The sequence below is a fragment of the Agelaius phoeniceus genome, chromosome W, assembly GCF_051311805.1.
Source record: "Agelaius phoeniceus isolate bAgePho1 chromosome W, bAgePho1.hap1, whole genome shotgun sequence".
NCBI classification, from domain to species: domain Eukaryota; kingdom Metazoa; phylum Chordata; class Aves; order Passeriformes; family Icteridae; genus Agelaius; species Agelaius phoeniceus.
In genome coordinates, this window is record NC_135301.1 from 18662945 (window position 1) to 18951302 (window position 288358).

General features: G+C 44.2%; 1 protein-coding gene across 1 annotated transcript; it reads right to left on the reverse strand.

Annotated features, from left to right (window-relative positions):
- Window positions 1-9851: 9851 nt before the first annotated feature.
- Window positions 9852-242339, reverse strand: LOC129132406 (SET-binding protein-like). Its single transcript, XM_077193200.1, has 4 exons — window positions 241848-242339; window positions 224742-224837; window positions 10029-13485; window positions 9852-9901 (listed from the first exon to the last, which is right to left on the reverse strand). The coding sequence occupies exons 1-4, from the start codon at window positions 242337-242339 to the stop codon at window positions 9852-9854; spliced, it is 4095 nt and encodes a 1364-aa protein (XP_077049315.1).
- Between the last annotated feature and the right edge of the window lie 46019 nt (window positions 242340-288358).

Below are 288358 nucleotides of genomic sequence, written 5' to 3' on the forward strand. Positions count from 1 at the left end.
GCTAGTTCCTAATGCCAATAGAGATGACTGTAAGGGCTGTTTCAATTTTGCTAGACCACCTGCTGCAGTGGCCAGCTTGTTCATCAGTATTTCTGAATCATTTCCATTTAAAACTCCAAATCTTGTCCCTAATATCCCAGTTAGATCTTTTCTCATTCTGCTCCTGAGGTGTACTTGTCTTTGTAACCATGTTGTCGGGCCCTCAAAGGATGTCCTTAGGAAAAAGGAGCAGACTGGTTGGATTTTTGAGATATTAATTTGCATTAGCAATTCAACATGTTTGAGAGACCACTCTGGACTGAACAACAGTTGTTGTTGACCCATATTCCTCACTGCATATGGGCCTATTTCATTTACTTCACGTTCAAGTTTGGGTTGGGTCGGAACTGCTTGAGTACTGATGTGAGTTGTATAAGGTCTTGCCATTGTAAAAGGTATAGCACCTATTTTAAATTTAAATGAGAGCCCAATTGCATCACGAGCCCAAAGACAAGTCACTTCTACAGGCTGTATTAATGTGAAATTACACCAACAGTCTGATTTACTTGGGCTATCACTAACTTCCTGATGCCTGTATACAGGAGAGGCTGAGACACTAATTTCATCTGCTCTCTCATGAGTGGTCCCATTGACCACCTAGCATCCTACCTTGATTTTGTCTCTTCTGATCCCTTGAAGTGTCCACAGTTCCCGTTCCTGCCACTCCTGCTCCTCATATACCTGATTCCTGTGGATTACTACAGTGGATAGGTTTATATCTTTTATCTCAGAAGGTTCTCCCATGGATCCAGTATACTGATTAAAAGCCTGGGACCAAGGCCATTCAGCATCGCTTTGGATAGAGGTACTCTCTAATTCTAAGACTCCAGTTATAATTATACACAAAACAATTCTTTAAATGAAATTACAAACTACCCCCAGCTGCAATATACTCATTTTGCCTGAGTAAGTTTTAGTCTCAGTTCATTGTCTCCTGATGTCACTCTCCAAGGGGCTTCTGGGGCCTTCTTCACTCGAGAGTGCTGGATCCAGGCATTCTGCTCCTTGATCTTGATTGCGGTGAAGGTGGTGAGAAGCACCTGGAATGGTCCTTCCCACTGTGGTTCCAAAGTCTTTTCTGTAAGAGACTTAACATATACATAATCTCCAGGCTGTGTGTTATGTACTGGTCCATCTAGCTCCCTACTCCGAGTTCCAGCCACATGTTTCTCAATTTCTCTGAGCTGTTTGCTTAAAGCCACCATGTAGGTGGCCAATGTTACCTTCCATTGTGGGTGGACATTCCCTTTTGTATTCTATATGGTCTTCCATAAAGCATTTCAAAGGGACTCAGCCTTTCTTTAGTTCTAGGTTTAGTTCAAATTCACAATAGTGCCAGTGGAAGAGCTTGGGGCCAGGGTAGATTAACTTCCTGCCCCCAGTCTTACAATCTGCTGCTTAATCAAATGATTCATTTTCTCTACTAGGCTGCTTGATTGGGGGTGGTATGGAGTATGAAGTTCCCAATCTATGCCCTGGTGGCTACTAATCTGTTGCACTATTCTGGAAATGAAATGTGATCCTCTATCCTAGGATATTGTGGCTGGAACTTGGAAGCATGGTATTATTTCTTGTAATAATACCCTGGTCACCTCTAGAGCCTTAACAGTTCTGGTGGGGAACGCTTCTGGCCACCCTGAAAATGTATCTGTCAATACTAATAAATACCAATACCCCCCTTTCCTTGGAAGTTCTGAAAAGTCAATTTGCCACTGCTGTCCAGGCCCATGGCTCCTCCCAATCTGACTAAGGTTTTGGCCTGGGGGTATTTTTGGGGTTAGTCTGAAGGCAAAGATCACACTGTTAGGTCACTTCAGTAATAGTGGCATATAGATTCCTGGTAATGATTCTTTCAATCAAATATGTGTTCAGGGTATCTATTCCCCAGTGTGTTTTTTTGGTGCTCCTCCCTTACTAGTGACCGTAACAAATGGGAAGCGATTATCAGCTTGCCTTCAATGGTAGCCTACCCTTCTTGGTTGTATGTCCCTTTTTGACCTTTGATTAGTCTTCTTTCTTATTATATTCTGGCTTACTTTCAAGGGAAATTCGTCCATCTGGAATTAGAGCTCCTTCAATAGTTACCTCACCTTTTGCTGCTTCCTTTGCCTCTCTATCCACCAGCTCATTTCCCTCTTCCAATTCTGAGCTCAATCTCTGGTGTGCCTTAATATGCATAATTGCCACCTTTTCAGGCAGCTGAACTGCTTCCAGCAGCTGGATTATCTCTTGTGCATGTTTGATGTTCTTTCTTTGTGAGGTCAGCAGTCCCCTCTCTTTCCACATGGCTCCATGTGCATGCAAAAGTCCGAATGCATACCTTGAGTCTGTGTAGATGTTTATTCTCTTTCCTTTTGCCATTTCCAAGGCACGGGTCAGGGCAATTATCTTGGCCTTCTGCGCAGAGGTGCCTGCTGGTAAGGGTCCGGATTCTATTACCTCTCTGCAGGTGGTCACTGCGTATCCAGTATGTCGCTTTCCATTGGCAACGTAGCTACTCCCGTCAGTGAACCAGGTGTCTGCATCGTCCAAAGGTGTGTCCTTTAAGTCTGGGTGGCTGGAGTAAGTAGCTTCAATGGTCTGCAGGAAATCATGGTGTACTGCTTCTCCTTGATTTCCACTGAGAAAAGAAGCTGGGTTGACAATATTAGTTCTTGTTCCATCATGATGGCCTGGTACTCCAGGAACCTCTGTGGTGAAAGCCAGTGGCCGCCCTTTACTTCCAGTACTATGGATACTGTGTGAGACACTAGTACAGTCAGTTTTTGTCCCAGGGTAAATTTGTGTGCTTATTGAATATTCAGCATGACTACTGCTACAGCTCTGAGGCAACCTGGCCATCCTTTGGCCATTGCATCTAGTTGCTTGGAAAAGTAAGCAACTGCCCTCCGATATGGACCCAAATAGAAAGAATAGTTTACTTACATCTGGAAGTCCCAAAGCTGCAGCTGACACAAGGACACTCTTTAGCTGGTGCAAGGCCCATGTGGCTTCCTTTGTCCACTGGAGATCTCTATCTGACGAACAGTCCGTAATTATAAACCCACAGCTGGCACCACCCTGCCATGCCTAAGAAGGTTCGGAGTTCCTTTGTTGTCTGGGGTTTCGGGGTTTGGCATATGGCTTCCTTGTGAGCCTGCCCTAAAGTCCGTTGCCCAGCAGTAACCTTGTACCCCAGGTAGATTACCTTCTGTTTCACTAGCTGTGCCTTTTTCTTTAATATTCTGTATCTTTGGAGTCCTAGGAAATTTAAAAGGCTTTTTCCTTCTTCCTGTGGAGCTTCCCAGGACTCTGGATCTTTTGCAAGTTGTTCCCCAAACAGAGTGGGGGAATTTTGAAGCCTTGAAGCACACAATCCACGTGAGCTGGGTTTTGTGCCTGCTTTTAGGGCTTTCCCATTCAAATGCAAAAATTTTCTGGCTGGCTTCATGGGTAGGGAGGCAAATGAAGGCATCTTTCAGATGTAAAACAGTAAACTAGGTTAGCTCAGGTGCTAAACATGTTAGTAAGGTGTATGGGTTTGCCAGTACCAGGTGCAGATCAGGCTTTTACTGCCTGACCCTAGCTTCTTGTTTTCCTTAACTTGCACAGAAGGTGCATTCTCTGCCCTCCCTGGTATGTTAGAGGCCCATACCCCAGGAAACACTGGATCCATTATTTTCTTGTTAATTTCATCCTTATTTTCAATTTCAGTTGCACTAATTGTTACAATTAAGCCTAGTATGTCTACATATTGTTGATCCTTTACCTCCAAAATAATCTCCCCATCTTTAAATGTGATCTTGGCTTCCAGCTGCTCCAAGAAGTCCCTACCCAACAGGACCTTTGGAGAGTTGGGCATATAGAAAAACCTATGAATATTTTGATGGTTTGCAAAGTATGCTTTTCCATATTGGCCAGTTGCCCCCTTACCATAACATAATAATCTGTTATAGGCATCAAAGCTTTATTTAACACTGAGTATGTTGCTCCCGTGTCTACTAAAAACTCTATTTTCTTAGTTCCCATCTTTCTACCCCATCCCAACTCTTTGCCTTAATTCAAAGTCTTGGGGTATAAAATAGGCTGAGCACACTCAGCTTTAATTATTTCTGTTGGGTTTCTTAAATTACTTGAAACTTTATTTTCTAATAATTCAAATACCCTATTACTTTGCTTCTTGCGACTGGTTGCTACTAAAATCCTTATAGCTCTCTGAATAGCCTTTGTTTCCTTAGAATAACACAAATGACAAAATGCCTGTCTTGGTCTCCTCCACCTAAACTCTGTTTTACAAAATCTCAGTCTTTTCCAGTTCTCTTCTTGCACAATCTAATTAAAGCATTGTTTCCACTGACACTCACTTTGCTGCCTTGCAAAAGGCTGTGCCTGTTACAGCAAAAACTCTAATATGCCCATGGAGCAGTGGCCGGTGAAAAGTGAAACGCCCAGGCTAGATAAGTGTCCAGCCAACCTCCAGCCAGTAAGGCACTTCCCCAACCCGGAGTCAGGGCCTTGTGCCTAAGGCGATGTCAAGCCTTGCGGACGTGTGGCCGCAGTAAAGAGCTCCGAAGTCGCAGGATGAAATGAAGAGGCGACCCTCAGTTTCTTCGGGGGGGTGGTTTTATTGGTAGGGAAACGTGGAGTTTTTTGGTGGAAGAAGCTGAGAGCCCCGAGGTAGGGAAAAGCCTCGGTTTTACAGAGGGTGGGAGGGGTGAAAGATAGCAAATCAGAGAGGGATACATTAAGGATTGGCATGATCGGAGAACCCATCAAACACAGTTGCGGGAGGGACCCTGGCCCCTAACCCAATCACTCGACACCCTGGCCCGAACTCTCTAGAAAAAGAGGCAGGGGTGTCGAGTGACAGGCAGGCTGCCAGGGGTGGGGAACAAGAAAGATACATTTGGTAACCAAGACAACTGGGGAGGGGTTTGGGGATTGACACAAACTGGTAACAGGGCAGGACTTTCTGAGAGAACAATGGAGGGAAAACTGAACAAGCATAAAACACACTACAACATGCCCACAAACACAGACCTCCCCCACCCCTCCCCATATCTCAAATCCTTGAGAGTCAGGGCTTAAGTTGCTGTGGGAGGGGAATTCCTGGAATTCCTTTAATTTGTTTTACCATAGTTAGACATAAATCACCATACTGCAGTTTTTCTGCGTAAAATGCTACACTTGTTGCAAACAAAATCCTAAAATCTCCACAAACACAACCCTACAATCCCAAGAATCAAATTACCACAATGCAGGGGAAGAACCACACAAACTCACCGGGAGAGGGGTATCTCTCAAAGTGCCCACTTTTCTCAACACAACACAGCATAAAGCACTTCAGCATCTACCCACATCAGTTTCCTCTGGTCCTCACACACTCTGCACACAATCAAAATAACAGCACACAGTAAAATTCCAGGGATCAAGTCCAAACTACTGGGGCAGAGGAACCCCCTGAGTTCGTCTAGCCACGGTTAAAATGTGCATAATCTACACAAATCACCACCTTTAAACACAATAAATGTCCTCACCCATGTTTCTCCACTTGTTCAACTTCTCTGCGGGGCACTCCCTGCCCCCATAGCCTGCCCCAGCCGGTGCCCCAGGCCTCACGTGGCTGCTTCAGACACGGGTAGAACTTCCCCCCCGCGCCGTGGGTACACTCGCTCGCTCGTTCACTCTCTTTTATACACCACGCACTCACACGATTACAAACACATTAACATTAACCACACAATGCATTAACCATACAATGTCCGGACACCACAAGCATACAAACTTCGGGTTCAGTTGACTCACCCCCAGAATCGCTAGCGGTTGCCCTATCGAACAATGAACTCGTCTCCAGCCACTCTATCGGCCAATAGCTGCCTACAGGCACAGGAACGAGGCTGCGCACTCAGACATCTCTGAGTGACTTACCCAGCAGTCCTATCTCTCTCTCTCTCTCCCCCAGGGCCCCTCGATACCGTTTATCCGCACACCAGCAGGTCATTGTGAGACAGAGTGGTGCCCCCTCCAGGGAACATCCCCAGGGCGCACCAAGAAGGTCCATTCTCCCCTCTGCCCCTGCGAGGACGGAAAATCTCCTGGCTGGCTCGCCATAATGAATTGCGAAAAAAGAAAACCAACTCCACAACTTTGTGAAAGTTGTAAAGCCGGTATGTTTATTACAGCGCTGGACACACGTGGGGATCGCTCCCCTTCAAAGACATACATACCTCTGGGAACTCCAAATCCTTTTTTATTTCCCTTACTAATCCATATACATGGAATTTCACAATAGCTTCATACATATTCATTTTACTGATTTTGCCTTATACTTGCGTCTAGTTACCCTTGCAGCTAGTTTTTTATCAGAAAGTACAGAAAGAACTCCTGGGTCACCCTGCCCTGTCTCCCACAGTCTCTTCGTCTGTTTCAAAGTTCAAGGCCCCCCCGATCTCTGTCCTTCGGCTGAAGCAGTTTCTTCGAGCATAGTTTTTTTTTTGCGAGAATAGGCAGTCAGACCAAACAGCTGTGTTTGCAAGCTACAGACTTAATTCAAAGATGTACATTCTACCTAAATCAAAATGGATTTCTACTCTGGATAATTTCCACTCTGTCTTATCTGTTCAGTCTATCAGCTGGTGTGATAGCTCTGGGCATTCTCCCCTTCACATGCATTGTTCAGGTAACCCAGGCTGGACATCTGTCATAGTGAGTTATCTATGGCGCCAGTGGGGTGCAATCCCCAGCTGACAATAAACATCTTGCCTTGAGAACAAGATGTACGGAGATAAGATGAAATTTCTGACTGACAGACACTTCACTTTACAAACTATAAAAGCTACACAAAACTTTCACAAAGCAGAAGTCTTTTGCACACACCATGAAAACGTGTAGGGCTTCTCATCAAGGTTTGGATGCATCTTTGTGGTTACTTTCCTGGGAATTGAGTGAAGAACCTCCATCATCAATTTGGTGGTAAGCTACATTGACTCCTAACCTATACTATTTATTCACTAGCTGTAATATAGGTACCTTTTATTGTGCACTGTATTTTTATCTACTAATAGTTCTTTTTGTTTATTCTGTGTAGTAAGTAAATAAGTCTGTTTAAAATCTTCTGTCTGGTAATCTTGTGTCTATTCAATAAATAATTCATTTTATAATAGACCAAATCAGCCATTCTTAAGAACTTGTGAGTGAGAACCATCTGGGGTGTAGGCCACCTCAAACAGAGCTACTGCCAGAAATCTGAGTCAAGGGCAGGACTTGTCTAAGCTGTCAGTCCATTTGTATCAGACTGCAACCAGCTCCTCCAGAAAGTAAGAGGAAAAACTCTTCCCTTGACATCTTGATATTTCTAGATTGTAAAATCATATATAGGCTTTAAGGCTATATGACAGGACTGTTTTCTACCATATGCATGACCACTATATAGCAGCAGAGAACACTGAACTTTTCAAAAATAGCTAAATGCTGTTACAACACAAATAAAAATTTTAAAATAGCAACAATTCAATGGCACCTGCACCAGAACACTACATTGAAACAAACTGCAATTCCTGAATGCCTAAGAGCACCTAATGGTTCTCTCAACCCTTGTATCACAGATATCTCCACTGAATGCAGGTGGGTTTGCTCCATATTTCATCTCCAGCAACATACAATGAAGTTACAAATGGTATTACTGAGCATACCAAAATGTCCACTCAGTAAAAATAATACTGAAATTGTGATATAAATCTATTTTCATCTTTCATCTAAATATTTAGGGTGTCTCCTCTTATCTCTGTTATATATAATTTTTATATTGTGAAAAATGACAAATACCAAATGAAAAGAGCAATTAAGCTATGGAAGTGGTTTCCTGGGACAGAGCTATATGATCTTATAGGACTTTTTTTCTTTTACCTTTTATTTTCTGATTAGTCAATCACTGTTTAGCCATCACAGGGAAATGTAAGGTGAATTAGCAGAAAGAAGGTGAAGATTATAATGGAAAAGTTTCATTCCCCCCTCAGTGAGAACTGGTCAGCAGTTATGGCTAGACTCAAGTGAGGACCTATGTTGGGAATTCCAGTGAAGGTCAAAGGCAGAGAGGATAAAAAGCTGCACTGAGATCTTAAACAGTGTCATGGTTTAAAAGATATTAAAAAAAGTTTTAAAAGTTTAAACAGCAAATCTGGCAGAGCTCCTATTGCAAGTTCTACCACACCATCTTATGTTTTTATCGGCGTGGACAATAAACTGAAGGAAAATAACATTAAATGGCCTTTTTTAACTAATTATATTTCCAAGCAAGCCTGGTGGGGATCATGCCTCTACTTTGGAAACTCTTTTGAGTTCAGCAGTATTGAGAATTTTGACAATTTGTTGCATCTAAGTGAAATATATTAAATTGGAAGTAAAGGTTTAGCAAACATCTGTTCAAAAAGCAAAAAGGCTACAAATCCAACTGTTATCAAACTGTGAAATCATAAACTTCCACTAAAAGACCAATAAATAGCCTTGTTAAAATTTTTCAAGACTTTTAACCCTTGTCTTCTAGGACACAACTTCCTTAATGCAATAGACACTGGAGCATTTGCTGGAGAATATTTTTGTTATTTGTCAGGTATGTAGTAACCCTGATACAACCAGTGACTGAATTCAGTCTCTTTTCCAATATGTTTCTGTGTCTCATTTCTGGGTGTCACAATTGGTCTGATATAATACAGTATCATGAATGGGAATGTTTTCATTGGGTAAGCTCTCATTTTAGACTGTTTTTCATTGCTATAGTCCAGATACTGGTCTCGGTGAAGGAAATGGAAATGTCTAGGTGGCTTAAGCCTGAGCAGTCTTTGGAACTCAGTTACAAGTCAAAAAAAACTTTGGAGCCTTTTTGGCAGGTTATACAAATTCTAGGCTGATTCTCTTTTAATTTTGAAGGCTATGAATTACGGGTTTTTTTGAAGCTCTTTTTTTAGCACATCACAATGTCATCCACCACTGGTTGGTTCAGTAAAGCTCACCCTTTTCTAGAACCTTGTGTGAAATCTGCTTTGTGATAAATACCTGACAGTGCAGGAGCTCTGGGCTTGCTTCCAAGCTAAATTCATTTATATTGCAGCAAAACACCTGCATCTGTGTCATCAAAAAAGCATCTCCCTTTAGTAAAGTACAATTCAGTCTCTCAGACAAGATTCAGATTCCTTTCTTTGCCCCTCTGCAGGAGATGAACAGATGTCCTTAGCATCTGAAAGGAGTTTCTTCCTTCTTCATCTACGCAGCTTATACATCCAAGTCATGAGACCTAAAACTCTTCAGAATCAGTTGGTGAGGGTTTATTGCTTCCATTAAACTAGTCCCTTCCCATAGCCACTCAGTGCTCAGGATAATTACTTTACATGACATCTGCCAACTGGAAGTGACAGATTTACACTGGTATTGTACCCAGGATCTCTATATATTCAGCACAACCATCACCATGATGAGTCCCTCTGGATCAGCAGTACACAACAGCAGTCATGGGACACAGACCCAGCTCGACAACTTCCCATGCATCTGGTCCTTCTCATCAACACATGGCTTTTGTATGCTTTGTGAGTCAGAGCAGAGATTCTTCCCTCTGTGCTGTGGCTGTTCTCCCAAAGGCTGGGCAACGACTACCACCCCGTGAGAGCTGACACCGATGAGGGATACCTACCTTGCCAACAGGTATTATAATTGATGCTGTTGCAGAATGTAATGGTGAGATTTTTTGAGGAAGCTCAGCAAACTATGAGAGATAGGTGAAGGCAGGACAAATATTCAAAAAAATGTTGTGCAACAACTCAAAGACTTTTAAAGGTTTTGGCTTAAGGCATGCACAACTTTCTTGTTGATCTCCCCAGAGTCTGGATGCAGACTGGCAGTCAATTACAAAAAGCCAGAGAAGTTATTGACCCATAAATATATTTGGTGTAGATGGCAAGTCCCTCTTTGGCATTAAAATTTAAATGCAGTAAGGTAAAATAGAATAAAGCAGAGTTTACCTGAAGAAGCTGAAGAATCATGAGTACTTCTGTTCTTCCTATTTATCCTGGAGGGCTGAATGTCCTTTCCCCTGAAAGTTCCAAACCCTTCAAAGCTTCTTTTATTCCCACTTGCATCCTTGTCCTGCTTTTCACTTGAGGAATTAATTTCATCAAACATGTCCAGGGACTCTGACCTTCCATTACTCTCAGTATTGCCAGAGTATCTCTTTGTGCAAGAGTCAATGGGATCATTGCTTGAGTTGCTATTATCTTTACTCTGTGTCCACTGCTGGGCATCAGAAAATGATAACACAGACAGTGTATCTGCTTCAAAGTTACTCTTTGAGGCTTTGTGTCTGGTTTCACAATGCTGGTGTTTCTGCTTCTCCTTGTGTTTTCTTTTCTCATTGAGCAAGGAGAAGTCTTTATCTGAGCTGCTTAGCCTTTCATTGATTGCATGGCTGAAGAAGCCAGTGGACTTGCTAGCAAAGAGACCACTCAGATCTTCAGGTGTCCCCAATATCTGCTCATCCTTATGCTTATGTTTGGGTTTCCTTTTGTGAAGTTGGCCACTTGAAAGGCTTGTTCCTCCAACTTTTGGAGGAGCCAAAGAGGACTGCATGTCTCCAAGACCCATTCCCATAGGGGCCTGTAGGTGCACTTCATGTTTTGCTTTATGTTTGGCAGTGGTGGACATCTTCATATGAGAGCTTGCATGGAATTGGGGTGGGGGCACAGTAGGTTTCATAAATGGGGAAGCCGCTCCAAGTGTGTGAGACAGGTACAGAGGAGCTGGATACTGACCATAGTAACCAAGATTCATCATAGGCATTGATGTGTAAGGCATTCCATAGGGTGCATAGTAACTCCCACTGGGAATAGGGTAACCAAACCCTTGTAAAAAAGGCACCTTTGTCATGGCATCATTGGTTTTGGCAGGTCTACCATGCTTCTTCTTAGACTTTATATCAGAGGTCTTGCGAAGATAGAGCAATGGGTCATACTGGATATATGGCACAGGGTAGTAGTGACCAAAATTAATCCTGAAGATGCTGGGATATGGATTTTCATGATAAAATGTATAACTTTTATGAGAAATCCTGAACATTTGAAACTTATTGATGAGTTCATCAAGGTCTGCCAGAAACTGGAGGTCATCTCTGTTCTGCTGGCTTTTCCTTTTCCTCTTATGCTTTGGCTTTTTAATACCCTCATGAAAGAGAAAGCTATCCACAATGAGATGTTTCTGCTGATGACCATGCCTGTTCTTTATGCTGGTGTCAGATGAGATAGCCTCAGGATTGTCCAGGGTGCAGAAATCAAAGGAGTATCTCCGGCGGGATTCTGAGCTTTTCTCGCCTTGGTCAGAGGTACTGTTGTTGTCTGTACCTACCCCACTGTCGCTCGGGATGGTTTCCTCACTGTGAGACTCGCTTGCTGGCGACAGCGTGACTTCTTTCAGAGAACCTATTTCACAGAGGTGAGAAGGTGAATTAGCCATTAACCAGGGTGGAGACAGCTTCCAAGTTTTACAGTGCATTCCTTTCTGGGTTTTTGGAGGAAGAGCACTGATAGGTTGAAGTTTTGGCATAGTTTTTAACTCTGAAAAATTAGTTTCAGTGCTTGCAGGGCTGAGGTTGTCATTAATCCTCACTAACTGTGTTGAAAGTGGATGAATAGCTGCTGGTGATGATGCCACAAGTGATTGCAGGTTGGAAGGCACTGCTGGGTTTTCTGGCTGGCTGAAAACAGGCCTTGAGTGCTTGATGGCTGTCTTAGGTTCTTCTGTCTGAGGGTGCAGCTCTGCCCTTGGCTTTCTGCCCCGTTTTTTACCAATGTAGATAGTCCCCCTCTTGCTGACATTGATCTGCTTCCCTAGTCTAGCATCAGTGATGGTTGGCCCAACACTAAACAGGGTCTGGACTTTTGCTTTCAGAGCTATGCAGCTGGAGCAGGAGGACAAGATCTGATTGAGAATGTTTTTCCTCTTGAGGGTTTTCATTTTATTAATGGTCTTGATGGTCTTCTTATCTAAAACCCCAAGCTTCACGATCCTTTTGTGAAACTTGAGTTCACTGATGGACTTGTCCTCTCCTGGAACTATCTGGGCCAACTTGGGCAGATTCCTTCTCCTCTTCCTTTTCTTTGTTCCTGGAAATTCATGACTGATTGGACTCACTGGGCTGGTGGAGGTTCCCTCATGAATGGTTTCAACAGTGAGCAAAGGCTGTTTCTTTGGTCGTCCTCTTTTTTTCTTGACAGGTGTGATCGCAGTAAGACTGTCTGTATTGGTATAAAGAGGGCTAGATGGTGTGATTGGATAGGCTAAAGGAGGCTCTACCATCAGCTTCTCAGATGTTGTCATGGAGGTCTCCTGAAGGATAGATTTAGGTTGGCTACAGGTCCATCGCCACTTAGCTGCACGTTTGGGGTGCTGGACTTCAGATAATTTGCTGGCTGTGGGAAGACCAGTGGGTATGAGAGTGGATGTCACAGATACAGATTTTCTGAGTCTGGTGGCACAGTTGGGGGAGGCTTTGTCAGTGAACACACCACTGTCAGTAGCTACTAAGGGGGACTCATTTTCAATCACTTTTCCTGTCTTTGTGGCTTGACGTTCTTTTTTACTCCCCTCTAGCTGAGAGCTAGTCCTGTTTGCTACTTCACTGGTCATAGCAAGTTCAGAAGGCAGGCTTTTCTCCTGGATAGTTTTCTCTATGAAAGATTTTGTGGACTGCCTTTTTTTCCTTTTGTGGCCAGAAGTATCTGTTGTCAGAGACTTTATTGGGATAGTAATTTGCATGCGACTGGTGTCACTTTCACAACTGCTAGCAGAAATGGGATTCTGATTTGAGGGTGATGTATCCAACACACCGTCCATTGAATAAGACTCCTTTTTTCCTTCCACGCTGTCATGGGATTTGCTGTCAAATGCTTTCTGAGCACTCTTTACCCATTCGATGTCTGTGGTTTGGATGGCTTGACTTAGAAAATTGTTTTTGCAGGACTTCTTCTTTGTACTCCTGGTGGGCTGATTGGGGGCTTCCAGCTGCACACCTCCCTCTTGATCTCCAAGAGGCAAAAGCCCATTGCACTCGGAGGCACTGCTCAGCTGGACAGCCCTGCTGATGCTGTTGGGTGATGGGACTGCACTGCAAATGGCAAGCTCTTTACTACTGGCTGACAGCTGCCCCCATGTGCTGCTGGCGCAGGACTTTTTTGCCTGGGATTTGCTGAAGGAAACTCCTGGCTCCATAATGGAGACCTTGGTGGCACTAACTGCTTCTCTACTGGGTTCTGTGTTAACAAAGCAACTTTGAGAAGTGAATCCAGTATCAGAGCTTGCTGACCAGTCAAGATGGTGCTGGTTGTTACTTTTCTGCTGGTGCTTTGATTTTAAGGTGTCACTGGTGAAATCTTGTTGGACACCTGGATCATAGTACAGAGCAGAATGTTTTTGTGGTCTGTCATAAACCTGAAAGGTAGCAGAAAATAAAAAGAAAAAAAAATTAGTTTATCAGTCCATTTATAACCCCTGGTTGCAGCTCTTTATTTTGTACAGTGAATGACAACTCTTCTTAACCAATGTTCTTGTAAGGGTTAGAAACCTTTATAGAGTCTTATATTTGAGCCAAATTTGCATTTAGATTCATGCATTGTAAAAAAGTTTTGTTTGGTTTTCCCACTCTAAAAAAAGGGAAATATTTCTATAAATGCAAAATTGCTAAGGAAACACATTCTACTGATTTTTAATTTAAAGAACAAGTAAAATCACAGAATCAATTAGGTTGGAAAAGGCCTCTGAGATCATTGAGTCCAACCTAAGACCAAACACCACCATCACAACTAGACCATGGCACTAAGTGCCACATCCAGTCAGTCCTTAAATACCTCCAGGGCTGGTGACTCTACCACCTCCCTGCACAGCCCATTCCAATATCTAATCACCCTTTCAGTAACAAAATTCTTCCTAATGTCCAACCTAAACCTCCCCTCATGCAGCTTGAGGCTATGTCCTTGTCTTAGGTTGGAAATGGGGGTATGTATTCTATTCCTATCTGTCAGAGGTGGGGCAGTTATCTTCTGTTAATTGGGCAGTTTTTCTTTATCTCTTCCATGACCAATCCTTCCTCTGCAGAGATAGTTTCTGTTAATGGGCCATTGAGTCTCACTGCATGACTGATAAAATTACATCATCCCATTGTGAGAAGCTCTGCCCAGAGGGAGGAGCCAAGTATTCCTACCTGGATATAATCAGAGATTTGGAAGACCACAGGCAGCCTTTTGCACTGGATTCCCAGAGGAAGACCAGGCCCATCTACACCACTACTGGATCTTCAGAGGAAGACTATACCCTTCTACAGGATCACTGCTTCAACAGAACCACATCTGTCACTCCAGGAGGACTGCAACCACCATTTCAATTGGACTGCTACCGAATTTAAGCTGCTGCCAAAAATCTGAAACTAGGGCAGGGCTTGTCAAACGCTTTCACTCAATTCATAACACTGTTGCAGAGCAAAAGAAAGTTTTGTGGTTTTTTTCTTGCTGGGCCTCCTTCAGCTGAAGAAATTGTTTTGCTACAGCTGTAACTTTTTGAGAAGTCTCTTAAAGCAGAAACAATTTTTTTCTTTTGCTTTCATTAACTGACTTTTTCTAGTAATTTGTTTTCTTCTGTTACATTTAGGAGCTTTTTTTGGTAAAGCTCTGGATCAAGTTGTACAGGTGATTTTGTACAGCTAGTACTGCAGACAACTGTCACAGACATATTTTATGAAAAATTCTTTTACTAGGATTTTTCTCCTGAGAATCTGAGAGGCCTCAGAAACAAAATGTAAACAACAATTGTCTGCTGCTGTGGAATGCAACAGGTGGATCTTTGATTGGTCTCATGTGGATGTTTCTAGTTAATGGCCAATCACAGTCCAACTGTCTCAGACTCTCTGGTCAGTCACAAGATTTTATTATAATTCCATTCCTTTCTATTGCTTGCTAGCCTTCTGATGAAATCTTTTCTTCTATTCTTTTAGTATAGTTTTAATATATAATTTTCTTTAAATATAATATATATAATAAAATAATAAATAGCCTTCTGAAACATGGAGTCAATATTCTCATCTCTTCTCTCATCCTGGGATCCCTGTGAACACCACCACAGACAACTGTTCTAAGCAAACTGTAATGACACAGTTCTGAATGCCAAATAAATGATGGGAGACTTAAATGTGTAACCAAGAAAAGAGTAGAAAACAACTGCTAAGTGTCTTGTATTTATGCATGTTATAGATACATATTATAATATTGGCTTTTCACAAATATTAAAATGGATTTTATATGTTATAAAGATATAGTTTTTATTTCTGTTGTTAATTAAGCTTAGACATAGTTCTGAAATAGCTATGCTTGTGTAAAATGCCTGCTTGGATGGGATAACATCCAATGAACATAGGATGAGGACACCTGCTACAGATATGCCAACTATCAGCACTCATTGTCTGAAGACAGTGTGGACCAAGGCCCAAACTGGAAGTGATAAAGAGAAGGAGCCAAAACCACAGCCAAGAAACACGCATGCTCTAAAAAGGCAGATCCCAAGGAGGGGCCATGTAAAATTGTTCCTGGAATATGTAAACTAGTTTATGGATATGCATAAGGGTTTATGAATATGCAATGGGCTGATGTAAGGGAAAAAGTATTTAAGGGGTATCCCTGAAGGTAACAGTGTGCTCTTGGCTGAGTGCCAAGATGCACCCGGCCGTAATAATCTTTGCTCTATGGTCCTTGTCTCCTATTGTCCTTTATTAAACTTTTCAAATTTTCACAGGAGAGTGGACATGTTTTTCACATGCAAACACTCTCTTACAATTAAGTTTCTACCAGTAGTGTTACATTATGTGAAAAGCGCCAATCACTTGTTTTTTAAAATTTTAAAAGTTTAATAGTAATAAAATGGTTATAAAAATAGTAATATAATTAGAGTAATAAAAATTTGGACAATTAGGATTAAGACAATACGGGACAATAAAAACAAAGAGTTACGGACGGTCCGGGTACCTTTTTCTGGGCAAAATAAGCCCGAAAAAGGACACCCGTTAACAGAGGATTAACCATTAAAAGCAATAGCCTGTTGCATATTCATACATCTCAGACATGATGCATAAATGCCATCCAAACAATGGATTCTGTCTGGCCAGTGTCAACTTCTTCCTCTTAATCCTGACAGCACCTTCAGGGATGAGCGAGGCAGGAAGGAGTTAGTTTCTTCTGATAAGGGAGCAATAAATTCTTTTTCTCTGAAAGATTTAGGTGTCCTGTGACTGCTATCTCAGTGTGAGTACCTCATTCCTCTTTAAAAAAATATCCCACATACATAGTTTCTATTTTAACTACAAAAGCTACATTTTAACTACAAAAGTACATTTACCATACTATTAAAATGTTAATACAGCACTACTAATCAATGCAACATAATACATATAGTAAATATCTGCGTAGAGCCATATAATATGTACTTTTCACAATTAGATCCCTTTTCAGGGTGTTTGCAACAGTTTTGGGGCAAGGAGGCTGTCAACATAAAATGATTTTGACCTGGGAAATTAGATGTCCCCAGTTCTGAGCAACTTCAGCAGGATTTGAAAAGGGCTAAACACTCTCAAGCCCATGGTGCATTATCTAGTGACCACTAAGCATACATGTTATTGGCAAATTGATGTTGAGATATCTTTCATGAGCATATAAAAATGGGCATATGACTTTTCTGGTTATTTGCAATAACAATGAAGGTGTTCTGGTCCATCATCTGTGGAGTAATCAGGGATTCTAAAGTCCTGTGGATAGTTCAGCTGCTATGCACATGGACCTGCCATGTTCAGGGAAAACAGATTTCTAGGAATTGTGGAATGAGAAAACGAAAACATGCAGCTGCAGTGAAGCTGCAGATGCTGCAGGCAAGTGACACGTGGTTTCTCCAGCCTGAGAAAAAAGCCAAATGCATAAACAGCCCTCAGGCAATGAATGACTTGTTCCTCCTCCTCCCAGCGATCCTGCGCAGCGACCTCCTGCCTGTGAGCCCCACAGCACATAGTGGCCATGATGCATGCCCTCTTTCAGAAAATGGAGCCCATCTGTGCCCATGTCCTTAGGATGAAGCATGGGAGGGTTCAAAAGGAAACCAGCAGCACTGGCACTGAAGTTTGATAGTGTGAAAAACACATTCACTCTCCTGTGAAAATTTAAAAAGTTTAATAAAGGACAATAGGAGACAAAGACAGTGAAGCAAAGATTACGGCACCAGATGTTTCTTGGCACTCAGCCAAGAGCACACCATGACCTTTGGGGATACCCCTTACATACCTTTTCCATTACATCAGCCCATTGCATATACATAGACCCTTGTGCATATCCATATTTTTCCACAAACTAGTTTACATACTCCAGGAACTATTTTACGTGGCCCCTCCTTGCATCATGTCAATGGGTCAAATGAGGTTTCGGCCTCATTATGCTGGGGGAGCTATTTTCTGGGTATGATGAGGGAATACACCTCCCTCTCCCTGCCCAAGATTGATGTGAATGCTTATTGTCAGAGACTGAAATGGTTCATGTCTTAAACATTGTTATGAAGGAGTTTTGCCCATTATAGCAAAATCCGTATAAAGAAGCTACAACCGCAGAAGCCCACCCCTCCTTGAAGATTCCTCGCTGTAATTTGGACTGTGAGTTAAGCCACCTAGATAAGATAAAGGGGACACTATTGTTCAATCATCTCAGGTCTAGGGAGAAGTAAATAAGGCTGAGGGAAAAGAATGCATCCACAAGAAAGCCAAAGGCATCAGAAAATCATCCCTGGCTGGGCTTGGGTTGGGAGAAACCACAGCCCACAAAGGCCAGGTTTGCACACACTCCCCCCCAAACTGAGGTGGGAGAAGGAGGTTTTGGGTGTGTGGTGCAACCTCTGGTCAGAGGCACTAAACACCCCTCCTCCCTTATACAAACCAGCACAGCTGTGAAACTCCCAACCCCATAGGCCACATCCACAGGACATTCACGTGGGAGGCAGCTGAGGGGGTGTTCTAATCCAGAAAAGACCCCCCAAAGTGCTCCCCAGATTCATTCCTGAGGCCTTGTACCACAGGACTGCATGTGATGCAAAGTGATGCAACAGACCCAGTCTGCTGTAAGTGACTGTCAAACTGCCCACCTCCCCTCGGAGGGAGGTACATGGGCATTCCCACCTGGCCTGAGTGTATATTAATCCATTGAATAATGCAGTCTCTCATGGTCTTAGCTCATCCTTATGTAAGCTGTTTAATTCTGTGTCTTGGGGTGACTGTATTATACTGTACCCCCTATTGTCTGCTTTATTCCCAGACATGGGTCCTGTAACTTTAAGCTGGGTCCAAGAGAAGGAGGGAGCTTGTGGAATTCTTTCTGAGGTCTGTGTTCAAGCATAGGTATTCCCCCGGCTCTTTATCAGGAGACACATGGAGAGTTGCATTCTTTGCTTTTAGCTAGCTTATTTTCTGTTAGCTGAGGCAAGAAGTTTTTTTCTGGGACTGTGGCTTCCTCTTCTGGAACTGTTCAGCTTTGCTCTGGTCCAAAACACCTGAACATCGCTGGGAGCCCCACGCTGCGGCCCGGCGGGGGAGGCTGCAGGGACACCGCATCCCGGCTCCAGACCTTGGGAGAAGCTGAGCAGGACTCTAAAATCCACCAGCTTTCTCTACAACAAGAAGGTTTTATTATCTAACATTATTCATTCTTTTTCCCGTGCCTGCGTGCAGTCTGTTTGTTAAATAAACAGGTTTTTTTCACTTTCCTCCAAGAAATTAATTTTGAATCAGTGGGGGGAGTGCCAAAACCTGCCTTTGCAGCAGAGAGGACGCCCTTTCCAGATGCTTCCTCCTAATTTGTCTCAAACTGAGACATACTGTTAATAATAATAGTTAATACTCTTGGCACACTATGGGGCTCATGGAATCTGGTGTCATCCTGGTATAAGAGAAAACAAACTTTCGGTGAGGAGATATTGAAATATGCCCTGAGGTGTCCAGTTCCTGGGTGGCAGGGACTTGGGCAAGTTCCTAGGGTGGTTATCACCTCCCATTACCTGGGACTTCATACCTGAACAGGCAAGCTGTCATTGTAAGGGGCCCCCGGCCGGGTAATAATTAGTATAAACTTCATGATTTACAGAAGGTTGATTAATAATAACCTTTATTAAGAAACCCATTGTTCTTTTATAGACAGTTGTAATACAGATGTACTTGAGTGGTCCTTTAATTAAAACACCATCACCATTGGCTAATTAGGAAACCACCCTTTGGTAAACAAATCTCCATAACACATTCCACATGTTCACAATACTAGGTGCAGCAAGTTAAGATAAGAATCGTTTCTCATTCTTTTCTCTGATCTTCTCACAGCCTTTCCCAGGACGATGCCTAGGAAAGTCATCTGTTGTTCTCTGTGACCAGAGAGCTGCTGCCACAGCAATCAACTCTGCCAAATTGATGTGTCATCTGATAGAAGGGTGCCTTGCCTACCCCAATGAAAACCAGCAGCTTCCCACCCTCTACTGAGGCCACTCTCTGTGAAAGGATGGGGGGATAGTTGTTAATGAAAATGTATATTTGGTATAGAGATGGTTTGAGGATGTAGTTTAAGTTGTATGTGTGGGTAAGAAGGGATTCCAGTAATGAGAAATAAATAAAATTTAACAATTAGAAAACACATAAAGCATGTGGTATCTGAGTATGACACAAATGGTATGGAATAAGGGGTGGAGATTGTATTGGGTCTGACTGAAATAGAGTTCATTTTTCCTTAGCAATCCTCATAGTGCTGTGCTTTGCATTGGTAGCAGGAAAGGTGTTGAAAACACACCAGTGTTTTGGCTACTGCTGAGCAGCGCTAGAACAGCATCAGTGCTCTCTCTCAACATTTTTTCCCCTCCATCAAAGGGCTGGGAGTGGGTCCCCTGGGAGGGGACACAACCAGGCCAGCTGACCCCAATTAAACAAAGGGATATTCCATTCCATATGACACCAGCTCATATATAAAAGCTAAGGGAAGGAGGAGGAAGGGGGGGAGCATTTGTTATTTACAGTGTTTGCCTTCTGGACCAACCACTCCATGTGCTGAAGCCCTGCTTCCTGGGAGGTGGTGAACATTGCTTGCTGATGTGGAGATTTTTTTTTCCCCCTTTGCCTATGTGCACGCAAACTTTTGATTTTGCTTACTTTAGTAAACAGACTTATCTCAACCTACCAGTTGTTTTCTATCTTATTTTTCTCTCCCCTTTCCCACTGGGAAAGGGAATGACAAAGTGGTTTGGTGGGCACCTGGCATCCAGCCAAGGTCAACCCACTACATAGTAGGATACAATTTGAATGCCAAACTCATGAGTTTCAGTCCTCAGCTTTGGCAACGGTTGGTAGACCCATGAGCAGGATACATCTCATACACTGGCAACTGAAGAGTAATGGCCAAAGAACAGATAAGTTGTTTACACTATCTAATTACACCTGCCTAGCCAGACCTCTGCAACCCCACACCTGCAGAGTTGCTTACTCCTCTTAACAGTTTTATTCTGGCATGCAGCCCTTGCAGCTGAGGAGATGGGACTGTATCAGTTCCATGATGAGCAGTACTCTACTCTGCAAATAGTACTCATCAGCAGAATCCATCCCTCAGGCACTCTTTTAATTTAACTACTGGATGTCTCATTCTGCCTCCCCTTTTGTTGGGAAGGATGAAAGTTAGACAAGAAAGTCTCACAGATATGTATGCTTGGCAGAAAGATTTTTGAATGTAGAATCTGAAGAAGGAATAGAAATGAAAGCAAGTTTTGATATAGAAGAAAAGAATTGCTGAGCCAGTCTTACTGGATAACTAAGAAGGCTAAAGGGTATGTTAGTTAGAAGGGGTTTTTATGGCTTAGAGCAAAGGATAAACCCACCTCAAACAGAAGATGTTTTTACCAAGCAAAAAGATTCCACAGGCAAACAAGTCTGCCCATGTTGCAAATAGAAAAAAGGTCTCAGAATTTTCCACTGCAAGAAAACTGAAAAACAACTTCTAGCTTAAACTGTAACATACTAACTTTTTGTGATTGGAGAATAGTAACACAAATATGGTAATGATAGTAGTTATGATAGGCTATAGGTAAAAGTAAAGGTATAGATTGGTTCCTCTGTATTAAGATGCTCAGCAAAGAAAAGTATATAATGCATTGTAACCAAAAGTAAAGGGTCTTCAGGTTTGTCTGCAGCTGGAGCTGACAGCTGTAGGCACAGGCTCTGTCACCCATGACCCTGGACTGCGGTAACATCTTGGATACAATAAAATGCATTTTGAAGAGCCGCCTGAAGTCCTGCATCTCCCGTTCAGGCTCTTACACCCTTTCCCTTGTCTGAGCTTCTGTCTATATCAACATGCTGTTTCCAATCCCAACCCAAAAAATGGAAGGACATGCCAGCAGCCAAATTAGGAGCTTAGGAAAATAATATAATAGTAATAGTAATACAATTAGAGAAACCTAACATCTGAAAAAAATCTGATTGCTTACAAGGGATGGCCCCCTTCTGCTCCAAATGCACCTTTTTGAAGAGATAACACACATACAGCTTTTCCAGAATCTGGATGGCAAATCAAAGTTAATACTACAATGCCCCCTCTAAATCATTTGCAGAACCATCTGTGTAATGGCTCCTCAAGTGCAATTCCTTATTAAGAGGCTTTATCTGGAGAGATAAGCAGCTGTTCCCACATCACTTATTGTTGCCTGCTGTGATTTTAAAACATCTGCACTATTTTGCTCTTCATTTTCATATTCTAATCACCCTGAAAGTTGAAAAAAAGTACATAATTGTTTCTGTGGATTAATTAGTACACAGTCTCCTTGTAGAGACAATTTAAAGGCAGACAGAACCTCAATCAGCAAGTTTGTTTTTAAAATTAATAGCATTGGGAGCATTTATGGGGTTGGTATCCACAGTAACACATCAGAGTGTGCTCTGGGGACATACCATCCTTTGTTATCTTTTTCATAGGAAAAAGAAAAGAAAAGAAAAGAAAAGAAAAGAAAAGAAAAGAAAAGAAAAGAAGCTTTCCTTAACTAATTATGTCACTTAGAGTCTTGGGAAGTGCTTGCTTTAACCTGAGGGCCACCCTGTGGTAGGCCAGGGACAGGCGTTCGGAAGATTTCGGGCTGTAACGGAAAATTACAGGAATCCTTCTACCCCCCTCCCCATAGATAAGGATCACCCTTGGAATGTAGCCAGACGTGTAGCCCCCCTAACCTATGCATGCCAGTAACTTTCCACTCCACACTAACCCTAGAAAGTATAGCCAAACCCCTGTCTGACGTAGAGAGACCCCTTAGTCCATAAATACCCTTGAGACCCCCCAATAAACGCCTTTAACCGTCCACCACATTGGTGTTAGCGTCCGTTATTGGCCACAAGGGATCCCACGGAGGAGATCGCAGTGCTGGACCCCGATACCAGGTCGCCGTGGCCTTCACAAGAAGGCAACACCACCCCTAACTCTCAAGCGAGATTAAATCTCATCAAAATACCAAGTAATACCTCTGTGTGGTCTAGGAACTTGTAAGCCATCTTTGGTAGCAATTTTGGCAACGAGGAACTATCATCTCATTGGAAATCCATGGGATGAATCTGTGACTGCTTGAACATATATGGGCATTTACTCTGCTTGCCACCTGTGTTGGCAAGATGCTGGGTCACCAGGTGTTGTGTCCAAGGCATGCAGAGGTTAGCTCAGGCACAGCACTCTGCTATAGTGTCCTAGGGTGAGGCTTGTATCCTCAATTGTGTGTTCTGTTTATGCTGGATATTATGTTCTGTGCCTTCAAGACTGGCTCTGAAGAGCGAAGTTTTGTTTCGTTTTGTTTTGTTATCAGCCTGTTCACTCCCCGAACAGTTGTCGGGACACAGAGACAGGGGCAGTACATAGGGCAGCTTTTGCTTTTTGCTCTTGCTTTCGCTTAGCTCTTGCTCCTGCTTTGCTCCTGCTTTGCTCTTGCTTTTGCTTCTGCTTGTTAGTTAGTTTAGCTAGGCAGTCTGAATTTTCCCTGGACTGTTTTTCTTTCTCTCTCTTGGAACCACTCGAGCCTGCTCTGGACTGGGACCTGGGAAACCAAGAGTTTGCACCTTGTGCCCTGCAGCAGCTATTCCCAGCGCCAGAGGGACTGATAACAGAGCGACCACTCCCAGGAGAGACTTTCTGAATTTGTCATCTTTTTCAGAGTGGTGAAAGAGTTTTGTCATCCAGTATTGTTCATTTTTTGTGCTGGGGGGGCGCTTTGCCTGTTAAATAAACAGGTTCTTTCCACTTGTCTCTGAGGAATCCTTCCAAAACTGGTTGGGGGGAGGGGCCGTGTGGGTTTGCTTTCTGGAGGGGCCCCCTTTGGAGGTTTTCTCCCAAATTTGCCCTAAACCAGGACATATAGCAATGATATTGCATGTTAAGTGGACCTTCCTTGTAACCACACAGGTCAGAGGAAGGGCAGGCCTGAATTCATATCTCCTTTAACTTAGGTTTATACTTGAAAGTACATCAGACAATGCTGATAACAGAACTTTGGTGCCTAGGAAAAGGTCAACCTGAGATTTTCAAAACTGAATTAATAAATCTGGCAGCACTGAGTGGAAAATGGAACAGGTACCTGCCTTCTGAAAAATCAGACTTTGTTTTGGTCCTTCACAAGGAGCTCCTAAAAACTCGCAAAGCTCCAGGTGATTTGTTTCTCTTGAAAAAGCTTTCTCTTCAGTTTCTGCTGCCTAGACATGCATGAACACATGTTACTGGGGAAGAAAACCCTTCAAAAGGAAGAAAAAAACTGAGATTCTGTCTTCAACACATGAATAAATAATCCTGGCCCAGCTCATATTCATTCTCAATGTCACAGTACAATAGGTTGGATTCATACCTATACAGGAGACCCTCAGCCAACCCTGTTCAAGCTTAGATGCAGGCACACCACTGGCTAGAGATCTAGGTGGAGAGAGATCCCATTCAATGAGCTGTCCAAGCCCAGGAAATCCAAACCCCCTATATAAAGAAGGTCTAAACAATAAAACAGGCTGTTTGTCTCATGATCTTCGGTGTATTGTGTTGTGTGTCTGTCTCCAACCCACGACCTCACATAACAGCTCAAAATTGAGCATTTCCTCTTGTGTTCCAGTGGGCAGCTGCAAACCTGTCATGGTTTGACACTGGTCAAACGCCAGGCACCCATGAAAGCCATTCGCTCACCCCTCTCTTGCTCTCAGTTGGGCAGAGGAGAGGGGAAAAAAAAATTAACAAAGGGCTCATGAGTTGAGATGAGGACCATAAGAAAACACTCCAAGGGCAAAACAGGTTCAAATTTAAAGGTTTAAAGTCAGAGGAGGATAATGAGAAGCAAAATAATCCCTTAAAACACCTTTTTTTTCCCCCAACCCCTCCCTCCTTCCCACCGACAGTACAGTGAGACAGGGTGTGGGGATTTTGGTCAGTTCATCAGTCAAGATCTTCTGTTTGCTCAGGGAGAGGAGTCCTTCCTTTGCTGTGGGGTCCTTCCTGTGAGAAATGACTGCTCACTTCTAAAAATTTTAAAAGGTTTATTAAAATCTTAAAAAAAATTACAGCAAAAGGACTAAATAAGGAAAAAATTACAGCACCAGGAGCCCTCCCCTCGTGGCTGGTAGCCACATGGCTGGCTCATCCACAAAATGGCTGTTCTACCTTTTACACCCTTCGTGTTGCAACAGGTAACCCTAGTTCTTCCCAAAGTCTGTCTGTTAACTCTTCATCACTGTCCATTGGTGTAGACTGCTTTCTTGTAACTTGATTGGAGGTCAGGTGTTTCTGTGCCATGACTCTTAATAATAAGCCTGCCCCTCCCCCAAATGCTCAGACTACCAAGACCATCCTGGGATAAAAATGCTGGGGGGGACACATTGCAGTAACATAACTATACATCTATAAAACTTCTCTTAACATACTTATAATGTTCACCCCTTAATTGTGAGAACCAACCATCTCATTATTCATCTATAACACTCCCATGGGAGACAGTTCTCTGTGAACTTCTCCAGTGTGCCTCTAATCTTGTGAGCAGCAGTCCTGCCAAAATTGCTGCAATGTGAGTCCCATCCATGGGCAAACAAGTCCTTCCAAAACTGCTGTGGCGTGGGTCACTCATCCACTGAGTGCAGTCTTCTAAGGATAGGCTGCTCTAGTTTGGAATCAAGGACCCTCTTTATCTCTGGAAGCAGGGGCCCTCTCTCTATTCAGGTCTCCCAGTGGATCATAGCTTCCTCTGGCATCCACCTGCTCTGTCATGTGTGATGGTGTTCACAGGGGTTTTCACGTGAGGGAAGAGATGAGAATGTTGACTCCATGTTCAGAAGGCTTGATTTATTATTTTATGATATATATTACATTAAAACTATACTAAAAAGAATAGAAGGAAAAGTTTCATCTCAGAAGGCTAGCTAAGCTAAGAATAGAAAGGAAAGAATGAAAACAAAGGTCTGTGGCTCAGACAGAGAGAGAGAGCCAGCTTTGCCGTGACTGGTCATTAATTCCAAACATCCACACGAGACCAATCACGGATCCACCTGTTGCATTCCACAGCAGCAGATAACCATTATTTACATTTTGTTTCTGAGGCCTCTCAGCTTCTCAGAAGGAAAAATCTTAAAGAAGGATTTTAATGAAAAGATGTCTGCGACAGGCGTGAGCACTTCTCCCACAGGCTGAGAGTGGATCTCTGCATCCCTGATGGACTTCATGGGCTGCAGGGGGACAGTGTGCTTTACCATGGTTCTCACCATGGCCTGCAGAGGAATCTCGGCTCTGACGCTTGGAGCACCTCTTCCCCCTCTTTTTCCACTGACCTTAGTGACACCGTGTTGTTCTACTTCACATGTCCTCACTTCCTCCTCTTCTCTGACTAGAAGAAAAACTGCTGCCCATAGGTACCATTGCCAACAAGTTCCACCAATTCAAAGATTATTGCAGGATCTCGCACTGCCAAGAGTTTGATCTCATCTAGGTGCTGCATTGGGGAGTCGCTTGCCATGTTTCTGCTGCTGGCCAGGCAGCCCCACTGCCAGTGCAGGCACCGGCACTGTTTAATGCCTCTCTTCATGCGGGGTGCCAGGAAGGAGAAGCCACTGCTGCTGCCCCTGCCCTTCTGCCCATGACATGGCTGGATAGGGGGGACCAAGCAGGCAAGGCTCTCTGCGGGCTGAACTGAAATGGTGCCTCGCCACCTCTGGAAAAACTGTGCATGCGCTGTTTTGATTTTCTTCTTAAATATGTCATCACAGAGGTGTTACCAGCCTCTCTAATTGGGCCAGCAGCATGTCTCTTTTCAGAGCCATCAGAGATTGGCTCTGTCGGACATGGTGGAAGCTTCTAGCAGTTTCTCATAGAAGCCACTTCTGTGGTCTTGCCCTGGTTCCAAAAAACATGCCATGCCAAATCAATACAAAACCACTCACTTGAAGACTCTAATCAGAAATCGAGGTTGGATGTAAGAGCTGTAAGGAGAGATGCGGGACTCCAGGTGGCTCTTCAAAATGCAGTTTATTGTATCGAAGATGTTACAGCAGTCCAGGGTCATGGGTGACTGTTTCTCTCTTTACCAACAACTAGAAAGTCTTGTCTTTTTTGTGAGGTTTTAGTAACTCCTGTTGAAATATAATCATAGCCATTATCTTTTAAAAAGGTTGTTGGTTTGGAGGTTGCCAAAGTGCACCAGGACCTGGGGGGTAATAGGTCTCGGTCGCTCCTTGGGATTCGGCTGGCAATGAAGCGCAGTGCTGCAGAGTCGGGGTATTCAAAAATCTTAGCCCGGGTGTGTTCTCGGGTATCTGTGGTGCCACTACGTAAGTCATCACACAGTGGCGCTGCGTGCTCATTTTTAAGTTTTTTTGAATCGGGTTTCGATCAACATCATATTTAAAGCGGCACTGTTTAACAAAATACCTCCCTTTTCTACATTGTGGACAAAGGTCTGATGTCTGTGCATCTCTTTTTGCCTCTGGACAATTTCTCATTATGTGGCCAGGTTTTTTACAGAAATAGCACAGCTCTGGGACCACAGAAGCTTGCATAACGGCCCCAGTATTGTTCTGTTGTTGAGAATTTAAATGAAGAGCAGCCAAAATTTCCCTAAGTATTTGGTCTCATGCTTCTATTTGTGCTGCCTGAGCTGTAAGAGCTCTTTCAATGTTTTCTCCTAGAGTCTTTTCAAGCTCATTTGCCTGGATAGCTGCCACCTGCTGAGGGCTCCCAATCTTATTACAGGCATCTATCATTTCAGGCACCGTGAATCTTTTCCGAGGGCTTTGATAGCTCATTTGCATTCTTCAGTGGCATTATTTTCAATAATATCATGTACCATAACTGGATGAGCAATATCATCACTGCATTGCCTCTCAGATGCCTGAAGCACTCGATCTACAAATGTGGTAAAAGGCTCAGATGGGACTTGGCTAATTAGATTATAAGCTTTTTCAAAATTCCCTGCAGGCTGTATTTGTAATAAGGCTCTGTGAGGCATTTTCTTACTGTCATCAAATACTACTCTGAGTAGAGTCAATTGATCTCCATTGCTTTCATCAGGGTGTTCCCTGGTGAGCTTGGATATAGTAAGGGTACGAAGATCTGCATCAGTGCTTTGCCCATAAGTTGACAATATTTCTGCAAGCATTCTTTTCCATTTGAGTTCCCAGAGCATATACTGTGAGTCTGTGAGAATCATGCTAGCAAAATTTTTACAGTCATTTGGTATAAGGGTATGCCCTTCCAGGGTGCTTTTCAGCAATTGTTTAAAGTATGGTGAGCATATCCCACTATCTCTCATGGCTCTTCTGATTTCTTTTATTTTGTGAGGGGGGATGGGAGCCTATGTTCTAGGACTGCCAGGCTGTTGTCCAAAAATCACAATCATAGCTAAAAGACCAAGATTCACATCTTTGCAGATCTGGCATTCTATCTCTTGCCAGTCTGTTAATTGAAAATGATCCACCCGCCTTGGGGAATTTTCCAAGCTAGGAAGCAGTGCTGGAGGATATCCGGGGCTTGGCTTTTCTTTCAGGGTTGAAAGATCTCCATTCCTAGGGCAGTCCCTGGGGTTATTTGGAAACATTTCTCATTGGTTTTTGGGGTTTCCTGGTTTTGGATTAAAGGAATTCTCCTCTCTCTCTGATGTATCGTTAGTTTCATCTGCCTCTTACTGCATTGGCAGTTGCTGTAATCTTCTCCCCCTCCCTCCCTTTCCTCACGGTGTGAGAGGCTGGCCGGGACTGCTCGGAGGGACGCGGCTGCGAGGGTTCAGGTGGAATGGGGGCAGGTGAGGGGCGCGGCGGCAGGGGATTCGCGGCAAAGATTTCCATAAGGAGTCAGCAAGTGGGGAGAAGTTCCACTGCTGTTTTGTCATGCCAAGAAATAACATTATACAATTTAATCCCTACAGAGTCCCAAAAGTCTCTGGTATAGACAGCTTTAGAGTCAGTATTTGGGACATGAGTTATAGTCCATTTTAAAAGCTCTTTGAGCTCTTGCTTAGGCAAGGTTTTTGGACTTGATTCATATAAAGATTTTAAATGCTGATACACATCCCTCTGATTTGCAGATATAATTCTGCCCCATGATTACCTGGTGCGCACTTGCTGTCCTCCTCCTCCGCAGCAGATGCTGAAGTTGAGCTTCAGTCCACGTACTGTCCAGCAGCAATGATGTCCTGGCCCCGGACACCTTTCTTTCAAAGTGCTGAATCTGCTTCCCTTTTAAGTTCACCGGGAGGTCTCTTACTGCCAAAAGTCTGAGTTTGCCAACTAAAATGTTGGGTGCCAATTGTCAGAGCCCTAATGAGGGACATGAGTGTGAAAAATGCATATTTTATGATCGGCTTTTCGCAAATGTTAAAATGAATATTATATGGGTTATGTTAGAAAGTTATGCTGTATTAATTTTTTTAAGTAGTGTGTTAAATATAGTTTTAGGTTATAACATAATGTTAAAATAGAAACTATGTATGTAGGATGTTTTTCTAAAGAAAGGAATAAGGTACTCACACCAGATAGCAGTCACAGGACACCTAAATCTTTCAGAGAAAAAGAATTTATTGCTCCCTTATCAGAAGAAACTGACTTCTTCCTGCCTTGCTCATCCCTGAAGACGACGTCAGGATTAAGAGGAAGAAGTTGACACTGACCAGACAGAATCCATTGTTTGGATGGAATTTATGCATCATGTCTGAGATGTATGAATATGCAACAGGCTATTGCTTTTAAGGGTTAATCCTCTGTTAACGGGTGTCCTTTTTCGGGCTTATTTTGCCCAGAAAAAGGTACCCGGACCGTCCGTAACTCTTTGTTTTTATTGTCTCGTATTGTCCTAATCCAAATTGTCCAAATTTTTATTACTCTAATTATATTACTATTTTTATAACCATTTTATTACTATTAAACTTTTAAAATTTTAAAAAACAAGTGATTGACGCTTTTCACATGAGACTCCAGGCGGCTCTTCAAAATGCATTTTATTGTATCCAAGATGTTACCGCAGTCCAGGGTCGTGGGTGACAGAGCCTGTGCCTACAGCTGTCAGCTCCAGCTGCAGACAAACCTGAAGACCCTTTACTTTTGGTTACAATGCATTATATACTTTTCTTTGCTGAGCATCTTAATACAGAGGAACCAATCTATACCTTTACTTTTACCTATAGCCTATCATAACTACTATCATTACCATATTTGTGTTACTATTCTCCAATCACAAAAAGTTAGTATGTTACAGTTTAAGCTAGAAGTTGTTTTTCAGTTTTCTTGCAGTGGAAAATTCTGAGACCTTTTTTCTATTTGCAACATGGGCAGACTTGTTTGCCTGTGGAATCTTTTTGCTTGGTAAAAACATCTTCTGTTTGAGGTGGGTTTATCCTTTGCTCTAAGCCATAAAAACCCCTTCTAACTAACATACCCTTTAGCCTTCTTAGTTATCCAGTAAGACTGGCTCAGCAATTCTTTTCTTCTATATCAAAACTTGCTTTCATTTCTATTCCTTCTTCAGATTCTACATTCAAAAATCTTTCTGCCAAGCATACATATCTGTGAGACTTTCTTGCCAAACTTTCATCCTTCCCAACAGTTGGAGACATTTCACATTTTTTGGTGAGTGCACTGAGCCTTCCTGGGCTAGAATTACACTGCAAATAAAAGATGGCAAGTGGAGGAAACACCAGGTTCAAGAGAACGTTACTCTGGCTTGATGACTTAAAGGCTGAACAGTCATTGACATGAGATGTGATCAGTTTATAGGAGGTGCCTGTGATGAAGTAAGGTTGGTTCATAATTGCAAGTGTCTGAAATGGTTTAGGAATTTTTTTTTTTTTTTTTCTTTTTTTGATGCAGCTTGAGACTGTCCTCTGGTTCTGGATGCAGCACCGTTCACCACCACTTTCTGGGCCCGGCCATCCAGCCAGTTCTTAGCCCAGCAAAGAGTGCTCCTGTCCAAGCCATGGGCTATCAGCTTTTCTCGGGGTATACTGTGGGAGACAGTGTCAAAGGCCTTGCTGAAGTCCAGGTACACAACATCAAGAGCCTTTCCTGCATCTACCAGGCGAGTCACTTGATCATAAAAGGAGATCAGGTTGATCAAACGTGACCTACCCCTCCTAAACCCATGCTGGCTGGGTCTAATACCTTGGCCATCCTGTAAGTTCTGTGTGATGGCACTCAATATAAACTGTTCCATGACCTTACCTGGTACAGAGGTCAGGCTACCCCCCCTATAATTGCCAGGATCCTCCTTCCCACCCTTTTTATGAATGGGCATCACATTGGCCAGCTTCCAGTTATCTGGAACCTCACCAGTGAGCCAGGACTGCTGGTAAATGATGGAGAGCGGCTTCACAAGCTCATCTGCCAGCTCCCTCATCACCCTGGGATGGATCTCATCTGGTCCCATGGATTTATGAATATCCAAGTGGCTCAGCAGTTCTCTGACTGCCTCCTCCTGGATAACAAGGGGACCATTCTGCTCCCTGATATCACCGAGCAACCCAAGAGGACAGTTATCCTGAGGGCAAGTCTTCTCACTAAAAACTGAGACAAGGAAGGCGTTAAGCACCTCTGCCTTCTCATCTGCAGTAACAAAGTTCCCTTCTGCATCTAATAAAGAACAAAGGTTAGTCTTGCCCTTCCTTTTTACCATAATTATATTTATAAAATCATTTTTTTTTATCCTTTACAGAAGTCGCTATTTTAAGTTCAAACTGAGCTTTAGCCTCCCTCATTTTTTTTCCTACATACCCTAGCAGCCCTCTTAAATACTACCTGAAAAACCTGACCCTCCTTCCAAAGATGATACATCCTTTTTTTATTCCTGAGTTCCTCCAAAACCTCCTTGCCCATCCAGACTGGACATTTGCCTCTTCAACTTGTCTTTCAGCATGCAGGGACAGTCTGTTCCTTTGCCCTCAAGATCTCCATTTTGAGGCACGCCCACCCTCCCTGAACTCCTTTATTTTTAAGGATTACTTCCCAAGGAACTTTCTGAATAAGTCTCCAGAATAAGCCAAAGTCTGCCCTCCAAAAGACCAATGTAAAAGTCTTCTTAATGTTCCTCTTGACTTCACCAAATATTGAGAATTTTATAATTTCATGATCACTATGCCCCAAGCGGCCTCCAACCACCACATCTCCCACCAACCCATTTCTATTTGCAAATAACAGATCTAACATAGCTGCTCCCCTGGTGGGCTCACCCACCAGCTGTGACAAAAAGTTGTCCTCAACAAACTCTAAAAATTTCCACTTTTCAGCTATATTGAGTTCCCAACAAATGTCTGGCAGGTTGAGATGACCAACAAGAACAAGGGCTGATGATCCAGAAATATTCTCTAGCTGTTTATAGAATGAATTGTCCACCACTTCATCCTGGTTGGGTGGACAATAACAGACTCCCAGTAGGATGTCAGCCTTATTGGCCTTCCCCCTAATCCTTACCCAGAGGCATTCAACTTCGTCGTCATTAGTTTCAATACCTATGGTGTCCAAAGCCTCCCTAATATAAAGGGCCACCCCCCCACCTCTTCTCCCTTTCCTATCTCTCCTGAAGAGCTTGTAGCCATCCAGTGCAGCGCTCCAGCCATGTGAGTCATCCCACCACATTTCTGTGATAGCAATTACATCATAGCTCTGCTGCTGCACCATGGCCTCCAGCTCTTCTTGTTTGTTACCCATGCTGCATGCATTGGTATACATGCACCTCAGCTGGGCTGCTGATATCACTCCTAACACAGGCTTACCACATTTGGGCCTGCTTCCAGAGAGCCCAGCTACATCCCCTTCCCCCTTCAAACCTAGTTTAAAGCCCTTTCACCAAGTTCTGCCAGTTCACAAGCTAAAATCCTTCTGCCCTTAACAGAGAGATGGAGCCCATCTAGTTCCAATAGGCCAGGTGCTGTAAAATTTGCCCCGTGATCAAAGAATCCAAAATTCTGCTGATGGCACCAACCCTTGAGCCACTTATTGATAATGTGAGCTCTCCTATTCCTTTCACCATTTTTCTCAGACACCAAAGGGACTGAGGAAAAGACTACCTGTGCCCCTGTCCTATCAACGACTTGTCCCAGTGCTCTAAAGTCCCTTTTAATTGCCCTCGTGCTCTTCTTTTCAGTCTCATCACTGCCAGCCTGGAGTATCAGCAGTGGGTAATAATCAGAGGGCTGAATCAGCCCAGAAAGTCTCTCAATGATATCCCGTACCCGGGCCCCAGGGAGGCAGCAGACCTCTCTGTGGGGTGGATCTGGTCGACATATGGGGCCCTCTGTTCCCCTCAGAAGGGAGTCACCCACCTCAGACGACTCTAACCAGGAAGGAGGGATCATAAAACAGCACATGACACTTGCTGGATGTACAAACAACGGTAGTGTCTTCTGACAAGCCCCACTGAACCTAGTTAAAAACTGATGCAGGGGCTTTAATACCAAATAAAATACTAATGGAAAACAGGTCAGCAGGCACTAACATGAAATTCATCACTATCATCCCAAAATAGGGGATTTTCCAGAGCAGTTTGTCAAATTTATCACTCCTAGAGTTCACACCTTCTCCATCTCCCAGAATCTTCAGTAGTACAACTCCAACACTACCACACTCACAGGAGTGTGGATCATTCATTAGTCATTGAAAGAGAGGCAGGAATCAACACAAAACTGCAGGGAGACTACTTGAAAGCAAGACACAGCATGGGGTAGGAGTGGGTTAATTAAAAGCAAAGCATCACCTCTGTTCCCCTTCACCAAACACAAACATCGAAGACAGTGGTGCAAGTCTCATACAAATCAGGAGGATACTCACTCAAGCTGTTGGAGATCCTTCTAGATTTGCATTTTCACTGCTGGGTAACTCTGACTCCCCTAAGATGTTTGTGAGAGGTAATGCAGAGAAACTGAAGTTCAGGCTTTTGCCTTATAACTGTTTTGAGAACACCTATCTAAAGCACTTATCCTAAAGGAAAAGACAAAGCAATGAACAGAGATTACTGAAGCATCAATGATGCTCATATAGTTGAAAATAGTTATTTTTCATGCACTCCTGGTAAAGTGTTGTGATTTGTGAAATAATTCAGAAATTCTGAAAGCTATTCCAAATTAATTTTGCTACCAGCTTTAAACTGGATGATATTCACACTGTATCAATCTTCTGCTGGATTTCAGACACTTCTCTTTTCTACATACAGGGACTGAGTATTTTATTTAGGCAAATTGCAACAACATGTTGACTTTATAAAGGTAGGATTTGGCATTGCAGGCTGATCTGCTCCTTACTAGTGGGATAGACCCATTTCTGCACATATTTTCTTTATCCAATGTTTAAACAACCCTGCTCTTCTCAGGGTTTGTATTAAGCAGAGTCTGGGAAAACTCAAAGCAATGGGATTTTTCTGTTATCTCCAACAAAGAGCCCATCACCACTGACATAACAGTGCAGTTTAAATATTGTGTTTATCATAACACTTTTTGCCACCTGTTTAGGCAGCTGGAAGAGAACAATTGGGCACCAGCTAAGGTGGACTACAATGGCACTCAATTTTGCCTATTCATCTGCTAAGAAAACCCTGGTTTGGTCCTTGTTTGGCCTCAAGCCAGTGCAAAGGTTTTTATAGAATCATTTCAGAAATTATGTCTGGAGAAGCCAGGGCTCACAGAGCAAGAAGCCTTGGGTAAGCTGCATGCTTTTGCTTATTCAAAGGCCTTGCTAATGAACTTAACAGCAACAGTGATACTAAGACTTTATTATTCATATGGAAATCATACTTCCATCCCTTAAGAAGTGGTTTAGTTCCATGGAGTTTGACCTACTCTTCCCAGTGTGTAACCATCATATTGCATGTAGGAGAAGGGATTACAGGCAACCTCATCCCTGATGAGTCACAGCTGTGTTAATTACCCAAAAACAACCTCACCCCTGATGAGTCACAGCTCTATCCAGTAAGGATGAGTATGATAAAAGGGTGGGTTGGCTAGTCAGAGGAGGATTCTGAGGATGGAGGAATTGAAGGAGCGATTCAGAAGGACTGAAAGCTGGGCCAAACGGGAGGGAGAATTGCTGCTGTAAAGGATCTGCTGTGAGGTCAGTCTGGGTCTGCTGTTGGAGCCTGCAGTCAGAGTCTGCAAGGGAAGCCTACAGTGGGAGTTTGCTGTAGTCAGTTAGGATGGCTGAGTTGTGAAGAATAAACCAGGACCCTTTTTATGCTGATAAACAGGAGTGTGTGTCTCAGCTTATTTTTATCTCAAATGTGAGGTCTGCTGCAACAATTGCACATCTAGGCTTCTATCTCATCCTGCTCTTCCACTTTACTCTGTAATTTCAAGTTGTGGAGGGCAATGCATATCTGCACAGTGACTTGGCCCAAATCAAACAGCGGAAGAATCCAGAGATGTACTGGGACCTGCAGAAATACAAGCAGTAAGGAGTATTCATCTTTGAAAGGTATGTGGTGTTGTCCAGGATGTTAATGCTTCAGCATCTCTCAGACTACTAAATTGGAAATAAGGATATGAGCAGCTGTGCACCTTTAAGTTTCTCCTATATTTTTTAAAAGCCTGCAATACTTAATTTTCATAGAAAGATTGCTTTTATACTTCATCTATTATAGGAATTGGGGTGTTACCCTAAATACAGGGGCAGGCAAAATATAAATGGCTTTCCTATGGAGGCCAGTGATTGTTTCCACTACAGTTAAATAATTTCATTATAAATTGAGTTCTTAAATGTCAAGGAGATGCTGGATTCACCTGAAAACAGGCATTTAGAGAAGCAATAAAAGCTGTGAGCTGTGGTCAGTTAGCTCATCATTCTTTTAGCATGCACTTCATTCAGCAGTTAGTGACTGCCAGATTAATTATATCAAAGTATCCTGATTGCAGCTAAGGTCTAGCATGGAGTATTGCATGTGTAACAGCATTAGCAAAAAAGTCCAAATATTTGTCAGAACAGCTGGGTTAAAGCTCATGAAAATTTTCAGGACAAGTTAAATATAAAATATTAAGATCTGAGTCCTGTACCATGAATTCAGAGAGAGTGCTGCTTGTGCCTTCAGCAAATTCACCCTGAAAAAAATGAACTTCCGTGATCTTCAGTAAAATATGGGAGGTCTCTTCCCTTTGGAAAATCAGCCTAAAGAGGTCATACATGGTACGCTTCTGGCTCCAGTGGGTACATACTGAAAAGTCACTGTGCTCTATGCAAAAGCCAGCAAATGCTGTGGGGTGTACCATCCAAGGATGGGATGTGTTCTGGACTCTGTCAAAAAGCTGGTCTCAGATCAGACTACCAAGTGAGATTTCTCCTTTGTTTTCACCAGTAAAATAATTATCTTCTGATAGAAGGGAACAGGAGTACACTCATCTTCCCTTGCACTGCATACAGTCCTTTTAACTGTCCAAGCAGGCATGCAGTGAAACATGCCCCATCTGCAAAAGGATGCAGTGGAGTTTCAGAAGCTTTACCTTCACAGTTTGTCTATAACCTGTGCATTTTTTTTTTTGCCCCTGTTAGCAGATGAAAAGTGATCCCCCTCCCCTTTTCCCCAGAACTGGCAGCAACCCCAGGAGGTGATAACTGGGGAAATTTGCTGCACATTTTGAAGACATGGAAGATGTCTCTGTTTCTGGACAGAAGTTCATGCCCCTGTGACATGGTTGTTGATCATTTTAGCCTTCAAAAGGGTGATTTTAGTTTAACACTCTGACAGAGACTGAAATGTTGTAGTTCGTGGCTGAAACGCTGATGTGAAGAGCTGCACCACCGAAGTCCGCCTTGCATGGGCCCCCTGATTCAAACCTTGGACTGTGAGTTAAGCTGCCTAGGAGAACTTGAGATAAGATAAAGTGAGATACTTCTGTTCAGTCATCTCAGGTCTGGGAAGAAACGAATAAGGCTGGGAGAGCATCCATGGGAGGGCCAAGACCAGCAGCTGTCCTGAAAATCATCCCTCTCTGGCTTTGGGCTGGGGGAGGCCATATCCCTCAAGCTTATCTCCTGCTGCCGGATTTGCATAGACTCCACACCCACCCCAAGGGGGGAGGAGGAGGAGGGTCTTGGGTGTGTGGCACAACTTCTGGTCAGAGGCTGTCAACACCCATCCTTTGTTACACAAACTGGCTCAGCTATGAAACCCCACCCTGAGAAAGCTACATTTACAGGACATTCATGTGAAGGGCAGGTGAGGGGGTGTCACAATCCATCAAAGACCCTGAAGTGTTGCCGAGACTTATTTCTGAGGCCTTGCACCAGAGCACTGCATGTGATGCAAAATAATGTAACTGATCCAGAGTCTTGCAAGAGACAGTGGAAAACTTACCCCCCACCAGGGGAGGCACCTGGGCATTTCTACCTGGCCCAAACATTTATTAACCTATTGAATTCTATGCCTTTTGGTGAGGGCCCCTCACCAACAAGAAGACCAGATTGAGAGGATCAATGAGACATTGTTGGGACCCATGGAGGGGTGATATATTTATTTTTAATCTGTCTCTGTCACTCTTCCTGTCCCCCCCACCTCCTTTTTTATTTCTTTCTTTTTCTTCTTCTGTCTGTTACTGTTAAATAAAATATATCAATTTCTTGGTATCAACATTTAACCTCATTTGGTTTTAATCCTGTTTTGGGGAATATTTGAACCTGAAGTTTCTATCCATGATCCACAGATAGCTCACTTTCCTCCTCTATAATTAGTGGATGATTCCATTTAATTTACGTCACTGGACACGATTCCCTTAAAGCAAGTGTTGGTTCCAAAAATCTATGAATTGCTAATTTTTATGATCGTTTTGTGTTAACGAAACAAAGTAAGGTACCTTTCTGGCTTCTTGTTTAAGTAAAGTGCACGTTGTAACTTTGCTTTTTGATTAAATTAATGCAATGTAGCAGCCACAGGGCCTGCAAGGCCTCCCTGGTGGTCTGTTGCCTAAGATAAGAAATACCCAGTCATGATGACTGGACCAAAAGATCCCTCTTCTGCTTCGGACCCTTGTTATCTCTCTGTGTAAGACCATTGGTCATATACACCTTGACCCTTACTATTGGACTGTTTCCCAAAACCCACATACCCTATATAAACCCCTGCCTCTGCCCAGTTCGGCAGAAGAACTGTCCCTGACACCCTTTGCAGAGGTTGCCAATAAAGACACATCTGTGGAACCTCACACAGCTCGTCTCCTCTCTCATCCCTGCATCTGCCGAGGTACTTAGCAAGCAAAGAGCTGAATTCACCAAAGAGCTGATCTCACTAAAAGAACTAAGCTGCTGGCTAAGGTTGCCTGCCTGGGCCACCTGGACAGATTTGCTTAGCGGGACTTTGCTATCTGGGACACCTACAGCAGCTGGGATCAGACAGACCCGGAGAACCCAGACCGTAATAATGCAGGGTACCCCTCAAAAGTGAGGCATTTTACTATGGTTAGGTGTTTAAAATAAGGTGCTCCTGAGGCGTAAGGAGTGTGACATTGGAAAATAATTTAAACCAGATACCCCTTGGGAGAAGACCACTCTTACATGTGTGTTTCTGCAGTAACTTTATATAAAATTTAAGCAAGGTACCTTTCCAGGGTGAGGGAGTGAAATTTTGAAATTAGCTGTAACTTTCACAAGGAACCCTCTGGAAAAGAATCACACCAATTTTGTGATGTAACTTTGTGAAATAGTTTTCTGGGGAGGAAGGGGTGAAATTTAGAAATTAACTTACACAAGGTACCCTCTGGAAAAATCTGCCCCATTTTTGTGGTAACGTGAAACATAATGCACAAGCCTTGGTCAATTTCCTGGATGAATTTGGCACCAAGCCATCTTTTTAAGGAATGGTGAAAGAGAAATATATAGTATTTGGCTAAGAAACTTAATGATCTTGAGTTTTATAAGGAGCTGTATTGAAATTAATTAAGAAATTTGTTTCTGTGACTTTGCTATCTTAGTTTTTATAATCTTGTTGCTTTAGCTGCTCTTAGTTCTAGTTAATGGATAACTTTATTCTAATAAAATAAAATAGATGTTATGGGAAAGAACAGGGAATAACTCAGATTTAGACTCTGATGAATGTGTTACACCTGTGGTAAAGAAAGCAGCTATATCCCAGAAGTTTCAGTTAAAAGAGTATTGGTTTTGATGCCTTTGGATTTTAATTTTTCTATTTTTTAAATCCTGTACTACTTTAGTGTATAACTCTAAAACTCTATGTAGAATGTTAACTAATGTCTTCACATTTGGGTCAGACAAAACAATTCCTCTTGGCCTGAAGCTCAAGGACACCTTACTGTCTCAGGCCCCAAAAGTATAAGCAAAAGTGAGTTGGGGGAAGCAAATTGGGGGTATATGACTCCATTACCTGAAGCTGTAATTGGAGGATTAACCCCTGATATGTAAATGGATCAAACTTATATCTGTCTGAAAAACTTGGGACGATTGTCCATCTTGGGTGTAGCCTCTGGGAGGTTTCTGACTTCCCAAGGTGTACCTATTGAAGGCCTATAATAAATACCCACTTTTATTCTCTTAATCTTGTCTGGGCTCTTTTCTAGGTAGCCACTCCAAGGCATCATTTTAACTAGAGCAGCCTTGGAGTTATTTTATAACTAGAGAGTAATGAGATGTCTAAATAAGAAATTAGAACAATAAAATAATAGATGGGACATTACAAGAAGAAAAAGAGCAAGCATGAGGCTTGAAAGGTCATCTGGAGGATGGCATGATGAAGATGATGATGAAGTAAGATGAGATATCCCCCCAACCCCTCCTCAAAATTACCAGAAAAGAACGTTAGATAGCAATATTGCTTCACAGAAAAACAGCAAGAAGGAATATAATACACCTGTATGTGGATATGACAGTCTGGTCAGAGAAAGAGAAAGCTAGATAAGCTTTCCCATGAATTGGTCTGGGAAGCTTTAAGGAGCTGGAGAGAAAGAATGATAATCAAATGGTAACAATCTGCAGGTGGTGTTTATAACAAGTTGTTTTTCCTCATAAGTTGTTTACTGAAGGGTGTCTTCTTAATTAGCTAATCATGTGAAATGTGTTGATTAAATGACCAATCAGGTCCACCTGTAGTGAACCAAGATATCACCTAAGCCCTGTCACCCTTGTGATAGATTGTGGTAGTTTTTTCTTCCTTTTCATAATTGGTCTGTAGTTGGCCAAATTTTCACTTTTCTTTTATAGGAACCTGCCAACAGATGAGATGGAGCTGTGTGGAAACTAATGAAACTTTAAATTGCCACCATAATTGCTTGTATTGTCAGTTTGTTAATGTTTGTAATTTGTTTTTCTGTGACTTGTTGGGAGACCAAATATTAGTCAAAGCATTTTATGTATTGTTAAGCTTAATTTTTTTTTCCATCTTGTTTTATCTTTTTACAGAAAAAAAATGTTGTGGCAAAAGGTCTCATGGGTGTATAATTTGTCTCAACCAATTTTATCCTGGGAGTGAAATGAAGGTTTTGGGGGGTTTGCTTAAGTTAGCAATATGAATTAAGTGTTTAAATTTTAGCTTGTAGAATAATGTGTTGAATTTTAACCTTTTACTTAAGAAACCTCTGCCATGGTACAAAGGGCATAGGAAAATGCAAATTTCTGAAGCTTCTTGTGATAAAGGACAATACCAGGAGAAGACCAGGGAATGCAAGAAACCTAGATAAAGAAACTCCTGTCTCCAAGCTGATCAAAACCGACAGATGTACTCAGATAAGCACCAAGGGACCACAGCGCACGCGCAAAGGAGAAAAGTTCAAAAGTTCAGTCATGAGGAAGACCACAACCTTCGGCCTCAGAGACCACCAAAGACACCCCCCCCCCCCCCATGCGACCATCACAGAAGGGCGTGGATCTAATTACCATGCGAGGCGAGAACAGGCGGGGCCAGGGGTTGAATATGCATGAAAGGATTGTGTAATGTAATGCATATGGAACATCTTCATGAATAAAGATGTGGCCCAGACCGGAGCTCGGTGCACAAGCTTTCACAAGAACTATCTTGCTATTGCTGGACGCTGACAATACATACCCACTTCATAACTACATTAGGTTGTGGAGTCTATTTATTCCACATATCGCTTCAGGAGTTGGTACAAGAATTTATACGTATATGAAATAATACAAATATGTATTAACCTTCCCAGTTCTGCCTTGGAAGGCTCTAAAATTATTATAATTTGGCCAAATTTTTCACAGTTAATAATTAGTGAACTAAAGAATCCTAACAGAACACAAGAAAATATGACATGAAAAATGGTTGAGTCCCCCTTCCTAAACCAGGTGGGACAGCCATGAATTGCAAATAAAAGATGGATAAAACACAAAACAGCCTTCTATCAATTCTCAAACCAAATACATATTCCCGCCTGAACATCTCTGATGTGCTGTTGAATTTCCTGCCATATGACCTGGGAAAATATTTTAACTTTATGTCACTTCTTTTAATTATGTTAATTAGTGTGGTGACCCTAGCACATTCTGTACCAAACATGCTCCTTAGTCATGGGCGCAAAATGTTATGAAGACAATTTGCCTACTAAATTTTAAAAGAAACAAGTTTCTTGGGATAATACAACTAAATTTGAAAGGGAATTATTTTAATTTTAATCCCACCAATAATAAAGCCACAGTTTCTGTTTTGTGTCAATATCGAATGCAGGGCGCCCCTGATGCAGGGAATGATTAGCATCTGACTCCATTGATTCAGAAGGCTGAACAATTGCTTTATTAAAACTATATTATATTACATTATACTATATTATAACTATACTAAAGAGATACTATACTAAAGAATACTAAAAAGATACTAAAGAAAAACTCATGACAGTCTGAGACAGCCAGGACACAGCTTTTGCCCAATTGGCTAAGGAAACAAAACAATCCTCAGCAGAATCCAATTGACAAATCACTTCAGGTAAACAATCTTCTTAACACATTCCACATGTGCAAAAATAACAGGAGCAGCAAGTAGAGATAAGATCTGTTTTCTCTTCTTCTCTCTGTGCTTCTCCAGGAAAAATCTTGAGAGAGAAAATTATGTCTCTCACTGTTCAGAGAATGTGAATAGCACGTGTCAAGACTAAATTACAACAGTGCTATAATCTACTCCCTGGAAAATAGAACATAGCCCTAATATAAAGATGTGTTTGCATGAGAACCTTTTGTATTAAAATGTTTTTTTATGTACATTTTGTATGATAAAAATTAATCTTTCAGGATGTGTAGAATTATCCAGTGGAACAAGAATATTACCTATAAAATTCTTCCAACTAAATGTGGATGTGGTCAAGAGAAAAACCTATTTTAAAGGCTTTGAAGTATGTAAACACATATCCTCAACAAACTCATTCACATTTGTTCCAGTGTGCAAAGTTAATAAATTATACTATGGGAGCTGAGAATTCTCTTGAAATGCAATTGATTGATTGATTGATGTAGGAAAGACATTTTTGTGCTGGTCTTGTGAGCCAGCGAAGGCTTCCTGAAGATAAGGAAAGCCCCATATCTCTCTCAAGGAAGGTACCAAGGCTATCACCATGACAATGTGAAGAAAGAGAGAAAGTCAAAAGATATGGACTTTGGTTGACTCACAGAGTGATGTGGCTCCTTTTCACCTACTGAGAGTTTTGTTTCTTTTTCATGACCAATGGGCAGTGTATGTGTTTCTTAAGCAAATGTAAATATCCTGTAAAACTATAAAGGCAACATGTTGTTTTAATAAATAGCGTATACAGCCTTCTGAGCTGAGTCTTGGTGCTTGCACCATGTCGCGCTCTACAGCGACATCTGGTGGCCGCCCATGTGATTGTAACTGGACTGTAAAAAAGGAAAGAAAAAAAAAGAGAAAAAAGTTGGAGGGTACCCTAAAAATGAGTGAAGGCAGCAAGGACGCTGTGGACGTCCAGACCTAATTCAGACGTCTGATTCGAGGTGAGCGACAGGGAAAAATAATGGGAAATAATTTATCAAACAAGGAAAAGACTGTTTTGTCCACATGGAAAGCATTATTGAAAAGGAAAAATGTTCAAACTTCTGATTATGCTCTTCGTAGTTTACCGATATGGTGTAAATCACAAGACTTTGAAGCTGATGCCGACACTGCCTTCAGTGTCAGGGCATGGGAAAAGGTTGGGAAGAGACTATGGGAAGTGATATCTAAGGATATCTAAGGGGGATAAGACAGTTGTCGATTTGGCTACTACCTGGAGGCTGTTGTATGAGGCGTTGAAGGAATGGAAAGCAGAACAAGATAGAGAGGAGGAACTGGAGGAAGAGGAATTAGAGCAAGAAACTGAAGTAGAGGAACAGGAGGAAGATGAGGCTGAGCCTGTGGATGTATCTCCCCCTGAGGAGTCTGCTGCAGCTGCTGTGGAGGTTCCCCCAGGGTTTGCTATCATGAGAATCAAACAACAAGCTAAGACTGCTCCTCGGTGTTCATCTCCAAAAGACTATGTTAAACCTGTGTATACTTCGCCTGCTCAGCAGTTCGTTGAACTGAGTGCTAAACCAAAGTATCTTACGCCTGCACAGCAATTAGCAAAAATGAAGTTACAGAAGAAACAAAGTGAAAAACAAGCTGGGTCATTGGCCCTTCTGTCTCTCCCTGGGCCATTTGCTCCCCCCTCACCCTCCTCTGGGTCGGCTGCTCCTCCCCCACCCTCCCGTGCTTCGGTTGTTCCCCCCCCCCCCCCCCCCGCTTTCCCTTGAGCTGACCACCCCTTCCCTGCCCTCCTTTGAGTTGTCTGCCTCCTCTCCATGTTTCCTTGAGCCATCTGTCCATCCTCTGCCCCCCATTGAGCCGTCTGCCACCCCCCGAACTGGTTGAACAAATGCAGTCTTTAACATTGTGTCCTTCTTTGTCTTACATCTAAAAAGACCCAGGAATCTGTTTTTGTTAGACCTTGTAGCAGATCCAGGCCTGCTGTTTCTTGGACTCTGCCTCCCTGCCAGTTGGCTGTGACTCTTTGACACCCTTTGCAATTTTGGAAGCATGTGAGAATGTAAGCAGCTGAAGTAGGAGATTGGAATTTGTTAGAGAAAATAGGTCCATGTAAAAGGATGGAGATTGCTGCTGCTGCTGCTTCTGGTGGGCCTGTGGCTTTTCCTGTTTTCAAAGCTGCTCCTAATTTGGGACAACAAAATAGCCATCAGGTTTTTTCATGGAGGGTTGTGTAGGATCTCAGTCAAAAGTAGATCAGTATGGTGTTAACTCTTTGCAGGTGATGCAAGTGATTCGTGTTCTAAATGCTGATGTACTTGCACCTTACGATATTGTTCAGCTTGCTACGATTCTGTTTCAGCCAGTGCAGTATGGTGTGTTTCAAGCTACCTGGAAACAAATGGTTGAAAGAGTAGCATTGGACAATATGCAGTTACCTCAGCATGATCCACATCATGCTGTGGGAGTTGATGCCTTGCTGGGCAATGGACCATTCTCTAACCTGGATTTGCAGGCAAGATGGGACCCTCTGGTTCTGGCACAGGCCCAGCAGCTGGGTATGAGTGCCTTACTTAAAACAATGGAGATGGCAGCTCCTAAACCAAGGTATATTACCATCCAGCAAGGGGTGAAGGAACCTTTTCTGCAGTTTGTGGAGAGGGTTGCTGCAGCCCTTGAGAAGCAAGTAGAAGATGATAAGTTGAGGCAAATTTTATGCAGACAGCTAGCCTGGGAAAACACGAACGATGATTGCAGGAGAATTATTGATTCTTTACAGGAAGATCCCTCGCTGTCTGATCTTGTAGTTGCTTGTTCAAAGGTTGGTTCGGTTGAGCATAAAATGGCTGCTTTGGCAACAGTCATGAAGTCTTCAGCCAGATGTTCTGCTTGTGAAGAATCAGAGCATGTGAAGGCACAATGCCCTCAAACTGCTGGACAATGTGTACATTCTAGGGTAATTTGGACCAGTAAAGTGCCTTGTTATTGTTGTGGTAACTTTGGCCATATTGCTAAATTTTGTAAGTTAAGATCTTTTTCAGGTGGTCGACAAGTGCAGGGAAATTGGAAGAAGAATGCGAAGGGGCACGTGGAGACACAAATACCCCGACAACAATCACGAGCCCTGCCAGCACTGCAAAGCTCTCCATTTGTGACCGATACACAGGGGCCACAAGAGGCTCGGCAGGGATTGATATACCGATAGCTGACACTGACTATTTTGACAAGATGTATATGTAAAGTGCCTCTTGATGCCTATGGTCCGATAGGCCGAGGTTTGAGTAATTTTCTGATGGGAAGATCTAGTAGCACTATTCAAGGTATTAATGTCCATTTGGGTCTTATTGATTCTCATTACGTGGGACAAATTCAGGCTATGGTGTCTGTTAGGGAACCTCCTGTTGTTATTCAAAAAGGTACTTGTATTGCTCAACTTGTTCCTTTTATGAGTTGTGTTCCAACTCTGGTGGACCGGAGTCGTGGCACTGAAGGTTTTGGATCTACAGGACCACCTCAGGTTCTTTGGACTCAAAAGGTGACAGATGAGCGTCCGGAAATACAATGTTTGGTCATTGCTAAGAGATGTCACCCAGAAACTACAACAATATCAGGTTTACTTGACACAGGAGCAGATGTAACTATAATTTCAGTTTGTTTGGCCTCCAACATGGCCCCTCACTCCATCAACCTTTGGAGTTGTTGGGTTAGGTAGGTCAACTGCTGGTGCTTTATCTGCTGTTGCCATTACTGTAACATATCCGGAAGGCAAACAAGCTAACATCAGACCTTATGTTACTAATGCTCAACCTAACTTATGGGGATGTGATTGCTTAACCCAAAGGGGTGTTAAAATTACAATGAATTTTTAGTAGGGGTCACTGGGATGCAGGGCCTTAAACGTCCAGTTGCACCCTTGACATGGCTGACAGATAAGCCTGTCTGGATTGATCAGTGGCCCCTGCCTACTGAAAAGCTTCTTGCCCTGATTGTCATATGTCTCATGTTTTGCAATATTATGGTACTAATCCTCGAGGCTTACTCCCTTTGCAAGAATGGCAAACAGATGTTACAAAAATGCCTGAATTTGACCGTCTAAAGTGTGTTCACATTACAATTGACACCTTTTCTCATGCCATGGTTGCCCCAGCATTGCCAGGTGAAACAGCTTGGGATGTTATTCGTCACTTTTGCCACACCTTTTCCATCTTAGGCGTTCCATCACATGTAAAGATGGATAATGGCCCAGCGTATGTTTTAAAGAAATTGCAAGTGTTTTTTCGTGCTTGGGGTGTTGGTCATTCTACTGGTATCCCTCATGCTTTGACAGGCCAAGCAATTATTGAACGTGCTCATGTTGTGTTGAAGCACCAGGTACAAAATCAAAAAGGGGGAATGCAGAGTGAGTCGCCTCAAGTGAGATTAGACAAAGCTGTTTATGTGTTAAACTTTCTGTGTCCTTTACCTGACTTACAATTGTCTCCTATATTCTATCATTTTTCATCTTTGAATTCAAAACAGCCAAACTTTCAGAAAGGTATTATGGTATGGGTAAAAGATTTAATCATGGGAAAGTGGACTGGCCCAGTGGAATTAGGAACATGGGGAAGAGGATATGCATGTGTTTTAACAGAAAATGGCCCTCCTTGGGTCTCTGCCCATTGTGTTAAACCGTATTTGGAGCACACAGGAAAGGAAAGGAAAGGAAAGGAAAGGAAAGGAAAGGAAAGGAAAGGAAAGGAAAGGAAAGGAAAGGAAAGGAAAGGAAAGGAAAGGAAAGGAAAGGAAAGGAAAGGAAAGGAAAGGAAAGGAAAGGAAAGGAAAGGAAAGGAAAGGAAAGGAAAGGATGGGTGGTTCTACAATGGAAGCAAAATGAGTAGGTAATTGCATTGGTTATTAGGTAGATGGAAGCATGGACCCTCAAGGAATGTGTGGTAAAGATGGTAATTCAAGACAGAGTAAAGGTAGTTATAGGCTTACACTGAAATTCCAAAAGTTAAGTTAGTGGATGTTACTTTTGCTTCTTTTCCTTGAATTCTCTTATAGAGAGGTTGGTAGTACTGAGAAATGTGTCTTGTACCATTTCCTTTTGTAGGGCACAGACAGTCCCAAAATAGGGGAATTTGATGTACCTAAGGGAGAAGTTTGCCTTTGCATAGGGGTTGAATTAGTGGCTGAAGTCCACACTGAGCAACTACGTTGGTTGCCCATTATGATAGCAGCAACCAGTTGTAAAGTTAAGTGGATGCTACTTGGTTCTAAGTGGTGACTAGGCAGATGACTTGGTCTCTGACTCTGTGTGGGAGAAAGTTATTTGATTAGAGGTGAAGGTGTCATTCTGCTACAAATGTGTCATCTGGAAATTGTGAGGTCTGTAACGGTATTTGAAGATCTGGTTTTATGTGCCTTGTTTGTATATGAACGTTAAGATTGTGAGGGTGTGTGTTGTGGAGTTGGTAGAAGTTGGTTATCTGTAAGTGAATGAAGAAGGGATCCTCTGTCTGCTTGGATTTTTGCAAGGGCCCTGCAGAAGTCCTTAGCAGTTGTATTTGCGGGTCAAATACAAAAAGGGAGAATTTTAGGAAAGACATTTTGTGCTGTTCTTGTGAGCCAGCGAAGGCTTCCTGAAGATAAGGAAAGCCCCATATCTCTCTCAAGGAAGACACCAAGGCTATCACCATGACAACGTGATGAAAGAAAGTTAAAAGATATGGACTTAAGTTGGCTCACAGAATGACGTGGCTCCTTGTTCACCTATTGAGAACTTTCTTTCTTATGACCAATGGGCAGTGTATGTATCTGTTAAGTAAATGTAAATATCTTGAAAAACTATAAAGGCAACATGTTGCTATAATAAATCTCTCTTATACAGCCTTCTGATGGAGTCCTGGTGCTTTGCGCTGTGTCGCACTCTATAGCGACAGAAACTGGCACCTCTGATACTGAAAAGCAGCCACAGCCATCAACCTCCACTCTGCCCAAAGGAGGGAAAGGTATCCTCTCTTGCAGTTGTTAACAGCCTATATTGCTAACTGTGGCTCTAGCAGTGAGGAGGAGGGGGACCCCTTCAATCTGGGACCAGTAGATCCAGATGCTGAGCCTGACCCATTCCCTCCTGACCCTCATGATAACTACATGCAATTAAAGAAAAAGGCTCTTAAGGAGAAGAATTTTAATATCACAGTGAACACAGTCACTTCAGTCAGGCTTCGTGGCACCAGGGGAAACAACCTGCAGTGGGAACCCCTCCCTTATTTAGAAATTAGGGAACTATGCCACATGGCTACAGAACATGGGCTGGAATCTCCCTTTGTTGCTAATCTTTTATGGTCTGTGTTGTCAACTCATCCTATAACCCCTCATGATTTAAAGGAACTGGCAAACTTATTATTAACCCCAACTCAGTATTCCATTTTTGATGCTCAGTGGAAAAAGGGGTTAGAAACTTTGCTTGTAAGATTTGTAGGGCATGCAAACCAGAATATCTCAGCCCTCACGACTGACCACCTAACAGAAGAAGGGGCTCACTCAGACCCTATTGGGCAAGCCCACATTCATAGAGAAGCCCTTAAAGGTATTACTGAAGCTGCACATATCGCATTTTTAAAAGTTCCTGATGCTGCAACCCCCCAAAAAGTATTTACTAATATAAAGCAAGGACCAGCTGAGCCTTATGTGCAATTTATTGACCACTTAAAACAAGCTCTTGAAAGACAAATTGAGAATAACATTGCCAGAGAGGTGTTGCTTTTAAAATTAGCTGTTGAAAATGCTAATGAGGACTGTAAAAAAAACTACTTAAGTCCTTGCTTAAGGAGGAACCCACCCTGCTAAAAATGACTGAGGCATGTAATCACCTCGGCACACTTCAGCATAAGGCAACAGTTACTTATAAAGCTGTGGGGGCTGGTATAGTTAATGCTTTTGCAGCTTTGGAGATTACGCCCAGGGAACCCCCAAACGTGCTTTGGGTGCAGGAAATCTGGGCATTTGAAAAATGACTGTTTTGGAAAGGGGGAGTGTAGAAGAAGTTTTACAGCAACTTCTGTGAGCCAGAGAGAAGTTTAATAAGAGGATCCATGTTTACCCCTGAAAGAATTTTTTACCAAGGTCATTGACATAGAAACCAAGAAAGAAGGATAAATAAGAGAAACCTGCAACTGTCTATTCCAATAAGCACTTTGTCTTTCCTGACCAATGAGTAAAGTGTAAACTTATGAGTTTTGTAAGAATGTATAAAATCATGCATGCTATATTAAAACTGGGTTTGAAGCCTTCTGAAAATGGAGTGTTGCTTTGTATTGTAACCATCTCAACTACGACAGGGGAGGCCAGATCCAAAGCTCCCAGTATTTGCCCTCAGTGTTGTAAGGGAAGGCATTATGCAAATCAATGTCATTCCAAGTATGATTTTGAAGGACATCCGCTATTGGGAAACCGGAGTTGAAGTATGGGGCGGCACCGCGCACAGACACAAATGCCCCAGCTGATGCCTCAGAGTGGACAATTTCAAACCTCAGCCCAGCTGCCACAAGCAGCCTTTGCCAGACTATCAGCAATTTACAACCCTCCACACCAGGGAGGGCCAGACTAGACCTAGCAACCTCCATCACAGTAATGTTACATGATTCATCTGTTCATTTGCTTCCCACAGGAGCTTTTGGACCACCAGGGCAGCATATGCATGCATTGATTTTAGGTCGATCATCCACCTCTTTGATGGGGCTGTTTGTTCTCCCTGGGGTTATAGACTCTGACAATAAAATTATGATCATAGCATGGACACCTCAACCACCTTGCACTGTTCCCCAAGGAACTCGAATAGCTCAATTAATTTTACTTTTCTAAACTATGAGCATACCTTTCATAGATGTAATGTGAAAAGGGGGATTTGGCTCTACTGGAACACCCCAAATATGCTGGGTACAACCTATATTACCCTATGTACCCTGACATTAATAGGACAAAAGATAACACTTGCCGGTCTCATAGACACAAGGGCTGACATTACAGTTATCTCTCAAGCCAAATGGCCCTCACATTGGTCCCTTGCTGAAGTGCCTCAGGCACTTGAGGGAGCAGCCGAAGCTATCAAAGCTGACGCTTGATACAGATCAAAGGCCCTGAGGGGCTCCTTGCCTCAGTCAAACCCCTCCTATTACCAGTGCTGATGGCACTATGGGGGAGGGATGTTCTCTTCCAATGGGGTTTTAGAATTCAATCAGATTTTTGATGGGGGCCATTGAAGCATGCAACACTTTAAAACTAACCTGGAAAACAGAAAATCCAGTTTGGGTGGGTCAGTGGCCCCTACCATTGCAAAAACTGTGCGCATTAACAGAGTTAGTGCAACAGCAACTCCAGAAAGGGCATATTGTCCCTTCTACCAGTCCTTGGAATTTTTCTGTGTTTGTTATCAAAAAACAAACTGGCAAGTGGGGCTTACTCCATGATCTTTGAAAAATTAATGCAGCAATGGAGGACATGGGGGCATTACAGCTTGGTCTCCCATCTCCTACCATGATTCCCCGAAATTGGCACTTGACTATTATTGATTTAAAAGATTGGGTTTTTTTATATTCATTTACATCCTGATGATGCTCCTTGTCATGGGGGACTTCTCTCCCTAAGTGAACTGAAGAAAGACTATTTTAGAAATAGTAAACTGACTAAAATTTTAAGTTTTGTTTCTTTACATTGTCAATAGGAATAAAAGGTTATGGAGAGAAGAAAAGCATTCTAAAGGTTTCACCCTAATTTTCATTACTTTTTATTTTAGTTACTATTAATAAATTTTTCTTTATACCCTTTTAAAGTTTTAAGCCTACTTTACCTTTCTCCTAATTCTACCTCACAGCAAAAAGTAAGTACACTAATAATTAACCAACACTAAACCCACCACATTCATTAGTGTGTTAACCAAAAAATCTCAAAATTAACAAAATTTCAAATTAGCAAACCAAAACCACTACACTCCTAAATTTGCCTTTTCAGTTCTAAGCACAAACATGCAGGCACCCTTACAGCGATTTCACTGGGTTGTTTTAACTCAAGGTATGAAAAACTCCCCTACTATTTGCCAGTGCTATGTTGCTAAGGTCCTCAATACTGTTCGTCAACAAATGCCTGATGTTCTTTTGTACCTTTATATGGATGATACTTTTGTAGCAGCTGAACAACAGGAAGTCATGGAGAAAGCCTTAACCCTTGTAACCAAAGCTGTAAATCAGGCTGGGCTTTGCATAGCTCTTGAAAAGGTACAAAAACACCCCCTGTAGAGGTATTTGGGGTAGCACATTGGAGTCCATTCAATTTCTCCCCAAGCTCTGCAAATTAAGACAAATATTTACACCTTACATGATGTGCAAAAACTTTTGGGAACAATCAACTGGGTGCGCTCCTTGTTAGGGATTTCAAATGCAGAGCTAAGTCCTTTGTTTGAACTGCTAAAAGGTGTCTCAGACCTTTTATCACCTAGACAGCTTACTTTACAAGCTCAGCAAGTGCTGCAATGTGTAACTGATGCCTTAGTAAACCAACAAGCTGCCCGCTGGGCACCTGAGCTGCCTTTCTTTTTAATAATTTTGCATCCAGCAAAACAGCCCCACGCTTTGATTTATCAATGAGACTCCAAGGCACCAGACCCTTTGCTTATCATTAAATTGATTTTTTTACCACACCAAATGACCAAAACCATCAGTACCCAATATGAAATGATGGCCCAACTGGTTGTTAAAGCCCAACAGAGACTCACTTCTCTTGTGGGAGTAGAATTTCCCACTATTTTCCTACCTCTTACCTCCTTTTATTTGAATTAGATATTTCAGGAATCAGAGGCTGTTCAGATGGCCTTTGCCAAATTAAGCAGACAAATCTCAATACATTCTCCAAAACATAAGCTTTTAACACCTTTATTTCAATTGATTGAAAAACCAAAGATGAGTGAGGTTCCACTTCAAACCTTAACAATATTCACAGGTGGTTCTAGTTGCTCTCATAAATCAATGGTAGTATCGAAAGACCCCTCTTCTAGTGCCTAGAGAGCAGATGTATCCACAGTTGAGGGATCTTCCCAAATTGTTGAACTTGCTGCTGTTGTCAGAGCTTTTCAAAATTTTTCTGTTCCTTTTAATCTGGTTACAGATTCAGCTTATGTTGCAAGAATCGTGATGAGAGCCGAAACATCAGTTTTGAAAGAGATTGAAAATTCATAACTTTTTTATTGGTTGCAGGTCCTTGGTTTTTCCTTAGAAAATAAAACATCTCTTTACTTTGTTATGCATATTTTTAGCTGAAGAGGACAGGCAAGCTGACCTTTTAACAATGCCTGTACCGCAATCTGTTCTACCTAATAAGATAGAACAAGCTAAATTGAGCCATTCTTTTTTTCACCAAATGTCCTGGTTTAGGGCAAATTTGGGAGAAAACCTCCAAAAGGGGCCGCTCCAGAAAGCAAACCCACACGGCCCCTTCCCGCAACCAGTTCGGGAAGGATTTCGTCGGAGAGAAGTGGAAAAAAACTGCTTATTTAACAGGCAAAGCACTCCCTAGCACAAAAAATGAACAATACAAGATGACAAAACTCATTCACCGCTCTGAAGAGATGACAAATTCAGAAAGTCTCTCCAGTGGGTGGTTGCTCTGTTATCAGTCCCTCTGGTGCTGGGAAAGGCTGCAGAGTAGGCCCCGGCAGGCTACAAAGTGCGAGCTCTTGGTGTTTCCCCAGGTCCCAGACCAGAGCAGGTTTGAATGGTTCCAAGAAAAGGGAAAGCAAAAACAGTCCAGGGCAAACTCGGACTGCCTCAGCTAGCTAAACTAACTAAAAAGCAATAGGAGCACTGTGTTCTGCCCTGTCCATGCCCAGACAACAGCAGTGGAGTTCTGTGTTCTAGCAGACTGTGGAGGAGAGTTCAGCTGATAACGAAACTCTGTGCTCCTTCTTCTCCCTGCCTTCACTCTCAGACAGTCTTGAAGGCACAGAATATACCATCCAGCATAAACAGAACACCCAATTGGGGATACAAGCATCCTAACGTCACCCTAGGACACCAAAATATTGCCTCTTTGATTTGACTCTTTGGCATTACTAAAGCCCAGGCTTCAAGAATTATTGCTATTTTTCCTGATTGCCAAAAGTGTTCTTTTCCCTTTGTTGCAGGAGGTGTTAATCCCAGACGTCTTCAAAGCCTTCAAGTCTAGCAGTCAGACATTACCCATTTTTCTAAATTTAGCGGTTTAAAATGCATTCAGTCTTCTATTGATACCTTTTCTGGTGCTCTTTTTGCATCAACCCATTCAGAGGAGGCAGCTAAAGATGTCATAGACACTTCACTGCTGCTTTTGCAACTCTTAGTATACCATCTGAAGTAAAGACAGACAATAGCTCAGCTTATACTTCCCGTCGAGTTGCTACCTTTTTTTCCTTATGGGGAATTACGCACAAAACAGGTATTCCTCATTCCTCAACAGACCAATATATCATTGAATGGGCTCATGGCTCCCTCAAGAGTCTCTTAGTTCAACAGAAAGGGGGAGCCAGAGATGGCACCCCTGCTGAGAGACTGCAGAAAGCCCTTTATGTTTTCAACTTTTTGAATTGTTCTTTGATGGACCCCAACCCATCATTGTTCGATATTTTAATTGCAATTCACAATTACAACAAGAGGGAAAACCCCCTGTTTTAGTGAAAGATCCACAATCCGGTAAGATATTTGGGCCTCATCCTTTGGTCACCTGGGGTTTTGCTGGTGTCTCCTGAGAGAATGGTCCCAAGCGGATTCCAGCAAAGAATGTGAAGCCATTTCGAGAACCTTTGACTGCATCACCTGAATATTCACCTTTAACACCAACATCGGAGGAGAACCCTTGCAAACAGGACCTCGACACCACATCAGCACGCATTTGAATGCAAATGTGTTGAATGTAGGATACTGTGGTACTGTACATCTCATAAAAGGCGAGGTGCTTACTGTCAATGTGATTCAACGAGACGCAGCAGAAATAACGCACAAATTCAACAATTAGTGTGTGGGTATAAGTTTGATTTACCTGAACAATTGGAAATTACTCCGGAGCAGTGGCTTACTGCTACCAAGAATAAGGATAAACGATGACTTCCCGAGTACTTATGGTATTTACTGGGAATTGTTTCTAGTGCTCAGACATTGTTGGAACCCTGGATGCTGAGAATTATTAACTTTCTGTGCTGAAAGGCACAGACCCACAAGAGAACACTGCATTTGACCTGAGGCTGTGGAGAAGGCTTCCAAAATTGATTGATAGCACTGGGATTACAGGTATGTAGTTGGTTAGAAGTGTGTAATATCACAGGGTGGAAAACTTAGAGTTTGGGGTTGTAGAATATAGAAATAAATATGAAGCAAGATGGAGGGTTTAGGGCAGAGACAGGTTGTTCTTCTTTACCTTCTTCTTCTTCATGGGTTTGGGTGGTATTTTGCAATTGGACAGAAAAGTCAGCATTGTGGACTTTGAGTGATCAGTTATTGGGTTAAAGGGAAAATAATTTAGGTGTAATTTCTTAATTGGATAGTTTAGCCTTAAAAGACCTTGTAACAAGAGTTAGCCATTTTGTGCCTTGCTAATGAAAGACTGCAGAACTCGCTGCTGTGAGGCTGTAACATTGATAAGAAACAATAAACACCTGAGTCTGAACGTGAACTATCATCTCAAGTGCCTTCAATCCCGATCCTGATAGAGGTAGAAAAAGGAAGCAGAAAACCCACAAGACATGGCCTGTTAACCAACCTAAAACAAATGTTTGGGTAACCTTAGCAAATGTTACAGGACAGGATATGTTGTGTTTGGCCACTGCATCCCCTGATAATCCTTTTTCAATGTGCCTTGTTGCTCTGCCCTTAGACAATTAGCTTTGCCTTACTCAGGCGAATACAATGTTACAAAACAGCAATCATGTTGATGTCTGGGATCAATGGACCCCTTATCTCTCCCTAGCACCTCTTGAGCCTCAAGAGTTAGAAGTCCTGGGCTCGGTGAAAATGGATCTTTGTATAAGGTTTAATTATTCTGGGAAAAAATCAGTCGAAGGCTTGGGATGTTTCCCCTCATCACCCTGTATATAAAAATGCAAGTGCTTGGTGTAATTATACATTCTGGATTATTTCTCGCTCAACCAATGCTCCATTACTTTTACCTCCTGGGGTATTTTTAATTTGTGGGGATAGGGCTTGGCCTGCCATCCCATCGCATATTAAAGGGGGACCATGTAGCCTTGGGCAATTATCCCTTTTAACCCCAAACACATCCATGAGTTTTCAACATAAATATCCCTCTAGGATTAAGTGAACCTTACATGCTTTTGACAAAGATTGTGATGACCAGTTTGATTTTTGGTTTAAAAGACAGTGATAGGCAGCATTGTTTTTTACTCCTGGTGTAGCAGCAAGAAAAGCTTTAGGATTACTTAACAAATTAAGTTGTTGGCTGCAGGATATGGGGTTGTGTTTGTTAAAGGTGATAATGGTTCTGTTTACCAGAAAGCCCTGTGGGAGGGCACAGCAGTAGGCTGGGTGATTAGAAGTCAGTTGGGGGGGTGAGAGGCAGTGGGGGGAGAGATGCGTGGACAGCAGGTGAGCGGGAAGCTGATTGGGTGGTGAGACGCGTGGACAGCAGCACTGAAGCTGAGCAACCAATGGGTGCCCTTTTTCTGTTAAGTTTTGGTTATGTCCGGTGGAAACTAAAGGTATATAAAGGAGGTGTTTTCTACAATAAAGCGATTTCCTTCATATGCACAAGGGGGTCCGTGTGTCTTTGTTCCCCATTGCTACAGTTAGCTAGCTAAACAAACTAATGCTATGTCCTTAGCATTAACAAGACTTTTAACTGATGTTGATTCTATTGGAGATACTATTTGAAAAATAGGACAGCGATAGATTATTTGCTTTGAGCACTAGGACATTGATGTTGAGAATTCGATGGAATGTGTTGTATGAACCTGTCCAACCATTCCCAATCAATCCATGCAAGCATTCAAGCCCTGAAAGAGGGTGTAAACCAACTGCAAGTAGATGATGGATTTGATTAGTTAGGTCAACTTCTGGGGTGTGAAAAACACCAAACACTTGTTTTAAAATTTTAAAAGTTTAATAGTAATAAAATAGTTATTAAAATAGTAATAAAAATTAGAGCAATAAGAATTTGGACAATAAGATTTAGGACAATAAAGGACAATAAAAAGCAAAGAACTACAGATGTCTGGGTGTTCTGCTCTGTCTCAGAACATGTTTTGCTAACAAAGGATTAACCCTTAAAAGCAGTAGCCTGTTGCATATTCATATATCTCATACATGATGCAAATATTCTTTTCAAACTAGGGATTTTTCTGTTTATTGTCAACTTCCCCCCCTTCATCTTGTAAATCAATGTTTGGCTCCTTGGAGTCTGGAAGGAGGTAGAAGGAGTCTGGTTCTTCCCGATAAGGAGGCAATAATTCATCTCTTTGGGATTTTGGTGTCTTGTTGCTGTTATCTCTGTGCGAAGAATTTCTTGATTATCTTATCTATTCCTTGAGCTAGTTAGAAAAGTATCTTACATAGCATAATTTCTATTTTAATATTATGTTTAGACTAAAACTATATTTACCACACTACTTAAAAGGGATTAATACCGCATAACTTTCCAACATAACACATATAGTATTCATTTTAATATTTGCAAAGAACCAATCATATAATACACATTTTTCACATGGGGGATTGGGGACTTGTTGGATGGATAAGAAATTCAGTTAAAATAGGCTTGTATGTATTAGGCATTATATTATGTATTGTTATGGTTATCCCTTGTATTTTACGGTGTGTGCAAAAATTAATAGACAGGTCACTTAAGAGTGTATTTTTGAACAGAAAGGGGGAGGTATGGGGAATAAAACAGAGAGTACAATGGAAGTGATACAGGAGCTTGATATCTTAGGCCTGATTGAGCAGAAACTGTGGGAAAGACAAACACAGATAACTGCTCCCTGGGGAAGAAGTGACTAAGAAATATTTGGTGAAACTTTGTGATAAGATAATGTTACCAGGTGACAAGATGTCATGAAGAATGTGTAACCAATGGGAAATTGTTACCAAAAATAGAACCCTATATAAGTGCCATACAAGTAAAACCCTGTATAAACTATTTGTATTCTCAATAAAATCGGCTTCTGATCCAAGCTCAGATGTCCCTGTCTCTCCATTGCTGATAATGTCCTCTTTTGGAGAAAAGTCTCATTAGACCATTGTATGAGTCAACACAGGTAGGCAATTAGAACAACCACAAACCCACAGCTGAAATGCAAAGTGTAAATGAATTTACCGACCTCGCTAACCAGAAGATTCCAAAGCAACACCCAGGTGGAGGCACGCAAGCAGGAACACAGGCACCATTAGGCTCAGCCTGTGCTAGTGGGTGGCAGGGCTGCTTTTTGCACCCATCTATCAAGGGCCCCTGCATGCATAGTTCAGCACCCTGCTGTGATGTTCTCTGTGCTTTTTATGATCTCTGAGCTTTGATCTTCTCTCTCCCAAAACAGGGAGCTCAAGCATGTCTGGGAGAGTGACTCCAAGTCTCTCCAAACACCTACATTATCTCTACACAGAAATTCTACTTCTCAGACAGAGGATAAACAGCAGTAGGCATAATATATAGGGTTTCCCACACTGATATTCTCCAGGCCTTGGCATTCCCAATTAAAAGGTCTTTTGAGTGAATCTACCATCCTCCTTGCCATTCTGTTTTAAACCCTTTCCTCCCAACAAGCAGACAGGACCAACAGTTTCTATCCAGAATTGGTATGTACATAGTGCTGCCCTCACCTCAAGCTTGGAAAGTAGCTGGGCAAGTTTATTGAACAAAGCCCATTAAAATCCCCAGGTTTCCTAAGTTTGCAGAAAGGTGAGCAAAGTCACATGGAAGTTGTCACTTGCTACAGGTCATATGTCAATTCAGGGTTGGATCTAGTGACAGAATCTAGGAAAAGAGATGAAGGAACAGTTGTTTTGGTTTTTTTTACAATCTATATAAAATAGCCCAGGAAGTATATTTTCTCATATTCTGGGTGAAAAAAAAAGTCCAATTCTTTTTATCATCTCATTTATGTTTCCTCTCTTTCATCCTTCCTCCCCTCTCCATATGTCTCAATATAAAGTATGCCTTTCAAGAGAATAATTTAAAACATTTCCTTGGAAAACAGCACTTCTTGTTCTTTTCAGAGATCCTATCTCTATTTTTAGAGACAAAATTATTGGGTGAATTTAGTCCCAATGTATGAACCATTTATTTGATCAATGCCATACTTTTTGTCCACAACTTTTCTGATAAAAATAATTTTTAAAAAAGTAATCATCAGTCCTCACCAGGAAACCACATACTCATGCCTTTCTTGCACTCTTGCTGCCTTTGTCCTGAGACAGAGTAGAAATCCATTTTAATTTAAGTGAAATGTACATCTTTGAATTATGTCTGTAGCTTGCAAACATAACTGTTTGGTCTGACTGCCTGTTCTCGCAAAAAAAAACCCCAAACAAAACAAACAAAAAAACCTCCCTATGCTCTAAGAAACTGCTTCAGCTGAAAGACAGAGATAAGAGAGGGCCCCTTGAACTCTAAAAGAGACAAAGAGACTGCAAGAGACAAGGCAGAGTAACCCAAGAGTTCTTTCTGTACTTTCTGATAAAAAAAACTAGATGCAAAGTGTAACTCAAAATCAGTAAAATGAATATGTATGAACGTATTTCAAAATTCCATGCATATGGATTAGTAAGGGAGATAAAAAAAGATCTAAAGTTCCCAGAGGCATGCATGTCTTTTTAAGGAGAGCGATCCCCACATGGATCCCCACATGCCATGCGTCCAGCGCTGTAATAAACATACCAGCTTTACAACTTTTACAAAAGTTGTGAAGTTTGTTTTCTTTTTCTGCAATTCAGTCCTTGTAATAGTTGTATTATCACCTGTGACTCCAATGTTTACATGGCACTTCAAAGCCCTGTAAGCACTATTATCCCCTCTCAAAAAAAGTAGAAGAAAGTGAAATTCACTGCTACAAGGAACTGGTGAGCTTGTGATGGGACAAAATAAACACTCTAGAGACGGAGCCCTAGGAAGATGGCTCACCTCCAGCAGCACAGACCAAGGGCTTTTCTGTGGCAAGGGGAGTTTTTTTTTGCAAAGACCCATACCCAACAAAGATAACTTGGGAAGGTAATGTCACAGCAGCTGTAATCCTGACAGGATGAACTGGAGCCTTCAGTTTGTGTGTTTGTTGCCTCTGGAGGGTATTGGAAGAGGAGACATGAGAAGGGGCACAAATGTGTCCCCCTGGCATGGGTGTATTCAGAGCCAGTACTGTGCATGGGAGTGCAGGGGTAAAGAGGAAGGGGATGGCCCCTGCCACATCTCTGCTTTCTGCAGTGCACATAAAGGTGAATTAATAAGAAGAAAGGAGTCCAGCTACTGGAAATGCCTTTCTCTGTGCTTGCCATGGTTTTCATTATTGAAGGACTCCCTATTTATAAAATCACAGATATGCTAAACAATAATTATAAAACCTAACCATTCTTATAAACACATATTTCAAGGTTGTTTTTAATCTACAACAAAACCTGGAGACCTGTTCACCTTCAGCAATCCCTCCTCTCATTCCCAGCCTCCCCTCTCCATGAACAGCAGGACCACCATAAGCAAAGGAGCAGGACCAAAGCCCAAGGGTGTTGTCAGGGCACAGCACTCAGTGTGTCACTGAGATAATATGCTTAAGGGAGGAGGTCAGGACATATTTAAATATCCTGGCCTGTAGTCCTAGTAGAGCATCTGAAAGATCTGATGCTCCCCCCATAATAAACTGTGGTTCATTTATTATTACTTTGCATATGTATCTAGAAATTAATTAAGCCCCCAGCTGTGACTCACCCCATTCTCTATCACCAGAGATACCCAACCTCCTACACTCAGGTAATTGTTGCAATGATGACACCTACTTTTCACAGAATCAGAGAATATTTTCAGTTGGAAGGAACCTATCAGGATCATCAAATCCAATTCCTGGCCCTGCAGAGAAAACTGCAAGTAGCACACCATGTGCCTGAGAGCATTGTCCAAAGGCTTCCTGAACTCAGACAGGCTTGGTGCTGTAACAACTTCCCTGGGGAACCTGTTCCAGTGCTCAACCACCCACTGGGTGAAGAACCTTTTCCTGATATCTGACCTAAACCTCCCCTGACTCAGCTTCATGCTGTTCCCTCCAGTCTAATCATTGGTCACCTGAGAGAAGAAATCAGTGTCTTCCCCTCATGAGGAAGTTTTAGACTGCAGTGAGGTCTCCCCTCAGTGTCCTCCAGTCTGAATAGACCAAGTGACCTCAGCCGCTGCTTATACAGCTTCCCCTCAAGGCCCTTCACCATCTTTGTTGCCCTCCTTTGGACTCTCTCTAATATCTTTCCTATATTATGGTTGTCCTGGTTTAGGGCAAATTTTGGAGAAAACCTCCAAAAGGGGCCCCTCCAGAAAGCAAACCCACATGGCCCCTCCCCCCAACCGGTTCAGGAAGAATTTCCTCCGAGAGAAGTGGAAAAAACCTGTTTATTTAACAGGCACAGCACTCCCCAGCACAAGAAATGAACAATACCAGATGACAAAACTCATTCACCGCTCTGAAGAGATGACAAATTCAGAAAGTCTCCCCTGGGAGTGGTTGCTCTGTTATCAGTCACTCCAGTGCTGGAAAAGGCTGCTGCCCAGAGTAGGCTCCATCAGGTCACAAAGTGCGAACTCTCGGTGTTTCCCCAGGTCCCAGACCAGAGCAGGTTCACACGGTTCCAAGAAAAGGGAAAAACAGTCCAGGGCAAACTCGGACTGCCTCAGCTAGCTAAACTAACTAACTAGCAAAAAGAGCACTGTGTTCTGCCCCACCCGTGCCCAGACACCACAGTGTTCCAGCAGACTGTGGAAGAGTGAGTGAGGCTGATAACAAAACTCTGTGCTTCTTCTTCTCCCCGCCTTGCTCTCAGAGCCAGTCTTGAAGGCACAGAATATAATATCCAGCATAAACAGAACAGACGATTGGGGATTCAAGCATTATAATGTCACCCTAGGACAATGGTGCACAGAGCTACACACAATATTCAGGGTGAGGCCGCAGCAGTGCAGAGCAGAACAGGACAATCACCTCTCTCGCCCAGCTGGCAATGCTGTGCCTGATGCACCCCAGGATGCTGTTGGCACTCCTGGCTGCCAGGGCACACTGCTGATTCATATTCAACTAGCCATCCACCAGGACCCCCAAGTCCCTTTCCACAGCACTGCTTTCCAGTGTCTCCTTTACCAGTCTGTACATACATCCAGAGTTGCCTCATCCCAGGTGCAGGATCCAGCACTTGCTTTTGTTAAACTTCATATAGTTGGTGATTGCCCAGCACTCTCATTCGTCAAGGTCTCTCTGCAGGGCCTCCGTGTCTTCGAGGGGGCCTACAGCTCCTCCTAGTTTTGTACCATCTGTGAAATTGCTCAGGATCCCTTCCAGTCCTACATCCAAGCCATTTATGAAGATGTTGAAGAGCACAGGGCAGGAGATGGAGCCCTGCAGAACCCCACTAGGGACAGGTTGCTAGCCTAATGTCACCCTGGTCACTATAAGTCTTTCTGTGACGGTGTTCACAGGGGTTTTCAGGTGAGGGAAGAGATGAGAATGTTGACTCCATGTTCAGAAGGCTTGATTTATTATTTTATGATATATATTACATTAAAACTATACTAAAAAGAATAGAAGGAAAAGTTTCATCTCAGAAGGCTAGCTAAGCTAAGAATAGAAAAAGAAAGAATGAAAACAAAGGTCTGTGGCTCAGACAGACAGAGAGAGCCAGCTTTGCCGTGACTGGTCATTAATTCCAAACATCCACACGAGACCGATCACGGATCCACCTGTTGCATTCCACAGCAGCAGATAACCATTGTTTACATTTTGTTTCTGAGGCCTCTCAGCTTCTCAGAAGGGAAAATCCTAAAGAAGGATTTCAATGAAAAGATGTCTGCGACATCTTTCCACCCAACCTGTGAGCCAGTTGCTCACCTACCCCATAATGTGTTTATACAGCTGTGTGCTGGACATTTTCTCCAGAAGGATACTGTGAGAGATGGTATCAAAAGCTTTACTGAAATACAGAAAGATTACATCAACTGGCTTCCCTCAATCAGCTAGGTGGGTTACCTTGTCATAAGAGGAAATCAGGTTTGATAAGTTGGACTTTCCCCTCATAAAGCCATGCTGGCTATGACTGATGACTGTGTTGTCTTTTAAGGGTTTTTCAATACCTCCCAGAATAATCTTCTCCATAACTTTACCAGGCACTGAAGTGAGATTGACAGGCCTGTATTTTCTGGAGTCATCCTTCTTGCCCTTGTTGAAAATCAGGAAAATATTTGACAGCTTTCGGTCAGCTGGGACCTCTCTGGATTACCAAGATCACTCAAAAATCATTGAGAGAGGCTTCATGATGATGTCAGCCAGCTCTTTGAGGATTCTTGGATAAATCCCATCAGGCCCCATGGATTTGTAGGGATCCAGCTGGAGCAGCAGATCCCGCATAACTACAGGCTCAACTGGGAGTTGATCAGTCTTGCAGCCCATGGTCCTTCTGCTCAGGGCACTGAGACCCCCTTAGCCCATCAGCAGTGTTGAAGAGAGGCAAAGAATGCATTAAACACCTCTGCCTTGTCCATGTCCCTGTTTGTGTGGTGACCATCCTCATCCTGTAATGGGCTGATGTTATTTCTGTAATGCCTTTTGCTATTAACATATTGAAAGAAACTCTTTATTGTCTCCCCACAGCTCTGTCCAGACTCATCTCCAACTGAGCTCTGGCTACACAAATTTTCTCCCTACAGTGGCAAGCAGTATCTCTGTGTTCCTTTCACACCACCTCACCTTGCTTCCACTGGGCATACATCTTCCCTTTTTGTCTCATGTCCAAAAGATTCCTGGTCAGCTGAGCCAGTTTTGTGCATTGTCTGCTAGACTTCCAACATTTGGGAATTGTCTGTTCCTGTGGGTGGGAAAATGACTGGAGACCCTGTGGACAGGTAACTGGGGATCCAATTAGAGAAAACTGAAGAGTTATATTAACATCTTAACAGGAGTTATAACAGTAAGGAAATTATAGGGTAAATCACAGTTGCTGCTCCCTTGGATGGAATGTGGTTGGCATGACTTGAAACCTATTCCATGATGATTGCCCCCCCACACACAGCTGCTAAGGGGGATGGAATGAAGAGTGGAGCAGAGTGGAGAAACTGCAGCCAGGCTGTGTAGAAATCCCTTCAGGGAAGGGGAGACAATGGTACTTTGCAGCCAATAAACTGCATAGCACCTGTCAACTAGGTGAGAGAGGAGATGTCCTGCTGCTGAGCCAGCAACTGTGGCAAAATCCCTCTTCTTAGATGAACTTGCTTCATTAAAGCCTAATAATAATATTAACACACACCTCCATTCCAGAGTTACCTGTCTCCAAGGTATGACTGTGGCCACAGCTCTCTTCACAGAGAGCAGCAGGCACAACTTTCCCAAGGATTTTTCCTGGGGAAGGCAGAGAAAGCTCAGAGAAGAAGAGAAAACAATTCTTATCTCTATTCACTGCTCCTGTTGTTTGGCACATGTAGAATGTGTTATGGAGATTGTTTACCCAAAGTGATTTGTCAATTGGACACAGGTGAAGGTTCTTTTGATTCCTTGACCAATTGGATCCATGTGTGTTGTGACTGTCTCCAGACAGTCACGGGTTTTTCTTTAGTATTCTTTAGTATAGTATCTCTTTAGTATGTAATTTAGTATAGTAATAGTGTAATATAGTATAGCTTAAGAAAGCAATTGTTCAGCTTTCTGAAATCATTAGAGTCAATGCACATTATTCCCCGGCTGGGGGATCGCCTGTTTCTACTATATATGACCACTCCCCAATTGGGCATTTAGTCTATATTCTTTTGACTGTATCTTCAAAAGCAAAGTGAGAGAATTTTGAACCAATCAGTAATAAAGGTATGTATGACTAGAGTCACTCAAGCTCTACTTAAACACAAAGAAGTGGTATAAAAATAACTCGAGAATGGGGGAAAAGTTAAGGAAGACTCCATCGTAACTGCTAGGATCAGTTGATGGGCTGAACCTGTCTTCTCCTCCGTAGGGACACCTATTGGGTAAGAAGCATACTCTATGCATGCTGAACATTTTATTAGGGGTTAGAGCTTGTCTGTAGATTCCTTCAAATATATTTTTGCAGTCAGACCTTATCACCAACAACCTTCGAGCCTTAACCTGTCACAATTTTATATTAATAAAGAGTGTTATTCCATAAACTCTTAGTGTGTATCCTTTGCAGACACTGGTAGTCACTGGCAGCAGGTAATGCACTCTAATAAAGAGGAAGACCTGCTGAGGGGTCTCCCTTATGCTGTTGGTGTGTTTCCCTAAGTCAGTCAAACCACCCTCCAATCCAACAGGACTGCTCAGTGAAGGATCCCCCTAACAGGATGCTGACAGACTGGTCAGGCACAGGGGCCTCGACTTTCCTGTGACACTTACAGAAAAATTAAAGGGTCCAGCAAATTTCCCCACACTAAGGATCGAGGAAGCCTTCCCTTTTCACATGATACTGTGCCCTTAGGAGGTGGTACTTAAAAAGTAACCAGCACTGATGGACCCCAGCATCTTCAAAAGTATTTTCCCAGGGGACCTTATTTACTAATTCCTTGAGCATCCTGAAGTCTGCTCTCCTCATGTCCAGGGTTGAATTTTTGCTGGTACTTTTCCTGCTGTCAGCAGAGATTCTAAACTCAATTGCTTTGTGATGTCTGTGGCCAAGATGACCACGAATTACTGCTTCACTCTCTCTGTTAACAGGCAATAAATTAAGGAGGGAATCTTCCCAAGTCAGCTCCCTTAGTACCTGTATCATGAAGTTCACATCCAGGTGTTTTACGAATCTTCTGGACCTCTTTCTGCCATCTCTATGGTGTTCCCAGTTAATATCCAGCAAGTTGAAGTCTCCCATAAGGACAAGGTCAGTTGACTTGGAAGCTTCCCTTAGTTCGTAAAAGAATAATTTGCCAGTGTCATGGTCCTGGCTAGGAGGTCTATAGTAGACCTATTGGCATCCACATTATTTGTTTGTCCCTTGATTCTTACCCAGAGACTTTCAACTATGCCATTGCCAACTGTGAGCTCCATACATACCCTTCTATTACATACAGTGCCACCCATCCACCTCTTCTGCCCTCTCTATCCCTTCTGAATAGTCTGCAACTGTCCAACAGGGCACTCCAGTGACAGGACTCATCCCACCAGCTTTCACTTATGCCAATGATGTCAAATCTCTGGGACTGGACCAAAGCCTTGCACTCCGTTTGTTTGTTCTTTGTGCTGCATGCATTATTGTAGAAACATTTCAGGTGTGGTATATTGTATCCAACACCTCATGAAACAGATTGAGGGATCCCATTAGTGCTCATTTCCTCAGGTTTTAGCACACCATCCTATCGATCATTACTGGCAAGCCTGGTTTTGTCCCTTTTCCCCTTACAAACTATTTTAAAGCTCTACCAACAAGCTTTCAATGAGTTTTATCAACATCTAAGAAGGCACAAAACTAAACTAGCAGATTTTGTCACACTTTTTTTCCCTGTGGCAGCCACAAAGCCATGCATGGCAAAATCTTACAAAATTATTGCAAATTCATAAAAAAGGACAGCTGGCCTTTCAGAACACACTCTTCTATAATTTTTTTTTTCATATTATGAGGGAGTGTGGATTCTTTGATTCCTTTTTGCCAAGGTTGGCATTAAATGTGCGAGACAGTATTTCTTGTTCAGACTCAGATGTTTATTAGTTCTCATCCATATTACAGTCTCACAAATTGTGAGTTCTACAGCACTTCACACTAACAAACTAAAAATGGAGCCCTATCTCTCTCTCTACGAGGCCTTTTAATGATAAACTGTCCAATTAAGAAATGACACCTAAATTATTTTTACTGTTGACCCAATAACCAACCACCTGTGGCCCACAATGCGGACTTTTTTATCCAATTACACAGTACCACCCAAACCCATGAGGAAGAAGGTGAAGAAGAAGGACTAGCCTCCACCCTAAAACCTCCATCTTGCTTTATATATATTACTATATTCTAAAACCTTAAACTCTAAGTTTTCCACCATATGATATTATACACTTATATTCAAGCTACACACCTATAATCCCAGGTTTATCATTCAATTTTGAAGCCTTCTCCACAGCCTCAGGTCAAATGCAGTGTTCTCTTGGGGATCAGTGCCAGTCAGCACAGAAAGTCTAAAATTCTCAGTAACCAGGGTTCCAACATGGGAGGATGATTTGAGTTTCCAAACATCTTTTAGCAATTCAGCAGGATGAGGACCAGCCAGCTGGAAGTCATGCAGCCTGCTACTGGGCTCCTCTAAAGAGAGGAAAATCTTTCTTGGCTTGTGTGAGTCCAAACAGACAGAGACATTTTCTGTCTACTGATATATCAGAGATTTCATAACAGGGAGGTTAGAAAGCTCTTTAGGCTCATTTTCACTCTGAGAACCTGAGAGAAGAGGGTATGAATAAATTTAGGGTATAGACTGGAAGAAGTAGTGGGAACAACCAACCAAATGAAGGTTAAGACAGAACTTAATAGATTTGTGTTGAGAGGATTACAGGACACAGGGGATGCACTCACTGTGAGCTGGATATGACAACCTAAGAGGCCCCACCCAGCTTTACAATGACCTGATTCAACCTTTGTGCAAACATCATTCAGATAGTAGAGATGATAGCCATAGTGGTGGTTAGGATATCTAGTGGACATGGCTCTCTCCTGTGCCCAGAGCTCTGTTTCAGCTGTACAGGGAGCTTGGAAGTCCAGCTGGGACTAGATGTTCACATTCTTAAGACAGGTCATGGTAGGGTGATAACTGCACCCTTTGTCATCCCTGTTTTCTCCACTATATTTTCCCCTGTAGTTCTGAATTTGAATAGCTTTCCTCATCCATCAACATCAACTCTTTTTGCTTCTTTCAGAAGATGAAATTGCATTTGCTACTGATGTAAAGCATGATAGCTCCACTCCGTCTATGGAGTTACGTGAATGTAAAACTGTCAGGAGATCAGTCAGGCCTTCAGATATGGCAGACAGTAATGGCAGAAGTTCATTCAAATACTGTAGCTTCCATTTGTCTGGTAAATCAAAATGTGCATGGCTGCCTTATCCTTGATGCTCAAAGACCATGAGATAAAGAGAAAAACAATATAATGAAAGCATTGTCTTAGAGAGAAACCATCATTTTCTTCTAATAAAAAAATTCATTTTTTCTAGGAAGACGAATCAAGTCAGCCTCTTAGACTTTTTGTTGGTTTGGATTTTTTTGTTTGTTTGGGTTTTTTTTTGTTTTCCAACTAAAAAAAAGTAGTTACAAGGTAAATAAAATGGTAATTTTTAAGGGGCTGGAATTTGGGAAGGAGCAGACATTTTTCTCAACTCATTCTTTCACAGAGGTAGTGGCATGCACCTTTAATATTTGGATGCCAAACTGGCAGCAAGAAATTTCAACAGCACCTTTACGTCTCCTCTTTTCTATTTATACATTACACAAAACTATTTTTCCTGGGTTTAATTGCACATCAAAGGACCACCCCTCTAACCACACATTTCCTACTGAAGGAGACACCAGTAATAAGGCTCATTTCAGTCCTTCAGAGATGCAGTGACAGATCTTTGATAACATTCAGGTGTCTCAGAGTCCATGAACACATCCTTAAAAATGGAATGTAGCCTCCTATTCATTCAGGGATGTAAAAAAGGAATGCCTCAGTTAACTTAAAGGAAAAGATATTTACCTTGGCAAAAATGGATTTTGAAGGACTGTTCCAGGATTACAGGAACATAAAAATCACAACATTAAAATTAATTACATTGAACCCAGACTGAGTGCTCACTGACTTGGTAAGTAAATAGAAATGCCTACACCTCTATATTCCCATAGTAACAGAGGTGAGCACCGCAAATTACCTCAGCTGGCTTAAAACCATTTCCCCAGCACTGAGTCCATCTCCTCTAATCTTTATGCACAAGAAAGGTAAACAAGCACAGCTCCAGTCTAAGTTGCACAGCCTTTTTGGAAACACTGACTTGATTATTTTTATCTACTTGTCTGAGCTTTCAAACTCATACTGACATAGCTTCTCTCAGATGAAACTTCCAGCAAAATTTATGGTGTTTCACAATCCTTAAAACTCACTCCTTTGAAGACCCCAATGTTGGTTGTTGCTTATTTATGAAAGGAAAAAAAAGGCAAAACACACCAGCCCAGACTGAGGAAATCATGAATAGATAGAGTTCCACATTAATAAATAAAACAATATACTTCCTATAGCTCTTACATAATCTTAAACGGTTGTTTTGGTTTAAATCTAGCACCATTTTAGTAGGTCTTTAGAGGTGTTTGACAAGTGAATCTTCAGTAATCACAACTGCAGCTTTTATTGACTCTTTTGAAAATATTGAGCTAACTCAAAATTACTGAGCTCAACAGCACTTGTAAACATAAACTAAAACAAGATGTGACTGGTACACATTGCATGAAAATCTATTTAATGTTTAACACAAGAGGATAATGGCCAAACCTAGAGACACTTAAATGCTGTGGGTTGTCACAGCACAGCTACTCTGTGGCTGGGCAATTGTTATAGTTTAACATGGGAAGAATTTAGGGAAGTGATACAAAAGATTTTTGTGTAACTGATAGTTTGTTGAACCACTGAGAAGCTGGACACGCCTCTGTGAAACACACATGTTAAAGACTAAAGAAACCCAGGAACTTCCTCTTTCTTTCCCGGCCGGTAAGAAGGTAACATGCCCCGGGCCCGCCGAGTCCTATCCCGGCTGGGCCCGGGAAGCCCGCCGGGCCGGGTAGGCTCTGCCGCGACGGGCCGGGCCCCTCTCCGGGGGGGTCGGGGGACACCGAGCCCCGTTCAGACCGGGCTGGGCCCCAGAAGTTGCCAGGCAGGAAAGTAGAGGAGGGCTGCGGAGCCCTGACCGGAGCAGGGCTGGCCATGGCTGTTAAGATCTTACCATCAGGTCCCCTCCCCCCAGCGCGGCTGAAAACAGAGACAGCCCTGCAGCCGCGCAGAGTTGCCCTGCGGCTGGAATTGAACGCAGAGAAAACCAAAGACCAACCACGAAGACGATCCTGACACAACTCCCACTGCAGCTCCAGCCGCAAGTTACCGGCGGGTCAGGTGACTATTGGCAGGGCCCAGGCAACATGTTAACTCTTTCAGTGCTTCAATCCTCCCTAGAGTGAGAGAAAGGAACAAGATGCAAGCATGTAAAAGAAGACATTAAGACATCATGATCAGTGAGAAAGAAGTTAAGTCCCAGATAAAAGGGATGAGAAAATGCCTTGATTTTGGAGCTGAAATCCTCTTGTAAGCTATGGAGAATACTCTTTTTCCCCATAACGCATAAAACTATGAGGAGATGAAGGGTGCAAATTGATACCGAGCAACAGCCTCCATGTTAAGCAGATGTTAAAGTAGCTGTGATCCCATGAGAAGTTTGAACTGAGAAAGAAAGAAAGAAAGAAAGAAGGAAAGAAAGAAAGAAAGAAGGAAAGAAGGAAAGAAGGAAGGAAAGAAAGAAAGAAAGAAAGAAAGAAAGAAAGAAAGAAAGAAAGAAAGAAAGAAAGAAAGTTAGTTGTCCAGTGTCCCCAGGAGAAGAAGATCTCTGTTCCCAGGAATGAAGATGATTTTAGAGATAGGTAATGAAAACTTTTGCCTTTGAACAGCTCATCTTTTAAACAGTACCCCATAAGTCGACATAACCCATCAACAAGCTGTGGGAAGGCTTCTGAAAAATGGGAGAGACTTCACGATGGCAGAGTTCCCTGGGCAGCTGTTGTTGGTGAAGAAATTGAGAACCATAAGAGAACTGTTTTTTTCCTCTTGTGAAGTCTCCATAAGATTAACAAGAGAAACTTCTCTCCCTAACTGAAGAAAAACTATTTTAAAGGTGGTAAACTGACTGGAAATTTTAGTTTTTGTTTCTTTACATTATCAGTAGAAAAGAAAAGGTTGTGGGGGGAGGAGAAGTATTCTGAAGGGTTTATTTTGATTCCTACTAATTTTTTTTTCTTTTAGTTACTCTTAATAAAATTTTATTTATACCCTTTTAAAGTTTTGAGCCTACTTTGCCTTTCTCCTAATCCTATCTCACAGCTTGAAGTGAGTTCACTAGTGATTGACCAGCACCAAACCTACCACACTCATTGGTACATTAACCAGGAAATCTCAAAATTAATAAAAACTCAAATTGATGAACCAAAACCACTACAGCAATTACTCTGCCTATGGTCTCTGGGTGAACAATGATAGGATACATTCAAACTCAAACAGGGACTTGACCCAATCATGTTCCATCCAAAGCTGCAGACATCTCACTGGTCAAAGAGATGGGCAGTGTTAAGACCGGACCCATCAACTGTTTAAACCCAGGAGTTTCAAACCCCCTATATAAGGAAGCTTCCATAATAAACTCTTGCTGTTTGTCTCATGATCAAGATGACTTGAGTTGTGATTTCTGTCTCCAACCTATGACCACACATAACTGTTGGAAAATCTTTTCCCTCCCTGGAATGAACATAATACACCTCTGGCCTTGATTCCACTGCACGCACACAAGTATTATTTACCATAGTGATATATAATGGTGCATAAATTTGTAATAGAGCTGGTTTCCTTAAGTTGTTTCTGTTCATTTGAAGAAAAGTGATTTTTTGAAGAGTACAGCCATACAAGGACATGGGCATGGGTTTGGGGTGAGGTAGAAGAGTTGGAAGAGAGTTCAGCCTTGATTGGCAGTGCTTCCTTATGCCACACAGCTCTGCATGGACCAGTCCCATGAGGAATGCCTCCAAAGAGCTTGAGAAAACATACCTGTTTGCAGATACAGCAAACTAATTAAATGGAGCCAAACCTCAAGGGAAATAATAAGAATGAAAATGTTCCAAACAGTACTCATCTGGGAATCTCAATTAGCTTCACAAAGAGTAATTAATTTAGCTTCTTCGGTTTCTGCAAGATAAAGAATTACTAATCTTCCCATTTGATGAATGGGGATATACACATGCAGAAATGTCAATGAGACACTAGCTGGATTCAGACTGTCTTTTCATGGCCTGTTCTCTACCTTGTGCTGTCTCCCATCACATCAGCTGGTGTTGTCCCTTTCTTTTTATACAAAACTATATTCTGCTGGGTTTGGGCCAAAGAAGAAATGTCTCCTAAGTCTCCTAGGTTTTAACATAATCAAAGTCTTCAGTACTTGATGCAAGGGTTACATTAAATACCTTTGCTTGGTCTCTCCATGCTGTCATAGAAAATGTGTCCAGACAGGAACCCACTAGATTTGACTTAGCAAGCCAACAGTGAAGTTTCTCTAATGAGGCTGATGACTGTCTTTCTTTAAATGTGAGGCTGTCTTGCAGGTAAGACTGGAGATAGGACGTGTTCTCATCTATTTTTAACTTGGTCACAAAGTAGGTTTGTGACTTGGAAAAATTGTTTTTCATTTTGTCTCAGTTTCCAACAAAGGAAACAAGACTTGCAGCTGGTGTCCAGGGCAGCTGCGCTGCAGTGAATATGAAGTGGATGAAAAATATTGTTACTGGAGTGTGTAAGGGGAGATTTGAGATCCACCCACATTTTTTAGCAATTTGGAGAACTGCATGAACTGCCAGGTAATGGAGAATGAGATTCATCACAGTGACACTGCTAGAAAAAGAAACTGCATCCCATTTGTCAGAGACTGGAAAGACTGATGTTGTGAGACATTTTGGAATGTCTGTGTGTGTGTGGTAGGAGGCGGGTCAGGACTTGCTTTTTGGAAAGACAGTGCTCTGCTCCCCTTACCCTCCAGCCCCACAGTGTCTGTCAATCATAGCTTACTAGAGGCAGCACCCCCCAGTCTTGCTTAACCCAGCCCCTGAGTCACTGAGCAACCAGAAGTCCCACCTGGGAGGAACGCTCACAAAGGGCCAAGGGTTTAAGAGGGCTGACCACAAGGCAAGCATGTCATTATTTAACCCTACCTTCATCTTGGAGTTTTCTGTCTGTTACATGGGTGGAACCTAGGAGTTGGTAGCTAAATGTCTGTTTTTCTATATCTTCTCTGTCTTTCTGTATTTCTCCCTTCTGCTAACTCTTTGCATGGAATGAAACATTGAATGGGTTTAAAGGTTGCTAAGTTAAATGGGCTAAGTCAATGCTGTGAAAAGTGTTTTATGTTGTACCAAGTCTTTTACCAAAGTTCCTTGATTTTTTTGTATTTTGCCAGTAAACTTTTGTTTAATTTCTACTTCTTGATAATATTTGTTTATTATCTTTCCCTTGCGCCTACCCAGAGTAAAGGAGCCTCAATTTACTCCCTTACACTAAAGTGTCCGGGGTGTTACACCATTGTGTTCATGTCCTAAAGCCAAAGTCTGTTTTAATTTTCCAAATTTATTATTACTAAACAGATGGCCTGCAAATTCCCTTTGCCACATTTCTCTGACATGAACCAGCAGATTGTCTACTTTATGCCTTTTTACAATAGACCACAATATAAAAAAGATATTAAGCTATTGGAGCATGTCCAAAGGAGGGTCACAAGGATGGTGAAGGGTCTGGAGGGGAAGTCTTGTGAGGAGTGGCTGAAGTCACTTGGTCTGTTCAACCTGGAGAAAGGGAGACTGAGAGAAGACTTCATTACTGTCTTCAACATCCTCACGAGGGGAAGTGGAGGGGCAGGTACCGATCTCTTCACTCTCATGACCAATGAACGGACACAAGGAAACAGCATGAAGCTCAGTCAGGAGAGGTTTAGGTTAGATATTCGGAAAAAGTTCTTCACCCAGAGGGTAGTTGAGCACTGGAACAGGCTCCCCAGGGAAGTGGTCACAGCACCAAGCCTGACAGAGTTCAAGAAGTATTTGGACAATACTCTCTGGCACATAGTGGGATTCTTGGGGATGGTTCTGTGCAGGGCCAGGAGTTGGACTCAATGATCCTTGTGGGTCCCTTCCAGCTCAGCATATTTTGTGATTCTCTGATTCTATTTGTGGCTGATATGAATTGTGAAGGCTGAAAACACATCCAGAGGATCTTTTACAGTTCCTAGTGATGAGGAGGGGTGTGAGCAGCAGTGTGTCACATATATTTGTCAGCCACAAAGTTGAAACTGATAGGGTATGAATAGAGCTGATAGGCTTATCTCTAGCTGATGCTTCATGTGGCAAATCTTGTTCCTGAGGACTCCTTTGCCTGCTCCAGGGATGTCTAGAAATAAGTCCTGCTGCACTCTGGTGAGGATGTGCTCAGGTTGCTCAGGACAGGTTTAAATTGGCTATTAGGAAAAACTTCTTCACTGAAAGGGTGGTCAAATGTTGGAAAAGGCTGCTCAGGGAAGTGGTGGGATCACCATCACTGGAAGTGTTATAAAAATGTGTAGATGTGGTGCTTAGGGACATGGTTTAGTGGCAGACTTGGCAGTGCTGGGTTAATGGTTGGATTTGACAATCTTAGAGGTCTTTTCCAACCTTTATGATTCTATGTTATCTCACCAGCTGCTTGGGACCAAAAGGCCAAGGTAAATCAGGTACACAAGAAAGCCTTGCATGAACTATCTACCTGCTGTTCATCAGTTCTTAAATACTCACAGTCCTTTGTTGGTTAGGATGGTGCTATTATGGCTTTGCTATTGCGCCTTGCTTGCAGTGCCCTCCAGGCACCTGTGCTCAGGAGCTGACCATGAAGATAAGCTGGGAGGCAAAGCTGAGCGCAGGCCACAAAACCCATGAAGCTGATGGGAAAAAGGCTGGCATATGCATAATGCATCATCACTGGAGCTCTAGAGATGGTAATCACTGCTACTGGAGGGTGAAATGGAAGACATTGCACACCTTGGAGATGAAGCCACCTGTCGTGGTTTAGGGCAAATTTGGAGGAGAATTTCCAAATTAGAGCCCCTCCAGTAAGCAAACCCACACAGCCCCTCCCCCCAACCGGTTTGGGAAGGATTCCTCGGAGAGGAGTGGAAAGAACCTGTTTATTTAACAAGCACAGCACCCCCCAGCACACAGAATGAACAATACCGGATGACACCGCTCTGAAAAAAGATGACAAATTCAGAAAGTCTCTCTTGGGGGGTGGTCGCTCTGTTCTCAGTCCCTCCGGCACTGGGGCAGCTGCTGCAGGCCACAAGGTGCAGAATCTTGGTGTTTCCCAGGTCCCAGTCCGGAGCAGGTTCGAAATGGTCAGAAAAAGGAAAGGAGAAACAGTCCAGGAAGAAATTGGACAGTTTAGCTAAACTAGCTAATGAGCAAAAGCAAGCAGAAGTGAAGCAAGCAAGAGCGAGAGAGCAAAGCAAAGCAAAAGCAGAAAAAGCAAAAGCTGCAGTCTCTGTGTCCCACCAGGCTGATAAGAAAACCAAAACAAAACTTTCCCTCTTCAGAGCCGGTCTTAAAGGTACAGAACATAATATCCAACATTAACAGAACACATGAATGGGGATACAAGCATCATAACGTCACCCTAGGACATTCCACCCCTTATCCCCATATCATCAACATACTACCACACATCATGCATTTATTCACACAAAATTTCCATCTGCTCCCCCAAAATTTACAAGCAATACCCATCATGCCCTCATCACATCCCCACACTGGACCACTGAATCCATGCCCTATACTACAGAGCAGCAGGATTTCACCCCTTTCACCTTACTCACTCAAAGCTACATCTATCACTTGCTCAGACCTTCAACACTTGCACATCTCCTTCTCCATCTCCCACTTGCCCAGACCTTCAACACTTACACATTTCCTTCTATCTCATGTCTGTATGGTTTAATGTACAGACAATGGCAGTTACATCCAACGAACAGTGATATGGCATATCATTCTCACCCCACAATCAGATCTCCCTGTGGTACACATCGTGTTGTTCCATCTCTTTGCATTATCCACCATGTGCAACCTGGTCCCTGAGCAAAGACAACCCCACTAATGGGTTTTTCTGTACTCGAGGCAGAATTGATCCACACAGTCTTCCCTAACAAACCTCTGACACGTAACACTGGGACTTTATCTCCATCTATTACATTCAGGGACTCAGACTGGGGAGGACCTGCTCGGTTGGTGGAACCTCGGGTGTTAACTAACCAGGTGGCCTTTGCTAAATGCTGCTCCCAATTTTTGAAAGATCCCCCACCCAAAGCTTTCAACTGGGTTTTTAGTAGTCCATTGTACCTCTCCACTTTGCCTGCAGCTGGTGCATGGTAGGGGATATGGTACACCCACTCAATGCCATGTTCCCTAGCCCAGGTGTTGATAAGGCTGTTCTTGAAATGAGTCCCATTGTCTGACTCAATCCTCTCAGGGGTACCATGTCTCCACAGGATTTGCTTTTCCAGGCCCAGGATGGTGTTCTGGGCAGTAGCATGAGACACAGGGTAGGTTTCCAACCATCCAGTGGTGGCTTCCACCATGGTCAGCACGTAGCGCTTGCCTTGGCCTGTCTGGGGCAGTGTGATGTAGTCAATCTGCCAGGCATCCCCATACTTGTACTTGGACCATCGCCCACCATACCATAGGGGCTTCACTCGCTTGGCCTGCTTGATGGCAGCACACGTCTCAAAGTCATGGATAACCTGTGAAATACTGTCCATGGTTAAATCCACCCCTCGGTCTCTTGCCCACTTATAGGTGGCATCTCTGCCCTGATGGCCTGAGGCATCATGGGCCCATCGAGCTAGGAATAACTCTCCCTTGTGTTCCCAATCTAGGTCTATCTTGGACACCCCTATCTTTGCTGCCTGGTCTACCTGCTCATTGTTTTGGTGCTCCTCATTGGCTCTACTCTTGGGGACATGGGCATCTACATGGCGGACTTTCAGAGGTAGCCTCCCTACCCTGGTAGCAATATCTTTCCACTCATCAGCAGCCCAAATTGGTTTTCCTCTACGCTGCCAGTTAGCCTTTTTCCACCTCTCCAGCCATCCCCACAGAGCATTGGCTACCATCCACGAATCAGTGTAGAGGTAGAGCTTTGGCCATTTCTCTCTTTCTGCAATGTCCAGGGCCAGTTGAACGGCTTTGAGTTCTGCAAGTTGACTTGATCCACCTTCTCCTTCGGTAGCTTGTGCAACCTGTCATGTGGGGCTCCATACGGCTGCTTTCCACTTCCGGTTCATCCCTAAGATGCGACAGGAACCGTCAGTGAAAAGAGCATAGCGTGTTTCCTCTGGGGGCAGTTGGTTATATGGAGGAGCCTCTTCAGCCCGTGTCACTGGTTCTTGTTCTTCATCTGTGACACCAAAATTCTCACCTTCAGGCCAATTTGTAATTACCTCCAAAATCCCAGGGCGATTCAGTTTACCTATACGGGCATGCTGAGTCATAAGAGCAATCCATTTGCTCCATGTGGCACTGGTGGCATGGTGAGTGGAAGGAACCTTGCCTTTGAACATCGAACCCAGCATTGGTAGTTGGGGTGCCAGGACGAGTTGCGCTTCTGTACCAATCACCTCTGAGGCGGCTTGGACTCCTTCATAGGCAGCCAAGATTTCCTTCTCTGTGGGAGTGTAGTTGGCCTCAGAGCCTCTGTAGCTTCGACTCCAAAATCCCAGTGGTCGACCCCGAGTCTCCCCAGGCACCTTCTGCCAAAGGCTCCAGGACAAGCCATGGTTCCCGGCAGCAGAATAGAGCATGTTCTTCACATCTGGTCCCGTCCTGACCAGGCCAAGAGCGACTGCATGAGCGATCTCCTGCTTGATCTGGACAAAGGCCTGTTGCTGCTCAGGGCCCCAGTGGAAAGTGTTCTTCTTGCGGGTGACCAGGTAAAGAGGGCTCACGATCTGACTATACTCAGGAATGTGCATCCTCCAAAAGCCTATGGCACCTAGGAAAGCCTGTGTCTCTTTCTTATTGGTGGGTGGAGACATTGCTGTGATCTTGTTGATGACGTCTGTAGGAATCTAACGCTGTCCATCTTGCCACTTCACTCCCAGGAACTGAATCTCACGAGCTGGTCCCTTTACTTTGCTCTTTTTAATGGTGAAACCAGCTCCCAGGAGGATTTAGATGATTTCCTTTCCTTTCTCAAACACTTCCGCAGCTGTGTTCCCCCACACAATGATGTCATCAATATATTGCAGATGTTCTGGAGCCTCACCCCTTTCTAGTGCAGTCTGGATCAGTCCATGGCAGATGGTAGGACTGTGCTTCCATCCCTGGGGCAGTCGGTTCCAGGTATACTGCACTCCCCTCCACGTGAAAGCAAACTGAGGCCTGCATTCTGCTGCCAGAGGAATGGAGAAAAATGCATTGGCAATGTCTATAGTGGCATACCACTTCGCTGCCTTGGACTCAAGCTCGTACTGGAGCTCTAATATGTCTGGCATGGCAGCACTCAGTGGTGGAGTCACCTCATTCAATGCACGGTAGTCCACAGTCAATCTCCATTCTCCTTCAGATTTTCGCACAGGCCACATGGGGCTGTTGAAGGGTGAGTGGCCCTTGCTGACCAGCCCTTGGCTCTCCTGCTCTCGGATCATCTTATGGATGGGGATCACAGCATCTCGAGTGGTTCTATACTGTCGTCGATGCACTATGGAAGTGGCAATTGGCACTCGTTGCTCTTCTCCCGTCAGACATCCTACTGCAGATGGATTCTCAGACAGCCCAGGCAAGGTGTTCAATTGCTGGATGCCCTCTGTCTCTACAGCTGCTATCCCAAATGCCCACTTGAGTCCTTTTGGGTCTTTGAAATACCCACTTTGAAGGTAGTCTATGCCCAAAATACATGGGGCCTCTGGGCCAGTCACAATAGGATGTTTCTTCCACTCATTCCCCGTCAGGCTCACATCAGCTTCCACCAAAGTGAAATCCTGTGATCCTCCTGTCAAACCAGCAATAGAAACAGACTCTGTCCCCACATGTCTCAACGGAATTAATGTACATTGAGCACCAGTATCAACCAAAGCTTTATACTCTTGTGGTTCTGATGTGCCAGGCCAACGAATCCACACAGACCAGAAAACACGATTTTCCCTAGCCTCTACCTGGCTAGAGGCAGGGCCCCTCTAAGCCTGGTTATCCTTCTTTCCCTGGGCATATGTCTTGGATGTTCCTTCAAAGGGATCAGACATGGCATCATCAGCATCATACCTGGTGGTTTGGCTACGGGCAACTGGAGCTGCTTTCTTTCTGGTGGCTTCCTTCAATTCACGCACCCGTCGTGCCAGAACAGCAGTAGGTTTTCCATCCCACCTCCTCATGTTTTCTCCACAGTCACGCAGGTAGAACCACAGCTCAGTTTGTGGGGTGTACCTTCTCTCGCCATCTGGGAAACGTCTGCCTTGGATACCAGAACCTCTGATCTGTACTGCCAAGATTTGGAGAAGGTCTTCTTTAATCTCCTCTCTGAGCTTCTTATGATTCTCCTCTATCTTATCCTCTAAGTTCTGCAGATGTGTTTCTACCGCTGCAATTCTGGCATGTGTTGGGCCATGCACAGCATCTGCATATGCTCGGAGCTTCCTTGCAATATCCAGCACAGTCTCATCCCTCTCATCCCTCTTCATTATGGCTAAAGCAGAAGCATATTCACGTGGCCCAAGTCGCACAAGTTTCCGCCACATCACAGACGTGCATGGCACCAAGTCTGGGTTCCTAGTTGTTACATCATCTGAGAAGATAATCTCTGCCACTGCCATCTCTCTCAGGCGTTGGATCCCTTGCTCTATGGTCTTCCACTGTGTTTGTTGCATATAAAGATCTTCTGCACACAGGTATCTTTGTGCAACACTTTCCAAGACCCGTGCCCAGAGGCTCTGAGGGTTTGCCCCCCTCATCATTCCTTGGTCAATGACAGGATCATGTGACAGGGATCCCAAATGCCTCCCTTCTGTGCCATCCAGAATTGTAGCCTCGCCTGCAGCATCCCAGAGACGGACTAACCAACTAATTATGGATTCATCGTGTCGTCGGGTGTAATCCTTCCGTAAGCCACGAAGGTCCTTCAGGGAAAAGGACTCAATATTTGCATCTGGTCTTGCACCTGCTGCTTTGACTCCTGATTTTATGTCAGGAGGCATTGAGGTTCCTTCTGCTGCATCATCATCATCATCATCATCCACTGGTCGATTGGTCTTGTCCGTGCATTTCCCACTTCTAGTACTGGTAGCAACAGCCATTGGTTTAGCTGCTGGCTTAGGCTCACTATCTGGTTTGGCTGCTGGCTTTGAGCCTGTGGTGTTGGCTGCAGCCGGAGTGACTGGGATAGCTGATTTATCTCCCTGCCCCCCTGCCTCTGTCTGCTGTCCTACAGTCTCCAACAGAGTGCGATAAGCATATGCCAGGGCCCAACTCACTGCAATGACCTTTCTCTCCTTAGGCTCATCCTGGTATTTCTCTTTCAGATATTTCCCCACCTCAGCTGGGTTCTGAATTTGTTTATGGGGAAAATCCCAGACTATAGGGTCAGAGAATTCCTTCAGGATTTGGCCCATTTCCTCCCATTTCCCACACCACTCAGGATGTTTCACGCCTGGGTCTACTCCTGAATCAGGGGTCTCATCAGCCCGTCTAGAAATCTCAGCCTTCATTCTGGAGAAGCAGCAGACTGTATAGAAGAAGGTTACCAGATTGAATACCAGAAAGATGGTTTCTTTAACATTCAGGGGAAACAGAACATCCTTCACTACTGATGCAACCGATTCATAGGAGAAGAAGGAAAGCAAAGGCTGAAAAGCCTCATTCCCTGCTGCTCCTCCTCTAACAAACTGGACGAATAACCATAGCCAAGAACCATTCATACCTGGAGCAGACCCCAACATGTTTATAAACTTCTTGCAAATCATTGCCATCAAGCTCAGCAGGATAGCTATTCTGGTCATTGCCCCTCTACTGTAAAAACTACGTATGAGGGACAATACTAGAACTATTTCAGGATAGGAAAATAAACCTAGGGACCACAGAGGTATTAAAATCTCGAAAAACCCTAGGGACCAGAAGCACATGCAAGCCTTCACCCCAACACTCATCATGAATTCAAAAAGCATGACTATTAACTGCTTCAAACAAACAGAGAGTAATGGCAACCAAAATACACTCAAAACAGGGTTTTTCCACTCTCTCTCTCTTGAGCCCAGCGTTGGGCGCCAGGATTTTGTCGTGGTTTAGGGCAAATTTGGAGGAGAATTTCCAAATTAGAGCCCCTCCAGTAAGCAAACCCACACAGCCCCTCCCCCCAACCGGTTTGGGAAGGATTCCTCGGAGAGGAGTGGAAAGAACCTGTTTATTTAACAAGCACAGCACCCCCCAGCACACAGAATGAACAATACCGGATGACACCGCTCTGAAAAAAGATGACAAATTCAGAAAGTCTCTCTTGGGGGGTGGTCACTCTGTTCTCAGTCCCTCTGGCGCTGGGGCAGCTGCTGCAGGCCACAAGGTGCAGAATCTTGGTGTTTCCCAGGTCCCAGTCCGGAGCAGGTTCGAAATGGTCAGAAAAAGGAAAGGAGAAACAGTCCAGGAAGAAATTGGACAGTTTAGCTAAACTAGCTAATGAGCAAAAGCAAGCAGAAGTGAAGCAAGCAAGAGCGAGAGAGCAAAGCAAAGCAAAAGCAGAAAAAGCAAAAGCTGCAGTCTCTGTGTCCCACCAGGCTGATAAGAAAACCAAAACAAAACTTTCCCTCTTCAGAGCCGGTCTTTTAAAGGTACAGAACATAATATCCAACATTAACAGAACACATGAATGGGGATACAAGCATCATAACGTCACCCTAGGACACTACCCTTTGGCACCTCATGTAGGAGGACAGAGGAAAGGTCATCCCATCCTCCCCAGCCTGGATTTGTACAGTAAGGGAATTCAACCAACTTTTAAAATCCCCAGAAGATATCATGGTTTGCATTCAAGTTGTCAGTCAGGCAGATGCTCTCCTTAAACACCCATGATTAGCCCTCTTCCCCAATTAGCAGGAGAAGAATCAAGGTTCTTGTGCAAAATTGTAGGAATGTGCCCCCTGTTGACGTAGTGACCAAATTATCCTTTGTCTCCTAAAAAAGGAAAGAAGCCCAGAAGTTTCTCTCCTCAATTAGGTAAAAGGACACCTCATAGGACCTTGGGGACTTCACCTCAAACTTAAGGATAGCCAATTGGACAGAAGCCAAAAAGTCCCACCTAAGGAATTTACTAGAAAAAGAAGAGAACAAAGAAACTAATCATTTTTGTGAGGTGTTTTACCAGGAGCAAGAACCTCTTGTTCTGGTTTGGTTTTTCTCTGTAAAGACCTTTGTTCTTTTGCTTTTTATTTTATTAAAACTTTTGTGTTTCCAACACTGCCACAGAAGCCATCCTGCTGATTTTATGCCATCTGAGGTGGCTGAGCTATCTCAGGTGTGATATAGATCTCCAAGAGCTTATAAGACCTGGCTCGAGGAGACCCCTATATCACAAAAGGAGGAACCTATTCAATTTCCATGGACTTGAATGTAAACAGTAATAAAATCTCCCACTAACTTTCCAGGAAGACTCGCTTCGAGTGCACATCCTTATGTGCCTTTGCCATCTAGAGACATACAAGGTCCCTCTTTCTCTCCCTGAGACAAAAGTGATCAGATTCAGAGCCACTATCCCCAGCAGATCCCAACTGCCTGCTCCTTGAGAAGCTGCTTGTCTTATTGGAAGGATTCTTTTTCTTAAACTCAGTGGCAGAAAGGGAAGGGGAGGATCAATTTTGCATCCAGAGTAGTTGGGAACAAGAGCAGCATCTCTTGCTCCCAAGAAACTCATCATCCTTTGGTGATACCCTGCCCTGGATGGAAGCATTTAAAGAGAGAGGAGGACTATTCTGGGCTCTGAGCCGGGCCCAGGGAAAAGAGAAAGCATGAGGAAAAATAGAGAGAGAAGCTCTGCAAATGAACAGTCAGCATAAACAAAGCCTATAAGCCCAGGCAAGAGGTCAAAGCACGACTGCACTAAACAAATCATGGTGGAATCCGCAACTGGCAAAGTAATTAGCATTATTAAAGCTTATGGAAAGTTACTGATGATGCCCATGTTTTCTATTGAAACACTACTCAGACATTTAATTGGCTTGGTTCTCATAGAGCTGATTGCTCTTCTTTTCCTTCTGGAGTTTATCAGGCCTCTATGTACAAACTGAAGCTTTCAGATGTGCTTCCCTGGCTCTGCCCATCAGACATGAGATAGGAGATGAAGCTTTGCACAAACTAAGCAATGCAGGAGAAACAAGAGAAACAGGGCTGACTTGGGAAGTTGAATAATTTCCATCTCTGTGTTCCTTCAGTTCTTTGTGAGTTCAGCTCTAGCACTACCAAACAGCCATATGCTTGCAGCACCTAAAATACCACAAATTATTCAGAGGGATGAAAATTGCATCTGATGATGTCAGCAAAGGGTGGTTTTGGTTCTTTAGTCACCATACAGGTGCCTTCACTCACACACAAATGCTCACGTGAACATCCTCTGGCATATTTCTAGCATTATTTGATAAAAAGTTAATGATGACTGAGTGTTTGTGCTCATGAAACTCTTTTCTTTCAACTTACTAGACTCTTTGGCCAAAGCATTCTCATCCTCTGATTTGAGCCCTCTTCTAGAAAGCCAACTGTCCCTCATAGGTCAGGCCTGCATGGACAGAGAAATTTCAACCAGAGGCTTCTAAGTCTTTCCACAATGTTTTATAAAAGCCTCACAAAAAACAATCTCTAGGGTTCTTGAGATATATGAGATTGGGGAATGGTGCTTTTTTAAGCTTTCACTAGAAAAAACAACTTGATGCTGAGACACAGGTTCAGCTCTGGTTTTACCTCCACTCTACTCCCTAGGTCTAGTCTTGTTTGGTTGATGTGCCCTTTAGAGGACAACCAGGTCTAGGAGCAAAGAGCTCTTTTCTTGACCAGAGGATATGTCTGTAGGGCAGACAAGGCTGTGGAAGAAGAATGTTCTAGTCCACCGAGAGCTGTATGACCACAGGCTGCCTTAATGGGAAATGCCATGGTCACAGTAGCTCTTCAGCTGTGTGGAGGGATGTCTCCTCAATTATCAGGGAGATGTTTTTGAGTATGCCTTCTCCCTAAAAGCAGTGGGAAGATTTCTGAACCTGCCTGATTGATTCATCCATCATCTGATTTTACTGGGATACAATCCATTTAGATTTACAGCTCATTTCCAAGGCGGCGGGAGACCAGAGACGCTCATCCATCATATTCTCCATCATTGCAAATCAAAGGCAGCTCCATATTGGGAGACTCAAAATATCAAAGGGAAAAGACGTTTTGCACCATGGCTCCCAGAGATTTCTGGAGTTGCCTGACATCAATCCCCTTGCTTTTCTTGAAAAGCAACACCCCTCACTGCAAAATGATGGCAAAGGAAAAGCTGGAGGATTTGAAGGGATGTGCTGGCCTTTCAAGAGTCAGCTTTGCGTGGCTGGACCAAAGGATGGCCTCTCAAATTCTGCAGTAAGGCTGTTCAGTATGGCCACCTGTAACACACCAAAGCAATTTGGGAACACCACAGGTTTCCAACTCAAAGCCCAGAAGGATGGCTTCAGGATTAAACCCTTGCTCCAGGGCTTTCAGGACTATCCCCAAGAAGCACAGGGTTGGGGAACTGGATAATTTTTAAAAAGCAGGCACCTTTCCACCCAAAACAACTAACTAATTATGGATTCCCCAGGGCCACGGTTAGCTGTTGCAGGGAAGTACAATATTGCTCTCATGCCTCTTTGCCTCCTGAGTTGCTGCTGCTGCTGTTAGGCACCAGCACAGGACCTGGTGAGTCCTACAGAGCTTCAGAAGAAGACTGAACCCAAATTGCCTTCAAAACAAATTTGAGACCAGAAGACAACAAGCAGGCAAGTTCAAAATGGGGGAGGTTAGCTCTTTCTCTGTGTCAAACAGGACTCAGAGAAAATCCCACTAGAAAGAACAAACAGGTGATGGCCAGTGATAACAAGGGAAGGAAAACACAGGCAGCCTCATACTATTTATCTACCAAGCTGAATAGTTTCCCTTACTGCTACCACTTCTGAGTTCTTGACTGTCGGAGAAGAGCAATCCAGTACCCCAAGAAGCCAACAGGGAGAAATCCACTCTCTTCATCCCAGTTTGGTGCAAGCCTTTTATTCACACTCCATAAAAGCATGTCTACAAAGCTTCCTCTTGAAGATGCAGTGGACTCCTGGGATAAAATTTAAGGAGACCGAGGTTTGCTCCCAACAGTGCTGCTCTGTGGCCACAACCAAATCACCTCCCTTAGAGTTTTTTTCTGTTGTCTGAAATGGGCATAGCATCTTGCCCTGCTTTGTGAGACGCTTAAGTTAGGTGTGAAAAGCATGGCATAAAAACAAAGTATTGTCACATAAAGCCAGATGAAGCTTTAAAAAGAAGCCAGGGTAATGTGGGTGCCATTAAAATCCTGGAAATGAGTGTTAGAAGTGGCTTGAATTTGCTCCGGTACTCCTGCTGTTCACTTTTATTAACCATGGGGAAATATTGCCTTGCAGATAAACATTGTGATGTGGTAATTGTCCAAAATTTAATTAAGTCCATTACAATCAATAAAAATGTAGCTTTCATTAGTTTGTGAATGTCTTATTAATTTTTTTTTTGTAAATCTAGAAAGAATGTTTTTCTTAAACAAGTGCCAAGTAAGAGAGTAAATCACTTCTGTTCATACACTTTCATCTCTTCTCCAAGGCTCTCCCTGCAAGGGAAAGGCTCTTGTTACACACTTATCATTCTTGTCCACAGTACTCTCGCAAACCTCTCCAAGTACAATGGATCCACCCCCAGTAACTGCTGACTGACCACACCTGCGTGTGCAGACAGACACTGTGAAGTCTTCCCATTCCTGTCTGCCTGCTTCTGCCAACCCTTAAACTCCCATCTTCATCTTTTAATGTCATTTAGTCTTTGGGCCAAGAACATTAATATATTTGCTTTATAATGCTCTGACCACAACAGAGGTTTTTTTTATGGACAATATCATCTTCTTAACTGTGACCATGCTTCTGATTAAAGGGGCCACATTGGCAGCAAGGGAATCTGTAATGTCTTTATTTGTTCACAGGAAGAATACACCAAGAGTTCAAGTTTCTCTCTCCAGCTTTGGTCTCTTGGTATTTTGATCCTGACCACCTCTGAGAATAAAAGGGGAATTTAGCTCTTAAATGTGATCAGTCACTGGTGTCTCAGTTAACACCATCCATAAAAGGATAGGTTTCTTTGTTACACAGGACAAAGGCTGACACCCCAGAGTTGAAATAGGAGTAGCACAAAAAAAAGTATCTTTTTTAGATAAAGAGGGCCAATAATTGGCCATGCTAATAAAGGAGTGATTATTAAGTTTTAGTAACACACTCTATTATATTGCTCATTCATGAAGAGAGATGAGAAGAAAATTTTTTGAGGCTTCAAAAAGATTTTTTTTTTAATTGCTGAATTGCACATCATGGTATTTCAGCATTATAACCACCTGATGATAGTATGATTGCAAAACAGGACATTCTTGAGTCTGTAAGAAAATGGGCACAAAAAAAGAGGCTGCTGTTATCAAGTAAAATATCTGAAGACTGTGGTCGACTGTGTTTTTTTCTCTGACTTCTAAAAGCATCATATCCTCAAATTCAAACAAGCAGATGGCTACCAGAAACACTCTGAAACCAACAAGCTGTTTGCCTTGGACATATAATTTTGGTATCTTTACCTCTTTACTCTCACACTGATTTTTATTTCATTTGGGTTTTATCCAAGGCAATTGGAGAGGATTTTAAAGTCGCTAATGACCTCTGAACTTCAATGATGGCATTTTGGGGCATTTTATCTAACAGGAGATAAGGGCAGAAATGGCCATTCACTCACCATCCAATGGAAGAAAAAAATATGACATCATTAGTGGTTTCAGTTGAAGCAGCTGAAGTAAGCTGCTGAGGCTGCGCAAAGAAGAGGTGACACTGCTGGAGGGAGAAATGTCTTGAAGAACATGCAACCATGGCATCACCTCCTTTTGTTGATAGTATACATCCACAACCGATGACAACTTCAGCTCTACCTCCATGTTCTTGCAAAGCAGCAACTCTGATCAACCCTAAATCATACCTGCTCCTTCTATGAGTGTCTGAATTTTTGTTTCTTCCCTCTGAAAGAGTGTAGAAATTTAATTTTTTATATGAAGTTGGGTCTTAGGAAATGTCAGTAGATAAAGGGCCTTGCACTGCATTTTCCCTGCAACTCTGACTGCTCTGAGCACTTTAAACATGACCTTGATTCCTCCCAGAAAGAGAAAATACCATCTTGTTCCTCACATAGACTTCCTATGACATTGTTTTGAGCTTTATCTCTCTGGTGCAAAATGGTTTGCCATGCAGAAGATAAGCTAAAGCTCTTAGATGAAGGATAAGGCTGATAAATTTGCTCCTTGGGAGCAAGGGGACCTCTGACAATGTGGGTAAAGGTCACCTAGAAGATAGAACTAAGTTGGTAGCACAGAGGGTCATGACAACACTGAGTTAGAGATGAGACCACCTTCCCGAGGAGGGGAGTGAGGCACTATAGAGGGTACCATTTCTCCTGATTCACTCTTCCTAAGACATGTAAGGAAAAATTTTTCCCTCTCTCACCTTGTCAGGAGCTCTCATGAACTCCTCCCAGCCATCTGAAGCTCCTGCTTTTAAGCTTCCATCACTGTCCTGCACCTTTTTCCAGCCATGGTGGCATGGTGCAGCCATTCCTCTTCCCCCCGCCCTCCTTCCCAAATGCCTACATCTCCCACTTATCCTCACCAAAGTTATGCTCTGCACAGGTCAAGGTTACTTTCTCCCCAGCACTCATTATTGAAGCAGAGCCACTGTACTGGTTTTGCATGGGAGACATTTATGAAAGTGATGCAAAGCTTTTAGCTACTAGAAAGTTGTATACACCTCTGTGAAAAAACACATGTTAAAGACGAAAGACACCCATGTTATAAATTATCAATCGAAAGTTAAATTATCAAAAATGCGAAAAGATTTATTTATCTTTTTCCGCAACCAAAATACGGTCCTCAGAACCACCACAGCCAAAGAGACAGCGTCGAGCCTTGGATCGGCGCTGTGTGAACCTAGATCTGACCTCTATTGCATCGGACCCTTCCCCGTTCACAAGAGCCGCTTCTTGCAAGGTTGTTTTATACAGTTTATTATGCCCGAGGCGAAGGAGTCCCAGTTTCTTTTGTAAGCCTGCATATTCATAGTTGGTTCTTTCACTGTGCAGAGCTGGACAATCGCCATTTCCTGGTTGATAGCTGTGGTGGTTTGACAGGAAATGTGTTTTTGGGATGCTGTGTTTTGAGCCAATGGATATTCAGGCTTTAATATTGGCATTTAACCTGGCCATTAGGACATGGACACACCTCTGAGAACACGGGGTTAAAAGCAGAGCTCTCCCCTGGGAGGGTCCTCTTGGGTTTCTGGCAGGAAAGAGTTCGGGTCTCTCCCCCAGCCCAGCTGCTGGCTGGGCAGGGGGAGGGGAAAAGCCATGAGGCCGGGAGAGGTAGGCCTGAGCCCGGGGGTGGAAGGGTGGAAGAGAGAGAGAGAGAGACACCGGGAGCCATCGGGCAGCCCCTCCCCCCCCCCCCCCCCCCCCCGAGAGACACAGAGAGAGAGAGAAAGAGAGCCGCTGCCTGGGACTGTAACCTTGAAACTGGATAAACATGGGCCTGTGCCGGCAGCACGGCTGGGATGGAGAAGAAGGGGGGGGTTCAGCCGGCCGCTTGTAGGAGCTTTTAACCCCTTTTTGGAGAATGAGAACTTTACAGATCATTGACCTTTCCTAGAAGATAGAGTGGAAGATGAGGAAGGAAATGTGCAAGTGTGAGAGAGGTCTGGGTGAGTGAGAGATAGTAGAAGAGTAGAGAAGAATCCTAGTGGGAAGAGATGGTGGAGTGGCTTTTGCTGGACTCTTTTTGTATAGCCATGGACAGAACCATGTTCCTTGTGATACAGAGACTGCATTCTAGGGGGAGGCAATGGCCACAGAACCAAGAGGGTTCAGTGTTGGTGCCCCTCGGCCCCAAGGGGTGAAAAAATATGGGGGGGACAGGTGTCCCAAAGGAGAGACTGTGCCTTTTTTGGATCGGGACAGTGCATCCTTAAAAAGACAACCCTAGAAGCAGCTCTGGTCCGTGTTCAGTGGTGAGAGCACTGGACATGAAAGGAAGAGGTCACGATGGCAGATGTACTCCGGGCGGTGCCACGAGTGACACGGAAACACACGAGGCTTCAGCCGTGTTTCCAGGGGAAACCATGGTACAAGAAGGACTCCTCTCCTCTTGATGAACTGAGGATTGATTGTTTGAAGGGTGGGTCTGGACTAAGAGTTGGTGATTTGAGGAATAGATGTATTGTGTTGGAAATTTGGTGGGGGGAGGAGGAAATGTATTTGTAAGGTTTTCATTTTCCCTGTGTGTGTGTTCCTTTTTATCTGTAGTTGTAGTGTAGTTAATAAAGTTTTGTTTTCTTTCTTCCCTAAGTAGGAGCCTGCTTTGCTTATTCCTGGTCACATCTCACAGCAGAAATCAGGGAGAAGGTATCTTCATGGGGGCCCTGGCATTGTGCCAGCGTCAAACCATGACAATAGCCAGCGTTGATCAAATGAGGGAAGTCACGTATTCACATGTATCTTTCTGGCGACTTCGGCTATCTTGATCGATATTATCAACAGGGCAATGATTGCTCTTAGGCATCTTCCGATGACTCGGGATAACGGTGATCATCGTGCTGGGTTCGTCTATTCATAAGCTAAAGGAATTTCAGAATTCAAATAGACGTCTGCTTCTTGGGCTGCTTGTGGTCAGAGACTTGTTTGGATTTTATAATCTTTATAAAATACATTCTTTTATAGCATGAATTATTTCTTAACATATATTACACTTGGGAACTTCCTCTTTCTCTTCCGGCCAGCAAAGAGGTAACATGCCCCGGCCCCCTGTCTCAGCCAGGCTGGGACAGGAAGCCCCTGCCATGGGGCTGGGCCCCTTCCCCCAGGGCGCCCACCGTCCCCCCATCGGCTGCCAGGCATTGGAGGGAGTGCTGCAGGCGAGGCTGGGCCATGGCTGAGATTTCTAACATCTTGCAGCTAGCCCGGGGCCGAGCCGAGTCTGGAGCAGGAGCAGCCCCGGGCTGAGCTGGCTTGTCCGAGATTCTACCACCGCAACCACCAGGAAGGGGGAAGGAGAAGCCACACACCCCACACCCCCCCTCCCTGGCATGCTGCTGCTGAGTTCTGGCCTAGCTGATTAAATCCTAGCTGGCCCCCTGTCACCATCATATTTTCTGAAAAATCTCTTTGCCCAGAATTTCTCTCCTGGGAAGCTGAGAAGCCTCAGAGAAAAAGGAAAACAAAATTATCTCATTTGCTTCTCCTGTGTTTTCCTGCTTTGGAATGTGGTTGGAGATTGTTTATCCAACATGTGAATTGTTTTTACTTATTGGCCGATCAGGGGCCAAGTTGTGTCGAGGCTCTGGAAAGAGTCACAAGTTTTTCATTAGTATCTTCTAGGCTTCTGTCTGTATCCTTTATCTATTCTTTAGTATAGTTTAGTATATCATTCTTTAATATAATAACATAAAATAATAAATTAGCCTTCTAAGAACATGGATTCAGATTCATAATTTCCTCCCTATGACAGGGGTCTCAGAAAATACCACACCCCTCAGCCACAGTTCCACCCAGCAGTCTGTAGCACCCAGCACAACCGGGATCAGATTGACCATATGCAGGCCCCAGGTGAGATATTAACTCTTTCAGTGCTTCAATTCTTCCTCCAGTGAGAGAAAGGAACAAGATACAAGCATGTAAAGGAACAACATGAAGACATCAAGGTCACTGAAGAAGAAGTCAAGTCCCAGATGGGAGGGATGAGGAGACATCCTAATCTTGGGGCTGAAATCCTCTTGTAAAGCTATGGAGAAAGACTCTTTTCCCCTATAATGCATGAAGGTATGGGGAGATGAAAGTGTTCAAATTGTAGATATAGAGTAAAGGCCTCCATGCTAAAGCAGATGTTAAAGTAGCTGTGATCCTATGAGAAGTTTGAACAGAGAAGGAGAGAAGGGTGATGAAAATCCTGTGCCCCAAGGAAGAGAAGATCTCTGTTCCCAGGGATGAAGATGATTTTAGAGATAGATAATGAGAACTTTTGCCTTTGAACAGCTCATCTTTAAAACAGTACCCCATAAGTTGTCATGGCCCATAAACAAGCTGTGGGAAAAGCTTGTGAAAAATGGGAGGAACTTCACTATTGCAGATTTCCCCTGGCAGCTGCTATTTGTGAGAGAGCCACAAGAGAACTTGTTTTTTCCTTGTGGAGAAGTCTCCATAACATTAACAAGAGGGACTTCTCTCCCTAAGTGAACTGAAGAAAGACTATTCTAGAGGCAGTAAACTGACTGAAATTTTAGGTTTTGTTTCTTTACATTATCAGTGGGAAGAAAAGGTTGTAGGGGGGAGGAGAAGTGTTCTGAAGGTTTTGTTCTGATTTTTATTACTCTTTCTTTTAGTTACTGTTAATAAAATTTTCTTTATACCCTTTTAAAGTTTTGAGCCTACTTTGCCTTTCTCCTAATCCTACCTCACAGCAGGAATTGAGTGCACTGGTGATTGGCCAGCACTGAGACCCACCATATTCATTGCTGCACCACCCAGAAAATCTCAAAATAGGCGAAATCTGAAATTGGAGAACCAAAACCACTACAGCCACTTATTAAAGAAACAGTAGCATCATATAGTGCAGCTGCTGCTCAAACACAAGACACCAGAACTATAGTATTCCTATACGAAGATATCTGTGCCAACTAATTTTTGTGGCACATAGATAAAATGATGATTAAATTTATCTGGATCTAGTAAAATCTGAAAAGACATTATAGGAATCATCACCTTAATGAAATTCTGGGCTGTTTCTGGGAAGACTGAGAATTGTAAAACCAATCTGCCAAACTTTCATTCACAGCTTCATTGCAAAGCCATTACAGATACAGTAAAGACCATCAAACTCACAGAGGTGTATGTGAATGCACATGTAGGAATGGGGAACACCACATTTTCTTACTCACAAGGCAACCTGGCAGCCTGGATGGGACAGAAGAGCAAAGAACAGATACTTCTGATGCTACCAGCACACTTCAGTGTTTCAGAACTTATTTTTCCCAACCTATAACTTGAGTCTGAAATCACCTCTGAAAGCAAACTACATGAGCCTTCACTAACCATGTTGGTCACGATGCTTGCAGAACACTGCCAGAGGTCTCAAGCTATCCATCCACAGCCCATCTCACTCTTCCCATAGCATCATAGAATAGTTTGGATTGGAAAAGACCTTTACAGATCATGTAAGTCAAATCTCCCTGCCATGGACAGGGACATCTTTCTTTAGACCAGGTTGTTCAAACCCCCATCCAACCTGACCCTGATCACTTCCAGGGATGGTGGCCTCCCACCTTCACAGTAAAGAATTTCTTCCTAATATCTAATCTAAACCTGCCCTCTGTCAGTTTGAAACCATTCCTCCTTGTCCTATCACTACACATCCTTGTCAAAAGTCCCTCTCCAACTCTCTTATAGCTCCTTTAGGTACTGAAAGGCTGCAATAAAATCTTCCCAGAGCCTTGTCTTCTCCAGACTGAAGAATCCTATCTCAGCCTTTATTCATAGGAGAGGTGCTCTAGCCCTCTGAGTATCTTCATGGTATGCTGGGACACTGATTACTTTGTCCAGCCAGTCTACTGTGCTGTGCCCTTAGAGGCAGATACTGAAACTGATGCATATTGATTTTACCAGTGCTCTTTGCAGCTGGTTTGCTGCATCCAGAAACCACAGAAAGCTGAAATGAAACTATATGCACCATATCTCCAAGTCATCTGGGCCCTGACATCCTTGTGTTTATGTTCACACTCATTATGATACATGGAAAGACAGTGTGCAAAAAAATTGGTCCCTGGGGAATAGTGATTTTCAAGCCAGTTAGTCTGTAAGTAAAAGGCAGAGTGCTAGCAAGTAGTGTCCGCAAAGTTGGATGCCTTGATTTCTGCTGTGTGGGTCAATATTAACAGTAATATTGTATTTCCAGGGCACACTCTACAGCAGAATTATTGATTATTTGGTATGTAGCAGTGTGTTGACACTTGATAGAAAACTGAGACATCAAAATAATAAATGTGCAGTTGTTAACAAGCAACAGAGGGCATTGAATTTCAGTGACACAACTGGAATATTGCTTCTTTTGTCTAAAATGGAATATCTTTAACATGTCAAAAATATAATTTACTTATCTGACTTAATGAAATACCTGGAGAAAATACCTTCTTCCCTGAAACCTGCAGATTAAGGTCATGTTTCCAAATATGTGCCAAATTCAACTAGTAATTTCATCCCCACTGTGACCAAACACTTGAGGTATTCTTGAAGGGAAAATGTTTTTTTTTTAATATATGATTAAACAAGTCTTAGATCAAATTGTGCATTAACAGATTTCAATGAAAGGAAAGATAGTGAAACATTACATTTTGGTTGCAGCAGTTGAGACAAAGTTATTTTTTTTTCACCGAGGTTTTTGATTTAGTGGGGAAAAATAAACTATATTTGCATAGGAGGGACTCAAAACTTTCTTTATCAAACAGAGGGTTTACTTATATTTGAAAGACATAATGCTGAATCCTTCCATGAGCTGTTTTATTATGTATAAGACTACAGTTGTCTCCGAAGGACACATTTAACTATCAACCGTCAAATCGTTAAAAGAAAATTATATAGAACACCATGGCTGGAACCTATTGAAAAAGGAACCTCCCTATGGTGAGAGAGAAAGAAATACTTTCTGTGAAGAAAAATAACGGATGGCACTCACTGTTGCAGCAAAGAACACCTCAATGACTTCATAGTTTTTTTATCTGAGCTTGGAGAGGCAGGGGAGGTGGCTAGTAAATATGCAGGAAATGGGCCTGTACTATACATCCCATTTTTCAGGGATAATGCAGCTTTTTCTCTGCTATCAACCTGTTGAACCCTGTTGGCTTAGCTTCCTTAGCAACCATCTACATATGGAGAAGTCAGGACCAAGGGAGGTTGAATCAGCTTCTGATAATGTCTCCCCTTTCACACTGCTGACAAATGGAGTTTAGAATTATGAAGTCCAGTTTCTCAGTTGGACCTAAGCCTATTCATCCACTAGTAAATTAAATGTGCCCAGAAATATTCCCAGGCATTAAGGCCAGCTAGCACAGAACAGTTTGTATATCTTAACTTCCATAATGCAGCAGTTAAATGCAAACAGCTCACTAGGATGAACCCTGATCCATACTTAGGAATTACTTAGGATCTTGCTAGCTGTCGTCTGTCATGGATCAAAAATGTGTCAAGGACTGGTCTAGTAGGTTGAGTATACCCATTCACGCTCCCATAAACATTCCCAGACACTGCTTAACTTGCTCAAGACAGATGCAACCTAAGACATTGGTATGACATATGTCACTCTTCCTCTTATCCTGACTAAGATTCACTCTTTCCATCCAGGAGAAGGGAAGTGCATTGCTTTAAATTTGGTTATAATGATAATCTTTTGCTGGTTTGTGAGATCACTCTTACTGGAGATTACTGCCATCTGCATCTCAGAATAATTGTAAAGAACCAGATGTCATGTGTTTAAAATGACAGAGATGTTGCATTTGAACAGCTTAACTTCAAAAACAAACCACTGTTCTCCTTTTCCCATACCACACCACTGTCATCTGACTGATACTACATCTTCAATGTTTGCAACTTTAAATTACACACCCCCAAAAAAGCATCCCACCCCAAGTACTTGCCATTTGGTCTAACCATGCTACATTGGAGGATCATAAGAAGTGCCATAGGAACTTCTGTGCTGAGCTACCCAAGGCAAAGCAAGTTTGTTTTCATGGGCCCCTCTGAGCTACAAGAAGCTGAACACAAGCTCTTTACTTTGGGAAGAATTTACTATATCAGGACAGAGACTATCTGGCAAAAGGCAAGCAGGATTAATGCAATCCCACCCTGTGGGGTGTAGGAAAAAAGCACTATACAAGGGAGGGAGGCAGAGGAAACATTTTGTACCTGAACACTCTTTACCACACACATCAAAAAGTCTTCTCAGTGGAAAGGTTTCAAAGCTGCCATCAGAAACTCTTACTCTCAGATGGGAACTGTTCAGAGGAACCCATAGTTTTGAATTGTTTCACTTGTGATACTTCTAATACTTAGCCATGGGCATCACCCATGCAGCAACTGACTTGTGGTTAGCAGATTGAGGGAGCTCCTTATCATGGTGAGCTGTCTGTATTTCAGCAATGTCACTTTCTTCATGAACAGACAGCACCAAAGCTGCTATCCACACTTTGCAGTGCCTGCTTTTCACAAAGAAAAGATGGTGGAGACTTGTGTCAGGTGCTTCCTCCCAGTTCCTATTTGGACACCTCTGTGGTCCTGGAAGCTGCAGCTAAAAACACCATGTGGGCTCACAGCCTCAACATTTCACAGGAGCTCCCTGACTCAGGAAGCTATAATGTCAGGAGGATGGTGGATGACTTGATGTCAGCAAAATCTAATACCTTATGATCCTATGATTGAGTGCAAAAGGCAGGAGGAATGGAAAGTCCAGCAGGCACCTGATTGAAGAGGCTGGGGAGATAAGAGGAGACAGTGTCCTGCTGTCCATTTCTTCCACCTATGTATCCTACTTATTTTCAAAGAGTCTCCATAGGACTGTAGTAACTTGTTCTCCAGACCTGGTGCATCAGCATTCCCACTACACTGGCAGCAGTTTGGGATTCATACACTGCCAGCCCTTGTCCTTCTTCCTGTCAGGAAAATGAGCAGCTTGTTTGTCTTCAAGAAGAAACAAAACATGTACAATTTGGGTACCTCCATGTTAACTGTGTACAGAGCTATGCTACATACTCCATAACCATCATGAGTTGCCTGGGCATGTGCTCACGCTTGTATAGACCCAAATACATTTACACCAGACTTCATTGAGACTGAGTCTGCTTTACATCAGACTGCACTCTGAGTGCACCTTCAGTAAGTTCGCAGATGATACTAAACTGTGTGTGAGTGTTGATCTGCTGGAGGGTAGGAAGGCTCTGCAGAGGAATCAGGACAAGTTGGATAGTAGTGCTGGGGCCAATTGCATGAGGTTCAACAAGGCCAAGTGCCAGGTCCTCTGCTTAGGTCACAACAACCCCATGCAGTGCTACAGGCTGGGGGCAGAGTGGCTGGAAAGCTGCCAGCAGAGAAGAACCTGGGGGTGCTGGTTGACAGCCTGCTGAACATGAACCAGCAGTGTGCCCTGGTGGCCAAGAAGGCCAGTGGCAACCTGACCTGTATCAAAAATAGTGTGGCCAGCAGGACCTGGGAAGTGATTCTTCCCTTGTACTTGGTACTGGTGACGCTGCACCTCAAATTCTATGTTCAGTTCTGGGCCACTCATTAAAAGAAAGACATTGAGGTGAAGGGAGACACTGCTCTCTACAACTCCCTGAAATGAGCTTGTAGCAAGGTGGGAATCAACCTCTTCTCCCAGGCAACTAGTGACAAGACAAGATGAAATGGCCTCAAGCTATGGCAAGGGAGGTTCAGGCTGGACATCAGGAAAAATTTTGTTACTGAAAGGGTTGCCAAGCATTTGAACAGGCTGCCCAGGCAGCCCTGGAAGTGTTCAAGTGTTCATGTCCTGCTAGTCATTCAGATGAGCAAGAGATGGTCACAGGGCCATTTGAGAGTAATTTAAACAGCTCTGGGAAGTGAGGAAACAGGGGCATGGAACAGCAGTAAGGACATGGCACATCAGTTTGCGCAGGCAGGTTGAGCAGGAAGGGCACAGTCACCTTCCCAGCTCCTGGTGGTGGGTTGGGTGTTAGATGGGTGTGTTTTGGTTGGTTTGGTTGGAGGTTTTTTTTGAGAGGGGTGTTGTTCTTTCCTCCTGTGGATGTGACAGCCTGGTCAGAGAGTGAGAAAACTAGATAAGTTTTCTCAGGGTCAGCTTTTGAGACTTTAGGAAGTTGCAGAGAAAACAATGATAGCTTGTTATTATAAACAACCTGCAGGTGGTGTTTTCCTACTCTCTATTTTCCTGTTTTTCTCAAAGATTGTTTATAAGAAAGGTGTCTTTGTTAATTAGCCAATCAGGTGAAATATATTGATTAATTGACCAATCTGGTCTGTCTGTATCGGAACAGTCTATAAAGAGAGAGATTTTCGAAGAGAGATGCTATGCAAACCAACCTTCTGGGGAGTCTGTGTCGTTTCTTACTCAACAGCGACATCTGGTGACCATGCCGTTTTTCACATCGATTGGCCCCTCTTGGATTGCGGGACGGACAGAGACGCTTCGGACCCCACCGGAGCTCCACCGGGACACTGCAGCACCTGCGTGGTCCACCTGCGTCCAGACACCTTCTGCTCCCCCAGAGAAGTAACGGCCTTTCCCAGCATCCTACTGGAAGGGACTGGGATCGCGGTTTTGCCCTGATAGCTTAGAAGAGAGGGCAGGGACAAATTCCCTAGCGCAGCGGACAGTCCGTGCTTTTGCTGGGGGTTGGGTGCCGGTGTTTCCATGATGAGAAGTCACACTTCTAAAGAAGAAGACACGATTGTTACTGTGTGGAGGAACATGATTTCCTTCATGGGAGTCCCTGTGTCGGATGATTCGCTCTGCGCTCTGTTAACATGGGCCAAGTCTCATGACTTTCTGGTGGATGCGGATGCTGCTTTTAGTCCGCACTGGTGGGAGGCATTGGGCCATCGGCTCATGGGAGAGTTTTCTAAAGGGGATTCTGCCATTCCTTGACTTATGCTTGTATGGGGATGCCTGTTCTGTGCCTTCCAAGCCCACACCCAGGGGGACAGCAAGTTGAAAATGGGGATCTCGGAGGTCAAAGATGTTGCCTCTGGGGGTGCCGACACCCTGGGGGGAAGATTGCTGGACCAGGCGGCTGCTGGCTTTTCTTTGGCCACAGGGAGCAACAGGCACAACTTTCCCAGGCATTGTCCTGGGGAAGGCTGTGAGAAGATCAGAGAAAAGAATGATAAACAATTCTTATCTTGGCCTGCGGCACCTGTTGTTGTGAACACGTGGAATGTGTTATGGAGATTTGTTTACCAAAGGGTGGTTTCTTGATTGGCCAATGGTGATGGTGTTTGGGTTGAAGGACCAATTGGGTTCACCTGTATTGTGACTGTCTGTAAGGGCAATGGGTTTCTTAATAAGTATATTATAATAAAATGATTGATCAGCCTTCTGTGAATCATGGAGTCAATGCTAATTATTACCTGGCTGGGGGCCTGCAACAACAGATCTCAAAGGTCTTTTCCAACCTAATGATTCTGTGAAGCAATTGGATATGGCACTTAGTGCTATGGTTTAGTTCACAAGGTGGGGATCAGTCAAATGTTGGACTCAGTGATCTTGGAGGCCTTTTCCAACCACAGTGATTTTGTGATTCAGAAATATGTGTCTGTCCTGTCTTTCCTTCCTTCCTTCCTACAACCAGATCAGACTTTGGCACAACCATTACCAATGTGCAGAGTCAGAAATGAATGAGTGTTCCTTTATGCTCACTTAGCAAGGAGGCTAAAGAATCATACTGGCCATTAAGATCACAAGAAAGCTCATTCAAACATACAGCTAAGTTTAAGGAGCAATCCTGCTCAGGCAGGTAGATAAGATCAATGTAAAAGTTGCTCTTGTTTCTGTTTGGTTCTGTAAAAAGAGTAAAAAAAAATCAGTGCATTTTTATAAAACGTGCAAATTTTTTTCCTAAAAAAGGTTGAAATGGGTTTAAGAATTACTGTTATTATCTGTAAAATGACAGAGACATTTCCATGTGAATGTTTCCCTTTGCAGTCAGATATCCATATTCACCATTTGTGTACCTTCAATTCAGGAACTGCAGCTCCTCTGTGAGCCAAGGACTCAGGGTCCATTTTGTGTTGATCTTTATTAGTGAAAGGAAATATTGCAAGGTCACCCACAGCCTTTATAGAAACAAGAGGGTAGGAGAAAAGTAGGGAGAAACTGTAAGCTGTAATAGCCAGCTGCAGTTGGCAAACCTGAGCATATTTAGATTTCCTGTACCAGCATTTCACTCCCCTGTTTTCAAATTATGTCTTGGCCCTAGTGGTTACCACCTGAATATACCCAAGAAGGATATACACGGGAAGGATCTCATGATAAAAAGTCTATTTCTAGTCTTCTTTCCATCACATCATAATCTGTCCATTAATATGGTTTGAGATGTCAGTTGATCAAAAGGTCAGAAGATGCTACCACTCTGTCTCAGTTCAGCTGAAGGCATTTCTATGCAATTCAGCAGGCAGAGGAATTCAATAGCAAAGCCTTCAAATCTGTTTATATAATAGATGAAGTCTTTGCTATATGGCATTTATCTTCCTTCCGGGAGTGACACCCGAAAAATAAATCTCTAGTGGCCTGCAAATTTAAATAAAACAAAGGCAAATCATATCTTTGCACACTATAAATATATAACTGCAGAGAACATAAGAGTTACCATTCTCCCACTATTTCCTTTGGTACAAAAGCTGTAAAGTGCTGACCACCCTCAAATTCTATCAAAATCAAGGGAGCCTAAACCTCTGAGTACATTACAAAGACTATGGTGATAACACAGGAGGAACTAAAAGGTACATCACTCATTTAAGCTAATGAAATGGTAAAAATTACTTCTTTTTTTTAAGTTAGCGAACCCCAAAAACCTAACAAAGGGGTGTTATTAGCATATCACTAGGAATAATGAAGTGAAAACGGGGGAAATCTCATAAATGGGGCAATGTGTTTCCTAGGGAATAATACTGGGGGGACAATTTTCTAACATCCTGGGATGAATAAAATACTGAAGCACATCCTACCCAACACCACCACATTGGACAGTTGATCACCACTGTACTGCAGTCGCAGTGGGTCCATCAGTCCTACACTATGCCCATCCCTGGATGCTGGCCATTGCCTGAAGCACCAACCACAGAACTCTGTCCTGTTCTGCTTCAAAGCCATTCAACATGGACAGAGATTGCTGCCCAAAACAGAAGGGAGAGAGGGTACCACTGCCAACAGCCACCTGCCACCTGAGGTCCTCATCTAGTGGGTCTGCAGAAGTAGTTTCTGTGAGCATTGCCATTGGAAAAAGCACTGTTTTGTGTCTCCTGCACACCTGAAGAATTGTCATAACCAAATAAAACCTCTCAGCATTTTCCAGACTATCTGCCCACTCCCTGACTCTGCAGAGCTCTACACCAGGACCAACAGACAGTTTCTATAACTACAACTGGCAGTCATTTTACTCCTTTCCATGCTTTCAAAGCTGAGATCCATCAAAGATTAGCAGAAAAAAATCACGACTCTTTTTCCCTAAGAAGCAGCACTGGTTATAGGCTTCAGAAAAAATCTTCCTAAATGCAAATTATAAGCATAGACTCTGGGAAGGCTCAGGTCTGATTACAATTATCACAGCAAGGGAACCAGCACTAACCTCCCTTCTGGAAGACATGCATAAGTCTATGGGACCTGATGAGATGCATCCCAGATTCCTGAGGGAATTGGCTGATGTAATTGCCAAGTCACTCTCCATCATATTTGAAAAGTCATGGCAGTCAGGTGAAGTCCCAGGTGACTGGAAAAAGGGAAATATTGTACTCATCTTTAAAAAGGGTAGAAAGGAAAACCCTGGGAACTACCAACCTGTCAGCCTGATCTCTGTGCCTGGCAAGATCATGGAATAGATGTCCTAGAACCTATGCTAAGGCCCATGGAGGACAGGGAAATGATTCAGGACAGCCAGCATGGCTTCACCAAAGGTAAATCCTGCCTGACCAATCTAGTGGCCTTCTATGATGGAGTGACTACATCAGTGGACAAGGGAAGGGCTACAGATGTCATTTATCTGGACTTCAGTAAAGCCTTTGACATGATCCCTCACAACATTCAGAGATGGATTAAATGAGTGGACTGTTAGGTGGATAAAAAATTGGTTGGACAGTCACATCCAGAGGGTGGTGGTCAATGGCTCAAAGTCCCAATGGACATTGGTGACAAGTGGTGCCCCTCAGGGGTCCGTACTGGGACCAGTGTTATTTAGTATCTTCATTAATGACATAAAAAAAGGGAGTGAGGGCACCCCCAGTAAATTTGAGATGACACCAAGCTGAGTGGTGCTGTTGACATACCCGAAAGACAGGATTCCATCCAGAGGGACCTAGACAAGCTCAATAAGTGGCCCATGGGAATCTCATGAGGTTTGACAAGACCAAGTACAAGGTGCTGCACCTGGGTTGGGGCAACCCCCAGTATCAGTCCAGGCTGGGGGATGAACAGATCCAGAGCAGCCCTGCCAAGAAGGACTTGGGGGGTTGGTAGATGAGAGGCTGGACATGAGTCAGCAATATACACTTGCAGCCCAGAAAGTAATTTGTATCCTGGGCTGCATCAAAAGCAGTGTGGGTGTGTCCCCTCTATTCCACTCTGGTGAGGCCCCACCTGGAATGCTGCATTCAGCTCTGGGGTCTCCAACACAGGAATGACATCAACCTATTGGAGCGAGTCCAAAGAAAGGCCACCGAGATGATTAGAGGGATGGAGTACCTCTCCTATGAGAAAAGGCTGAGACAGTTAGGATTGTTCAGCCTGGAAAAGAGAAGGCTTTAGGGTGACCTAATTGCAGCCATCCAGTGCTTGAAGGGAGCCTACAAGAAAGATGGAGATGGACTTTTTACAAGAGCATGTAGTGACAGGACAAGGGGGAATGGCTTCAAACTGAGAGTAAGTTTAGATTAGATGTTAGGAAAAAATTCTTTCCTGTGAGGGTGGTGAGGCACTGGAACAGGTTGCCCAGAGAAGCTGTGGATGCCCCATCCCTGGGAGTGTTCAAGGCCAGGTTGGATGGGGGTCCAAGCAACCTGGTCTAGTGAAAGGTGTCCCTGCCCACAGCAGGGGGGTTGGAACCAGATGATCTTTGACATCCCTTTCAAACCAGGCCATTCTATGATTCTATTATTCTATGAATTGTCATCTACTAGAAAACTAAATAAGACCCTGTAGTGGTTTTAGTTCGCCAATTTGTGATTTCACCAATTTTGAGATTTCCTGACCAATGCACCAATGAGTGTGGTGGGTTCGGTGCTGGCCAATCACCAGTGCACTCACTTCCTGCTGTGATATAGGATTAGGAGAAAGGCAAAGCAGGCTCAAAATTTTTAAAGGGTATTGTCCTGGTTTGAAAAGGAAGTGAGTTTTTTGGGAGTTTGGTGATCAAACCAATTGGTGCTCAGATTTAAATACTGGCACCTGGTATGGCCACTGAGGACATGGATATGCCTCTGAGAACACAAGGGGTTAAAAGCAGAGAACTCCCAGGAGGAAGCTCTCTTGGTTCCAGTAGGTGAAAGACCTCCCCTGCCCAGCTGCGGGCTTGGCAGGGAAGGGGAAGCCATGCGGTTGGGTGAAGTAGGCCAGGGCCTTGGACAGAGAAAAGAGGTGAAGGCCCCTGCAGGATAGAAGGGTGGAGGAACACTGAGAGGCGTTGGGCAGCCCCCCTGGGAGAGAGAGAGAGAGAGCGCGAGAGCCTGTGCCTGTGCTTGTGCCACCTTGAAATTCGATGTCATGTGCTGGCAGCATGGCCGAAGGAGAGGAGGGGATGCGGCGAGGGTGCAGTGAGAAGGTGCCTGGCAAGGCAGCGTGAGAGTTCTGGACAGGCAGAGCCTGAGATTTTTAACCCTTTCCTTGGATGATGGAAACCTTACAAATGCTGATCCTCCTGGAGCTGAATGAGAAGAGAGATAGAGATGAAATAAGAGGAAATGGGCCAGTGTGATGCAAGTTTGTGCAAGTGAAAGATGTCAAAGAAGTTGAGAAGAATCCTAAGTGAGAGGAGATGATGGAGTGGCCTTTGGCAAGACTTTTCTTGTATAGCCATAGACAGAACCATTTTTTTTTCCTGTGACACAGAGACTGCATTTAAAGAAGCAATGGCTTGGAGCCAAGAGAGTGCAGTGATGTTATGTAAAGGAGTGAGTGAACAGAGACTATGGGTGAGGAGGGTGGTGGTGCCCTCAATCTTCAGAGAAGATCTCTGTTCTTGAGACCCCTCGGCCCCAGGGGGTGAATTGGGGGGGACTGGTGTCCCAAAAGTGAGAGACTGTGCTTTTTTTTGGAACTGGGCAAAGCATCCTTAAAAGGGGAACCCTAGAAGCAGCTCTGGTCCATGTGGAGTGGTGAGAGCACTGGACATGGAAGGAAGAGGTCACGGTAGCAAATGTTCTCCAGGCGGTGCCACATGTAACATAGAAAAATAAGACGTTTCAACTGTGTTTCCAGGGGAAGCATATGGCACAAGAGAGACTCCTTTCTTCTTGATGAACTGAGAATTGATTATTTGAAGGGTAGTGATGGACGGAGAGTTGGTGATCTGAGGAGTAGTAACTGAATTGAGAATCCAAAGTTTTGTCCTACTGTGATGTATTAGAAATTTGGTGGGAAGAAGAGGAATGTTTTTGGAAGGTTTTCATTCTGAGTTCTGTGTGTGTTTCTTTTTACATATAGTTGTAGGTTAATAAAGTTTGGTTTTTTTTTTTTTTTATTCCTAAATTGGAGCCTGCTTTGCTCTATCCTGGTCACATCTCACAGCAGACACTAAAGAAAATATATTTTCATAGAAGCACTGGCATTGTGCCAGTGTCAAACCATGACAGGTATAAAGAAAATTTTATTAACAGTAACTAAAAGGGAAAAAAAAAGTAATAAGAATCAAAGCAAACCCTTCAGAATACTTCTCCACAACCTTTTCTTTTTCACTGACATTGTAGAGACAAAACCTAAAATTTTCAGTCAGTTTACCACCTCTAAAATAGTCTTTCTTCAGTTTACTTAGGGAGAGAAGTCCCTCTTGTTAATGTTATGGAGACTTCTCCACAAGAGGAAAAAACAGTTCTCACGTGGCTCTCAATTTCCACGACTAGCAGGGTTCTTGTGGTAACAGTGTCCCTGTCTTCTGTTTGTTATAAATGGGTAATATGATGATTGGCTCTCACAATTAAGGGCTTAATATTGTGTGTATGTTAAGACAATTTTTGTTCATGCATGGTTATGTTATTGTAGTTTGTTGTTTGGACACCCTCTGTTCTCCCCATAGTCCCCTTCCCGCCTCTGTAATTGTTGCCACCAGACAGCCTTGATTGTGAGGGTAGTCAGGGACATGTGGAGGTAGGGCGTGTACATGTGCCCCTTGCATGGGGCAGTTGGGAAAAGGGAAAGCTTGTTACTAGGAGGCATGGCATGACAACACCTCTGACCTCCAATCAAGTTGCAAGAAAGTAGTCTCCACCAATGGACAGTGAAGAAGAGTTGACTGGCAGGCAGTGGAAGGGGCCAACAACAGGGGTATAGAAGGCAAAGCAGCCATTTTGTGGACAAGTGTCACCCTGGTTTTTTAAGATTTTCTAAGCCTTCTGATGTTGACATTCTTGTAGTGAACTTTCTCACACACTTTCTGTAAATAGCACATTGTTTTGCATTCCTTTATGGAGGAGGAGAGAGTTGATGGACTGTTGGTTTGACCAGTATCATTGGAGAGGTGGCATTGTCACCCTCCAATCCACTGTCACTTTTGGAAAACTATAAATGTTGGAGTCAGAAAATAAACTTCCCTTTTTTCTTCACCTTGAGAACAGCGGTGTGAGCTTGTGTTCTTTTTTGTCCTATAGTGACGGACGAGCTTGTGGCAGTCGGTCACAAACTCCCAGCGCTGCCCTTTTTTCCTTATTCAGTCCTTTGCTGTATTTGTTAAGGTTTAATAAACCTTTAAATTTTTAAACTGAGCAGTCGTTTCTCACAAATGGGGACTCGTCCAGGATGAAAACCTCGTCTCTGTGGCCCTAGGAGATTTCAGATGAGAGGCGTGCCCCGCCTATTTCGGTGGCTCAATCAGCTTCTCCTGGGGTCATCAGTGACTTGCAGGTCAACACCCTGGGAACAACAAAGGACTAAATAAAGAAAAAGAAGAGGGGAACAAAGGGAAAAAGCCCCCTGAAAAAAACTGCAGACTAAAAGATCTGGAGGATTGTGAGCATTGTGCCTGTGGGAAAGGGAGTCCAGGAGTTTGCTTGGGGTGTGAGTGAGACTTGGGAGAATTGATTTGAAAAGGCACCATCCTCATAATTGGTCTGACCAGGTTGCCCGTAATCCGAGTGCACGAACCCCAGCTTCAGGTAGTACTGCACAGGATCCGTACTGGGGTCCGTTGAAGCATAAGGAAATAGGACAGTTGAGCGGGACCCGGGAGCAGAGAGAACTGTGAGGGGGGAGAGGCGGAACTCAAGAGAACCTGGAAATGCTGGGTTGAGAGTTAACGGATTTAGGAGGTGTTAGATCGCCAGGAACTGGTAGTGGCAGGGGCCGGGGACTGTGGGCAAGAGCAGGTCCATGTGGACGGTGGTGAACATGCGGCAGAGCTGGCCCAGTTATACAGGGAACTGGAAGGCACCAGGGGGTGGGGCCGTGGTGGCTCCCCTGTGTTACCTGCCGACACAAAGGAAGCCAGGGACCGTGGGAGTCCACGTGGGCGGTGGTGACTCAGGGGCACCTGGCGCGGTAACTTCCGGCACTGCCAACCCAGCTGAAGGGGCAGCGATTCAGACATGCTAGGCATGGTTATGGAGACCAGCCAGTTATACGGGTGTCTCCGGACTGCAGGGTGGTTGTTTGTTTTTGTTTCCCTGGAGGGAGGCAAGGTTCTTTTTCCTTTTTCTTTCTTTTCCTTTTCTTTGTCTTCTCGTTGTTGGAGAGGCGGGCTCTTTTGTTGGGAGGACCTGTAATTGGCTGTTGGGAAGGCAGGCTTTTGTGGCAAGAACCTGTGTTTGACTGTTCAAAAGGTGGGCTTTTGTTGCAAAGGGCTGCTAGAAAGATGGGACTAAAAGTAAGTAAAGAATCCCCAAAGAGAGGGAGAGATGAAAGGATGCCCCTAGATAGCCCCCGGAGAAGAGGACTTGTCTGGTTTAGATGTGACCCTATCACCAAGGGTGAAGATAAGGTTATGCAGTATTGTGTAATACAGTGGACTGAGAAGGAGATCGGGTCCAACCATGTGTACTGGCCGTGGTATGAGTCGAATGAGAAGTGGATGTGTCGGGTTCTGAGAAACGGCTACTCACTTTTCATAATTTTAGAAAGGTTTATTAAACCTTATAAAAAATATAACAGAAGACTGAATAGAGAAAATGTTATGGCACCGGGAGTAAAGTATTTTCCCCACCATGTGCTCACCCACACAGTGGAGGTTTCACCTTTTAACCCTTTAACCCCTCCCAAAGTTCTGTCCATCGACCCCTTCTTCACTGTCCAGTGGTGAAGCTCACTTCCTCAAATCCTGATTGGAGGTCAGCTGTTGCCATAGTGACAAGCTGACCCTCCCAAACGTCCCAACCCCGGTTGTCTCTTGATAACAATGCAAGGGGGTAAAACAAAACTATAAATCTATAAAACTTTTCTTAACGTGTATACATGATATTTGTCTGTTAAGTGTGAGAGTCAATTATCGCATTACTCATCTATCACAGGGTTTTAAACATCCATATAAAACAAATAAAGAACAACCCCAGTACAGATCAGGAAGAAGGGATTTTTCACTGAACAACCCTTCTAGCTCTGGCCTCTCAGTCATGAATCTCAAAAGAAAGCTACTCTGTTGCAGACATCTTTTATGAAAAAGCCTTTCCTTAGGATTTTTCCTCCTGAGAAGCTGAGAGGCCTCAGGAACAAAATGTAAACATTGATTATCTGCTGCTGTGGAATGCAACAGGTGGATCTTTGATTGGCCCATGTTGGATGTTGGTAATTAATGGCCAATCACAGCCCAGCTGGCTCGGACAGAGAGCTGAGCCACAAACCTTTGTTATCATTCCTTTCTATTCTATTCTTAGCTAGCCTTCTGATGAAATCCTTTCTTCTATTCTTTTAGTATAGTTTTAATGTAATATATATCACAAAATAATAAATCAAGCCTTCTGAAACATGGAGTCAGATCCCCGTCTCTTCCCTCATCCAAGAACCCCTGTGAACACCGTCACACTACTCTGTACCCCACTCCATCCAAACAGAAAATCCTGGATTCAAGAAAAACACTGGCTTGGGGTGTGCTTTGTTTTCCTCCTTCCTTTTGCCACTTCCTACCTTTTTCTCTTTCTCTGTGAACACTAATTTTGATCAAGTGTAACACAGAACAGTTGTACTCCACTCAAATTTAACGCTATTTTTTTTTAATGCATATACAGTGATTTCAAAATAAATTACCTTTCCCTCTTTCAGTCTGAGATGAAATCTTGATGAACTCTGTTTCAAGGTCACTGTCACCCCTGCAGAGAGGCCTGGAACTTTCCTTACCATGTGTGCCTGATCCTCAGGGTACTATGAGCTGCCCTCCACAGTAATAGAGACCACAGGTACCCTCCCTCCCTTCAGTTAAGGGGTAAGAAGTGCCTGTTGACAAAACACAACAGTTTAGCTACTGCCACCTGCACTTCCCCTTCCCATCCTCTCCTGAACTACTGAACAGCCCCACTGGGATAGCAAGAGCTGGGCCTGGGAACTGCTGCCTTTGGAGTTGCATCTCCTCCTCCTGTAGCCGGTGCTCGAAAGCCCAGAGGAGGTGCTCTGTGAACTTTAAGTTCTGCCAGCTAGGCTAGAGCCTACATGAGAGGAGGAGAGGTTCATCAGAGCCCTTTTGTGGCCGTGCTCACTCCAGGGCAAGGACTGAAATAGAAACTAGCCAAGGCATAAACCCTATCTGCTCTTCCAGTTCCTGTATAATGTGACTCTCTAAGAAGGCCAGAACTCCATAGAAATTTTGGCTTCTGGAGCAGTGGGATAGGGCTGTTGTTAGTTCCTACCCCAGCATCTCATGATGATCTAAGGGGTGAGGAGTACCATATGTGCTATGCACTGGCAGTGATCCTCAATAAATCCTACTAATCCTCTCCTTCATGCTGGTCAAGCTCCTAAGGAAGGCAAGACAGCAAAAAGGTGCTCAGTTTTGTGCCCTCCTGCCCTTGTAGAGTAAAAGGCAGGAGGTAAGAATCCAGCATGGTCTCTCTTTGACCTTTCCTTTAGGACAGCACTGTCTGTTTCCACCCCAAAGGCAAAGAGGGTGCTCTTTGCCCCACCGGTAGATAATAGCCCTGCTGGCCTCCACTGGGAGTGCTGGAACATAGGTCTGTGAAACTAAACAGTTAATAATGCCTAAAAGGGGGTAGCAGGCAGTAGATGTGCTACTATTCTCTTTCCAAGACCCCACTAGGAGTGCTAGAATATAAGTCTGTATGGCTGAACAGTTAAATATTGCCCAAAGGGTAACAGGCAGTGAATGTGACTCATATCAAGACCAGCCTGTCCCTTCTTGTTTGTACAGAGAATGAACTCACTGTCCACTGAAAATATTGTCTTTGCAGATTCTCTATGTGTTATTTGCACTAAGAAGGAGATTTCTAAGTTGCCTTTTGTTTCTTCATTAAAGGCAAATGATAGTAAGCAGAACTCTGCGGAGGGTAAGATGAAGAAAGGAACACAATTGGTTACCACTGAGACCATCAAAGGAAAAGAATCATCCTGTTTCCCTCCCCTCTGAACCTCACCAAAGGGAAATAACCAATAAATTGTCCCCAAAGACAAGGTTCTGCATGGCCTTGTGTCGTCTGCAAGGATACCAGACCTATCTTAGGGTATGTGGAGAAGAGAGTTAGAAAAGTGAGTACAACTTATAGTGGCATGTTTTAACTAATTGTGAGCATGATTAACTAATTAGGTGGTATAAAGAAAACTGTACCACAATGTCCCACCTATACTCCCCTCTCCTGTCCCCATCCCTACCGAGTCATGATCCCACGGGAAGGGACCCACGGGGGGTCGGGGCCAGGAGGGCTCTGGAGAAGTGCTGTGCATGTGTGTGCCAGTGTGTATGAGTCTGCCCAGCTCTGGGTGCACACACAGGTGCTGAGGTGCACATGTGTCAGTGTGCATGGCTGTGTGCACGTGTGTCTTCTGGTGTGCCCAGATGTGAATGTACACATCCTGCTTTGCACAGTGTACATGTGTGCTGGTGTGCACAGCACTGTGCACATAGATGTGTTGATGCTTACATGTGTTGAGTGCACTGCTGTCGCAGACATCTTTCATGAAAAATCCTTTCTTAGGATTTTTCCTTGTGAGAAGCTGCAGTTTCAGCAACCAAAAGTAAACAATGGTTATCTGCTGCTGTAGAATGCAACAGGTAGACCCGTGATTGGTCTCCTGTGGATGTTTGGATTTACTGACCACTCATGGCAGAGCTGGCTCTTGCTCTCTGTCTGAGACACAGATCTTTGTTATTCATTCTTTTCTATTCTTAGCTTAGCTAGCTTCTGAAGAAACCTTTTCCTTTCTATTTCTTTTTAGTATAGTCTTAATGTAACATATATCATAAAATAATAAATCAAGCCTTCTGATCATAGAGTCAACATTCTCGTCTCTTCTTCATCCTGAAAACCCTTGTGACCACAGTCACACACTGCTGTGTGCATGTGTGTTGAATTGCACACTCTCAAGTGTGAGTAGGTCTGTGCACAGCTCTGTGCTTGTGGATGTGCACAGGCTCTGCAAGTGTGAGCATGGCTCTGTGTGGGATGTGTGTGTTGATGTGTATGACACTGCACACATTGGTGTGGACAGCTCTGTATGCACATGTTAGTGTGCACAGGCTCTACATGCAAGCAGGTCTGTGCTTGTGGGCACGTGTGCATTAGTAGAGACTGTACATAGGTGAGTGTCTATGTGGCACACGTGTGCTGGTATGCACAGGTTGGGTGTGCACAGCTCTGTGTGCGTGTGCAAGTGTGTGTTGCTGGCAGGTACTGCTGTGCACAGGGGCCCTGTGCAGGTGAGCAGGTACCTGTGTATATGTACTAGCTCTGCACATGTCCCTGGGTGCACACACGGGCTAGGCACGCCCAGAGACATGGCTCTGGATACACAGCTCTGTGCATCTGGCTGCTGTCCCACCTGCAAAAACAGACGTGTGTGTGTGTGTGTGTGTGTGTCACTACTGAGCTCTGCTAGCTGGAGTAGCCCCTTCCTCTCTGTGTACACTCTGTTCTCATAGAGAAAAGAATTTACCTCTGCATTTAAGATTGCCAAAAAGGTTTGTGTGGAGTTGTGTGCAGTGATTTCCATCAAGTTTAGTGGTGTTTGAGTTTCCATTAAATCCCTATATAGGCAGGGGTGTCTCCAATCGCTGCAACTGTTTTTCACGCTCGAAGCTTAAATACCAGAAAGTTGCATAAAAGAATGATCCCTCAAAACTACTACCCTAGATTTCAAATGGAAAGGCACAAGTTGGTTAGAGATTATACAATAGTAGTAGTTTTAGGACCACCTGAGTGTGAACTAACCCTGATAATAGTTTTAATTTCTTGATAATGCTGTTTCAAGAATCAGATTTTCTGGGTTTAGTTTGCTTTTCTTGTTGCTTAATCCTCTGCTGTAGTTTGTTTCATCACTTGCAGCAGTGTAAATTGCCTGGGAAGACACAGCTCTTTATGAGTTTGCTGTAATTCTAGGCTGTGTGCTCAAATTGCTGTAATTTGTATCTAATAGATTACATAGATTGAAAGCCCTTTTATAACTGTTAGAGCAAGGAGGGACTGCCTGCCCTGGAAAGAAGGGGAGGCATCCTGGTCATGGCCAGTCCCTTTGTCCTTTTTCTCTGGGAGAACAGTCCTTTTTCATGATCCCAGGGGCTGGACAGCCTAGCACAGCTGAAGACCCAGTTGGGTACAGGATGAGCAGGCGGCTGTGGCAAAGAAGCTTTTGCTAAACCCAGAAGGTTTTGAGAGATGCTGATGGCAAGTCCTGATGTGGTGTTGCCTTCCTCTAGTCACTGTCCCTGTGCTGTTGGGTGGGTAACTGCTGAGGATGTTCTTCCTCCCTAGACCTGCTCTGCCTTGACCAAAAGGAGACCCTTTTGCCTTTTACAGTAGTTGCCAGTCCTGTTTGTCACCTTTCTCACAAAGTCACCCTCTTCCATCCTATGTGCAGCCCATGGTATGAATGTGGCAGTGTCCCCTATCAGTGACAGCAGTAACCAGATCAGTAACAGCTGCGGCTTGTGCCTTTCACTTGCCAGCACAAAACCACAGCATTTTCTCTTGTCCCTGAAGAAGCCCATGCCACTGGCACATCTCCACAGCCTAGAGTGGCAGACACCTAGGTCTTGCCAGCGCAGACAAGCCTGGAGCATCCTGGAGACCCTAAGAACCAAAGATTGAGTGGTGTGTGTAAGCTGGTGGTCATTGCTGCTGCAAGAAATGGGAGCCTGGATAAATCCATCTGTTTATTGGAGAAAAACTACTTGTGCTTTTAGTTTTTTTTAATGCTGACGGCTTTCTTTTTTCCATGTAAGCTCAACTGGGATAACTGCGGTGTCTCTGCCAGATGCAATGGCCAGGGGACACCTGCCTGCAATGGTTCCTAAGACAGCATTGCAGTTCTGGACAGGCTGGCAGGAAGATTGCCTGACCTCTGCTGCTTCTCTTCCTCATAATGTTCTCTAGGACAGAATTAAGAGCCCAGTGGAAGAATCTAAAGAATGAACCATAACATCTAGACCAGGTGATGCAGAACTGACTCTTAAACAAGGACTGAGACATAATGAACTAAGATCACAGACAACTGAGAAATAAGGCCAAGTGTATATCAACAGTTTCAAGTAGTCTAGACAAGTTCTAAGAAACCTCCAATATCACTCTGGAGGAGACATATTTCTGCCCCAAGCAGAAAGACCAGGACTGTATTGGTCGGGGGTCTGTCACGGTTTGACGCTGGCACAATGCCAGTGCCCCCATGAAAATATATGCTCCCTGGTGTCTGCTGTGAGATGTGACCAGGAATAGAGCAAAGCAGGCTCCAACTTAGGAATAAAGAAGAAAAAAACTTTATTAACCTACAACTATATATAAAGAGAAACACACACAGAACTCGGGATGAAAACCTTGCAAACATTCCTCCTCCCCCCACCAAATTTCCAATACATCCACCCCTCTGATCACCAACTCTCACTCCATCACCACCCTTTAGATAATCAATTCTCAGTTCATCAAGGAGAGAGGAGTCCCTCTTGTACCATAGGCTTCCCCTGGAAACACAGTTGAAACGTCTTATTTTTCTATGTTACATGTGGCTCCGCCTGGAGATCATTTGCCATCATGACATCTTCCTTCCATGTCCAGTGCTCTCACCACTCCACATGGACCAGAGCTGCTTCTAGGGTTCCCCTTTTAAGGATGCTTTGCCCAGTTCCAAAAAAAAAGCACAGTCTCTCACTTTTGGGACACCAGTCCCCCCCAAATTCACCCCCTGGGGCCGAGGGGTCTCAAGAACAGAGGTCATCTTCTTCCCTGAAGACAGAGGGCACCAACCACCCTCCTCACCCATCGTCTCTGTTCACTCACTTCTTCACATAACATCACTGCACTCTCTTGGCTCCAAGCCATTGCTTCTCCTTAAATGCAGTCTCTGTGTCACAGGAAAAAAAATGGTTCCGTCTATGGCTATACAAGAAAAGTCCAGCCAAAGGCCACTCCATCATCTCCTCCCACCCACCCAAGATTCTTCTCAACTTCTCTCATGGCCCATTTCCTCTTATCTCATCTTTATCTCTCTTCTCATTCAACTCCAGGAGGATCAGCATTTGTAAGGTTTCCATCATCCAAGAAAAGGGTTAAAAATCTCAGGCTTTGCCTGTCCAGAATTCCCACAGCTGCCCTGCTGGGCACCTTCTCGCCACACCCCCCCCTTCTCCTTCTCGGCCCCGCCGTGCTATCAAATTTCAAGGTGGCACAAGCACCAGCACCAGCGCTCTCTCTCCTGGGGGGGGTAGCCCGATGTCTCTCAGGGTTCCTCCACCCTTCCATCCTGCAGAGGCTTTCACCTCCTTTCTCTGTCCCGGGCCCTGGCTCACCTCACCTGGCCGCATGGCTTCCCCTGCCCTGCCCAGCCCGCAGCCGGGCTGGGGAGCTCTGAACTCTTCACTGACTGGAACCTAAGAGAAAGTTTTCCTGGGAGTTCTCTGCTTTTAACCCCCTGTGTTCTCAGAGGCGTAACCATGTCCTCAGTGGCCACACCAGGTGCCAATATTCAAATCTGAGCACCTATTTGTTTGACCACAGCATCCCAAAAAACTCATTTCCTCTCAAACCAGGACAGGGTCCTAATGTACTAACATTAGCATGTGATTTGTATCTTTGTAGATAACTACTAGTGTCTGCTAAATGGAAAGGGCCTGAGAGACAGTGAAAAAGCCATAATAAAAGACTAAATTGAAAAATAGCAAAAGAGAAAGTGACAAAAAGTAAGAGGGCCTCTGTACTCGCCACCATGAAGATCATATACACCTGCTATGGGTAGCAACCCCATAGGCATGGTAGGTGGGAGTAAAAGCCATACCAAACCTCTAAACCTCTGTTACTTCCTTTTGTCTGCTATTTGTCTCTTCATTTTGAGAAGTCGAATCAATTAATGTCACAAACACCACTAATCATTTTGCTTAAAACCCAAGGGTTTTTTTCCTTTTTTCACTGTCTTCACCCACATCAACAGATGCTATTATGACTCATCCAAAAATCAAATTTGACTCACAAGAAGCATGTATAGGTCACCAAAATTGCAAATTAGGATTAATTGCTCCAGCCAAATAACTTATAGAAAAGGAAAAAAGGTTTTTTTTATAGGTGGATAATGTGATGATTGGCTCTTGCAATTAAAGGGTGGATATTATGTGTATGTTAAGAGAAGTTTTATTGATGTTATTGTAGCTTGTTGTTTGGACACCCTCTGTTCTCCCCATAGTCCCCTTCCCCCCCTCTGTATTGTTGCCACTGGAGAACTTTAGTTGTTGGAGACATGTAGAGGGAGGGTGTGTACATGTACCCCTTGCATGGGGCAGTTGGGAATAGGGAAGGCTTGTTGCTAGGGAGGTGCAGCATGGCAACACCTGACCTCCAATCAAGTTGCAAGAAAGTAGTCTCCACCAATGGACAGCGAAGAAGAGTTGACTGACAACCTTTGGGAGGGTCCAGGGTTGGCTGATGTATCACCAAAGGTATAAAAGGCGGAGCAGCCATTTTGTGGATGAGCTTGTGGCAGATGGTCACAAACTCCCAGCACTGCTCTTTTTCCTTATTCAGTCCTTTGTTGTATTTGTTAAGGTGTAATATCCTCCATCCCCAGCCCTCCCACCTCTTCCTCTCACAATGGCAAAAAGAATGGCTGATGGCTCTGAAGATGGACATGCTGCTGGCCAAAGCTGGACCAATGAGAGAGGTTGGTAATGCCTCTGTGATGACATATTTAAGAAGAAAATCAAAGAATTGTGTCATGGTTGCCAATGACATCTCTTCAGAGTGGAGAACCACTGCACCCACAACATGCCTGGCAGGTCCATTCCAACTCACGGCTGCCCAAGCACAGGCAAGCTGCAGTGCTCACAGGTGCACACAGGTGTGCACACACATCATGGGGAAGGACATACTCTGTTTGCATCCCTTGGCATTGCTGTAAATTCAAACTTCCTGCAGACTTGTGTTTGGCAACTGAATCTCTCCTCCTGCTTGTGGGACCAGGAGAAAAACAGAGGTGGAATAAGGAGGGAAGGAGGGTGTATTTTTAAGCAACACAAACATGGCACTGAGCACTTCCAGCAGCAACTTCTAAGCCTGCTGTGCTGGCAATCAGCTGCTGGTTCTAGCCTGGCACCAGCTTTGATTTGTTTTTTTCTCCTCTTAAACACCCTCCTCCCAAATATTTATTACTTTTTTTTCTCTTAATTTTTATCTTCACCTTTTTCCCTCTTAGCTTTTCCATAGACAAGACATGTCCATAGGCTTGTCACCTTCTCTCTGGTGACCAATGATAGGACCCAAGGGAACAGCATGAAGTTGTGTCAGGGGAGGTTTAAGTTAGATATTTGGAAAAAATTTTCCACCTATAGGGTGGTTGGGCACTGGAACAGGGTACCCAGGGAAGTGGTTACAGGACCAGCCTATCAGAGTTCAAGAAGCATTTAGACAATGCTCTCGGGCACATGGTGTGACTCTTGGGGATGGTCGTGTTATAGATGGATGAGATGATTGGCTCTTACAATTAAGGGATGAATACTGTGTGAATATTAAGAGAAACTTTTTTGATGTATAATTATGTTATTGTAGTCTGTTGTTTAGATGTCTTCTGTTCTCCCCATAGTCCCTTCCCCCCCCCCTTGTGTTGTTACCATCAGATAGCCTGAGTCATCTAGGACAGGTAGAAAGAAGGCGTGTACAAAAGCTTGTTAAAAGCTTGTTGCTGGGGGGGATGCGGCATAACAACACCTGACCCTCCAATGTTGCAAGAAAGCAGACTCCACCAATAAACAGCAAAGAAGAGTTAACTGACAGACTTTGGGGGGAGGGGACAGGGTTGGCTGATGCCCATCCCCCACCCCCCCCGGGGTATAAAAGGCAAAGCATCCATCTTGAAGATGAGCCAGCCATGTGGTAGGCAGCCACGAGGGAAGCTCCCAGGCCTGTTTTTCCTTATTTAGTCATTTTGTTGTATTTTTGTTAAGGTTTAAGAAACCTTTTAAAATTTTTAAAGTGAGCAGTCATTTCTCACAGTCCTGTGCAGGGCCAGGAGTTGGACTTGATGATCCTAATGGATCCCTTCCAACTCAGGATATTCTATGATTCTAGAGGGACTCCCTCCTACTCCCACACATGTGGCATTCACATTCTCTGAAAAAATTCCTTCGCCCAGGATTTTTCTCCTGGGAAGCTGAGAAGCTTCAGAGAAAAGGAAAACAATTCTTATCTCATTTGCTTCTCCTGTGTTTTGTTCCTTTGGAATGTGTTTGGAGATTGTTTACCCACAGGTGATTGTTTCATTGGATTCTGGTGTGAGTTGTTTTGACTCTTTGGCCAATCAGGGCCAAGCTGTGTCAAGACTCTGGAAAGAGTCACGAGTTTTCATTATTAGCTTTTTAGCATTGAGTAAGTATCCTTTCTGTATTCTTTAGTATAGTATAGTATTCTTTAATATAATATAGTATTATAAAGTAATAAATTAGCCTTCTGAGAACATGGAGTCAGATTCATCATTCCTGCCTTCATCGGGACATTCCCAGCAAATACAATACACACACAAATCTAGAGCAGCATGTATGGAAGGAGCACCAAAGGGAGTGACACATGATGTAAACCTCAATGGACTGAGAAGGGGGGGGAAAAACCCAGCCCACTCCTCGAAGGAGGGAGAAGGCAGTTTTGGTTGGAAGATGGAGAAAGATTGAGGCAAAATGGATGTTCGTCATGGAAAGCACCCAAGGGAGCAAACTTCTAGCCAGCAATGTGACTCAAATTAACCCAGAGCTTGAAACACTGACATGTGTATGATGGAGACAAAGTGGTGTAAAATGAACCTCATCTGGTGCCTAGAGGAAAGAGATTTGAAGAAAAAATATAGTAATGCGGATGCTGGGGATGGCTTGGAAGAGACACGGAGGGAAGAAAGAAGATGCATTGAGTATTTTCTCATGGTGGAATGAGTGTATTAAGCTTCAAGCCGGGCTGAAGACCCAGGGCAAAGTACAGCCCCATAAGCAAGAAGTGTGGGTTGGATGTGTGGACAGTGATGCGGATTGGAACTGGCTGAACAGCAGATTCCAGAGGATTGTAATCAGTGGCACAGGGTCTAGTTGGAGGCCTGTCACTAGTGGTGTCCCTCAAGGGTCAATACTGGGCCCATTATTGTTTAACTTGTTCACCAATGACTTGGATGAAGGGGTAGATGCCTCCTCAGCAAGTTCACTGATGACACAAAGCTGACAAGAGTGGCCGATACCCCAGAGTGTTGTGCAGCCCTTCAGAAGGACCTCGACAGGTTGGAGAGATGGGCAGAGAAGAACCTTCTGAAATTCAACAAAGCCAAATTCAGGGTCCTGCACCTGGGGAAGAATAACCCCAGGCACCAGCACAGGCTGGGGTCTGACTTGCTGGAAAGCAGCTCTGCAGAGAAGGACCTGGGGGTCCTGGCAGACAACAAGCTGTCCATGAGCCAGCAGCGTGCCCTTGTGGCCAAGAAGGTAAATGGTATCATGGGGTGCATTAGGAAGAGCATTGCCAGCAGGTCAAGGGAGGTGGTCCTGACCCTCTACTCTGCCCTGGTGAGGCCACATCTAGAGTGATGTGTCCAGTTTGGGGCTCCTCAGTGCAAGAGACACATGGAGCTCCTGGAGTGAATCCATTGGAGGGTAACAAGGATAATTAAGGGACTGGAGCATCTCTCTTACAAGGAAAGGTTGAGGGAGCTGGGCCTGTTCAGCCCTGAGAAGAGATGGCTGAGAGGGGACCTCATCAATGTGTATAAATATCTGAAAGGAGGGTGCCAAGAAGATGGAGTCAGGCTTTTCTTGGTGGGGCCAAGCAATAGGACACAAGGCAACAGGCAGAAACTGCTGCACAGGAAGTTCCACCTGAATATGAGGAAGAACTTCTTTACTGTGCAGGTGACTGAGCTCTGGAACAGTGTGGGCTGATGCTGGCTGGCTGGTGGGCACCCACAAAAGCTGCTCTCTCACTCCCCTTCTCAGCTGGACAGGGGAGAGAAAATATAACAAAGGGTTCATGAGTTGAGATAAGGACCAGGAGACATCACTCACCAAATACCGTCATGGGCAAAACAGGCTCAAATTTGAGATAATTAATTGAATTTATTACTAACAAAATCAGAGCAGGATAATGAGAAGCAAAATAAATCTTAAACCACCTTCCCCCCACCCCTCCATCCTTCCCAGCTCTACCTCCTCCCCCTCCAGCAATGAAGGGAGACAGGGAATGGAGGTTACCATGAGTTCATCACATATTCCTGATGCTGCTCAGGGAGAAGAGTCTTTCCTCTGTTCCAGTGTAGGGACCCTCCCACAGGAGACAGCTCTCCACGAACTTATCCAACATGAGTCCATCTAACTAGCAAAAGTTCTCCACAAACTGCTGCAATGTGGGTCACTTTCACAGGGTGCAGTCCTGAAAGAACAGGCTGCTCCACCATGGGTCCTCCACAGGCTCACAAGTCCTACCAGAAAACCTGCTCCAGCGTGGGCTCCTTTCTCCATGGGTCTGCCAGGAGCCTGCTCCAGCAAAGGATTCCCACAGTTCACAGCCTTCTTTTGGGCATCCACCTGCTCTGGCATGGATCTCCACCATGGGTTGCGGGTGGATCTCTGTATCCCAATGGTCCTCCATGGGCTGCAAGGGCACAGCTGCTTCACCATGGTCTTCACCACGGACTGCGGGGGGACCTCAGCTCCTGTGCCTGGAGCACCTTCTCCACCTTCTTCCCCACTGACCTTGGTGTCTGCAGAGCTGTTCCTTTCACATATTCTCACTCTGCTCTCCTCTGGCCACAATTGCATCTGCGCAATAACTGTGGGGTTTTTTTCCCCTTCTCAAATATGTTATTACAGAAGTGTTATCACCATTTCTAATTGGCCCAGCCTTGGTCAGTGAAATGTCCATCTTGGAGCTAGCTGGCATTGGCTCTGCTGGACATAGAGGAAGCTTCTAGTAGCTTCTCACAGAAGCCACCTCTGTAGCCTCCCTGTTACCAACACCTGGCCACACAAACCCAATACAGATTACCTAGAGAGGTTGTGGAGTCCCCCTCACTGGAGATGTTCAAGAACCATCTGGGCACAATCCTGTACCATGTGCTCTGGGACAACCCTGCTTAAGCAGGGAGGTTGGACCAGATGATCCACTGTGCTCTTTTCCAACCTGACCATTTCTGTGATTTCTGTGAAGCAGCTGCTGATATCCGGGAGTTTTTTATGAGCCTGGTTCAACTGCTTTGTCAACTGAAACACATCAGGACTCCCTGAAAGCCACAGGAATTAGAGGGCCCTGAACCAGATGAGCACTCACTCCCTGAGATGAGTCCCTCAGGAAGCCTAGCAAAAGTGTCAGAAAAAGGCTGGTTCTTGCTGTACACACTCTGGCTACCTTGGGGAATATCAGAGCAACTGGCTCAAGAGCAGAGTTGCAGAGACAAACCAGTAGACAGACAGCATGCTCAGGGGGGTACAGACAAAACAGCAATGTCCTGAGCAACTGCCTAAAATGTATCTTGGCAAAACCTTGCCTGACTGTGGATGAAGCAGAAATTGCAGGCTGGAATCATAAACCCATCAGTTGGTCTGACTTTTGCTTCCCTGGCCTGCATGGATAATGCAGGAGGAGAGCGGAGTTATGGATGACATCCTCTAGCTGGTGAAAGCCACATGGAGGACCTGGTCTTTTGGCTGCCACCAGCTGCTGCATGAGGAGCAGCTGATGGGCAAGTGATGAAGTGGACTTAAATTAAGCAGATGCCCTGTTGTGACTATGCTCATTAAGGGATGAGTGAGTTTGCATACTTAAACCAAGCCTCAAGTCTGTGCCCTTAGGAGCATCTCTGCAACTGTGATGTGTTGCCTGTGCAGGTTCCACACTAGAGTTTCTCCAGGCAACCACAACACAGCTGGATCTGTCTGGGTTGGATGGAGCAATATCCAGGTAGGACCACCAAATCCTCTCTTTAGAGTTGTGATTTCATTGTCCTGGGCTCTTTGCATAAAGGTGTCACCCAGCATTGGCCATGATTCCTCCCAATGTCTGCTTCCAAAGTCAGCTGGTATCCATCCAAATCCTCTCTCCTATGCAGTTTATGTGTTTGTTTTCTCTTTTGCTATTCCTCAGGCTTAGGGTGGGTTTCTACCCTTCCTTCCAGGCTTCAGTACCAAGTACTGTCATTTGGCAAGGTAGACTGTGTCCCCTACTTATGTCTATGGCAAAGCAGACCCTGAAACCTCAGTTGGAGGCTCCTGAAGAGAAGCATTCCTGCCTGGAGGCATCATTGAAGTAACTCCCAGACAGAGGCACTTTCAGATCCTTTGAGTCAAAAGGTGCTATAAAATAAAAGATATTGCTCACTAACAAGTTCTCAGTTGCAAACTGGAGTGGGAAAGAATATTTTCACATCCTCTTTCTAAGCACATTAACTCTTGGCAGACATCATCATTCAGGTCTTCAGAGTTGAAAGCTTCACACAGTATGCAGCATGTTGAGTCCACATGCTTCATCTCCAGTTTCAACATCTCTAAAATCTACACTGCCTCTACACTATATCCCCCTAGTGTAGCGAACATCCAAATATTGTGTTGTTTTGGGGGTTGCAACAATAAATATACATTTCGCTGTGATCTTCCCCTGGAGGAAAAACAGCCTTCACTGCTGCAAGCTCACAATAGACAGTGCCTAAAGATTTTTATCAACTGTCTTCTGATGCTTCCCTTACCATGGTGGGCAATCACTTTGTATGAATCTGGCTTGCTCTAGTGCAGTGATGCAGAGTTATGTTCCACTGCTGAAAGTTCGGGTCCCAATTGCGGGGCTAAACTCCTGCTGACAGTGTGCTGATTTTTCTCTCTGTGTCCCCCATGCTGCCAGGGAGGGGGAGGAGATGTTTTTTTTACAGGTTGGAAAAGAAAGAAAAAATTAATGCAAAATGCAGAGAAGATGAGGCAAAGGAGAAGGGGAAAGAAAGCTATCCTGACAGGTGAGGTGAGGCTGAGGAGAGGAAATCCTTTGAGCAGCACAGGGTACTGTGATCACAGTCTTTTTCTTCACTGAGGAGAAAATCTTGCTCAAGAGGCAACTAAAATGCTACAGGCAAGGAAAAGCTTTTACAGTGCCTCAAAGAACTTGTGTGCCTGGGCAAGTGCACTGGGAATTAGTGACAGGCAAACTACCAAAAGTTGGGTGGTTTGTTTTAGATAAAGATCCACACCTGCAGATGCTTATCTAAAGCCCTCAGTCTGGTCTGCAAATGTCTTAAGAACAGACTCTTCTTGCATGATTTCCATTTCTGAAAGCAGTCACTCCTCGTGCCAAAAATTACAATGAAAACAGCTTTTATTCTTTTTTTTTGCTGTGTTTTGGCTCTTCTGCCTCTGGTTCCAAGCAAAACCTCAAACCGCAGTCTTTTATTTAAAAGTTGGACTTTGCTCATTTAATTTTAAGCCATTCTGGTTCTCATTGCTGCACACATATGAGGGGGAAAGGTGCCATGTTTCTATAGAAAACGTTAAAAGAAAAGAAGACTCCCTGAAAACTGTCAGAAAAAGAAGCTACTTTCCCTAAGAGGACTACAAGCCTCAATTTCTCCCACCTTAAGCAGACTACTTATCTGTAAGCAGACTATTCTTCCTTTAGATAACATGTGAGATCACAACATTCCCAGTTCAAATGAGCCTGTTAGTCTTGGGTGATTATTAGTCAGTTAATGTAGTAAACCCCATAGATTTAGGAAAAGCACCATGGAGAATCTGAATAATAGGAATTCTGAGGCAGCAAAGAAGTTCCTGTCTCCATGGGCATCCGCCCTTAACCTATCTCTGTAACCCTATAAGGCAATGTCATGTTAACCCCTTACCACTGGTCAAGCTTGGATCCTTTCCAACCCTATAAAAGAAGCATACTGTACCCCATTAGTTAGAAGAAGGAGAGCTGAGACCCTTCACAGACCTCCCCAAATAAAGCCATCGCCGTGGAACAGCCTGCGCCTTCTCCTTCTCCTCTCTCTCCATCTGCTGCAGCCTCAAGCCCGGGGCACCACTACCTAGCAAGCAAAGCTGAAATCCTGAGAGCTTGCTAATCACTATAGAGCTGGCAATCACCATGCTTGCTGGATGGTAGCCCTGCGGCAATTCGGCCTGAACTAAGCCTGGCTCTCGGGCACCCTGTCCCCCTGGGGAATGAGCTCCTGGGCTATATTGCTCTGCTTTATAATAAGGCCAAATCAGAGGCTTTATTAAGTTAATACTATTGAATCAAAGAAAATAAAGACTTTGAAGTGAGTTTTATTTCCCCATGCAATCTTGAAACTCACCAGATGTATAGTAGCTCTGATTTGACAGAGAAGGAAGAAAATGGTTTGAACAAGATCTGGTGCCCTCCAGTTTTCTTAAATCAGAGTGTAATTGAAGTAAAATAGCCCTGGGGATGGTGCTGCTGGGATGACTACATTATGTTTTGCTTAAGTACTCTGGACAAACAGGGCTGTTGCAGGGTTGGTTTTGATCTCTGGATAGATTTACATGAGGATGTCTCAAGTATTGTTGCTTAGTGCATAAGGCAGATCAGAATTAGGCCAGTGTACTTTTAAGGATGTTGCCAGATATCCTATGTCCATGGACCATTCACCTTGAGAAGCTTAAAAGCACATGCATTCACTCAATGCGTAGCAAAGAATTAATGTTTTGCTGTTAAAGACCAGATTATGTTCTTTCTAAATGACTTCTTGCTGCCTTTTTCCTACCTTTCCTATTATTTATTAATTACACAAGTGATGATCTTCAGCTCATCCAAGTGGTTTGGAGACCAAGACTCAGGTCTTTAGTTGGTACAAATCAGGATAACTAAATCCACGTTAACAGAATTGATGGACAAAGTAAGTGGAAAAGGTGTGACCACGAGTTTATACTACACAGGCTTCCAAAACAAGGGCACTACCTTCTAGATAGAACAATACATATAGTCTAAGTATTTTTTCACTGAAGCTGATGGCACATCTTGTGGGTGACCAAGACAAGTGTAGGAGGCCCAAGTCCTCCTTCATGTCAACATACATGAATGGGGAGCAGCTCCATTACCCATGACATGCTGTAATCTTTGCAAAATCTGTTCATTGTGTCCTGTTAAATGCTGCAGGATGCCTATAATTTTTGTGGAAACTTGGCTCTTGTGCAGCTTCTTAGTTTAGATGGTGGGAGGGATGGGTTTAACTTTTTGTTTGAAAGAAGGAAAATAAAAAAACTGGACCCTTTTCAAGAGTGCTGAACAGTTGAGAAATCTGTCCCAGAGCTTTTTAGAAAAAGTGACCCAAATCAATCTAGTTACTAGACCTTTCTCTTGCCTGTGACTAACACATGGATTGATATTTGCTTGCAAGAAATATTGGTGAGACATGGGGGTTCCCATTCACTTGTGCTGTTTACTGCTCCCCCCAAGATCACAGACTGCAACAATGATGGAGCAGATGCTTCACAGGTGCATGGTTTATATACCAAAATGGGTTGTAAATCAGAGTGGAGGAAGAAAGGGCTGGAACAATGCTGGTTTGTAGAAGCGACCATTGGAAAGGGATGGTGACCGTGTTCATTTTACAGGTTTCCTCTCCTAAGTCTATGTGTGCTCACACTGCACCAGAGGGATCGGGTCCCAGGTCAGAAATCCAAGGAGCACACCAATAATTTGCCAGAGATTATACAGGGAGTAAATTTTCCCCAATCTCTATTATTGGTTCAAAACCAGGAATTCTCATAGACTTTCAGACAGATGGCTGGTCCTATTACTTCTTATGTTAGATTTTCCATTAAGGCTGAAAGCAAATCCACATCCAAGCTGGAAGTAAACAACCATCAAATTCAAAATGCATTAATTCAAACTGCCAAAGCATTTGCTGTGTATGCTGCAGATGTCAAATACATCATTTCCCACAGCCCTGAGCCTAGACACATAACTAAGCTATACAGCAAAAGCTTCTACCCAGTCCAAAAATCCATCCTATGCAAAATTTTCTCTCCTCTCTGGTGTTTTAAGGGCTGGGTCCTCAGCTGGAATGAATTAATGTAGCTGCTTTGATTTGAATAGAGCTACACCAATTTATACCAGATGAGAATTTCACCCTTTGGCAACCAAGTGGGAAATGGCTATCCACTACTTTTTTAACACTGCGGTTTCAGAAAAAATAAAAAGTAGTGTATTTTTAAGAGTGAAAGAGCACTAAGGAAGTTTCTTTCAATTTATATGATTAATTTTTGAAGTAATCCATTAGAGAGTTTGGTCCAAAAGAATCATGCTTTACAGAAAAATGCATATAACATAACTTATAAATACAAACAACACAAGTTACTCAACTTATACTGATTCCTGATACCTTTCAAAATGCCAACACAAAATTAACTAGGAATCCAAGCATGACATTGCTGTGGTATTGCAGGAAATTCACAAAGCAGAAAGGACTGAATAAACCAGTCTGCTTTTTCCTGACAGAGCTGAATGAAGAGAACAAAACCCATGAAACTAAATCATACAAACAAAAAACCCCACCCATATGCTTTGAGATGGTGTGAACATTAGTACCATGGTGTGCTCCTCAGCCATAAAGATGTTCAAGATAGTTTTTCTAATATACTTTTTTGTAAATCAAATGGCACTGCTGAATTAATGTCCTGGTTCAGGGCAAATTTGGGAGAGAACTCCCAAAGGGGCTCCTCTAGGAAAGCAGATTCAATTGGGCCCTCCCCCCAACTGGTCCAGGAGAAAATACCTCCTTGGAGAAAAGTGGAAAAAATCTGTTTATTAAACAATATAACCTAAAAAATATTAAACAATAAAACCCCTTGCCACTCCAAAAGAGATGACAAACTGAGAAAGTCCCCTCCCCGGGTTGCAGCTCAGCTCACTCAGTCTCTTATCAGTCCCTCCGGTGCTGGAAATGCCCCAGCCCAGGCCCAGCCCGTTGGGCCACAGGTGTGAGCTGCTGGTGCTCTTCTGGGTGTTCAGTCCAGAGCAGGTTTAAACAGGTCCAAAGAAAAAGGAAAAAAACCACAGTCCAGGGAACTTCTTTGCCTCAGCTAGCTAAAACTAACTAAAAGCAAAGGAGAGCTCTGTCCCGCTGTCTGTCCCTCCGCAGACAATGCAGTCCAGGAGCAGGAATGCGGAGGAGTGAGTGCAGTGTTTGAAAACAAACTGCACACTTCTTCTTTTCCCCCTTCACTCTCTGGAACAAGTCTTAAAGGTGCAAAACTTATTATTCAGCATAAACAGAACAAGACGATTGAGGGTAAAAGCATCATATAGTCAACCTAGGACAATTAATAATTTGTAAATCACGATTTATTCAATTTAAACCAATGTAACCTCATCAAATATATTTGTGAATTATTATCTGAATTAAGCTTATGATTTAATCTTTAGCATGGGAGGCCCCACTTGCAGACTTGGATGTGCCTTGATTTTCCTCAAAGTAAACTGGAGGTCAAATATTATACCAATAGAAATGAACGGAGATTTTTAAGATAATCACAATGGGAAATCAAACTTTAAGCTATTTAACTTGAAGCCACTAAACTGATGCAGTTCATCAGAAAATCTACCACCTCATTTTTTAGCCATCTTTATTTTCATTTTACAATTCAGTGTAAGCTGGCAATTAGTAATGCTTTGTCTGTTTTTAGAGCCTTCCATCTGAGAATATAAAACCACTTTGTAAACACTAATTAATTAAGCTTCTTAACACCTGTGAGACAGCTACTACAATCTCATTTGCACAGCTCAGAGAAGACCAGGTTTGCTGAGGGTCTGAGCTAGCCAGCATGGGAGCTGGGAAACCACTCTAGACACTGAACCTAAGCTTCTGCTCAATAGCACAAGGTTTTCAATGGATGGGGGGATGTGCCTGGTAACTTCAGAAGCTTATAATTATCTCTTGGAAATGCTAGTGTGCCCTGATGTCTGGCGGACTGAAAACACACAGGGTTGAACTTCTACACACAGATGCAACTCAAGTCCCACTTATCGTAGAATCATTAAGGTTGAAAAGGACTTCTAAGCTCATCAAGTCCAGCCATCAATTGAGCATCACCACCATGCTCACCACTAAACCATGTTCTCAAGTGCCATATCCACATGTTTTTTGAACACTTCCAGGGATGGTGACCTGGAGTAATAGTTTTCATTTGACTAGACACAGCTGTCCACTGCATGTAATTACCTTTAGCTCCATCCTTGGTGAAATTAAATTCTCTCTATGTCTGATTTAGTCCACAGGGACTTCAGTAGGGGAGCTGCCAGAATAATCAGTGCATTGCTTAATGACAGGCACTCCAACAAGCAACATGGTTGTGCATTGTCAGAAACAGAGCCCACAGCTCCAGAGAAGGGGAAAGGGGAAGACAGTCTCCTTGTTATTCAAGAGGAAATAAAGTGGTTGTATTGGAGCAAATGTGGATGCATGCAGTTGCTTTTTCTTGACAAGTATCACCAATGTGCTCGGCATCTTGTGTATATATGTAAACATGGAGTTTTCTCATGTGTTTGTCAGCAAATATGCATTTTTATTAGATTTTCCTCTCAAAAATGGCTGTGATTCTGCTGCTGGTATGCATAGTGCTAATGCAAAACATAATTTCTATTTATAAGTCTAAACATACATGCATCCCATACAGTGATGCTTACATGGCCATTCAGATATACCATCTAACATGTATACATATGTATAGATATACACACTTTCAGTGTGTTTATTACATTGGCCACTGCAGTAAGAAAGATGTTTAGATGCAAGCATTAAAAAAATAGGAATTTCTCACTTTATAGCTATTTGTAGAAATTTATTTCTGTTTGAGTGGGTATATGTCCAGCAGCATGATTGAAGCACTCTTACATGTGATAGTAAAGGCATGTCACCAAGGGATGAATACATATGTTCTCCAGCCCACATCATGGGTGGATACACAGGGATAAACCAAACACCCTAATTTTTAACTGGTTGATTCAGCAGCCTGAAAACAGAAACTAAGTTGGGTCTGAAACTGGACCCATCTTTACCTTCATCAAGGATCATTGGAGGTATGCACTGCTTTGGTTAGTAAGACTTGTTACAACCACTGCTAATGAGATATTGCAAGGGGTGATACCAGCTCCACCTGCCCTATAAGTCCTCAGGGATTCTCTAATTTCTGTTTTTGCTTTGACAGCACCATGGACCTGGGTCTGCAGAAGATGTATGTTCAATTATTTTTTCTGACCTACTACCAACATTTTCCTGAGAAACACAAGGAGGAAATGGGGAACACTGATCTTGCACAGCTCATAACTCAGCCAGAATAGAGGGGAGTCTCATGGGAGAAAGGCATGTCTTCAGCTGCAGGGCTTTTGTCCCCGCCAAAATTCAAAGGTTCTTTTTCAAACAATAGAGATATTAACGCTTCTTTTAAAAAAACCCACAAAAATAAAGAGGCCAGGAGAACCTTTGATAAATGGAAAATCTTAGGAACACAAAAATGCTGGTCTTCATAGAGGAGAAAACATGATGGTGTCCAAAATGATGAAATCATATTACAGTGAAGCATGTTAAATAACCCAAATATAGGAGCCAATACTTCTGTCCTGTCACACATACACTACTAACTTCTCCTGCTATTTATTCAGAAAGGACAGAAATTACACAGACCCTAAATGTTTCTCCTCAAGTAAGTCCACCCAGCAGCTTTGTGCAGACATAGCTGTACACAGTTTGGATTAGTTCTCACAGTGTGGTTTCTCCTCCTCATCTCTGGATCCTCCCTGGTTCTCTTCTTCACCTTCCCTGTCATCTTCCCCATTACATGACACTTTTTCACCAGCCCCTTCAGTGGCCCTTAATAGTCAGGTCCTCTCTTACATTTGCCTTAGGCTAACAGGTTCATTGCCTTCCTTGCTGAGAATCATGCTGTCCCTTCTTGCTTTTCCTCCACTTCTCTCTCTGTTTGTCACTTTTTCACAATTTTAATTTTTTTAAACTTTTTACACTTTTGATGGGTCCAAATACCTACAGAAACATGCACAGTTTGCATGTTTTTTTATTCTCTTCCTTCTCTCCAAAGGCCTGAATAATTCAGAAGCCAGTATTTTAGGATGGCTGCATAGTAGCTATAGTAGAATAGTATCACCTCTTCAGCTAGCTCAGAAGAATACAGCACCTTGCTGGGAACTAGTATGAAGAATCACAAGAGTGTGTCCTGCAAAGGAAACCTTGGTATGGCTGTTCCAGATGCTTGGCATAGATGTTATTCCATTTCTTGAGCATGTACTGCTTTTTATTAAATTAAAACCAGATGGTTTTGGTTCAAAGTCTGTGGTATTCACATATTCTCTGAACAGAGAGAGACTTAATTCTCTCCCAGGATTTTCCTGAGAAGCTGTGAGAAAGCTCGGAGAAAACAATTTTTATCTCCACTTGCTGCATCTGTTGTTGTGTACATGTGAAATGTGTTATGGAGATTGTTTACCAAAAGGTAGTTTCCTAATTGGACTCTGGTGATGGTGTTTTGATTAATTGACCAATTGGATCCACGTATGTGTATCGTACTGTCTGGAAAGGGCGATGGGTTTTTCTTAGTAGTATAGTTTTTCATATAGTATAGTGTAGAAGTATAGTGTAATATAGTATAGCTTAATAAAGCAATTGATCAGCCTTTTGCAATCATGGAGTCAGTGCACATTATTCCCCGCATGGGGACACCTTACTACAATAAAAGTTTCCAGTTAGTAATGCAGAAATGAGGCAAACAGAGATATCCATAAGATATCCACCCTGGTTTCCAGTGAGCAGATGGCATGCACACAACTGAAAATGTTTTCTTTCATATATATGCAAAATTTTAGTTTCCTCATTCAATAACCACTTTTTGTTCTCTTTTAAACTAAACCCAAATAGGCAAAGCAGAAAATAGACACAAGTTGTAAAATAACTGTCAAAGGTACATAAATCAAACTCTTCATGACCAATCTTTTTTTTCTTTGCTATCAAATCCATTTACAAATCTTGAAATAGTGTATTTCTGTAGGTCCTACTAAAACAACACATTATAGAACAATTAGAAAGTCCCTCATCAATGCAAGAAAAATATATTTTACATCCCTGAGAATTGGAATATTAAACCCATCCTTAGATAAATAAGTCCTTCCTAGAATAGGTCATTGGAACAAGCTATAAAATACTAAAACTGGAAGGTATTTAGCATCAGACTGAGATGTTGTGGTGGTTTAACACCAGCAGGAAGTTAAACTCCAAATAAGCCACTCCCTTTCCCCTACCTCTTCTGGTAAGACAGGGACAAAAGAAGAGACTGTGGGTTGAGATAACAATTTGCTGAAAGCAAAAAGCAATGGAATAAGATGATGCACAATAAAAACAGCAGTATTACTAGCAAAGGCATACAAAAAGAGAAGGTGTTTTACCCACAAAAAAGGTGTTCACCACCTCAGTGTAGTTCCAAGTGGCCATTGGGACCAAAAAAAAGATGGTGGATGCTCTCTGTAGATCACATCCATGTGGGTTCCCCAGACAAAGACCAGATGGCAACCATTCCTGCACGCTGTGCAACATAACCACGAAGAACAAATGCAAGATGGCAGGGGAGCTCCCACAGCTAGTGTTTCCCACCTGCCAGCCCGAAACAACCAAAGACAATGACAAACAAACCCCCTGAAACCCAGGTCTGCCTGTGCCACTGCTTCTACTGCTTCACTGTGCTGGGGGATTGGTCCCACAGGTCACTGCCACTTTCCTACTGCTCTGCTGTGCTCCTTTTGGCTCAGCTCAGCTGGGCTCAGGTAGGCTTGTATGGGCTCCTTTGGTGCAGCTCGACTGGGGATCACCTCCACCACTACGTTCCCTGTGGCAGCCTCCCCACCGGTGCTGCTGTTCAGCACTATATCGATTTCACATTTCGCCACTTTCCTTTCAGCACCATGTCCAGTAGCTGCATCCCGAAGAAAAGGGAAAGGGTGGATGGTGGCAGGAGAGGACAGAGTCTGCAGGGCTGATGCCGACAGCCTTTCCGTTGCAGAGACTGAGGCAAAACAGTGTAGTTCCAGTGGTGTGCTCAGCTTTTGTTCCCAAAACCATGTCCCTCAGTGATGATACAGAATAGCAACTTGGCCATGCCCACACAGTGCTAAGCTCTGCCCCTTCTTTGAAACCAGGACAGATGTATAGGTATTTCCCAAGTCTGCTGCCAATCTCAGTGGCCTAGAACCCTTCCTGAAAAGTCCACAATGTGCAACCATACAAAGTGCCATGCATTCATACCAGAAAAATGCTACTGAAAATGTAATACATCTGGGACTCCAGAAAGTGGGTAAAGTAGGCAGGTGTTGCTGCCCCCATCACTACTGAAGAGGTAGCAGGAAGGGAAAATAATACTAGTTATCTAAAGAGATAGATATATAGATAGATAACAGGGAAAGGATGAAATACTGTCACAGTAAGAGCTGAGAAAGAACATGATGAAATGACAATGTCATCTATGCTGTTCTCCAGCCAATCTCTTTAACAGAGGCATCTCCATCATCTTCCACTTCATAGAATCATAATAATAGAATCCATAAGGTTGGAAAAGACCTCTAAGATCATCAAGTCCAACCATCAACCTATCACCACCACCATGTTCACCATTAAACCATGTCCTCAAGTGCCATATCCACACATTTTTTGAACACTTCCAGAGATAGTGACTCCACCATTTCCCTGGGTAGCCTGTTCCAATGCTTTAAAACCCTTTCTGAGAAAAAAAATACTATTCTCCAATCTAAATGTCTCCTGACTCAACTTGAGGCCATTTCCTATTGTCCTGTCACTTGTTACCTGGGAGAGGAGTCATTCACCTCACTGCAACTTCCTTTCAGGTTGTTTTAGAGACCAATAAGGTCTCCCCTGAACCTCCTTTTTCCAGGCTAAACAAGTCCAGCTACCTCAGCCACTCCTCATCAGACTTGTGCTCCAGACCCTTCACCAGCTTCTCTGCCCTTCTTTGGACAAGCTCCAGCACCTCAATGTTTTTCTTGTAGCAAGGGACCCAAACCTGAAAATAGAATATTCATTAAAATGTGACTCACACTCAGCAATTATAGAAAGGATTTGAGGCCACAGTGACAATCATGCTCCCTGAGGGGGAAGCAGGGATCAGAGGGAAGCCACTCCACTTTCCAATTCTTCAAGTTTGCGAAAAGCCCACACCTCCAGCTACCATCTTTCAGAAATGCCTTTCCCACCCTTGAGAACTGGAAATGTGCACTCATTTACTTGCAAACAGGGAATTCTGTCAACAGCCTCAAAACCTGCAGATTTTGATTGCATTAAATTGTTCCAAATCAGATTTTCCTTTTGAGCCTGGAATACAAGACAATTAATTAAGACACACACACACACACTGCCCACTGGATTAACTGTGTCCAGTTCTGGGCTGTAGCAGCCACAGGGCCTGCAAGGCCTCCCTAACAGTCAGTTGCCTAAGATAAGAAATGCCTAGTCATGATGACTGGACCAAAGAAGCCCCTTTTCTGTCTTCGGACCCTTGTTATCACTCTTTAAGACAATAGGTCATATTTGCCTTGACCCTTACTATTGGACCGTTGCCCAAAACCCCTATACCCTATATAAACCCCTACTCCTGTGCTGTTCAGCAGAAGAACTCTCACTGTCACCCTTTGCAGAAGCTGCCAATAAAGACACCTCTGTGGAACCTCATGCAGCCCTCTCCTCTCTCTCCCCGCGTCTGCTGAGGCACTTAGCAAGCAAAGAGCTGAAATCACTTGTCACAGACATCTTTTATGAAAAATCCTTTCTTTAGGATTTTTCCTCCTGAGAGGCTGAGAGGCCTCAGGAACAAAATGTAAAAATGGTTATCTGCTGCTGTGGAATGCAACAGGTGGGTCTGTGATTGGTCTCAGAGTTGATTTAATTAATGGCCAATCACAGTCATCTGGCTTGGACTCTGTCTGAGCCACAAGCCTTTGTTATCATTCTTTCTTTTTCTATTCTTAGCTAGCCTTCTGATGAAATCCTTTCTTCTATTATTTTAGTATAGTTTTAATATAATATATCATAAAATAATAAATCAAGCCTTCTGAAACATGACTCAGATCCTCGTCTCTTCCCTCATCCTCAGACCCTTGTGAACACGGTCACAATCACTAAAGAGCTGAATTCACCAAAGACCTGATCTCAGAGAGCTGAGCTGCCTGCTAAGATTGCCTGCGGCTGGGAGCCTGCCTGAGGGACCTGGACAGGTTGTGCTTAGCGGGACTTCACTATCCGGACACCTATGGTAGCCGCAGTTGGACAGTCCCCGAAAACCCCCTGCCGTAATACTGGGCCACTCAGTTTCAGAATGACATTGAGATGTTTGAGCATGTCCAGAGGAGGGCAACAAGGCTGGTGAGGGGTTTGGAACACAAGCCCTATGAGGAATGACTGAGGAAGCTGGGGTTGTTTAGCCTGGAGAAAAGGAGACTCAGGGGTGACCTTATTGCTCTCTACAACTTCCTAAAAGGTGGTTGTAGTCAGGTGGGGATTGGTCTCTTTCTCCAAGCAGCAACTAACAGAACGAGAGGACACAGTCTCAAGCTGCATCAAGAGAAATATAGGTTGGATATTAGGAAGACGTTTTTCACTGAAAGAGTGATGAAGTACTTGAATCGCCTGCCCGGGGAGGTGGTGGAGTCACCTGTTGCAACTCTGGATGCTGAGAATTTTAGACTTTCTTTGCTGACAGACTCTGACCCCCAGGAGAGCACTGCATTTGACCTGAGGCCGTGGAGAAGGCTTTCAAAACTGAATGATAGAACTGGGATTATGGGTGTGTAGTTTGATTAGAAGTGTGTAATATCATGTGGTGGAAAACTTAGAGTTTAAGGTTGTAGAATATAGAAATATATATGGGGCAAGATGGAGGTTTTAGGGCAGTTCTTCACCTTCTTCTTCATGGGTTTAGGTAGTATTTTGGAATTAGACAGGAAAGTCCGCATTGAGGGACACAAGTGGTTAAGTTATTGGGTTAAAAGTAAAAATAATTTGTGTCATTTATTAATTGGATAGTTTAGCCTTAGAAGACCTTGTAGAGAAAGATAGTTAGTCATTTTGTACCTTGTTAGTGAAATACTGCAGAACTCATGGCTTGTGAGACTGTGATATAGATAAGAAATAATAAACACTTGAGTCTGAACACGAAATATCGTCTCAAGCGCCTTCAATCCCAACCTTGACAGAGGCAGAAAAGAAGCTGAGAACCGGCATATAGTGGTGTGCCAATGCGAGGAAACCTGTTGAGATCGGGACCTCCCTGAAGAAACAGAGATAAAAAGCAGCTGGAAGCTGGAAAAATCCCTGGGGAAAGAAAAAAGGAGAAAAGAAACTCAGAAATCCCTAGAGGTTGGTGAAACGGTTAGAAACCAGGAACATGGTTGCGGGATGATCACAGAACAAGGCACTGAGGAGGAGAAACAGACGGAAGAAGTCAGGTACACTTTATACTTCAGGGTTAATCACATAGAAACATAATGGGAAATGTAATGTCCAGATCGCAGAAATGCCTTAGATGTCCGAGACTCAATGGTCAGGGAACAGCCCATTACTGTCCCAAGGGACCAACTAAAAGATCTATTACGCTGGATGCAGGAACAGTTTCTGAGTGCAGATGCAGGGGCTCTTTTCAATTCCTTTCTTTGGGACTCTGTGAATCTAAGACTATACAACACTGCTACACTTAAAAACACAGCGGCAGCAAAACTTCTTCCAGCATGCGGTCATTTATGAGGTGATAGTGAGACAGAGTGGAAATTTTCCAGGGTAGAAATCCATTTTGATTTAGGTGGAATGTAGATCTTTGAGTTAAGTCTGTAGCTTGCTGTTTAGTCTGACTGCCTGTTCTCTTGAAGGGCCTGCTTCAGCTGAAGGACAAGAGATAAGGGGGGAGGAGGAGGGAAGACAGAGCGGGGCAACCTGACCCAGGAGTTCCTTCTGAAGAATTAGTGGCAAGTGGAAATCAGTGGAATGAATATGTATGAACCTATTGTGAAATTGCATGCATATGTATTTGAGAGGGAGATAAAAGGGGATCTGATCTGGGGTTCCCAGAGGTATGCATGTCATTTTAGGGGAACAATTCCCACATGCTCCAGCGCTGTAATAAACATACCGGCTTTACAACTTTCACAAAAGTTGTGGAGTTTTGTTTATCTCCACAAAACAATAGCCAGTAGATGCAATGCACAAAAGCATGCAGAAGATGCGAGCGAGATAATCACTACAAAGCGCACAGCTTCAGCCCATGCACCTAAAAGTGGCGGAAGGGGTAGCCCCCCCCCCCCCCCGTTCCTGCTCCAGCAGCATCAGCAGAGCCTGAGACATTGCTCACCACAGCTCACCCAGGGGACGGGACATTCTAACCCTGCGGAAGCGCTCCCCACAGACAGGGGCCCCCCTGAATTACACAGGATCAGCCCAGGAGCAGGGGGACCCATCTCTTGTGCGCGGCAGTCAGAAACTGCAAAAAGTACGCAGGATACTAATCTCTAACTAATCTCTAACTAAATAATCTCTGGTGGGTCAAGGTAAGTGCCATTATCCTGTTTTAATGGCTAATGAAGCAGAAACAGAGTAAGTAGTTGTCATGGTTTGACACTGGCACAATGCCAGTGCCCCCATGAAGATACCTTCTCTCTGGTTTCTGCTGTGAGATGTGACCAGGAATAAGCAAAGCAGGCTCCTACTTAGGAAAGAAAGAAAACAGAACTTTATTAACTACACTACAACTACAGATAAAAAGGAACACACACACAGGGAAAATGAAAACCTTACAAATACATTTCCTCCTCCCCCCACCAAATTTCCAACACAATACATCTATTCCCCAAATCACCAACTCTTAGTCCAGTACCACCCTTCAAACAATCAATCCTCAGTTCATCAAGAGGAGAGGAGTCCTTCTTGTACCATGGTTTCCCCTGGAAACACGGCTGAAGCCTTGTGTGTTTCCGTGTCACTCGTGGCACCGCCCGGAGTACATCTGCCGTCGTGACCTCTTCCTTTCATGTCCAGTGCTCTCACCACTGAACACGGACCAGAGCTGCTTCTAGGGTTGTCTTTTTAAGGATGCACTGTCCCGATCCAAAAAAGGCACAGTCTCTCCTTTGGGACACCTGTCCCCCCCATATTTTTTCACCCCTTGGGGCCGAGGGGCACCAACACTGAACCCTCTTGGTTCTGTGGCCATTGCCTCCCCCTAGAATGCAGTCTCTGTATCACAAGGAACATGGTTCTGTCCATGGCTATACAAAAAGAGTCCAGCAAAAGCCACTCCATCATCTCTTCCCACTAGGATTCTTCTCTACTCTTCTACTATCTCTCACTCACCCAGACCTCTCTCACACTTGCACATTTCCTTCCTCATCTTCCACTCTATCTTCTAGGAAAGGTCAATGATCTGTAAAGTTCTCATTCTCCGAAAAGGGGTTAAAAGCTCCTACAAGCGGCCAGCTGCACCCCCCCTTTCTCTCCGTCCCAGCCGTGCTGCTGGCACAGGCCCATGTTTATCCAGTTTCAAGGTTACAGTCCCAGGCAGCGGCTCTCTTTCTCTCTCTCTGTGTCTCTCAGGGGGGACTGCCCGATGGCTCCCAGTGTCTCCCTCTCTGTCTCTCTTCCACCCTTCCACCCCCGGGGTCAGGCCTACCTCTCCCGGCCACATGGCTTTTCCCCTCCCCCTGCCCAGCCAGCAGCTGGGCCAGGGGAGAGACCCAAACTCTTTCCTGCCGGAAACCCAAGAGGACCCTCCCAGGGGAGAGCTCTGCTTTTAACCCTGTGTTCTCAGAGGCGTCTCCATGTCCTAATGGCCAGGTTAAATGCCAATATTAAAGCCTGAATATCCATTGGCCAAAACCACAGCATCCCAAAAAACACATTTCCTGTCAAACCACCACAGTAGTTAACTAGTTGTCTCATCTTTGTGACCCCATAATGCATGTTTTATGGGTCCTGAGTGCAGTGAAATTTCCCATCAATGCTGCCATTGATTACAGTGTACAATCTTTGGGGCAGGGTTTGATATTTTCTTTTCATTTGCTTAATGAAAAGCACACTGCCTTTTAATTCTTCTGGATTCAGTTGCCTAGGTATTAGGTAGGAGACTGGATGTGAACACAGCAGGGTGACAGCCATGTAGCTATGTAACATGACGTGCATGAAGCAGCTAAAGCTAATGCATAAGATGCAGGCTGCAGCTTCTGAGCCTGTCTATTGAACCTCCCCTTTAAATCTGTGCCTGGGTAGTGCTGGTACACCACTATGTACAATGCTATTCTGAAAACTCTAAGTATATATAAAGCCTAAGCAGGTTGTGATATGAATGATTTTTAGTAATAAAATGGTTTCAAGAAAGCATTGGGTTTGCCACTGCAAACATCAGACTTTAACAACAGTGCAATCTATAAACACTATCCAACCCAGAGAACAATAATAATAATGGCAACCTGGTTAATTGATTAGTTTAGGTATACAATTAAATAAATGGGTACAATGTTCTAATGATATATTGCACCATAGAAATGATGCTAAAGGCAGGCAAGATTTATTTTGCCTTTGTGATACCTTTATCCTGTTAGATATCCAAAATTTTAAAATTATGCTCAATAAAATCATAAAATTTATAAAGACCACTGCAAAAAGCTAAAAATAGTTCTTAAAAACTGAAAAGCTTAAATCTTTTTATGTATTTCAAATGTACAGGTGTGAGAAACAACCCTCACTTTTATAAATTTAAAAGCTTTATTAAACTTTATCAAAAATACAACAAAAGACTGAATAAGGAAAAATCACAGCGCTGAGAGTCCCTGTACCTATCAGCCACATGCTCATCTACAAAAAGGATGCTCTGCCTTTTATACCCTTAGCCCCTCCCAAAGTTTTGTCAGTCAACTCCTTCTCTGCCATCCATTGGTGGAGATTACTTTCTTACATCTTGGTTGGAGGTCAGGTGTTGTTACGCTGCACCTCTTGGTAATAAGCCAGCCCTCTCCAAATGCCTTGACTACTGAGGCTATTACAAGGGGGAGGGGAAAGAGGACTATGGGAGGACATATTGTAATAACATCACTATACATTTTTAACATCCACATTATATCTGTCTCTTAATTGTGAGAGCCAACTATTACATTACTCATCTAGAACACAGGTATATGCTAAAATACATTTGCTGTACAGATTTCAGAGGGAATTTTCACAAGTAACATTGTTTGAGCTTTTAAATAAAAATCTAAAGCTTTTACACATGCAAAATTAAAAAAAAAAACAAAACAACAAAACAAACCTATATTAGTGCTATAGGCAGATACTGTTAAAGAGTTGTTTTTTAGTTAAATTTGGTAGCCCTCAGCCCTAAACATCGTGTCCATGAACAGGATAACTTTCCACACAAAACTAAGTATTGTGGTATGTTACCGAATAGCATATATGAGCTTGCTACCAAGCCTCAGGATTAACTGACAGGGGCTTCTCCCAATCAGGTCTCTTATGAAGCTGCAAGCATTTCAATGTTTAGATCCCAATAGGGCGTGGAGTTCAGACCAATGAGAATATCCAGACTGGGTCTTTCAAATGTTCTATATAAAGGGTAGCCTGGAAAATAAACTTCCTCTGTGCCACACGAACATTGGGGGTGAGTTGTTTTCTGTCTCCTTGCCCCTCATCCCCCCAAGTGTGAATTAACACATGGTGAACCCCAAAGTGATAAGAACTCAGCAACACAGAGCAAAGGAGACACATGGTGTTATAGCTGGGTTTTGGTCTAGAACCAGATTAACAAATGGCCTAGAGCTGGAAATCAGGGTGGGACCTGGATTACAAGGCGTCAGAGCCTGGATCGGTGCTTGGAAATGGAAAAATACAGCTGGGGACAGCGTAAAAGCTGGAACAGTGTAAAAACCGGACTTTCAGTGTAAAACCGGGACTCACTGGTTCGACAGTGGCATAAAAACCCCTTGGCAGACAGCAGAAAGTGCTCCGAGGGTTGAAAAACCTGTTTTGTGGACTGAAATCACCTAGGAGACCATGGGAGCTTGGATCTCAGCACCAGAAAACTCTGTCTCAAAGGTATTGTGAAAAGTGCATGGTACATGATTGGCTCTTTGCAGGAATATTATATGTGTTATGTTGTATTAATTAGTATTACTGTATTAATCTTTTTTAAGTAGTATGGTAAATATAGTTTTAGGTTATAACATAATATACTTTTTTAACTAGCTATGAGATAATTAAGAAATTCTTCGCACAGAGATAACAGCAACAAGACATCTAAACCCGCAAAGAGAAGAAATATTGCCTCATTATTAGAGAAGACCAACATTCCTTCAACTCCTTCCCATCTTTATGGAGCCACCAGGATTAAGGGGGGGAAGTTGACAATAACCAGAGAACACCCTTTGTTTGAAAAGAATTTATGCATCATGTATGAAATATATGAATATGCAACAGGCTATTGCTTTTAAGAGTTCATCCTTTGTTAGTGTGTGTGCTTTTCAGGGCATATTTGCCCTAGGAAAGGCACCTGCACTGCCCATATTTCTTTGGGTTTTTATTGTCCTAACTCTGATTGTCCAAATTCTTATTACTTTATTTTTATAACCATTTTATTACTATTAAACTTTTAAAATTTTAAAACAAGTGATTGGCGTATTTCACAATTTTGGTGCCATGACTCAGATTTAACCCCTTGCTGCTGGCCCCCCAGGGGATTCCGAGTGGAGAAGGTGCACCCTGCCCAGTCTGTTTCTCCTCGGTGGCCGGCAGACGTAGGTTGCAACCGGTGGACAAAAAGAGAAAATAAAACAAAGAAAAGGGAAAAGATTCCCTAAAAACGCGGTAATTGGCCCTTTAGACTAAAGTGTACATGAGGATTAAGGAAGGGATGAATATGTGTGAATGAGAGGCGGGCTGCTTATCCCAGACCTGCTACGTGAGTGCGGGGTCTCCCATGCTGCATTTCCATCGTTTCACGAGAAAAGCAGCCAGTAAAGAGACAAAGCGAGTGACAAAAAGAGTGAGAGAATCCCCCCCAGGGAAACTGGGACTGGGTCTCAGGGAAGGGGTGGGACCCCTTGGAGAGAGGGAGCCGAGGGTTTTTCTGGCATAATCCACTGGGAAAGCAGAATAAAATAAAGTAAAAAGTGGAGAAGGGCCCCCTAAAAAAAACCTGCTGGGTTGAGGGATTGATATTCCCAAGAACATCCGGGGTTGAGCAAATTCTGCCAGATTGAGGATAGTCCCAAGAGCATCCGGAGTTGGACAACACAGCTGGATTGAGGGATAAAAATGCCCAAGAGTATCTGGGGTTTGACAACACAGCTGGATTGAGGGATATTCAATAGTACCAGGGCTGGCCAGTAACCCCTGAAATTGTAACAGGTGATTTGACAGTAAAAGGTACCTTTTTGTTGTCTTGTTGTGTGTGAAAGTGAGTCACACAAAATCAGCCTCAACTTCCCAGGCGGGTGGGAAGGGGAGGGCTGTGGAAAAAGGTGCATGTGACCCGCAAAAAGCCAATGTTCTCCTGGACAGGTGGGGAGCTGTGGCTAAAGAGTGAGTGACACGCAGACAGCCTCACAGGTGAACTGGCACCAGAGGCAACCAGAGTCAGGGCCCTTCCCAGAGGCCCGGCAATACTGAAACCCTGAGGCCAACCCCAAGGTGGGGGGGGGGGCACACAGACCAGCGATTCTCTGGCAATAGGGGTCCACTTTGTGTCCTGAGGGTGTGAAAGAATGTGTGGAAGTGAATGAGAAATAAAAGTGAGTGTAGACAAATGAAAGTGTATGTAATGTAGATTGTGTATTTTAAGCTTTACTATATCCCCTTGGAGGGAGATGTATTCAGTAGTAGTGTGAGAAAAAGGTTTTTTATTTTGTGTATGTGGTCGGAAGAAGGTGGTATTTAGGTTGCTAGAGAAAGTGAAAAACAGAGGCAGGAGATGAATAGGTAAGAACTTGAAAAAAAAAATGGGACAGAAATCCAGTAAGGTGGATACAGGAAAGAAAAAAGGGAGTAAAAAATTACCAACGGAAATACCCCAAGATAGCCCTCTGGGAGTTATGGTAGCCAACTGGGGAAAAAACCCTTGTACAAGAAAAAAGGACAAGGTAAAGGTGATACAATTCTGTATGCTCAAATGGCCAACAAAAGAAATAAGATCTGACCACGTTTATTGGCCTAGATACGGCTCTTTTGAAAATTGGATTTGTCACCCTCTAAATGTATTTGCAAATTCAAAAGAACTGATTAATCCAGAAGAAAGAGAATATGCCACATGCTGGATGGGAGATTTTAGGACAATAAAAATCTTTAAAGTATTAGAAACCCCCAAGACAAAACAAGAAAATAAAAAGGGGAAAGAAAAGGGCAGGGAACGAGGGAAAAAAGGAAAAAGAGTGGGATCCTTTGCAAATTTTGCCTCCTCCATTCCCGCTCCCACCCCCTCTGCCCGTGACGGCCCCACGGGTCCCAGTCCCCATCCCAGGTCCAGGATCGCTGCTCACAGCAGCCTTGCCAGTCCCCTCCCACACCCCAGCTCCGGCCCCACTGATGAATTTGTCTGCCCGGGTCCTGGCCGCCTGGCCCATGTCCACCCTGCTGGCTGGGACAGGGATCCCTCCGGCCATGTGGTCTATGACCACCACACCGACCGCGCCAGGGGTCCCATCAGTCCCAGCCATCCCATCCCCGACCGCTTCCCCCACTGCCCAATCCCCGGCTGCCCTGCTCATGTTGGCTGCGCTGGGAGCCTGCTTTGTCTCTGCTGGGAGCAGCCAACTCAGCCGCCATTAGCCATGTGTGGGCTATCCACACTCTGGTCTGGTTTCCACCCAAAGTACCCCCACATCTGGCAGTTCCAGCAGCAGACCATGCCTACATCCTGCCCTTGGAGGACCAAGCCTTGGTGAGATATCCTCCCATCATCCCCTGTCCTGCCCGGAGTTATGTTCCCTTGGTAACCACAGATCCGGCTGTTCAGGGAAACTCTCTAGAGGAAGTACCTTATCGAAACACTAGGAGCTCAGTTAAAAGACAGCCCTCTCCAGATTCTTTCTCAAAACATGGGGAAAAGGCTATAGAAGATAAAAAAGAAAAAGAATTAGATGAAGAAATTGGTCTATTTCCGCTAAGAGAGGTTCCCATGGGAGGGAGTGGAACGGGGTTTGTAAATGCCCCTTTGACTTCTTCTGAGGTCAGGTGTCAGAACCCAGGACATCCCTCTGGCTGTCCTGAGCAGCCAAGACCCCTGCCAGGGGGCTCAGAGACCCTGGCACAGAGCCCAAGATGCCTGTGGTTTTGATTATGACCTGTGGAGCAAGTTACCAACCTTAGATGAAGATCTGCAAGCCATGACAGTTTAAGTAGAATGATAGTGAATTTATCACGGAGTGGAAAAGTAGATTTTGGGGTTTTTAAAATGGGGGTTCAGAAGACAAGATGGAGGAATCTGGGCATGTCCAGCCTTTCTCCTTCTTCTTCTTAGCCTCCATCTTCTGCTGCGATGTTGGCACTTTTAGATTAGTTTAGAGTAGAAGCTCACTGTCTAACATAGGTGATAGGTATTGGAAAACAATTGTAAACATTGATACATAGTTTTTAGTATAAAGACATAACACTGCCCCAGGGGCAGGCAGAGTGCCCTAGACTGTCTTACTGAACAGACCTCAGCTAGACAAGAGAAAATATTTTATAGATAAAGAACAATAAACGACCTTGAGACTGAGAACTGAAGAGCTCTGACTCCTTCTTCAAGCACCAGGCTAAGAAAAGAGACTTTCCAGCTTTTCTCGAAGTCACTCTGACCAGCAAGAGATCCTGAGACAGTCAGGAATTTTAAAAAGGAAATCAAATGGATTTAGGAAAATCCCATAGGCACAGCTGAACGATTAGACCGGTTTTTAGGTCCGAACATTTATACTTGGGAAGAAATGCAGTCTATAATGAAAATAATTTTTTCTCAAGAAGAAAGGCAATTAATCAGAGCAGCCAGAATAAAAGTTTGGGAAAAAGAAAACCCTCAGGGCCCTCCAGGAGAAGACAAAATGCCAACAGCACCTCCTGAGTGGGGTCAAAATAATGAAGAGGGGAGGAAACGAATTAATATCGTAATTTAATAATCAAGGGAATAAAATAAGAGGCACTTCAAGGGCAAAATGCTAAAAAGGCTTTTGAAGGACAGCAGGGGAAAGAAGAAACTCTAACTGAATGGTTAGACAGACTTAGGAGAAATATAAAACAATATTCCAGGACAGACCCTGAAACTGATGTGGGAATAGCTTTATTAAGGATTAATTTTGTCACTAATGCTTGGCCAGATATTAGAAGAAAATTAGAAAAAATTTGATGATTGTCATAATAAATCCGTAGATGATTTATTAAAGGAGGCTTAGAAAGTTTATGTACGGAGAGATGAAGAAAAGGCTAAAGTGAAAGCAAAAATTATGGCAGCCAACATGCAAGAAAACAATTTCCAGAGAAATCAAAAACCCCCAGGCACTACTCCTAGATATGAAGGTCATAGAGACGGGGGAAAGGAAAAGAATAGAACCCCAATGCAAACCAAATCTCAGGAGCATTCACGGAATATCTGTTTTTACTGTGGGGTCGAAGGACATTATAGGAGAAATTGTCCTAAGCATGTAAAAGATGTAAAAATCTTGCGAGAGATGGGCCCAGAGGAGGAATGGGAGGGTCATAGGCTCTATTTTGGGGGGACAAATACCATCTGGAGCCTGTGATAACTTTAAAAGTGGGTCCCCAAGAAGAAAAATTAGAATTTGTGGTAGATACCGGGGCAGAAAGAACCTGCCTGTTAAATATTCAAAAAGGTTATAGTATAAGCAAAGACACTGTAAAAGTAACAAGAGCAAAAGGAGAGAGTTTTACAGTTCCTGTCATTAAAGATGTGGTAATTTAGGAAGAAACTAGAATTTGGATGGGGAATGTCTTATTGGGCCCTGGGGCAGGCAGAAACTTATTAGGAAGAGACTTACAGGTGAAATTAGGAATAGGAGTTATACCAGAAGAAGGGAAAATGACAGCTAGGGTTTTAAAACTTGGCCAAGAGGATGAAGACAAAATTAACAAGGAAGTTTGGGCTGGGGAAGGAAATAGGGGAGGATTAAATATTGACCCCATAAAGGTTACAACTGAGAGAAAAGATTGCTCCATACGTGTACCTCAGTATCCTCTCTCATTAGAAGGATGGGAAGGTTTGAAGCCAGTAATAGAAGGACTAATAAAGGATGGGACATTAGAACCTTGTATGTCTCCTCATAATACCCCTGTTCTCCCAGTAAAGAAGCCTGATGGGAACTATAGATTGGTGCAAGATTTACGGGAGGTTAACAAAAGAACTCGGACTCATTACCCAGTGGTGCCAAATCCCTACACTCTTCTAAGTAAAGTCCCACACCAGCATCAGTGGTTTAGTGTAGTGGATCATAAAGATGTTTTTTGGGCTTGTCCACTAGCCGAGGAGAGCCGAAATATCTTCGCATTTGAATGGGAGGATCCAAAAACTGGGAGAAAGCAGCAATTAAGATGGACAAAATTACCACAGGGGTTCACTGAATCTCCAAACTTATTTGGGCAAGCTTTAGCAACAATACTACAAGCTTTCCCCACTCCTTCTGGAATACAAATTATCCAATATGTGGATGATCTTTTATCTGGGAAAGCTGAAGTTGGAGAGGCTACTATAAAACTTTTGAATTTTCTCAGGGAAAAAGGATTAAGGGTATCAAAAGGGAAGCTGCAATTTGTAGAATCAGAGGTAAAATATCTTGGACACTTAATAAGTAAGGGTAGCCGGAAGCTCAACCCCGAGAGAATTGCAGGAATTCTGTCTCTTCCCCCTCCCTCTTCAAAGAGGGAAATCAGAAAACTACTTGGATTATTGGGATATTGTAGATTATGGATTGATGGGTACACACAGGCGGTAAAATTTTTGTATGGAAAATTGACAGAGGGAGATGATATAAAGTGGACCAAAGAGGATGATATTAAATTAGAAGAACTGAAGCTAAAACTGGCCTCAGTACCAGCTTTAAGTTTACCCTCGCTAGAAAAACCCTTCCATCAGTATGTGAATGTGGAAAATGGGGTAGCTCATGGAGTTCTGGTTCAGGAGTGGGGAGGAGTAAAGAGACCAGTAGCTTATTTATCAAAGATGTTGGACCCAGTGAGCCATGGCTGGCCAGTATGTATTCACGCTATAGCAGCTACTGCAATCCTGGTAGAAGAGAGTCGTAAGCTTACTTTTCGAAGTAAACTAATTGTGTGTACACCTCATGCAGTTCAAAATGTGTTAAACCAGAAGGCTGAAAATGGTTGACAGACTCTAAAATGTTAAAATATGAAGCAATCTTGATAGACAGTGATGACCTGACACTAGAAGTAAACAGAAGTTTAAATCCAGCTCAATTCTTATATAGAGAACCAGCAGATAATACATAATTGTTTAGAAATTATACAATACCAAACAAAAGTTTGAGAAGATCTTGAAGAACAAGCTCTTTCAGAAGGGGAAATAATCTACGTGGATGGATCCTCCAGATGTCTACAAGGAAAGAGAATGTCAGGGTATGCAGTAGCTGATGGAAAAGACATGCAACTATTGAAAAAGGAAAATTACCTTCAAACTGGTCAGCTCAAGTCTGTGAATTATATGCTCTAAAAAGAGCACTGGAATATTTAGCACACAAGAAAGGAACTATATTTACTGATTCAAGGTATGCCTTTGGAGTAGTACATACCTTTGGAAAAATTTGGGAAGAAAGAGGATTACTTAATTCAAGAGGAAAGGGATTAGTACATGAGGGACTCATTTTAGAAGTTTTAGAGGCATTAAAATTACCTGAAGAGATAGCTATAGTACATATTAAGGGACACCAAAAGGGAATGACCTCAGAAATAAGAGGAAATAATCTGGCAGATCAGGAAGCTAAAGATGCAGCAGAAAATGGGGCTGAAAGAGTCATGTTCATATAAACTCCAAATGAGGAAAAACTGGAAATTGCAAAGGTTAGTGAAGCAGAGAAAAAAAGAATTAAGCAAGATAGGAGGAGAGTAAGATGAATCTGGGAAATGGAAACTTCCTGATGGGAGACAATTACTTTGTCGCAGACATCTTTTGTGAAAATCCTTTTCTTTAGGATTTTTTCCCTTCTGAGAAGCTGAGGCCTCAGAAACAAAATGTAAACAATGGTTATCTGCTGCTGTGGAATGCAACAGGTCCATCTGTGATTGGCCTATCTTGGATGTTTATAGTTAATGGCCAATCAAGGCCGAGCTGTCTTGGACAGAGTCCGAGAGAGCTGCCTTTTGTTATCATTCTTTTCTATTCTATTCTTAGCTAGCCTTCTGAGGAAACCTTTCCTTCTATTCTTTTAGTATAGTTATAATGTATTATATATATATATATATATATATATATAATAAAATAATAAATCAAGCCTTCTGAACATGGAGTCAACATTCTCGTCTCTTGCCTCATCCAAGAACCCCTGTGAACACTGTCACATTACTTAATAAAACGCTTACTAAGAAAATATTAGAAGACATGTATCAGAAAACCCATTGGGGTACCCAGGCTTTGTGTGATCATTTTTAAGGAACTATGAGTGCATTGGGATTTTTGGAGTAGCAAAGCAAGTAACTGAAAGATGTATAACTTGCCAAAGGATAAATAAAAAGGTAATGAGAAAAACAACATAAGGAGGTCGTGAGTTAGCTCTTCGACCATTTCAAAGTATCCAAGTAGATTTTACTGAACTTCCTCAAGTATAAAGATGGAAGTATTTACTAGTAATGACAGACCATTTAACTCATTGGGTGGAAGCAGTTCCCACTGTCAAGGCCACAGCCAACATGGTAAGTAAAACCCTTTTGGAACAGATAATTCCCAGATATGGAATGGTTAATAGGATAGACTTGGACAGAGGAACACATTTTATGTCAAAAGTGTTACAACAAATAACTCAAACCTTGGGGATAAAATGGGAGTTACACACCCCATGGCATCCACAGAGTTCGGGCCGGGTAGAGAGGATGAACCAGACTTTAAAGAGAACTTTGATTAAATTAATAGTTGAAACCCAAATGTCATGGGTACAATGCCTACCTTTAGCCTTACTGAGAATCCAAACCCAACCCAGGTCAGACCTGGGAGTGTCACCTTATGAAATGAGGTTTGGGTTACCTTTTCTAACCATCCAACATGAAAATGCTTCGTAGGAAGTAGGAGAAATGAGTGTTAATGGATATGTCAACACCATTGCAAAAACCCTTGAAAACTTGCAGTTAAAAGGGATAATCCCTCAAACCATACCTTTAGACTTTAAAATCCATAATATTCATCCAAGGGAGTGGGTACTAGTAAAAACTTGGAAAGAACAATCTTTAACTCCACAATGGGAAGGTCCTTTTCAGGTATTGCTGTGGACCGAGGCTGCAATCCAGACCAGGGAACGAGGGTGGATCCACACCAGCAGAATCAAAGGACCTGTAGAAGAACCCAAGGAGTGGACGAAAACATCTAACCTGGGTGATAGCAAATTGACTCTTAAATGGGGAATGGGTGGTAATGAACTGGGAAGACCCAAATGACCTAGGAAACGTACACAGGATCACGCCTAATTGGGAAATAAGACTGAGCTTATATCAGTGGTTTCAAGTACCGCCTGAAGATGCTCTGAGATGCCTCCGATACCCTCCTTGGGGAGGAATGCTTCCACTCCAAACAGGAGGATCAGGACTGTTTCGGACAGAGAACTCTTGTATTCTGGCCTTAGCCTGTGATTTATACAAAGAGGAGGAGGAGTTGCAACTTCCATCAGTGCCATATCAAATACCCTGTTTGATTCACCCAAATACCGGGCATGCTAGCTGGGTTAAATGTAAATGTTTAAATTGTGGGAAAAATTGGTATTGTAGTTCACACAATCGACACCCTTGTTGCAGGAAGTGTCGAGTGCCAAATCTATCCTCTATCCAGGTAGAACTCAAAGCAACTGAAATAATAACTTTGTTTTGTGGATGGGAATTATTAGTGCCTGTTGAATGGGAGATACCTGAGGAATGGTGGGAAACCACAGTTAAGGATTGTCAAAAAAATGATTGGCCTAGAAATTAGTAAAAAGGTGGTGACAGGGGAAAAGAGGGAAAGACTGGATTGGCCTCTGTATTCGCCACCAAGAAGATCATATGCACCTGCTGTGAGTTGCAACCCCATAGGCATGGGAAGTGGGAGTATAAGCCATACTGGACCTCTGTTATTCCTTTTTCTGTCACTCATATTTTGTCTTTTCCCTTTTGGGATATCGACAAAGCCATGCCACAGGTGTTACCAAAAGCTGTATATGGAAAGACACCGAGGTTCCTTTCTTATTTCTCACACTCATATCAACAGTCACTGTTATAACCCATCCAAATTAGGCAATTGCATGCACAATGGGAAAAAGTACTGGACTGCAGAGAACTTAGGAACAAGTGGCAACAGAATGGGAAGTCAATGCCCAAAAGGGGAGAGATGGATTTATTTCACATACGATGTTGGGAACAAAGCACAAGATTTGGTAAAAGATAAATTGATAAACAAAAAGGCTAAGCCAGCACAACCACCTAAACCTTTGCCAATCTCACTTGACAATTTGTATACAAAACTTGTACAGTAATTAGAAAAAGAAATAGATATCTCAAGGATGGGTAAAAACCAGTTTGTGGAATGGGGGGAAATAATAAGTAGGGAACTTAACCAATTGTTTGGTCTGTGGAGGGGCTTTGATGTCAGAAGAATGGCCATGGAAAGGCAGCAGCTTAGGCCCAATTGAGATCCTTAAGTGGAACCAAACAAGTATAAGTGGAGAAAACCAAACAGAAGGGTGGATTTTAAGTTCAATAGTGAGAGGGGAAAAATGTCTTTGGTGCACTGGGAAAAAGTTCCTTCATGAAGTAGGAAAAACTCCCTGTAAAAGATATAAGGTTAGTAATGGAACTTCTGTATGTTGGATCCCAGAAGAACCAACCATGTACTGGACCCAGGGAAAAACAAAAAAAGGAAATTGTAAGTATGATAATAAAATCAGATTTTTTCAATTTAATGATACAGGCAAGAATCCTTACTCTGGCATCCCAGAACTTTCCAAATTTTGGGAGAATATAGATCAACAAAAATTTGACTATTGGAAAGCTCCAGATGGCTTATTTTGGATATGTGGAAAAAGAGCATACCCAAAACTTCCCTCTCAGTGGAAAGGGAGCTGTACTCTGGGAATCATACAGCCAGGATTTTTTCTTTTACCAGGACCTGATGGGGATCAATTAGGGATACCAGTTTATGAGGACCTAAAGAAAAACAAAAGAGATTTGATTGAAGGATTCCAAAAATGGGGAGATGAGGAATGGCCCCCTGAATGCATATTGGAAACGTATGGGCCAGCCACTTGGGCGCAAGATGGGAATTGGGGATATCGGACCCCAATTTAAATGCTAAATTGTATTATAAGACTCCAAGCCGCTGTAGAGATAATAACGAACAAAACTGGTCGGGCAATGGAATAAATATCAAGGCAACAAACCCAAAGAAGAGCAGTCATGTATCAAAATAGGTTGGCTTTGGACTATCTATTAGCTGAAGAAGGGTGTGTTTGTGGAAAATTAAATACATCAGATTGTTGTTTAAAAATAGATTACAATGGGGCTGCTGTCCTAGATATAGTCAATGATATCAGAAAAATCACCCATGTGCCAGTTCAAAAGTGGGAATCAGTGCTAAATACTAGCTGGTGGGATAATGTATTGGGAATAGGATGGTGGAAAAAGTTAGGCTTCTTCCTTTTATGCGCTACAGCTGGTCTGATATTTCTTCCTTGTTTAATCCCCTGTTTCATTCGGCTCATCACCAGTGAGGTGAGGTGCAGGTTGGTAGGGAGGAAAAAGGGTGCTCATCATATTGCTGGAGTCAGGTAGTCAGCTGAAGCACTGCTTGTTCTTCTTTCATTGACATTAATGCTAATGAGCTGGCGAACAATGATGACACGCTCCGTACAAACTTCTGTCACATGGATTGTGTACACTGGACCTCATCTGGATCTACAGGGGACTGCTCGGTATTTGAATCCCTATAGATTACCTCCAGCATACCTAATTTTCTCAGGTACTGGATACCTTTCTCCATGGCATTCCACCTGCTTGGGTGCACTACTAGATCATCCTTGAGATAATACCTTTCCCTCACACTTGACAGGAGTGTTGGGGGTTAGGTTTCTTTCCTTTTGTTCGTTTTTACTTATAGAATTTTTTCCCATAAGTTGCTAGGAAACACTAACGACTAGGTACTTAAGAAAAACAAAAGAAGTGGCCAAGCTCAGGGGAGGAGGGCATCTGGTTGCACTTCTCTTATCTGGGAGTTTCTCTCCTAGGGGTTAGAGCTGCTGAGAGAATTGGGCTGATAAAAGATGGGGCTGGGGCAGCTGCTGGCTCTCTTTCTCTCTTGGATTCAGAGGAGAAAAGTCAGAGCTGCTGCTTGGGGAAGGGAATTTGCTGCTGCCACCGGAGCCCAGCCCAGAGCTGCTTTTTCTGCCATGGGGTGAGCCTTTGCTCATAAGAGCAGCCACTGAATTGGGACCTTATTAACACCTACCCCACAAAAAGAAAGGGACCCTGCTTGGGTGCCTGGGATCCTGAGATCACCTCTCCCTGCCCTGCTGGGAGCTGGGCCACTGCTGCCCCACCCCCGCCGTTTCTTCAGGACTGCTCTGAGTTTTTGCTGTACTGTAGCCCCGCATCTCCTGCCCGCCGAGACATCCTGCTGTTCTAGCTTGCTGCTTCTGAGAGTCCTGCTGGGGCACTGGGATCAGCTACCCCAGGGGGTTTGTGAAGAAAGCCTATCTTCCATCCCTTCCCATCTTGGTTGAGCCGCCATTGCCACATGCTCCCAGAGCTCATGCCACAGCACCCCCTGCAGCTGTGGGGGAATCATCACACCTGTCCTGCCCACCAGGAGCCACCAGTGCCCTTGCTGGCTGTGACCATCACTACACCAAAGGGTGAAGTGCCTGCAGCCAAGAAAGCTGTTATTGGGTTTGTGGTTCTTTTTGTTCTTAATGCTGTAGTTGTTCTTGTTTGTCATGGTTTGACGCTGGCGCAATGCCAGTGCCCCCATGAAAATACATTCTCCCTGGTGTCTACTGTGAGATGTGACCAGGAATAGAGCAGAGCAGGCTCCAACTTAGGAATAGAAGGAAAAAAAAAACTTTATTAACTTACAATATATAGAAGAAACACACAGAACTCAGGATGAAAACCCTCCAAACATTCCTCCTCCCCCCACCAAATTCCCAATACATCACAGTAAGACAAAACCTTGGATTCTCAATTCAGTTACCATCCCTCAGATCACTAACTCTCAGTCCATCACCACCCTTCAGATAATCAAATCTCAGTTCATCAAGAAGAGAAGAGTCTCTCTTGTGCCATAGGCTTCCCCTGGAAACACAGTTGAAACCTCTTGTGTTTCCATGTCACATGTGGCACTGCCCGGAGAACATTTGCCATCGTGATGTCTTCCTTCCATGTCCAGTGCTCTCACCACTCCACATGGACCAGAGCTGCTTCTAGGGTTTTCCTTTTAAGGGTGCTTTGCCCAGTTCCAAAAAGAGCACAGTCTCTCACTTTCGGGACACCTGTTCCCCCCCAAATTTCACCCCCTGGGGCCGAGGGGTCTCAAGAACAGAGATCTTCTTCTTCACTGAAGATGGAGGGCACCACCACCCTCCTCACCCGTCGTCTCTGTTCACGCACTCCTTCACATAACAACACTGAACTGTCTTGGCTCCGAGCCATTGCCGCCTCCTAAATGCAGTCTCTGTGTCACAGGAAAAATGGTTCTGTACATGGCTATACAAGAAAAGTCCAGCCAAAGGCCACTCCATCATCTCCTGTCACCTGGAATTCTTCTCAACTTCTCTCGGACATCTTTCACTTGCACAAACTTGCATCACACTGGCCCATTTCCTGCTATTCATTCCTATCTCTCTTCTCATTCAGCTCCAGGAGGTCAACATTTGTAAGGTCTCCATCATCCAAGAAAAGGGTTAAAATCTCAGGCTCTGCCTGTCCAGAACTCCCATGCGGCCCTACTGGGCACCGTCTCGCTGCCCCTCCCTTCTCCTTCCTGGCCGGCTGTGCTGCCTGCACATGATATCGAATTTCAAGGTGGCACAAGCACAGGCACAGGCTCGCTCTCTCTCTCTCTCTGGTGGGGGGCTGCCCGATGAGTCTCCAATGTTCCTCCACCCTTCTATCCTGCAAGGGCCTTCACCTCCCCTCTCTGTCCAAGGCCTGGCCTACCTCACCCAGCCACATGGCTTCCCCTGCCCTGCCCAGCCTGCAGCCAGGCAGGGGAGGTCTGACCTCTTTCACCGACGGAACCCAAGAGAGCTTCCCCCTGGGAGTTCTCTGCTTTTAACCTCTTGTGTTCTCAGAGGCGTATCCATGTCCTCAGTGGCCACACCAGGTGCCAATATTCAAATCTGAGCACCTATTGGTTTGACCACAGCATCCAAAAAAACTCACTTCCTCTCAAACCAGGACTCTTTATTATACATACTAGTAAAGAACTGTTATTCCTATCCTCATATCTTCGCCTGAGAGGCCCTTAATTTCAAAATTATAATAATTCGGGGGGGAAGATGATTACATTTTCCATTCCTAAGGAGGCTCCTGCCTTCCTTAGTAGACACCTGTCTTTCAAACCAAGACAAGGAATCACCTCCAAAGGCTGAGAGTTTTTGTCCACTTCCCAATCTCCTTGTCAGTGCCTACATTCCAGAATAGAGATCCCAGTTGTTAGGCTTTACCACCATCTAGTTTCATATTGTTGGCTTTGATATCCCAGAATTGAAGCAGCCAGGTCACCAGGGGCTCATTCAACTGGCAGCTGAAATCTTTTTGCATATCTTGCAGCTCACCTGGGGATAGGGATTGGGTGATTATCTCTGTCCCTGCCTCTTCTCTTCTGAGGGCCCTGCTTCCTCTTCATCCCTCACTAAGTGAACTGATTTGATCTTGGATTTGGATTTCTTGTTCTGTGTAGGGGTGACTGCTACTGGCCCAGGTTGTTCCTCTGGTTCAGCTGCAGTTTGAGTGGACATGGTGCCTGTTGGTCTGCACTCCCTCCTCCTCCCCCTGAGGATGCTGTCTAGTAACAAGCAGTGTGTGAGAACTAGTAGCCAGGTCCCAGTATGTTGCATAATTTAGTGCCTATCTGGAGTTGCCACTGCAGGTTTTTTTCACATATTTTATCACTTTAACAGTGCCCTGTCATTGTTCAGGAGTGAAATTCCAAAGCATTGGAGGAAAGAAGTCCTCCAAATACTAGCCCATGTCCTCCCACATTTCATGCCACTCATTGCTATCTACCTTTGGGGCAGATCTCTGACTGACCATGCTAGAAATCTCTGTTCTGACACTATAACATGGTGTGGATCTTACTGAGGAGACCTGGCAGATTTAGCAAGAAGAACATGCTTTCCTTAACATTCAAAGAAAATTCAAAATTCTTAAGAGCTGTTGTACCAGGCCTGAAGGAGAAAAAGGGCATGAAAAGCTGGGGAAAATCATCCTCCCCTGTTCTTCTCAGAGGCTGGGTGCAATTATTATTAGAGTCTCAGAGGTAGCCCCTGGCAACGACATGAGATGGTATAAAATAACGTCCAAGTCCTAGCCATATCCCCTCCTGGCTACTGCAAAAAATAACCCCATCCTGGTCAGAACCAGGACACATGTTAATGTCTAGATTCTTATTAGATGTTCACATTCACTTTATAATTTACATTTCAGGCATGATCCTCAATGAAACTGATGTTCAGGCTTTGTTCTTTCAGCACTGCATACAGTACATGTATAGTATACATGTACGATATACATTTACTACATGTAACAAACTCCCAGTAAAGTAGTGACTTAAAACTTGATGATGATGAATGCAAGTAAGACCTCATGGTCTGTAACTTTATCAGGGCATTATTGCACTAGGCAGCACATGCAGAACCAGAGAAGCCCTGAGGGGGTTCCAGAAAGATGAGTAAAAAGGAAAGATTTTTACACCAATTTAACACAGACAATCTAGAAAAGGACCAGACTATAAAGAGAAGGATTTATTTTATTTAGCTTAGACATGCAAGTGTCTACTGATTCCAGACTCCATCTATAGCTAATAGAACCGCATTTCAAGAGAGTTCTCTAAGAAAGACCCTGAGTCACTGTCTCAGATATGACATGACTTTAGGATATGCAAAGTTATGTCCTTTTAAATCCAACCAATACCACCCATAAACTCTCTGGCAGAGCTGAGACTTCTGTTCATGTATCTCATTCCCTAGTCCACTGCTTTAGCAAAGAGAGAGAAACAAAAATATCGATTTTTCTTAGCAATACTATCTTCTCAGTAACAGAAAAATATTTTATTAAACAACATACTGAGATTTAAGGCTTGCCCTGGAAATGAAAAGTAGGTTTCCCTTACATGATAATTCAAAGTAAAATAAACAAGTCACTGGTGTTTAAAAGAATCATAGAATCATTAAGGTTGAAAAAAACCTGCAAGATCAACTCAAAGCTTTGACCTAATACCATCATGCCCACTAAATCATACCACAAACATCATGTCCACTTGTTTTTTGAATACCTCCAGGGATGGTGACTCTACCATCTCCCTGGGCAGCCTGTTCCAATGCTTAACCACTCTTTGAGTGAATAAATTTTTCCTAATATCCAACCTGAACCTTCCCTGATGCAACTTGAGGCCATTTCCTCCTTGTCTTATCTCTGGTTACCTGGGGGAAGAGGTCGACCTACACCTCACTACAACCTCCTTCAGGTAGTTGTAGATGGAAATAAGGTCACCCCGAGCCTCCTTTGCTCCAGACTGAAAAACCCTAGTACCCTCAGCCACTTCTCATAGAACATACTCTCTAGACCCTTCACCAGCTCTGTTGCCCTTCTCTGGACACACTCCAACACCTCAATGTCTTTCCTGGAGTGAGTGGCTTGTACTAGCAATAGTGTGGCCCAGAACTGAACACAGTACTCAAGGTGTGGCCTCACCACTGCCAAGTATAGAGGGACAATCACTCCCCCGGTCCTGCTGGCCACACTATTACTAATACAAGCCAGGATGCCATTGGCCTTCTTGGCCACCTGGACACACTGCTGGTTCATGTTCAGCTGCTGTCAACCAGCACTCCCAGTTCCTTTTCCTCTGGGCAGCTTTCCAGCCATTCTTTCCCAGGCCGGAAGCACTACAGGGGGTTGTTGTGACCCAAGTGCATAACTTGGCACTTGGCCTTGTTGAACCTCATGCAATTGGCCTAAGCCCATAGATCTAGTCTGTCCAGATCCTCCTCCAGAGTTTCCTACCCTCCAGCAGATCAACACTCACACCCAACTTGGTGTTGTCTACAAATTTACTGAGGGTGCACTTGATCCCCTCACTCAGATCATTGTTAAAGATATTAAACAGGACTTGCCCCAAAACAACCCTGGTGATCACCACTTGTGACTGGCCACCAAATGGATTTAACAGCATTTACCACCACCCTCTGGGCTGGACCATTCAGTCATATATAAACCTTCATAAGATTAAAGCAAAACATAATAATCAGCAATCTGATTTTTTTCTCTAATTTTAAATTGATGTAAAAGACCATCATGTCAGTAACACCTGGGAAAACTCTGCGTTGAATATTTATTCCTTTTTTGCTCATAAACTCTCAATGGTCTTGTAGCAAATGGTCTCCCTCTCTTGGGCCTCGGGAATACTTGTCATTTATGCATAGGTAGAAATCTACCTGCTTCAAGCTGCTGACTACCTCAACAGGATCTAGGGAAGAAAAGTCCTCATTTATTTATCTGTAAGAACTATAAAGTGCTATTAGGAGATTTCAGATGTATTTCCTTGTCAGGTGTGTCCTCTCTGAAGGTCTTCCAATGCAAATCTGGCAATTACCAGAGGGGAAATACCCAACACAAATATTCAACCTACCAACCCAGCACTCACCTGGTGTCCTAGGGAGACGTTATGATGCTTGTATCCCCATTCATGTGTTCTGTTTATGCTGGATATTATGTTCTGTGCCTTCAAGACTGGCTCTGAAGAGTGAAAGTTTTGTTTGGGTTTTCTTATCAGCTGCTCCCCCATGGCTGGCAGGACACTTAGACAGGGCAGTACGTAGTGCTTTTTTTGCTTTTTGCTTTGCTTTTCGCTTTGCTCTTGCTCTTGCTTCTGCTTTGCTCCTGCTTTGCTCTTGCTCTTGCTTCTGCTCATTAGTTAGTTCAGCTAAGCAGTCCGAATTTTTCCCTGGACTGTTTTTCCTTTCCCTTTTTTGGAACTACTCAAACCTGCTTCAGACTGGGACCTGGGAACACCAAGAGTTTGCACCCTGTGGCCTGCAGCAGCTACCCTCAGCGCTGGAGGGACTGATAACAGAGCAACCACCCCCAAGAGAGACTTTCTGAATTTGTCATCATTTTCAGAGCGGTGAAAGAGTGATGTCATTCGGTATTGTTCATTTTGTGTGCTGGGGCATGTTTTTCCTGTTAAATGAACAGGTTCTTTCCACTTGTCTCTGAGGAATCTTTCCCGAACCAGTTGGGGGGAGGGGCCGTGTGGGTTTGCTTTCTGGAGGGGCCCCCTTTTGGAAGTTTTCTCCCAAATTTGCCTTACACCAGGACAAAATTTGGTGCCCAACGCATGGGGCTTGAGAGAAAGTTGAAAAAAATCCTGTTTTGAGTGCATTTTGGTTGCCATTACTCTGTGTTGGTATAAAGCAGTTAATAGCCATGTTTTTTGAATTCATAATGTCTCTTGGGGTGAAGGCTTGCATACATTTCTGATCCCTAGGTTTTCTTGAAATCTTAATAAGATCTTAACACCTATATGGTCCCTAGGTTTATTTTCTTATCCAGAAATAGCTCTACTATTGTCCCTAATATGTAGTTCTTACAGCAGAGGGGCAGTGACCAGAATAGCTATCCTGCTGGGCTTGGTGGCAATGATTTGTAAGAAGTTTATAAAGGTGCTGGGGTCTGTTCCAGGTATGAATGGTTCATGGCTATGGTTATGCACCCAGCTTGTTAGAGGAGGAGCAGGGGATAAGGCTTTTCAGCCTTTGCCTTCCTTCTTCTCCTCTGAATCTGTTACATCACTATTGGAGAATGTTCAGTTTCCCCTGAATGTTAAAGAGACAATCTTTCTGATATTTAATCTGGTAAGCTTCCTCTATATGGTCTGCAGCTTCTCTAGAATGAGGGCTGAGATTTCTAGACAGGCTGATGAGACCCCTGGCCCAGGAGTAGACCCAGGCGTGGAAAATCTTGAGTGGTGTGGGACATGGGAGGATATGGGCCAAATCCTTAAGGAATTCTCTGACCCTATAGTCTGGGACTTTCCACATGAACAAATTCAGAACCCAGCCGAGGTGGGGAAATGCCTGAAAGAGAAGTACCATGATGACCCTAAGGAGAAAAAGATCATTGCAGTGAGCTGGGCCCTGGCATATGCTTATTGCACACTGCTAGATACTCTAGGGCAGCAGACACAGGAAGGGGGGCAGGGAGATAAATCAGCAGCTACCCCAGTCACTCAAGCTACAGCCAACACCCCAGGCTCAAAGCCAGCAGCCAAACCAGATAGTGAGCCTAAGCCAGCAGCTAAACCAGACAATAAGCCTCAACCAATGGCTGTTGCTACTAGCACTAGAAGTGGAAAGTGCACAGACAAGACCGATCGACCAGTGGATGATGATGATGATGATGCAGGAGAAGGACCCTCAACGCTTCCTGACATAAAATCTGGAGTCAAAGCAGCAGGTGCAAGATCAGAAGCCAATACTGAGTCCTTTTCCCTGAAGGACCTTCATGGCCTAAGGAAGGATTACACTCGACGATCTGATGAATCTATAATTAGTTGGTTAGTCCGTCTCTTGGATTCTGCAGGCGAGGCTACAATTCTGTATGGCACTGAAGCGAGGCATTTGGGATCCCTGTCACATGATCCTGTCATCGACCAAGGAATGATGAGGGGGGCTAACCCTCAGAGCCTCTGGGCACGGGTCTTGGAAAGTGTTGCACAAAGATACCTGTGTGCTGATGATCTTTATATGCAGCAAACCCAGTGGAAGACCATAGAACAAGGGATTCAACACCTGAGAGAAATGGCAGTGGCAGGGATTATCTTCTCAGATGACATAACAACTAGGAATACAGACCTGGTACCATGCACGTTTGTGATGTGCAAAAACTTGTACAACTTGGGCCACACGAATATGCTTCTGCTTTAGCCATAATGAAGCGGGATGAGAGGGATGAGACCATGCTTGATATGGCAAAGAAGCTCCGAGCATATGCAGATGCTGTGCATGGCCCAAAACATGCCAGAATCGCAGCGGTGGAAACACGTCTGCAGAAATTAGAGGACAAGATAGAGGAGAATCACAAGAAGCTCAGAGAGGAGATTAAAGAAGACCTTCTCCAAATCTCAGCAGTACAGATCAGAGGTTCTGGTACACAGTGCAGACGTTCCCCAGATGGAGAGAGAAGGTACACCTCACGAGCTGAGCTGTGGTTCTTCCTGCGTGATTGCGGAGAAAACATGAGGAGATGGGATGGAAAACGTACTGCTACTCTGGAGCAATGGGTGCATGAATTGAAGGAAGACAGGGCTCAGAGAGGAAGTTCCACCAGAAGGAAAGCAACTCCAGTTGCCCGTAGCCGAACTGCCAGGTATGATGATGATGATGACATGTCTGATCCCCTTGAAGGGATCTCCAAGACATATGTCCAAGGAAAGAAGGATAACCAGGCTTAGAGGGGCCCTGCCTCTAGCCAGGTAGAGGCTAGGGAAAACTATGTTTTCTGGTCTGTGTGGATTCATTGGCCTGGCACATCCGAACCACAAGAATATAAAGCTTTGGTTGATACTGGTGCACAGTGCACATTAATCCCATCAAGATATGTGGGGACAGAGTCTGTTTCTATTGCTGGTGTGACAGGGGGATCACAGGATTTCACTTTGGTGGAAGCTGATGTGAGCCTGACTGGAAATGAGTGGAAGAAACACCCTATTGTGACTGGCCCAGAGGCCCCATGTATTTTGGGCATAGATTACCTCTGAAGTGGGTATTTCAAAGACCCAAATGGACTCAGGTGGGCATTTGGGATAGCGGCTGTAGAGACAGAGGGCATCCAGCAATTGAACACCTTGCCTGGACTGTCAAAAAATCCATCTACAGTAGGACTTCTGAAGGGGGAAGACCAACAGGTACCAATTGCCACTTTGATGGTCCATCGCTGACAGTATAGAACTACTTGAGATGCTGTGATTCCCATCCATAAGATGATCCGAGAGCTGGAGAGCCAAGGGCTGGTCAGCAAGGGCCACTCACTCTTCAACAGCCCCATGTGGCCTGTGTGTAAATCTGAAGGAGAATGGAGATTGACTGTGGACTACAATGCATTGAATGAAGTGAGTCCACCACTGAGCACTGCCGTGCCAGACATGTTAGATGTCCAGTATGAGCTGGAGTCCAAAGCAGCGAAGTGGTATGCCACTATAGACATTGCCAATGCATTTTTATCCGTTCCTCTGGCAGCAGAATGCAGGCCTCAGTTTGCCTTCACGTGGAGGGGAGTGCAGTATACCTGGAACCAACTGCCCCAGGGGTGGAAACACAGTCCTACCCTCTGCCTTGAACTGATCCAGGCTGCACTAGAAAAGGGTGAGGCTCCAGAACAGCTACAGTATATTGATGACATCATTGTGTGGGGGAACACAGCTGCGGAAGTGTTTGAGAAAGGAGAGAAAATTATCCAAATCCTCCTGGGAGCTGGTTTCACCATTAAAAAGAGCAAAGTAAAGGGACCAGCTCATGAGATTCAGTTCCTAGGAGTAAAGTGGCAAGATGGACAGCGTTAGATTCCTACAGATGTCATCAACAAGATCACAGCAATGTCTCCACCAACCAATAAGAAGGAGACACGAGCTGTCCTAGGTGCCATAGGCTTTTGGAGAATGCATATTCCTGAGTACAGCCAGATTGTGAGCCCTCTTTACCTGGTCACCCGCAAGAAGAACACTTTCCACTGGGGCCCTGAGCAGCAACAAGCTTTTGCCCAAATTAAGCAGGAGATCGCTCATGCGGTGGCCCTTGGCCCAGTCAGGACAGGACCAGAGGTGAAAAACATGCTCTACTCTGCAGCCGGGAACCATGGCTTGTCCTGGAGCCTTTGGCAGAAGGTGCCTGGGGAGACTCGGGGTTGACCACTGGGATTTTGGAGTCGAAGCTACAGAGGCTCTGAAGCCAACTACACTCCAACAGAGAAAGAAATCTTGGCTGCCTAGGAAGGAGTCCAAGCCACCTCAGAGGTGATTGGTACAGAAGCACAACTCCTCCTGGCACCCCGACTACCGGTGCTGGGGTGGATGTTCAAAAGCAAGGTTCCCTCCACTCACCATGCCACCAGTGCCACATGGAGCAAGTGGATTGCTCTTATGACTCAGCATGCCCGTATAGGTAAATTGAATAGCCCTGGGATAATGGAGGTAATTACAAATTGGCCCGAAGGTGAGAATTTTTGTGTCACAGATGAAGAACAAGAACCAGTTACACGGACTGAAGAGGCTCCTCCATATAACCAACTACCACCAAAGGAAACGCACTACACTCTTTTCACTGATGGTTCCTGTCGCATTGTAGGGATGAACCGGAAGCGGAAAGCAGCCATATGGAGCCCCACACGACAGGTCGCAGAGGCCACTGAAGGAGAAGGTGGATCAAGTCAACTTGCAGAACTCAAAGCCGTTCAACTGGCCCTAAACATTGCAGAAAGAGAGAAATGGCCAAAGCTCTAACTCTACACTGATTCATGGATTGTAGCCAATGCTCTGTGGGGATGGCTGGAAAAGTGGAAAGAGGCTAACTGGCAGCGTAGAGGAAAACCAATTTGGGCTGCTGATGAGTGGAAAGACAGTGCTACAAGGGTAGGGAGGCTACCTGTGAAAGTCCGCCATGTAGATGACCATGTCCCCAAGAGTAGAACTAATGAGGAGCACCAAAACAGTGAGCAGGTAAACCAGGCTGCAAAGATAGGGGTGTCCAAGATAGACCTAGATTGGGAACACAAGGGAGAGTTATTCCTAGCTCGATGGGCCCATGATGCCTCAGGCCATCAGGGCAGGGATGCAACCTATAAGTGGGCATGAGACCGAGGGGTGGATTTAACCATGGACAGTATTTCACAGGTTATCCATGACTTTGAGACGTGTGCTGCCATCAAACAGGCCAAGCAAGTGAAGCCCCTATGGTATGGTGGGCGGTGGTCCAAATACAAGTATGGGGAGGCCTGGCAGATTGACTACATCACACTGCCCCAGACATGCCAAGGCAAGCGCTACGTGCTGACCATGGTGGAAGCCACCACTGGATGGTTGGAAACCTACCCTGTGTCTCATGCTACTGCCCATAACACCATCCTGGGCCTTGAAAAGCAGGTCCTTTGGAGGCATGGTACCCCTGAGAAGATTGAGTCAGACAATGGGACTCATTTCAAGAACAGCCTTATCAACACCTGGGCTAGGGAACATGGCATTGAGTGGGTGTACCATATCCCCTACCATGCACCAGCTGCAGGAAAAGTAGAGAGGTACAATGGACTACTAAAAACCCAGTTGAAAGCTTTGGGTGGGGGATCTTGCAAAAAATGGGAGCAGCATTTAGCAAAGGCCACCTGGTTAGTTAACACCCAAGGTTTCACCAACCAAGCAGGTCCTGCCCAGTCTGAGTCCCTGAATATAATAGATGAAGTCCCAGTGGTAAATGTCAGAGGTTTGTTAGGGAAGACTGTGTGGATCAATTCTGCCTCGAGTACAGACAAACCCATTCGTGGGGTTGTCTTTGCTCAGGGACCAGGTTGCACATGGTGGATAATGCAAAGAGATGGAACAACACGATGTGTACCACAGGGAGATCTGATTGTGGGGTGAAAATGATATGCAAATATCACTGTTCGTTGGATGTAACTGCCATTGTCTGTACATTAAACCATACAGACATGAGATAGAAGGAAATGTGTAAGTGTTGAAGGTCTGAGCAAGTGGAAGATGGAGCTTTGAGTGAGTAAAGTGAAAGGGGGGAATCCTGCAGCTCTGTAGTATGGGGCCTGGATTCAGTGGTCCAGTGTGGGGATGTGATGAGGGCATGATGGGTATTGCTTGTAATTTTTGGGGCAACAGAGGGAAGTTTTATGTGAATAAATGCATGATGTGTGGTAGTATGTTGCCGATATGGGGATAAGGGGTGGAATGTCCTAGGGTGATGTTATGATGCTTGTATCCCCATTCATGTGTTCTGTTTATGCTGGATATTCTGTTCTGTGCCTGCAAGACTGGCTCTGAAGAGTGAAAGTTTTGTTTGGGTTTTCTTATCAGCTGCTCCCCCATGGCTGGCGGGACACTTAGACAGGGCAGTACCTAGTGCTTTTTTTGCTTTTTTACTTTTGCTTTTCGCTTTGTTCTCTTGCTCTTGCTTCTGCTTTGCTTCTGCTTGCTCTTGCTTCTGCTCATTAGCTACTTTAGCTAAACAGTCCAAATTTCTTCCTGGACTGTTTCTCCTTTCCTTTTTTTGGAACTACTCAAACCTGCTTCGGACTGGGACCTGGAAACACCGAGAGTTTGCACCCTGTGGCCTGCAGCAGCTGCCCCAGTGCCAGAGGGATTGATAACAGAGCGACCACCCCCAAGAGAGACTTTCTGAATTTGTCATCTTTTTTCAGAGCGGTGAAAGAGTGGTGTCATTTGGTATTGTTTATTTTGTGTGCTGGGGGTGTGCTGTGCCTGGTTCTTTCCAGGTTCTTTCCAGGTTCTTTCCACTTCTCTCTGAGGAATTCTTCCCAAACTGGTTGAGGGGAGGGGCCATGTGGGTTAGCTATCTGGAGGGGCCCCCTTTGGAGATTCTCTCCCAAATTTGCCCTAAACCAGGACACACGTGGATGGATGCACATGTGAAAAAGTGCAGCCACGGAGAGCAGTCTGGACTTTGGTTGTGGGAGGTAAAATAATGGGGAGAAATACAGCATAAATCCCCACTGAGAATAAGGTTATAGTGCATGCATAAGTCAGTATGCTGGGAAAAGGAGGGAAAAAACACATTTGGTATAACAAAAGATTCATTTCCTTCCCCCCCCTCCCGGCAGACAGGTTCCCATCACGGGTGTTTGGGAGGATGGCAACTGAACACAAACTAACCAAGCGTAATAGCAGTGGCAGCAGTGCGGGGAAGGTTGGGCTCCCCCGCTCCCCTGACACCCTGGAGCAAGTTTGATCCCTCCCCAGCGTGCTGTCGGTTTTCCTGCGGCCAGGAAGCCCCCCCCACCCTGGTGTCCTCCCCCCTTCCTTGCAAGCGGCTCAGCCCCCCACTCTGTCCCCCCTTTCCTGTGGGTGGCTCTGACCTCCACTCTCTCCCCGCCTTCCCAGGGTGGCTCCAATTGCCCCATGGTGGCCGGAGCCCGCCGATTGGCAGGAATTAAAAAAAAAAAAAAAAAAAATAGTTGATCTTTGCAGTTTTCACTGGAGGAGTTCAAAGCTTCAAAGCTGTTTGTGTGCACCACAACACAGTTGTAATGCTATTGGCTTTTACTATAATTATTAGAAATTTATATATCCAAGATTATTTGCAGCTAATTGAAACTTAAGCTTTTACCTATGCTCAAATCTACATCACAAAAAATTGCAACTGCTTTACCACACTGTCTTTGTAATTTCTTCAGCAAAATCATTCTGTTTTTATTTTAAGCATGTATTGTTCAAATTCTCAGTTATTATTACAGAAGTATTCCAGCAGTTTGCTGTGTTCGAAGAATCTCTATCCTAAAGGAAACTTCATAGGGATTCAATTATTAGATGGTTTGATTAGTTTTTAACCCCAAGGTTTTTACTCATAACTTCTATTCTTAAGAGCCTTGTTTTAAAAATGTGTTGAGTGACATCCACCAATTAGAGTTTGGGCTTTAGCCAAGCTTCTACAAAAAGTATTCAAGTCACTTTGGCTTGGCAATTTGACCCTTTATATATATGACAGCTGAACCTACTTTTAAAGTGAGCTTGGAAAGCCATTGTCCAGACATGATTTTCCAATTCTCTACTGATTTGAGGTTTATCAGCTGTTGCAGACTCTGAGATGACAGTTCAGTGTTTTAATACTTGATCATTATCTAATTTCATATGTGTTATTGATTATGTATATTATCTGATTAACTCCTAATTACTATCAATTTCTTTTTCATTATATGTATCATTTTGCTCTGATCTTTCTTCATGAACATAACCAAGACACAGTTGTGTCTGGAACTGTATAGAAGTAATTTGCCAACAAAAGCCTTATGTCATCATCATGGTATAATGTCCCTACTAACATTCTTCAGCTATTACCTGTTCCAGGACCAAGAAGGACATTCAGTGATGTTGAAGATCAACATTTCCAGCTAATGGAGTTTCTCCTGAGATTCAACTAGTCAGACTTTAAAACAGTGATCATTTATTTTATTTCCCTAAGAGACATCAGACATTATTATTTTGTTTTCTCATACTGTGAAACCCCATATCAATGACATGATAGAAATGGGTAAGTTTTGTTGATTGTAATCTGTTTTTATGTGTTTTACCCCATATCTAATAGATAACCAGTGATAACTTTAATGAAATAATACCCTCACAAGAACCAACTGCTTTCATATAAGAATGCATGGGCTTGGTTCTTCAGAAGTTATGCAAGTTATCAGGGTTTTAAACACTGACCTGCTTGCTCCATTGGATATTTGGATATTAAACATATGGGTCAAGTGATGTTCCAACCTGTGCAATTTAGAGATTTTGAGGACAACTGGAGGCAGATGGCTGGGAAGGCTGCAGCAGATAACATGGGATTGCCTCTGAAAAAGAAAAAAAAATAAAAAAAAATAAAGGGGGACCCCCCCCCCTCCCATTTAACATTAAGAGGACCAATTCACGGATTCTATTAAGACTCTGAATGATGCCCAGAAATTGCTGGGTGCCATCAGTTGGTTACATCCTTATTTGGGGCTAATCATGACACAATTGTTCCTGCTGTTTAACATTTTAATGGGAGACCCTGATCTGAATTCACCTCAGAAATGGACTCCTGAGGCGCGACGAGCACTGGAGGAAGTTCAACAAGCTATTTCTGCTTGTCAAGTTTATCAAGTAGATCCCTCCATTGATATCACTGTTTTCATTACCGATCCAGATTTTCAACCTACAGGTATCATTGGCCAATGGAGTGAAAAATGGTTTGATCCTTTGCACATTTTGGAATGGGTCTTCTTGTCCTATCAACCAAAAAAGATAGCACCCACTTGGCCCCTCACAGAGGTTCTCCAAGCCCTCACTGGGATTCGGGGGAACAGTCGCAGTTACCAAAGTCACCATCTAATTCAGGTGACGGGACCTGAAGGTCATATAGCCTCTGTAAAGCCGTTTGTTCTGCCTGTGCCCATGGTATTATGGGGATGAGATGTACTTTCTCAGTGTGGTCTCAAAATTCAGTCTGATTTTTAATAGGGGCCATTGTGGCATGTGACACCCTGAAATTAACCTGGAAAACTGAAACACCTCTCTGAGTGTGACAATGGCCCCTCCCACTACCTAAATTGTGTGCACTCACTGACCTTGTCCAAGAACAATTTCAGAAGGGGCATATAGTCCCTGGATTTTGCCTGTGTTTCTAGTTAAAAAACTAACTGGCAAGTGGTGCTTGCTCCAAGACATCTGCAAAATCAATGCTGCTATGGAGGACATGGAAGCACTACAGTTTTATCTGCCATCCCCCACCATGATTCCTCAATATAGATGGCACTTGACAGTCATTGACTTAAAATACTGCTTTATGTCATTCCTTTGCATCCTGATGATGCTTCTAAATTTTCCTTTTCTGTCCCAAGCACTAACATGCAAGCACCCCTGCAAAGCTATCACTGGGTGGTCCTTCCCCAGGGCATGAGAACCAGTCCCACTATTTGCCAGTGGCTTGTTAGGAGGGTCCTCAGCCTCATTTGCCAAAAAATGCCTTCTGCCTTATTGTATCATTACATGGATGACATTCTTATTGCAACAGAAAAACAGGAAGTCGAGGAAGCCTTAGCCCTTGTTGTTGCTGCTGTAACCCAAGCAGGGTTTTGTGTTGCCTCTGAAAAAATCCAGCGCAAACCCCCTTGGAAATACTTTGGCTGGCACATTAGGACCGAGAGTATTTCTCAGCATTTACAGATTCAAACAAACATTCACACTTTGCATGATGCTCAAAAACTTTTGAGTTCCATTAATTTGGTTTGTTCCTTGTTAGGAATTTCAAATGCCGACCTGAGCCCTTTGTTTAATCTGTTAAAAGGGGAACCAGATCTCCTGTCACCTCGGCAGCTCACACCAGAAGCCTGCCAGGCACTGCAACTTGTAGCCAATGCTATTTCGAATTTGCAAACGGCCTGATGGGCCCCTGAGTTGCCCTTTTCTTTAATACTTCTGAATCCAGCTAAGCAACCCTATGCTTTGATTTTTCAGTTGGACCCTAAAGCGCCTGACCCCTTGCTGATCATAGAGTGGATTTTCCTGGCACACCAAATGTCTAAAACTGTAAGCACACAACATGAGATGTTTGCTTTGCTCATTTTAAAAGCTAGACAGAGACTTACCACACTTGTGATGCCTCAGGTTTTAGCTTTTATATTTTTCAGCTTCTATTCTGCTTTAGTGTGTAAGTCTAGGCTTCATATTAGGGGATAGTAAGCTCTCTCCATAGAATAGGTAGACAAAACAATTCCTTCTCTAGCTGGGGACCCAAGGAAAGCCAATCCAGATCTCAGGCCCAAGAGCATAAACAATGGTGGACCAAAGAGGGAAAACAAGAAGGATGGGACTTCATGGGCTAAGGCTGTAATTGGACAATTAGCTCCAATATGCTAATGGACCAAAACTTAGAAAAGTGTGAGACCCCATGACCTGTTGTCCATTTTGTGGCCATTTTGGGTTGTGCTGCCCAAGGTGGATCTATTTGAGGCCTCTTAATAAATACCTACTTTATTCTTTAGCTCTGTCTAGTCTCTGTTCTAGGTCAGCCTTCACAAGGCATCACTTGCAGGTGTGGATTTTTGTTTGATCTGTTAGCCTATTACTACTGTCTATTTACAGTGGCTGTTGCAGCAATCTGAAGTTTTTCAAATGGCCATCACTGGCTTCTCTGGACAGCTTTCTACACATACCTCAAATCACAAGCTTGTGGCAACCAGCTTTAATCTCCTAATGCAACCCAAGAGAAGTGAGGTCCCATTACAAGCTTTGACTGTCTTTACAGATGGATCTGGCTGCACCCACGAGTCAGAACTGCTTTGGTGGAACACTGATTTCAATTGATGGGATTCAGATGTCTCTACTGTTTCAGGTTCCCCCCCAGACTGCTGAATTGGCAGCTGTTGTCTGAGTCTTTCAGCGATTTGTCATGCCTTTTAACTTAATAACAGATTCTGCTTATGTTGCAGGACTTGAGGAGAGAGCTGAAGCTGCTGTACTAAAGGATGTGCCCAACAAGGAATCATTTCACTGGTTACAACAACTTGTTTTCCTTTTAGATACAAGACAGCACCCTTACTTTGTTATGCACGTCAGGTCTTGCACAACTTTACCTGGTTTCATTACAGAGGGGAACTGGCAAGCAGATTTACTTGCCTTGCCTGTTCAACTGCCGAACCGCTTTTCCCAGGCAAAACTCACTCGTTTTTTCACCAGAATGCTGCTGCGCTCACCTGTGCCTTTGACTCGACCACATGCCAAGCTGCTGGTATCATGGCTGTGTGGCCAGAGTGCCAAAGACATTCCTTCCCCTCCATTGCAGGAGGTGTTAACCCTAGAGGACTCAAAAGCCTTCAAATTTGGCAGATGTTACTCATTTTCCTGAGTTTGGCAGACTTAAGTACACTCGTTCCTCTATTGACACCTTTTCAGGTGCTTTGTTTGCATCCTGTCATACAGGGGAATCAGCAAAAGATGTTTGCAGTCACTTTACGAGTTCCTTTGCGGTCCTGGGAATCCCCTCACAAGTCAAAACTGATAATGGCCCAGCATATATTTCCCAGAGGATTGTAAATTTCCTTGCCCTCTGAAGAGTGACACATAAAACAGGGATTCTTCATTCCTCAAGGGGCCAAGCTATAACTGAGAGAGCCCATGCTTTGCTCAAGTGTCTTTTGTTACAACAGAAAGGGAGAATGAGGAATGTTACCCTGGCAGAGCAATTACAGATGTTTTTAAACTTTTTTAATTGCTCCCTAATGGATCCTAACCCTCCAATTGTAAGACATTTTGGCAATAACTCTCAGTTAGAAGTTAAACAGAAAGCCCCTGTTCTTATTAAGGACCCAGAAAGAAGACGTACAATTATGGGACCTTATCCCCTTGTCACATGGAGAAGAGGTTTTGCTTGTGTCTCTACAGAAAACAGCCTAAGGTTGATCCCGGCCAAAAACGTGAGACCTTTCAGAGAATCCTTGAACACCTCTCTTGAGGATTCTGATCACCCTGGCACTCCCTCCCTGGTTTTGCCTGCTTCACCCTCAGCTCTGCCTTCTCAGACCGCTGAGTCCGGATCCACTGAGAGCCTGCAGCCACCCAAACCAGCTTCTACCTCACCCGAAGGGACTCATCGATCTCTCACCACTTCACAACCTGCACAGTCAACTCATTCCAGAGATAGTAGAAGCTCCAATTGCAGAACAAGTCTCTCTCTGAGAAAAACGGCAGAGATGGAGTGAAAGGACGCTTGGACTTACATTTGAAAATAACCCTATCCCTTGTTTTATTTGCAGAGACTATTCCCACCAAGTGTGGACTTTGTGTTTAAGTGCCAGAGAAAGTGGTATTGAGAATCATAGCACCAGCATCGGGATTGCCCACAGTGTGATCCTTTACGCTATTCGTTTGTCGATTGTATAATTTTAAAATTGGTGTGTGTGCAAGAGTATGGCTTGCTTCCACATCAGTATTTTTGGGAGCCAGATCCGCTTTCTCAGGCTGGTCCTTCTAGTAGGATTCCTTCTCAACAAAGGAGAGGTGGTCACAATGCCACACCTTCCAAAACTTAATGTGTGGCTTACGCTAGCTCAAGCTTTAAATTAATCCACATCGTGCCTATCCATGACCTCCCCCAGTGATTCTTTCCAGACTTGCCTAGTAGCCATGCCTTTATAGAAAAGTGAATAGGATGCCTTATACAACATGACAATGCACAGGGATTGTGCCACCCCAGGTCAAATTGAGTCAGTGTGGTGGTGCAATGATAAGTATCATAAAAAGAAAAGTAGACCAGCTGGATGGTATTTTGCTAACAAAAGAGGGTTAGGAGTAAATAAAGTTTCCGACTTTTTTACTCTTTCCCTATAGCCTCAAGAATTGGACATTTTTGGATCCACGCAGTCCTTTAAATGTTTCTTTCTAAGTTATACTAGTGGACCCTTTACTGATAAAAGATTCTGCCTTGATGTATTGGGCACAGGAATTTATGCCAATGCTTCTGCCTGGTGTAATCATACCCTGCCTCAACCATTTTTACCTGGGAGTGCTTCTATTGGATAAATAGACAATATATTTTTGAAATGTGGAAATAGAGCCTGGAAAGGAATACCAGGAAGGGCTATGGGAGGCCCTTGCACTTTTGGGTGACTAACCATGTTTCACTCCTTCAGGAAAAGCTTACCGTCTTTACACAGATTGATGCGAGCAAAGCCTAGCACACACACATATAGTCCAGATTGCGATGATAACATCAAATCCTGGAGCATTGGAGCCTGAGTGTTTGCCTCAATTATTCCATCTATAGGCACAGCACACACATTAAAACTTTAAATAACCTTGGCTGCTGGCTTGCAAAACAAATGAATGCTATTAGCTCTGCTTTAACAGGCTTATTAACAGATGTTGAGGCATGCTACACTGCAGAATAGAGCTGCAATCGATTTTTTGCTTTTGGCACATGGACATGGTTGTGAAGATTTTGAAGGCTTATGCTGCATGAACCTTTCGGACAACTCTTTGTCTATTCATGCTAACATACAGGGCCTTTGAGACAGTGTAACCAAATTAAGAGTAGTAGAGGATAGTGACTGGCTTGGACACATATTTGGAGGATGGGGGCTTACTGGCTGGCTTAAACATTTAGCTAAAACAGGAATTTTTATTTTAGCCATATTATTGCTTATGATGATTTGCTTGCCAAGTGTTTTGCAATGTGTTCAGAGACTGATTGATAAATCCACAAAGAAAATTTTACTGGTGGAAAAGAAAGGGGGAGATGTAGAAATACAGCTAGAAATTTGAGCTGGGAGCACTGTTCAACTCATGACAGAAGTGGATATGTTAGCATTAGTAGGCCACAAGGCTTGGCAACAGAAAGCAGAACCCTGAAGAAGGAACGCAGAAGTTAACGGTGTGCTTGGTACCATGTGCTTGGTAAGCAGAAATTATGTAAGACCGTACATACATGCACTAGTCTGTACAAGGCTTTGAATTAAGCAATGTTACCTATTTACATAAACGTTATAGTTGTGCTATTTTTAGTTACAGCTGAAAAGGTATATAAACTCAGCTTTGTGTATCAATAAATGGCTTCATGTGTGCAAACCATGGAGACCGCATCTTTATCAATCACTGTCATGACTCAATTGTCTTGGGGATGCCATGCCTCCAAAGGACTTGTTTTTCAAGGCCCAGGATGGTGTTACAGACAGTAGTGTGAGGCACAGGGTAGGTCTCCAGCCATCCCGAGGTGGTTTCTAATGTTGTGAGCATGTAGCGCTTGCCTTGGCTGGTTCAAGGCAGTGTGATGTAATCAATTTGCCAGACTTCTCCATACTTATATTTGGACCACTGCCCACCATACCATAGGGGCTTCACCCACTTGGCCTGCTTGATCACAGTGCACGTCTCACAGTCATGGATAACCTGGGAGATACTGTCCATGGTTAGATCTACCCCTCGGTCTCGTGCCCACTTATAGGTGGCATCTCTGCCCTGATGGCCTGAGGCATCATGGGCCCATTGAGCTAGGAATAATTCTCTTTGTGTTGCCAATCCAAGCCTATCTGGGTGTGCTGGTTTAGCAATAATTGATTTATGGTGAACATAGAAAAAGTTCATTTTAGTTCTCATTATCATCTTTTAATTCTGTTAATATTTTTTTTTCATTTATACCTTTTAAATTTTTGAGGCTGTTTTGCCCTTAAAATCTTTTCTCCTAATCATTATCTCACCCCATGAGTTTTCTTTTCCCCTCCTCTGCATAATTATAGCAGAGGAGAATGAAAAAATGATTTTCATCAGTACACTGGCGTTTGGCCAGCATCAACCCATCACACTGGGGCACCTCTATCTTTGCAGCCTGATCTACCTGCTCATTGTTTTGATGCTCCTTGTTAGCCTGACACTTGGGGACATGGGCATCCACATGGCAGACCTTCACAGGTAGCTTTTCTACCCGGGCAGTGATGTCTTTCCCCTGTTCAGCAGCCCAGACTGGTTTCCCCCTACACTGCCAATTAGCCTTTTTTCCACTTTTCTAGCCAACCGCACAAAGCATTGGCTACCATCCATGAATCAGTGTAGAGGTAGAGCTTTGGCCACTTCTCTCTTTGAGCAATGTCCAGGGCCAGCTGAACGGCTTTGAGTTCAGCAAATTGGCTCAATCCACCTTCTCCTTCAGTAGCTTCTGCAACCTGTTGTGTGGGGCTTCATACAGCTGCTTTCCACTTTTAGTTCTTCCCTATGATGCAACAGGAACTGTCAGTGAAAAGACCATAGTGTGTTTCTTCTGCTGGCTGTTGGTTGCACTGTGGAGCTTCCTCAGCCTGTGTCATTTGTTCTTGCTCCTCTTCATCAGTGCGACCAAAGTTTTCACCTTCCAGACAATTTGTAATTATTTCCAACATCCCAGGGCAATTCCAATTTCCAACATGGGTGGATTATTTGATGAGGGCAATCCATTTGCTTTATGTGGCATCGGTGGCATGGTGGATAGAGGGAAACTTTTCTTTGAACATCCACACCAGCACCAGTAGTCGGGGTTCCAGGAGGAGTTGTGCTTCAGTGCCAATTACCTCTGAGGGAGTTCGGACTCCTTCAAAAGCTGCCAGGATTTCCGTCGCTGTGGGAGTGTAGTTGACTTTGGACCCTCTGTAACTTCGGCTTCAGATATCCCAGTGGTCAACCCCGAGTCTCCCCAGGCACCTTCTGCCAAAGGCTCCAGGACAAGCCATTGTTCCCGGCTGCAGAATAGACCACATTCTTCACTTCTGATCCTGTCCTGACTGGGCCAAGGGCTACCGCATGAGCAATTTCCTGCTTGATCTGGGCAAAGGCTTGTTGCTGTTCGTGGTCCCAGTGGACATCATTCTTTTTGTGGGTAACCAGGTAAAGAGGACTCACAATCTGGCTGCACTCGGGAATGTGCATTTTCCAAAAGCCTATGACACCTAGGAAAGCTTGCATTTTTTTGTTGATCGGTGGAGACATTGCTGTGATCTTGTTGATAACCTTGGTGGGAATCTGATAATGTCCATCTTGCCACTTCACTCCCAGGAACTGGATCTCTCAAGAAGGTCCTTTGACTTTGCTCTTTTTGATGGCAAAGCTGGCTTCCAGAAGAATCTGAATGATTTTCTCTCCTTTCTCAAACACTTCTGTGGCTGTGTTCCCCCACACGATGTCATCAATATACTGCAGATTTTCTGGAGCCTCACCCTTTTCCAGTGCAGTCTGGATCAGTCCATGGCAGATGGTAGGACTGTGCTTCCACTCCTCAGGCAGCCTGTTCCAGGTGTACTGCACGCCCCTCCAGGTGAAGGCAAACTGAGGCCTGCATTCTGCTGCCAGAGGAATGAAGAAAAATTAATTGGCAATGTCAACAGTGGAGTACCACTTCGCTGCCTTGGACTCCAGCTTGTACTGGAACTCCAGCATGTACAGCACAGAAGTGCTCAGCAGTGGAGTCACTTCATTCAAGCCACAATAGTCCACAGTCAATCTCCATTCCCCTTCAGATTTGCGCACAGGCCAAATGGGGCTGTTGAAGGGTGAGTGGGTCTTGCTGACCAACCCTTGGCTCTCCAGCTCACGGATCATCTTATGGATGGGAATCACAGCATCTCAATTTGTCCAGTACTGCCAGCAGTGCACTGTCAAGGTGGCAATTGGTACTCACTGCTCTTCCCCCTTCAGAAGTCCTACTGCAGAAGGGTTTTCTGATAGTCCAGACAAGGTGTTCAATTGCTTAATGCCCTCTGTCTTTACAGCAGCTATCCCAAATGCCCACCTGAGTCCCTTTGGGTCTTTGAAATATCTGCTCTGGAGGAAGTCTATGCCCAAAATACATGGGGCTTCTGGGCCAGTCACAATAGGATGTTTCTTCCACTCTTTTCTAGTCAGGCTCACCTCAGCTTCCAACAGGGTCAACTCCTGCCATCCACTTGTCATGGCAGCAATAGAAACAGGTTCTGCTTCCATGTCTCGATGGGATTAGTGTGCACTGCACACCAGTGTTGACCAAGGCCTCATATTTTTGTGGTTCAGATGTGCCAGGCCAACGAATCCACACAGTCCAAAAGATGTGGTTTTCCCTGGCCTCTACCTGGCTAGAGGCAAGGCCCCTCTAGTCCTGGTTATCATTTCCTCCCTGGGCATACGTTCTAAAGGTTCTTTCAAGGGGATTGGACATGTCATCTTCTCTTCCTTTATGCCTGGCAGCTCAGCTACAGGCAACTGGAGCTACTTGCCTTCTGGTGGAACTTCCTCTCTGAGTATTGCCCTCCTTCAATTCATGCAGCTGTGCTGCCAGGGCAGCGGTGGGTTTTCCATCCCACTTCCTCATGTCTTCCCCATGGTCACACAGGAAGAACCACAGCTCAGCTCATGGGGTGTACCCTCTCTCCCTAACTGGGGGATGCCCACTTCTGGTAACAGGGCCTCTGTTCTATACCTACAAGATTTGGAGGAGGTTCTCTTCAATTTCCTTCATGAGTTTCTGGTGAGTCTCCTCAATCCTATCTTCTGTTTTCTCTATGTGCTCTGACAGCCTTTTTTCCATAGCTGAGATTATTGCATGCACGGTATCTGCATATGCTCAGAGCTTCTTCAGCATAGCAAGCATGATCTCATCCCCCTCATTCCACTTCATCATTGTTAAAGCAGAGGCATATTCTTGTGGCCCAAGTCGTACAAGTTTTAGTCACATCAGTGGTGTACATTTTACCATGTCTGGACTCTTAATTGTTTGGTCAGCTGAGAAAACCATCTCTACCACCACCAGTTCTCTCAAGGATTGAGTCCCTTGTTCTATGGTCTTCCATGAAGTTTGCTGCACCTGGAGATCTTCTGGACACAGGTATCTTTCCTTCACACTTCTTAAGAGCCGTGTCCAGAGACTGAGAGCTTCAGGCCCCCTTGCCATCCCTTGGTCGATACCCGCATCATGTGACAGAGTTCCCAAATGCCTTGCTTTAGTACCATGCAGAATTGCATTATCACCTGCAGCGTTCCAGATGTTGACCAACCAACTTAATTTAGATTCATCAGACCATTGGATGTAGTCCTTTCTTAGGCCATGAAGGTTTTCTATGGACAGAGACTCAATAATGATTTCTGGTTCTGAGTCCTCTGCTGGCTGTAAGGATGCTGGCTCCCCATCATCATCCACTGGGCAAATGAATTTGGCTTTGTGTTTCTTTCTCTGGACAGGGGCAACTGCTATTGGCTTAGGCTCCCTGTCTGGTTTAGCTGCAGCCTGAGTGACTGCTGATTCATCCTCTGGCCCCTCTGGCTATATCTGCTGCCCTACAGTATCTAGCAGTGTGCAATAAGCATTCGCCAGGGCTGAGCATATTGCAATGAGCTTTTTCTTCTCATTGTACAGCTCTTTCAGATATTTCCCTACCTCAGCTGGGTTCTGAATTTGTTCAGGGGGAAAGTTCCAAGCTATCAGCGCAGAGAATTCCTTCAGGGTTTGACCTATGTCCTCCCATACCCCACACCACTCAGGATTTTCCACGCCTGGAGCAGGTGTCTGGACAGCCCCTCTGGAAACCTCATTCTAGAGAAGCTGCAGACTGTATAGAGGGAACCTACCAGATAAAACACCAGGAAGGTGGTATCTTTAACATCCAGGGGAAACCAAACATTCTCAAAAGATAACATAGCAGATTTGAAGGGGAAGAAGGAGATGAAGGGCTGGGAAACATCATCCCCTGCTTTCCCCCTAACAGACTGGGTGTAATTACAAATAAACCCCCAAAGCTGGCTACCAAGACTAGGATGGAGAAACAACAGAGCATACACATTTTCAGCAGCTCCCAGTACCTCTGTTAACCTTCTATAAATCATTACTACCAGGCACATCAATATGGCAATCCTGATTCGTATCCCTGCTCTGTAAAAGTTATATGTCAGGGACAAAATTGCCTCTATCTGTGGATAGGCAAACATGCCTAGGGACCAGAGACACATTATTACATCAAACAGCATGGTGACTACTGTACCCCAATACAAAGTGTTTAAAACCAGAATGTAATTATTACTGTTTTTTTCACTTTCTCAGGCCCCTTTAAGTTGGGCGCCAAATTTTGTCTTGGTTTGGAGACAATTTTAGGTGAAAAACACTCTGGAATGAATGTTTTCTCTAAAGAAAACAGATTTTGGCACTCCCCTCCCACCTATAAGAAAGGAATTTCTAGGATGAAGGTGAAAAAAGCTGTTTATTTAACAAAGTGCCTGCAGGGCACAGGGAGAAAAAAAACCTGTTAAATATTGAACTTCCTTGCTGCAGAGAAAGCTGGTGGATTTAGAATTCTCCCGAGGTCTGGAGATGGGATGCTATGTCCTGCAGCACCCCGCTGGTCCACAGCATCCAGCTCCCACCGATGGTCTGGTTCTCGGACCAAAGCTAAGATGAACAGTTCCAGAAGCCACAGAAGTCACCGGAGGATTGCTATTGCAGTCCAGGGAAAACTTCTTGCCTCAGCTAACAAGAACCAAGCTAGTTAAAAGCAAAAATGTAGCTTCTTCCCCGCCGCAGAGCTGAGCACCTGGGGGAGTCAGTGCCTGAACACAACACTGCGCAAGAATTCTCCCGGCTCCCATCTCTCCCCCCAGACCAAACTTAAAGCTACAGGATCCATTTCTGGGCATAAAGCAGATTATAGGGGAATACAGTATTATCATAAAATCACCCCAAGACATTGGTGCATTCAGAGAGACTGGGGTTTAACTGAAAATTTTCCTTAACCATGCAACCCAGAACATAATCAAACACCTCTGGTCACACAAAGACATATGGTGAAGTGACACCCAAAAGAGAACCCTGACACTCACATGTACCCCCTGCAGCCATGCATGACACCACAGTGTTGTGATGACAAAGGTCACATTTAGTTTTGAATGCCACTGATGAACCACAGAAATAGTCTCATGTCTAATGACCCAGACCTCAGCAGTGGCATTGGCTGGGGGAGTAGCACCCTTTGGAAGTCAGGCTAAAGACAACCACTACCTGAACATCACAAATCAGAGAATAATATCATAGAATCCTAGAATCGTTTGGGTTGTAAGGGATGTCAAAGACCATCTTGTTCCAACCTCCCTGCCATGGGCAGGGACACCTTGCACTAGACCAGTCTGCTCAAAGCCCTGTCCACCTGGTTTTGAACACTCCCATGGATGTAGCATCCACAACTTCTCTGGATAACTTGTTCCAGTGCCTAACCATCCTCACAGCAAAGAGTTTTTCCTTATACCCAATCTAAACCTACCCTCCTTCAGCTTAAAGGCCATTACCCCTTAACCTATCACTATATGCCCTTGTAAAAAGTCCCTTTCTGTCTTTCTTGTAGGACTCCTTTAGGTACTTGTCCTGGATTGGCTATATGATGCTTGTATCCTCAACCGTCTGTTCTGTTTATGCTGGATAATAAATTCTGCACCTTTAGGACTGATTCCGAAAACAAAGTGGGGAAGAGAAGAAGTATGGAGTTTGTTTTCAGAAACTGCCATCACTCCTACTCATTCCAACTTCTGGACTGTGTTGTTTGTGGATGGACAGATGGCAGAACAGAGCTCTCCTTTGCTTTTAGCTAGTTTTTAGCTAACTAAAGCAGAGAAGTTCCCTAGACTGTGATTTTTCTTTTTCTTTAGACCTATTTAAACCTACTCTAGACTGAACACCCAGAAGAGCACTGGCAGCTCACACCTGTGACCCACCAGACCGGGCCTGGGTTGCAGCATTTCCAGCACCAGAGGGACTGATAACAGACTGAATTAGCCAAACTTAACCCACAAAGGGGACTTTCTGAGTTTGTCAACTCTTTTGGAGCAACAAGAAGTTTTATTGTTTAATATTGTTAAATTTTTTGTGCTGGTAAATATTTTACCTATTAAATTAACAGGTTTTTTCAACTTTTCTCCAAGGAAATAATTTTCCTGAACCAATTGGGGAAGGGGGCACTTGAATTTACTTTCTAAAGGAAACCCCTTTAGAGGTTTTCTCCCAAATTTACCCTAAACCAGAACAAATACAATTTTTGGCACCTAGCGTGAGGCTCAGAAAGTGGAAAAAAACCTGTACTGATTGCATTTTGGTTGTGCTTACTGGGATAAAGCAGTCAGTAACCATGTTACTTGAATTCATAATGTCTCTCAGAGTAGAGGCCTTAATGTGTTTCTGGTTCCTAGGCTTTTTTGAGGTTTTAATACCTTTCTGGTCCGTAGGTTTATTTTCTTATCCAGAAATAGCTCCGATATTATCCATAACATGTAGTTTTTACAGTAGAGGAGCACGGATTAGAATAGCTATTGTGCTGGGCTCGGTGATCATGATTTATAGGGAGTTTACAAAGGAACTGGAATCTGTTCAAGATAAATATAGTTTATGGTTTCTTTGCCCTACCCTACATCCTAGTTCCAATAGCATATTTTGGGAGTTTATTAGTAATTGCACCCAGCTTGTTAGAGGAGAAGCAGGGGATGAAGATTTTCAACCTTTCCTTTCCTTCTCCTTTGAATCTGCTAAGTCACTTTTTTAAAATGTTCACTTTCCCCTGAATACCAAGGATATCACCTTCCTGCTATTTCATCTTGTAAGCTTCCTCTATACAGTCTACAACTTCTCTAGAGTGAGGGCTGAGATTTTCAGAGGACCTGATGAGGCCCTTAACCCAGAAGTAGACCCAGGCATGGAAAATCCTGAGTGGTGTGGAGAATGGGAGTATATGGACCAAACCCTGAAGGAATTTTCTGACCCTATAGCCTAGGATTTTCCACGTGAACAAATACAAAACCCAGCAGAGGTGGGGAAATACCTGAAAGAGAAGTACCGTGATAATTCTAAGGAGAAAAAGATCATTGCAATAAGCCGGGCCTTGGCCTATGCTTATTGCACACTACTAGATACTGTAAGGCAGCAGGTAGGGGCAGGGGGGCAGGGAGATAAAGGTGCTATAAGGATGTGTTTAAGAGCACAGCAAAAGCCTCTGATTTCACTTACTAAAGATTATGACTGCTGTTTACAAAGGTATGGAGATGAAACACTCAAAATCATTGCTATTTGAGACTTGTTTCAGACTTGTACCCAGGATGGGAGGCAACAGAGAAGCCCCAACTGGGTCAGGAAGGAATGAGGTTAAGGAGGTTAAAATATTTGGATAATATTGCCTGAGCAATACACTGGCTCATCAGTGAAGACTGGGTACAACCTGTGGTCTTGGATTTCTTTTCAAACCTCTAGGTTCAGAGGCATTAGAATAAATTCATTCTAAAGGATTGCCTTTCTCTATCCTCTCACGGTCATCCAAGGCACTGATGGAGATGATGGAGAGAAGTCACCTGTGGAGACGGATACCTGTTTGTGTCTCTCCATATCTGGGAACAGCTATGTCCCACCCTTGCAAGGAACAGTGCAGGATTCATCAAATCCCCCTACCCTTAAGAGTCATGCCACTAACCAGTTGGTTCATGGAAATGTCTCATGGGGATGTGGAGTGGCTCCAAATTATCCACCTGAGGGCTCAGAGGATGGGGTAATACTAAAAATCCTTGGCATTAAACAGCAAGGCATGGATTATCTCAGCCAGATCAGCTCAAGAAACCAAATCAGTTTGTGCTTCTCAAAATGATTTCTCTAGAAATTCATTAGCATGGAGTAAACCCCTTGCAATGAGGATGGTCTCTGGAGGAGGAGATCAGCCTTAAAATATGGGAAGCCTGTAATTTTTCCGGCAGTCTATTCACTTGTTCTTCAGAAAAGAATGTTTGGAGATGTGAAAATTCTGGGAAATGTATTCCACTAAGTAATGGCATTGCCCACAGTTTGCAGGACAAGGACACCTGCCTGGCAGATGACGAAAGGCTGTCAGTGTTGTCTAGGCATCACTGTCAATAGTGTCTCCCACAGCATACTCCTGGAGAAGCTGGCAGCGCACAGCTTGGAAAGGTACACTCTTTGCTGAGTTAAAAACTGGCTGGATGACTGGGCCCAGAGGGTGGTGGTGAATGTTGCTGCATCCAGTTAGCAGCCTGTGAAAGGTGGGGTTCCCCAAGGCTCAGTATTGGGGCAAGTCCTGTTTAATAACTTTGTGGATGATCTGGAGTGGGGGATCAAGTGCATCCTTAGCAAGACTGCAGATGACACTAATTTGGGTGTGAGTGTTGATCTGCTGGAGGGTAGGAGGCTCTGGAGAGGGATCTGAAGGGGCTAGATGGATGGGCTTAGACCAATTGTATGAGGTCCAACAAGATGAAGTTCCAGGTTCTGCACTTAGGTTACAACAGCCCCATGCAATGCTTCAGGCCTGGGGAAGAGTGGCTGGAAAGCTGCTCAGCAGAAAAGCACCTGGGGGTGCTGGTTGACAGCCAGCTGAACATGGGCCAGTAGTGTGCCCAGGTGACCAAGAAGGCCAATGGCTTGTACTAGCAATAGCATGGCCAGCAGGACCAGGGAAGTGATTGTGTCACTGTACTTGGCACTGTTGAGGTCCCACCTTGAACACTGTGTCCAGTTCTAGGCCCCTGTCATGGATAACTCAAAATTTTATTGTATTCCATATCTATTTGTGCCAAAAAAAAAATCATTACTGTCTCTTTAAGACCTGGCACTGTGTCTGGAACTAGAATGACGGGGGGGCAAGGGGTGGAGGCATTGCCATGGTCCTTTTTAAGTCAGACCCTGGAAGCAGAAAACTTTCTCTCACCTGGCAGTGTTTGCAGAAGGTGGAAGCTCCTCTGTGAAGGGGGTTGCTTTGGGCAGTTGGGTTTTTTTTCTGGGCTTGTAACAGAAAAACTGCACTTTGTAAACTGGTTCAGAGTGAACTTTGGAAATGCTATCAGCAGCAAAAAGTTTAAGCTGGTCCCTGGGTCTGAGTCACCCTGTGTTGGTACTGACAGACTGGTTCTTTGCCCCCCCATCTCACCCACAGTTCAGAAGACAGCAGCACCAACATTGGCACAGTCCAGTGGGCAGCAGGAGGAGGCAGTGAGCAGCAGTGCTGACCCAACACACACTGGCAGTTTTCATCTGCCACAAGAACTGCTTTGTAAGCTCTAACCTTTCCGGGATGATTTTCCTTTAGTCTGACATTTTTTTCCCTTTGTCTCCCGAACCACATGGTAGCCTGTGAAAGCTGCCCTTTTGGGGGAGGGTTTGCCACCATCTTTTCCCTTTGTCTCCCTACACGCAGTCACCCATGTCAGGCACCATCTTGGAAAGGGTATTTCTGGCATATTGGGTTTCTCTTTGTTCTCAGGGAGTTCATAAGATTTAACAAGTTTGTCTCTAGTGATTATTTACGGTTATTTTTTGCCTGTTGCGGTTTCACTTGTTACTAAACTGCTATTTTTTCACTTATTCTACTTCACTTCTTTAACTTATTTCTACTTGTATTTAGTTTCTCTGTATTGGTGGAAAGGGATTGGTTAAACAAAGGGGGATAACTAATTTTAGACTGTTCCCCTTTAAATTATCTTAAACCAAGACAGCCTCTCACTTCAAAAAAAACATTGAAGTGCTGGAGCATGTCCAAAGAAGGGAAGACTTTATCGCTCTCTACAACTACCTGAAAAGAGGTTGTAGCCAGGTGGGAGTCATCCTCTTTTCTCAGGCAACTAGGGATAGCTTTAAGTTGCACCAGGGAGATTTTGATTGGAAATCAGGAAGAATTTCTTCATGGAAAGGCTTGTTAAGGATTGGAACGGACTGCCTAGGGAGATGGTGGACTCACAATCCCTGGAAGTGTCCAAGAAACAACTGGACGTGGCACTTAGTGCTATGATTTAGGTGATGGTGTTGTTTGGTCAAAGGTTGGACTCGATCTTGGAGGTCTTTTCCAACCTTAATGATTCTATGACTATCATTCTAAGTAAAATTTTTCAGCCTTGCTGCTGAAGATTAAATGCTTACAATGCAGCTCTAGTATTTTCTAGCATTTCAGAAAATTGAAAGATCCTTTCATGCTTCCTTCAATTCAAATGTCAGCCCAATTTTCAAACCAGGGAAGTACTTTTGGAGCTACTGGATAAAAAATACTTTAAAATATGAGGTTTCTCCTACTTTAAATAGTGACTTAGAACCTAGTGTTCAGGTTTTATAGCTATTTTAGAATGCAAAAATGAAAATCATCATTCTCTCTTTTTACAGGAAAAGTCAGTGACATGGTACAAAACCCCTATTTGCATGTAATATGAAAGAGCAGAGCAAATTTTGTAGTTTAACTTTTAGATATTTAGTCTTGGGAGTGTTGGAAGGAAGCAGAAAAATGGGCCAATAAACCTACCACAGATTTAGGAAGAGGTCCCAGCTTTTACAAAGGTATTGTGGGTTTACATGGCCAGGTATTGGTAGCGGGGGGGCTACAGAGATGGCTTCTGTGAGAAGCTGCCAGAAGTTTCCTCCATGTCCAGCAGAGCCAATGCCAGCCAGCTCCAGGGCACATGTGCTGCTGGTCAAAGCTGGACCATTCAGAGATGGTAGTAATGCCTCTGATAACATATTTAAGAAGGAAAAAAGAGTGATTGCACAGATGCAGTTGTGGCCAGAGAAGAGCAGGGTGAGAATATGTGAAAAGAACAACTCTTCAGACACCAAGGTCAGTGCAGAAGGAGGGGGAGGAGGTGCTCCATGCACCAGAGCTGGGATTCCTCTGCAGTCTGTAGTGAAGACCATGGTGAAATAGCTGTTCCCCTGTAGCCCATGGAGGTCAGTGGGAATGCAAAGATCCACCTGTAGTCTGTGGATAAGACCCACGCTGGAGCAGGTGGATGTCCAAAAAAATGCCGTGACCCCATGGGAAGCCTGTGCTGGAGCAGGGTTCTGTCAGGGACCCATGGACATGTGGAGAGAGGAGCCCCCACTAGAGCAGGTTTCCTGCTAGGACTTGTGACCCTGTGGGGGACCCATGTTGGAGCAGCCTGTTCCTGAAGGACTGCATCCCATGGAAGAGTGACCCATCTTGGAGCAGTTTCTGAAGAACTGTAGCCCATGAGAAAGAATCATGCTGGAGAAGTTTATGGAGAACTATGTCCCATGGGATGGACCCCATGCTGAAGCAAGGGAAAGACTACTCTCCCTGTGGAGGAAGCAGAGGCAGAAACATGTGACAAATGGACCATAACCCCCATTTCCTGTCTCCCTGCACCTCTGTGAGGGGAGGAGGTAGAGCCCAGGAAGGAGGGAGGGGTGTGGCAAAGGTGATTTTAAGATTTGTTTTACTTCTCATTATCCTGCTCTGATTTTGATTGGTAATAAATTCAGTTAATTTCCCCAAGTCAAGTCTCTTTTGCCTGTGATGGTAATCAACGAGTGACCTCTCCCCATCCTTATCTCTTCACATGAGCCTTTCACTATATATTCTCTCTCCTGTCCAGTTGTAGAGGGGAGTAACAGAGCAGCTTTGGTGGATGCTTGGAATCCAGCCAGTGTCAACCCACTACAAAGGGAGAAGTGTTGCATCTGCCAATGTCTTAGTTTGAAAAGACAGGTGTCAGCTAAGGAAGGCAGGAGCCTTCCTTGAAATGGAAAATGTAAACCTCCTCCCTCTGAATTATAATTTTGAAATTAAAAGGCTCTCAGGCAAAGATATGGAAATACGAATAACAGTTTTTTACTAGGAAAACTAAAACTACAAATGCAATAGTACAAACAAAAAAACCCCCCTGACAGAGTCAGAATACAACCTGACACCCTGTTGCTCAGGGTGTTGGTAGCAGTCTGATTGAATGGTGGCTGCATTCCTCCTGTAGTGACAGGTGTGGTTCTGTTGAAGAAGTGATCCCGTAGAAGGGTGTAGTTTTCCTCTGGAGATCCAGTGGTAGTGTAAATGGGCCCTGGTTCTCCTCTGGGAATCCAGTGGAGAAGAAAGCTGCTCCTCTTGGAATCTAGTGGGGAAAAAGGCTGCTCCACTGGGAATCCAGTGGAAAAGGCTGCCTGTGGTCTTTCATATCTCTGATTATATCCAGGTAGGAATGCTTGGCTCCTCCCTCTGGGCAGGGCTTCTCACAAGGGGATGATGTAATTTTATCAGTCATGCAGTGGGACTCAATGGCCCATTAACAGAAGATATCTCCCCGGAGGGAGGATTGGTTGTGGAAAAGATAAAGAAAACTGCCCAATTAACAGAAGATAACTGCCCCACCTCTAACAGACAGGAATAGAATACACACCCCATTTCCAACCTAAGACAGCCAACATGGAAGAGTGAGTGATTTGGTGGTGAATCATAACTGCTTTAGGATTAAAGATCATACCTCTATGCGGGCCACCTTCAGCAGCATTATAACTGGAGTTACTAATACTGCTGAAGTCAAAATATTTGAAGATTGTGGGGCAGGCTCCTTAAAAACTCTGAATTAGTTTTAAAATTATACAAATTGCATCTTATTTCTGTGACTTCTGAGTTTCAGGCACTTTATCATTTAAGCCTCATCACTGATTGATTCAGCTGCAGATGCTTAAAAAGAAAAAAAAACCACAAAACAGGGAAAAAACCAAACCACTGCACACCTCATGTCATAACACACTTAAAAATCATGAGTTGGCTATGCAGCTCCCAAAACAAAACTCAGTCTATGCAAACCAACCATTCTTCCACCCTTTGATCCAGCTGAGTGCTAATTGGATAACTCAGGCAGGAGGCAAAGATTCAAATCTTGATGCTCGAGCAAACTGAAATAAATTGGCAAAGTCAGGAGTTTTGGCATAGCAAAAATGAAAGCTTTTCATTGCTGCATAATGAATCTGTGGAGATTAAATGGAAACTGTGCTCCACTGCCTTTTTCATTACTGAGTAAATGGCAGCTGACATAGAAGGACAATTTGCTACTATGGGTGGAGATGTAGAGAAGGTGGGAAGTGAGAGGAAGAGAAGGGCATTGTACAATAGGGAACAGCTGGGAATGATGCTTCAGTGGTAAAAGGGACTCCCCAGTATGAGATACATTATTTACTTAATCTATGCTGTGAGCATCCTTTCCAGAGCAGTAAATATACTGGGGGAAGAAAGTTCTAACACTCATTTGATGCCATTTTGGTTTTTGCCTTTTTTTCTATGTTCTCCGTATTCTTTGCACATATATATTTGTAGCTCTGTAGTCTATTGTATTAGTGGCTAGTTTTCTCAGCAATTTTCTATGCCCTTTCCCTAGGCAGAAAGACAAAACAAATTCCAGAGCTCCAAGCCCTGGAGGATACAAGGCCCCTATCCTATCTTGGTTCTTCCTGGCTACCAAGGCCGACAACAACTCTTTGAGATACATTTCATGGACAAAGTACAGCTAGTGCCAAGGGGGGGCACTCCAGAGAAGGGGCTCTACCTGAGGGAATTCCATCACCACTTGTCCTCCTAATTGGCGCTTTTTGTCAAGTATGATAATTTGCTAAACGTATAAAAACTGTATTCACCCGGTGTGGGTGGGCTTTTGTGGACATCTTTCCATAACTGCCCCTGAAGGCCTTCAAAAAAGACACACTTTTCTATTACCTCCCATATTAATTTTATCTCGAGTTTCATTTCTAGGTTGAAAAAGGCAGCACATTAGACAATTCAAGAGCAACTGTTATTATTTAAGAGAAAAAAAATCTATATTAATTTACTTTTAGTCCTAATTCTCATACAATCATGTATATATGTAAATATGTCCACACATAGATGCAAACTTTGTTTTCAATAGCTATACAGCCTGAATTAATGGAGTAACTGAAATCCTTTATCATGTTTACTAATGGATTTCTCCTGGAACCAGTCTCTAAAGTTTAAGAGTTGCTCTCCACCTCTTATCAGTCAAGAAAACTCAAAGCCAAGCTCCAGGGTGACTCAGCAAGGCTGGAGATGACTAGAGTTCAGACATGATTTACAGTGGGCCAGGAAAGACTTGATTTAAGGGGACAATTTGGCTCACAATCTTGGGTAAATAAGGAAAAGTAAAAATGAATATGAAACAACCTCATTATTATTACAGAAGGGCCCTTGTTCAACTGAGACACTACTGTACCAGGTCTTGAAGAAATACAGGTCAAGTGACTTGGAGGAGCTGAAAACTAGAAGTTGCAATTTATTTCTAACGCCCATCTACTAAGTGTAACTACTGCAACACCCAGATGGTGTGCACTCAGGATCAGAGACAACACCACTACTGCCACCGAAACCTGAGCAATGGCAATATCAGCCACCAATCATTTCTGGAATCGGTGTACCTGTCCATGGGGCCAGTGACTCATTCTTCTGGCAACCAATCATTAATGAGTTGCCAATAATGGTACAAGGACTGAACTAAGCCCAAGAAATTCCATGTAATTCTACACACATTTTAAACAAAAACCCAAACAAACAAGCAAAACCCCAAGACAAATGGATAATTCACTCTCCCAGAAAACTCATCCAAAAGCCTTCCTCATCATCACCTGAAGACATTGGAAAAGAAAAGAAAACGTAAATGCACACCTAGTAGTAGTTCACTTGGACCTGAAATTGTGTCTATTAATTACACAACACACAAAGGCAAAGCCTTCAAATCCACTGATGTCCTGACATTCCAACTCTATTGCCACCTCCCTTATTAATTTGGTTTCTTTTTATGATATTGCTTTCTCTGGAAAGATCATAGAATCATTAAGGTTGGCAAAGATCTCTAAGATCATTGTGTCCAACAGTTAATCCAGCACTGCTAAGTCCATCAATAAACCATGTCCCCAAGTGCCACATCTACTGTCTCTCCTCAGCCTCCTTTTCTCCAGACTAAAAATGGCTGGACTGCCACTGCTGGTGATGCGGTCTTGATTTTTACCTTTTTTTCTTTTATATATTCTCTGTATTCTTTACACATATATTTGTAGCTTTGTAGTCTATTATTGTAACTTAGCTTCAGTATTTTCCTAGGCAGAAAGACAAAACAAATTTCAGGATCCCTATGCTTATCTTGGTTCTCCTTACAAATCAAGGTTGAAACCAGCTCTTTGAGACATTTTTTATAAACAGAGCCTAGTCCTCATCTGAAGAGGGAGGATTTCAAAGATGCTAGAGCTGGGGGCATTACTTCACCGAGTGTGCTTCTAATGGGAGCTCTTGTCAAATATGCTCATTTGCAAAATCTATAAAAATTGTACACGCGTCATTCAGGGTGTGCATCTTCGGTGTTTTCCACCTGATGAATTGTGCACTTAAGGATCCTTATATAAAGGTATCCCTTTTTATCACCTTAACTGTGTCTGGGTCATATTTCTAGGACCAGAGAAAAAGGCATTACTGGGAAAGCCCGTGCTGAGGAGAAAAAGAGGCAACACCCCAGGTGCTGGCCAGCATATGGAGCCACTTAATATCAGAACTTCTTATCACTTTTAAAAGCTGGTGTATAATGGCATATCTGGAATAGTATGGGCAATTCAAATATTAAAAGATGAAAAAGTAGGAATCCTCTTTCCAAATGATAAAAGCCAGCATGGTTTTAGCGAGGCACTGAAAATCCCCCTCATCTGAAATTAACTTGGTGCAAGTTTGACCTGCAGAAGGGGAAGTTTCAGCTCAAACACTGGGAGTTGCCACAGTCCAAACAACCAAATCAGGGACTTATCATAGAAAGTCATAGGCAACCTCAACCATAAGTGAGATCATCAGCTCCACCTAAACACTTTATTTGAAATATATCTGCAGGGTAATAAAACCAGGATGACAAATGATTCAAAACTAAATAGTCTGATATATCCTGCAATACCCTTTGCACTCTCTTTTTGACTCCAGGAAAAGCCAGGAAGCTGAGCAGCAGCTCCATTTCCATTCTTTTTTCACCTCCCCTCAAAAAGAGCAACTTTTAACCTTATTATTTATATTGCCCTTGCCTCTGCAATTTAGGCACTGCATGAACACACAATCTGAGGGAAGTACCTGCCCCAAGGCGCCCACAGGTGGGTAGAGGCAGGGGATACATTAGACCATGAGATAAATCATCTGTCTCTATGTCATGAGGCAGAGCCAGGTGTATGGGCTAGTTCTCAGTTTGGTAACACTAAATCTCTCTTGCAGTGACACAGAGCAGACACGTGTCCATCTCCATACTGCCATCAGCATCTGCCTGCAGCGGCAATAGCCCATTTAGCTTCCCAGGTGAGGGAGGTCAAGCAAGGAGAGGGAGAGCGCAGACCCTGCCTGTGTCCATTTCCACTGGGGTGGATGCAATTAGCTGGAATCATTATAGCTGCCTTCATGCCTTTGTTAGAGCCATTACCCCTCCCATGAAATCCATCCCGTGGATGATGGGCACACTCTGCTCCATTAGATTCTTACCAAGGCCAACCAGTTCAACAGGGTCTTGGTAAAATGAAGATCAAATTCAAATTGAGCAGTAGTGTAGGGGGATAGAATATAAGTAAATAAAGGTAGTATAGAAAGTAATCTTACCCCTAAGGAGTTGCAGCTGGGCTAATTATTAAAAATTAGGAGCAGGCCTGACTTTAACAGGCCACAGCTATAGCCAATAAGAAGAAGAGTGTTATAAAAGAGTGGATTGGTTGGTTAAGGGGGAACTGGTGTTAGTTGGCTACTCTGAGAAGAAGGAAGAGTTATTGCTAAGAGGAGCTGCTCTTTGAGAAACATCAAGGAGGTATGAAACTCTTGTAATAAGGAAATGACAATATGGAACCTTTGCAATATGATGACAACACAGTAGCTTTAAGATTCTAATTTGCAATTCAAGCCTTTTTTATTTCACCTTCATTTTCTCCCCTTGTAGGAGGCACTATCCTGGTGGGGCCCACAGACTGAAAACCTTTCATTACTCTGTAAATAGATAGTAGCAGGAATGTTTATTTTCTTCCTCTATTCTCAGACTTAATGAAATCTTTTAAACCCAGATGTCTGGAGTTTCACAGAGTATATCTGAATTCACTAAAAGCTCCTAAGTTTCTTGTCACCCAGTGAACATAAACAAAGTCCAGAAACAACCACATTCCTCCTTGGAAGCTATGAAAAAACAAAAGGTAAAACCAGCATTGAAGACCTTTGGCTGACAGGTTGAATAACAAGCACATGTGTGTGCACACATGCACAGACACACCTACCTTGCTTGCAAGTCAGTGCCTGCACTGGAATGTGTAATAAAACCACAGCAGCTGCCTATACCACTAATTTAAGGAAAAGGTTAAAGAAAAGCATGTATCTAGAATTTCCTTTGAAATACTCTATAAGGAGAATGTGGTGGGTTTTTTCCTTTGTTGTCTTTCCCATACTATTGCATGGCCTTCTCACATTCATGTCACCAACAGAAGCAAACAAAGTTGCCTCTGATGTTAAAGATCACTTATATAGTTCTTTGAACTAGGTTAGGTTTGATTTTTTTAAAGCAATCAAGGAGGAGGTAAGGTATGGTTTGTTTTGGACAGAGAGTTGCTTAAATATTAAGTGGTGAAAAGCAGTTGCTACTTGGGAAGGATAGTAGTGATTCAAGAATCTTTAATGAGTAAAAGATGAACCTTTTGATGTTTTGAGGCCAAAAGCAACCTAATAATGGAATGGGGTAACAGAAAAAAGAATTAGAAGTCTTAAAATTGCATTCTAGGAAAAAACTAGATTAGTGCTATGCAGAGTTGTATTGATTTGTATGGCCTGGTTTTGGTAGCAGGGATGCTACAGGGGTGGCTTCTGTGAGAAAGTGCTAGAAGCTTCCTCCATGTCCAGCAGATCCAACCTCTGGAAGCTCCAAAGATGGATGGTAGGATGTCATTCCCCCCCCCCCCCCCCCGATGGCCTGGTGCATATGGAAGAGATAACCCCAGCTGGGTCAAATGCCTGGCAGGGGGTCATCTCTGGCACCAAAAGGACTGAGACCCCTAACTAAGAATCAACATCTTGGTCTGGAGAGCAGATGTGGGAAGAGATAAAAACATCATTGACCCGAAGACACTACTCTTTACAACTATAAAAGCCACACAAATTATTACGGAGATAGAAGCCTCTTACACTCTCACACACTCCCTGGAAACATGTAGGCCTTCTCCTGTGAAGCTTGGATGCATCTTCGTAGATACTTCTCAGGAAATTGAGAGGAAAGATTTGATGTATGCCCCATTAGTAATTAGATGGTAAGACACATTGAATCCTAATCTATACTATTTCTTTGCTAGCTGTAAAATTTGGTACCTTAATTGTGCACTGTATGTTATCTCCTAGTAGTGTTTCTTTGTTTATCCTGTGTAGTAAGAAGTCTACTTTAAGTCTTAAGTCTGTTTTCCTTGGTCTATTTAATAAATCATTCATTTTGTAATAGACCTAATCAGCCATTATTAAGAACTTGCAGAACAAGAGTAGGTTTTGGGGTGCTGGCTGCCTCAATGGGGTGCTGTCTTTGTCTACTGCCAAAGACCTGGGCAGAGGCAGGGACTGGTTTAAACTCCCCCCTCAATTTGTAACACCAAGGGTGGGCCAATTAGAGATGGTGGTTAAGTCTCTGTGATAACATATTTGAGAAGAAAGAAAAAAGTTGTTGCACAGATGTAATTGCAGCCAGAGAAGAGCAGGGTGAGAACATGTGAAAAGAACAACTCTGCAGACACCAAGGTCGGTGCAGAAGGAAGGGGAGGAGGTGCTCCATGTACCAGAGCTGGGATTCCTCTGCAGTCTGTGGTAAAGACCATGGTGAAGCAACTGTGCCCCTGCATTCCATGGAAATCCACTGGGATGCAGAGATCCACCCACAGCCTGTGGAGGAGACTCATGCCAGAGCAGGTGGATGCCTGAGAGGAGGCTGTGACCCCATGGGAGGCCTGTGGAGAAGAGGAACTGTTGCTGGAGCAACCTGTCCTTGAAGGACTGCACCCCATGGAAGAGTGACCCATGCTGCAGCAGTTTAGGGAGGACTGTTGCCCGTAGGATGGAATCATGTTGCAGTAGTTTGCGGAGAACTGTTGCCTGTGGGATGGACTCGTGTTGGAGAAGTTCACAGAGAAGTATCCCCTGTGGGAGGGACCCAACAGTGAAGCAGGGGAACATCTCCTCTCCTGGAGCAATGGGAGAAGCCACAGGTGATGAACTGACCATAACCTCCATTCTGTGTCTCCTTGCACCACTGGAGTAGGTGGTAGTGTGGCATTCACATTCTCTGAACAGAGAGAGATAATTCTCTCTCACAGTTTTTTTCCTGGAGAAGCACAGAGAGGAGAAAACAATTCTTATCTCTACTTGCTGCTCCTGTTGTTTTTGCACATGTGGAATGTGTTAGGAAGATTGTTTACCTGAAGTGAGTTTTTAATTGGACTCCGGTTATGGTTGTTTGTATTAATTGGCCTATTGGGTCAAAGCTGTGTCCCGACTGTTGGGAGACAGTCATGAGTTTTCTTTAGTATGTAATTTAGTATAGTATAGTATAATGTAATATAATATAGTTTTAATAAAGCAATTGTTCAGCCTTCTGAATCAATGGAATCAGATGCCAATCATTTCCTTTGTCTGGGGCACCCTGTTTTTGATACAGTAGAGCTGGAAAGGAATGAGGGGTGGGGGAAAGGTGTTTTGAAGGGTTTATTTTACTTATCATTATCCTGCCCTGATTTTGTTAGCAATAAGTTCAATTAATATCTCTAATTTTGAGCCTGTTTTGCCCGTGATGGTATTTGATGAATGGTGTCTCATGGTCCTTAACTCATGAACCATTTGTTAAATTTTTCTCTCCCCTGTCCAGTTGTGGAGGGGAGCGATAGAGCAGCTTAGGTGGGTGCCTTGCATCTGGCCAGCATCAACCCACTACATCCTCTCTATGGACACTGCCTCACTCTTTGAGACAGTATTCATCAAAACCCAGGCGTATTCTCTGAAGGACACATACCTCTAGTAATAATGCTAGACTGCAGCTTTTCCCTTGCTTAATTTTTTTTTCAAGAGTGGAAAGGAAATAGTAATCTTTATAATTCATGTATTGATAGCAAAGTGTTTAACATCTCAACTCTGAGAAGAAAAGAGCAAATTCACAGGAATTACTCAGTGAAATTGCCTCAAAAGGATTGCTTCTCTAACCTTATTATTATTATTGGTGGGAGATTATTTTTCTAATAGAATTAACATTACCTTCTTGGGTTCTTTGCAAATGGGTGAGATCAACTTGCCATAAGCTGTTTCAGCTCAGAGAAAAGAGATTTTTCAAATCCTCAAAGTTAAAAAATAAATTCTCCTGGTGGGTTATTCTTCCCATAAATAGACATTCATATTGTCATCCATCATGAAGGAAACATTCTTGATAATGGCCGTCCCAGCTCCAATTGGTTAAACATCAAGAAATGGGTCTTGGAAGAACTTAAGAGGCTACAAAGCTCTTGCCTTTTTATACAAAAAGAAAAAAAGCTCACTCAAGGCTCAGCACTGCCAAAAACTGCTCAGATGGGCTGGCTGGACCTCGCTCGCTCTCCCTTCATCACTTCTGTGTGACAAACCTGTCCCCCTTCTTTTCACTTCTGTCCTATTTTTAAAGGTGATTCCTCTACATGACCCAGCTCTACCAGGAAAAGGCTTCATTTCAGCACCGAGAGAAATGTAGAGGAATCCTTCAGGATGAAAGGTAAGATAAGAAAAGTAATTTATTCCATCAAGCTGAAGAGCAGTTCTTCCAGAGGAGGCAAGCCACTTGCATGCTAATAGGGTTCACTGGGAGAGATACCTCTGTTCTCCCATTCCTGCCTCCCAGACCTTGAGAGAAAGTGGGGCTGAAGAGGACAGTCTACATTACACTCCAAATGCATTAAGGCTCCCTGCACATTGCTCTAGGCCATCAGAATAAATCTGACAGCACTTTGAAGTCTGTAAACCAATTCCTAGGTAACTGCTTGGAGTTTCTCCCTTCCCCATACACCAAACAGCTTTTTATTTGATGTTCTGGCTCAGAGCTAATCTGAGAAAGGATCGGAAACTTGATGCTATTGACAGTAGTGACAGAAGTGTCTCAGTATGCAGCTGACTGAGCACCGTTCACATTTCACTGAAATTTACTCCAGTAAATTGAGTGAAAGTCAATACAGGCAGCTCCTCCTCTGGCCCGGGTGCTTCCTTCCTCCTTCAGCTCTCCTGGGTCCCTTTTGTCACTGCCACCCCTTGTAGAACCCAGCTGAGAGTCCACCCTTGTGTGTGATTGGGACATGGACCAACAGCTTATGTGGATTTCAAGGGCAGCAATGCAGTTTGCATCCTGCTAATATAAAGCTAAGATTATCCTACTTCTCCCCTTTACTGTGTTCCTTTTCTTTTGTCATTTTTTAATAGAGACATCTCCTGGAAAAGGAAGTTTCATTCTAAATCCTCAGCCCAGGCTTACACTGTAACAACCAGGTAGTGTTGGTGTGAATGTGTTCACAGGGGTCTTAGGATGAGGGAAGAGATGAGGATTTGACTCCATGTTTCAGAAGGCTTGATTTATTATTTTATGATATATATTATATAAAAACTACACTAAAAGCATAGAAGAAAGGACTTCATCAGAAGGCTGGCTAAGAATAGAAAAAGAAGGAATGATAACAAAGGCTTGTGGCTCGGACAGAGTCTGAGCCAGCTGACTGTGATTAGCCATTAATTAGAAACAACTGTGTGAGACCAATCACAGATCCACCTGTTGCATTCCACAGCAGCAGATAATCATTGTTTACATTTTGTTCCTGAGGCTTCTCAGGAGGAAAAATTCTAAGGGAAGGATTTTTCAGAAAATATCATGGCTTCATGTTGGAAGTTCAGGAGTGTGGTAACTGCATGTCCAGCACTGCCCATGTGACAGTGCATCTTGGAGTTAAAACCAGGAAATACAGGTGTGTCTCTGCTGGTTTTCTCTGCTGCAAATCAGTAATAAAAGCCAGCTGTGAGGAGTAAAATCTTAGAAAGGTAGAAGTGGGAGAAGAGGCTCAAGCCCATTGCAGATGGCAACTTTGTGTTGGCAATGAGTAAACAGGCAATTAAGTCAGTGACTCAACAGGCTTTTTCCATGTCTGTGGCTCAGAGCAAGCAAACCACAAAGCAGACTAAGCATCAGGCATGGAGAATCTGAATCTGAATTTGTGCAGAAAACCCCAGCTCTCTTCCTCCCTCCCAGCTCAGCGCAGACATGTGCTCTCAACCAAATGAACTCATCTGGAGTGGATTGAGCCTTCCATGTAAAAATAGACACAGCACATTGGAACTGGCAGTGATTTTTCAAAGATTTAAGTTGGGTCCCTCCTAATTTTCACTCAGCATTTATACATTTTCTCTGGTACAAAATGGAATAATTTTATATTCCTTACTCTGATACATATTTTATGAACCTTCAGAAAAGATGCTTCTTAAGCAGTTACTATTTTGGTTCCAAAGTTAACTGGCTAAAACACATATTATTAGATTGGGTATGGAAAAAAATGAAAAAAAAAAAAAAAGCAAGTGAGGAATGCCGGGGGAATAAAAAGAGCAGCAATGTTTGGAATGGCTCTGCAGCCAAGACAGCAAACATGGTCTTTGTTAATGGGGCCACCCATTATAGACCTTAAGCTCGTACTCATGTTTGCTATGTTCACTGAAGTGTAATTCAAAGTCCAGGGAGGAGTTAGAAAAATAGTGGGGTTTATTAAAGGCTTAGAAGATTAAAGAAAGTTCTGGGTTCCCATCAAAGGTCATTCCCAAACTTGCCAGCAGAATAGTATGTGATCTCAAGTCTGGTTCTATAAACACAGAAGCAGGGATGCAGTGCTGCTGCAAAAAAAGCTGTTGCTGCCTGGACTTCCCCAAAGTCAACCACTGTTCATAAACTTCTCCTGAATAAACTGTTGTGATATTTTTCTGGAGGTGAGTAACACCACCTCCTCTAAACACATTTCTGACTTTCAGACCAAAAAAAAAAATCCAACCCAACTGTTGGAGAGTAGGATTTTTCCTTTTTTTTTTTTTTTTTTCCTTAGGGAATTTTCTCCCATTTATTGCTTAAGAGATGATAATGATGATACCTACAAGATAAAAGATGTGGCTGGGAGGAGGAGGAGGGGAAAAGATACAGATGTCTACCCTCTTAGCTGAGGAGCTTTTTCTTGGGAAATGCAGAAATAACTCGAGATTTTGGCTGTGGGGTCAGGGGGCTGGGCTCACCTCTTCACTCTCTCCCAGGATTGGAGTGGGATGAGTGTGGTTTTTGGTGCCGGACTGTTGCCCAGAGGATTCACTGCGACTGTGCAGTTTTCATCCTTCACTGTGTCTCCTTATCGCGGGTGAATGTCTGCTGGCAAGAGCAGCTGTTGAACTGGGACCTTTTCAACACCCGACCTCACTGGGAAGGGGAACCTGACCCCGACCCCTTCCCAAAGGGAGTGTCTCCTGGCTGCTTGTGGCAGCCCTTCTGCCGCTGCTTCAGGTTTTTTTTGCTACACTTTAACCAGACATCCCATGTCTGCCTAGACTGCCAGTGGCTCCTGGCACAGCTCTGGAGTTTTTGTTACACTTTGTTTGCCACCCCAGATGTGCCCACCTCTGCTGTTCCAGCCTGCTGCTCTGAGGTTCCTGCTACCATCCATTTCACCATCCACAGAGGCACTGGGATTGGCTGCCCTCCTCCCCTATGAGTTTCCAAAGGAAGCTCCTTTCTATCTCTTCCACCGGCTGAGCGGCTATTAACCATGTGGAAAGGCGGCTGTGCTCGCACCACAGCACCCCCTGCAGCCCCAGGGAATCATCGCACCTGCCCTGCCTGGTCGGGAGCCAACAGTGCCCCTGCCAGCTGTGGCCATAACTACACCAAAGGGAAAAAAGCATGACAGCCAAGAGAAGGCTGTCATTGGGTCTCTTTTTTTTTTCTGTTTGTTGTTGCTGCTGTTGTTTGTTTGCCTTGTTTTATGTATATATTCTAGTAAAGAACTGTTATTCCTTTTCCCATATCTTTGCCTGAAAGCCCTGTAATTTCAAAGTTATAATAATTAGGAGGGAAGGAGGTCATATTTTCCATTCCAAGGGAGGTTCCTGCCTTCCTTGGTAGGTACCTGTCTTTCAAACCAAGACACCAACAAACCCAAAAATCTCTTCTGATGGCCACTTAACAGAATATCATTTGAGCTTGTGGCATTTTCTCCAAAAAGCAGTCTATACAGGAATCCTTCTTGATTTTAAAATCATTGGTTAATTCAACACCAATCCTTGATGTGTTATGAATATTTCAGTTGGGTTGGCTGACTCAGGTCTAAGGTTAATTTCCAGGTCATAATTAAAAATATTACTGGTGAGGAAACTGTATTTATCTAAGTGCCAAGATAAGAAAAGCGAAGAAGTAATAAAGGAAAGTGAAGTTTAGAAAATCACTAAAAATAGAAGTGGATGGAGATACAACAGATCACCTAATGGTGGCAAAGCTGGATTCTTAGATTACTGCCCCTATTGCTTTCTCCAGTCTAGATTAAACACTCTATTAGCAAAATCCTGTCATTAGATTTAGCAATGGCATCTTCAAGGACAGAGCAGAAGTTGTGCAGGACTGGCTGTATAAGTATCCCTTCCCTCTGGGATTATGCTGTTTATGTGCTAGCCTCTAGGAAAGAGGATGACTGATGCATAACAGCAGAGGAGGGGGACAAATGGGAGGGGAAGAAGACACCAAAATCTTATGCCCGATATGAAACATTTAAGTCCTAAATTTTTGTGGGGATCACAGAATCAGAATCAGTAGGTTAGAAGAGACCTTTAAGATCGAGTCCAACCCGTGCACTAACACCACAACTAAACCATGGCACTGAGTGCCACATCCAATCTTTTTTCAAACACGTCCAGGGATGGTGACTCCACCACCTCCCTGGGCAGACCATTCCAGTACTTTATCACTCTTTCCATATCCAACCTATGTTTCCCTTGTGCAGCTTAAGACTGCATCCTCTTGTTCTGTCAGTTGCTGCCTGGAGAAAGAGACTGACCCTCACCTGACTACAACCACATTTCAGGAAGTTGTAGAGAGTGATAAGGTTACCTCTGAGTCCTCTTTTCTCCAGGCTAAACAACCCCAGCTCCCTCAGTTGTTCTTCATAGGGCTTGTGTTCCAAACCCCTCACCAGCCTTGTTGCCCTCCTCTGGACACGCTCAAGCGTCTCAACGTCCTTCCTAAACTGAGGGGCCTAGAACTGGAAACAGCACTCAAGACATGGCCTCACCAATGCAAAGTACAGGGAAAGAATGACTTCCCTGGTCCAGCTGGTCACACTATTCCTGATACAGGCCAGGATGCCACTGGCCTTCTTGGTCACCAGGGCACACTGCTGGATCATGTTCAGTTGGCTGCTGACCATTACCCCCAGGTCCATTTCTGCCTGAGCACTGTCCAGCCACACCAACCCTAGCCTATTGCGTTGCAGGGCCAAAATGTAGGACTTGGCACTTGGACTTATTAAATGTCATCTTATTGGACTCTGCCCATCCATACAACCGTTCCAGGTCTCTCTGCAGAACCCTCCTACTTTCCAATAGATCAACACATGCTCCCAGCTTAGTGTCGTCTGCAAATTTATGAATGAAAGACTCAATACACTCATCTATGCCATCAATAAAAATATTGAACAAAACTGGCCCCAGCACAGACCCCTGAGGGACACCACGGCTGACTGGCCACCAGCTGGATGCAGCACCATTCACCATCACTTTCTGGGCCCGGCCACCCAGCCAGTTCTTAACCCAGCAAAGAATGCTCCTGTCTAAGCCGTGGGCTGTCAGCTTTTCCAGGAGTATGCTGTGGGAGACAGAGTCAAAGGCCTTGCTGAAGTCCAAAAAGACAACATCCACAGCCTTTCCCACATCTACCAGGTGGGTCACCTGGTCATAAAAGGAGACCATGTTGGTCAAACACGACCTACCCCTCCTAAACTGGTGCTGGCTGGGTCTGATACCCTGGCCATCCTGTAGGCGATGCGTGATGACACTCACTGTTCCATTACCTTACCAGGTAATGAGGTCAGGCTAACTGGCCTATAATTACCATGATCCTCCTTCCTACCCTTTTTATGAATGAGTGTCACACTGGCCAGGTTCCAGTCATCTGGAACCTCACCAGTGAGCCAAGACTGTTGGCAAATGGAGAGCGGCTTCACAAGCTCACCTGCCAGCTCCCTCATCACCCTGGGATGGATCCAATCTAGTCGCATAGATTTATGAACATCCAAGCAGCTCAGCAGTTCTCTGATTGCCTCCTCCTGGATAACAGGGGGACCATTCTGCTTCCTGATCCCATCTACCAGCCCAGGAGGACAGTTGTCCTGAGGACAAGCCATCTTCCCACTAAAGACTGAGGCAAAGAAGGCATTAAACACTTCCATGTTCTCCTCATCTGCAGTTAGTAAGTTCCCTCCTGCATCCAGTAGAGAAAAAAGGTTGGCCTTACCCTTCCTTTTGACGTCAATATATTTGTAAAAACATTTTTTATTATCCTTTACAAAAGTTGCCAAATTAAGTTCAAATTGAACTTTGGTCTCCCTAATTTTTTTTTTCCTACATGCCCCAGCAACCCCCTTAAATATTTCCTGAGAGACCTGACCCTCCTTCCAAAGATGATACATCCTCTTTTTATTCCTAAGTTCCTACAAAACCTCCTTGCCCATCCAGGCTGGACATTTACCTTTTTGACTCATCTTTCTGCATACACGGACAGTCTGTTCCTGTGCCCTCAAGATCTCTGTTTTGAAGCATGCCCACCTTTCCTGGAGTCCTTTGCTTTTAAGGGCTGCTTCCCAAGGAACTCTCTGAATAAGTCTCCTAAACAGGCCAAAGTCTGCCCTCTGGAAACCCAATGTAAAAGTCTTACTGATGTTCCTCCTTATTTCATCAAATATCGAGAACACTATAATTTCATTATCACTATGTCCCAAGCGGCCTCCAACCACCACATCTCCCACCAGCCCATCTCTATTTGTAAACAACAGGTCTAACAGAGTCCCTCCCCTGGTGGGCTCACTCACCAGCTGCAACAAAATGTTATCCTCCACACACTCTAAAAACTTCCTAGACTGCCTTTTTTCTGCTGTATTAAGTTCTCAACAGATGTCTGGTATGTTAAAGTCACCTACAAGAACAAGGCCTGGTGATCCTGAAACATTCTCCAGCTGCTTATAGAATAAGTTGTCCACCTCTTCTTTGTGGTTGGATGGACAAAAACAAACTCCCAGTAGGATGTCAGCCTTGTTGGTCTTCCCCCTAATTCTTACCCATAGGCATTCAACCTCCTTGTTATTAGTTTCAATACCTATGGCATCAAAATCCTCCCTTAAATAAAGGGCCACCCATCCACCTTGTCTCCCTTCTGTCTCTTCTGAAGATCTCGCAGCCATACAGTGCAGCCATCCAGTTATGCGAGTCGTCCCACCACATTTCCATGATGGCAACTACATCATAGCTTTGCTGTTGCATGATGGCTTGCATCCCTTCTTGTTTGTTACCCATGTTGCGTGCATTAGTATACATGCACTTCAGCTGGACTACTGATTTCATCCCTAACTCAGGCTTACCACCCTTGGGTCTGCTTCCAGAGAGCCCAACTGCATCTCCTTCCCCCTTTGAACCTAGTTTAAAGCCCTCTCAATGAACTCTGCCAGTTCATGAGCTAAAATCCTTTTGCCCTTAACAGAGATGGAGCCCATCATGTTCCAGCAGGCCAGGTACCATAAAAGTTTCCCCATGATCAAAGAACCCAGAATTCTCCTGATGACACCAACCCTTAAGCCACATGTTGATCATGTGGGTTCTCCTATTCCTTTCATCATTTGTCTCTGCCACCAAAGGGACTGAGCAGAACACTATCTGTGCTCCTGCCCTATCAACCACTTGACTCAGTGCCCTGAAATCCCTTTTAATTGCCATGACACTCCTCTTTTCAATATCATCACTACCAGCCTGGAGAATCAGCAGTGGGTAATAATCAGGGGGCTGAATCAACCCAGGGAGTCTCTCGGTAGTGTCCTATACCTGGGCCCTAGGGAGGCAGCAGACCTCCCTGTGGGATGGGTTGGTTGGCATATGGGGCCCTCTGTTCCCCTCAGAAGGGAGTCACCTACTACGACTACCCTTCTTATCTTTTTAATGTTGGAGTTGGTGATCTGTCTGAAAGATGAAGCGTAAATGAGAGGCTCTCTAGGCAGATAATTTTCTTCTACGTAATCTAGATGACCCTCCTCATCCAGGGCCTCATACCACTTCTGAAGTGGCACCTGGGTAGGTGATGGGGGTCGGGAGGAATTTCCATTACCTCCCCGAATAGGAACCCATTTCTATTCCTCTTTATCCATCTGGTGTCCTCCAATTACCTGATGAAGGGAGGCATGGGAATCCTCTGACTCCTGGTGGACTTCCCTCAAGTATGGAAGGGCAGAACTCCACAAATCTATCTCCCTTTCTGTCTAGGTTTGAAAAGACAGGTGTCTGCTAAGGAAGGCAGAAGCCTCTCTTGAAATTGAAAATGTAAACCCCCTCCCTCTGAATTATTATAATTTTGAAATTAAGGGGCTCTCGGGCAAAGATATGGGAGTAGGAATAACAGTTCTTTATTAAGAAAATAAAAGTAAAAATAAAAATGCAGCAACACAAAACAACACTGGCAGAGTCAGAATATGACCTGACACCCTGTTGGTCAGGGTGTTGGTAGCAGTCCGATTAAATAGTGACTGCAGTCCTCTTGGAGTGACAGATGTAGTTCTGTTGAAAACAATGATCCTGTAGAAAGAGTGTAGTTTTCCTCTGAAGGTCTGGTGGTGGTGTAGATGGGCCTGGTCTTTCTCTGGGAATCCAGTGGGAAAAGGATGACTGTGGTGTTACAAATCTCAGATTATATCCAAGTAGGAATGCTTGGCTCCTCCCTCTGGGCAGAGCATCTCACAATGGGATGATGTAATTTTTATCAGTCATGTAGTGAGACTTAATGGCCCATTAACAGAAGCTATCTCCCGGAGGGAGGATGGGTCGTGGAAGGCAGAAATAAAACTGTCCCACCCGGTTTTAACAGGTGGCCCATTAACAGAAGATTGCCCCACCTGGTTCTAACAGATGGCAATAGAATACACACCCCCGGCCACATCTTGCATTGCAACCTAAGACACTTTCACTTTCCCTAGTACTCCTTAGCCTTTAAATTCCTCCCTAAGCTCGGCCACCAGCAAAAGATCATTCACTTGTTCACACCGCAGACAGGCTTCTTCTGCAACTCCCCCTGGAACCACTGATAAGCTCAAACACTCCTCACAGGAATGGGTCTGGACAGATGCATCCTTCTTGGAGGGTTCTATTTAGCTACATTCACTTTTATTAACTGCAGCTTTTGATCATGTAAAAACCATTACTAAGAAAAAACCCAAAACCAACCAACCAACAAAATCATACCAACCAGAAACTAAAAACCCCACTAGCATTTGGAAACCTGCAACCCTACCTGTTTGCCCTGCCTGCACAAAGTGCTGTGTCACACCCTCAGAGATGTGCCATGCCCCTGTTTGCCTGCTCCTGTTAGCCACACTCTGGGTCACTGCCCTCCCTAGAGCCCTTTTTTAATCAACCGGCCACTGGCCAGAGGAAAACCCCGCCCTGCACCTGCATGGCTAACGAGGAGATATTTTCCTACTCTGCAGCATTGCTATTTTTTTGCCACAGAATTAAAAAGGACTTTTTTTCTGGTGTCACTGCAGGCCACAGAGTATAAATCCAAATGATAGGGCTTATGTTATGAATATGGAGAATTAGAGATAAGAGGTAAAGCAACTTATGACTCTCCCATTTGCTCTTTAGAACACAAGCTTCAGTATTCATTTTAAAAAGCCTTGTCTTCATCCAAACGGCTTGAAAAACCATAGCAGAATGATCCTATTACAGCAGTGCCTTAGTAATGTTGTGTTAATTAAGGTTGTGTTGTCTGTTTTTGAGGGTTTATAACCCAGCTGTGAATATATTCTTCAGGCTGGAAGCAGTTGCCAAGGGGATTTAGTCCTGCAGTGTAGCCACATTTCTCTTCACAGAGAAAAGCAAGGCACAATTCTTCCCAAGAATATTTCTGGGTTTCACATTCTCTGAACATCAGAGAAAGAAAACACAATTCTTATCATTTGCTGTGTCTGTGTTTGTGCAAAAGTAGAATGCAATATGGAGATTGTTTACCCAAAGTCATGGTATTTTGTTTCCTTGGCCTATCAGGGCTAAGTGTGTGCCTGTTGGGGCTGTCGGCTGACAGTCACGAAATTCAGTGCAGTGTGTGTGCAGTTGTGTGCAGGGTTGAGTGCTTGGCAGATTCAGTTTTAGATGTATAGAATAATAAAGTAATTAATTAGCCTTCTGATATCCATGGAGTCAGATGCATCATTTTCTCTCCCCTCGTCGGGACTCACAGCATTGCAGTACTGCAGACAATGATATGGCTCTCTCTTTTTTTTTTCCCTTCTTTAGATCATATTTTTGTCTGCCTCTTTTTAAGATATGACCAAAAAAATAATAAAGCATCCCTCTGTCATGATGCTAATAAGCACCATTCTATATTTCAAGCCAGTGTTAACCTACCTCAGGTCTTGTGGGAATTGAATAAACACATCTGGTTGTGTAGGAAACTTGTGTCAGACTGAGGGACTGAACCAGCATCTCTGAAGGGTGAGCTGACTCCATAGACACTGAACTCCTTCTTCTACCTGCTATAAAGACTTTCAAACTATAGCTTAAATGATTTCTCCCCTGCACAAGGGATTTTTTTCAACTACAAAGACCACTTTGGTTACAGTTTTATTTGACAGAGCTTTCTAAGTGGTTTCCAGGAGGTAATGTTTTCAAAACTGATTTTGACCTATATCAGTGTCCTGGTTCCATCCAGGACAGGGTTAATTTTTTGCAGTAGCCAGAAGGGGGCATGGCTGGGACCCAGAGGTTATTCCATACCACCTCATATCATTGCCAGGGACAGGGGGAAGGGGTTCTTTCTGGGTTGCACAACATGGTGGCAGGAGTCGTTGGGTATTGTTGGGGGTGAGAGAACTCACATGTGAATTGTTCGTTTCTTGTACCCTCTGTCATTAGTATTGTTGCTGTTACGGTCAATTGTCTTATCTCATTGCTGTTTCCAGTAAATGGTTCTTATCTCAACCCACCATCTTTACCTTTTTGGCCTCCAGTTCCCCTTTCCATCCTGACACAGGGGGGAGGGGGAAGCAAGCAAGCAGCACTTGGTTTGGAGTGTTTCAGTGGGAACATTAAATTGGGGAGTACCAACCATTACTAAACTATGATAATAAGGAAACTTTGAATCCAAGATACACATGTATCTTAGTGCTATAGATACATATTATAACATTGGCTTTTTGCAAATATTAAAATGGATTTTATATGTGTAGTGTTAAAATAACTTTGTTATAAAGATATAGTTTTTATTTCTGTTGTTAATTAAGCTTAGTGAAATAGCTATGCTTGTGTTAAAATGCCTGCTTGGATGGGATAACATCCAATGAACATAGGATGAAGACACCTGCTACAGATATGCCAACTATCAGCACTCACCATCTGAAGACAGTGTGGACCAAGGCCCAAAAATTGGAGGTGATAAGAATGGACTAAAACCACAACCAAGGAATATGCATGCTCTAAAAAGGTGAACCCAAGGAGAAGCCATGATAAACAGTTATTGGAACATGTAAACTAGTTTGGGGAAAAAGTTTACTCTGCATAAGGGTCTATGAATATGCAACAGGCTGATGGAAGGGAAAAGGTATTTAAGGGGTATCCCCAAAGATAAGAGTGTGGTCTTGGCTAAGTGCCAAGATGCACTTAGCCATAATGACCTTTGCTCTATGGTCCTTGTCTCCTATTGTCCTTTATTAAACTTTTAAAATTTTCACAGGAGAGTGAATGTGTTTTTCACACTTAGGCTGCTGCTGTCTCTCACCAAACCAAACTCGTATGCACAAACAAGAAACTCATGGAGTGGGATATAATAAGGAGTAAAAGGGACTATTTAGATGGAACAATACAAAAATGGTCCTATCAACACAGTCAACCCAACAGCAGAACAGGGTCCCATGAGAAAAATCAGGAAGAGTCATTGCCTGAGCTGCTGTAAAATTCAACTGAATACATTTCCCATGAATAAACAATGTCAGGACTGAATATTTGCTGAATGCAAAAGAACCATATTGGGTACAATTCCAGACAGATGACCTGCTGTGATTTAGGACCTGACTTTCATCTTGTCTTGACATTGACTCTGGTACAATGTCAGTAAAAGGAGAGTGCAACCTGCCACCATTCTGCTTAGGTAGCATTTTATACCCATGCCAAGATAAGTGTGAAGTGCTCCACAAAGTTGCAAGCACAGCACTCCAACCATTGACCAGGTCCTTCTCTTCCTCTGCTATCCTTCATAAAACCTTTGCACTTTTCTTGCACCTCACAACTCTCAGCAGCTCTCAGCAGGCAGCTCGGTTTGTATGAACCTCAGAGTAGATGGGCTCCAGTTTCATGTGGCATCTGTCATCTAAAAGGTGGCTGACTGAGACTGACCTTGCCATGGTGTCTTCACTTGTAGGCATCTGCTAAGGGAAAATGGGACAAGACAGTGAGAAAGGCAGCAGATGCAGCCAGAATGCCAGACCACGATGGGGAAAGATGGTCCTTCCTATATCATAATCAAATGGACAAGTCCAAAGCTTCCCCTATGCCTTTTCCTCATCCATCTGCATGTTGTCTCTTCCCTGTCTGAGTCTCCTCACAGCAGGAAAGTTGCTTAGGCGTAGGGCATGGGACCACTTGGAGCATCTCTGCAGTGCAGCTTGTCTCTTCCAGCTCTTTCCCTCTCCACCCATGTAGAGAGATCAGTGAAAACAGCAAAATAGTTATTAATGCTCCCTTGTGGTATGCACATTCTCTGAACAGAGAGAGATGTAATTCTCTCTCCCAGGATTTTTCCTAGGGAAGGCAGTGAGAAAGCTCAGAGAGAGAAGAGAAAACAATTCTTATCTCTACATGCTGCTCCTGTTGTTTGGCACACGTGGAATATGTTATGGAGATTGTTTACTGAAAGGGATTTGTTAATTGGATTCTGATGATGGTTGTTTGGACTGATTGACCAATTAGGTCAAAGCTGTGTCGTGACTGTCTGGAAAGGGTCACAGGTTTTTCTTTAATATTAGTATAGTTTAGTATAGTATAGTATAGTATGTAGTATAATATAGTATAGCTTAATAAAGCAATTGTTCAGCCTTCTGAATCATGGAGTCATTGCATGTTATTCCTCTGGCTGGGGGTCAGCCCTGCATCGATACTCCCTGGGATTGCAGAGCCTGAAATTACATGAGACCGAATTTTCTTTGGCTGTTTCAGTTATTTTTTATCTTGCTGCTGTGTGTTTGCCTTAGAGGAGTGTCACAGTTTGACACTGGCACAATGTCAGTGCTTCTATGAAAATACATGCTCTCTGGTGTCTGCTGTGAGATGTGACCCGGAATAGAGCAAAGCAGGCTCTAACTTAGGAATAAAGAAAAAAAATCTTTATTAATTTACAACTATATATAAAGAGAAACACACACAGAACTCGGAATGAAAACCTTCTAAAAAACATTCTTCTTCTCTTCACCAAATTTCTAATCCATCTACTTCTCAGATCACTAACTCTCAGTCTATCACTACCCTTTAGATAATAAATTCTCAGTTCATCAAGGAGAGAGGAGTCTTTCTTGTACTATAGGCTTCTCCTGGAAACACAGTTGAGACTTCTTCTGTTTCCATGTCACACGTGGCACCGCCCGGAGATCATTTGCCAACGTGACATCTTCTTTTCATGTACAGTGCTCTCACTACTGCACATGGACCAGAGCTGCTTCTAGGGTTTTCCTTTTAAGGGTGCTTTGCCCAGTTCCAAAAAGAGCACAGTCTCTCACTTTCAGGACACCTGTTCCCCCCCAAATTTCACCCCCTGGGGCCGAGGGGTCTCGAGAACAGAGATCTTCTTCTCCTCTGAAGATGGAGGACACCACCACTCTCCTCACCCGTTGTCTCTGTTCACACACTCTTTCACATAACATTACTGCACTCTCTTGGCTCTAAGCCATTGCCTCCCCGTAAATGCAGTCTCTGTGTCACAGGAAAAATGGTTCTGTACATGGCTATACAAGAAAAGTCCAGTTAAAGGCCACTCTATCATCCCTCCTACTAAGATTCTTTTCAACTTCTATTGTGGCTCATTTCATCTTATCTTTATTTCTCTTCTCATTCAACGTTAGGAGGATCAGGATTTGTAAGGTTTCTATCATCTAAGAAAAGGGTTAAAAATCTCAGGCTCTGCCTGTCCAGAACTCCTACACTGCCCTGCCGGGCACTTTCTCGCTGCACTTCCTCCTCTTCTCTTTCTCCTTCCTGGCCGTGCTATCAAATTTCAAGGTGGCACAAGCACAGACACCAGCGCTCTCTCTCTGTCTCTCTTTCGGGGGGGTGGGGGGTGGCTGCCTTCTACCCTTCCATCCTGCAAAGGCCTTCACCTCCCTTCTCTGTCCAAGGCTCCAGCCTACCTCACCTGGCCGCATGGCTTCCCCTCCCCTGCCTAGCCTGCAGCCGGGCAGGGGAGGTCTGACCTTCTTCACGGACCAGAACCCAAGAGAGCTTCTTCTTGGGAGTTCTCTGCTTTTAACTTTTTGTGTTCTCAGAGGCGTATCCATGTCCTCAGTGGCCACACCAGGTGCTAATATTCAAATCTGAGCACCTATTGGTTTGACCACAGCATCCCAAAAAACTCACTTCCTTTTCAAACCAGGACAAGGAGTATAAATGACCCTTTCAAATTCAGGATTTGAAACTGACAATGACAATTGATAACACTACTTTTTTTCACGTGTGAAGCACTTTTCATTCAGAAGGGTCTCAAATTGCTTTTCAAAATTGTACAGCTTCCCTTCATCCACCACCAGAAAATACACTGCAATTTAGGGCAGGATATGAAGAATAATGTGTCCCAATGAAGGCACAAGGTCAAGTCAACTTGGCAGAAAACATATATGAATGAGAGCCTGGACAAAACAACATCACTGGGACTCACATGCTCAAACTCACGAGGGAAAGTGCCATGGGATCATCATTCACTATAAAAGGTCAGAGCCCTGTTTTACATCTCAAACAGGGGCAGGGCACCATATTAGCACACGCTTTCTGAACTGCCTCAAAAGAAAATAAAAGCAATTTGCTGACTGCCATTTCCAAAACCTTTCAAGCAAAAAAGGGCACTATGAGTTTTTTGGTCCCTTCTTTCCTGTAGAAAGGAAAGGCTATATTGAACTTCAGTCTACACTGTGCTATACTCTACAGGAAGCCCAACCCATTTTGAAATTAATATGAACTGTAAGAGGAGACCACAAGGTGGGAAACTCTAAGTGAGTACAAGGCTATTCATAAAATGAGAAAAGGAAATAGGTGATTATAAAAAGTCATTTGAAATGTCCATTTAGCAATGGTACTGTATGAAGGGAGATGTAACCCATGTCAACACAAACTTATTACAGCTGAATTTGCTAAGAACACCTATAACCTCAATCTCTTTTGTTCAACGGTTTACATTTAGGAAGTTTCTTTCATAACATTATCTCTCCAAAACTTACATAAATACAAAGAATGGGGACTTATTCACCCAACTTCCACTTCACAACTTTTTCAATTCCACACAACAGATGAATGAACCCAAAAAATTTTCCCAGCCACCAGGAACATAGATGCTTAGCACTAGATTCAGCAATTTCCAAAGCACAACTGCTGTATGAAATTGGGAGGTCCAGAGAAAAGGCAGCTGGCGAGTCTCTCATTCAAATACCTCATATTCCCAATCAGATCCTGTTGAGAGGAAGGGATTTCAAGCTTTTAAAAAAGTTTTCTGAGATTAAATTTTCCACAGTATTTTTTGTTCACCAAGTGGAACTATTTTCTTCCTACAGCACCACCAGCAGCAAAAAGATTGTGGTGGGTGAATGGAGAAGCAAAGGTGTTCCATCTTGGTGAGACCACCTGTCCTAGGGTGACTTTATGACACTTGTATCCCTATCATCTGTTCTGTTTATGCTGGATATTAAATTCTGTGCCTTCAAGACTGGTTCTGAGAGCAAAGGTGGGGAGAAGAAGAAGCATGTAGTTTGTTATCAGAGACTGCACTGACTCCTCTAAAAGCAACACTCCTCCGCATTCTGCGCTGGGAACTGTGTTGTCTGGGCACAGACGGAGCAGAACAGAGCGCTCCTTTGCTTTTTAGTTAGTTTAGCTAGCTGAGGCAGTCCGAGTTTTCCCTGAACTGTTTTTCTTTCTCTTTTCTTGGAACTGTTCGAACCTGCTCTGGACTGGAACCCAGGGAGCTCCGACAGCTTGCACTTTGTGGCCTGCCGGGGCCTACTCTGGGCAGCAGCCTTTCCCAGTGCTGGAGGGACTGATAACAGAGCGACCACTCACAGGAGAGACTTTCTGAATTTGTCATCTCTTCAGAGCAGCGAATGAGTTTTGTCAGCTGGAATTGTTCATTTTTTGTGCTGGGGAGTGCTTTGCCTGTTAAATAAACAGGTTTTTTCCACTTCTCTCCAAGGAAATTTTTTTCCCGAACCAGTTGGAGGGAGGGGGGGTGTGGGTTGGCTTTCTGGGGGGGGGGGGGGGGGGCACTTTTTAGAGGTTTTCTCCCAAATTTGCCCTAAACCAGGACACCACCATTCATATCATGGGGGAAAAAGACTCTGACCTGGCAGCAGGAACAAGATGCAGAAGTATATGAGTGAGTATTTTGGAAATTAAAAGTTTAATTGGTGAAGTGAGTGTGAGGACAGAGCTACAAGGTTTTCCTTTAATAGCTAACAGTGCCAAAAAAGGATGTGTTTATCGGTGGTGCTATATGTAAGAAAGAGTTCCCTGAGATCTGAAAGGACTGGATGATCTAGGACAATTTCCTATAGTCCCATGTTCCTTGTATGATCACCTAGCCTGTTTTATCCAATGAACAAAGTATTTTTAAGCATCCTTTACTGCCCAGACACCTCAGACATTTAACATCTTGTCTCTTTGTATTTTATTTATTTATTTATTGTATTCATGTTTTAGCTTTTTATAACCTATGAAGAATCCAATGATTTTTCAAGCATAAATTCAAACTCTGACATAAACTTGTAGCAGGAGACTGCAGACAGCATACTTTCACTCCCCCAGTTCTCTCCTCCTGCTTTCTTCCACCCACATATTTCCAAGAGACACAATGGCTTCATTTATTTTTAATACTCTTATTTCTTTTAGTGGACAGAAACTTTAACTATGAGGGTGTGATCCAGATTTGTTCAGATGGAGTGCAGGAGCCTTTGTACTCCTTTATTTTGTGCTTCAGTGCGGTGCATTTCTTGCTGTCAAGTGGAAGAATGCAAGGGAGAGTCAGTAAAACCAAAGCAGATTGTCTGAAACCTGGTCTCAGCCCTCTGCTACACCCTTGTCTTGGTTTGAAAGACAGGTGTCTTCTAGGGAAGGTAGGACCCTCCCCTGGAATGGAGAATGTAAACCCTCTCCCTCCAAATTATTATAATTTTGAAATTAAGGGGCTCTCAGGCAAAGATATGAGGATAGGGATAACAGTTTTTTACTAGTATGTATAACAAGGCAAACAAAACAACAATAACTATGACATTGTGAAAAATGCATATTATATGATTGGCTTTTTGCAAATATTAAAATGAATATTATATGTGTTATGTTAGAAAGCTATGCTGTATTAATTCTCTTAAGTAGTGTGTTAAATATAGTTTTAGGTTATAACATAATGTTAAAATAGAAACTATGCTATGTAAGATACTTTTTTTAAGAGAGGACTTGCACTGAGATAGAAGCCACAGGACACCTAAATCTTTCAGAGAAAAAGAATTTATTGCTCTCTTATGGAGTTCTTCCCGCCTCACTCAGCTCTGAAGACGCGCCGTTAGGATGAAGAGGAAGAAGTTGACACTGACCAGAGATAATCCTTTGTTTGAATGGAATTTATGCATCATGTATGAGGTGTATGAATATGCAATGGGCTATTGCTTTTAAGGGTTAATCCTCTGTTAATGTGTGTCCTTTTTCAGGCTTATTTTGCCCAGAAAAAGGTTCCCGAACCATCCGTAACTCTTTGTTTTTATTCGCTTGTATTGTTCTAAATCCTAATTGTCCAAATTTTTTATTACTCTAATTATATTACTATTTTTATAACCATTTTATTACTATTAAACTTTTAAAAATCTAAAAACACGTGATTGGTGTTTTTCACAACATTAACAACAAAACAGAACCAAGGACCCAGTAAAAGCCTTCTCAGCCGCCGGCACTTTCCCCTTTGGTGCAGTTACCATCACAGCTGGCAGGAATGAGCAAAAATCCAGGGGTGGTGGATGAGATGTATCAGAAGTTCTGCAGTGGTAGCTGTAACTGCGGGACGGTGCTGGCTACAGCGTGGAGAAACCCAGAGCAGTACCAAAGAAACAGCGTGCGAGGCAGCGGCAGCCCGGCTCCGAGCAGAGCAGGAGAGGCAAAGTTCAAGATTTCCTGGGGCTCCCGAGCAGGTGGTGATAGGTCCCTCAGGGCTGAGCTCCAGCAGCGCCAGTGAATTCTCCCTGTAGTAAGCGACAGCCTGGCCGTCCTCCTCCAATTCCAAAGAGCGAGAGAGCCTAGCTGCCCCCAGTCCCATCTTTTTACCTGCCCCCCATTCTCACAGTACATCTGTCCCCCGGAGAGATACTCCCCGAGAAAAAAAAAAAACATAGCCAGATGCTCCATTCCTCTCCTGACTTCAGCCACAGTTTTTTTGTCTTTCTTAAGTACTCAAAAGTATCTATAAGTACCCAGTAGTTGGTTTCCAAGCAACTTATGGGGAAAAAAATTCTATAAGTAAAAGTAAAAGGAAAGAAACCCAATCTCCAACAACCCACAACAGATATTACAGTTGTAATATATGTTATGAAATAATTCATGCTATAGAGAGATTGTATTTTATAAAAATTGTGAAATCCAAACAAGTCTCTGACCACAAGCAGCCCAAAAGGCAGATGTCTACTCGAATTCCAAGATTCCTGGAGGCGGCAGGAGAACAATCAGCAGTTAGCTTATGAATAGACGTGCCCATCGCGATGATCACCACTATCCCGAGTCATCAGAAGATGCCTAAGAGCGATCATCCCCTGTTGATAACATCAATCAAGATAGCCGGAGTAGCCAGAAAGATACCTCTGAATACGCAACTTCCCCAGACTCAATTAACACCGCTATTGACCAGGAAACAGCGATTGTCCAGCTCTGCACAGTGAAAGAGCCAGCCTTGAATAGGCAAAGTTACAAAAGAAACTGTGACTCCTTCGCCTCGGGCATAATAAACTGTATAAAACAACCTTGCAAGAAGCGGCTCTCCTGAACGGGGAAGGGTCCGATGCGATAGAGGTCGGATCTAGGTTCACCCAGTGCCGATCCCGGGCTCGACACTGTCTCTTTGGTTGTGGTGGTTTTGAGGACCATATTTTGGTCGCGGAAAAAGATAAATAAAATGTTTTCACATTTTTGATAATTTGGCTTCTCAATTGATCATTTATAACAATCCTGGTGACCCCAATGTTATTTGAATTTGGGGTTCGGGGACCCCTCTCTGGTCAGGAGGCACCCCCCTGATTTCAGCAGCCTGACAGGATTGGGAGTCAGCAAAACCAATCAAACACCGAACCGAAGCCAGAACCACAGCCGAAGAGGGATAAAAATGGACCCAGAGCTCTCAAGAAACTTGGAGCAATCCGAAAGGGGATCTCCAAGGCTGCGGTGCTTTTTCACTCAGAAAATCGATGTGCATGAAGAATTCACATGGGAAAAGGAACCATGAGTACTGTGTGGTTGAGTGGGGTGTGATCAAACGTGTGTGTGTGAGACGTGATTCTATCACGAAGCGGGTGCGAACCCCAAGATCACAGTTCCACTCTCCCGCGAGAGAAGTGGTCGGTCCTGGCAGAAGTGAGCACTTTTTCTTATCACACGTGGTACCCAGGACTCGTAGGGAGTTCAGGGGGGTCAATCACAGTTGGGGTCAGGGGGAAAAGAATGTTCTCAAAATATTTTGGGAGCTGGTCAACCTTCTGATCCAGAAAAACAGGTAAGAGAGCTCATTACCAGTCGAAAACCCACGGAACAGTTCTCCGTGCGGCTAAGTAGACTGGTAGTTTTCACAGACTAAGAAATCGGTACCGGAAGGAAAAGACTTGGGACTTGCGTCGAGAGTCCCAGCTGAAAGGACTCGAGGTGAGAAAATAGCGAAAGGGGTTTTTTGGGAAAATGGGAGTGAGAAAGAGCAAGTGCCAGAAAAAGCCCCAAGGAAACCCTCCCCAGGATCCCGAAAAGGTTTTGCCTGAAATCCCAAGGGGAAGCCCGTTGGGATGGATGTTGGAACACTGGGAAGACAGCCCCAGGAGAGTGGGGAAATCCAAGGAAAAGATGATCCATTTTTGTATGGATAAGTGGGGACAAAAGGAGATTGCAAAATACGTGGTCTGGCCAGTTTTCGGCATCTTTGAATTATGGACATGCGAGACCCTGTATGACCATGTAGTCGATCACCACCCACAGAATTTTGAGGAAACTGAGTATGCTGAGATGTGGAAATACGCTTGTTTGGGATTGTACCCGATCAAAACTCTCAGGCGCTCAGCAAACCGGGGCAAGGAATGGGAACTGATGGAAAACCTTCCACCTCCCTACCTTGTCCCTCCGCCCCAGCCCACGCCAGCCCAGGTACCTCAGGTGCCCACGCTGCTCCCAGAGGCATCGATCCCGCAGGGACAGGCTTCGGCGCCACCGCTCCCACCAGAGCTGGCCACGGCGTCTCCCCTCCCATGTGAACAGGCATCAGCGCCTCTGCTCCCAGGCGAGCAGTCCCAGCCCCCACAACTTCCCAAAACTGAGGAGAAACAGATCCTTCCCTCAAAAAAAGCTAACTCTCCTCCGACCCATTGGACAAGGCGGAGAACAAGGAGGGCAACCACTGGCGATAGTGAGGACGAGGAAGAAAAGCCCGGTCTTTTCTCTTTACAGGAGGTACCAACAGTTCCAGGAGTCATTGGCTTCGTACACGTGCTGATCGACACAAGAGACATGAGGGCTTTCAAGAAGGAAATGGGAAAGCTGATGGACGATCCATTGGGTGTGGCAGAAAGACTAGATGAATTCCTAGGGACCAGCACCTACACTTACAAGGATCTCAATGCGATCCTGACATCGCTGTTCAACAACGAAGAAAGGGAAATGATCAGACAAGCTGTGATCAGGGACTGGGAACACAGGAATCCACAGGGGGAGTGAGGGGATCAGAGGTGGCCAGACCAGAAGCCGTCTTGGAATGCCCAGATGGACGAAGGTAGACAGAAAATTATAAATCTTAGAAATTTGATGATACAAGGTATCCAAGAGGTGGTGCCAAAGGGGCAAATTATGAGCAAGGTGCTCAGGGAATGTCAGGGAAAAGAGACACCTACGGAGTGGCTGGAAAGGCTCCAGAAAAGCCTAAGAATATATTCCAGGAAGAACCTTGAATCCCCGATTGGAGCGGTCTTGTTGAAAACCCAATTTGTGGCAAAATCATGGGAAGATATAAGGGAGAAATTGGAAAAGATAGATGGATGGCAGGATAGAGAACTATGGGAATTACTCTGAGAAGCCCAGAAGATCTACGTGAGAAGAGATGAGGAGAAGCAGAAAATTCAGGCAAAAGTGTTAATGGCTGCAGTGAGGGAGGCACAGAAACAAGAACAGGTCAGAGACTCATCAAAAACAGTGCCAACAAGGAAACAGAACCCTTCCCAAGGTAAGGGCTCAAACAACCAGAAAAAGGACTTTGAGTGCTACTACTGCAAGCAAAAGGGACACATTCGGAGGAATTGTCCCAACAAGGTCAAAGACGAAACAATGTTTCAGGAAGATTAGGGGTGTCAGGGGCTTTTATGTCTGGGGTCTGGAATACCGAAGGAGCCCTTGATAAAATTGAGAGTGGGACCCCACCGTCAGGAGATATGGTTTTTAGTAGATTGTGGGGCTGAACGGACCACAGTGCAGCAATTACCATGAGGATGCTCTCTGAGCAATGACACAATGATGGTAATCGGAGCAAAAGGGGAACCGTTTAAGGTTCTGATCATAAAAGATGTTGAAATAGAAACAGAAAACAAAAAGTGTGTAGGAAATATGTTATTAATAAAAGAGGTGGATTTCAATTTGCTGGGAAGGGATTTGATGGTGGCACTGGAAATTGGTTTAGTGGTACAGGATTCCCAGCTCAAGGTGAGGTTGTATCAACTCACCACCCAGGACGAGGAGAAAATTGACCCAAAGGTTTGGTATGTCCAAGGGGAGGCCAGGAGTTTGGACATAGAACCAATTTGCATTGAAATAGAAAGGCCAGAAGACCCCATATGGGTCAAACAATACCCTATCCCCATGGAAGGAAGGAGGGGACTGAAACCAGTGATTGATGAACTAGTGAAAAAAGGAATGTTGGAGCCGTGCATGTCCCGGCACAACACCCCGATTTTGGCAGTGTGGAAAACGGATGGTAGCTACAGGCTAGTGCAAGATTTAAGGGCTGTGAATCAGAGGACTAAGACACTGTTCCCCATGGTCTCGAATCCTTACACTCTGCTGAATAACATCTCACCTGAGGACACATGGTACAGTGTGATTGACTTGAAGGATGCTTTCTGGACCTGTCCTTTAGCGAAAGACAGCAGAGATTACTTAGCGTTTCAATGGGAAGACCCAGAAACAAACAGAAAGCAACAACTCAAATGGACATCCTTGCCTCAGGGCTTCATAGATTCCCCGAACCTGTTCAGGCAAGCCCTCGAACAAGTGCTGAGTCACTTTGTACCAGCGGAAGGAACAAAACTGTTACAATATGTAGACAATTTGTTGATTGCGGGCCCAGGAGAGGAGGATGTAAGGACAAGCACCATTGAGCTTTTAAATTTTCTGGGGAAAAAAGGATTAAAGGTGTCGAAGTCAAAGTTGCAGTTCACAGAACTCAAGGTCAGATATTTGGGACATTGGTTAACCAAAGAAAAGAAGAAATTAGATCTTGAAAGGGTGGCAGGGATTATCACCCTGCCGCCCCCACAAACAAAGAGAGAGGTGAGACAGTTACTGGGGTTGTTGGGATATTGCTGGCAATGGATTGAAGGATACAGTGAAAAGGTGAAGTTTTTATATGAGAAACTCACCACAGACAGAATCAAATGGACAGAAAAGGATGAGGACGAATTTAGGGGAGTCAAGGAAGCACTCATGGCAGCACCAGTGCTGAGCCTCCCGGATGTGAAACAGCCATTTCAGCTGTTTGTGGATGTGAGCAGTCACGCAGCCCACGGCGTATTAATACAGGACTGGGCTGGGGCCAGGAAACCGGTCAGTTATTTGTCTAGGCTTTTGGACCCTGTAAGCAGGGGTTGGCCCACGTGCTTGCAAGCTATTGTAGCTGTGGCATTGTTGGTGGAAGAGGCAGAGAAAGTAACTTTTGGAGCACCATTGGTAGTATTCGCGCCGCACAACGTGCAGGGTATACTACAACAAAGGGCAGATAAATGGCTCACGGACGCTAGATTGTTAAAATATGAAGCCATTTTGATTCACTCACCAGATTTGGAGTTGCGAACAACTACAGCGCAAAATCCAGCTCAGTTTTTATTCAGGGAAGCCTCGGAAAAGCTTGTTCATGACTGTGTGGAAGCAGTAGAATTACAGACCAAGCTAAGACCAGATTTAGAAAAAGAGGAATTAGATGAAAGGGAAAAATGGTTTGTGGACGGTTCAAGCAGGGTGATCGAAGGGAAAAGGAAATCAGGATACGCAGTTGTGGATGGGAGAACAGGAAAGATGTTAGAAGCAGGTCCTTTGAATGCAGGATGGTCAGCACAGGCTTGTGAATTGTATGCATTTCTGAGAGCTTTGAATGGACTGAAAGGAAGAAAGGGAATGATTTTCAGAGATTCTAGGTATGCCTTTGGGGTGGTTCACACATTTGGGAAAATTTGGAAGAAAGGGGGTTGATACACACTCGAGGACAGGGACTGATGCACGGGGAATTGATCAGGCAGATTTTGGAAGCAATAAGGGAGCCTGAAGAAATTTTGGTTGTCCCTGTGAAAAGGCATGAGGCAGGGATGCAGTTTCGAACCCAGGGAAACAATCTGGCAGACCAGGAGGCAAAAAGCGCGGCATTGATGACGGTAAGTGCCCCAGAGATCGAAGGAATTGAGATCCCAGACCACCATCCTCAGCCCTTCTAAGAGAAGATTGAAAGTTATGAAAAAATGGAGGGAAAATTGGAGGAAGGTAAGTGGAAATTACCAGACGGGGGAGAACTAGTCTCCAAAGGCTTTACCAGGAGAATCTTGAGGAGATTGCACCAGCAAACACATTGGGGGGGCTCAGGCCCTAGCAGAACAATTTCTAAAGTTTTTTGGGTGCAGAGGAATTTATGAATTGGTAAAACAGGAGGTACAGGGATGTCTGATCTGCCAGAAAATTAACAAGACTAAGGCAAGACAGGCAATCTTGGGAAGTTGTCCCATTGCGTACCGACCTTTTGAAAGAATTCAAGTTGATTTTACTGAACTGCCCAGGGTGGGAAGGTACAAATTTGTGCTTGTGATAGTAGACAAATTGACTCACTGGGTGGAAGCTATTCCGAGCCCAAGGGCGACGGCTCAAACAGTGTCCAGAAAACTATTGGAGGAGATTGTGTCCCAATATGGGGAGGTAAATTACATAGATTCTGACCAGGGAACCCATTTTACTTCAAAGATTATTAAGCAATTGGCAGAGACGCTAGTCATTCGGTGGGAATACCACATCCCGTGGCATCCCCAGAGCTCAGGACAAGTTGAAAGGATGAATCAGACCTTGAAGGCACAGTCATCTAAATTGATATTGGAAACTCGGATGTCCTGGTTGAAATGCCTCCCTCACGCCTTGCTTAATATCAGGACTATGCCTCACTCAGAAACTGGGCTCTCACCATTTGAAATGCTATATGGAATGCCATATAAGCATGGGATGATGGTGGGACACTCCAGGCTGGAGGATAGTCAGATTCAACCCTACTTAGTAGCGATAAATAAGAATCTAAAGGAACTGAGGAAACAGGGGATAGTATCTCAGAGCGCCCCTCTGGGATTCGCTATCCACAAAATTCAACCGGGTGACAAGGTGCTTGTGAAAGTATGGAAAGATGTACCCCTCTCCCCTCACTGGGAAGGCCCCTTTCTTGTCCTTCTGACAACAGACACGGCCATTTGGATGGACACACGCATCCGGGGTGAAAAAGGTTGAGCATCAGGAGGAGGCTCCCAAGTGGAAGATCACCTCTTCTCCAGGCGACCTAAAGATCAAGCTTCATCATCCACATAAATGACCAATGGTGATCGGATAAGTTGTATACTGTCAGATTGCGTATGCTATCCGTTTGTACACTTCAAGTGTGAATATTGTCAAGGAGTTTTTGTTGTGCATTGTAGAAGGGGGCAAAGACCAAAGGGATTGTGCACTCAGTGTTTGGAGGAAGAGCTTGAGCTGACTGACCATATTCTGAATCTAGCCACAAATTTAGGTATTATTGAATTGGATTCGCAGGAGTGGTTCCACATCTTCCAGAATGGGGTACGTGGAAAACTCAAATCAAAGGCAGAGATATTGGATGTTGAGTGCCAAAAATCAGTCAAGGTACCGTGCAGCTCAGCTGCTGTCAAGATATCGAGGTGGGGCGCCTTTAAAAGGAGGTATGTGGCACGCTCTGAGAATGTATTCCCTGAAGAGTACTCCTGCTGCCACGAAGATGGCCTTCCTTGCCACTGATGGCACGCCAGGGGGCAGAGGCAAAGGCAGAGAAGTAAGCCTATGGGGAATTCTGATTGGCCTGAGCCTAGCTGTGTGCAGGACGCTGAGTCTGCACATTGAGACCCCACTCCACGATGGGAACCAGAACCCCGTGGATGAGTGCAGTGAGTGTACCCAGATTGTCCTGATCGGATAAGGAGATGGGGATCTCAGCATACCAAGCCCCAGAGGAGTGCATCAGGGAGCCAGGCAGGTACTGTTCAACAAACGGCACTTGGGTAAAATTGTGCAGAATGGGTAAAGAAGTGCTGTGTTTAGATCCAATGGCTGGAATGAAGAACAGGCGGTCAGACAGGCTCAGCCACCAAATATTGAAAAGAAACGCGAAACCAATGTCAATCCCCGTTTGTAGCCAATGTAATCGGACAATGTGGATCGGGGGAAAGATGGAATCGATTTTTGTAGTGTATCATCAAGTTAATCCATTGTGTTATGATAATTCAAAATTGGGAATGTGTGTAATGAATGGGAAAACATACTGGGTTGGAAGGAATTTGAAATTTGATAGCAGTCTCACCCTAAATAGAGAACCCATCATGCTGGATTTAGTACAGGCAAACGATGACAGAGTATGTCTGCAGTATGATAGGGCTGTCTGTTTTGCAAAGAACAAAGATGGGATAGATCCTGAGGGGAAAATGAAGCAAATTACTCAGGAGCTGAAGAGAAGGGAGTCAGAGTTGAGAAAGAAAAGGGTGGAGCAAGAGAGGATGAAAACGCTGAGTGAACAGTACGAGCAGCTTGAGAAACAATACGCTGATGGGCGATTACCTTCCCCAGACCGAAACTTATTCATTGACTTGGTTCAGGAGATTGCAACTGAATTGGATTGTCAAATTGTTGGATTTGTGGGGTGCAGCAGGCTCCGGGCCTGCTACGGCCCTGTGGAGAGCAGAGGCTTAAAGATAGGAAATGCCAAGTCATAGCAAAGAAGCCCCTGTCTTCCTCCTTTCAGACCCCTGCTTATCTTTCTGAAACCCCATAGGTCACTTTCTCTTAACCCCTGCTACTGGACAATTTTGGATCCCCCTATACCCTATATAATGGGCTGTTTTAGCCCATTCTGGTTAGAAGAGCCATTGCTGGAACCCTTCACAGACCCACAATGAAGCCATCACTGTGGAACTCCAGCTGCCTTCTCCTCTCTCGCGTCTTCCTTTCAGTCTGCCTGCAGCGGCGCCTTAGCAAGCAAAGAGCTGAAATTATAAAAGAGCTGATATTCACTAAAGAGCTGATATCCCTTAACCTTGCTAAGGTTGCCTGCGGCTAAGAGCGGCTTGGGTACTCAGACAGTCTGTCCCCATAAGAGGACTGAGCTATCCAGCCCATGCTGCCTGCTCAGGGGCAAATCGACTCAGCAGGAGACCGGGACAGTGGGGGGCTAAAATCAGCAGAAAACTGGCCCTGGAAGGGTGAGAGTTTAGCTCCAGAACAACTTTTGAAGTGGGACAATCCACAGGTCTCAAAATTGGCGCAGAGACCTGAGGGATGGGTGTTGGACCAGCGAGTGATTGGAATGATTTGCATCAGTTGAGAGGGAAGGAATATACCGAAATGGTGGGATATACCCCGTGTATATCCACCCTGATGGTAAATTCGAATAGTAGGAGCAAAATCTGGCAACCAGAACCTCCTACAGGATATTGGAGTCAGAAAAACGAGACAAATTGCGAATGGAATGGTCAGATGGTACTTTGCCGGGTCAAGAGTCCCGGACCTAACCCTTACCAGTCATTGGGGGGGCTGAAAAAATATTGGGGAGACCCAGGGAAAACTAACATAAGGTGGAAAGCCCCAGATGGAATTTATTGGATTTGCAGGAAAAAGGCGTACAGTGAGTTACCTCCCAGATGAAATGGATCATGCACTTTGGGCATGATCTGGCCTGTGTTCTTCACTCTTTCCTGGACAAAAAGCAACCTGCTTGGGGCCCCATTATATGAGACCCTAAACAGGGAAAGGAGGAGTTTGAAGAAAATGATACCTGTCATAAGCGGCAGGCAAACTTGGGGAGAGGAAGAATGGCCGGCGGCAAGAATAATTGATTATTATGGGCCAGCCACGTGGGCTCAGGATGGAAGCTATGAATATAGGACCCCAATTTATCAACTGAACCGACTGATCAGGCTGCAGGCAGTGGTGGAAAGTGTGTTGAACCACACCTCGGAGGCCCTGGACTTGTAAAGCCGGCAGCACACCCAGATATGGGCTTTTGTGTACCAAAATGGAATAGCTTTAGACTATTTGCTGGCCGAGGAAGGGAGAGTGTGTGGAAAATTCAGTGAGTCGGAATGCTGCATTGAAATTGATGATTATGGGGAAACCATAAGGGGTTTAGCAGCCGAAATAAAAAAGGTGGCCCATGTCCCAGTTCAGAAGTGGAATTCCATTTTGCAGTCAACCTGGTGGAGCAAAATAATGGTCTTTGTAATGTATTCAGTAGCAGGGGTCATATTCCTCCCATGTCTAATACTTTGCTTTATTAGACTGATACATTCTGTGGTACAGGGTATGCAGATAGCGGTTGTGCCCGTGGACCCAGAGCTGGCTTCCAGAAACAACGTGTCCAAAATCATGAGCCTGGGAGAGGTAGAGTGTACAAGCAGTGCTGCTGAAGTCCTAGCAAAATTTAAGAAACAGGTCAGACGCAATGGGAACAATTATAATGGCTATCAAGGAATCCCACAAGGAGAACAGGGCATGAGGAGAATTTAAATAGGTCCTTCTCTTTTTAGGAAATCCTTGGAGGTGGAGGGTAGTTGTAGAGAATTATATAGATAATAGTTGTATGAGTTGTAGTGGGAGCATGAATTAATGTGTTTATATTGAAGGGGAGGGATTGTAATATATGTTAAGAAATAGTTCATGCTATTAAATAATGTATTTTATGAAGATTATAAAATCCAAACAAGTCTCTGACCACAAGCAGCCTGAGAGGCAGACATCTATTCGAATTCTGAAATTCCTGGAGGCGTCAGGAGAACAATCAGCAGTTAGCTTATGAATAGACGTGCCCATCGCGATGATCACCACTATCCCGAGTCTTTGGAAGATGGCTAAGAGCGATCATCCCCTGTTGATAACATCAATCAAGATAGCCGGAGTGGACTCGATTAACACCGCTATTGACCAGGAAACAGCGATTGTCCAGCTCTGCACAGTGAAAGAGCCAACCTTGAATAGGCAGAGTTACAAAAGAAACTGGGACTCCTTCGCCTCGGGCATAATAAACTGTATAAAACAGTTTATATATGTGGTGGTTTGACAGGAAATGTGTTTTTTGGGATGCTGTGTTTTGGGCCAATGGATATTCAGGCTTTAATATTGGCATTTAACCTGGCCATTGGGACATGGACACGCCTCTGAGAACACGGGGTTAAAAGCAGAGCTCTCCCCTGGGAGGGTCCTCTTGGGTTTCCGGCGGGAAAGAGTTCGGGTCTCTCCCCCGGCCCAGCTGCTGGCTGGGCAGGGGGAGGGGAAAAGCCATGTGGCCAAGAGAGGTAGGCCTGAGCCCCGGGGTGGAAGGGTGGAAGAGAGAAAGAGAGAGAGACACCGGGAGCCATCGGGCAGCCCCCCCTGAGAGACACAGAGAGAGAGAAAGAGCCGCTGCCTGAGACTGTAACCTTGAAGCTTGATAAACATGGGCCTGTGCCGGCAGCACGGCTGGGACGGAGAAGAGGGGGGGGTTCAGCCGGCCGCTTGTAGGAGCTTTTAACCCCTTTTTGGAAAATGAGAACTTTACAGAACATTGACCTTTCATAGAAGATAGAGTGGAAGATGAAAAAGGAAATGGGCCAGTGTGAGAGAGGTCTGGGTGAGTGAGAGATAGTAGAAGAGTAGAGAAGAATCCTAGTGGGAAGAGATGATGGAGTGGCTTTTGCTGGACTCTTTTTGTATAGCCATGGACAGAACCAAGAGGGTTCAGTGTTGATGCCCCTCGGCCCCAGGGGGTGAAAAATATGGGGGGGACAGGTGTCCCAAAGGAGAGATTGTGGGGACAGGTGTCCCAGAAGAGAGATGACGGCCTCAGAACCAAGAGGGTTCAGTGTTGATGCCCCTCGGCCCCAGGGGGTGAAAAATATGGGGGGACAGGTGTCCCAAAGGAGAGATTGTGGGGACAGGTGTCCCAGAATAGAGATGGACAGACCCAAGTTCCTTGTGACACAGAGACTGCATTCTAGGGGGAGGCAATGGCCTCAGAGCCAAGAGGGTTCAGTGTTGATGCCCCTCGGCCCCAGGGGGTGAAAAAATATGGGGGGGACAGGTGTCCCAAAGGAGAGATTGTGGGGACAGGTGTCCCAAAGGAGAGACTGTGCCTTTTTTGGATCGGGACAGAGCATCCTTAAAAAAGACCACCCTAGAAGCAGTTCTGGTCCGTGTTCAGTGGTGAGAGCACTGGACATGAAAAGGAAGAAGTCACAATGGCAGATGTACTCCGGGCGGTGCCACGAGTGACACGGAAACACACGAGGCTTCAGCTGTGTTTCCAGGGGAAGCCCATGGCACAAGAAGGACTCCTCTCCTCTTGATGAACTGAGGATTGATTGTTTGAAGGGTGCTGCTGGACCGAGAGTTGGTGATTTGAGGAACAAATGTATTGTGTTAGAAATTTGGTGGGGGGAGGAGGAAATGCATTTGTGAGGTTTTCATTTTCCCTATGTGTGTGTTTTATTTTATCTGTAGTTGTAGAGTAGTTAATAAAGTTCTGGTTCTTTTTTTTCCCTAAGTAGGAGCCTGCTTTGCTTATTCTTGGTCACATCTTACAGCAGAAACCAGGGAGAAGGTATTTTCATGGGGGCACTGGCATTGTGCCAGTGTTAAACCATGACAATATAAAACAGGCTTCAGGGGAAAAGAGGACATTTAGATGAGGCTGAATAAGCCCACAGGAGAAGTTGTCTATTCTATTTCTGGAACATGGACCATGTGCATCTATTTTTAACTTGAACCGAGATCCTCTGCCTCCTGCCAGAAGTCCTGAGCCCTGTGCTGGTGCAACAAGAGCTGTAGTCCAGCCATGCCCTAATAGCTATTACTTAAGAAAGAGTGGCACTTTAGCAAAGGATGAGGTTACTGTTGCAGGGGTCATGATTAATAATTATTAATCTGATCCTTGCCGACATGAAGTGGATCCCCCATTCACAAAGTACTTACTCTGCAGTATGGATACCATTTCCAGAGGAGGCATACATTTTTTCATATTGAAACCAAAAACAAACACAGAAGGATAGTAGAAGCTGGCTTCTCAGTAACACTTAAGCTCACATGAGCCACCGGAAAAGTTAAGCAAATAGACAAAAGAAAAAAATCAGTGGATAAGAGCAGTTAAACATTGATGAGTCACATATCTTTTGTGAGAAAAAAAGGGAAAACAAATAAAACTAAACCCCGAGAAAGCAGAGCTTCATATGCTAAGGATATGAAGCGCTCTGGTACTTCTGTTTCTTAACCTTATGCATACCTCTAATATGCACATTATTTGCCCACCAACACATTTCCCCCGTGGTTTTAAATTACATTTTTGCTTTCCTCAGAAAATATACAATTGAAATCACTCCCCGGGAACCATCATTCCTACTTTATACTAATATAAAACTTAGTACAAGGAAATCCTAGTTCAGGATTGCCATTCTTATGGAATTATGCACCTCAAATAATAAGCAATATTATAATAATTTATGAGGAAGTATAAGTTAATGGGAAACTAATAACCATTATGAAGAGCATATATGAACCTTACAATTACAGCAGGATGTTTGTAGTACAAAGACTTCCTTCTGGGCCTTGGAGCACAAATGATTTTCACTCCCACAAAGCACTCAAACAAGTACCAGTTGTGCCAGTGGCAGACAAGGGTTTTGCTGCCAAGAGGCGGCCTTATTTCGGAACTCGTCTCAGTCAACCTGCTTCACCAACCCAAAGCTTCATCAAGACCATTCATGGAGGATAAGAGTCTAGTTTTTCAGTGCACTCAGCTGTATTCCCTTTGAGGTTTTCAAAGCTTTTGTGGGACTTATATTGCACTGTTTAGCCTTCCACCTCATCTTGTAGAGATTGATTTAGACTGGGAGGCCAGACAACATAGACCACCAGTCCCTCTCCTGCTCTGGTGCATATCCAACAGGAAGGTTGTGTTCCTTGTGGCTGTTGTGAAATCCCAGCCCCATGTGAGCCTGTTTGGATTTCTGCCATTGACAGTTATCTGTCAGGTTTTACACACTGGTGATTTGCACCTTTGTATGTCAGACTTGGGGAAGCAGATCTCAGGTCAAGGAAGTTAAGACACCTTCTCTTCTAAAGGCACACTGGAGAAATGCCAGTAAATTAAATCCTTAGCAATGGGGTCATGACTTGGTTCAGCTGGGAATTTTCAACGGTAGGGCAGTGTGTTTATGACTTTTTTCCAGTTTTCAAATTGACTTGAAAGAATGAAAAAAAAAATCTTTGCAAAGCATCACCTTTCACAAAAATTCAGCTGAAAAGTAGCTGGTTAGATCCAATCCTTTAAATAGGTAGTGGTATAGAGCCCACATACCTATTTTTGCATACATTCATGAAAATGAAAACTAAGTTGCATTTTCACACAACTTTACAGATGAATTGCAGGAGAACATAAAGCAATACTAAAAAAAAAAAGAAAAAAAAAGTCCCCAACAACAATAATAAAGGTAAATCCTTTTAAAATCTGAGACAGGACATACAAGGAGGAGCTAAAGCTCTGCAAACAAAACTAAATCCAGTGCAGTGTTTTTCCCCTTCACAAAGTTTAAAAAAAAGTTGTTCCAAAAATAATGCTTCTTTGGTTTTCTGCCAATTAGTGTCCTGAAGGATTAGCCTACAATCATCAGCAAGCATTTGACTTCCCCAGCTGATATCACCATAGAAGTCTGTGTTTATCTACAAGGCCCAGTGGATAATTTATAAGCTGAGCTGAGATCCTGAATTCACAGACAAATGTTCCACACTGCCACCCACTCTCCTGAACTAGTTTCCTCCCATCCACCTCCTGTCCCCTGAACTACAGACCAGGCCCTGCCAGGGACATGACAAATGAGCTGAACAGCCTCTGGAGCAAGTATTTGCCCAATGGTTTATGCTGATACAGCAAGAAAGAGTTACTAAGATGGTCAATGCCTCACTAGATATCAAAAATAAAATTTCAGAAAGTAACCAAATGCAAAGAATGATTTATCATTGTCCCAGAAAATAGATAAGAGAATGGGAATTTTTTTCCTCCAAAAATGTTTTCCTCCTCTATAATTAAAGTATTGCCATCAATAAGTTTTAGGTCCTCTTCCACAGGTTTGAGATAGTGTTTTGTAAAACCTCTCTGCAATCAAGATGTTGCTATTTCATTTATAATCTCTACAACAAGCGGTTTGCCACTGCTGTAGGCCTGTTGTAAATCAAAAATTTTTCAACCAGAGTACAGATCAAAAAATTAAAATTGGTAAAAGTGTTAATTTCTAAATAAATTTTCTCCTGATGTGTTAGAACCTCAGTGTGAGAAAATTAAGCTAGTATTTGAGAGAATGGGAAGCTATTCTTTAAAGAAAAGTAATATGAATCCTTGTCTCGATGGTCAGCTGATAGTATAGATCATGACAATGAACTTCTTATGTTGAAAATACTAATTAAAAAAAAAACCATAAATGAAAGACTCAATCTTACAAAACATTTATAAGTGTGAACAACATTCCTCACAACAGAGTCCACTGAAGTATAGATAGATAGGTAGATAGGTAGATAGATATATATAGATAGATAGACAGATAGATCCGTTCTTAGATCTCGGACATTGACAAAACAAGGCTCAGAGACATTATTGTTTAATAGGGTTGATGAACATGCATGTTGAAAATGAGAAACATTTTTCTTCCTGAGAGTTCATCTCCTTTCCCGTCACTAAATTATTGGCAATTCCTGGAGCTTTGTGGACACTGTTTGAATCTCCTTCAGGTCTATACCTGGTTACAGGTTGTTCACAAGATACATTAGAGACCAAAGTTATTTGATATTTCAGATCAACTTCTTCACTCTACCACATTTAACATTGGATGGCCCAATATTTATAAAATGTTTATTTAGCTACAAAGCCAGAAGGCCATAATAATTGAAAATTTTGGTAGGGACAAATTGGGCTAGTCTGAATAAGTGCAAAATGGTAGGAGGTAGGAAGAGACCACCAGCTGGCTGTCATTCAGGCCACAGTCCACCTCATTTGCAATTACTGAACCCTAGAAGTGGTCCCACCAAGGTCAATATAACCATAAACCCATTATGCTATGGGTGAGCAACTGGCTCATGGGTCAGGCACAAAGAGTTATAGTGACTGGGGTGACATCAGGCTGACAACCTGTACCCAGTGGGGCTCCACGGGGCTCCATCCTCAGCCTTGTGTTCTGCAACATCTTCATAAATGACTTGGATACAGGACTGGAAGGGATACTGAGCAAGTTTGTGGATGATACAAAACTGGGAGGAGCTGTTGACTCTCTCAAAAGCAGGGAGGCCCTGCAGAGAGACCTCAACAAATTAGAGGACTGGGCAATCACCAACCATATGAAGTTCAACAAGGGAAAGTGCTGGATTCTGCACCTGGATGTACATACAGACTGTTGAATGAGATGCTGGAAAGCAGTGCTACGGAAAGGAACTTGAGGGTCCTGGTCAACAGAAAGTTGAATTTGAGTCAGCAGTGTTCCCTGGCAACCAGAAGGGCAAACCATTTCCTGGGATGCATCAGGCACAGCATCACCAACTAGTCAAGGGAAGGGATTGTCCTGCTCTGCAGTGGTGCAGCCTCACACTGAATATTGTGTGCAGTTTGGGGCACCACAATATAAGAAAGACATAAAGCTATTAGAGTGTCCAAAGGAGGGCAACAAAGATGGTGAGGGGCCTAGAGAAGAAGCCATACGAGTAGTTGAGGTTGCTTGGTCTATACAGCCTGGAGAAGAGGAGACTGAGGGGACCCCTCATTGCAGTTACAGCTTCCTTGTGAGGGGAAGAGGAGAGGCAGACACTGATCTCTCTGGTGACCAGTGACAGAACCCAAAGGAATGGCCTGAAGTTGTGTCAGGGGAGGTTTAAGCTGGATATTAGAAAAAGGTTCTTCACCCAGAGAGTGGTTGGGCACTGGAGGAGGTTCCCCAGGGAAGTGGTCACAGCCCCAAGCCTGACAGAGTTCAAGAAACATCTGGACAATACTCTTGGGCACATGGTGTGACTCTTGGGGTGTCCTGTGCAGGGCCAGGAGTTGGACTTGATCCTCATGGGTCCTTTCCAACTCAGCATATTCTGTGATTCTGTGAATTTTAGAATAAGAGGCCATTCATTCCAAGTAATGAATATTGAAACCTGGCCATCAGTTTGTCAACAAGTTTTTACATCTTTCCTGAGGAACCTTAATAAAGAATGTCCTTGTGATGGTGTCACTTCAGAACAAAAGCATGCAGTGACTTACATGTTTCTCTGTAACTACTACCCATCCAGACAACTAGAGTATTAGTTTAAAAACTGCATGCATTTAGCCAGCAAGGAAATGCAATATTGTTTGAGAGGCATTGCCTGGATTGGGTTTTCATAAAGAAACAGAATTCATGAATAAATAAATCAGGTGGAAATAAGCCAGCCTATGGCATTAACAGCCCCTAGTGCAATTAATCTCTGATCTTGCTTGAGGGTTTTTCCTATAAATAACAAATAGAAAAACATCGATGCGGTACCATTGTCAGCCATGTCAAGGACTTTATTTGTGTCCAGGAACCCTGATATGCAACAGCATAGTTCAAAGAGGTGTTAACACATTCTTATTTCTCAATCAGTTAAGGTACATATTGACTGATCTGATCTGAGTCTTTCATTTGAGCATTTTTCTCTTTTCTGCAACCACAACTCATAAGCAGTTTTGCATCTCCAATAACTTTTCCCTTTAAGAGATAAGACAAGAAAAGCATCAGCACAATCTGTGTGGTGAGTGAGACAGAGGGTACAATGGAACTGATAAAGGAGCCTGATATCTCAGGCCTAATCAAGCAGAAACCATCCGAGAGACAGACACAGATAACTGCTCCCTGAAACTTTGTAATGATTACCAGGTAACTGATGTAATGAAGAATGTGTAACCAATGAGAAATTGTTACCAAAAATAGAATCCTATATACCCTATATAAACACTTAGTATTCTCAATAAAATTGGCTTCTGATCCAGCTCAGTTGTCCCCATCTCTCCATCACCGATTATCTGAATCACTGAAGACCAAGAGGTTTGTATTTATAAGCAGGAACAGGGGAAGAAAAGACATTAGGGAAACGTGTGGACTCATCCTTAATTGCTGGGAGGTACCCTTTCACAGAGGAGTATCTCCCAAGCTGCCAAGACTTCCACAAAGGGCAATATCATGGCATCCGGGATGTCACATAGACAGGGGCAGAAGGAAAGTGAAGTGTTCAGAAAAACACAGTAGGAATACAGGCAAGCAAAGCTGAAAAGGAACATGTTATTTTAACCCATTGTTTTCATACAGATTCATGAAGTGGAAAAGCTCTATCATGCTCAGAGAGCACAATTACGAAATTGAAATTACTTAAGGCAAAGCTCATACACTAGCTTTTTTGTTCATCCTTTCCAAATTAGTGATAACTTAATTCTAGTGTGGCTATATTACACAAAGTAAACTTTACAGGTGTGACTTGCTGTCCTGGGGTGACTTTATGCTGCTGGTATCCCCATCATCTGTCTTTTTGCTCAAAAATGGGTCTTGTAGCTTTAAGTTAGGGCCAGAGAGAGACAGAGAGAAGGGGGAGAGTGGTGGAATTTTGGCGTCTGTATTCAAAACATAGAGATAAGCAGTGCTCTCAGAGTTCTCAGCTTTTGCAGAGATTGGAAGTCCTTTTCTTTGCTTTTTTTGCTGGTTTTCCTCATTAGCTACAGCAAGAAAGGTTTTCCCTGGACTGTCTTCTTCTTCTGGGACTGTTGCTTCTATTGGGTCCCAGACATCAGGAGAATTGCCCATGGGGCCCCCAAGCTGCACGCTGGGCCTGGCACGCTGGGCCCGAGCCCCAGAGAGACTGAGCCACACCCACAGAAGGACTCTTTCTGAATTTGCCATCTCTTCAGAACATCAAGAGGTTCCATTGTTTACTATTACTCATTTTTTCATGCTTGTGAGTACTTTGATTGTTAAATAAACAGGTTTTTTCCACTTCTCTCCAAGGAGAATTTTCTCCCTAATCGTTAGGGGAGGGATTGCTGAAATTTGCTTTCTAGAGGAGACCCTTCAGGAAGTTCCCTCCCAAATCTGTCCCAATCCAAGACATATATTTGTCTGGGTTTCAGCACCTCCACCCCTTGCCTCTATGAATCCATATTTAAGAATTATTATCAAAATTACATTCAACATACAATTTTTACCTAGAACAATAAAATCTACTAAACTTAACAGAAGAAAAAATTTCTTACACCAACCTCCACCCCTGGACATTTCACTACAATTACAATATAAATTTCCCACTATCATTCTACTTAACCTTATGATTTAATATTTGCTTTGCCCGTTTTTTTGCCATGATTTGTGGAAGCAAACAAACTCCACAACTTTTGTGAAAGTTATAAAGCCGGTATGCTTATTACAGCACTGGACGCATGTGGGAATTGTTCCCCTAAAATGACGTGTGCCTCTGGGAACTCCAGATCCTTTTTTATCTTCCTCTCAAATACATATGCATACAATTTCACAATAGGTTCATACATATTCATTCTACTGATTTCGCATGACATTTGCCGCTAATTTTTTCTTTATCGGAAAGAATTCCTGGGTCATTTTGACCCTGCTTTCCGTAGCAGCCTCTCTGTTTCAGAGTTCGAGCCCCCCCCCCCCCCATCTCTGTCCTTCGGCTGAAGCAGTTCCTTCGAGAATAGGCTTTTTGCGAGAACAGGCAGTCAGACTAAACAGCTATGTTTGCAAGCTACAGACTTAACTCAAAGATGTACATTTCACCTAAATAAAAATGGATTTCTACTCTGGAAAATTTCCACTCTGTCTCAGCCAATTAATCTTTATTTCAAAGTTCTCATAAATTGTCTGCATTTTCCACCAAAAAATGTAGCGGTTTCCATTTGATGTAATCAAAATTTGCTTTCTAGAGGAGAGGAGACCCTTCAGGAAGTTCCCTTCCAAATCTGTCCCAATCCAGCTGAGAGAAGGCTGTTATTGGGTTTCTGTTTTTGCTTGTGGTTGCTGCTGTTGTTTTTGTTTGTTTGCCTTGTCATATATATATATTTATTCTAGTAAATAACTGTTATTCCTTTTCCCATATCTTTGCCTGAAAGCCCCATATTTTCAAAGTTATAATAATTTCTAGGGAAGGGGGTCATATTTTCCATTCCAAGGGAGGTTCCCGCCTTCCTTGGCAGGGACCTGTCTTTCAAACCAAGACAATCTACCAGGGAAAGGGGCTGCCCTTGAGCTGAACCCCACAAAATGGCAGTCTAGCTTCCCATCCCTACCCAACTAATTCTTCTAATGCCACTCATATTGCTTTAGGAGGAGACAGTTCTCCCTGCCACTTTTTCCAATTCCAGTCAGACAGAAATAAGCTATCCACAGCTTGGTTCATCAGAAACACACACAGATTTCAGGTGATGTTATATTATTAATAATTTATACTTTAAAAAGAAAAAGTTCTCAAGAAGGCAAAGGGAAAGGAAGGAAGTAAGAAAGAAAAACATACACAAGTAAAGGAAGGGAGTAAAAAGGACAACAATCAGACTTTCAATGGGAATGTCCAAAAATAACACAAACAGGATTTCCCTGCCATCTTCTCTGATCCTCTCTGAATGACTTTCTGTTTTGAGTTACAATGTAAAGTGTAACCAAAGTATGTATTCTACCACCAGCTACATCATCTTCTGATGAACTGTTAATGGTAGGTAGTTTGTAACAGCTGCATACTCCACCCATAAGCAGGGTATAGTGGTTTTTTTGTCTTCATGTGATAACTACACCCAGCCTAAAGGGGGTCATCTCTGCCAATGGGCCATCAAGGACTCCCCAAAATATTCTATGACTCATTGGATTACATAATTCCATTGTCAAACTCCCCACCCTGAGGGAGGTATTGAACATTCCTGCCTGGATTTTAGGGTATATAATCTTGAGGTTTAGGGATTTACAGCCGCCACCACTGGACATCTGGGGTAGAACCAGACTTTCTTCAGGACCACTGCTTTCAACCACCACTTCAACAGCACTGCTACCGCTGCTTAATCGGATGGCAACTACCACCCTGGCCAACCAGATATCAGGTTGTCCTCGGACTTTGTGGTTTTAAGCCAGTTTTTCTTACTTTATTGCATTTATTGTAATCTTTCCATTAAATTGTAACTCTGACTTAAACATCTCTTGCAAGGTATTTGTGTGGGGTTAATTCCTCCCACTCAATAAGGTTTAAAGGTGAGTTTTACTGAACCTAAAAGGAACAGAGGAATGTTTGTCATGTTTTGTCCCAGCCTCCTGCTGAGAGCAGGTTTGCCCCTGAGCAGGCTGCACGGGCGGATAGCTCAGTCCTCTTTTGGGGACAGAGTGCCCGAAACCCAAGCCCCTCTCAGCCGCTGGCAACCTTTAGCAAGCATAAGGGATATCAGCTCTTTAGTGATTCTCAGTTCTTTTGAGTTCAGCTCTTTTGCTTGCTAAGGCACCACTGGCCGGCGGGCAGACGCAGAGAGAGAGAGAGAAGGCTGCTCCGGAGTTCCACAGCGATGGCTTTATTGAAGGTCTGTGAAGGGTTCCAGCGACGGCTATGCTAACCAGAATGGGCTAAAACATCCCATTATATAGGGTATAGGGGGATCCAAAATTGTCCAATAGCAGGGGTTAAGGAGATGTGACCTATGGGCTTACAGAGAGATAAGCAAGGGTCTGAAAGGCGGAAGACAGGGACTTCTTTGCTATTTCACCATGACTTCGCATTTCCTATCTTTAAGCCTCTGCTCTCCACGGGGCCCTAGCAAGCCCATGGTCTGCTACAGCATTTTTCACTTTTTTCTTTGATTTTCCATTGTCATATTAAAAAAAAAGATGTCTAAAGGGAATGATGGGAAACTACACTTCTAAGTCCTTCACAACTAAATACAGTGCTGGGATGCAGAGACCTCAGTGAAGGGTAAAAAAACAATTTTGCTTGGGTTTTTTTTTGTTATTGGTTGTTTGTTTGGGTTTTTTTTAAGATTGTCTCCTGACAAACCTAAGAAACAAAACCCAAATGTTTAAATCCACACTTCTTTGTTGCTCTCTGTTCCCTCTGCTACTGCTATATTTTTATATGCCAGTAGCACACCTTTACAAGCACCGATAAAGGGGTTTTTTTCTCTTTTTTTCTTTAAAAACATCCAAAGCCTAAAGTATTTGAAGAAAAAAGATTTGTCCCTTCCAATCTCCCCACTGCCATCCCTGCTTCCGCCTCCTCCCTGGCAGTGCTGGGACAAGAGAGGAAGGGACTGGGGTGAGGTGGGGGACAGACACCCAAACTGTGAAGTAGAGATCATGGGTAATCTGCCAGGAACGAGCCCACATGTGAGAGCTTTGGGCCACCTGCTAGCCACATGCCATGGTGGGTGAGCATTGCTGGTCTGCCTCTCCCATCAGATCTGGGAAAAGGTAACCGGGAAGACCTGTGCTGGGTTTGGCTGGGGTAGAGTTAATTTTCTTCCCAGTGGCTAGTTTAGGGCTGTGTTTCAGATTTCTGCTGAACACAGGGCTTATAATATAGAGATGTTTATGTCATTGCTGAGGAGGGCTTACACAAAGCCCTGATCTTTTCTGCTTTTTGTACTGCCACACTGGCAAGGGGGTTGAGGGTACATGGGAGGTTGTGAGGAGACACAGCCAGGACTAGCGATCCCAACTGACCAAAGGGATATTCCAGACCGTATGACATCATGCTCAGTATATAAAGAAGGGCAAGAGGGAGGATGACGTTCGAAGTGATGGTGTTTGTCTTTCCAAGTAACATGTGATGGGGCCCTGCTCCAACACACTTGACATACTTTCTGATTCCTTTGCCACTCTCAAGAACTAAATTTGGTTGCGCTGTTCATTCTTTGGGTTTGTTTATTTATTTATGGACCTTTATTCTATCTGTGCTCCTTGTTGAGTCTGTTTCAGGTCAACTTTTATCTGAGTTTTCACTCAAGTGGCAAGACCACAGGCAGGCAGTGAAGATGCAGGTGAGCAAAGGAGACTTTAAGGGAGAGCATAAAGGATTTTGACTTTTTCTAAGCAGAGATTACATATGGGTTTCAAACAAGGGGCCTCCCTTCCCAGCTGACAGCAGCAGCTGAAGCTTCTGACTTGCTCACAGAGTGGCAGGGAATTGAATCAAAAAGAAGAAAGAGGACAGCCCTTCCTTGGGGAGTAGGAAGCAGCATATGAGCTATTCTAAAATCCCTGCAAATACCGACTTGGTTTTAGGTCAGGTTCTCCTTTCCCCTTCTGGTCTGTGTGCTTCCCCCCTCTCCTCTCGAAACAAAAGGGAAATCGGTAGTTTTAAAAAATCTTCTGAAAGCCAACCCGGCAGATGGTTCTTTCCATGCTGGGGAGGGAACAAAAAGAAAAACCTGACAGGATACACATCACTGAGATGTGACAAAGATGGCTATGGTGGCTGGCCTCTGACTCAGGAAACTCACATAGGCCTATTAAACCATGTGACCAAAATGGACAGAGTCAACTTATATCTCCAGCATGCAGCTGCTGTACCCCACAGGCTCATGCTAAGTTTTATTAGCTTAGGTCAGGCCACATAGACTGAAATAAATACAAAGTTTCTCTATATTTCCATCCTACCTTTTCAGCACCTTAGGACAATCCCTCATGCTAACATCTTAGTAGGTAGAAGTGAAGTACAGAAGCCAAAATCACAATGTAACAGTAAAAGGCTTCTTTAGACAGTAATTAGTAACTGTCCTTCTTCAGTTAAGTCTTATGTACACATCAGTAATATGAATTCCAGCAGATGCAGAAAGTCAAGGGTAAGTCACTGTCAGTCCTTCTATTGCACTCAAATGCTTCAGGTTAAGGATCTGGCTATCACAAGCTGCTCTCCCTTTTCTTTAAAATATCCTCTTCCCTCTATATGACATCATAGACAAATTACCACTCTCTTCAAGGGTGCACCAAGCAGACCCAAGGACTCCACATCCCAAGTTGCCTCCAAGGATGAATCATGACTTGGCTACCTGCCATGGCTGCCAAGCAAAGTACAGGGGGCAGCAAAAGATGTGCTGCCATCTTGCAGAGCTGCCTCGTGCTTCACAAATTCCCACAGAGCACATTGGCAGTTGCTGTCCCCGAGTGACTAGCAGCAGCTCCTGCCCATGCCCAGAGTTGATGACCTAAGGACAGATCAATCTCTCCCCATCATGCTCTTCCCAGGTCCTCTTGTGATTAGTGTGTGTCACAAGAGGAAGCAGGCTTTCCCCCCCCACACTCCCCTTCAAATTAGGAATATAATACAAGTAATCAAGTAATGCTATGGAATTAAGAGAGAGAAAAGGATGGAGGGAATTAATCCTAATGATTACATAAATTATTGAAGAAAAGTATACCATGGAAAGCAGGATGGGTTTGAGAAGAATTCTCAGCTGAGTGCTGGTGAATGCAACGTCAGAAAATGGGCAGGACAAATTAATTATCCCCATCTAACCTGCACATATATGTGGTATAAGAAATAAAATACATCATCAATCCAGTACCGTGAGTTCCCAGTGGAAGATGCAACAAAACAAGTGTCTTCAAGCTCGCCACTAATACAGATTAGGAAGGAGACTGATGTAAAGACTGTCCCTGCAGCTGAAAAGACATTGGTGGGAGGCAGAAATGAGAGATGATCAAACACCTGCTAGTGCTGCTCCTCCTCACTGGAATACTATCTGCCTCAGGTTTATTTTTCTTAGTCTTAGATTTCATCAAATTACCCACCTGTGAATACAGCAAGTGTCACCGTCATATTTTCTGAAAAATCTCTTTGCCCAGGATTCTTCTCCTGGGAAGCTGAGAAGCCTCAGAGAAAAAGGGAAACAAGATTAACTCATTTGCTTCTCCTGTGTTTTGCTGCTTTTGAATGTGGTTGAAGATTGTTTATCCAACATGTGATTTGTTTTTACTTATTGGCCAATAACGGCCAAGCTGTGTCAGACTCTGGAGAGAGAGTCACAAGTTTTCTTTAGTATCTTTTAGCCTTCTGTCTGTATCCTTTCTGTATTCTTTAGTATAGTTGAGTATAGTTTTAGTACAGTATTCTTTAATATAATATAGATCATAAAATAATAAATTATCCTTCTAAGAACATGGAGTCAGATTCATTATTCCTCCCTTCGATGGGGGTCTCAGAAAATACCACAAGCAAGTACCTACCAACCCATCATTCATTTAGGTGGAGCTGCCTAGGCCAGCACAATATTTTAGCATATACTGGAGTGCAGAGGAGAGTACTGAAAAAAGTCCACTTAGAAATAAGTTGTTCTAGTTTGAAAGCCAACCACTGGGAGATCCCAAGTCAGAAATACAATTTAATAGGAAAATTAAAATAAATGCAATAGTACAGAAACATTGACAGAGTCAGGATACAACCTGACACCCTGTTTTTCAGGGTGGTGCTAGCAGTCCCATTAAATGGTGGCTGCAGTTCTCTTGAAGTGATAGATGTGGTTCTGTTGAAGAGGTGATCCTGTAGAAGGGTCTGGTCTTCCTCTGAAGGTCCAGTGGTCGTGATGTAGCTCTTGTTCTCTGGGAATCCAGTAGGTAAGGCTGCCCGTGATGTTCCACATCTCAGATTATATCCAGGTAGGAATGCTAGGTTCCTTCCCCTGGGCAAAGCATCTCACAATGGGATGATGGATGATGTAATTTCATGAGTCATGAAGTGAGACTTGATGACCAATTAACAGAAGATATCTGCACACAGAGGGAGTTATCAGGGATGAGTCATGGAAGAGATAAAGAACACTGCCCCACCTGAATTTAACAGTTTATGGAGATGATAATTGAATTCTTTCTTTTGGTTGCATTTTACATTGTAACCCAAGACATTAATGTAGGCTCTACCTCAGAGGTATGAGAAGACTATTTCCTATGTGTCTTCCTGGGAAACACTTGCAAAGTGTGTTACAGAAATGCCTTTTCACAGAAGTACCAGGTGGGGAACCAGCAACGTTGCCGCGCAGAGAAGCAAGGGCATGATCAGTGGCGACACATTGAACATCCACTTCTCAGCCTTCTCCTCCTCAGAGCCATCAGCAAGGACAGTGGGGCCATGGCCTCTAGTTCATTTGCTTGTGACCCTATGTTCCTCTGGAGAGGAGGAGTGTTGGGCAAGGCAAAATTATCTGTAAATCCCCTTGGGGCTGATTCCCGTCTGAGCAGTGCAGATGGAGACTGCCTCTCAGGAAGCTAGGATGCTGCAAAGTGAACCACCCAGTTTTAAAGTGGTACAGTTGTTGTAACACAGATGTCAATAGAAGATACCATCTCTCTACAAACCTTGCCATGCAGGTGAGACAGAGCCATGAGAAACTGATGAGAAGGTAATGAGTCCTCCAGTAGATATTCTTCATTCCACTCTTACCATACTTTGGGGTTTACAGACCATTAAGGGACTTAAGGGCCTCTAGGTTGACTAATTGAATGTTGGCCCCAAAAATTCACCCTTCTCATCTCTGCATCCAGCCCTAACTCTTCCCTGAGATAAATTTTCTTTTAAAGCTAGCAGTGAAGATACAGAGAGTTAGTTTTGAAACAAATTCACCAGTTTCAATGACAAATAAAAGAGAATTGGCTTTCAGAAGGGCTATGCACCCAATGCTTGAAGATCCGGCCACCACCTGGGAGACTCAGTTGTGTCATGGTAAAGCAACCAGAGCTCAGTGAAAAAGGTCTGTCACCCTGGCCTGCAACAGGTTCCTTGTGTGAGTCACTTAATCTTATTATTCTATTTCACATTCTGTACTAAGAAACAAGATGGTTTCATTTCTCCTTTTATTTCTACAGTTTGTGAACTTGTTGCAGGAGGACAGGCTCTCCTGATGTCTTCATATAAGACCTAACAACAGTAAACATGGATGTACAATAAGAATGTGAGGCACCATCTTAAAATGAGCCAGGTAGAGACCCATTTAGTTCTGCAAACACAACTACAGTTGACTGTGTATCTTGAATGACCATGTCATCTTCAGCAATGCTACCTTCCACAGTGGCCACAGTCCAAGCCACATGTCAAATACATATTCTCATTTCTATAGTAAGACACTGTGATGGGTTGATGCTGGTCAAATGTCAGTGCGCCTATAAAAATCATTTATTTATTTTCCTCTGGTGTAGTTAAGGCAAAGTGGAAGTTTTCTAGAGTAGAAATCCATTTTGATTGAGGTGAAATGTATATATTTAAGTCTGTAGCTTGCTGTTTAGTCTGACTGCCTGTTCTCGTGAAGGGCCTGTGCTTGGAGGGACTGCTTCAGCAGAAGGACGAGATAAGGGGGGAGTGGGGGGCAGACAGAGCAAGGCAACCTGACCCAGGAGTTCTTTCTGATAAAGAAGAATTAGCAATTAGCGGCAAGTGTCACGCGAAATTAGTGGAATGAATATGCATGAACCTATTGTGAAATTGCATGCATATGTATTTGAGAGGGAGATAAAAGGGGATCTGATCTGGCGTTCCCAGGGGTACGCATGTCATTTTAGGGGAACGATTCCCACATGCATCCAGCACTGTAATAAACATATCGGCTTTACAACTTTCACAAAAGTTGTGGAGTTTGTTTGCTTCAGCAAATCATAGTTAAGCAGAGAAGGAGGAAAGAAAACTCATGGGGTGACATAAGGATTAGGAGAAAAACACTAAGGGCAAAACAGGCTTAAAACTTTAAAAGGTATAAAGAAAAAATTATTAGCAGAATTAAAAGACGATAATTAGAACCAAAAATAAACCATTAGAACACCTTTCCCCCACCCCCAGCCCTTCTTTCCTTCCTACCAACAGCGCAGGGAGACAAAACATGGGATTTTTAATCAGTTTGTCACTTCTAAAAATCTTTCTTCGGTTCACTTAGGGAGAAGAGTCTTTTGCTGTGCCATGGGGTCTTTCCTACAGGAAACAGTTCTCTGTGAACTTTTCCAACATGGTTTTAATTTTCACGGCTAAAAGTCCACCTGGAAATTGTTTGCAACGTGAAGTCCCTCCCACGGCTTGCAGTCTTCCCACAACTGCTTTTCGTGGGCCATTTAGCTTATATGGTGCAGTTTTTAAGGATGAGCTGTTCTAGTATAAAAGCAAGCGTCCTCTTCCTCTATCTCTGAAAGCAAGGGCTTTCTCTCTCTTTCTGTTCAAGCCTCTCAACAGATGACAGCTTTTCAGCATCCACATGCTCCAGCACGAGAGCCTTTTTCTCATAGCCTGTGGGTGAATGCTGCATCCCCCCACGCACTTCCTGACTTACAGGGAAAGAGTTTGTTGTATTATAGTCCTCACCATGGCTTGCAGAAGAATCACAGCTCCAACAATTGGAGCACTTCCTCCTCCCTCTTTTGCACCGACCTTAGTGTCACCATATTGTTCTCCTCATGTGTCATCACTTTTTCCTTTTCTCTGACTTGGGAGAGAATTGGTGTTTGTAGATCCATTTGTTCTCAAGTTCTGTCAATTGAAACAGTTTTTATAGAGCTCTGCAGCGCTGAAAGGTTAATCTTGTCCAGGCTCTGCAATTGGGGAATTGCTCGCCATGCTTCTCTCTCTATTGGTCACGTAGTCTCCACCAGCACTGCGCAAGCTGTGCCAGCTGCTGGCTCTACTCCGCGCCTTTTCTTCATGCAGGATGCTGAATAAAGAAAAGCTGCTGCCGCTGCTTTTGTCTTTCTGGCCTCAGCATGGCTGGTTAAAAGCGGCTAAGCAAATAAAGTCCGTTGCGAACAATGCCGAGACAACTGCAGCCGCACAGCGCCGCCCTGGCCACATAGTTGCTCGCGACGCCGGGATGGCCTGCAGCAGCATGGCCTGGCAGCTGTGCCAGGAAAGGGTCCAGCGGTCCCCTCTGGAAAGGGGCCCTGGCCGGCCCCGCCGGGGAGGGGGGCCCGACTGGACTCTCCAGTCCTCTGTAGAGAGCAGGGAGCAAGAGAGCTTCCAGCGGTTTTTTTTTTTCATTCTTAAATATGTTATCATAGAGGCATTACCAGCTTTTCTAATTGGCTTAGCAGTGTGCCACTTATCAGAGCTAGCCAGCGATTGGTTTTGCCAGGCACAGAGGAAGCTGCTAGCAGCTCCTCACAGAGTATCACTTCCGTGTTTTTTTCCCCTTCACCAAAAATCAATTATTGCTAAACCAGCACAGACACCTTAGCTCTTACCCTGTCCTTTTCACTACTAGTTCACGGCTCCAACAAAAAACCACAAAACAATGAAAATCAAGAAAAGAATAACAAGGTGTTTTGCTTGATACTACCCTGGAGAAGTAGAGTTTGCTGACCATTCTACTCGGAAGCAGTGTCATGCTACTGGTGCATGCACCATGGCTTGAGAATCCATCTCTTGATAGCAACTGCCTGCAGCTCAAGGTCCATATATAGTCCTGATGTAGAAATAGACTGGTTTCCTAAGGAAACAAGGCTAATGTCACACTGGGTTTGTGTATATGTGAATGCACACATAAGCTCCTTGCCTGCCTGCATGATCCTTTCTTCAATGTTGTTAGAATATTTTGTCCAGTTTTAATAAAATTTGATGCAAGAACAGAAATCTTTGTGATAAAATACTCCAAAAACTTTTGTTCAACTTATTCACTGGCCAGAAGAAATGGACCCCTGAGGGAGAGGAAAGGGAGTGCTGCATGCAGAAAATGATGCTGGAGTAACGCAAGCACGTACATGAAGGACTCATAGCCCTGTGCATCCCAAAACCTCTGCAAACAAAGACAGAACCAGTAAAGAGGTTTGCAGCTCTGGGTGCACATGCCATTGTGTCACATCTCTAACACATCTCTGTTAGCCTGGAGACCATGGTGCTTTTGAAACAACCAGTGTGCACTGAGTTGGCCAAGCCTTTATGAGGCTGCCAGGAACAGCACCTATCCCCTCCTGTGGTTCAGTAGTGGGGGACCTCCAGCTGGACCGCCAGCTGGACCCCCAGCTTCCTGCACTGGTCCCAGTTACTTCCCCTATTGCTTCCCTGCAGCATCTCCTAATCCCTAAAACCAGCACTGGGGACATTTTATCATGGTTTGAGAAGAGACGCCCAGCACAAGCAAACAAAGAAATGTCACAGAAGGCCATTGAAATTCAGCAGTGGGAGAGAGGGACTTCTGCAAAACAAAACCTGTCCTCAACACAGATGGCTCCCGCAAGCCCTGGTCATATGGCAGCTAATTAAATACACTAGTCTTCCTCCTTTGGCACTCCATATTCAGCAGTAAAAGCCTGCTTACACTTCTTCAACCCATCCCTTCCCAGCCAGATGTTTGCTTCCTTAAGAAATACTTGGCTACATTAAAAAAAAAAAAAAAAAAAGAAAAAAAAAAAAAAGAAAAAAAAAAAAAAAAAAAGGTCACAATTGTTTGGGAGCAGGCAAACAGTGAGATATGGGCATCATCTGGCTCAGGCAGAGGACCCAGCTGGCACAGCTGGAAAAGACACTGTGCCTTATTCCCATCACAACATATCCATGACACGATGCAAGACAGGTGCTTCTCTAGCAGGCCTTGGAGAAGGAGAATGAAAGGTAACAGCTGAGATCCAACCCTCCCTGCTCATCACAGGGAGGATTAAACCACCTTCAGGAGGGACCAGCCTCCTCCATGTGACTACAGGGGAGCCCAGGAGGACTCAGAGTCCAGTTTGGGCACCGCAGGTGCCTTCAAGGACCAAGATGAACCTGGGCCTGAGTGGTTCTCAGCTCAGAGCAAAACTGCTTTCTTAAGCTCTGAAGTTTTTACAAAGAAATCAATGCCTGCTCTCTTTTTGGGTAGAGCCCAAAGTAGTTATGGCATCCACAACTCTGGGCAACCTGCTTCAGTACCTCACCACCCTTTGGTGGGAGGGCATCAAACTGCAGCTGTTTCATTTGTGCCATCAGCAATATGGTACATAGAAAAGCTAGCCAAAAAAAGAAACCTGTGATGACTATCAAAGAGCTGAGTTTGTGTAGCATTGCACCCATACACTTGTGTAGAAAGGCTGTAAAAACTCTAGGAGCCTCCTGCCTGTTAGAGCAGCTCTTAATTGGTCTCTCAGCTGCTCAAAAGCTAGTTTCACCTTAAAGGCAATTAGAAGAATGCATCCCTACTGTGCTGGCACTTCTGGGGCTCTTCCACTATTCCATAATCTAGGAAGAGGCTGAGGTTTACTCTGCTGGTGTGAGCTTCAGATACCTGGCACCAGCATAATTTAGAGCAGCCTCAAGGCTTTGCTTAGAAAGAGTAGGGATCAAACCAGCACTGATAGAGTTTGCTCCTCCTCAGGGGGAATAATAAATTCAGGTGCTACTTCATGAGGTGCAAAACAACTGCTCCCACCCACCAGACACAAGAATAGCACTTGCAGATCAGGTTATGCTGAGCTTATATACAGTCTGTGGGGCCTCTATATATTCCCTGTATCCATGAGCAAGGTGGTAAACTCAAATAATAATGCTGCTTTCATGTGCAAGGTAAATGTGTACATTGGGCCAAACTCTCCTGGCAAAAATCCACAGAGGACAGTGGAGTGATGCCAGCTGAAGGTCTGCCCCACTGGTTTACATGCATTGTTCCCTCCTGCTGCTGCCAGTAGCTGCTTTTCTGGAGTTTGTGCTGATTAAAGCAACAGACAATCAAGCAGCCTAACTCTGAAATATCAAAACCACCAGAGTCATTTAAATGTGACAATCACTTTTTTCTTTAACCACTACTGTAGCTCTCAGTGGTTCTGCAAGGACATGCAGAACCATTGTTCTGTGGGGGTGTCCTGTGCAGGGCCAGGAGTTGGACTCAATGATCTTAGTGTGTCCCTTCCAGTTCAGGATATTCTATGATTCTATGCAGAAGGCTCCTGCATGCTCCCAGGGAAACCCATAGCTGGACCAGACAGGTACAGCTCCATGTTTCAATTTGCTGCTTCCTCTTAACTATCTTCCCCCCCAAAATTTCTGTAACTACTGAGACACACACATTGGCCATGAAAGTAATTGTGCTGCCAGCACTGGAACCCCTCCCACTCATTTCCAGTCTCCTCCTCCTCCTCCTGTAGTGACTTTCATCATATCTGCAAATATTCAGGAGGAAAGGGAAGTGGAAATAAGACGTTGCTTGGTGCTAAGAAGACAGCCCATTCCTCTCAAAAGGTGGGAAAATTTCAGTGTTATAAGGCCAAATCTCTGCTGTGGTAAAAAGAGCTACTTTTTTCATGCACATAGATGATGCCATTTAGCAGTATTCTGAGGAAAAAAAAATCACCTTAAATTGTTACTTTCCTTTCAAGTTCAGCTTCTAAGAGAAGTGCTCTCAGAGTGAGTAGTGTTAATCCCCTTGGACTCTCCCTTAATTTGATGGGAAATGATGCTTCAAGAAGTGATTTAGAGTTTTGAAAATTTTGGTCTCAGTCAGTCTGCCAAGAAAGCTGTGTCCAGGGAGAGCTGTTAGCAATTATCCTCCTCAAGGCTTCAAGTAGCCCTTTGAGTATTCAAGTGTGTATGGGAGGAGAGGGATTCAAGCTGCATGAGCAAAAAAGCCAAGTCATGCCCCGAGCTCTGATCAGTGGGTGTCTACAACCTAGATGAATTTGTCCAGGTTTTGGAGATACTCATGAGTCTTTCATCAAATTTGGGTTCCTGTCTGAACTCATCATGATGCCCACATGCTACTAAGGAGACAGAGTATCCTGGGCTACATCAAAAGAAGTGTGGCCAGCACATTGAGGGAGATGACTCTGCCCCTCTACCACTCTGGTGAGATCACACCTGGAGTGCTACATCCAGCTCTGGGGTCTCCAACACAGGAAGGACATTGACCTATTGAAGCAAGTTCAGAGGAAGGACACCGAGATTATTAGAAGAATGGAACACCTCTCCTATGAGGAAAGGCTGAGAGAATTGGGATTGTTCATCCCTTAAAAAGCGAAGGCTTTGGGGTGACCTAATTGTGGCCTTCAAGTACCTGAAGGGAGCCTACAAGAAAGATGGAGAGGGACTTTTTACAAGAGCATGTAGTGACAGGAAAAGGTGGAATGGCTTCAAACTGAAAGAGAGTAGATTTAGATTAGATATTAGGAATAAATTCTTTCTTGTGAGGGTAGTGAGGCACTGGCACAGGTTGCCCACAGGTCATGCATGTCCCATCCCTGGAAGTGTTCAAGGCCAGGTTGGATGGAGCTCTGAGCAACCTGGTCTAGTGAAAGGTGTCCCTGTCCATGGAAGGAGGGTTGGAACTAGATGATCTTTAAGGTCCCTTCCAACACTCTCTGCTCTGTACTGGTGCAGCTTTACCTCGAGTCCTGTGGGCAGTTTTGGGCCTCATAATATAGAAAAGACATTAAGCTGTTAGAGAGCATCCAAGGGAGAGTCACGAGGATGGCGAAAGGTCTGGAGGGGAAGCCTTGTGAGGAGTGGCTGAGGTCACTTGGTCTGTTCAGCCTGGAAAAGAGGAGACTGAGGTCAGACCTCATCGCAGTCTTCAACATCCTCACGAGAGGCAGCAGAGAGGCAGGTACCAATCTCTTCACTCTCATGACCAGTGACAGGACACGAGGCAACAGTATGAAGCTGAGTCAGGGGAGGTTTAGGTTAGATGTTCAGAAAAGGTTCTTCATCCAGAGGGTGGTTGAGCACTGGAATGGGCTCCCCAGGGAAGTGGTCACACCACCAAGCCTGACAGAGTTCAAGAAGTGTTTGGACAATGCTCTTGGGCACATGGTGTGACTCTTGAGGATGGTTCTGTGCAGGGCCAGGAGTTGGACTCAATGATCCTTGTAGGTCCCTTCCAACTCAGCTAATTATATGATTCTATGAGTCTATGATTCTATGAGTCTATTTGTACTGTGATAAAGCCTCAACCTGACTAAAGCTCCTTCGTCTAATGCCTAGGACAGAAAACAGCACTACACCCAAAAAGACTTGAGTAGTCACAAGATGTCCCTCTCCTGACCAGCGCTGCTTAAACACTCAAACTAAATTTATTTTAAGACTAATTGTAGGTGACACTACTGAAAAATCAAGCTAATGGCAAAACAAAATGGTTAAACAGATCATACAAAGAAAGGATTTTCTTATTTTCTTTCTTTTCCCTTTCCTCTTCCTCTCCTTCACTAAATGAAAAAATAAAAAGATTAATTTTTACCCAAACTTAAAGTACCAAAAATTTCTCCCCAGAAGGATATTTCAAGAAGATGTTATGCATCTGGGAGAAAATGAGACTTATACTGGAAGCATTTTCTGAAACATAACTATACTGTTTCTCACAAAATGCTGTCCCGCTTAACGAAGCCCTTTGCCTGGTAGACAGGAATGGATTCAGTTGTTCACAATGCACATTCCTGTATTATTAAAATGCAGGTGAAAGCTTTAACTGCCAAAAGACTGAAGCATTAGCACTCAGGCACAAAGCAGTTTAGAAGTGGGCTCCTTCATTTACCACTCATGCAATTATTAATCTTAAACCTCAATTGCACATAAAAATAAAAGAAGCCTGGCTGAACTTTTGATCCCTTCTGAATTGGTTAATCTGAAGCATAGTTCAAGATCATCTCCGCAGTGTATGCAGTGATGCAGGATGACACCCACTCTGTGTTACTTCCTGCATGTCCAAGCAAGGCTTTGCAAACCTTGCAAAGGTTATGTCTTGGACACAAACTGTTTGAGTAAGTTTAATCCCCTCCTCTCCCTCTGGTTTCAGGAGAAAAGGAAAATACAGAAAGAATAAGACTTACCTTCTTTCTGGAGTGTGGTCTGTCATCCTCTTTAGTTGCCTTGCTATTTTTACCAGCTCGAGAAAGCTTCTCCTCCCCAGACTGCTTGATGGTGATTTTGATCTCAGGAGGGCATATATAGTTCTCCAAGTTCTTTGGGGGCTTCTTAGCTCTCTTGGTGGTCTGGATCTTTAGTTTTAAACTCCCCTCTGTAAAGTTAGCCTCCTTGATGGAAAATTCCTGCTCCTCCAGGCTGTTTCCCACCACCCATTTCTCACTGTCTGCATTGGAAGTGGAATCCACATCTCTCCCAGAACCCAGCTTGTCCTCTTCCTCAGGCTCCAGCCTCTTGCCACTCACCAGGATCCCTTTCCCCGATCCTGCCACAGGCAGCATCGCCTCCTTCACACAGCAGGAGGCAGACAGAGGCTTCACAGAGGTGACAGTGGCTCGCAGAAAATCTGCATTACCCCCCCCTTGCCAAGAACAGCCCAGAGTCGCTCTGGGCTCCATAACAATACTGCAACACCCTGGAGTTTTATCAGAGGGAAGGGGAGTGCAGGAGGGGATGAGGAAAGCAAGGGCAGGTACGATCCAAGGGAACGAATGGCAACTGTCCACCAAATTCAATGTCCTAATTGCCCAAAGGCTGCAAGGAGCTCAGAAGAGACCAGATCTGGCACTGTTAAAAGAAGAGAGAAGAAAAAAGGAAGTTAGCATGTGCACGCATATGGAACATGAGTGTGAAGCTGATTGAAGCAGAGCACAGAGCACGCTTGGGCTTCCCCTGCATCTCAAGGTCTTTCCTTGAAGCAAAGACTTGCCAACATTTCTGGGGGCTGGAACTGGTATCACAAAGCAAGGAACAATAACCACGTGTATTGCTAAATTGATGAAAAAAAAATATATGTAGTCTAAGTGTAAATGCCTTTAACTCAACTTGGGAAATAAATAAAATAAATGAGCAGACAACCAGCTTTCCACAGTCATCAACCCTTGTTGCTTCGAAGTGCTTGCTGTCACAGGGTTTTTCCAAAGGGAAAATAATAGACGCAGATGCTTGCCTTGGGTTAAACAATACTCAATGACCAGAGTACAGAAAACATGGCACTGCCCTATGAATGAGTGTCTTGGGTTACAATGCAAGATGTAACCAAAAGTATGTATTCTATCACCATCTATTAAAACCAGGTGGGGCAGTGTTCTTTATCTCTTCCATGACTTATCCCTGATAACTCCCTCTGGGTGGGATATCCTCTGTTAATGGGCCATCAAGCCTCACTGCATGACTCATAAATCTACATCATCCCATTGTGAGATGTTCTGCCCAGGGGGAGGAACCAAGCATTCCTACCTGGATATAATCTGAGATGTGGAACACCATGGGCAGCCTTACCTACTGGATTCCCAGAGAACAAGAGCTACATCACGACCACTGGACCTTCAGAGGAAGACCAGACCCTTCTACAGGATCACCTCTTCAACAGAACCACATCTATCACTTCAAGAGAACTGCAGCCACCATTTAATGGGACTGCTAGCACCACCCTGAAAAACAGGGTGTCAGGTTGTATCCTGACTCTGTCAGTGTTTCTGTACTATTGCATTTATTTTAATTTCCCTATTAAAATGTATTTCTGACTCGGGATCTCCCACTGGTTGACTTTCAAACTGCTACATATTTTGGCTCCCAATGTAGGGCCAGTCCTGAAAAAGTCAGAATTGCAATTTCGTATTGCAGAAGCCACCTATTCACCATGATGCTCAACATGTTTACATGGTGTTGTACCTTGCTCTCTATATTTTTCCGCACATAGGGAACTGCCTGCCTGTTGTAATGCTTCTGTTGATATCAGGGTATGGTATAAAAATTGCTCTGTTTATTATGTCTACTGCATGATAACCTCCTAGGCAATGAACATCATTTGGAATATATACTCAGTTTTGTTTGCTTTTCCTAGTCTGGGCTGCTACGTCTGGGGCCTCCTCAACAATTGCACCCAGCCCCTAGCAGGAAGAGCAGAGAGTGGTTTCTTCCAGCTTTTCAGGCCTGACACAGCCATTTTTGAAAATATTGAGTTCTCTCTGGGTGTCTAGGGTGGCATAATCCTGTTGTCAGTTCTGCTTTCTCTTCTCTCTATGACCTGCACCGTGTGCATCATGCTTAGAAATACAACACTACTTGGTGTGGTACAGTGTCTTCTTGAAGAGGAGGAGAAAAGAAGCAAGTCAGCAGGCACCATGTCTACGCAACCTGTCACAAGGAGAAAAGGAACAAAAAGAGTAGTCAATGCTTCCACACAAACCAACACCAAGTCAGAAATGCCTAAGCCCATAGCAGTTGCCCCTGTTCAAAAGAAGAAATCAAATAGCAAATCAGTCTTCATAATGACTGATGTGGAGGCAGCTAGACCTTCACACCCAGCAGAAGAGACAGAGCCAGAGATCATCACTGGGTCTCTATCCCTGGGTCAGCTCTGTGACCTGTGGAGGGAGTTCACCTGTCAGACAAATAAGTCCATCCTGACCGGGCTGCTCCGCCTCTGGGATGCTAAAGCCAATGACACCATTCCGGATGGAAATGAGGCCAGGCAACTGGGATTCCTGTCCTGGGATGTGGTCATTGACCAGGGGATTGGGAGAACTCAGGAAGCTCTCAGCCTCTGGTGGCAACTGCTGGTGAGCGTAAGGGATAGATACCTTTGTAAAGAAGACCTCCAGGTGCAGCAAAGGAAAATGGAGCACAATTAAACAAGGTATTCGATGCCTAAGGGAATTGGCTGTGCTGGAGATCATTTGCTCAGAAGGCAAAAGATTCCCTAAGAGCCCAGATGGTGTCCAGTGCACGTCACAAATGTGGTTGAGATTCACATGACTTGGACCAGAGATATACTCCTGTTACCTAGTGGCACTGCAATGGAGGGAATGAGAGGACAAGGTGGGAATGTTAGTTAACAAACAAAGAATTTACGAGGACACTGTCATTGCCCCATTACATACCCATGTCTCGTCCATGGAAAGAAAGCTGTCTGAGCATGTCTGAAGCTTGGAAGAGAAACTGAAAAAGGAGCTTAAGGAAGGAATTTACCACATCTCACCAGAACCAACAAGACACTCTGCCATTAGGAGATGTCGCCCAGCCGAGAAAGTATATACTCCACGAGGTAACCTCTGGTTTTTCCTTCAGAAGCATGAAGAAGACATGAGGAAGTGGGATGAAAAGCCCACCTCCTCCTTAGCAGCCCAGGAACACGAATTGAAATTGAAACATCTACCACAAGAAGCTCATCTAGGGTCAACGCTGCTCTGCTCTCTCATGGACAGGACTCCAGATGGTACAGGAATGATAATATGACCGATTCTCTTGAAGGGACCTCAGGAACATATATACAGGAGGAGATCAATGTGCCCCATGACCAGAAATAGAGAGGCCCTGCCTCTAGCCAAGTAGAGGAAAGGGACAATCAGATCTATTAGACTGTGTGGATCCGATGGCCTGGCACGTCTGACCTGCGAAGATATATGGCTTTGGTTGACACCGGCGCTCAATGTACCCTGATGTCATCAAGGTATGTGGGAAAGGAATCCATTTCTATTTCTAGAGTGACAGGAGGATACCAGCAGCTGACTGTGTTGGAAGCTGCAATGAGTTTAACTGGGAATGAGTGGCAGAAACACCCCATCATGACTGGCAGAGAGGCCCTGTGTATGCTCAGCATGGACTATCTCAGAAATGGATATTTCAAGGACCCAAAAAGACATCGTTGGGCTTTTGAGATAGCTGCTGTAGAGACAGAAGACATCAGACAACTGAATACCCTGCCTGATCTCTCAGACGACCCCTGTGATGTGGGACTGCTAAGAGTTGAAGAACAACAGGTAACAATAGGCACAACAACAATGCACCGACAGAGACTCTGTGAGTCCCATCCAGGAGATGACTGGTAAACTGGAGAGCCAAGGGGTGGTCAGCAAGGCTTGTTCACCCTTTAACAGGCCTATGTGGCCAGTAAGTCCAGTGGGGAATGGAGACTGACGGTGGATTACTGTGGCCTGAATGAAGTCACACCACCACTGAGTGCTGCTGTGTCAGACATGTTGGAGCTTCAGTACAAGCTGGAGTCCAAGGCAGCAAAGTGGTACGCCACCATCAATATAGCCAATGCCCTTTTCTCCATTCCTTTGGCAGCAGAGTGCAGGCCCCAGTTTTCCTTCACCTGGAGGGACATGCAGTACACCTGGAACTGGCTGCCCCGGGGGTGGAAGCACAGTCCCACCATCTGCCATGGACTGATCCAGGCTGCACTGGAAAAGGGCAAGGCTCCAGAACGTCTACGGCATATGGATGACATCATTGTGTGGGGGAGAACAGCAGGGGAAGTCTTCCAGAAAGGAGAGAAGATTATCCAGATCCTCCTGAGAGCTGGTTTTGCCATTAAGCAAAGTAAGGTTAAGGGACCTGCTCAAGAAATTCAGTTTCTAGGAGTCAAGTGGCAAGATGGATGTCACCAGATCCCAACAGAGGTGATTAACAAAATCACTGCTATGTTCTCACCTACCAACAAGAAGGAAACCCAGGCTTTTCTAGGAGCTGCGGGCTTTTGGAGGATGCATATCCTGGAGTACAGCACAATTGTAAGTCCTCTTTATCTTGTGACACAAAAGAGAAATTATTTCCAGTGGGGCCCTGAACAACAAGCATTCAAGCAAATTAATTAGGACATTGCCCATGCAGTAGCCCTTGGGCCAGTCAGAACGGGGCAAGATGTGAAGAATGTGCTCTACACTGTGGCTGGGGAGAATGACCCTTCCTGGATCCTGTGGTAGAAGTGACCTAGAGAGACTTGAGGACAACCGATCGGGTTCTGGAGTCAGGGATACAAAGGATCTGAGGCCAGCTATATCCCAATTGAGAAGGAGATTCTTGCAGCTTATGGAGGGGTTTGAGGTGCCTCAGAAATGGCACTGAAGTGCAGCTGCTTCTGGCTACCAGTGCTGGGTTGGAGGTTCAAGGGAAAGGTTCCTTCCACGCATCATGCCACCAACGCCATGTGGAGAAAGCGGATCGCTCTGATCACACAACTCCACATAGGACATCCTAATCACCCTGGGAGTCTGGAAATTGTAACAAACTGGCCTGAAGGTGAGACTTTTGGATTATCTTCTGAAGAAGAGGAGGTGCAAGTGACATGTGCTGAGGAAGCCCCACCATATAACAAGCTACTGGAGAGTGAAAGACGATATGCCCTCTTCACTGATGTTTCCTGACAAACTGTAGGTGCTAATCAGAAATGGAAAGCTGCTGTATGGAGCCCTAAGTGATGAGTAGCACAAGCTACCGAGGGACAACGTGAATGGAGTAGGTCGCAGAGCTTAAAGCCATCCAGCTGGCTTTGGATATCATCAAATGAGAGAAATGGTCGAAGCTCTATCTCTACACCAACTCATGGATGGTACCTAACATTCTGTGGGGATGGCTGGATCACTGGAGAAAGGCCAACTGGCAACACAGAGGGAAACCCATCTGGGCCGCTGAGATTTTGCAGGACATCACCACCCAGGTAGAGAGGCTGACTGTGAAGGTTCGACACGTGAATGTGCATGTACCCAAGAGTCAGGCTAATGAAGAGCATCATAACAACAAGCAGGTGGACTGAACTGCCAAGGTGAAAGTATCTCGGGTGGATCTGGACTGGTAGTACAAGAGAGAATTATTTCTAGCTCATTGGGCCCATGATATCTCTGGTTATCAGGGACAAGATGAAATGTACTGATGGACTCATGACCAAGGGGTGGACTTTACCATGGACAGTATCTCACAGGTCATCCACAGCTGCAAGACCTGCGCTACCATCAAACAGGCCAAGCGGCTAAAGCCTCAGTGGTACAGTGGACAATGGTCGAAGTATAGGTATGGGGAAGCCTGGCAAATTGACCACATCACCCTTCCCTAAACCCACCAAGGTAAGCGCTATGTGCTGATGATGGTGGAGGCCACCACTGGATGGTTGGAGACCTACCCTGTGCCTCATGCTACTGCCTGGAACACCATCTAGGGCCTGGAAATACAAGTTGTGTGGAGACATGGCACCCCTGAGAGAACCGAGTTGGACAATGGGACCCATTTCAAGAACGGCCTTATAAACACCTGGGCCAGAGAACATGGTCTCAAATGGCTATATCATATCCCCTATCATGCACCAGCTGCCAGGAAAGTTGAACGGTGCGACAGACTACTTAAGACCACCCTGAAGGCACTTGGTGGGGGTAGACCTTCAAATATTGGGTAATGAATTTAGCAAAGGCCACCTGGATGGTAAACACAGAAGGCTCCATCAAATGAGCTGGTCCTGCCCAGTCCAAATAATTGCACACAGTGGATGGAGATAAAGTCCCTGTGGTACACATGAAAGGTATTTTAGGAAAGACTATTTGGATTAATCCCATCTCAGGCAAAGACAAACCCATCTGTGGGATTATTTTTACTCAAGGACCTGATTACACTTTGGTGGGTAATGCAGAAAGATGGAGAAACCTGTTGTGTACCACGAGGAGACCTAATCTTAAGTGAGAACTGTGTGTAAGGTTTCAAGACGGTATTGATTTGGATACAATGCAGATGGTAATAGAATAAGGGGTGGATAATGCCTTAGGTTACCATGTGAGATGCAACCAAAAGTATGTATTTTATCACCATCTATGGAATCGTGTCCAGCCGGGATGAATAGTAGTTTTGCCTCAGTAGCATATACAGAAGGCATTAACCTGAGGCCATGGGAAACAGGATACTGAGGGGGGGTACACTTAGCCAGGTCATGGTGAGAAGAGTGGGGTCATGGGAGTCAGTATGCTAATAGAACTATCCTATATTTGGTTAGGTTCCTGGTTCTTGTTCTCAGTTGATTCAGTACTGGATAGAAATAAGGTCATGTTCCGAGATCATGATTGGACTTTTGCCCTCAGAAGACCCCTATACCTGGTTGTGTTTGCATGCCCATGGGTCTTTGGAATCTTGACCCTGTATTCTGCGGTCTCCATGTTTTGTTATTTTGTTATTAAAGTCTTTATTTTCTGGGCAAGACCATCATTCCCATCCCTTATTTCGCCAGGTCCCTCCAGTCAAGCTGAACAAGGGGTCACCGCAAGCTCAAGACTGTGATAACCATCTGTTAAAACAGAGGTGGGTTCCTCACTCTCGCTAGCCATGCAGGTGCGGGGTGGGGTTTTATCCAGCCAGCAGGGTGGTGGTTAAAAAAGAGCTCTAGGGAGGGCAGTGACCCGGAGCAGGCAAACAGGGCGTGGCACATTTACGAGTACGTGGCACTGCAGTTTGCTGGGCAGTTAGCACAGGCAGGGCTATCAGGCAGGGTTGCAGGTATCCTCCTGCTAGTGGGGTTTTCACTTTGTTTTGTGTAACGATTTGATTGATTGGTTGGTTTTGGGTTTTCTTTTAGCAATGGTCTTTATATGATCAAAAGCTGCATCTACTAAGAGTGAATGTAGCCCAACAGAACCCTTCAAGAAGGACATGTCTGTCCAGACCTATTCCTGTGAGGAGTGTTTGAGCTTGTCAGTGGTACCAGGGGGCATTGCAAAAGAAGCCTGTCTGCAGTGTGAACAGGTGAATTATCTCCTTTTGCTGTTGGCCAAGCTTATAGAGGAAGTAGAAAGACTAAGGAGTATTAGGGAAAGTGAAAGGGAAATAGATTGGTAGAATTCCACCCTTCCTTGAGGGACGCCCACCAGGAGTCAGAGGACTCCCATGCCTCCCACCGTCAGGCAATAGGAGGACACCCGGTGGATGAAGAGGAGTGGAAATGGGTTCCTATTCAGGGAGGTAATGGAAATTCCTCCCGACCCCCATCACCTACCCAGGTGCCACTTCAGAAGTAGTATGAGGCCCTGGATCCAGAAGGTCAGGTATATGACACTGAAGAAAATAATCTGCCTGGAGAGCCTCCCAATTACACTTTGTCTGTCAGAAGGATTACCACCTCTAACATTAAAAAGAAAAGAAGGGTAGTCGTAGCAGGCGACTCCCTATTGAGGGGAACAGAGAGCCCCATATGTTGTCCAAACCCATCCCACAGGGAGGTCTACTGACTCCCTGGGGCCCGGGTACAGGATATTACTGAGAGACTTTCTGGGCTGATTTGGCCCTCTGATTATTACCCACTGTGGATACTCCAGGCTGGAGTGATAAGATTGAAAAGAGGAGTGTCAGGGCAATTAAAAGGGACTTTAGGGCACTGGGTCAAGTGGTTGATAGGGCAGGAGCACAGTCCCTTTGGTGGCAGAGACAAATGATGAAAAGAATAGGAGAACCCACATGATCAACATGTGGCTTAAGGGTTGATGTCATCAGCAGAATTTTGGGTTCTTTGATCATGGGGCAACTTTTACGGCACCAGGCCTGCTGAAACATGATGGGCTCCATCTCTCTGTTAAGGGCAAAAGGATTTTAGCTCATGAACTGGCAGAGCTCATTGAGAGGGCTTTAAAATAGGTTTGAAGGGGTAAGGGGATTCAGCTAGGCTCTCCAGAAGCAGAGTTAGGGGTGAAATAAGCAGCTGAGCTGAAGTGCATGTATACTAATGGACGATGCATGGGTAATAAACAAGAAGAGCTGGAAGCCATGGTGCAGCAGCAAAGCTATGATGTAGTTGCCATCATGGAAAAGTGGTAGGACGATTCGCATTACTGGAGCACTGCACTGGATGGCTGCAAGCTCTTCAGAAGAGACAGGGAAGGGAAACAAGGTGGAGGGGTGGCCCTTTATATTAGGGAGACTTTTGATGCCATAGGTATTGAAACTAATGACAACGAAGTTGAATGCCTATGGGTAAGAATTAAAGGGAAGGCCAACAAGGCTGACATCCTGCTGGGTGCCTGTTATACACCAGCCAACCACAAAGAAGAGCTAGACAACTTATTCAGTAAGCAGCTGGAGAATGTTTCAGGATCACCAGGCCTTGTTCTTGTAGCTGAATTTAACCTACCAGACATCTTCTGGGTACTTAAAACAGCAGATAAGAGGAAGTCTAGGAGGTTCTTAGAGTGTGTGGAGGGCAACTTTTTGTTGCAGCTGGTGAGTGAGCCCACCAGGGGAGGGACTGTTAGACCTGTTGTTTACAAATAGAGATGGGCTGGTGGGAGATGTGGCGGTTGGAGGCTGCTTGGGGCATAGTGATCATGAAATTATAGAGTTCTCTATATTTGATGAAATAAGGAGGAGCATCAATAATCTTTGACACTAGACTTCCAGAGGGCAGACTTTGGCTTGTTTAGGAGACTTATTCGGAGAGTTCCTTGGGAAGCAGTCCTTAAAAACAAAGGAGTCCAGGAAAGGTGGGTGTGCTTCCAAACAGAGATCTTGAGGGCACAGGAACAGACTGTCCCTGTGTGCTAAAAGATGAGCTGATGAGGCAAATGTCTGGCCTGGATGGGCAAGGAGGTTTTGAAGGAACTTAGGAATAAAAATATGTATCATCTTTGGAAGGAGGGTCAGGTTTCTCAGGAAATATTTAAGGGGGTTGCTAGGGCATGTAGAAAAAAAATAAAGATGCCAAAGCTCACTTAGAATTTAATTTGACAACTTTTGTGAAGGATAATAAAAAATGTTTTTACAAATATGTTAATGGCAAAAGGAAGGATATGACCAACATCAGTTCTCTACTGGATGTGGGAAGGAATTTAGTAACTGCAGATATGGAGAAGGTGGAGATGTTTAACTTCTTCTTTGCCTTGGTCTATAGAAGAAAGATGGCTTGTCCTCAAGACAACTGTCCTCCTGGGTTGGTAGATGGTGTTAGGGAGCAGAATGGTCCCCCTGTTATACAGGAGGTCTCAGTCAGAGAACTGCTGAGATACTTAGTTTTTCATAAATCTATGGGACCAGATGGGATCCATCCCAGGGTGATGAGGGAGCTGGCAGATGAGCTTGCGAACCTGCTTTCCATCATTTACCAACAGTCCTGGCTCACTGGTGAGGTTCCAGGTGACTGGAAGCTGGCCACTGTGATGCCCATTCACAAGAAGCGTATGAAAGAAGATCCTGGCAATTATAGGCCATTTAGTCTGACCTCAGTACCCCGTAAGGTGATGAAACAGTTTATATTGAGTGTCATCACACAGCACTTAGAGGATGGCCAGGGTATCAGACCCAGCCAGCATGGGTTAAGGAGGGGTAGGTCGTGTTTGACCAACTTGATCTCCTTTTATGACCTGGTGACCCGACTGGTGGATGCGGGAAAGGCTGTGGATGTTGTCTATCTGGACTTAATCAAAGCCATTGACACTGTCTCCCACAGTATACTCCTGGAAAAGCTGACAAAGACTTAAACAGGTGCACTTTTTGCTGGGTTAAGAACTGGCTGGATGGTGGGGCCCAGAAAGTGATGGTGAATGGTGCTGCATCCAGTTGGTTGCCAGTCACCAATGGTGCCCCTCAGGGGTCTGTGCTGGGGCCAGTTCTGTTCAATATTTTTATTGATGACATAGATGAGTGTATTGAGTCTTTCATTCATAAATTTGCAGATGACACTAAGCTGTGAGTGTGTGTTGATCTGTTAGAAGGTAGGATGGCTCTGCAGAGAGACATGGAATGTTTGGATAGATGCCCAAAGTCCAATACAATCAAGTTTAATAAGTCCAAGTGCTGAGTCCTGCATTTTGGCCACAATAACCCCCTGAAACATTATAGGCTGGAGACAGTGTGGCTGGACAGTGTCCAGGTGAAAAGGGACCTAGGGATACTGGTCAAAAGCCAACTGAACATGAGCCAGCAGTGTGCCCTGGTGGACAAGAATGCCAATGGCATCCTGGCCTGTATCAGGAACAGTGTGGCCAGCAGGACCAGGGAAGTTATTCTTCCTCTGCGCTCGGCACTGGTGAGGCTGCAACCTTGAGTACTGTGTCCAGTTCTGGGCCCCTCAGCTTATGAATGATGTTGAGACCCTTGAATGTGTCCAGAGGAAGGCAACAAGGCTGGTGAAGGGCTTGCAACACAAGCCCTATGAGGAGCAGCTGAGAGAGCTGGGGTTGTTTAGCCTGGAAAAAAGGAGACTCCGAGGTGACCTTATCACACTCTACAACTACCTGAAGGGTGTTTGTAGTCAGGTGGGGGTTACTCTCTTCTCCCAGGCAACAACTGACAGAACGAGAGGGCGCAGTCTTAAGCTGCGCCAAGGGAAATTTAGATTGGATGTTAGGAAGAAGTTTTTTATGGAAAGGGTGATAAAGTACTGGAATCATCTGCCTGGGTGGGTGGTGGAGTTGCCATCCCTGGATGTCTTTGTAAAAAGATTGGATGTGGCATTCAATGCCATGGTTTAGTTGAGGTCTTAGGGCATGGGTTGGACTAAATGATCTTACAGTTTTTTTCCAACATTGTGCTTCTGTGAATCCGTGAATACCAGGTGGGGCAGTGTTCTTTATCTCTTCCATGACTTATCCCTGATAACTCCCTCTGGGTGGGATATCCTCTGTTAATGGGCCATCAAGCCTCACTGCATGACTCATAAATCTACATCATCCCATTGTGAGATGTTCTGCCCAGGGGGAGGAACCAAGCATTCCTACCTGGATATAATCTGAGATGTGGAACACCATGGGCAGCCTTACCTACTGGATTCCCAGAGAACAAGAGCTACATCACGACCACTGGACCTTCAGAGGAAGACCAGACCCTTCTACAGGATCACCTCTTCAACAGAACCACATCTATCACTTCAAGAGAACTGCAGCCACCATTTAATGGGACTGCTAGCACCACCCTGAAAAACAGGGTGTCAGGTTGTATCCTGACTCTGTCAGTGTTTCTGTACTATTGCATTTATTTTAATTTCCCTATTAAAATGTATTTCTGACTCGGGATCTCCCACTGGTTGACTTTCAAACTAGTACAATCAGGCAGCAGAGTTTCAAACTCCCTATTTCCCCACTTCCCTGGTTTGAGAGAGAGATCCCCTTGCCTGCCAGCTATTCTGGGGGGAAACCTGCTTTGGATGAACTATTCATTAGACACAGATTACAGCCCAAGATGCTCCCTCAAGTGTTGGAAGTACAGGAGGATCCACCTACATCTCTTTCAGGGCATGTCGGTGTCCCAAATATTTAGGGTGGTGGAAGAAAGATAAACTCAATATTGTCGGGAGTTCCTCATGCCCTTGGGCACTGCTGCTTTGTGGCAAAGGCTTGGGCTGACTGATACACAGACTGTGTTCTCATCCTTCAAATGTTGGCTTCCTTTAGAACATCACAGATGGAACCTTTTGAGATAGAAGCACTCATATTCAGTACCTTATGAAGTCTTCCCCAAAGTTAATGGAAGAAGCTGTGAATGGTCACAGAATCACAGAATGAACTAGGTTAGAAAAGACATTTAAGATAATCTAGTCCAACCTATGTCCTAACACTTCCTCATCAACTAAACCATGGCACTGAATGCCACATCCAGTCTTTTTTCAAACATGTCCAGGGACAGTGACTCCACCACCTACCTGGGAAGACAATTCCAGGGTGCAATCACTCTTTTAGTGAAGAATTTCTTTCTAATGTATAACCTAAACTTCCCTTGGCACAGCTTAAGGCTGCACCCTCTCATTCTGTCAGTTGTTGCCTGGGAGAAGAGAGTAACCCCCACCTGACTACAAACACCCTTCAGGTAGTTGTAGAGTGTGATAAGGTCACCTCGGAGTCTCCTTTTTTCCAGGCTAAACAACCCCAGCTCTCTCAGCTGCTCCTCATAGGGCTTGTGTTGCAAGCCCTTCACCAGCCTTGTTGCCTTCCTCTGGACACATTCAAGGGTCTCAACATCATTCATAAGCTGAGGGGCCCAGAACTGGACACAGTACTCAAGGTTGCAGCCTCACCAGTGCCGAGCGCAGAGGAAGAATAACTTCCCTGGTCCTGCTGGCCACACTGTTCCTGATACAGGCCAGGATGCCATTGGCATTCTTGTCCACCAGGGCACACTGCTGGCTCATGTTCAGTTGGCTTTTGACCAGTATCCCTAGGTCCCTTTTCACCTGGACACTGTCCAGCCACACTGTCTCCAGCCTATAATGTTTCAGGGGGTTATTGTGGCCAAAATGAAGGGCTTGGCACTTTGCCATTAATATATTTATAAAAATATTTTTTATTGTCCTTCACCCAAGTTCCCAGTTTGAGTTCTAACTGAGCTTTTGCCTCTGTAATTTTTTTCTACATGCCCTAGCAACCCCTTTCAACATTTCCTGAGATACCTGACCCTCCTTCCAAAGGTGATACACCCTCTTTTTTTCCTTAGATCCTTCAAGAGCTCTTTGCCCTTCCGGACTTGTCATTTTTCTGGGTGACTCATTTTTCAGCACATAGGGACAGTCTGTTCCTCTGCCTTCAAGATTTCTCTCAACTGAGGCAAAAGATGTATCACCAAACGACATAAAAAGGCTAAGCCAAATACAAAATATTTGGCTAAAAAATATACATAGGGTGTTTTTAAAGGTGTTGAGGTGCTTTCATACACCCTCTCTAAAATCCTCCCTATATCCACCTTCTCCCTCCCTATCATGCCAAGCCAGTTTGGTCTACAAAATTAGTGGAATAATATCTCCAAGACAAACAAAGATATTTTCTGCTACTTTAGCAGAAACAGCTTCCCAGTGGGTCAGAGGAGTATCACTTGTGGCATATGGAGAAGGGAACAAGAAGGCCCTATTAGAAGTAGGTGCTGGAGGGTGCAAACTTACTCTTTTAGCAGTAGCTCTCTGCTAGATTATCTCTGCTACACTGCCAAACCCCTCCCCTTGACCCCCTGCAAGCAAATTCTGAGCAAGGCCAAGGATTTCCCAGGTCATTCTTAGCAGCAATAAACTGTAAAGGAGAAACAAAAATGATCTTGCTACCTATCCCCAAATCATAACAGCAATATCATAACAGCAATATCAGTGTGGACTACTCTAAAGCATAGCTCACCAAGAAAAATCATGTCCTTATATCTCTGGCTTCTTTCTGCTTTTAAAGGTACCTTGAAGGAGATGATTAAAATTTAAAAAGAAATAATAATTATTAATTATAAATCCACTTTTCCACTGGAGTACGGCTGTCACAGTGCAGCTGGTCTGAAGTTGCCCCGCTAAAGTTGACCAGCCTAGAAACAAAACCAGGTCCCCAGATAAGTTGGATTCAAACTCAGAGATGTCAGCCAACCCTGTTCAAGCCTAGATGCAGATACACCACTGGTCAGAGATCTGGGCAGTGAGAAATCCCAACCAATTGGCTATCTAAACCTGGGAAATTCAAACCCCCTATGAAAGAGGCAGCCATAATAAACTCAGTGCTGTTTATTGAGGACCCTCGGTGAGTTTGTGTCATTTCTGTTTCCAACCAATGACCCCTAATGTAATATGTGGCCATGGGTCACATCTGACCCTGGCACATATGGCTACTAACAGAAAGTCCTAAGCATCCTAGAGCTTTATGAAACCATTAGGTGACGTCCACCCAGGTCCCAGCAGACACAAATTAAAATAAAGTTCCCATAAATAGCACAAGCTGACAGCCCAATAAGGAAAAATAAAAAAGAAAAAAAAAAAAGAAAAAAAAAAAAGAAAAAAAAAAGGAACTATCATGGAGCTGGAGTTTCTATCTGGCCTTGGAGATGATTTCCATAGCTCATAGTAGATAAAAGTATACCATAAAACCACTTCTGCTTAAGTTTCACATCTTCTGGCAATAGGGAGGAGACTCATTTCCCAGAGCTGCTGCCACTGGTCTCATTTCAAGTGATCTTGAAGAACTAACAGACCTAAGGTCTCCTGCACACCTGCCTTGATTCACTCTGTGGTCAGCAGGTCTCTCCAGTTCACCACCCATGAAACAAGGATAATGTTTACTTCATTCAAACCCATTGTGGGTTAGTTAATGCCCTTACATAGTTTTGAACCCAAGTGTTTTCCATGTGGTAGTCACTAATTGCTAATGCAATTAGTACATTAAAGCCACCCACTTGCAAGCAGCTGTTCAATCTAATTGACCAGCCTTATACTTCACCTCTCTTTTTGTGCCTAGAGAGGTAATTGGAGTCAGGGTTACCTTCCTCTTCCAACTGGCCCAATCAAAAAAAAAAAAAAAAAAAAAAAAAAAAAAAAAAAAAAAAAAGGCCTTCCTATTTATCTGACACTTCAAATTGTTAATCTCTTTGGAGAGTGATGAAATTTACACACTCTCCTAGGCTGAAACACAAACACAAGGTGGCAAAAGCTCAGAGGTTCAGTATTCCAGGGAGCTACTGCTCTGGTATGCATGTGTGTACAATGGGCACTCTGTTCTGACCTCCACCCACAGGCTTTTAACCTGTTTTGCTGCTGGTAGAAAAGAGAAGGCTTTTGGCAGACAGCATTGAGCTCAGCAGGCAGGGCAGAAGGACGAGTCCACAGTCAACAAGGGTGCAGGGAAGGAACCATGGCCACTGGCATAATGAACCAAACCATTTGTGACCCATTGTTGAAAGGGAGAAGAAATACCACTCATGGCTCTGAGCTGGGAAGGGTCTTTCATGGTTTTGAGCCATTGGGTAATGTTTTATGGAGGGTGAATAACAAGCCAGGTTTCTGCTCCAAAGTCTGGTTGTGGGTTTTGGACCCACGCTTTGGGTCATAATGCCCAAACACATCTCTGCTTGGCCATGCGTCTCCAGGTCCATAGAAACAAGCGATAGATGAATAGTCATTGCATTACACCAGTGTGAGGTGAATTCACGCCAAATCCACCTTAAAATCCCACATAAAAATATTGGCCTCCTGTTCTGCTGAGATCCTGCAGATGATGATCTCACCAGACCCAAAGGTAGCAACAAATAACCTTGTGTTCAAACACAGCCAGGCAGATTTAACTGGGTCATTGTTTTAGATATCTCCTTACTCTCCTTCAGGATTAATTGTTAAATTACTTGGGTCCATGTTGGAACCCAGGGCACAGGGAATATTTCTCTGCCTGTCCTGAGAAGTCCTGATCCCCAGGAGAACACTGCTTTTAACCTTTGTGCATGGAGAAAGCTTCCAAGACTTTGGGATGAATTGGAATCTACAAGTGTGTGAAATACAGTAGTATAGTTTATCACAGGGTGAAAAACTTAGAGTTTTGGGTTTTTAGTATGGAGGTAGATAGAAGACAAGATGGAGGATTTTGGGCATTGTCTGATCTCCTTGCTCTCCATCTACTCCATTTTCTGCAGTGTTGGTAGCACAGAGTGATTGGTTAGAAAGAGCTGTAATGCAGATGATGCGTGAACAGACAAATAATTAGTTATTGGTAGAAAGGTAGAAATAAAATATGTTCTAAGAGTTAATTGGACAAAATAGTCTTAAAATACCTTGAACCTGTGTGTCTTGGGACTTTTTGGTGCCTTTCTCTTTGTACGCTAAGTCTGGTATGTAGATGGCGTGCTGAACTGTTGATAAGAGAAAAAATAAACAACAACTTGAAGACCGAAAAAACCAAAAGTCCCATTCATCTCTCAATTCTGGCACAGAACTTTTTAGGGGTCTCCCCATCAGGGGAACCTCGGGGGGGTCCACAGGTTCAGGGACATCATATTCATCTTTCTTGTTTAGACAGGCTACCTGTGGTTTGACTAATTAGGAAACCTCACTTCAGGCTTCTGAGAGTATAATCTCTTTTTGAAACCTCCCCATCTCTCCTCTCCAGACTGCCTGTAAGAAGAATCATAGAATTGTAGAATGGTTTGAGTTAGAAATGACCTTAGAGATCATCTCGTTCCAACCTCCCTGCTACCCTCACAGTAAAGAAGTTCTTCCTAATCTCCAATCTAAACCTGCCCTCTGTCAGTTAAAAATCATTCCCCTTTGCCCTATTGGTGGAAGAAGTGCTGGAGGGACGATGATGAACACTTGTCCTCCAGCAGCTCTTCTACCTCAGCTGACAATATGCAGATCTGGAAATCTAGGGAGGAAGGGGATTTTCCAGAAGACCTCTAGCTTTATTTTAAACATCCAAGAGATGAGGGCTGTCTAGACTTTTAACTGCTCACCTAAACTGATCTTCCATGTCCCCGATGCTCACCAGAATCAAGTCTAATTTAATAAGCAACCACAGAAGGTTTTACCATCTGAATTTAACGCCTGGAAGAAAGTGTTACTGCTAGCAGGCTTCTTGCAGTCAATTGAATTTGAGGAGGATAATTCACAGGTGAATGACAACAAATTTCACAGAAGTTTGCTTTAGCACTTAATTAGGGAGAGATTCACGCTTCCTCTGATAAGTACTGAGAAATAATCAAATGCCTGCCTGCTCAGCCTTGCTACTGTTGCTCATCTTTCTTATTGGTTCCTCTGGGCACCTCAAACACACTTCTGGAGGCAAAGGCCTGAAGTACAAGACTTCACTTTGGGTCATACTGGATGTCTTACATTAAGGATTCTGAATATGCTCCCTTCTCCTGCCTCAGGCAACTGGTGCTTGCAAGGATTCAGATGTCAGTGTGTCCTGGGTTGACGAGGAAGTGAGTTTTTCGGGAAGCTGTGGTCAAACCAATCAGTGGTCAGATTTGAATATTGGCACCTGGTATGGCCACTGAAGACGTGGATACGCATCTGAGAACACGGGGTTAAAAAGCAGAGAAATCCCAGGGGAACTCTCTCTTGGTTCTGGTCAGTGAAAGAGGTCAGGCCTCCCCTGCCCAGCCGCAGGCTGGGCGGGGGAGGGGAAGCCATGCAACCTCGGCTGAGGTAGGCCAGAGCCTTGGACAGAGAAGGGGAGTGAAGGCTCCTGCAGGATGGAGGGGTGGAGAACCACTGAGATGTTCTGGGCAGACCCAGAGAGACAGTTCCCCCCCCCCCCCAGAGAGAGAGCCTGCCACCTTGAAATTTGATACCATGTGATACCATGTGCTGGCAGCATGGCAAGAAGGTGCCCGGCAAGAAGGTACCCGGCCACCATGGGAGTTCTGGGCGGGCAGAGCCCAAGATTTTAACCCTTTTCTTGGACAATGAAAACTTTGTGGAACATTAACCCTCCTAGAAGAGAGACAGACATGAAATAGAAGAAAATGGGCAAGTGTGGTGAAGGTCTGAGCAAGTGAAGGATGTCAGAAGGAGATGGGGAAGAATCCTGGGTGCGAGGAGATGATAGAGTGGCATTTGGCTTGACTTTTCTTGCATAGCCATAGACGGAACCAATTTCCTGTAACACAGAGACTGCATTTAGGGGGAGGCAATGGCTTGAGTCAAGAGAGTGACCTGCTGCAGTGATGCCGAGTGCAGGAGTGAAGAGAACAGAGAAAGATGAGGAGGCTGTGGTGATGCCCTCTGTCTTCAGGGAAAAAGAAGATCTCTGTTCTCGAGACCCTCGGCCCCAGGGGGAGTGAAAATGGGGGGGACCTTTGTCCTGAAAGTGAGAAACTGTTGCTTTCTTGGTACTTGGCAAAACATCCTTAAAAGGGAACCCTATCAACAGTTTTGGTCCATGAACTGTGGTGAGAGCACTGTACATGGAAGGAAGGAAGATGTCACCATGGCAGATTTTCTCTGGGTGGTACCACGTGTGACATGGAAACACAAGAGGTTTCAACTGTGTTTCCTGGGGAAGACTATGGTACAAGAGAGGTTCCTCTCTCCCTTGATGAACTGAGAATTGATTATCTGAGGGATGGTAACTTGATTGAGAATCCAAGGTTTTGTCTCACTGTGCTTGGGTAGAAACTGGGTGGGGGGAGGAGGAATGTTTCGGAAGGTTTTCATTTTGAATTCTGTGTGTGTTCCTTTTATTATAGTTGTAGGTTAATAAAGTTGGTTTTTTTCTTTATTTCTAAGCTTGAGCCTGCTTTGTTCTGTTTCTGGTTGCATCTCACAGCACTCATTTGAGAAAAATATATTTTCATAGGTGCACTGGCATTGTGCCAGCGTTAAACCATGACACAGTGCTATATAGTGCTTAAACTGAAAAATTGCTAAGGACAAAAAAGAAGGGAGAGCCTATAGTAGGGGGAGAGGAATCCACCTGTTTGCAATTCTCCATTAAATGAAAGTAGACATAATACTTGGCATGGCTTTTGCCCTAAGTGCAGGAGCAACCACATTAATAACAAGCAAACGCTGGTTAGATGAACACAAGCAAGGTAGGTTTAGTTGCCCAGCATTTGTATTGCTCCTCTGATCTGCTCAAGCACTGGGAGCACCAGCAGAGAGCTTGGAGCAATATTAAGAGGTGCTGCCCAAATCCCATGTCCACTAATCACAGCCATGTTTGTAGCTACTGAGACTGCATTAGTTTTATCCAGAGTCCAAAATGCCTTAAGATGAAAAAGAAAAAAAAAAAAATCGATTAAAAAGTTCCAAATGAGGGGAGACTGAGACATGAGTCTGAGATGTCATAGTGAATGTGGAGCTCCCGTCTTCCATCTTCTCAAATACCACACCTATCATGTTGCTTCTGGATTTCATGTTCTCTTATGGAGCATACAGTTAAATCCCTAAACTCCACAAAATATTAGAAATCCTGGAAGCTTCTTTAGACTCGATCCTTTTAAAACCATTCACTACAAAGCACTGGAGACTATATAGGAGTATTTAATGAAGAGAGATCACCTTTCACTCCAAAGACTCTCTAGTTGCTTCCATGATTATATATGCCACTGCTGAAATGCAGCTGCCTCTGGGGCAGAGGCCAATGGACCACCCACATTACACCCGAGGGAAAGGTTTGGTCAGAAACTTGCTTTTATGAGAAGTGCCTGTGAAACTTCAGAATTCATCATGGGACATAAAAACCCCAACAGCCTGGCATGTAGCAAAATGCACTAAACTAATTTAACTCACATTGGGTGTACAAAAATGCTCCAACCATTTCTTCGTTATTGCTTTCCAAAACCATAGGTATTATCAAGCATGGTTGTGGTCACAGTCCATGCACTGCCAGATCACCAACAGCACAGGCTTGACACAGATAAGGAATGGGCATTTGATCACACTTCTATGGAATGGACAAGTGCATAAGATGAGGATTAAGCCTTTCTTCATGACAATTTAAAAGCAGTTCCAGAGAATGGGTAAAACTTGTGAGGCATAAAGCCCGTGTGGTACAGACAAACGACATAGTATGATGCAATACAAAGTCTACTGGGATAAAATTAAGTCACTGCTAATTTTTTTTGAACAAATTTGAATAAGGAAAATGAGTTTATACTGGATCAGTATCATGCACAAGTAGCATATTTAATCTGCTGCCCAGAGCCCTGGAGCTAGATTTATTGCATCTTTGGACCACAGACTAAGTTACTTCCTATGGTTATGATACTCTGAAAGAACAACCCAACTTTGTCAGGGGGCTCAAAAAATTACTGTGACAGCTATTTTCTGTCCACAATATAGATCCCATAGGAAACACCCTCTCCCTTTCACCCTCCTTGCATCAATCAGGGCAGAAACAAGGCAGAAGGACTTTCACTTTAAGCAAAACAAATGAGAGCTAGCCTGGTAATATCCAAATCCCAACTAGGCACAACCCTGAGCATCCTGCCCTAGGTGACCCTGTGCTGAGCAGCATGGTGGACAATCTCCAGGGGCCTTTCCAATCCCAGCCATTCTGTGCTTCTGTGACATATTATTTGGCCTCTATCTCCAGTGCTGGGCAAATTGGTCCCGTCTACTAAATGACAATTTTAAACAGACTGCTAAAATATCTATTTATAAGATATACTTGGATATAGACACATGTAAATTAGATGTTCTGTATTTTTTACACATATATTTGTAGCTCTGTAGTCTTTTATTGTAGCTTAGCTTCAGTATTTTCCTAGGCAGAAAGACAAAATAAATTCCAGGAAACCTATGCTATCTTGCTTCTCCTTAGAAACCAAGGTTGAAACCAGCTCTTTGAGACATATTTTTATAAACAGGGCCTAGTCCTCATCTGAAGGGGGGAGGATTTAGAAGATGCTAGAGCTGGGGGGGATTACTTCATTGGGCGTGTTTCTAATTTGGGCACTCTTGTCAAATATGCTAATTTGCAAAATCTATTAAAATTGTACACACATCACACAGGTGTGCATCTTCAGAATTTTCCACCTAATGGACTGTGCACCTAAGGATCCTTATATAAAGGTACCCCTTTTTATCACCTTAACTGTGTCTGGCTCCTATTTCTAGGACCAGAGAAAAAGGCATCAATACAACAAATAAAGTATGAGATCCTCAACTTATGAGAATAATTACAAATGAAATGTCCATATAGGAATGCTTATAATACACAGATTATCTATAAAAATAACTAAATAAAGTATGTGATTCATTGAAAAGGTGAATTAGAAGAAGAAAGGTGGTTCCTCTCCACATGGTCCTCCTGCCTCTAACACTGCTTTTGTTTCAGTTCTTCCACCTCTGCCTCTGATTTTGCATGGGTGTATTGGGTTTGCATGGCCTGTTTTTTGATATTGGGAGGCCACAGAGGTGGCTTCTGTGAGAAGCTGCTAGAAGCTTCCACAACATTTGTCAGAGCCAATCCCTGATGGCTCCAAAGATGGAAGTGCTGCTGGCCAAGGCTGGGCCAATTGGAAATGGTGGTATTGCTCCTGTGATAACATATGTAAGAAGAAATTAAAACAAAAGTTGTTGCACAGTTTTAATTTCAGTCACAGAAGAGTGGAGTAAGAATATGTGAGACAAACAACTATGTAGACACCAAGGTCAATGGGGAAGAAGGGGGAGGAGGTGGCCCAGGTGCCAGAGCTGAGATTCTTCTGCTGGCCATGGTGAAGACCATGGTGAAGCAGGCTGTCCCCTCTGCAGCCCAGGGAGATCCACCCGCAGCTCATGGGGGAGAAGCTCACACTGGAGCTAGTGGATGCCTGGGAGGAGGCTGTGATCCTGTGAGAGACCCATCAGAAGAGGGGCCCTGCTTCCAAGCTGGAGCAGTCTGTCCTTGGAGGACTGCACCCTGTGGAAGAGCGACCCACACTGAAGCAGTTTTGGGAGGACTGTTGCCTATGGGATGGACTCACGTGCCAGTAGTTTGCAGAGATCTGTTGCTCGTGAGATGGAGTCATACTGGAGAAGTTCACAGAGAACTGTCTCCTGTGGGAGGGACCCCATGATGCAGCAGGGGAACAATTCCTCTCTCTGAGCAGTGGGAGAAGCCTCCATTTATGAACTGACCATAACCCCCATTCCCTGCCTCCTTGCACCTCTGGGAAGGAGGGAGGGGTGGAGGGGAAGGTGTTTTTAAGGGCTTATTTTACTTCTCATTTTCCTGCTCTGATTTTGTTCGTAATAAATTCGCCTTATATCTCTATGTTAAACCTGTTTTACTCTTAATGGTATTTAATGAGTGATCTCTCTCTCAGTCCTTACCTCAACTCATGAACCCTTTGTTCAATTTTCTCCCCTCTGTCCAGCTGCAGAGGAGAGTGAGTGGCTTTTGTGGGTGCCTGGCATCCAACCAGCATCAACCCATGACAATGGGTTATGTGAGGACTTTCTCTGAAGGGAAAGGATGAAAGGTCTCACAGATGTGGCCATACCCACATGAAAGCAAGGAGCAAGGACTAATGGTAGTTGCCAGAACAGCAGAAATGTAATCTTCACTTGTTTCCATCAGTTTTCCCTGAATCCAAGTGCTACCAGCCTGACTGAGTAACACTGACTGATAGCTCTGCATCAGCGTGCCTAAGCCTGTCAAAGACAGCCCGGAAAAGACACACTGGAGGGGAAAAGACATGATAAAACAAAGATCTCTCACAGCCAGAAGAAGCTGCAAGCATCTACCCTGTGGCAGTGGTCACAACGGTTCTTGAATGAGGGGAGAGATGAGAATGTTGACTCCATGTTCAGAAGGCTTGATTTATTATTTTATGATATATATATATTACATTATAACTATACTAAAAAGAAATAGAAGGAAAGGTTTCCTCTCAGAAGCTAGCTAAGAATAGAAAGGAAAGAATGATAACAAAAGCAGCTGGCCCGGACAGAGCGCGAGAGCCAGCTCTGCCGTGACTGGTCAGTAAATCCAAACATCCACAGGAGACCAATCACAGATCCACCTGTTGCATTCCACAGCAGCAGATAAACATTGTTTACATTTTGTTTCTGAGGCCTCTCAGCTTCTCAGAAGGAAAAATCCTAAAGAAAAGGATTTTCACAAAAGATGTCTGCGACATGTCACCTTTTTTTATTTAGTTAAATTAAAAAGAAAAGTGTTTGTAATTTTCTCTGTTGGGCTCATGCAGAGGAAAGAACAAACACTTGACAAGTTATCTGTTGCCAATCAAAACTTCAGTCAAGTGCTTATGTGGAATGTAGAACACAAAATTCTATCATATCACTAAAACAATTTTACAATATAAGAAAATGCAAAAAACAATGCACAGAAATTCAAGTCCAAACAGATGAGTTTCAGGAAAAGTCCGTGGACTGAAGATGTTCCTCTTTGACATATCTGAAAGTCCCTTTTGGTCCTGAAACAGGATTGCTACAGAAAAATCCATCAATAGTTATCAAAGTCCATTGACAGTCATCAGACAATTTCAAACAATTTTGAGAAAACTTCTGGAATGCCTTGGCCACAGCCCTTTATTGAACAACTTGGGCTGAAGCTAATTTTTGGCCCTTCAATGCTCCTAAGCTGCTGCCAGCTCTTTCAACTCTTTTTATTTAATTTAAATTATTTTTTTCTTTTTTTTCCTTTTTTTTTTTTTTTTTTTTTTTTGGAAAGATCAGCAGCAGCAAAGGAGCCTGAGAGGCCCTAAGGGACCCTTGCCCCCTTGGAAGGATCAGGAACCCCAGACCTGGCCCACAAAACGGTGGCCCAGGACCTGAAGGGGGAAGCGAAGCCCCCAAACCCCACAAGAGTCCGGGAGGTGGCCCTGGCCCAGGGACCCGATCCAAACAGCCCAGGCCCAGTCCACGAGGCAGGCTCTGCATTGTCACAGACCTGCACCCTGATGCCAGTACAATGGCAAAACGAGCGACCAAACGCTTCCTTTCCCCAAAATCACCGAGGCATGCCGGCAGTGGGGGAATAGAAGCTGTCCCGAGGATCTTCATCTCGGGTCTGGGAATGTTTTTTCCCAATAGCAAACAAGCCATGATGGTTTTCTGCCGTTCCCTCTGCCTCTGCAATGCAAATGCAAAAGGTGTTCCTCTCATCTGCCTCCCGGTACCACCCCCTCTGGGCTGGGGACCAAAAGCAGAATTTTCGGGAGCCCCCTCCCCCTCGCTGCTGGGGCACGCGAGGGGCAGCAGAGAGATTCGCCCCCCCCCCCCCCAAGGGGAAACAACTGACCAAACACCCCCAACCCGCCAAGAACGCTGAGCTTGAAAGCAGGCACCCTGGCTGCGCCCGCACCCAGCTGTCGGGCCATGCCTCCTCCACGGAAGGAGAGGCTGACGCCCTCTTCCCCTGTCCCAGCTCCCCCCGCAAGGGCAGCCTTGGGACAGCCCGAAAAACTTGGGGGGGAAGTCACGCCGGTTGCAGGAGGCGCCGTAGCAGCTGCCGCTGGGGGCAGCGGGACCGCGGGCAGCTCCGAAGACGATCCCGTGGGCTCGGCGCCGTTTTCAGCAGCATCCTGAACTGGGACTGGTTCGGTGGAAGGCGGCGAGGCCGCCGGAGGGGCTGGTGGGGGCGGCGAGGCCGGAGGGAATGCATCCCCCGCTGGGCCGGAAGCAGCAGCCGCGTCGTCTCCGAGTGCGTCGCCTAGCAACACAGGCGCAGCCGCGGGAAGCGGCGGGGGCGGCACGGCTTGCCGGTCACCGTCGCCGCCGAGTGCGTTGCCTAGCAACACCGGTGCAGCCGTGGGACGCGGTGTTTCTGAGATCGCAGGCGCAGGTGCAGAACCCGGCGGAGCCGCGGATGGGGCTGCCCGGAGAGGGGGCCGCGGGGAGAGTTGGGGCAGGCCCGCAGACTCAGGAGGCGGCCCCGCCTCTGTGGGAGAGGCCCCCCACATGTGCAGCCACAATCTGCGAAGGGCAGCATCTTTAGGAAGAGAAAAGCTAACAGTACCTTGTGACAGTGTCCAGCACGCTCTGGCCAGCTGCTTGGTGCTGCTAGGCTTTCCGAACATCTTCCCGGAGGCTTTTCAAAAGGTTCTCTTTGTGGTCAGCCTTGCTGTGAACTCCGTCCAAATCAGGATCTTCAGTTCTTCAGCTCCTGGCTAGAATCCACTTCTGTGGTCACTTGTGAGGTGACCATCAATGCCACATACTCGGGGGTTTACCCAAATGTAGCAATGCTCCTCTGAGGGTCTCACCAAGTGATGAATTTCCTCTTCAGTCACTCGGGGTCACCAACTGTGACAGTGGTCACAGCGGTTCTTGAATGAGGGGAGAGACGAGAATGTTGACTCCATGTTCAGAAGGCTTGATTTATTATTTTATGATATATATATATATATATATATATTACATTATAACTATACTAAAAAGAAATAGAAGGAAAGGTTTCCTCTCAGAAGCTAGCTAAGAATAGAAAGGAAAGAATGATAACAAAAGCAGCTGGCCCGGACAGAGCGCGAGAGCCAGCTCTGCCGTGACTGGTCAGTAAATCCAAACATCCACAGGAGACCAATCACGGATCCACCTGTTACATTCCACAGCAGCAGATAAACATTGTTTACATTTTGTTTCTGAGGCCTCTCAGCTTCTCAGAAGGAAAAATCCTAAAGAAAAGGATTTTCACAAAAGATGTCTGCGACACTACCCCAAGATCAAGAGACAAATAAATGAGTGTCCAAGCATATTCGCAATTATGGATGCATGCAAGTGTGAACATTGCACACATGTATATCTCTTTTCAACATAGAGACAGTAAGAGTAGATTATGGAATCATATTTGACTCTGTAATTAGGTTTTAGATTCAATAATTAGATCAGATAGTCACCTTTCTATGTAAATAACTATTGTACAGGGCTGATGGGAGGTCCAACTGAATGATTAAACCACTAACACAGCCATAAAACACAAGGCCCATAAAAGCAAGACTGCCCAAGGTACTGCTGTAACAACTGCCAGCGTAGCAAAGCACCCATTTGCAGGAGGAAGAGAGATGACCATTGCATTGCCCAAGAACTTTTTCAAGCTCCTGCCTCAGAACTGTGCCAAGGTTTTGTAAATCTACTCACTCCCAACCTAAAGTTGTATCTGGGTTTCAAGGAAGGGAATACAGTCATCGGACCTGTAAACACCACCTCATGCTTAGGACTTCTGGTCTCTAAAGGACCAACCTCCTCCCACTTGCACCCTCTGAGACAAACAGTACTGTAGACTGCTCTAAAGTTGGACTCAGTTTGCTGGATTTACAACTCTGAATCAAGGAATAGTGTTGGATCCTAATGACATCAAGAGTCAGCATGACATTTTTACTCATTAACCTTTTGAAGATTGGGCCTCCACGACACTAGGAAGCAGAATGATATGCCAACTGTGCTCCAGTTTATTGCAACACAAAAAACCAAGCCAGGAAATTTGTCTACATCAAGTCAACACCAGATTGATGAGCTCCCAGACCAAGCATCATCACTCTTGGTATGATGTATAATCAAAGGTGACTCTTGAGACAATCTGAGAGAATATCCCAAGTCCTTTGCTGGGTGCAGCAGTGTGTGCCACTACAAGGAAAAAACTTATTTGTTTAACAACAGCCATGAAACTCTTTGGGGAAAAGTGTCAACATGCACTGAAGGGGCCTTAAATGCTTACTTTGTTCTAGGCAGCTCTTGCCAAGCACAACATCCTGGAGGCAGTGGCAGCTATGACAGGCTACAAATGGAAAGTTTTATGGGTATTTAGGGAAAGGTACTAGCACAGAGATCAGCCATAGAAAGTAAAACCCTGAGCAATTCCACCATCTGTGTTACCAAATTTTCCTAGATTGGCTCTGCTACTGAGCTGCCCCTGAGCTGCCATCAGACACAGTAGCCCCCTTCTAACACCATCATAGTAAGACAATCATCTCTCCTTCCTCTGATCAAAGATTTCCTTCTGCACCCTGAAATGTGTGGAAAATGATTTCTCTGTATAAATCACTAACAAGAGGTTTGTTTTTTATTTACTGCTGCTGCCACAGGATACCTCCTTTCCCCTTTTTTTCCCCCTCCTCCATTATTTCATTTTCACTTGCACAAGTGCCAAATGCACCAGCTTTCCCTCCATTTGGGAAAATCAAATAAATAAATAAAAAAACCCAACACATCTGATAGAGAATGTACTAGGTCTTGGCTCAGCATCCATTCCTCAGAGCCATAAATGATGGCACAAGGAGGACAAAATAGGCTTTGATCCAGGATCTAGCGTGTTCCCAATATAGAGGCTGTACAAACAACATATGCTATTCCATTCTGCATGCTTTGAATGATACTAGGAGTAAGAAAGGGTGGATTTTGTCTATGCAGGCTTGTACTTGCCAAGTACGCAGTGATGTCTTGCTTGGTGCTGTATAATGTACGGAGCATCCCCAGCATCAAGGGGGGACTGTGGGAAAGCAGGGTGTATAAAGGGCAAGCAAGAAGGGCAATAATTTGAGGTATTTACAGGAAAGCATGGAGGCTGCTTTGCCTTGTAGAATGTATCAGTGCTTTGAATTTGAGGGAAGGGAGAGCATCTAGGTCAGCAAAACAAAAAATGCCCTTGAATCCTCATGGATTGCAGAAGAAAAAGCAGGAGGCAAAAGCAGCACAGGACACAGGCTGGATGTGCACAGGGCAAAGAGCAGCCCATGGTGCCAGGACAGCTGATGCCTTAGGATTTTAGCTTTTATATTTTTCCAGTCCTGTACTGCTTTAGTGTATAACTCTAAAACTCCATATAGACTGTTAGCTACTGTATTCACATTTTGGTCAGACAAAACAATTCCTCTAGGCCTGAAGCTCAAGGACACCTTACTGTCTCAGTCCCCAAAAGTCTAGACAAAAGTGAGTTAGGAGGGAGCAAACTGGGGTATATGACTTCATTACCTGAAGCTGTAATTGGAGGATTAACCCCTGTTATGTAAATGGACCAAACTTATAATTGTCTGAAAAACTCGTGACTGTCGTCCATCTTGGGTGTAGCCTCTGTTCCAGGTAGACACTCCAAGGCATCACAGTGATGTCAAGAGCATGATGGTGGAATGACCCGAGGCCAGGAATAAAGACAAGATAACCAACAGCTGCTGGGGTTAAAAGAAAGGAGTAGCTTTGCTGTCGTAACGGCGGGAGAGATGCGACACACCATATGCGATGAATAGCAAATCTCGAAGTTTATTGAAAGCTTACACATTTTTATATTAGTGTTAATGAAGCTTATGCATATTGCAAAATCTGAGCTCATTATTGGTTAAAGCACACTATAATCAAACACACCTACTTCTATCTCTTAACAATTATTTTGCTTCTATGTGTACATTCTTCTAATTTCTCTACCTTGGGATAACTACATTTTCTGGCAAGCAATTTTCTCCCCCGTCTTCCCGTTTTAGAGAAGGTCACTGTGACCTTCGTCAGTAACTAGGCACCGGTTGCTCAGTTCCCAGCTTGTTTCTCTTACCCTTATCCATCGGTATCACATCGGAATGTCCTTTCTCAGCTAACCAATTCTCCAAAAAGCTCTCTACATCTCCCCTGTTTTTCTGTTGAACAAGCATAGTTTGATTAAATGCAGTAGTTATCATCTTTCTCACCATATTCTATAAGCATATACAAAAACAAGGCAAGACTAATACTAACAGCAAAACTACAATAGCTACTACAATGCTAACCTTAATAAGTGAACGTAACCATGATCCTAAGTTTAAAGATTTGAGCCATCCATCAATACCAAGGCCTGATCTGTGTGAAGCTTTTGTTTCAGTGAAGTCTAACGTATCAACAAAGTCTTTCAGCATCTTGGTTAAACACAGGAAACAGAGAAAAATAACTCAGAACTAACTCACCTATAAAATATTAAGAAATACAAATCAGATGATGTGTTTTAGATCGGATATTTAAGACAAATAAGCAGTGTAGAATAACTCATGTGCTTGTGAATCTCCTTATGCAAAGCCAGTGAAGAACTTAACACATGTGAGACAAGCTACAGCTCACACTGGTTATTTTCAGAGGGAAAAAAAAATATAAAAAGTGATGGAGAAGCTACAAGTTGAGTCAGGTGCTTAGAGTATTGCAGGTTTGCTTTAAATTGAACAGGTACAAGAAATATGTTTCTGAGTGCAAAGGGACGTTAATGCTGTGGTATGATTTTTTTAAACTCATATTCTCTTTCAGATTAAAATGTAAATTAAATGAGAGAATATTTTAAATGACATATTGTGTTCTCACTTGGACAAAGAAAAAGGATAACAACTAAGTACAAAATACTCTTTGTTCGATGTTACAGGAAAAGCTAAGCAACAGTTTTCTTGTAGACTGAAATCATTATTCAAACAATAGAATGAATGTTTTCTAGGCCTCAAACATCAGTGTTTATGCTTTATGTTTTAAAAGTCAATTGATGCTTAAACAGTAGGGATGAATATATTCTTTTTGGCAATTATTTATCAAAATTGTCCACAATAATAATAATAATAATATTAATATTATGGTTGGAAGTCTATTATATATTTTTTAGTATCTGTTTTGAGTGGAAGTTTTGTTGTTTTTGTTGTTTGGAGGGTGTTGGTTTTTTTTGTGCAATCTAACATTCAGGTTAAATTATAATTCTAAATGTTACATGACATCTAGTCCAGTTTTCTAAACATATAATGAGTAACAGTTGTTTGGATTTTCTTCCTGCACCTGTGTAAGCAGTTATAGCATCCGATAAGGACTTTAGTGATCTTTTTGGGCATTAAATCTAACTCCACTGTCCTATCACGACCCTTTTTGAGCAAATCAGTTAAAATTTCAATTTTCTGAAAAAGAGTTTTATGTTGTTGAAGTGGAGGAGATATCCATTCCAAGGCCCATATCTCCCCCGTTTTTCTGTTATGCTGAGTAAGTGCACCCAGTAAAAAATTTTTGTCTACACCAAACTGTCAGCTGTACAGGGAGATCAAAATCACGTCTCTGAACACTGCCTTGTGTAACACAGACCAATATCTGCTGCAGTGTTTCAGCCCGTTCAGGGGTTATACGAACAGGCTGTGCTGGATTAGTTCCCTTTAACAAAGGTCAAGGTTCATCTAACAGTTCAGTGTTCGATTCGCATAGGTGGAAAAAGAATATACAGCATAATAGAACTCTCCCCTACATAGCCAGCGTCCATTATTCTAGATAAAACAAACAATCTTAACACTGTAGCCGAGAAATGTCCTAAAAGCAAAACTCTCACAGATAATCCATCAATAATGAGTGGTCTCTTTACTCTCGTTGGGACTTTTGTGGGTGAACAGGCACCAAATTCACTGTCTGCTGCTGTTGCTAGGTCTACTCCGAGGCTCCCGGCGGTTGCGGGCTGAAGGCAGGTTTAGCCGAAGTGGTGATAGCTGCTATCTGTGTCCGGGCGCGGAGAGCTGGTGGCCGGGAAGCAGAACCGTGCTGGGCAGCCGCGGGGCGGGCGGACTCACCGGAGCCCGCTTCCGCACGGGGGGCGGGAGGCCCGTCCTGCCGTCCCCCCCTCGGCTCGGGGACGGGGCGGCTGCGGAGCGGTGCTGGCGGCTGCGGAGCGGGAGGCGGCCGCGCTGCAGCTGCTGAGTCGCCCAGGGCCGGGGCCGGCACGAGCCTCTCCGGCAGGGCGGCTGCGGGCTGTGCGCTGCGGCAGGGCGGCGGAGGGTGCGGGTCCGGAGCGGGAGGAGGCGGAGGCGGTGCAGGGTTTAACACCGGGGCAGGCGGCGCGGACGGCACGGCTGGAGTACGTGCGGGGGGGCTGCTGCCCGCGGCAGAAGCCGATAGCTGCAGGGAGCTGCTGTTTAGAGCAGGAGCTTGTATCGGCGGGGACCCAAACCAGTCTCTGCAACTCCTGTTGCTTTCACGGGCTGCACTAGTTTGCTGGGCAGCTCTTTCCTCTGCCTGGTATTTCAAGAATTCAGCGTGCACGACTCGCCATAAATTTCCCAACTCTCTCGCGGTCTTATCCTCATCTATGATTGCACGCCACAACTTATCCCCGAATATACGCCATGCCGACAACTCATGCACTGTATGCGGATTACGGAAAAACCCCTGTGCACACCCATAAGCTAACAACCCAGGAAGTTCTTTCTGTAAATCTATCCCTCTAATCTGACGCCCTCGTAAAAAGTCAGTAAATAAATCATATGCTGCTTGCCTGTCTTTATCCATTTTAACGACGATTGCGTGCTTCTTGCGGCTCTATTCAGGTCCGGCAGCACATAGCAGCCGGGCTCTCCTCTGAGGTCACCCGGGGCCTGAACACCTTCCTTTTTCAGCGGTGTTTTTTGCCGTCCCCAGCCGCGAAAGGACCTGCACTTGACTTTTACGCCTCCAACTGTGGCTAGTCCCGAAGGAACACGTCCGGGGTCACCATTTGTCGTAACGGCGGGAGAGATGCGACACACCATATGCGATGAATAGCAAATCTCGACGTTTATTGAAAGCTTACACATTTTTATATTAGTGTTAATGAAGCTTATGCATATTGCAAAATCTGAGCTCATTATTGGTTAAAGCACACTATAATCAAACACACCTACTTCTATCTCTTAACAATTATTTTGCTTCTATGTGTACATTCTTCTAATTTCTCTACCTTGGGATAACTACATTTTCTGGCAAGCAATTTTCTCCCCCGTCTTCCCGTTTTAGAGAAGGTCACTGTGACCTTCGTCAGTAACTAGGCACCGGTTGCTCAGTTCCCAGCTTGTTTCTCTTACCCTTATCCATCGGTATCACATCGGAATGTCCTTTCTCAGCTAACCAATTCTCCAAAAAGCTCTCTACACTTTGCCTCTAATGCGAAGAGGAAGAAGTTACACTAGTGCTGGGAGAAGTTGAGTCAGGTGGGAGATAAGAACCTGCTAAGTACCTGCACATCTGAAAGACTTCTCCACCTGAACTATTTCATTATGCTCTTTCTGTGACATGGCACACATCGAACTCCCTCCAAGGCAGCAAATAGGATCGGGAAGACCAGATTCATGACTGAAATCCCTAATCAAGGACCAGGACTTTGGGGTTTTATTCCCTTAGAATCATAGAATCATAGGATTGTTAAGGTTGGAAAAGACCACTAGGATCATCAAGTCCAACTGTTAGCCCAGCACTGCTATGTTCACTGTAATATATAATGTAAAGTAATTCATGCTTAAGGGGAAAATGTATAAATTAAAAATGGTAAAAGGAATTTAACATCCAACAACCCTCTGACCACAAGCAACATGGAGACAGATTACTACATCGGAATTACGAAAGTCCTGGTGGCAGCAGGAGAACAATGCTTCGTTCACTAATGAAAGAACTTGGCAGGCGCAGAGATGGGCTTCCTCCAGAACCATCAGGGAACATCCAAGGACAATCATCACTTGATAGATATTATCAATCAAGATAACCGAAGTCACCAAGGAACATACATCTGAATACACGACTTCCCCTGACATGATCAGTGTTTGCCACTACTCAGGAAACAGCAATTGTCCAGCTCTGCACAGTGAAAGAAAACTTCATACATATGCAGGGTTACAAAAGAAATTGGGGCATCTCTGCCTCAGGCATAAAAAACTGTATAAAACAGCCTTGCTGGAGATGGCATTCGTGAACAGAGGGATATTCGATGAGATAGAGGTCAGATATAGGTTCACCCAGCACCGATCCCAGGCTTGATGCTGTCTCTTTGACTGGTTTTTGAGGACTGTATTTTGGTCGCAAAAATAAAATCTTTAGCATTTATTAATTTGGATTTCTGGTTGATCATTTATAACATTCACCACTAAATCATTTCCCCCACTAAACCATGTCCCCCAGGTGCCACATCCACAGGTTTTTGAACACTTTCAGGGATGGTGATTCCACCACTGTCCTGGACAGCCTGTTCCAATGCCTGACCACCCTTTTAGTGAATAAATTTTTCTTAATATCTAAGCTAAGCCTCCCCTAGAGCAACTTGAGGCACATTCTTCCTGTCCTGTTACTTATAACACTTGTAACATCATCGACTTCAGAAGGATGTCAAAGGTTAGGATGAGGTCAAAATTTGGGGGAATCCAAGGTGAAGTCAGTCATGGGTGCCCCCTCTTTCCATCAGTGACCTTATGTGTCTCTGTCTCCTAATCTGAGTCCTTCTTTTAGGTCTCATCCAAGCAATGTTTAGTCTGTGGGCACCAATGGGTCAAGAGACCCCTGAATGGAGGTATCCATACCACTGTCCCCCAGATGGAGATGAATGAAGGTTTGAATATGGTCCCAATATCTACCTAGCCGCCTCACAGCTTAATGTTATTTTAATTGTTGCACACTGTTTTTATCAGAGGTTTTCCTTGGGAGATTTTGAAAGACTGAAATGTTAAAGGTTAATGACTCAATAGGCCATTTGCAAAAGCAGCAGTTGCTTTACTGAGATCATGTGTGCACCCACCACTGGAGGATGATCACAACAAAACAACCTTTGTTTAGCAACAAGCTGGATTTTGAGCCAGATAAGGGAAAAGGCTGACAAGAAACAGATCCTGTTGGGTGGGATATTTATCATGCTAATATTCTTCCTCCTGATAAGGCTCAGGTGCAAGACTCTTTCTCGAGTGCACTGGGGGTGGGGAGGGGGGAGAGGGGGAGGGGATTGGTATTGGTGCATTCACACATAGGCCTGAAGGCCTATTCATCCCTTCTGATAAGGCATTACATGAGAAACAGCAGTCATGTCTTAGAAGAGGTCATAAACCATCAAGGACCCCTGAAGTGCCCCCAGACTAATTTCTGATACCTTCCACGAGAGGACTGCACATGATCCACAGTGTTTCAAGTGTAAAACTCCCCTCCCCATGGGATGTACCTGGGTTTTCTACTTAAACCTGAATGTATGTTAACCCATCAAACTTTGTGTTTTGGGGGCTTCAAGACTGCAACCATCACTTTGAGACATCTAAATTGCAAAAATCAAATCTTGTCTCTGGATCCACAGGCGGTGATATTTTTCCTCTCCACTATCTACTTTTAGCCTTTCTTTCTTGTGGTAGGTAAGGGACAGGCGTTCGGAAGATTTTGGGCTGTGACGGAAAATTACAGGACTCCTTCTGCCCCTCTCCCCAGAGATAAGGATCACCCTTGGAATGTGGCCAAACATGTAGCCCCCCCTAACCTATAGATGCCAGTAACTTTCCACTCCATACTAACCCTAGAAAGTATAGCCAAACCCCTTTCTGACGTAGAGAAACCCCTTAGTCCATAAATACCCTTGAGACCCCTCAATAAAGGCCTTTAACCGTCCACCACATTGGTGTTAGCGTCCGTTATTGGCCCGAGAGGTCCCGGGAGGGGATCGCCGTGCTGAACTCCGAAACCAGGTCGCCGCTGCCTTCCCAAGAAGGCAACATAGTGGTGCCGAAACCCGGGATGACAAGTCCGGGCGACGGGGGTACTCCTGGCCAGGGGACAGCGGCCACAGCGGCGGGAACGACTGTGGCGGAGCAGGGGGACGCCCCGGGACCCGCGATTCATATGGAAGCGATAGCGAAGGTCGTAAGTTCGATACATATGCAATGGGGAATCAAATGTGAGCTCAGGAATTTTAATCTCGCCTTAACGAGACTCCTCAAGCTCGGGGTCATTGACCGACCCATAGATATATTGCATTCTGAGGTGTGGCAGAAATGCACTGTCGCGTTAGCAGAGGACACAAAAGCCACGGGCAGCAGCAAAAGCCTGAAAGCATGGGGGAAGGCAGAAGCAGCCCTACGCAAAGCATTAGAAGAACGGGAGACGTGGAACGCTGCGCGTTCCTGTTTGTTAATCACGCGACAGCTGGGGGAGGGGGCGAAAACGCGAACCCCCCCTGATAGCGACCCGATTGAAAACAGGGAAACGCGGGGGCCGGGCGCGTCCCATCCCTCCCTGAGCCCAGAACCCCCAGAGCCCCCGGGGGACCCCCTGACCCTTTCGGGGGACCCGCCGGAGCCCAGACCCCCTCCGGAGCCCCCCGGGGTGCCCGCGGGCCCCTCGCCTATCCCTTCCCCGCTGATAGCCGACTTAGCGCAAGAAGCGGAGGGACGCGCGCGGTCCTTTTGGGAGGGATTGGCGGCAGAAGCCCGAAATATCGAGAAGGCAAGCGCGCGGGCGGGCGGCAGAGGGGATCCGCCGCCTTACCCGTTCGAACACGGCACGGGTGGCCGGGAAGAGGGGTGGAGCCCGTCGGCCCGCGGCGGGAAGAACCCGGAAACGCGGCCAGCCGCGGACACGCATGCGTGGGAAACCAGCGCTGAGCCCATGCCCGGCCGGGAGTTGTGGATCCCAGCAGACGCGCATGCGTGGGGGTGCGACAGAGGGCAGGCACTCACTCGGGAGCCGCGCCCACTGCTGCCACCATATATGGGAGAGATCCCTCCCTGCGGGAGGCAGGGCGAGCCCAGGGGGCGGCACCGGCACCGGCCCCGAGGGGAGGAGTGGGGCCGAAGCCAAACAAAACGGCAGGGGAAACCGGAAGTTTATTGGCAGTCGACTTCTGACTCTGAAGGGAACCACAGCTCCCCAGACCGCCCTGCAGAGCCGACCGAGTCCAGCAGCGACTCGGAAGCAGAGAAAACAGAATCAATGCGGTTTCGGATGAAACCAAATAAAACTTTTAACACAGTCGGGAACCAGCCCCAATACGAACTCACCGACTGGGGTAAAATCAAAATCGAATGCGCGGGATGGGCGCCCGCAGCGTCGGTGCATGCCTTCCCGGTGAGAATTACAGGACCCCAGGGGAACCAGCAAAGAACGTATACTCCCGTTAATACTAAAGACATTCAGACAATAGTAAAAGCTATTTCAGAAAAAGGAATTAACTCAGGGGTGGTTTCCACTCTCGTGGATGGTCTTTTTAGCAATGATGATTTACTCCCTTTTGATATAGTGCAAATAAGCCGTATGCTTTTTGATGGGGCGGGTTTGATAATATTTAAACAGGAATGGACGGACCAATGTGCAACCATGCTCGCTCAGACAGCGGGGGAAGGGCAGCCACTCCACGGGTCGAGTTTATCTAGGTTGTTGGGGAAGCATGACGAAGTAGCCACACCCCAGCAACAAGCTGCGCAGCTTCGGATTGAGGAAGTCAGGGCGACTTCCCGGGCGGCCAGAGAACGGCAAAATTAGGTGGTGTCCACTTGTCAAAAAGGCAGAGACATCACCACGCCGAACGCCCCGTCCTTCATGCTTCGCGTCACCGACCTGTTTTCGGGACAACCAAAAGTAGACCCCTATTCTTCACACGCCACACACATGTACCTATCCTACTGGTGCCCAGCCTCAAACCCAGGAAAAAGTTATTGCAATTGCCCAGGGTGGGGATACTGTGGGCACTGGGGCTGTGAAACAATAGTTACAGACGCCAGGCCGTCAGGACCTGGGTGGGACCCACAAGAGCCCGACAGATTCCTACAGTTCACCTGGGCACCCGCAGGCTGCAAAACACCCGTCTTCCTTCAGGGAAGTTTCTATCGAAACCACCATAAAGTCCCCAAATTCTGGAAATGCACTCACTATAACATGACAGTTTTGCAGCTGAATCACCCCAGCTGGGCCGTGGGCAAAGCATGGACAGTAGTCCTTCAAGTGTCAGAAAAGTGGGTGAATGTGCGAATTACCAGACTCCAACCGTCAGCACCCAGAGCAGTTGGGCCCAACAAAGTGATCAAAAGCACACAGAAAGGGAGAAACATGACCTACCCCAAAGCCTTGCCCACAAGGGTCACCAACGTCCCGACTGGCGATGAGGAAGCCTTCCAAATAGGCCACTCAGCCAGGTCAGGCTCGGACCCAATCCTTCGCATGTTAGAAGCTACCTTTCTATCCCTGAATGAATCTAACCCTAACCTAACCGACTCCTGCTGGCTTTGCTACGATGTTAAACCCCCCTTTTACGAAGGAGTCACTTTAGATACCCCCTTCAGCTATTCCACAGCCGATGCCCCTTGCCAGTGCAGATGGGACACACCCCGCGAAGGAATTACCTTGAGTCAAGTCACAGGTCAGGGCAGATGCTTTGGCAATGCAACCCTAGCTAAGCGGAAAGGCGACGTCTGCACCGAAGTAGTTGAGCCCGACAGGAAGAATAATAAGTGGGTAGTCCCATCCGCATCTGGGATGTGGGTTTGCCAGAGATCTGGAGTGAGTCCCTGCATGTTTCTTGCCAAATTCGATAACTCTAACGACTTTTGTGTTCAAGTTCTGATCGTCCCTAGAGTCCTGTACCACTCAGACGAAGAGGTGTACCACCTTTTCGAAGAAAACAGCCGGCTCCACAAGAGAGAAATATTAACAGGTATAACTATCGCAATGCTGCTCGGCCTAGGGGCGGCTGGAACGGCAACAGGTGTCTCAGCCCTAGCAACTCAACACCAAGGACTGTCCCAGCTGCAGATGACCATCGATGAGGACCTGCAGAGGATCTAGAAATCCATTTCCTTTCTAGAAAAGTCAGTCTCCTCGCTCTCAGAAGTGGTCCTGCAGAACAGGCGAGGACTGGATCTCCTGCTCATGCAGCAAGGAGGCCTGTGTGCCACCTTGAAAGAGGAATGTTGTTTCTACGCTGACCACACAGGAGTCGTTAGAGACTCCATGGCAGAACTCCGAAACAGACTGGCTCAGAGACAGAAAGACAGGGAAGCCCAACAGGGCTGGTTCGAATCCTGGTTCAATCGATCACCATGGCTAACCACCCTAATTTCTACCCTAATAGGTCCATTGGCAATGCTGCTTTTAGCTATTACCTTCGGGCCATGCCTGCTGAACAAGCTAGTCTCATTCATTCAGGCCCGCCTAGAAGGGGCTAGCATCCTGTTCGTGGGACAGCAACAATTACTGTGAATTCAACAGGGAACACTGCCAGTCACGAGAGACTTGCCTGGCAGAAACTTACTCAGGTTTCCCAAGACCCTTTTCCCTAGTCAGATCTCAACCTCCTACCTCATTTCAGTGCTTCATCTGTGAAAGAGGGGGGAAAGTGTGGTAGGTAAGGGACAGGCGTTCGGAAGATTTTGGGCTGTGACGGAAAATTACAGGACTCCTTCTGCCCCTCTCCCCAGAGATAAGGATCACCCTTGGAATGTGGCCAAACATGTAGCCCCCCCTAACCTATAGATGCCAGTAACTTTCCACTCCATACTAACCCTAGAAAGTATAGCCAAACCCCTTTCTGACGTAGAGAAACCCCTTAGTCCATAAATACCCGAGACCCCTCAATAAAGGCCTTTAACCGTCCACCACATTGGTGTTAGCGTCCATTACCGGCCCGAGAGGTCCCGGGAGGGGATCGCCGTGCTGAACTCCGAAACCAGGTCGCCGCTGCCTTCCCAAGAAGGCAACACTTTCTCTTTCTTTCTTTTCCTTATATATTTTCTTAAGTGATATTTTTATACTTTTATATTGTTATATTTCCATAGATAATAACCAAAATGGCTACATACCTCCTTTCCATAGCAACCAAATTTTCCTAAAATAAACCTGCTTTATATATATATATAGATAGATAGATAGATAAACAATGGTCATTCAGTATCATTAGTGTTTCACTCTAATCCACCCCAAGGGCTCTATTAACAAGAACTTCAGTTACCCTTGCCTCAGAGACGGGTCATAACACAGGTCTGTTCATAGAGCTAAGACTGAAGAAAATGTTCTGGCCTGAAAATCACACTTAAAAGGCAACATGTTTTAAGAGCAGATGTGTCTTCAACTCTGTTTCTGTGATGACCTCTGTCATGGTTTGACACTGGCGCAATGCCAGTGCCCCCATGAAAATACATTCTCCCTGGTGTCTACTGTGAGATGTGACCAGGAATAGAGCAAAGCAGGCTCCAACTTTAAAAAAGAAGGAAAAAAAAACTTTATTAACTTACAATATATAAAAGAAACACACAGAACTCAGGATGAAAACCCTCCAAACATTCCTCCTCCCCCCAACCAAGTTCCCAATACATCACAGTAAGACAAAACCTTGGACTCTCAATTCAGTTGCCATCCCTCAGATCACCAACTCTCAGTCCATCACCACCCTTCAGATAATCAATTCTCAGTTCATCAAGAGGAGAGGAGTCCTTCTTGTGCCATAGGCTTCCCCAGGAAACACAGTTGAAATTTCGTGTGTTTCCATGTCACTCGTGGAACCGCCCCGAGAACATTTGCCATCGTGACATCTTCCTTCCATGTCTAGGGCTCTCACCACTGCACATGGACCAGAGCTGCTTCTAGGGTTTTCCTTTTAAGGGTGCTTTGTCCAGTTCCAAAGAGAGCACAGTCTCTCACTTTCAGGACACCTGTTCCCCCCCAAATTTCACCCCCTGGGGCCAAGGGGTCTCAAGAACAGAGATCTTTTCTTCCACTGAAGATCGAGGGCACCAACCACCCTCCTCACCCATCGTCTCTGTTCCCACACTCCTTCACATAACAAGACTGAACTCTCTTGGCTCTGAGCCATTGCCTCCCCCTAGATGCAGTCTCTGTGTCACAAGAAAAATGGTTCTGTCCATGACTATACAAGAAAAGTCCAGCCAAAGGCCACTCCATCATCTCCTCCCACCTAGGAGTCTTCTCAACTTCTTCGGATAGCTTTCATTTGCACAAACTTGCATCACACTGGCCCATTTCCTCCTATTTCATCTCTATCTCTCTTCTCATTCAATTCCAGGAGGATCAGCATTTGTAAGGTTTCCATCATCCAAGAAAAGGGTTAAAAATCTAAGGCTCTGCCTGTCCAGAACTCCCATGCTGCCCTGCCACGCACCTTCTCACTGCACCCCCAACCCTTCTCCTTCTCAGCCGGCCGTGCTATCAAATTTCAAGGTGGCACAGCAGGCACAGACACCGGCTCTCTCTCTCTCTCTCTCTCCTGGGGGGGGAGCAGGGGGGGATGCCTCTTGATGCTCCTCCACCCTTCCATCCTCAGGGCCCAGGCCTACCTCACCGGGCTGCATGGCTTCCCCTCCCCTGCCCAGCTGGCAGCAGCTGGGCAGGGGAGGTCTGAACTCTTTCACCACCGGAACTCAAGAGAAAGTTTTCCTGGGAGTCCTCTGCTTTTAAACCCCCCACCCTATGACACAGAACTGGGATATAATGTAATTGACACGTATAGTAAATTACATTTACAACACTTATCCAGCACGATTTGTAGGGACAGTGCCTCTCTCTTTGAGCCAACAGACTAAAGAAACACCATCATCTTCAGGATACCTAAAATGACAATCTGTCATGCCATCAGAAACCATGGACTCCATTTTTTTGTCCCATTCATCCCAAAAGAGGACAGAATCCTTTAATAAGCCCTATGTTTGTATCCATCTGTCAACTCAAAGTCCAGCAGGTTAGACCATTCTGCTCTTTAAAAGCAAGTCATTAGAATAATTTAAAAGGGAGAAGTGTTTCCTCTTCTTTTTCCACTCTCACTTTTTCTGAATAAATTGGAAAAAAAATAAAGGAACAATTGCCAGGATTTACTCAATCTTTCAGGAAGAAAATTGTCATCAAACAAAGTGAAAGTAGGACATTTTTCAGTCCATTAGATGAAGGTTTATGGAGCTTACAAGGATGTAAATGTATGCACTAATACTTTAAACTGATGTGCAACCTTAGGAACAATGGGCATGTATAATAGCATGTTGCCCAGATGCCTGCTGTAACACTTTACATGTATACAATCCTGTTTCAACACTTACTGAACTTCCCCAGTAAAGGTTCATGTCTCTGATCCCTTCTGAAAAAGAAGTGAGAAATTCAGCAAAGAATTATTCCCCTTACAAAATTCTATTGAATCCTCACTATAGAACTCTATAGGAAGGCTTGAGACAGAAAAAGAAGAAAAAAAAAATTTAAAACTACAGGAAGGATTTCCTTGTCTAGCAAACTAATATTATTTCAGAGGAATTTTGGTGGAAACCCCTTAAAGTCAAAATTTTAGCAAGACTAAGACAAGAGAGGCAGGCACAGATCATAGCACCACTCCAGAATACACTAGGTCCAGAAAAACAGAGGGAAGTTAGGCCAGTATCCAAGTCTTAGAAATCACATCAGAAGGTATATTCAGGATACATGAATCACATGGAGCAAAAATGTGACTGTAATGCCTTGCAGTTGGAACTCTGTTTTGAGTATCATAATTTTCTCCCTTCCATCTTAAAAGCAACTTCTCCATTTGCTGAAATACCAGTGAAGAAACAGAATGATTTGTTGTACACACATATATATTAAATTTCCAAGTAACTTAAAACTTCAGGATTCCAATCTTTAACCCATCTCTAATTTCAAAGTATTCAAGTGAGTCCTGGGTTACCCCATGTTTGCCTACCACACATTCTTCTGAACAGCTTTCCCAAGCACTAATTCAGGAGATATCATAGTACAGTAGAGGAAACTTTGCTGTCATGGCTGCCACATTCATAGAACTCTTATCTGCCCCAGACTGCACAGCAACCCTTACAGGAAAAGGAATTCACTCCTCAAAGACATTGAGAAGCTAGATAAGTCACCCCACAGTGGTATTTAGAAACAACCCCAGCACCCCACTCTGCCAGGCATTTGTATCCTGATATATCATGCACTGTAGAGCCAAGCCTTGTGCCATGTCATGCTCTGGTGTTCACCAGGGCAGGTCAGAGCCCTGCCACCACCTTCCGACCTCACATTTGCATGGAAATTAGTCTCCTGCATGGCTTTTCCACACACTGAGTTTTCTTTCAAAAAAGTGCATTAGACTCACCTACCCTACATAGGGAAGACAACTGAGGGTCATTCTTACCATCTGCATAACTCATTTTTCACTGCAAAGCCCCTGTGCTGAATGGACACGTTCACAAGCCCCAGCACTGTCCCTACTCATAAGCAAGAGTAAACCTGACCCTGGGATCTGTGGGCAATACCCAACGACTATTCCCAGAGTACTTCTCTGGCTGCCTTCCTGTTTGGTCACCCATGCTTCAGCCCCGTCACTTTTCCCTTCATGCCAAAAGTCAACAGGGTCATCATCACACACTGTCAATGGCACATGCGTTTGGTGGACAGGCAGCCAGGCAAGGATCAGAGAGATATAGAGGCCTGAGACCTTGCAAAGGTCCCCAGCTAGACTTGGAACTAAACTAAAGCTAAACTAGAATAAACTAAAGATCATAATCAAGCTTAGATCAAATCCTCACAATCCTCAGAGTGTTTGAGGTCTAGAGTTTTGATTTGGTCTTTTGAAGACATAGATGACTAACCTGAGAAAGTTTTGAAATTTTTAATTTCATAAAAGACAACAAAATCCTAAATTAAATAATGTCAGAAGACTGCTTTTCAAATCCAGCTGCCCCACATCTTACAGTAAAAGCTCATCATTGCATTGGGACAATCTGTGCTGCCAAGTGAATCAAACTCCAAAAGGGCAAAATAGCCCCTAGCTCTGCCCCCTCTCAAGAGCTGATAAACATTACCACCCCCTACTCCCTTCACACATTTCCTCATCTCTGAAAGACAAGCTGCATTATTCTCTGACAGCTTTCATTCAATTTAAGAAATTATTTTGTCTTCTTTTTTTCACCCAGCTATTTATTCCACTTCCTTTGCTCTTTCTACAACCACTTAAATGTGAATGCAGAATCCAGGTGCCAGTTGCAGAGCTGCACTTGTTTCCAGCATCCAGGAGATCTCTAAGCAGGTCCAAAAATGAAATGAACTTTTAAAGCCACCTCAAGTGAAGCTTTCACAATGGCAGAAGAAGAAAACTGTCTCTAAGAGTTTGAGTGCTCCTCAGAAGCAGCTGTGCTAACAATATGGGCTTGCAACTTGATTTTATGCCCATATCAGAAGGCAAAGCATTCCCAACTTACAAAGTTTGGAAATTGTTTTCAGATCTGACAGTCCTCCCAGAGTAAAACCTGGAGTTGAGGGGTTTTAAAGTCCATCTTTAATCAAGATGACAAATTCCTAAAAGCATGTGTCATTTTATTTCCTCAATGATAATAACAAGAAAGGAAACTCTTTTTTTTTTTAATCAAGTTGGAAAAAAAGAAAGTAATGAGAACAGAACCTATAACAGCACCAAAACCAGTCCCAATAAAAACCACAAACCCTGCAGCAAAACACTGAGAGCCTTTTCCTCTAAGGTTCTCCCACAGATTCTCACCTTCCTCACTAGGCTTTGGACTTGCTCTAAACCTTGGATTCCTGGTGCCTTAAGAATGCCTGGACTTCCCAGCAACGAGGATAGATCTTACCATGGATTTCATCTGACCACCTAATTTTTTTATGCACAGCTTTGCTGTCATTGTCTCAACACTGAATGCATGTTTAATGGCGACACTTATGCATTCAAAACCCTGTGTACCTACACGTTAAGGTAGGCAAAAATGAAATGATGAATTTTCTGAACATGGATTACATCCTATTCAATTCGCCCTCCATGCATCATGAACTACATTTTGGCAGTTATTAATGCTGCCTTTCAACACCACTGCAGACCCACACATCACAGATACTCCAGAGATGGGTATTTAATGAGGAGCAAGAAAAACCACCAAGACATATGGTTAAAAAAATCCATCATCACTTCACTGGGACAGTTTTCATCTCCATTACAGCAATCTGTTGGATCCAAAAACTGTTTTTACATGGTTCACTAGACAATAGCCTTTCTTGCTGCTAGTTGGGTCAAGAGTCAAAATTGCTGTGTAATTGCAAGTCTCAGAGCACAAGGCAAGAGTTTTTCAGTCCTGGAGGATATTGTCCAAAGGGGAAAGAAAACATAAGGGAAAGATTATGTGTGAGCAATTGAGCCCTACTGAGAGAGCAAAAAGTCACTGAACCTGAGATTAGCCAGATCTTATAATGGAAAGAGTCCTGTTGGTAAATTGGCATTTGCACCTAAGAGGTGTGTGCTGGGGAAAAAGAACTCAAAGGATGGGTCAAAACAGACCAGAAGAGGAAATTAAGCAGCACCTGAAGCAAAAAAATGATGGTTGGACCATTTTGAGCATTTAACTCCTCGAGGTAATTAAGCATGCAGCAATAGCAATTGCTAAAAAGGAACAGTTCCCAACTTAATAAAATTACATTATTGGAAATTATACTTAGCAAACTCAGTAGAGAAACCCAGTAAATATCAAGTTGAGTTAAATAGCTCAGTTATCATCCTTAAGAATAAATAATGGCCACTGTTTCTTTTGTTTGCCAACAACTAACATAGTTAATAGCTCTGCACACACCTAACACACCATTTTATTACATTTCAGAGAGTGTATCCTCCTAAAATGCTAATGTGCTAACAATCTATGCTAGTCTTTTTGAAAGGAATCAAAGAGCTCAAAAGAATTGAAATAGCATCAGCAAAAAAATTATTTATCTCCATCCCTAGTTGCAGAGAAAACAGAGGTTTTCTTGGCTCAGTTACTTCTCAAAAAAATTCTGGTTTCAATTGTAACTTTGAGTCTGAGAAGCTTAAAAAAAATAAAAGCCAAAACAAACAAGAGATGGAAGAGAAGTCTTCATTCACTAAGTGCTTCCACATTTTTCCCCTTGCTTTTACATAACCCTTCCAAGCTAAGAGCAGAGATTAGAGTACAGCTCCATTGTTTGGAAAGGTTTTTCTCTTTTTGGCTAAAAACCAAATGAAAATGAAAAAAAATTTCTCCTTCAAGTGGAAGGAGCTTCTGATGAGGGGAGCAATCTAAATGAAGGACAAGGAAGTGCAGAAAGGTGTGTGTGAAGCAGCTACTTGCACATTTTCCCATTAACATGCTCCATCCCTGGAAGTGTTCGAAGCATGATTGGACAGGGCTTGGAGCAACCAGATCTAGTGGAAGGTGTCCCTTCCCATGTCAGGGGTGCTGGAACAAGGTGGTCTTTAAGGTTCCTTCCAACTCAAACCATTCTATGATTCTATTATTCCCTAATAGGCATATTATTTTGCTGTCTATGATAAAAGGTCCTGGACACCAGCTTTTTCAGGTTCATGCTGTTGCTGCCTAACTTTGGCAGCTGACAGCTGATTATATAATTACTGTAGCCTGCACCAAGTTAGTCCTGGCTGCAGGGGCTGTGGGATCAATAATTGTTTCCATTTGGGCCCATAATATTCCACACGGGAATGAATTTATTAGCAGCATTTTCCCCTGCAGTCGTCTTGTCAATACCAAGAGGCTCAGATGCTCTCCCTGTCAGTGGTGCACTTGCTGGCTCCAAGGTCCGCTAGCCTCGCACATTCTTTGCGGTGTGACAGACGGACATAAAAGGACATACGGCATGTCCGTCCCCCCCGCCGCGGGCCAGTGGCTAATGAAACACCTCTGCTTGCGGGAAACAGCCTGTCAGGCCCCCACTACCCCCCTCCCTCCATCCTCCTTCTCCTTCCAAAGCCCGGCTGAGCTCGCCCTGATCCCGGCAGCCGCGGAGGCACCACCACCCCATGGCACCGGGATGGGTGTGTGCCCCCCGCCCCCCCGCATCTCCCCATGCATGTCCCCCATGCATGAAGCCCGCCGCATTTCCCCTTGCGTGGACCTGCCTGCCAGGGTGTGGCTGAGCCATGTGTCTCTTTGTTCCCTCCCCCCCCCCACGGGCCGGGCTACCAGCGGCCAAACGTCCTTTGAGCATCAAGCGTCAGACCCGGGATTTTCGGGGCCGTTTATTTGAAGCGGAAACGAATGGGAAATGCTTCTCTCAAGTTCCTTTTGGAAACATAAATACAGCAGGAAGAGGCAGGGGCAGCGCGAGGACCGCCAGTGCCCGGTGGGATGCACACACAGTCACACTTACAATCACACTGACACACACACCGGGCAGGAAGGGCAGGAGGGACCCGATTTCCCAGTGCCCGCCGGGGGAACCTGGCGAGGAAGTGGTTTGAGTGTGCGAGTGCTCGGCAGGAGCCTTGCGCCAGGGCTGGGGTTAACAATAGTCGCCCGCGGCTGCAGGCTGCGTTTGCCTCCCTGCCCCCCAAATCACCACCTCCCCGATAATATCGGTGATATTCAGACTAAAATACCACTTTCACCCGGAAGGGGAGGGAGGGACACCGGCGGCTCGAGGGCGACAATCACCGACTTATTAATCATCATTAAGCCATAGAGCGGGGGGAGGGGCCCGCATTGCTAATTACTCCTCCCCTTCTCCACACCCATGCCTTCCCCTATACTTCTTTACTCTCCCAAATCGCCGATTTTCAGGGCGGTGTGTCCTTTTTAACATCAAAACAAGCCGGGGCACCCCGGGGCAGCGGAGGTCCCCCTCCTCCCCCCAGCACCGCCACAGAGCCCCACGCACACATACACAAATCCCCATAGCTACAGTGTTGCTCTCTAGCTGCAATTTACGAAGCGAGAGGGTGGTCGTGTCCCCCACAATTTCCACACGCACACACATAACTGCCACCTACACATATAAACACAGATAGGTTATGAAAGGGGACGGGGGGGGGATAACTATGCAAACTCCTAAAGAAATTCCACCCCCTTTCCAGTAGCACGGTCTTAA

Bases quoted from the DNA above. Each gene is read 5' to 3' on its own strand.
- LOC129132406 (XM_077193200.1), bottom strand. From the start codon at position 242,339: ATGGAGCCCAGAGCGACTCTGGGCTGTTCTTGGCAAGGGGGGGGTAAT. The intron at 13,486-224,741 runs GTACCTTAACTG...GCTACCTTTCAG, and splicing joins CAGATCAGATCAGTCAATAT to GTTTATGACAGACCACAAAA. The intron at 9,902-10,028 runs GTAAACTCTGCT...ATTGACTGCCAG, and splicing joins TGATTCTTCAGCTTCTTCAG to TCTGCATCCAGACTCTGGGG.